This window comes from Passer montanus, unplaced genomic scaffold (genome assembly GCF_014805655.1).
Source record: "Passer montanus isolate IOZ18808 unplaced genomic scaffold, ASM1480565v1 scaffold3, whole genome shotgun sequence".
Lineage (NCBI taxonomy): Eukaryota > Metazoa > Chordata > Aves > Passeriformes > Passeridae > Passer > Passer montanus.
The window spans coordinates 11788277-12076634 of record NW_024367707.1 but is presented as its reverse complement, the minus strand read 5'-3'; the positions used below and the strand labels follow the sequence as shown (position 1 = coordinate 12076634).

Sequence of the window (288358 nt, the reverse complement as noted above, 5' to 3'; positions counted from 1 at the left end):
AACCAATATTTCTATCCTCCATTTATCTTGTTTCAGACTGTAAAAGGAATATTCATGCATCTTGAACCCCAGGCTTGGGTTATATCAATATGGACAGAAACACTCCCAGAAATTATTAAGATGTATTTGTTCAGCGGAAAAAGATCTTCAGACTCCAGTCCACATGCCTCACTTGTATCAATGGAAGCATTGATGCTTGTCTTTAAGACAGCCTCCTGTAAGCTACCAAGTGTTTAGTTACCTGCCTTGCTATTTGTGCTGTCTCTGGACAGGTGTCTTGGACAACCGTGGGTGCTGCTCCAAATGGCAAGAGATGCACATCTGAAAAGCACTGAGTTAGTAAATCATTACACTGAGTAGGTCCCCAATACCAATGCAGACACCTAGCTCATGTAATACTTAATCACATGCTGACAACTACATTACAAGTGTGTGAGCCTCATCCATTGCCTTCCATTGCACAATTTAGCTGCAGAAACATAAGTAATTAATCTGGTATTAGTTCTGGTGCCCTTGCCTGCTGACCTTCAGCTGCTGCCTCAGAAGGGCAGGCTAGTTCCTACATTATGTTTAACAGTCAAGTGCTGCTGCCTCACACATAGCAGACTGGCTTCAACAGTTCTGGATCCAGATATTTTGGGAAATTTATTTATTACTTACAATAAAGTGAGATAAATATGTCCATTGGTTTTAATCAAATAAAGTAAATTGTAATATTGATTATATATTAAGGATTCTACATTTTCCTACAACTGTTCTATCATTATTTTCTAATAATAAATTAAGAGCCAAGGTTGGCAGCAAATTTATTGATTAACCCTTCTCTTCCTCATCTACATAATCAAAATGGCTACACTCTTGGCTTGTAGAACTTTGTCCAGAATTTTGTAGGGTTTATTGCAGTATTTCCTTATCTGGTATAATTTTTGTTATCTCCTCATCTGTGTTTCTGAATGGTGCAGCACAGAAAGGGAATGACAAGTGTTCAACTGGTGTTTGATGCTGTTGGATCCATTAAGGTTCTAACATCATGTGTAATAACTGTAGATTTACTAGCAGTGAAATCTACAACAGTTCCCAGGGCTAGATACATATCCCATGTCCACAAGTTGGAAAGGGATGACAGTATAGATGGCTAATGCAAAACAAGTTTCAATGGTGCCTGACAGGTTGTCTTACCATTACTGCCACCATCAGATCACCTTTAGCTGCTGGTGCTGCTGTAGACCTCTAAATTAGCTGTCTATGTAGTGCTCCAAAATTTCATTTAAACTCATAAAGCACTCATATTTCCCAATGCTACTTAGAGTGTCTTCTTGCTCTGATTGTGGTCCAGTCCCTGATTCAGAGAATCCATCACCAACAAATAGGCACACCAGATTTTTAGAGGCCTATAAATTTTGAAAGACTGAATAGTTCTTCCCACATAATGCAAATATTAATAAAAGTAACTGGAATAAAAGAATCCAGACTGGATTTTTTTTTTGCCAGTTACTACTTCTGTCCTGACTTGAATATGAAAAATGCCTCAGAGAACAAAGGGAAAATAACACCTCTTTCGTTTCTTAAACCACTCCATTGCAAACACAAAAGTACAAAATAACTCTAAGTCTTGTCCCATTTATGCTTAGCCAGTATCCATGAATCTCACTGGTGTTAATCTTGGCTTTTTGGATACCAGAAGAAAATACGAAATGTGAGGGTGTAACATTTGTGAAGATGCTAAGATCATAAGGCCACACTTTAAAAAATGCTGTCTGTGGCCACTTCTCTATATGCAGCAACCAACTCTGAGTCATACCTGGGTCATTAAAATGTTCTCCAAATATCTTCATCTTCAGGGACACTTCCCATCTGCCATGATAAGTGTAAGTGACACTTGTGTATGTTAGGATACTGGTTTCATACGTCCAAACTGAAGTTGTGTAGAGAAGTAAACAAACACAAGAAAAATGGTAAAGTTTACTTTGCAACTACTCCATACCTTCAACTTTAGGGACAGTCAAAATACAGGGAATATGTCTAGAAGAATTCTATGTCTACCATCAAAGGAACATATACTGTTGTAAACAGGTCCATACTCCTTGATTTCAGAGCCAGAAACTGGTATTTGCTACATACAATAGATATAACTTAAGGAAAGTTTCATGGTTGTAGATTTGGTTGTGCAGTCCATTTGTATTCTGGTTCCGTATCTGATGAAATCATACAGCAGCCTGTCTTCTGCATCATCCATTCTATACTGTTCAAAACCATCTCAGAGAATATTGCATGATTTTAAAATATAAGCAACTTAGTTGTTTGGGGGTTTTTTTGGTGTTTTTTTTTGTTTTTTTGTTTTTTTGTTTTGATAACTGTTCTGTTTGTCCATAATTTATTTCTCTATAGATTCTTCAAGTTACATTGTAATTTTTGCACAATTCTTGTTTTCCTTCTGTTCACATAAGAGATTTTTTCTGATTTGGACATAAGAGTTTTTCTTTCAGCAATGAAGAGGCACAGCTGTGTCAGTCTTACAAAATAAGCCAGCAAACAAAAACCGAAATAACTTCCAGTTATCCTCAGTTTTCATTGTACTAAAAGTGAATAATTTTCATTTCTCTATCACAGAAGAAATGGACAGTTAGTTTGGCGTGAGCTTACTTGTCTCTTCATTTAATCATAGAATGGTTTGGGTTGAAAGGGGACTATGATTCTTGTAGGCTCCCCTCATGTACTTTGCTGAAGGTCACAATTAGGTCATACCAAAGCCTTCTCTTCTCTAGGCTGATCCATATCAATTGTCTCATCCTTTCCTCATAGAATAGATGCTTCATCCTGCTAATAATCTTGCAGGCTTGCTCTAGACTTGCTCCAACAGACTGATGTCCTTCCTGTGCTGGGTACCCCAGAGCAGGATGCAGCACTCAAGGTGGGCTCACACCAGAGGAGAGTAGAGGGGCAGAATCACCTCTTTTCCGTTTCCAGCTCATGTCCAGCCTGTCATCTGCCACAACTCCAAATCATTCTCAGCAAAGTTGCTCTCGATCTGTTCTGAAATATACATTAATTTGCAAGGGACATGCAAGTTTTGCAACCCAGAAATGACAGCTTATGTGACCACTTGAATTCTCTTAAAATTATAACAAGTTCATTTATCATTGCTTCAGCAAATTTGAAATATTTTACTTTTAAAGTTCCACTAGTTTCTGAACTATTTACTCAAGATTTCCTTCTGAAATCCCTTCTAATGTGTGCCTTATAGAATGTTTTGAGTTAGGAGGAACCTTCCAAGATCAGCTAGCCCAACCCCTGTGTCATGGACAAAGGCATCTTCCACTACATCAGGATCTTCAAATAGGATCTTCCTATATGACTGAACATTTTCAATGGGGTTTCTGTGACTTCCCTGGAGAATGTTTTCAAGCATCCCACCAAACTTACAGAAAACAAAATTTCTTCCTTACATCCAAACTAAATATGCATTCTGTCAGTTTAAAACCATTGCCCTTTATCCTGTCACTACATGCCTCAGTGTCTCTATTTTGTAAGACTCCTTTATGTATTGAAAGACAGCACTAAGGTTTCCCTGAATTCTTCTCTTCTCACAGCTTTCCTGAGCTATGCCAACTTTCTCTGCCTATCTTTACAACCACTTCCCTCAACCTCCTAGTCACCCTGCTTTTGATGCAGCCCAGAATATCACTGCTTCTGTGAGCTGCAAGCACACATTGCTGGCTCATGTCCACTGTACTAGTAGTCAGTGGTTTTGTAACCAAAATTTTTATCAAAAGGTTTTCCAGATGGAGAAATTTTCTGCTAAAATTTTATTATAATTAACACTTTCTGAAGGTATAAAAATAACCACTACTTTTTACTACATCGGTTGTTAATTTGGTTGTGCAAAATTAAAAAAAAAATATCTGACATAATAATATTCCATAACTTATCTTTTATCTGAAGTGATTTCTACTCTCCCATATCACAGAAAATTAACAAAAGCAAAAATTTCTATTTACCTGAAAGTTAGATCACCAGAGAGAATCAATCTATGGTGAGTACACATTTCTTTGCCAAAGTACCAATTATCCACATGTAAGTCTGGAGATATTAATACAAAAGGGTCCTTTTCTGTCTTTGCCTCACATTTCATTTGGTTTTAGTCTCATTTTTCTTTCTGCAACACACTGATAATGTATTTCCAGCATGCCAGTTAGCAAGAATTTCACATGCTCACCCTATGACAGATGTCCTTAATGATGCATGAACTTTCCAGACTCATTTCATTAAAGTTTTAGTAGCAGATCCTCGTAAACCTTAAATTATCCTCATTTGACCACCACACATTTACACACCTACCAGAATGCATATTCAGACACTTAAACATTTCCCAGTGCTCATCTCTTCCCATATGTCTGTATCTTTCTTCCCCTTGAAATAAGTTTGAGCAAACAGGTCAACATGTGTTGCCTCTGGAAAGCACCAGGAAATAAAACTGTGAAGTAGCAACATATTTGTTCACCTGTCCTAAGAATATTTAAAGCTGGTTATTTAAACTCTGCTAATAACCTAACACCAAGCTTTTTCCCTGTGTATAATTCTTGAAATTCAAATCAATATATCCCTACTACAAAGTGATGTATCAAAAGTGTAACATAGGACCTTGTATGTTTTGCCTGGTAGATACAGCTCAGGTAGGAGATTCTGAGGGTTAAATTCCTTGATGTGCACACCAGCAAGGAAAGTTATCAAAATACTGTGAATCAGAGGAAAGAGACAACAGAAGACAAGGTCTCAATTTATCACCTTAAAAAAGCTTGTTGGACTTTTCCTTGGGTACTCTGAAGAGGTTGCCTAAGCAACTCAAGAGGAATGAAATTGAGAAGAGTGGAGTTATAGAAGGAGTAGATCAGCAAACAAGGGGATGGAAGCACCGCTTTTCAAGAGTGAAAAAATTTTCTGATATTCTAAAATTTGAACAGAAGAATAAGAATCATAATTTATCAAAACACACTATGACAGAATTTATTGCTCCTACTGAAACTTGTGAGACACTGGTTCAGAACAAATTCATGAAAGAATTTTTTCTTCCTAATGGATAGTGAATTTTCATTATTTATTGCCACAGGAAGCTGTGGAGATATAAGCGGGTTTACTAATTACAAATCCAAAGGAATTAGGTGGAGTCATACTGATTAGAGTTTCACATCCCACAGCTGAAGATGTAGGGACAGTTAAAAGGAGATGGATGAAGGAAAGTGGCCAAATTTACAGGTTATTCTGAATTAGTATCTCTTATCAGTACTTTATAATCCATGGAATAATTCCTGTGATCACATGTCTAACGGCACTATACTGAAGTATAATCTCAATATAGTAAAAACCTTTAACAAACTCAGATAAATGGAACTGAAAGAAATTAAGGGAAAACACAGGAAGTGGCTTAAATTTGAAAGAAAATTGGAAGATTTTTAAATGAAACTTGGTCTATAAGCCACATGTACTAGATAAAAGGAGATGAGTCAGATGATAGCCTGAAAAAAATTACAGGGACTTGCTTAAGAGTTGGCATGTAGTCCCATCCTAGATTCACTACAGTACCTCAGGTGCTTCTATTGGCCTGGCAGATACATCTCAGTGACCATCTCTGCCATCCTAGAATGATATACGAAGAGCACAAAGAATAATGTCCTACAGGTATTTAAAATTGAACAAGAATCGTGTTTAGCTACATCAATCAGTTCTCTTTCATCTTTAATAGATCACTAACAATAAATCTACAGTGCAAAAGTTTGAAATATTGACATTCTCTGTAAAGATAAAATATGTGAGCAATGTATTTTTAAACAGAGAGGATGCAAAAAAATCTGAAAGCTTTAGTGACCCTAACAAGGAGTAACTGTGGTGGTGCTTGAAAAGCCACTCAGTCTAAAGTGGTACATGGCCATAAATTCCTGCAAAGAGCTTTTTAGTAATATTTCAAAGTCTTCTGGTAATGTGTTTTACTCTGTACACAGTTACAAGGAATGCTTTCCAGAATGCTGAGGAGTTTTTTGTGGTTGCTATATGCATTTTGCTATATTTTATACATGTTTTGTCTGTTTGTGGCAGTAAATTGTCTAGTATAAGTTCTCCCAGCATGAAGGTAAAATAAAAACCCAGGAAATGCAGCAGGAACTATAGGGAATCAGTGGTAGAAATCCCAACCAAGTTTCCTGACTTCCTGGTTTTGAACAAACTTAATAGTTCATTTGGAAAATTTGGAAGTTAAATGGAAATATTGAAGTCAAGTTTAGCAGTAGAGAATCACCAGCTTTTAATGGAAAGGCATTCCAGAGTGGAAGACTTAACTATCTCCTACAGAACTACATGTTCAGAAAGTACTATGACAACATTTAAAGCCTCAAGTGAATTTGGGAATGCTTTGTGCATGAATTTTTTATTACAAAAAGTATTGTAATCAGCCCACAGGTTTGGAGGATTTTTGTTTTTAGTTAATTCCGCATAATAATTTAAAATTTTAAGGCAAAGCAAGAAAAAGGGATTGACCTTCACCATTCTGAAGAAAGTAATGCAAAACCATATCTTGTACTTCAATAAAGAGGAATTAAGCCTGAGAACTCATTTGTGCAGAAAATGATGTGAAGGAAAAAGGGTAGAATAAGTGTTATTTCTTTAAAATCAGTAACATCAAAAGCTTTCAGGTAAACTATTTGCATACAAAGGACCAGTAAGCTTAGAAGGTCAGAAAAAAATGCAGTTAAATAAAAAAATTGTTTGATTATCTGAAAACCAAAAGGCAATAATAGAAAAGTGAAAACATCAACATAAAATGCTCTATGAAAGAACAATAAAAGGATATGGTTGCGAATTCAGAAAACCTAAGGAGTTAAAACTAGCAGAGTATTAACAGCAATGGGATGTTTCCCAAGCACAGCATAATCTTAAGAGAGATTAAGAGAAATGGTGAGGTGAGCTATTGAATGAAAAAGAAGACATTTAAATGTTCAAAGCCTTTTTAACTTCAGCGCTGACAAAAAAAAGTATCAAGAGCCAATACTCCAACATTTACAAGTAAAAGCAAATGCATAAGAGAAATGAACATGGCAAACAGTAGCAGAACAAGTCTAGTCCTGTAAATGTGCTAATGAAATTCTATTTTCACCTCAACAGGAATCCACATTACATAGTAATATAATTTCTCAGACAGCCAAAAGACATACTGTTCATTTATGTTCCTGCTTTCTTCCCAAGGGTCCGTGAAACTAAAATTTGTGGGTGCTTGGTGACATTAAATTATCTTATGTTATATGTTATCTGTCTCTTTCACTGAGAATAGACAGCTGATGAGAATTATTTCATCATCACATGCTTGGAGCTTCAATTGTTATCAGAACACTTTTTGGAAAAAAGTTGGGGGGCTTTGAAAACTGAGACAGAAATTAGAGATGCCAGGTACTTGACTATGAATTCAGTGGATTGAACTTGTTGCTGTGATCATAAGACTATTAAATGCTGCAAGTAAAAATCTTTCTCCTGAAGGAAACAAAAGGATTCATGAGCAAGAAAAACCTTCTAATCTTGTGATTATGATGCTACAGAGTATGTTATGGTGACTAAGTGTCTGGGGAACATTCAGGTAGGAAGTCCTGTGCTTGGTTGAGAATTTTGGTACACTTCATGACTGCAAATGCTCTGTAGAAAAAATGTATTTTAGAATTAACAGCATTAGAATAATTATATTAAATTTGTGCCTGAAGTCACTGTTCAAGGAAGAAAGAAAGTGGTAATGGATGAAGATTAAGTCATGGATTAATTGAAAGTCCAAGGGACCTGACAGACTGCACCTTGAAAGATCCTATGATCCTTGTAAAATCACTCTCCATTGTCTCTGAAAAAATGTGGAGATTGGAAGACACTTCTTACAAAAAGAACAAAATACAAGGTCATAATCAACTTCAGAAGAGGCCCGAAGGTCAACCTAGGCAACTACAGGATAGCCAGTCTTATGTGGGTATGCTTCAAGCCCAGGAAGTAGAAGTGACCGGGAGCAGACAGCATGGATTTACTAAAGGTATATTGTGCCTGACCAACTTGATTCAATTTCATGATAAAATGATTGAATATATAGATGGGTAGAGAGGAGGGTGTGTCCAATATCTTGACTTCAGCAACATTTTAGACTTTTCCCCCCATAATATTACTATGGACAAATTAGGATGCTGTAGTGCATGAGTGAACAATTAGATGAACAAAATGTATTTTGATGGTTGGACCCAGATGGTAATGGATTGTACTCTATCCAGATGCTCCTAACAAGAGTCATACCAAAGGTATCCATCCCAGCTCCTTTTAGATTTAAAGTCTTCATCAACAAACTAGAGACAATAATACAGGGCAGGTTCATCAGATTCCCAGCTGACCTCAAACTGAGGTGATCAGTCAATATGCTTGAGCAGGGCTGCCATTCAGAAAATCCAGACAGAATGGAAAAATTGAGCTGCTCTGTAAAAAAGGCCTGGGATGGTGGTAGGAACATCTATCATGGTATGTCCTGGCAGTTCCCAAAATGTATGAACATAGGCAGAGCCTATAGATCAAGGGAAGGGGTTGTCTGTCTCATTAGGTTGCATTTATTATAAATGCTGGAGAAATAACATTAAAAAAGAGATGAATGGAAGCACAGATGGAAGGATGGATGGATGGATGGATGGATGGATGGATGGATGGATGGATGGATGGATGGATGGATGAAAAAATACTGTCGTCAGGTGCCTGCCTACAAAGCCTACAGCTACAGGGACACCAGGGATTGAAAAGATATTCCAAGGGGAATGTCAAGGGACCAACATTGCTGCCTCCACACTTTTATAATCTGGGCCACCCACAGTGATGAGATCCCCAGCTGAAACACCAAGTTGCCTTTATGATTATGGTTAGAGTTCAGAGAACCAGAGAACCTAAAGCTCCAGGGACAATGAGGCTGAAAAATCAAAGGGCCAACATAACTCCTTCTACACTTTATAATGTTGGCCATCCATGGTGTGCCAAGCTCTCAGTGCCAAGCTTTCATTACAGTTAAGGTTAGGAAGCAGAGAACAGAGTCTACGTCTCCAGAGACACTGGGGTTGAAAAGGCATGAAAAGGGCATCACAGCAGGGCCTCAAAATAGCCCTCTGTCATATTTTGGGCCACTTGAGTGATGGGGACCTCAGCCTCAGTGCCAGGCTTCCTTTATGGTTAGAGTTAAGGTTCAAATAGCCAGAGAGCCAGAAAGCCTAAATCTCCAGAGACAGTTGGGCTGGAAAAGGCAGCCCAAGGAGATCCCAGCAGGGCATAAACATTGCTGCCTTCAGACCTTTCTAAACTGGATCACTCATGGTCCAGCAATGAGGGCAAGGCATATGAGAAGTGACTGAGGTCCCTTGGCTTGCCCAGCCGGAGGAAGAAGAAACTGAGGAGCCCTCATTGCGGTCATTCCTCATGAGGTGAAACAGAGAGGCAGACACTGATCTCTCTGGTGACAAATGAAAGGATGCAAGGAAATATCATGTGGCTATGCCAGGAGAGGTATTAGTTAAAGGTTTGTGACTCAAAGGATGATTGGGCATTGGAACAGGTTCCCCAGCCTGGTAGAGCTCAGGAAGTGCTTGGACAGTGCTCTCAGGTACATGGTGTGATTTTTGGGGCTGTCCTATGCAGGGCCAGGATCCAGTGATTCAGTGGTCATTGTGGGTTCCTTCCACCTCAGGATTTTCTATGATACTGTACTCTATGATAACTAAGAAATATAATTGTAGGCATCTCTCACTGTATACATTTCAGAATAAATTTAAATATATTCACCTTAGTTCTCAAGGATTTAGAAAGGTATTTTGAAATAGAATTTCATTTAAGAATACTGTTTGCTGTTGTAAGTAATAAACTATATGTTTAATAAACTGCTACTATGATGGTGAAATATACTTTGCTATGGAGCCATAACAATGAAAGGGTCTTTAAAAGGTCCTGCAGTCTATTCTCATACTAAGAGGCACATGAATTAAAAATAAAGCTTTCCTGACAGCTATTTGTCAAAACTGTTCTTTAAATTTCTCTCTTTGACAGTGTCCTTAAACCATTTATTCTGATGTTGCATTAGAGTGTTTTTCTTTAGGTGAACTTTGGTCATCTTTACTTCAATTTAAGAGCACCACTTCTTTTTCTATCTCAAATCCTATGAGATGGGTTTGACTACAAGTGTAACAAATCATTTGAAAAAGCCTCACACTTCTAGGAAGCAACAGAAAGCACAGATTGGAAAAAAAAGAATCAAACCACTTCTATATTCATAACATTCTAAAAAGTAAAGTTTAGACCTCATATAGAATGTAATTTACAATCTTGGTTAGCTACCTTAATGAACTTGAATTGAAACAGGTTCAGAGAAATGTCAAAATAATTACAGTAATGAAAAACCATGCTTATGAAAAGAGGTTAAAGGACTTGACTTATTTATATAAGGAGTCATTTAATTTTGTTAAGCTAAATATTTGGGGCTTTGGAAGATGTGAAAAAGAACTAATTAAATTGGAAGATAATGCTGGTGAAAAGCAAATGGCTACAAATGGATTATAACTCCAGACAGTATAAGAAAAAAACATTTACAGTCATGAAGTAAATTTTCAGATAAGCCTACATACAGGGCTGTGGGGACAATTAATTTAATTGCTCTAAGATAGTATCTGATAAAATATTATCTGGGCTACATCAAAAGAGGAGTAGGTTTCTGTTCAATATTAGGAAGAAAGTCTTCATTATGAGGTTGGTGAGGCACTGGAACAGATTACCCAGACATATTGCGGATGCCCCATCTCTGGAAGTGTTCAAGTCCAGGCTGGATAAGGTTTTGGACAACCTGGTCTAATGGGAATTGTCCCTGCTCATTGTGAGAAGGTTAGACTAGATGACCTTTAAGGTCCTTTCTAACCTATAATATCCTCAGATTTTTTGCAGATTTATTTCTGGGGTACATTTTGCCTTAATGACCATGTGTAATAATTCAGTATTAGTGACACCACACTGATTCTCCAAAGGTTCCCAATTTTCTTGCAGTGCCTCTTGCTTGTAACTAAATTGCCCAAAGATGAAGTCAAGAAAAATCCTTCCGACCCCCAAGAAGAACTACAAGACTACTTGAAGTTATTGAGATCTTACCCAGCAGTCAGCTGATCCCTTTGGGGGTTTTTGGCATGCTGTGTGGCTGGCAGCCATTCAGGGACTGGGCAGAGGCTGACTAAGGCTCTGGGGGCAGGGTGTGGGGCTGTGTGCTCTCCCACTTGTGCAGAACTCACCTTGCCCCCACACATGCCCTCCCCACCCAGTCGCTCTGAGCTAGTCAGTCATTCCTCTGAGCACTACATGTGTGTGATATCTTCCAACACTAAAATTTCCTGATATAAGGAAATAATATATATAGTTAATATATAATGACTTCATTCAAAAGATTTGAATTCTAGTGGTTAATCAGAGGAAAAAAATCATAAATATGTTTGTCTGCCTCAAGGGCTAAGTACAAATGAAAGGAACTAAACTTCTAGCAGTACATTTTCAATAACTGCAGTATTGCTTAGTTAGTCCACTCTCTTAATGGATACTTTTTTAACAACACACAAATTCTAATGATAGGTAAACCTGTGAGACATATTGACAAAAAAAAAAAAAAATCAGACTTTTGTAAGAGATTGAAAAATTAATATTTGAAATATCTGTTCTGAGAATATACTTGCCTGGTGAGATTTAGTATACTGAAAGGGAATCAATTTGTTTTGTTTATTTTTAAAAACCCTAGTTGAGAAAAAAAATAATTATTCTTTCAAGCATCATAGAAATTTTAATATGTAAGTGCTTAGAAATTAGCATTTGGGGTTTTATAATCACAGTTTTTCACTAATCAAATTTGTAACATTATTTGTTTAGAAATATTAACACCTAGTTAGTTAGAGGCAGAAATTTTAATGTCTAAGCAGAAAACATAAAGGTTTTAGGTTTAATATTTAACTAGAAAACAGGTCACAGCATTATGTCACATAAAAGCCCATGTTATCTCAAAATACACCATTAGAAATTGGTATTTTATCACCGTAATCTGTTTTCACTAAGAACTGCAAGTAACATTATGTAGACCTGAATCTTCACTGATAACCTGATAAAATGGGTAGTACCTACCAGTTCTCTCAATGCCTCTAGTTAGCTGTGAATGAAACTGAAATTGCCCAGGATTTTAAATTTTTTTCCCAATCAGAAATTGTTTCTCATGCCCTGTGAACTAATACACTGAATTTTTTTACAGTGTAATCCGAAGGAATACTTTTGAGATGTGGTATTAATGCTACTTCCTTTGTATTTGATAAAAGACACCATTAAATGCTCATGTTACCAGAATTACTCTGAGACAATCTTTTAAAACTTCCCTGCTACACATCTGAAGCAATTCTGTAACCTCCAATATCATCTTTTGTCTTCTATGTTCCTATAAGAAATCTGCATACAGATCTATGTCCTCATCATTCCCTTGGCATTACTTATTCAATGACATTCAGAAAGAAATGTTCAATTATATCACTGCATATATTAATGTAGGTCTCTACTGTCTCTTTTCAGATAGTAGTAGTGCATTTAATTCTTTTTTATTCACTATGCAGAATGCCAACATGTACAGGTACTTTTACAGGACTTTTTGTCCTATAATTAATTGCTAGGAGTTAAATAGGTTCAAAGCCTGAAGAAATAGTTTCATAGCTATTGTAGCACTATCCAAGGAGCCTTACAGTCCCTACCCACTTCCTACCCACAAATCACCTAGTAAGTGTAATGAATAAAATATTTAAATGACACCAGCCTCCACATCCTCTTTTCATCCAGGAATTAACAGCATGCAAACTTGGGGGAGGAGGATGCATACGAAAGACAGAAACCAGACATATTTTACTTTATTTTTCATAGCTCTTTTAAAAAGAGTTTACTTTCATAGCAAAATAAGTTTCTTCAGCAGACAATATCTGTGATGTTGAGATATGTCCATTAATACTATGTTTTCCAAAGCATTTACTCATAGCAGTCACCAAGGAGTCCTTCTGCTGGCATAAGGGGTCAGGGGAGTGTGAGAGAAGAGTGAAACAGAGTGGGGGGGAAGACAAACAATGACATTTACTTTAGAAAGTCATAGAAGCCAAAAGGTATGTGACTACAAAGAGCAGATTTTTTCTTATTCAGAAGTAATGAAATCATAGAATCGCTGGAAGGAGCCTTGAATATAATTATTTCCAACCCTCCTGCCATTGGCAGAGATGCCAAATACTAATACTAAAATAGTTTTGGGGTTTTTTCTGCTGCAAAATAAACCTGATTTCTAATGAAGTACCATTTGTTCTGGGCCAGTGAGAGAAAACTCATTTCTATCACAGGTTAATTTTTGTAACTGATTTGATTTAGTTTAGTCATAGGTTTATACCAATATAATATATTACCAGAGCATGACTGAGAAAGTGTGATTATAGGCAAATTACAATAAAACCTAACAGAAATAAATTACTCTCCTAAATGTAAAGAGAAAACACCTTTCATATATTAACTTATTAGTATGATGTCCTTTAAAATGAAGGCAAGATGTAATAGTTGATGACTTCTTGGACACAGATGACTGAATCTTAAAAAGGTAAAAAGATAAATAACACAGCTTTCAAGGTGCCAATAAGAATTATATTTCAAGGTAAGCTTAACTAGACAATATATCTATAATAGTTAATAGAAGAATAAGCACCTAATAAAGGGACCACTTACATGAAAGGGATATTCAACTCACAGCAGGGTAGATTCAGAGGACAGATTATTAGGCATTATGAAAAATTAATTCCTAATCATTAATCTTTTCAGCAAGGCATATTGTGTCTTTCTATTTAGAGGAAACAAGAAAAGCATATCTGCCTTTGAATAGAACTATTTTTAGGGTAGCATAGGAAAAGAAAACTAGCCAAAAGTATCTCATTTTAACAAAAATTAAAGTAATCAAAAATAAACCAGATGTCAAAAGTAGAACCTGAACTTACAGAATGATAAAAGTTCTTCCTCCATGAAAACTTGTAGGTCTTCCAGGATATAGTATGGTGCCAGATGTTTAAATTTATCCAAGAATCTCTGGAGCCAAAAAAAGGCAATTATTTTACCCTACATCTCTCCTGTTTCAGAATCTCATTACCAGTGTTTACAGAAATGTTTGTGCTGTAAATATTATAGGTGCTGCTTTAGGAAAAAAATTTTATTGCAGAATTTTTTTTTTCAGCGATAAGAAAGCTTTGATACATATAAACTGTATAAAAGTAGAAAAGAAAATTAATATTTTACTTATGTGTCTGAATTGTTTGTTGATATTAGCCTTACTGTTTCATACAGTTTTAATGTTCTTCTATTACAAATCTCCCCAAAGCCTCTGCCTCACAGGCGTTTATACCTGTGGCTAGTTTCTTTGAATAAAGTCACCTTTTAGCAAAATTGGGAAGATAAATTCAGATACTACTGTATGAATTAAGTTCTTGTATGTTCATATTGAGCTCAGTTTCTGCTGGACCTTGTATATCACTCAAAGGTATATTATTGTCTGTGGCCCAAAGAACTAAATATGGGGCCCCTCCAGAAGCAATGTGACTTCCAATGTACAGAATGACCCATTTGCATCACACCTCTAGCTTAAGAGTAGCAAAAAGATAGTTGATGAATTCTGATTCTCTTTATGGCAAATCAGTATGTTAGAAAGATATTTTATGTCTCAAAAAATAGAACTTTTTTCAGAGTGGATATGGGGTAAGAATTGTGTACACAGTCAGGTTGGTGTGTTAAATGTGTCTCAGAAAGCTGGAATTCAGAAAACTGACCATAACACATATACATGAGCAGTTTTTTTAGTAACCACAATAGGAGCATTGTAACAATGGTTAGTGGATTTCAAGGGGAGGAAAAGGATTTCTTAACTGCTATCAACATGGTGAGTTTGACTTTTAACACAAAAGGCAGGGGGTTTTTACCACTCATGTTCTACTAAGCACCTACATGGAAGGCACCGTGCAGAGCCTGGGCACAGTTCAATGACCTCTTTATATTATTTCTGTGTCCTGGGATATATGTTTTTCCATAGATAGTCAGACACAAATTAATTTTTGAATAATAGGTGCAGATATTAAGGATACTTATAATCTAAGATATAGTAAATGTGCAAAATTTCCAACATGCACAGTTGCTGTGACATTAGCTTTACCATGAAAGCTTTCCTTGGTTCATTCCAGGACAGATTCTACTAAAATTCAATTCCACAGTCTATTGCTAAGTATTTGGTTTACAATATACACTGTCAGGTTAAAAGATGCACTCAGAAGTCACTACTACTCTTCCACCCACACAATTTCCTATAAACCTGTTTAAGAAAACACTTGAATTTATTTAGATGTAATCTAAAACTGTAATTCACATCTAATTATGTAGACAAAAGTATTTAAATAAGCTAGAGACCCAGTGAGTGGGATGAAGTCTCAAGATTTTGTAAGAAAATTAGTTTGGCTGTCACCCAGGTGACACCAACATCCAGTCCCATTTTGTCCTTTCCTTTACTGCCATATCCCAATTTCATGACCCTAGCTTCATATTCAAAGTGTTTATTGCAAAACCCACAGAGTGCTAATCAAGTTTAGCCTTTCAGTGGTGGTCTAAAAATGTTAAAATTGCCTCTCTCTGCGTAGCAATGCATGAACATCAGTTGTACTGGATCTTCCCTTGGATAAAGAGCAGTAGATTTCTGTGGTAAGAAAAAAGGCAGGATTAGGTGGGAAAGACCAAGGAAAGACCATCTTATATATACTTTACTAGAAAGCAATACTCTCTGTGAAGTCATAGAAAATGAATAAAATTTGATTTCCATAAAAAGCTACATTTTGAATCTTGTGGTTTATTAAGAGAAAACATTAGTAGTATGTGAAGTTATTTCACTGATGAAATTCTGCTTGAGATGGATAGTATTCCAACTACTGTAGGAAAGAAATAAAATATTTTCTGTAAAAATCTACATCTTCTTTCAGTTCATTTTTCAGCTGGTGTGTAATTTGACAAATCCCTCCAAACAACAGATATATTAGATCATTGATGGGAATAGTTCCAAATCAAGACAGCTGAAGATCAACACAATGCAAATGCATACAATAGCAAAAGGTGTCTATATCCAGTCATTATGGCTAAGCCAGCAGAGATCTAACTAGAAGAAGAAGATGGAAAGTTATTTTGTCATCCAGAAGTAAATACCTTATTTTACCAGATGGGTGGTTTTCTAGGTACTCGTTATAACTTGACTACAAGCTGAGGTTAGCTGGCTTAACATAGCTATAGTAGTACCACTCAGTATGTATTTAGCTATATGAGATAGTTACACAGTACTAGGAGATATGAAATATGTGGGAAAACTCTATACTTCTGGAAGCTGTTATGAGGTGAAGGTGGGATAGCTTGCACCATCTAAACTGTCACTAAGGACCATCAGAGACCTCCACTGACTTTGATGAGAGGCAAAGACACTAGAAGGACCTGTAGAAATCTGTACTGTAGACACATGAATTGAGGTGATTGAATCTGGGTCTAAGTCTGATACCAAAAATAACTTCACCCTGAGACTTTTTCTGAAAATCCATTCTTCTACTCCTACTGCCTCTCCTGTGACTGAAACGGGCTTGTTTGGGAAACTGATCCAGCTTTTTATCCTACTTTCTTTGTCCCCCTTCTTTTTACTGGGAGAGTTTGGGGTAGCACTGCATGCTCAGAAGTCAGATGAAAGGACAGGACCATGGAAGCTTTGAATTTATGAATTTATGAATCAGGACAGCTGAGCTGATTCAATTTCTTGCTGTACTTAAAGGAAGGCTGTTAGACTAACTCAAACATCTTACAGAACTGCATCTGACTTCTTTCAGAGACACACAGCTGGTCTCAGATGTGCTTTTTGTCTTTAATCATCTTTGGCTTTAGACTCCTCACTCCCAAGACAAGAGGTTTCCAACATTTTTCCTGTCAATGAACAGAAAAATGGTTTAATAAGTGTGTGCCCATATGAATGTGCATCTCTTTGTCCCCCTCTGGAAAACCAACAGTTTTTCCTCCAAGTACACAGTTCATGTGTCCTTTTTTCAAATTCCTTCCATTAGTTAAACACACATAGGCCCAATAGCAAGCCTAATTTGAATTGAATTTGAAAATTTTTACAGACATAGTACAAAGCCTGTGTAGGCAAAAAATTAATAGTGTTCTGCAAATCCTGATTTCTAAAAGTTATTTGATGAAGGAAAGTTGTTTAGCTCAAATATGTGCTTGCCCTACATTACTACAATGTTTTTTTCATATTAACTGTTTTTCCATTCCACTAGATATCATTCTCATTTTTCTTTGCAATTTTTTTCTATCTTATTTAAAGAAACATATACTTATCTAAAATTAATCAAAATAAAATTTTAAATACCGTAAGTATTGTAATAAGTGTATTTCAACTTTTCTGGAATTATTTGCATCTGTAAATATTTATCAAAATTTATTGAAGCTCAATAATGTGTTTAGAATTCCAGTTCTGCTTTCCAACATAAGTAGAAGTCAAAATTTAACGTCTTACAGGAACTGCTTCATGAATTTCTATTAACACTTTTAGTATTGTTTTACATTAGCTAAAATTCACAGCACCATTTTCATAATATCTAAATATTTTGCCAACATTATGATAAAATAATAATACCCTCTTGTAAAAGGATCAGTGAAATTTTTTAGGAGATCATACTTTTTCCTAAGAGATTTAGAGTTAACTTCTACAATGAAATCACTAAGAAAGAACACAGTTTCCGAATTAAGATAGCATGTCCTTAAATACATTCCTTGAATGGCAACTTTTCTAATTACATCTATTATACCAGAGCTGAAGTTGGTAAACCTGAGAGTTAGCAAGAAGCAAAAGAATTTTAATGATATCAGCAATCCTAAATTGGCTAGGAACATCAACAAAAAGAGGTGAAAGATATTTTGGACAGGTGAGAGACCTTGTATACAACTACAACTCTAAGAAACAAAACTCTTAAAGAATAAAACATCTAACTTCTGCATCACTACTTGTTCTGAGAAAAGAGAAACAATGCCATACTTTGGTCTCTCAATTTTTTCCTTAAACTGGAAGAATCAGTTTGTCTAAAAAAGTATTTTTTCAATGTATATAGCAGCACCACCTTTGCCTTTCTTTGGGATTGTAGGCACTATTGATCTGTAAGCAAAAATGCAACTGGAATTTTAAGTATGGATGCTTTCGCTTTTGATATTTAATTTTACATATACTATTTTTCGCTGACAAAAAAACCTCAAATGTCATTGTTTTCAGAGAAAAATTATGTTTATTAGGTTTTATATCCAAATTTTTCAAAGACATTAAAGAGCAGGAAAAATCTAGTTCATAAGTAATGTGATTTATAAATTATTTGTTTATTAGTTGTTTCACATTTGTTAGCCATCATCCCCTCATATTCTCCACATATGCCCAATGTTCCTCAAACACACTTATGGCACATTGAAGAAAAAGTCACAGTAGGAAATCTGTTGTGTGGCGAAAATCAGTTCTATGATGAAAAGTTATATTTGAAACCTGGCTTCACAATGAACTATAGTGCAGGGGGGCAGGAGGCTTATGGTAGTAAAGGACAATAAATTTTTTAGTTTACTATATTGGTTATAGCTGAGAAACCTTCTCATTACATTTCTTTTTCAGTTGCTTATAGCTTTGTGAAATGAAAGCTCTTTGGGCAAAGCCTATATTTTTGGTTCTTGTTCTTTTTCAGATCTTCCATTTTATTGATAATAATTTACTATTAACAGTACATTGAACCATCCGTACATTGCATATGCTCACAGTGCTTTTGATTTCCTTTTCCAGTTTTTCATAGATTTGTGTAGTTACACATTTTGGGCAGCACTGAGCACCACATATGAAAATGCAATAAGTACCATTTAGGTGTGTCACTGTGTCAGCTAACCCACCAACTGACCCTATCGCATCCTTGTTACTTTTATGTTCACTTAGTTCACTATTTTCACTATATTCAATTAGTCACTAGGGGTCCTATTACCACTTATTAGTCACTCTTTTAGCAAACATTTGCTCAAACATAAGCTTCTAGATTCATTCTTGCTACTTTTATGTTCACTTAGTAGCAACAATTAGTCACTAGGGATCCTATTACCACTTATTAGTCACTCTTTTAGCAAACATTTGCTCAAACATAAGCTTCTAGATCCGCCTTATTCATCTGATCCTGCCTGGCCTCTACCTGCTGCTGCAGATGGGCATCCTATGTCATATTAGCTATTCAGATGTCTCAACCTGCCTTCATATGGTGTTCTGGCTCATGTACTCCACATCTACTCAGCCAAATAACTTCCAGGCAGAACAAGCCCCACTCTCCCAGCTCCTCAGCGTTTTCTCAAAAGACAAGTGCTCCAGCCCTTGATGGCCATCCTCTGAGCTCACTTCAGTTTATAGATGTGTTCCCTGTGTTGGGAAGGGCAAAATCTGGTCCGTTATTCTGCCTATTTTCTCTGTTTATTAGAGGAGAGTAATCACTTCCTTCATATACCAGCAATATTTCTAGCAAAGTGTGCCATTAGACGTCATTCCTGTGAGGAGGCAGGGCTCACTTATGTTCAGTTTGCTGTTCATTGGGATACCCAGGCACTTTCCAGTAAGCCTGCTCCCAAGTTAGTCCCCAGTCCAGCTACTGTAGAAGCTTAGTTCTAATAATTCTCCTAGCTAGACCATGACAACATCACTTAGATAAAGATGCTTTCACAGATTGTGTTAACATCGAGGTAAATTATATTCACTGCCTGTGAGAAACTGAAATGTTAAGATTTAATGACTCAAACAATTGGCCATTGGGAAAAACATCAGAGTGCTTTGCTGAGGTTTGCACCCCCCAGCTGAAGGGGAGGAAGAGAGCAGAGTGTGAGGTGGTGAAAACTCTGATCTGCCTGATAGCAGCCCAGGTACAGAAGGTGTGAACCAGAGGATGAACATGCCAAACCAACCAGTTTAGCAACAAGCTGGGGTTTGAGTCAGATAAGGAACAAAGCTGATGAGAAGCAGATCCTGCTAGGTGGGATAATGCTTTTTTTATTATGCCAGTGTCCTTCCTTACACAACACCCTTACACAACTGACTCAGGTGTGAAACTGCTCCCATACACCTAGGGGAATTTTTGGGACATTCCCATGTAATCCTGAAGGTGTTCATCCATTCTGATGAGGCTTACCTGGCTCATGTATGCTGGCATGAGAGACAGTTTTCATGTCTTAGAAGGTGTCATAAAACATCAAAGTACCCCCAGACTCATTTCTGAGGCCTTCCCCCAGAGCACATGGTTCACAGTGCTGAAACAGTGTGCAACTCTCCCACCTGAACCTGATAATTAATACACCTGATTAAGCCATTGGGCTTCCTATTTTGTGGGCTTCCCCCACTCCCAAAAGATCAAGATGGAAACTATCACTTTGACAAACAGGTTTGCAGGTTTCCTCACTGGATTCACAGGCAGTGATTATCTTTCTACTCTTATTCTTCCTTACACCTTCTTTATACATTTTCTAAAGTGTTATGTTTACATTTTATATTGCTATATTTCCATTTTGCTATATTTAGAAATAACCAAACCAGGTACATATCTCCTTTTTTTTCCAACCAAATTGTTCTGAAATAAACCCACCATATATATATTTATAAATATCAGCCACTTAGGGTCATTTCACTCTAATCCAGTCAAAGGGTTCTATCATGAAAAAGAACTTCAGTTATCCTGCCTTCAGGGGTGGGTCGTAGCTCTACTCTCCCCTCATACACAAACATCTAGGATTCTGTTTAGGGGCTCTACCTCAAACTGTGTGTGCAACGAGATGTGTCTTTACAGAAGCAGCTTGAAAATGAGACATTGTTTCACAGTGGTTATTATCAATATCATTATAATTTCTCTTCTTCAAAATTGGTCAGTGCATGTATTTATATATCTGAACTTTAAATCAGACTTCAGAACATACATACTCAAAAGTAACCTTAATACAGAATCAGTTCTTCATAATGCAAATTGTCTAACCCTAGAGGTTCAAAACTGAATTTTAAGCAGAGGGCCAAATTAATCTTTAATGTAATTTCACTCATGTCAGTATGCATAACATCAACTATTAATTTGACCTAATTTATTAGGAAGACTGTGGGCAGATTATAAATGCTACTGAGTTTGCACTCTGTATAAAAATGCATTATTTATGATCAGGAAGCTGAGTGATTTTTATTTGTGGCCAAAGTAATTTGGTTAAAATCTGCATACTTGTCTTAAAAAAAAAGAAAAAAAGGAAAAATATTTAATTTATAATGACTCCATATCAGCAGAGCACTTAAAAATAGAGTTCAGGCTGAAGGCTTAAACATTTTACTCTGTCAGGCCCAATGATTGTTTAAAGTTTGGATTGTGTAACTTTTTTTCTTTTTTATAATATTAGTATTAAGTCTCCATGTAAAGAAAGAGTGCTAATCCACAAGCAAAGAAATAAGGCTAATCTAAAACAGGGAAATGAACCAAAATGAAAAGTCTATTAACTTATCATCTCATAAATATAGGTAAATATTAATTATTAATCTGGGGACTATGTGTATTTATTTTTTCACGAGAGGATGTTATAAAAACCAAGTTTTCAGAAAAAAAAACCTTTAAAAAAAGAATGAAGAGAAGGTAAGATTTTAGTTGCCTAACTCTAAGTGAACATACAAACAGACAAAAACCAAATAAATGCCAAAATATTTCAAAGAGTACTACAAGAGTGACATTCAATTTCAACTTTTCTCCAAAGATATTGGCATGACTCTAGGGAAAAATAAAGCATTATAAACATAAAATAAACATAATATATAATTGATAAACATAAAATATTTTTTGCCACATTACTGTAATCTCTTTTTCCTCACTTATGTAAAAGATTATAACTTCCAATTCCTTCCCTGTCATTAGCTAAAAGACACTATTCTGCACTCTTCTGTACTGCTGAAAACTTCTGTGCCGCCGTTAAGACTAACCTTGAGTTTTGCTAAGGTAAGAGTCCTATATATGAAAGTCTTTCCTCTAAATTCATGATTATTTAGCAATACCTTTTCTTTTTTTTATTTTTAAGTTAGAATTTCCATCGTTAGAACTCTTAATTGCAGTGACAGTGGATGTTTGTGGGCTGTGTTAAGTTTTGTATACTCAAGGATGGAGAAGCTGCCATAGCTTTGATACACTGTCTGCTTCTTCTGCAATTCACTGATAAATCTATGCACTGAATTTTAGGCATGTTGTCTGGTACCAATGAATCCCTTGATTTGCAATGTCCTATACAGTCTTCATAGCACCTTCTAGTTATTGGTGCTGTTGGGTACTACATGGTATTCTTCTAGATTTTCTCTAAGAGAAGAAAATCCCTAATCCCTAATCCCTAAAAGAGCTGGGATTGTTTAGCCTGGAGAAGAGAAGACTCAGAGGTGACCTTATCACTCTCTACAACTTCCTGAAGGGTGGCTGTGGTGAGCTGGGGGTCAGTCTCTTTCTCCGGGCAACAACAGATAGAACAAGAGGACACAGTCTCAAGCTGCGCCAAGGGAGATACAGGTTAGACCTAAGGAGGAAGTTTTTCACAGAAAGAGTGGTCAAACACTGGAATCATCTGCCCAGGGAGGTGGTAGAGTCACCATCCCTGGATGTGTTTAAAAGGACACTGGATGTGGCACTTGGTGCCATGACCTAGTTGAGGTATAGGATAGGATGGGTTGGACTCGATGATCTTGAAGGTCTCTTCCAACCTAGAAATTCTGTGATTCTGTGATTCTCATGTTTGGCACATGTTTGTAACACATTTACCTTCCTATACCCATTTTTCTATCTGAGAATATCTAGGATTCACAGAGGACATAATAAATTGCCAGTCTTATTTCAGAGAGTAAATTTCTTAAAGGATGGTTTTCAGTAATTTCAGGACAAGCAGTTCTGCATTGACAGTGGACATTAGTCACCAGTGCAGCTGAATTCAGAGGGTTTAGTGCAGATGAATAGCACTTGACCTCTCCCGTACCCTAAAATTCACTTTTTTATGTCACATTGCTAAGATGTTGCAATTACAGAACTTATAACCTCCCTGACGACAAGTACAACTTTGAAAGTTGAAGGGTTGGAGCAGGTCTTCATTTCTTCCTGAAGAGGCATTCTGTCTTCCAAAAAAAAAAAAAAAACCCCCCAAAAAAAAAAAACAAAAAAACCCACAAAAAAAAAAAAAAAACCCCCCAAAAAAAAAAAACAAAAAAACCCACAAAAAAAAAAAAAAAACCCCCCAAAAAAAAAAAACAAAAAAACCAACAAAACCCACCAAAAACAAACAAACAAAAAAATTTTAAATCCCCATATTTTCTTCCAGTTAACATGGAGATAAAATTAAGTCACTTCCCTCCTGTATATTTTCAAGTCACGACTCGTACATTCTCAAATGTAAACTGGCATTCACATTGCTTGTGGAATTAGATACATGCAAGGGAGAAGGCAATTTAAAGGAAGCAGCAGGTGTAATACATGACACTTTTGTGTCTGTCTCTGGACAGGAAAAGTTATTCAACATCCCTGAAGTGATGAGACAGGAAACAGCAGAAACAGATTAATTTTCTTTGTTCAGTATTTATTACGCTTTCAACCACCCTGAAATACAAACTGTAAACACTTTGATTAATGGTCTGAAAGGTTGTCTACTTTTGTTGCTGCTTCAGAAGAGAATCACTGTCTTTAGTTTTAAGATATATTGTAACTCCATCTAGGAGTCGTTCTTTCACAGCCCAACACAAATACCTGCTTCAAGAAGAAAACTATGTTTGACTATTTATTAACGGAGTCTGTCTGTCTGTTGGAGGCTTATTTCAATTTCAAGTTAAAATCAGTAAGAGGACAGCATCTATGTACAGCAATAATACTGGACCTTGAACAGAAATGTAAGCTTAGAGCATCTTCACACTGCTATGAACCAGTGACTCAGGCCCTAACTTCAGTTGCATTTAAACCCTCAGACTGGGTCTTCCATTTCTACTTTGAAAGCCCACTACTCCCTCTGGGAAATCAATGTGCCAGTGTAATGCTAAAACTCCTTGTAGTTTTAGGGTGGATTTACCTAAGGCTACTCTATTTCATCTTCCTCCTGCCTGGGGCCTTTATTCTCAGGCAGCTTTTCTTTTAATACTGCTCGTCTTTTTTGCTTCTTGGTGGTAAAAAATATAATGTCAGTCCTGATTTGTCACTTCACAATCTTTCTAGTAACTACTAGGGCACTGAAAAACCCAAAAGTCTCCATGGATTTAAAAGACAGAAAATACTTGAAAATTTGTGATAATGACCACATTTGCCTAGGCAAAGGCAGGAAAACCTAAAATTTTGCTGAATGATAAGATAGCTTTTCTAACAATTCTTTTCCTTTACCACCACTGCATGTGAATACAGATTGTTCTACACTTGAACCTCTGAATTCAGTCTAACAATCTGTATCACAGCAATTAGCTCAAAGACAGCAGATGGCAAATGTCCACTCTTCAGCAACAATAAAATATTGTTTATTGATTAGCACTGCACTGTTAGAAACATTCACAGGGGCATTTCATGTTATGTCTGTCATCTTTCTGTTTTCCTCTAGAGTATCAGCTCTAAAAAAAAACCAAACCAGGCAATATTGGTAGGTTTATTTTTAGTTTGTAAGTTTGTACTATGTTTTAAAAGCAGAAATCAAATTATTGCTACAACACTGATGTCTTATAAGTTCTCAGTTCTGAACTAGCTTAGACCTATATTTTGACATAAGATTCCATTAAGTCGGAGGCTTATACCTAGACAAAAACAAACAAAAACCAAAAACACCCCAAACCCCACAACCTAGTTAATTTCCTTTATTTAAGCAGTTTAGTTTAATTTCTATTATCAATATTGCAAAAAGATAATGACTGACAACCTATTTCAAACAGAGGGCTTTTACCCTTTATCCTGATTTCAGTGAAAAAATTATATATGTGCAGCTCTGCTGATTTGACTGCTTTTATAAAATGTTCCTTTAGCTGCACCCATTATTTCAAGAAGGAAAATTCTGGATAGAACTCTTCAAAAGTAGGTTCTCATAATCTATAGCTCTTCATACTAGGAAAAAATTTATCTTGTAAAGTAATGCCAGGCAGACAGTCCTCAACAAATTAAAGATCGTGTCTCAGGAATTTAATGGGGGTCATATGCTGGTGAATATTCAAGTATGATGTATTTTGTTTGATTTTTTGTTCTTAAATGTGGGTTTTTTAAGTTGAAAAAAAAGAGAATCATTTATAGCCATATGACTATATTTCAGATGTTGGTATTGCTGTGACATTTTGACATCCTTTCTGTATTTACCCATAGGTCACTTCCATTGCAATTCTCAGTCCTATGTGTAATATTCTTTCATGTCGCTGTACCACTTCATGTTCTTGGAAAGAGGCCCCTTGATAAGAAATTATAAATTTTATGCATGCTATTGTGATGTTCATGTTTACCTCAGCACACACACCAAAATGGTGATTCTTCTTTTAAGGTACACCATACCAAAATTCCTAGTCACAGAGCATGCACTATGATCTTGCTAACTGGGTTTTCTGATTAACTTCGTTGTTAAGGGGGAGAAGAATCCTGTTTTGGAGCTGCCAAGCTTTAGCACAGCATACCTTGGTTTATGTTCGAATTTCATACGTTAAAAGCTCCTGTCCCCACTTCCATCTATTTTTGCATCTAAAGATATCAAAATTCTGAGCCACAGATTACAGCATCTTGTCTCTTCTGGATACAGGCAACCTTTGCCTACAGCAAATGGTGTTCCCACACTGTTAGACTTAATTCAGTTCAAGGACTGCAGCATGCTTTGGAGTTACAAACTTTGGTCACCACAGCAGGCAATATGCCATCACACTTTTAAAATTCAGGTCTCAAGCATGTGTCACTTCCCATTGCTTCCTTAATTGATGTGCTACCATAAATTAAGATGTCTGCATGATATCTCAAGGGTAACCTCTCTGTAGTGTCATAGCAGTACTGTGTTTTCCTATGCAAAGTATTTAACTTGTGCTTGACAGATTGTCTTGCTGACTAACTACTGAAACTGTAAACTTTGTGACCACTCACAAACCCTGGAATTGTAAATTTAGACTATCTTTGGTAATGTGCCTGGAAAAAGTAGCATGTTCTGGTTAAAGTGACTTATTCTGATGAGAAGATGTCTTACATAAAAATTACCAAAAAAACTTTCTCTACAGAAAGGAAAGTGTAAAAGAAGGAAAATATGTTTATTCACTACTTAAACATCCTGTGATAGAAGTCACTGGATAAAAATTTATTGTCTTAAAATTAAAATTTATGTCAATATACACGAGTATTGAACATGCAGTACTGCATGTCTTCTTTGTTGTTGAAATTTTAAAAATTGTCACTATCACAAATAAAAGAGAAAAAAAAGGGAAGAGAAACAGCATATTAACAGCACACTACTGGAGTAAAAGATGGAAATCTAGACTTTATCAACCTTTTAATTTTAATGTCATTTAAATTGTCATTAAACATCTTTAAAGCATACATCAAAGACAATCGAATGCTTAAAACTGATTTGTATTTTTTAGTAAAGAAGAGTGCTAAAATTACACAAAAGGTAAATAACCTTTGACAGACATTCTTTCTTTTTGTTACCAGTATCAAGGGAATATCCAGAGCTTACAATTCATAACAGGTTTTCCACTTTTACTAAGAAAACAACAGCCTTCAAAATATGGTCCATTGTCTCCATTGTTTTGAAACATTAGGTTGAGAGTTAGTCTTTGAAATCAATGAGAGTGGACAAAAAAGAATGTATATACTCCAAAGCTCCCAATAACAGATGCTGGAAAACTCTGGCAACTTGGCATGGATGTTGAGCAAAATCATAGGATGGAAGATAAGGTCCATATATCTCTGTTGAAGTAAACATGAAAAACATTATTTCTGTCAGTGGCACAATGTTATGGAGAAACATTTTTGCCAAATATAATTGACATTCTTATTTAAGATTATACATTTGATTGACAATGATATTTATCATCTGAGGCCAATTATCTTTCTTATCTGTAAGGCATTTTGTTTGAGAATAAGTTAGATATGCTATTAAAGAGATCATACTAGATCATCAGGAATGTGTTAAAAACGTTTTACAGCCTTGAAAGAAAGTGTGTTAATTTAATAACAGTAGTGCCATTGTACTTACATTTTTAAATTTTCTTTCACCTTTTTAGTTAGTTGGTGAAACATTCCTACAAATCTTGCTTTGTTTAGAACTTTTCTTAAACCATCACTGTCCCTGCTCAACATTGCATAACCTTACATTATTGCAATAATAAATTTACTACTTTCAGTTCTTCACAGATTTATAAAACTTTAAAAAATTATATAGAAGTTTCAATCTGAAGTTTCAGTTCACATAATTTCTAATTGTACAGTACCATAAATTTGCCTAATAATTCTTTTTGTTTTATAGATTCTTTATTTTGTGCCATTTCATTCCTGTATACAATATAGTAATTACCTCAAACAGAAATGGAGATCATGCATACCATAGAAAAAGTGGATTTGGGAGGGAAAAATAGGATAAAAAAAATTATTTCCGTAACACTTATTTCTCATTTTAGAAAATGCAGCATTTTTTCAGTGTTGTGTATCATAAATGTTAGGTATCACGAGTCTATACAGAGGAAAAAACAATGAAGGCAAAGCAAGTCAAGATCTAGTTCAGCATGAGTTCCAATCTTGAATGGGTTTAATCTGAGAATTGATAACCTTTAGTAGTTTGGAATAACTGTGATAAAGCATTATGTACTTTTTCTCAGCAAAGTATACAAATAAAGAACCACATTATCTACTCATTCTGAACTCCTAGTACACATTAGATAATATCTATGAAACTGAAATTATTGGTAAGAACTTGTATTATTGCACAAAACATTCCAGAAAGTCCCAATACTGGCATTTTTTGGAAGTAGCTTCCTCCTGAAGTAGATAGAACATGCATTATAATGACTTGTGAAACTGAGTTTCTGGGAAAACTGTTAATAAGGTTTATTATTATGCTATTGCAGGAATTTTACTTTTCATACAACAGTGTGGCATTCATCAGAATTTATATTTACAGTATAATATGAATATTGTTCTTTACACATCTTACACCATTTCTCATAGGATTCAGTGCAGCTGAACACCACACAGGACTGCTTAAAAAGCCTAATAGTGCTAAAAAAAAGATGCACACACACACACACATATATACACATATATATACATATATACACATATACATGTGTGTGTGTCTGTGTCTGTGTGTGTGTATATGTCTACCAGGACCCTCAGGTCCTTCTCCCCAAAGCTGCTTTCTAGAAGGTCACTCACAGCCTAATGCACACATATACATATATACACATATACATATGTGTCTGTGTATGTGTTACCAGGACCCTCAGGTCCTTCTCCCCAAAGCTGCTTTCTAGAAGGTCACTCACAGCCTGTCCTGGCACAGAGGGTTGTTCTTCCCCAGGTGCAGGACCCTGTCTTTGCTGAATTTCAGGCAGTTCTTCCCTGCCCATCTCTCCAGCCTGTGGAGGCCCCTCTGAAGGGCTGCACAGCACTCTGGGGTATTGCCCACTTGTCACAGCTTTAGGGGACACCACAAGTGACAGGCCTCCAACTAGACCCTGTGCCACTGGGATCTGCTGATCAGCCACTTCTCACCCCACAGCACTGTCTATTCATCCAGTCCACACTTCCTGAGTTTGCCTATGAGGATACTGGGAGAAGCTGAGGTAAAATGTATCCACTGCCCTCCCCTCATCCATCCACGTAGTTTTTACATCACATAAGGCAATGAGGTTGGTCAAGCACCATTTACCTTTGGTGAATCCATGCTGACTACTCCTTTTGCCATCATGTCATACATTAAAAGCTGAGGATGGTACAGTCTGAATGAGGAAAAAATTCAGTCTAGTAAATCCTAACAATGACAAAAACTTAAATTATAAGGTAACATCTGTAGGGTCCCAGAGTTCTATGACAGAACTCTGATGTCACTGAACTGAGTGGTAATCACAGTATTAACAGAAGATGTTGGGAATGGAAGACCTTGTGCCAAAATATTTGAGCTTGTATAATATATCTACACTTATAATTGCTTAGAAAATAAATAGAATACATATTCTTTTATGCCTATGCAATCATTGATAGATTGAATCTACTGAAAGACAGTGATGTGTCCACTATCTGGATGAGATTGAACCTAGAAATAGATCTACATCAAGACACTGAACTCAAACTTTCAGCCTCAGAGATAACTAGAAAATGAACTGGCACAAATTCTAAGATTCTTTTCTAACCTTTCTTCATACAAAAACATTCTGAGACAAATTTAATTCTTTTATGAAAATCTCTGATCTAAGAACATAGCAAGTTTTTCCTTGGGTTTCAAGATCATACTTGTAAGTCTTGTAGATACACCTCTAATTGCAGGTTTAAATGTTTAAAAATGAAATATAATTTTAAGCTTTTACAGAAACCTTTAACCTTGGTTATGTAAAGCTTCTAGTTTCTTGTCTTTCTATTAAGGAAAAAAATGTATTAGAAAATTAGCCCTTGATGTATTCCAACTTTAAATGTGCTGTGGCATGCTGTACTGCACAAATTGTGATAAGACTAACCTTTTGCATTAATCCATAACACTTTCTAATAGGGTAACATGCAAAATGTTCTATTTGCTAGAGTCTTCACACCAGAATCACCCTGGAAATCTGATGCTGCACAATTTCACAAGTAGACTACAGTAGAAAAACCCACTCTTTTTGCTTAGCAACCATTTGAGAAAGTATATATATTTTAACATTAGATACAACAAAAGCTCTTTCAAGACAACATTGTTAATATACATAAAATGGTATTAAAACATATATTGTAGATTATACAATATAATTGAACAAATTTTACTTCTAGGTGGTACTGATATATATAATTAGCTAAAAATATAATCTCTTATTATTTAATATAGTCACAAGTCAATAAAATTATAAAGGTTTCTGTAACAAGACTAGTTTATTACTACTTAACAGTGAAATTTCCAACCCCTTAGCACTAACCCACAAATGCTCACTGAAGTTTAGTATTGCAACTTTGAGATGCCTTCCAGTAGTGGAATCTCAAACTCAAATTTAGCTCAGTGGAAGCTTTGGGAAACTTGAGCTTCATGTACTCACAGAGGCATGCAGGTGTGTGACATGGTTTAGGAATGGGACACCCCAATTTAGTGCTCCCACTGAGACTCTTCCAAACCACAGGTCACTTGCTCACTCCCTCTCCCCCTGTAGAGGGCTGGACAGGAGAATTGGAGGTGCAAAATTTGAAGATCACAGGTTGAGATAAGAACAATTTATTGGAAACAGCAATGAGATAAGAAAATGAACAGTAACAGCAAAAATATTAGTAAAAGGTGTACAAGAGAGAGACGAGTGATTCACTTGTCAAATGCTCCCCACAGAGCCTGACCTGGCTGACTGCAGCCATGCCACCCCCATCCCTCCCTCCACCTTGGAACTGGCATTATCCCACTGCTCCCTCTGCCACCTTATCCAAACAGAAGCACCCCTGTTCCTGGAACTGTGAGGTGGTATAGAATAACCATCGGGTCCTAGCCACACCCTCTCATCCCTGCTGCAGAAATTCACCCTGTCCTGGCCAGAACCAGAACAGTATGTAATGCTGGCTCTGTCTGTGCTGTCCAGCCTGGCTGCCCATAAGTCAGCTCCAGCTCAAAAAGCACTGACAGGATGTGGGGGGGGTGACATTACCAGAGCTAACTACCAACTGCTCCTCTACATTCCTGAAATTCCAGCAAGGTGTTGGTACAACACTGACCCGTCTGCAGGTGCAACACCAGCCTGTCAACACCAGGTGGTCAATAAACCTAAATATAGGATCCATTCTTTGAAGCTACCTGGCTGACTGAGTGTTGCCTTCAGCAGAAAATGACAAGGGCTTAAGCCTCATCCTTGCATGGGAACACAGGCAATAAATACAAGTTTATCACCAACATTTCTGCTATACAATATGAAATTGATAATGGTAAAACTTAGTTTTCAATTAGCTTGATGAAAATTATAATCATCCTGCCAAAGTGATTAATTATGTCATACTTCATTTTTGTTTATTATAGTCCATAACATTTTTAAAAATCAGATTTAAGTAATCTTTTCTGTCAGTAATGAATTGGGGACAGACTCAGGGAGAGCACCCAAGAGAATCAGCAGTTCCACCTGAGAGACTAGGCATTACTTTTTATTCAACTCTCTAGTTCTTACATTCATCAACCAGCAGAACTGTCAGCCATTAAAATTTGCATTTCCAGTGTTAGCTAAAGAAGAAAATGGAAGAAAAACAGGGAGCACAAAAGGTCAAATTTCAAAATGTATTCTATTATGGCATGGGTTTAATTTTGTATTAAGTACTATCCTATCTTACTAACATTTTTAGAAACATGGGTTTCTTGAATTAGATGACTTGTACACTTAACACTAGAGGGTCCCCAGAATGGGACCTACAATGTACTGTGGAATAGCAAAGGAAGAAATTACACAATAATTAGTAGACTCTAAGCAAATACATCAAAAACATGATAGCTCCCTTTGGTTCCCTTTAATAAACTAGTGATGCTTCCAAAAAGAACTTCCATCATATGGGAGTGTTTGTTTTTTTTTTTAAAAAGGATTGTTGAAAAACTTAGAACATAGTAAAGTTGAAGTTGTTATCATTTTAATGGTCTGATGGATTTGTGTGAAATTTTAACTTTTTTTTTTCTAATTACATTAAGAAATTATCATGATTACATAAGCCATCCAGTGTTCTGCAGGATCTTCTTTTCCTCTTTTTTTTGTGAAGCATAACAGTTGTCAAGCAAAGGCAAATGAATGGCAACATTAATATTCTTGACATGCTGCAATATTGTGATGATGAATGCCATAAAAGAGACTGTAAATAAAAAAATTAATGAAGCAGTAACATAAATGGAGGTCATGGGTGTCTTCCCCCTCCTTCACTGTTATTAGTGAAGCACTTAAGCATGTCCTTAGGTTTAGGTATGTGAGCAGTCCTACCAGTTAATAATACTATTCACATGTTTAAAATTAAACATTTGCATAAGTGCTTTGCAGAGTTGAAGGCTCTAAGTGAAACAATTTACCAAAACTGAACTCATCTTGGTTTTGAGAAAAGAGCAGTGACATGAAAATAAGTTTCCAAGCTCTATGTCATCAGCCACTCTGACCTGCTACCTAGAAAAGCACAGATGACAGGTCGAATAATCAGCCAGAGGTCACACTGGAAGTCTTTTACTATAATCACAAAATGGCTTTTTTCCCACTTTTCTGTAGACACTAACTTACAACAAAAAGTTTTCTTGACAAGGAGAAGTACTGAGAAGCAGGAACCATAGAACTGCAGACTTTTTACTTTGGTGGCAAGTAGCTGTCACTTTGTACAGGACAAGATCCAGAGAGCTATGCTCCAGAAGGCAGCCCCAGAGACAGATTCCTCCTGCCTTTTTGATGCCTCACTGAACATTCTCTAGATCCTCTTGAAATCAATAACTTTATTAAGGTCTTGTTTTCATGGTAGCCTTTCATTAGTATGGTAATATTTATTGCCATAATATGAATTGACAGAATACATACCTGCTAGGGGACTACAGACAAGACATATGTATTGCTTACCTGAGTAATTAAAAATCTCACTTAAAAATGAGAGGTCCAAGGAAATTAGAGTTTAACTAACAAAGATGGAGGCAATGCCAAATCTCTCCCATGTGGCTCTTCTGATATACTTCATTTTCTGAGTTGTCTCAGTTCTTGAGAAGTTGACTGAAGTAAGAACTCTTCTTTTTCTGGTGATGTTTCAGAAACATATTTTTCAATTTGAGGTATAAAAGATATCTTTGTTCTGACAGAATCTAAATGCCTACACATTGTATATATGCTCTCTAAAATTCCTTAATTCAAGTGTTAACCTTTCAATATACATATCATTTTTGAGCACTGTGACAAATATTTATGATTTTTTAAAAAATTACTATTAAGCTAACTGTTAAGGATCTCAAGAAAGACTATTACTCTACTATTAGGTTCTATTTTGTCGGGCCAGGATTTTATGAGCCTAATACACCCAAGGATAGCTTAGCTATTACCTTTGGAGGCAAATAATGAGCAGGATGGCTTTTGCTGCAGTGTTAGAAACAAAAAGGTTTAATAAAAGGCAAAATAACAAACAGAAAAATCCGAGCCAGGTACAGTGGTTTGCCCCTGGTAGAAACACCTTCACAAAAGCAGTTTAGTTCTTTTGTCCTCCTCTTTTTTTACCTTATTGGCCAGGCAGGACTTTTTGGCTTCTATCCAATTAGGTGACCCCAAGGTTTTAGTGAAGCCTCTGGGATCCTATAAGGTGGCTTTTCATCTGACCGTTGGGAGAAACTTCTGGGCTTCTTTCCTTTTTTGGGGGACAAAGGCTAGCTTTGCCACTCTGTCATTAGGGGGCATTCTCCTCCACTCCTACACTCTACTAGCTATCCATTGTTTTAATTGTTGCAATACACAGAATTTTCAAAAGGGTGTAATTTGTTTCCCTTCCAAGAATGGTAGTCCTGCTTGTGCTTACTCTGTTGCACCCCTCTAGGTAAAACAGACTTGGAAAATAGCAGGATGGTCTTTGCAGATTTGGTGAGCCTTTGGGCCAGTGAACTGTAAAAACATGGAGGTATTGGTTGTTAGATCTTTAAAGGGTAAATTGCATAGCTCTTACACCTGCAGTTGCCATTCACAGCCTGAGTCAATAGTTCACTAGGAAACCTTATAAATATAATTTGGCACCTAAGATATTCTTAATATGAGCATTTTAAAAGCTACTCTGAATTGATTCATTTAAGAAAGTTACCTCAAGAAAAAGTATAACTGTGGAAATAAGTATTTTTAAGTAAATCTTGTTTCTGTTTACCGAGTTAGAATACTGTGTTAGATTAAAATTATAATTAGAATACTACCTCTGGGGAAAAGAAAAAAAAAAAAAAAAAAAAAAAAATTACTTGAATTTCAGATTTTACCGCATTTGTAAGAGTTTTTTTTTTTTCCATGGGAGGCTGTTATATTGACAGAAGCAGCTCTTCAACTTTTCATGCTCAGCTTTAACAATTTTAAGTTGAAAAGTCTTTCTCTTCTTATTTTATAAAAGCATCTTCTCCGATATGGCTTGATATTCCATGCCTCACATCCCACCCTAGGTCCTATTTATATACAGAACACACTTCAGCTTCAGATTGCATCACAGGACCACTATGATGGGCTCCAAGAAAAAGATGATATTCACACATTCAGCAAACAGCTGGCAGCTGATGTTTTTAAGTTGGTGATGCTTGAACTTCTTCAGAATATCTCTGTGAATTAGCTCAATTTTACACTACAGTGAAAGCCAAAAAATATCTTAAAGAGGAGCACATTCACTACAACTGACTTAAGTCATCAAAACCCATTGGGGTATCTGACTTGAAGCAGCTGAGGTACCAGGCTCTGATTTTTGACATTACTGCTGTAGTAATTCCAGAAGTGCAAGCCTTGTGGACCAGTAGTAAATAATGATATATTATATAGAGATAATTCAAAGACAAGATAGTTTGAAAAAATGTTTCTTTTGGTCATATTCTCAAGGACATGTTATGTACTATTTAATTACTACTTTAAAATGGCAGTTCAGCAATTTTATTTTGAATTTCTTGGTGTGATCTTTCAGCTGGAGGGGAAGTAGAAAACACATAATTTAAAAAATTTCCTCTCTACTACTGTATACAGTAGTATTAGTCTGCAGCTATTCTACTGTTATATGTATAAGCAATCAGGCAAATTATGAGTTTAAAAATTAGGAGCTTCAAAACTACAAAAATAGAGTATTTAAAAGGAAGAACAATTGCTGCAATACACAGCTATTCTAGCATTCACCCCTGCCATTCTTTGCTCTTATCTTCACCTAAGATCATGCCCCTGATACCAAGTGTAAAGAAATGGTAGAGTTTAAATGAATATGTATGAAGAAAAAATCTAATGGATTGGCTCTTATATAGTTTTTTTTTCCCAGAGTACTTCTTCCTGCTTCTAGTTTCTCCATTTTCTTCTGCATTTGACTTTGGAAATGGTTTGGTTTGCTTTTTCTTTGCTATTCTCAAAATTTATGTTGGGTACATGCTAAATTTAAAGAAAATATACCTTTTATTAAATCTATGATTTCACTCTTCTGTTAATACCTAAATGTAAGATTTTATTTTTTATTAACATTCATTAATTAGATGTATTTTACACATGTTGAGAATAAGACAGGTGAACATTAAAAATGTACCTGGCAATATTTTCACTGAAAAAGATAGAATGAACTCAAATAATATTTTAGAATTCCACCACTCATTTTTTTTAATAGTACTTTTGTTATAATACACAACTGGCTAAAGAATTATTAAAGCTATAAAATAGTTCTAAAAATATGTGTGTTAGTTTTCCAGGTAACACTTCTTCTATTCTTTGATGATTGTAGTTAAAATGACAAAACCAAGTTTTCTCAAGTGAAATAATTAAAATTATATCTTTTTATTTATAGCTGTTTAAGGATTTAAACAAATTATTGAAATATGCTTGATTTACTGTGATAATGTACTTATTAATTCTTTATTTTATTCGTACTCAGATGCTCAACAGAATTTAGACTACTTAGATGTAAAATTAGTGAAGATCTGATCTGAGTCTCAGTATTTCAGTAGTTTTATTCAGATAGGTAGAGAAATCTTTAAATCATGCAATGTCAGGCCTTTAACATATACCTAGTGGCTTCAGTGCCATTTTTCCTCTCAGATGAGTTTTCCTGACTTTTTTCTAGAAACAATCAAGTAAAAAATGTTTGTCAATCAAACATAAGAAAACTGGGGGAAAAAAGAAGGAATGAGTTGATTGATGTAAAAAAAGGGAAGCATTTTGTACCGAGATAACACAGGCTGAATTTTAAAATTGGAAATCAAGATAAAGTAATAATTGAAGTAGACAGAAAGTTTGGAAACTCTAAGAACATCATGGCATTCACACAAATATATAAAGTCATTGGAATGAATGGGCAGTAAAGTACTTTACTAAATGTTTTTCCAGACGCTAGTGATGTTTTGTTGTGATTTCTTTCTTTCTCTTTCTTTTTCTCTTTCTTTCTTTCTTTCTTTCTTTCTTTCTTTCTTTCTTTCTTCCTTCCTTCCTTCCTTCCTTCCTTCCTTCCTTCCTTGTACTGTTCTGGTACAGATCTCATGTCTTTCCAAATCACCCCCATTTGCTGCAAAGATGTTAGGAAGAATTCAGCCATAACCCATCCCTTAATCCAGTTCTCACACTTGTGTAAAGAGACCTCCAAATCCTTACTTCTACATTTTTCCCCTGAAAACTGCTAGGGAGATTCTTCTTTTGTCTAAGATGTAGACAATAATTGAAGTCTGCTGAGTTGAAATTAACATAGATAGTTTTAACACGTGAAGTTCTAGTGTCTTCTATATTTTTCCCCTGAAAACTTCTAGGGAGATTCTTCTTTTGTCTAAGAGGTAGACAATAATTAAGTCTGCTGAGTTGAAATTAACATAGATAGTTTTAACACATGAAGTTCTAGTGATTATCAGTTGCCTTGAAGTCCCTAACAATTGGCCTTGGTCTCACAAAATAAGCACACCTATTCCCATTTATGAAACTGAAGCCACCACATCTTGTTCTCTGACAAATGTACCAGAATTTCAGTTGAAAGCTTTTCACACATGGACACTGCAGGACTTTGGAGACACTTGTCTCTAAACCCAAATGTTGCGACTAAGAATGGGGGTAACTGATCACAGATATTCAAAAATTTCAGCTTCAGCCAGCTGTTCTACCTCTTGTTTCCTGCATTATTGTATGAATGGTGTTCTTTTTTCTTCCTTGAAGCTATGTTATATTTTTGGACTTTAATCACATTTTCACAATTGTTACATACATATCTTCCGACTTACTATCTCAATTTATTTTTCTTTCCACTAAATAAAATTTCCCATTTTTACATCAGTACTTTCTCACAGCTCTCATACAGACTTGGGTTTAAGCACCTATTGTTTTTCTAAAGGTTAATCTTTATCTCTCCAGATTTTTCTTTTGAAGTGTTTTCAGAAATTTATAAAGAATGCTTTCTTTATAAATGCTCTTCATGATGTGTGTTTACTTTTAATTTGAAGATATTAATGCCTGAGCCTTGAGTGGATGTGTACCCATACTGTTGATATTTTGGCACAATTTCCAGGACATTTTTGACCTGGATGATCTAGAAGCCTCACAGGAGATATTTGGGAATAAGCAGTGCTTAGACTAACTGGGCTGTGTGTCAGAAACTATATCATTCCTCCACATTGATTTGTATAGCTCTGGTTATAAATCTATGCAGTGTGAGAGGAGGATTTACCAGAGGTGACTATTTTGACCTGTTTACACTTTCCAGTGCAAAGTCCCCAGGAGTCCACGGGACATTCGAAAGAGGAGATTGTATTCAAATCAACTTAATCACTACCAAGTAGAAGGAAATGAACCCTTTTTCTTATTAGGCTTACTGTGAGTTTCTGGTCCTAGGGCTCCCCAAATCCATAGAACATAGATATTCATGAAGATTTTAATTGGGCCATGTAAAGTGGCTGGAAAGAGGTGGGAAATCAGCGTTGCAATTTTATACACCATTAATCCTAAATAATATCTCTGATGAGAGCCTTATAGGATATTTATAGAAATTTAATTGTACTTCAGAAGTGGTCCAGCAGACAAAAGGATTGGTCTTAACTCTGTTTCAAGTCTGTGGAAAATCATATCTAAATTGTAGGATTGCAGCATTATTCAGGTTGGAATTATCTTGGGACATTATTTAGTCCCAACTTCTCAAAATAAGGTCAGCGTCAGGTCAAAGCAGGTTAATTAAGTACCTTAAAGGAAAATTTTGTTTGGCTTGTTTTTCAGTTCAGTTTTCCTCCTCCCCAGAAATCTTTCAATTGAGATTGAAGCAAGAAAGTATTCTTTCTCATTTTCTCATAACATTATTAGTACTTTATAAAAATAAACAATTCTGAATACTTTTTATTGCTACTATTTTGATATAAAGTAAAAGCAAAACAGTGTCTGTAATACAAAACCAAAATTCACCTGCAAAGTGTATTTTCCCATAACACTGGGTTTTGTAAAAACACCTTAATTTATTTCTCATAAATCTCAGACATTTACTGGAAGTATTACAGTCAACAGACTATGTTTTTATTATTTCAAGGATACTTTTTCTATCAACTAGTTGCTTGTTGATACATTGCTTGGGGTATGCTTTTATTGTCACTTGGAAAAACGTTTAAGAAAAGACACTGAGAAGAAAAGAGGTAGAGGAGAAAATCTTTACCTGCTGAGGTACTCGGTGCAAGTACTTCAGTAAGAGAAAGAGAGAACAATGTACAGGACAAGGCTAATTCTGAATGTTTCTTCGGGTACACAAAATACTGACAGAATCTTTTGAATTACATTATTCCACTTAATGTGCATTGCTTTCAAGGACAACTGGAGATGTATTATTTGCAAATCTGTATTTGTACTTGTAAAACAAAAAATCCCAACCAAACAAATTAATAAAAGACAAACAAAAACATCCTGAACCAAGAAACTGTTTGATAGAGGATAATTTAATGGTACATAAAAAGCTCTAACTTTGTTAATATTATCTCCTTACACTGCTCTTTTAGCGATGTAATGTGTGGTTTATAGATGCTTTTTGTATTTTATTTGCATTGACCCCAATATAGTGTTAGTGTAATTTAAAAAAATTAAATATATTCTTTTCAATCGTGTTCAATCAAGTCAGATAAAGATTTCCCAAAGAGGATGATTCACTGCAGAAGAGTTCTGTATCATACCATATAACAGTGAGGCATTCACATTCATCAGTTTAGTGCTTGCATCAACTCTCTTACAGATATAAATGGATTAAAGTGAAATGTCATTGAAGAAAAAGAATATTTCAAAACAGATAATTCATCATGGTTTTAAACTGTCTTGCTCTATAGGAGACAAAAAATAACATGAGTTTCTGAGTAAAATCTTTTATTTACTCTAATGGTAGATAATAAATGGTGCTCCATTTTAGAGAAATTATGTTGACCTGTCCAAACTTTCCACAAAAACCTTAGACCTGCTCTGGGTAGATTTAGGCAGTTCTAATAGGGCTACAAAAACCAGGACATGCTGGTTTCTGGTCCCATACATGGAGTCCTCTGAACTCCACTTTTGGATCTCTGGATAGAAGATACTCAAAAAAGCTGTGTAGAAGCTTGATTCTTAAATTTAGGAAAACATTTTTCAAAATCTTGAAATAAAAATTTAGGGAAGGATGTTCCTTTAATTTTCCATTTTTCTTAGCCAAACCCAAAGGTTCTTGTACAGATTGGAAGTAGAAGAAGTATTACACAAAACACCATTTACACATTTCTTGAGCTTAGAGCAGTAGAAGGCTATTCATCAGTCTTCATATATCACAGAAACTGTTAGATGATTCAGGAACAACAAAATTATACATTGATATCATTTTAATACAAAAAGATCTAAAGATCTTGTCGATCTTGATAAAAGTTAAAATGATTATTTAAATCAACAATATTCTTTAATGCGATAATATACAATTCAATACTCAGTAATATTTAATTAAATGGACAGTTTCATAGGAAAGAAAAACTGTCAGACTACTGTCTTTACTTGGTAAACTGGTAACTTGGTGAACTGAGGCAAAAAACGTGTTAAGAAATTTGCTCCAAATCACACAACAAATCCGATAATTTTAAAAACTCAAAAAGTCATTTATTTGGGATGTGCACAACCTTAAAAACCAGAGTAGTCTCCTCCATTTGCACTAGAAGTAGCTTCTCATGGTGACTTGTGAATGATGAAGACATACTTTGTGCTGAGAACATATGAATATCTTAATATCCTCTTATTAATAAATCCTTCTTATGTCCTAGAGGCCAGGTCTACCAACCACTCAGTCCCTCATAAAACATTTCTTCTACTCAAAGTGCATGCTCCTGTCTACTCTTCCACAAATGTCAGAATGATTATACATAGTAGTGTATTTACATAGACTACTGGAGAAATGAGCATGGTCCTAAAGAATATCTGAAGGAATTAATTTGAATTTGTTTTTCTACTGGGACTTTAGACCTAGCTGTGAGTAAGGGTCTTCTTTTCATTTTCTGGGTTCTGTGATTCTCATTACTGAGGCTTCAGCTGAGACTTGCCCTAAAACTTAGTTAAAACTGCTTGACCTGTGAGATGTCTAAGTTTTAGATTCTTTGTTATGTATTTTTTTGCAATTCATTACAGATATATGATATAATATGACAGAGAAAAAACACGAGTTAATTTTAAAAACAAAATTAAGAAAATACCAAATAAACAACAACAAAAATCTGCGTGGCTTCCCTGCTGGCTAAGGCACAGGAAATCCTATGAGTTTGACTCCTTTTTATGCCACAGAATTCACACCAGATGTTGTGAATTCATCTGTGGGCACATTCAAAATATGAATGAGGACTTTTTCTCACTGTGATATAAATCATCTTCTTTACATAAGAGGCACACAGAAAACTTACCCAGAAATGAAAGGGCTGTCTTGCAACCCACCTTTTAAATACTTCTGCAGCAAAAAAAATGAGGACTAGCTACCAAGGACACTATAGTTCAGTCTGAAAGATATGAGAAGATATGAGATGGGCAATGCAAAGGACTTTAATCAGGATGGTTCTGGTCACTACACAGTCTGCAGGGAAAAGACTTGCATGCAATGCCTCATTTTTCTGCCAGGGAAGACAGCTGGCTCACTCAGGAGTAGAATCTGAACATCAGCTGATGTATCAGAATATGGGCGAGTGGGGCTTGGGTCTGAAGGAAACTGGAACCCACATCAGTATAAACATACAGCATCTGTGCAATCAGCTCTAGCATAGGTTAAATTCTCCATAAAATTTGCAATTGTGTAAGTTTCTGCAGTTGAATAATTTTGACTGTGAATTTCTTCTCCCTCCTTTTCATACTGTGAGAAGGTCTGAAGATTGCACAAAATGTGAACTGCTAAAGCAATTGCCTAAAGCAATTCACTGGGTAAAAAATGCAAATAATTTGGCTATGTGACTAGAGCTTTTAAGACAAATTACAGAGACCTTCATTGAAGAGAAAAAAACCTAAAAGAACGATATTGAAATAACATTAATGAGAGTAAGTGCCTGAAACAACAAAGGTGTTCACAATGATATTGAATAAAGTTTAGCTGTAATCAATGAGAGAAAAAGATCTTATATTTCTACAGCTTGGAACAGGCTCTGTTTAATTGAGTAAATTAGAAAATATATCTTTTTGCCATAGAAACTAGGCAGAAATAGGAAAGTGTACAAAACCAGATTACCTTCTTTGGCTACTTAATCTAAAAAATACTTAAAACCAATCATTCCTTAAACTTCACATAAGCACTTCAAACACATACACTAATATTCGTAAATACTAAAGGTAGTGAACATAACACAGAAAAGCTCTCTTATGCTCTTAGTTCAAGAGTATTTCTCAGAAGCTATCAGGAAATTAACCTATTAAAGGCTAAAAAATTATTCATAGAGCCTCATCAGAAAAAGATCTTCCTGTCATCTCCCTAGTCTCAAGCACTGTTTCATGGCAAATTTCATGCTAAGAGTATCAATTCCCTCAGAACATAATTTCTTACATTCACAAGATTTACCTGCCTTAAACATAGGTAAAGTATCAGTGTGTTATATATGAAATGCTATTTATGGATTAACATGTTGGATAATGTAATGAAAACTGCATTATTGAGACCGGTCATATCATGGCAGAGTGTGATATGGAAATATTGCAGTAGTACTGAATGATGCTTTTCCATAGCTGAAATTTTGCACATGTGAAGAATAACTTTATAGGCAGAAATGCAGAGAGAAAACACACATACTCTTCTAATATAAATCAATATTTTTGACAGCTCTCTTGGAATTGTTACTAGTTAAAGAGTTTCTACCATAAAGGAGTCACTCTCTAGAGAGGTGTCATTTCAGAAGAGAAAGAAATAAAGAAAGAAAGAAATAGGAAATGGATTATAATGGGATGTTTTAGCAAGGTAATTCTGTATACTTTGTGAGCTGCAGGACAAATGTAATGATTTAGCACCATTCAGTATTAGCAGTTGTGATAACCTCACTCTAAATTTGTCAGTGGTGAAACAAACATTTTGCAGCTTAATCTTCCTCCTCCGTGTTTTTTATTTGGTTTTGGTGGTTACGTTTTTGGTTTTTTTTCTAATACTAATACTAATGTTTAATCCTCCACCTCTAATAAAAGGGTATTTCTACAAACAAAGCACAAGCTTTGACTAAGCCTAGTAAGACTGTCAGTGACAGTGGCTCATCTCTAAAATTGGATTCAAAAAAGCAATAGGACTCTTTAAAATTCAAAGTAATATGATTATATTGCAACAGATTAGGGTAAATGCATGGTTGACTGTTCTCTGACATCATTACTAGCTGTTCCAGGGAAGACTGTGGTCCATGCTCACTGTGTTAGTATTGACAATTCCTTAGTATTTCTTCCCTCCAGACTGACTAGAGTTGCTCATGTAAGTAACAATTCACTGCTATGAAGCCATAGCACCTTTTAAAATAATTTAACACTGTTGGAAAATGCCACCATCCATCACTAAATGGAATAATTAGTGTTCCTAAGTTTCTTTCTCATTTACAGTGTTGGAAAATAACACCTTTGTATTTTCTTATTTTTGTCTGTCAGGAGAAGTGTGTTTACTATGAACTGACTTTACAGTAGCTATTTACTAAATGCAACCTTCATTCCAGAAAGCTGGAAGATCCACTTCATACACTGAGATTTAAGGCAATGCAAGTGTGTGAAAGTTCAGTACTTTACCTATAAAGAACAACAGAAGATGCTTTGTCTGTCAGTCTGTAGTAACTGAAGAGCCAAAGGGAAAAGTAGCACTGTGGATCTCAGATTCTTGCAAATGTTTCCAAACGTCCTCTGCAGAGGTTGATGACTGACAGTGCCTTTTAGGCATGGTTCAGTAGATTTCTTGAGTTCACTGACATGATGCAGTTGCATAAATATGTGTACAGTTCACTTTTAGTATGGCACTCCACCACACTAAAACTTGCCTCCATTTGTGTTGCTCCCAAAGCACCATCATTTGAAAGGATGTCGCTGCTGGATACAGACCATGTACTGTTTGAAGGTCTAGGTGCTGTTTCTGACTCTGACATGTGGGATGATAAAGGACATGTCACTACACTGCAACTGCATTTCCCGTCTCCAAATATACAGAAAGACAATGGCTTCCTCTGTAAATGAGAAAACAACGGCAAAGTGAAATGTCAGTATTGACTTATTTTGAGAAACTGTCTTGAGTTGTGTCCACAAGATCAGAACATCCAAAACAAATTAAAACTCTGCTCTAATAGGGAGCTGTAAGGATTGCACTTGCAGGTTTAAGAGATTTTGATCTTTTTCTTGTTGTAGTAGTAAAGCCCTAGAAAGTATTTTGCCTTCAAAAATCACTACAGTCTCACTGCTGTTAGCTAGAAAACAACATTTTTGTCCCTAGAGAAGACCCTACCTGCAGTGTTATATATTGCAGAGTGCAGAGCACACTGTCGGAAATGAGCAATCATAATAAAGGCATTTGACTTCTGAATGTGGCAGCTAAATGGGTAAAAGACTGACTCTACTGGGAAAAGGAGAATAGGCAATTTCCAAAATGTTCTGCTCCTGATGTGTGTTAAGCTTTCTGGCTGTGTAGGTTGAGTGGACCAGAGCCCCCACACAGACTTGTGCCTGAAGCACTGATGAATGAAAGTTTGGGAGCAAGCTTCAGGGAAAAAGAATGATGCATTTCCAAAAGTATTCCAGATGATTGAGGATCTACATGACGAGTCCTTTTGAAAATTACAGTAGTCAGCTGAAAATCCCCCACAAACTAATCTGCTGGAGATACAGATACACATGCATCTATACACAGTCACTCCATCTTGAGCATTGCTGCTCATTGTTCTCATTGAAAAGCATATTTTTTCTTAGTTTTATGCATATTCACAGATTGAAACAAAGCTATGTTAAAGGCTGAATTTTGATTTAAAAACTGACAGCTGTGCTTTTCTGGGACAATGCAAATTCTGGAGTCAAGAGAAAAAGATATGATGTTAGGATAAAAAAAAGAAAGGTGCCAAAAAAATGGAGGGTGGATTGCAGTCTGATTCACTCTACATGCACCTTTCTAGGAGCTTCTAGCCATAAGCAGAACAATATTTGCAACATGGATACCTCACCCCTCCTCTTCAAGTTACCTGCTAGACAAATTTTAAAATGATAAATAAAATTAAATACTGAAAAAAAATTAAAATTACAGGTGAAATCCATGACACTCAAGCACCCCAAAGATGGATCTAAGTGTATAGGATGTCTTGATTTCCTTGATAATTTGTGGTGGGAATTAGACAACAGTAGGTAATAGAATTACTTGTCTTTTTTTAAAATAAAATTAATTAAATTTATAGCAATATAATGTAATGCTGTGTAGGTAGTTGTTTTTTTGAATTGTTAATAAAAAGAGTCGGAAGAACCAACCAAGACTTATACATGTCAGCCTGGGGCAGCCAAACGAGACAAGATGCATCCCACCGCTCATCTTTAAAATCATGTGAAGAAAAATACCTCAGTGACTGAAGCAGCAGTGGTCAGCAAAAAAGCTGAAAGCTTTTCAACATGCAGTAAATCAGAAGGCATAAACTGGAATGAAATAGATAGTATGGGGAATATGCAAACAAGAAATCAGTGAATGTCAAGGACTTTATTTGAAACATGGAAAATTTAGATTAAATGTATATTTAGTTGTATTTCTTGCTGTTGCATTAATGCTTATAGAAGTTTCTTTTAGTGTTTTTGAATTTTTTGTTTTTACATTTGAGACATGTGTTAACCCAATTCTTGTGCCTAGGTTTGAAATGAGATGAAGTTTTGCCATTTTCTGTGCTAACTTCCCTGCTTTCTCTGAGATACCACAGCTATTCAATCTCAGTTCTGCAGAGGATGTCCCTATAGTCCTAAAGTATAAGGAGGGATCACAGGTGGATAAAACCAAATTAGCATAAGGAAAAGAATAGATAACCTTCAAATACAAGAATAAACATAACAAAAACCTATTCATAATCAAAGCATCATAGGAAAGGGATTTTAGCAATGCATTTTGAAGAAATTATTTGAGACAAAAATCAAACTGAGAGATATAGTAAGGCAACTATTTACATGGAAATTTAAATTTTATATTTATTTGATACACTGTTGTTGTGATATTTCCATGGAGGAACTATTTTTCAAAGGTTAAATTGAAAAGTGCAGCACAGGAAGCAGTACAGTTCTTGGGAGAAAACTGTATTAGCCCAGAAAGCTCTCTGCCTTTGCTGGAGAACAGAGACAAGAGCATTTAGCAGGCACACCTTTGTAAGTGTTGGTTTATGCAAAAGTTTGAAGGGGAGGTGTAATTCAGGAGTGGATATGGCCTACTAAATCCAATATTAAATCTCGCAGGTATAGCAACCTTAATGTTTCACATGAGCATTTACCTCTTCAGACTCATGCAGAGAAACAGGCCCTCCTGTGACCCATCACCTATCTTAATCCCTGTCCATGTGATGATAAATTACTCTCACCAAAAGGGCCTCTATTGTTGATTAAATGTGTGATGTGCATATTTCAGAAGTTTGTATTATTTAAAGGCTGAAGTGTTTTTTTTATGTTTTCTTCCCTCATTTTTTTTAGAAATACTTAAAATGTTGTGAGGTAACTTTTTTACCTTCATTTTGAATTCTCAAAGACACTGTGCCAGCTTTTCTAGGCAGCTATATTATAGTATCAAATTGAGGTTGCTGTCACAGTGACACAGAGGACAGAAATCTTGTAAAGAGTAGAAATCTATCTTTCAAAAGTCAGAAGGTCCTGTGATTTGTAGCAGTATAAGATATGCCCTTACAAAAACTAACTTTGCTTTTCAGGTGCCTGTTTCTAAAAAGATAAGGCTAAAAAATGTAAAGGTGAAAATGAGTTAAAAATGAATTCTCTATGAAAATATCACATTTTACATTCAAATTCCTAAGCACAATTATCCATCATGTTCCAGAAAGATGGTGATAACTAAAAAAAGCAGATAACAGTTAAGCACTGTAGCAGACCAGTTATAGTGAATGCTAAAAATTACTTCTTTACAAATTCATTCTCAACCCCTTCTGTTCTTTTGATTTATGTGCCACATGACTTCTTAATCTCTAGACTTTATCTTTTTTTTTTTTTTTTTTTTTTTTCAAAATGCCCCAACACATTCTTTACATTTATGAGATAATCATCATGTTCCAGAAAGATGGTGATAACTAAAAAAAGCAGATAACAGTTAAGCACTGTAGCAGACCAGTTATAGTGAATGCTAAAAATTACTTATTTACAAATTCATTCTCAACCCCTTATGTTCTTTTGATTTATGTGCCATATGACTTCTTAATCTCTAGATTTTTTTTTTTTTTTTTTTTTTTTTTTTTTTGAGATACCTCACTAAGCAGCTTACATTTAAGGGAGAGTGGGAAATAAAATTGGCTTTACTTCTGTACAAGGCAGATTGTATCTTCCCCAAAGACTTTTATGGTAGTTCTTTGCAAAAGATATTACTTTTTCTCTGTGTATACCTGCAATGTTCATCTAAATTAGTCTTCATGTTATACAAGAAGTTTCTCATTAAAGGTATAGGTAATAACTGTTTGCTTTTTCCTCCAAAGATTATTTCAGCAACACAACAAATCAAAATTATCTAGCAGAATTGTGAAATGAGGAGAGAGATGAAGGAAAGTTGAGAGCATGAATAGTATCTCTCAAATCTTTCTGGAACAAACAACTTATTTTAGCACAGAAGCATATCAGGTATCACTGCATACAAAGATCCAATACTAAGGTCAAAAGACTGTGCCACAAATTTGAAAGAGATGACCATACAAAACACAAAACCACACATCTTTGCAAATTTCTATATCCATAGTACCTGTAAAAGCATCTTAAAAAGTTCTAAAATATTTATTTTTCTCTTACAATACATACATAGAGAGATGATAAATAGACTTTTAAAAAAAATAGAAATAGCATTTACAGCATAGACATTTAATCTGATTCCTATTGAAAAGCAAAAAACCCATCAGTAAGTAATGGGTAAAAGGATTTTCATCTGTTGACTTAATTAGCATTAGTAAGAATATCTTTGCATGTCTATACTTTACAACTACCTGTAACACTTCCTAAGTGTAATAAAAAAGAGCAGTCTTCACATCAAGGTTTTCTGGGTTATTTGTCAATTCCTTATAATTGCAGACAGATACCAGTTTTTCAAGGTCTCATCGCTGTGACACATTCTGCCTGCTGCACCAGCGCTTATAACTGAAGCAGTCATTACAGCTTGCTTAATGTGTTCATGAAGCTACCAGATCTATTATGTGAGAATTCCCCCTGAGCAGAGATGTTTCAGATTAAAAAAAAACCAAAAACTGTAACTGTTTCCTGTGACAATATATATTTTCATTGTGATCACCAGCAAAGGCTACTATATGAACAAAGAAACCAAAAAAAAGACAAGAATTATTTTATTGATTTTGTAATGGCCTTTCCATTCATGAGTGGAAACCGTATAAACACAAAGATCAAAACATTTTCATCAAGAAAAACAAAACCAGTACATTTCAGTGATTACAGCTTTGGTGAGAATTGAAACAACTACAGTTTTCACCAGTCAAAATTTAAGATAAATGTTTGCTAACAACTCAGAAGTCTTAAAAAACACCAAAACAATCCTCTCATAATATCTCGATGAAGCGGGATTTATTTGTGACTAAGTGATGATGAGGAACGCTGGCTTGTTGACTTTCCAGATGTACAAAGCAAAGTGAAGCAGAGTCCCCAGGCAGGTGTAGAGCAGAGCTCTTTATTGCAAAACCCAGGCCTTTTTAAGCAGTTAGCCCATTAGCAGCTACATTCCATTTAAGTATAACAAATACAATTCAACCAACCACCATACGCCACGATGTGAACACCTAATGGTTATATAACTTGTTTTTCTACCTCCAATTCAGCTGAGTCATTTTCCCATAGCCCTTCTTTGCTTAGCCAAAGTAGCAGGCCTGAGCCATGATTTTACAATGGTAACAGGGCCCTTATTTTATAAGGTTCCACGTGTATGCAACATCCAGTGAGAGCTTTCTAATTATCCAGAAAAAGGATATTATCTAGGTCAAGTCCAAATCACACAATTGGCATGATACCACTATGGCACTCAACCTTTCCATCATAGTACCATCTCTCTACTTCTTGAAATTATTGTCTTCTTTCCCTTCACTATTTCTCATGAAATATCAGGCAGATACAGATGGCACCTGAAATAAATAAATAAATAAATAAATAGTCAGTGCAACATCAGCTGTATTTTTAATACATTTTAAATGGTCAATTTGTAATCCAGAGAAAAAATATAGAGCAATCCCAGAACAGGAAACCTGTATCTAGACAGAAAACATCCCACATACTCATTTACTGCAATATTGTACATATTCAGTGCAATATTTATTAATATTTTCAGTGTAGAAAAGTGTTATCCTCACTGCTAGAGTTTCTCCTTCATATAATATGGGAGGACAGTACATACTGAGATAACTTGGTGCAAAGAAAGCCATTTGCTTTATGGCTAAAATATTTTGAATCCTGTACAATAGATAGAACAGGGATATCAGTAATTATATTATAACTACCTTTTTCTTCTTAGGTATTACTTTGATCAGTTCTTTCATATTTAAATAATTTGGGGAAGCCAACAACAAAATTATGCAACTATTTTAACATCGTACATAAGTCTATATTATGTCATCTAAATATTTTGATTTCAACACAGGCAGTCCTTCTTATTCTTGTTTTTTCTCCATGTTATTACTCAAATTGTAAGCAATGAGAAAGGGTGAGGAAGAAAAAATTAAAATCAATAAAGCAGATATTAATACATGACTCTTTCACTCTTCTGTTTCTTAGTGAGAGAAGATTTCAGAATTAAGAACATTTATATTATTTAATTGGTTCATTAAATGTCTTCTACAGATCTGTCACTTAAATAACACTGTATCCTGCTTTCCAGAAATATAAATAGGACAGGTCCTTTGGTCAAAAAGCTCAAACTCAGACAGATATTTAACGTACTGCAGCTGTTTCACCTGTACAAGATTCCACTAATTAGGAAAACCTAAGGCTGCAATGATTTTGGGAGAAGTCAGAAATAATCTCTGCCATCTGACTTGATTAGAAACTCCATTACAATTCTCCCACTGGGAATCACACTTACCTACACCTGGGGCAATGTGGATATGCATGAAGAGTGGCTCTGTGAAGCTGTAGGGGCTTGGCTAAGTCAGGACTCCCTGGAAGACCCACCAGGGTTCTATTAAACCACAAACTAACCCAGAAGGGTTGTGATGAAAATGCAAGTAAATTAATTTTTCCCCCTTTTTTTTGGTTTTGCTTTTTACCCCTCAACATATTTGTTTTAGAAGTCTTTTCAGGTAATGCCATCTTGTATATACTGTATTGAAGCAGAAGAAAAGAAAGGGAGAAATAAAACTTCAAATAAGTAGATTCTGATCTCTTCCCATCTTTTAGTGCTGCTGCAAATAAAAAGGTCAAAAGAGAGAAAGAAATGCATCCTACTGTTCTCTTATACTAAAGCATTATTTTTTTTCAAAGAATCAACCAGGAACTGAACTGAAATTATTCTCTTTTTCAGTAAGTATCAAAAGCCCTCTACTAAAGAGATGCAGTGTGGAGATAGATCACTTGTCAATCACTGTCTGAATAGCAGCCATTGAGTAAAATTGTTATCTTAGTTGCTAATGGTTGATAAGTCAATTCCATGAACCTTGCAAAAGACAAATAGAAAGCAGATATATCACTTCTGACCCCACCCTTTTTATCTGAGCTCTTGAAAAGAAGGCTGAGTTTTAAAGACAAAGTTTGAAGGTTTGCTTGTTTGTTTTTCTGTCATATACAGTACAAAAGGAGGGAGGGAGAGGAAACATGCAAAAATCTAAATTAAGGGATCTGGCCTTCTAAAACTGTGCATTGATTGGCAAAGGCTGACTTTAACCTGTACATGTGTTTTTGTTATATGTTAAACTATCATCTTCTTTGCAGTATAGATTATGCTTGGATACTATCATGGAGTCTTAGAGTTTCCCCTATTTAATATTAAGAAATGCCTCTAAATGCTTTCACTTGGTCTGTCCCTCCTAAAGTTATGTTTATAGCACTGGGATTAATGGAGAGTTTTTTTCAAATTATTTATATGTAAATAGTTCTTCCATCTTTGTAAGGTGTGCGGGTCTAGACTAATACTAATTTGCAATGTGATTCTGAAAAGAGAGGTTGATTGTTCTTAAGTAGTCTGAACCCTCTTGCCAATCACACAGTGATACTCAGCTTTAAACTCCAATGCCCTGCTTCTACAAACAGCTACAAACATTTATACAAACTAACTTTCAAAATAATACATAAACACACAGTACTTAGCTTTCACACTGTGAAAAATATGCTTCATGTAAAGAAGCATGATACAGATACAGCTCCTCATGCAAAATGCCACCCAACTTGGTTCTAACACCCAGAATACCCAGAGAATGATGATCTGGACCATTACAGCCAAACACCAGCCTCACTCCAGGGCAGTGCCTGAGCTGGGGCTGTCTGCCCTTCAGGGCTGATTGGGAAATCCCCCATCCACTTTCCCTTATTACAGCCTTAATCTGCTTCCTAAGTAGGACAAGCATACGTGTGCTTCCCTAAGAACTGATAAGAAATTCGCCCCAATTAACACTTATCACTGCTTCAAATGGCAGTGCAGGGGGAGGGAAAGATTATATATCTTAAGAGTTCACAACTCTTTGTTTTGAGGATAACAGTGATAAACACCTAACAAAAAGTTAGCTGCAATTTTATTCCCAGCAAAAATGCATTATTATATTAGCTATAGTATAAATTTTTGAGTATTTATTAGTGACTGTAAACAGACCTAAAACATGTATTATAGCAAATAGAAACTGTCATAAAGAGTTGGACTTCAGGGCTCTCATGTACTTCTCTGTCACATAGCCCTGACACCAAAAGGACTTCTACCAAACGGACTTCTACCAAACCTCCCTGTAAAGAGTTGGGCTTAGGGCTCTTATGTACTTCTCTGTCACATAGCCCTGACACCAAAAGGACTTCTACCAAACCTCCACTTCACTCTATAACAGATTCTGAATTATGATGCTAAAATTTTGCTTCTTTCAACAAGATTCAACCGGTACTTATGTTGCAAGGTTTCATGCCGTGTCCCCGAGGGGAGCCCCGACTGTCCCTGACCACTCGGGGGCTCGGCACAGCCCTGCCCTGCCTGGCCCTGGTCCTGCTGAGCCAGGCGCGCTCACAGGACACAGCCCAGCCCACCCCAACCCTTTGCCCGGGGTGCTGCCGGGTGCCTGGGCTTGCCCCGGTGTCCCCAAGCTCTACTCTGATGCACAGGGAACCCCAGGGAGCCACCAGCCCCTGGGTGCTGCTGGCAGAGAGGTGTGGCTATTTTGGGTATGTCCAGTACGCAGGATGAATCACCCGAAATTTGCAGAGCATTTCACAGCTACTTTCTGTATGATCCAAAGAAGAAAAGAGATAATTTTCTTACATTTACTAGTAACCTTCCCAAATTAATAGAAAAAGACATTTTTTCAGTATTTTTAAAAAGAATACTGTGACCTCCAGGAAAACTTCCATATCTCTGAAGAGCCACATGCCCAAGAAAGGAACAAGCGTAACCTTCCTCAGTTTTTACTTCCGTCCCTAGCAGATCCAATAAGCTTATTGTTTGATTTTACCTGATATTTTTTGCTGCAATCACACTTTTTTTTTCTAACATAATTATACAGATCACTTGGATCATGCAAATTTTTGTACATAATCAAATAGAAGTCAATATTTGAGAAAAGATATACTATATTCATCATATTCATCACTTTGAAATACCAGGACTTTACATGTAAACCAATCCTCCCCCCCTAAAACAATCAAAAAATCAAGAGCCAATAAAAGGATTTACAGGAGAACAATTATTTCACTTCAGTCTTCTTTTGCTTTTAACATAATTAATTCTTCATTCTTTAAAAGCATCGCCTTAATGAATTACTTCATAGACACAGTGGTACTTGAAAAGTCCCTTAATATTTCTAACACTACTAATGAGCAGAATTTTCTGCATTAACCTTTCCCCATCACTGGCTGGAAAATCTAAACTAAACTAGGCCAGGGCAAGACACACAGAGCTTGGAAGTCTTCAAATCTCTGGTGAACTGTCTCTGGGAGTGCTAATTACGATGCAATAGTGAGAGCAGGAGCTGCAGGAGCACAAGTCAGCATTTGTAAATGGTTCACCCTGATAGCTGCCTGCTATCTGCACTCCAAAGAGTCCCTTTTAATGTACTAAAACCTATCCAATAGGAATTTTTTTCCCTTTTCCCACCTTAACATTTAAATGCATTAGTCTTGTCTGCTCTGCCCACACAACTAGTTAATATGGTGGAACATATACTTCCCATAGCTACATGCATGTTTACCTCATTCATTAACAAACAAGGGAAATACAAAAATAAATGTTACAACAGACACCTAGGAATCCATCCTTACAGCATCCTTAACCATATTGTTGGACTGGTTCATATTGCTATTTCCTTTCTTTCTGTGCCATGATTTTTATCTCTCTCCCATATATTGTGGATACATGTTAAAAGAAAATCTAAAATTCTTTTTTTTAATATATTATGTACTCAGTACTCTCAGGAAGGAAAAGTCCTTTTTCTTTTTTATTAGATAGATTAAAAACTTAGCAGCAGAGTCACAATTGAATCAAGTCTAGTTAAAAAGACAACTGGCTATTGAAGACTTTACAGTTAGTAGTGATAATATGAAAAGTGTCACTGTAGAGGAGTTGCAAAAGAAAAAAAAAAATGCTGATCTTAAGCAGTGTCAGTCAATGACTAAGAGGTATTTGATATTCATTAAAGAGGGAGGTAGCCCATAATATTTAACTGATGAATGATTAAACTAACAATGAAGTGTTAGATTGAAATTTCTGTGATTGGAAAAACTTTTAACTGGAGGCAAACCAATTTACTGTACAGTACATTGAATTATATGAGGGGAAAATTAATGCTTCAATGGTCATTATATAAGGGATTTCATTAATCTTTTTGTTCTTGGTTTTGTTTTGAATAAATATGTTGTTTTTCTGACAAACCCTGATGTGCAGAGTAAGAGACTGTCTTGCCATCTGTAAAATAAATATTATGAAAAATAAGCAGGAATTTCAAGTTTATTCTACCATTGCCTTTGCAGAGCCACAGTCACTATTAAACAAAATTAACAATGTCGTCTTGAAAATCATTGGCCACTGCAGATACTAAAATAAACTTAGTGTTTCTGTTATATATCTCGTAAGTTACTTAAGAAACATATGGAGTTCTTTGCAAGAAGGAATGACTGCAGAGCTTTGATTGTCATGGTTATTGTGTTTTCAGTACAACCTTCTCCTGGGAAATGGCAGAAGAGGTCCCTGGCTGTATCTGCCAAACTTCAATATATATTTACAGTATGCAGCATAACATAATTCGCTACAATAAAGAAGAAAAAATAGAGGTGAAGATATTGTGCAAGATGTCAAAATGAAAAAGAAGTTTGAAGCTATATATCCTTTAAAAGTGGGAAGATAAAAGAACAAGCAATAAAACTGAGACTTCAGAAAATCCTGAATTTGACCTAGCTCTAATGCCATCAAATCCTCTGCTGGTAGTCTCAATGAGAATAGAGGTAAAAAAATAATAAGCACTTAGAGTATATCCTGGCAATTGGCATGGAGAAAACATAGATTAACAAGGATCGATTTTTCTCTGTCTTTTCTAATCAAAAATACTTAAATATCAAATTAAGCCATTTTATTTCAGGTTAAAATATCTAAAAAGACACTATTTCTTCATAAAATTAATACTGAAGTTATATTTTTACTACAGGATGCTGAAGAAGCAAATCTTTATGACTGGACAACATCACAGCAGAAAGTATATCAGGACTATTAAGCACAAAAACAACTTTCACTTCAAGCACTCACTCTCACCCCTGTTATAAATTGTGGATATCTAGGAAAATATTTCTGTAAAATATTATCATCTTATTGCCTGTATATTTTATCACTCAGTGTTATCACCCACTGTTCTTCCAGTATTTAGTATTTGTCAGTCCTGGAGACAGAAGCCTAAGAAAGGAATTTCAGCCTGATTTATGTAACTGTCATATGCTTCTAAAAATAAATAAATATGAAGATGATGCCTTTCTCAGGTGACAGGTTTTTTTTTTTTAAATCAAAAGTTACCAGACATTTAGAAAATAACATATCTTCAATTTAAAAAAAAAATTTAGTGTGTTTGGAAAACACAAAACACCTAATGATTGCTACTCAAATTACATTCTTACAGACTGCAAACCAAGAATCAAAGACACTTTTTGTTTGTAGTCAAAAATAAGAAGGAACTGCAATTTTACATGCCAATAATGTCACTAGCTGCTTGAAGAATAAGGAAAAAAGGGAAAAGGAACACCTTAGACAATCTATTCTGGAATGCAATAGATTTCTCTGGCCTGGAGAACAAAACATTCCTTTTGTTTTAAGGGTACCTATCACTAAACAAATTGTTCCATTCCAGACATGCAGCAATAATGTAATTGAAATGGCTAGTGCCCTTGTAATACACATCATGTAATTCATTTGTTTTTACTTTATGATCCACAGTTTTTGTCTGAAGTAAGGTGGCAAAAAGAATAGAATTATGCTGTCAAGCCATTACCAACAAAGTATTTGGACTTGCAACATGGAGAATACCTTAGTTGTGCTCTTCTCAGGAGATAGAATTAAAAGTAGTCTGGTACAGGGTCAGATGAATTTTAGAAATGCATGCTTTGAGAAGCTATATTGTGCTGATGTAATGATACATAAATTACTAATTGCAGATTTCAAAGAAGTTCTGCATAAAAATTTCAACTGGCCTGAATTTTCTGATTAATCAGATTGTTTTATTTTAAAATATTTCAGCAAAACAACATCAATTATGAAAATCTTCCAAAGGAGTACAGGAAGAATATATCTAATTTTGTCCTTGTTTCATGACAGCTCAAGTGCCACACCACCAAAGAGTCGATTCTGCTAAATAGAAGATGACCAAGCCATGACCCTGAAACCAAGTGGCAAGAACTGATTCCCATCCGTGCTTGTTAAAGTTGGTCTTGTGTAAGGCAAATTGCCCATGTGTGTCCTGAAAAGCACTCTGTCTTGAATCTCCCCTGGGTCCTTTGTGCTCTATTTGACAAAATTAGTATTTTTTTCTGGAAATGTAGGACGTGAGGTTTTATGGGTTACTTGAGTATACAGTGCTGTTGAGAGAGAGCTGGAGGGCTGCCTAAGGGAGAAAAAGCCAAGACTGGTGGTATTTTCTCAGTACCCGTCTGGGTGACCTGGGATCAAACTGCTGGGATGGAGACCTTGACAAACCTGCTCTGACTTACCAACTTGATACACTTTAGCCTTAGACTTGTCATGTCACTACAGATCTGTTCAGCTGTGTGGGCTGACCCTGGCTGGATGCCAGACACCCACCAAAGGTTCTCCATCTCTCCCCTCCTCAGCTGAACAGGGGACAGAAAATATAATAATATATATAAAATATATGAGGGGTTCATGAGTTGAGGCAAGGACAGGGACAGATCACTCACCAAATACCATCACGGGCAAATCAGATTTCAAACGTTCTGTCCATAAATCACATCACATTTATAAATTTATTACTCTCAATCATCATTCACAGAACCCATTGACTCAAAATACAAAATACGCATACAAACCTCCTATATTTTAAAGCATTGAATACCGAGTCAATATTCACTGAAGCTAGCAGTGATGAATTCCATAAACTTCTACAGATTTTGATTTTTTTTTCAGAATGGGAGCTTTCATGTAAAAATAAATTCTCACACAATTTGACTGTGAAAATAGCCTTCATTCCCTAAATCAATAGATTTCTGTCTTGTTCATTCTGTAGTCAAGACAGACTGAACAACATAACACCTGCAGAAGTGTAGATGTCTTTCATCTGGATAGGATTTTAGCTTCAAGGTCAGTATTTGACTCTTGAAATGGTTAGGGCCCAGTTTTCAGTTTGTAACAAAGTATAGAGATTTTGTAACCAAAATCACATTTTAGTTTCCAGTTATTCCTGCTTCAGCAGAGGTAAATATGATATTGCCTCCTTCCCAAAGCAACTGCAGGGAACAAGAGTCTCACCACCTCGAGCAGCATCCCAGGAAGCAGCTTTTGGCACAGCTCATGCTGCTCCTGCATTAGGGCCAGTCTAGCAGAGACAGACCAACATCCTTCAGCCTTTTTGCTGCCCAGGTCTCATAAGGGAATTACAGCCTTGTCCCAAGCTTAATGAGACAATTTAACAAACAGATTCCAGATGGCCAAACCTGTATTTTTACACACAGCATCTGACATCTGACACCTGTGTGGGATGTTATGCAATCCCCCTTTGACCAGATAATAAAGTGTTCTTTTTTTTGGGTTTTTTTTGGTTTTTTGGGGGGGTTTTTTGGGTTTTTTTTTGTTTGTTCGTGTTTTTTGTTGTTGTTGTTTTTGTTTTATTTTGTTTTATTTTGTTTTGTTTTGTTTTGTTTTACACAGGTAAGTGAAAACCAAATCAAACTGAACTGCATGCTATTAATTTTGCCCTTCATTCTATGCAGTTCTTAAGTCTCAGCCACAACTGTCACTGGTTTTACAGTGTTAAAAACTCACTGACTTCTCATGGAAAATATTGACCAGCATTCAATAGTGGCAAACAATATGTATCCTCATGAATTATAATGACAAACAGCTTCCACTCTACACTGGTGGAAACATTGATTATTACAATTTTGCTTATGCTTCACATTTGGGACAAAAATCTTTTGTATATATTTTCTTGTAAAAGAAGAGAGGCTATATTGACAAAGGTGAATATCTAATATTATTGGAAGACATCTCTGAAAGCACTTAAAGTAGAAAACATTTGAGAAAAAAAATAAATGCAGTAATAAAATCATAGAGGAACGTTCTGAGAGCACTGTAAAATCAAATAATGCTGGGATTACCTCTTGGATTCCAAGTGGTGCAGGAAAGTATCTGAAATGTGGTGCAGCACCTCTGAAATTTGTGTGTGCTTATGTTCTATGAGTTCTTGGGCCCCATTTATTCCCATTTTCCAGGACTGTTTACATCTTGTGAAACTCAATTTTTTTAGGCACCACAAATTTACCTAAATTTCTGTGGACCAGTGTCACGGATAGATTTCAGCAAATGCTCCTGTCCTACAATGAAAAGCATTTACTCTCATATTGCTGTGCACAGATAAGTCAGTTTTGCTGAAAACTGGGAAAGATGCCAGAAAGATTGTTGTGGTGGAAAAAACACATGTACACTTAAAAATTTGAACTGAGATTTTAGATATAAAAATTCATATAAAATATTGTGTCCCATAGTAGTAATAATGTAATTCCTTTTCGTATAAATTTATGCTTTCAAGTAAAATAAGGTATTTTTCTTGAAAGATTTTCATAACAGAGTTTTGAAAAACTGTTTTGTCACTGTGTTGGGCTGACCTTGGTCAATGGCCACATACCCATGCAGCCACAATTTCACTCCTCTTCAACAGGACAGGGTGAGAAAAGAGGATGAAGAAACTCATGGCTTTGAGGCAAACACAGAGAGATCCTGTAGCAACTAGTGTCATGGATAAAACAGACTTGACTTGAGAAAAATAATTTAATTTTTTAAAAGTAAAATAGATATGGATGGTGAGGTACAAAGAAAAATTGCCTCCACCCTTTATTGTCAGGCTTTACTATACTCCTTCATCCATAACTCTCTGACCTTGTCCCATCCTGAGCAGCCCAAGGGGAATGGGAGTTATGCCCAGCTTGTAAAAGTTTCAATCCTTCCTCACACTCCCTGCTCCAGTGAGCTCTCTCCACCCAGCTGCAGCTTCCTTCAGGGAATATGCATCTCCCACAGCATGGGGTCCTCCACAGGCTGCAGAGGGGTATCTGCTTCACCATGATCCTCCATGGGCTGTGGGGGGACAGCCTGCTTCCCTCCAGCCTTTCCATGGGCTGCAGGAATATCTCAGCTCTGACACCTGAAACCCTTGCCTCCCTCTTTCTTCACTGACCCTGGTGTCTGTGGGATGACATCTCACGCTTTTATTTTTTTTCTCACTCCACTCTCTCACAGACTCTGCCATGAAGCATTTTGCCTTCTCTTCAGTATTTTTCCTGAAGGCATCACCAGCAGCATTGCTGGAAGTGCTGACAGTGTCCAGCATGGGGCAGCCCCTGGCCTTTCTTCACGGAGACCAGCACTGCCATTCCCCCTCTACCACCAACTCCTGGGCACCAATGCCCAATACAAAATCTGACACCTCTTCCCAAAAAAGGTAAAATAGTTCTCAATTAGTGTTTTTTTTCACTTTTTCAGTTAAAACTTCCCATAAAGGAGTGAGCTGCTCTTACAACATGCTATAACTTCCTTCCTTGCATTTTAATGTACAAAAGATTGCTTTTCTTCTTTTCCCATTTGCCAAATGAAAAAGCAGATTTTTCCTCTCTGTGATTAAAAAAATCATAAAGTTATGGCTTAAACCCCCCAAAGCATTCTATTCTATATTCTGCAAATGTTTCTAATTAGCTCACTGAATGAAGTGGCAAAATGCATTAAAAGACTAGGATTTTTGGTGTTTTGTTTTCTTATTTGGAGGTCAAAAATCCTTGGGACTGTAACAAACAGAAATAGTTGTGGGGCATAGCTATAAGGCACAAGAAGTACACAGCTCATAGCCTTTGAATATGTGGATGAAAAAAAATATTTTTTAGAAGAAAGAGTCATTAGAGGCTGTTAGAAACAAGGATTTCACTCTGGCTTAATCAGCAAATAACATAATTCTAACAGCACATAAGTGATTTTTCTAAGTAGAGGAATAATTAATAGGCTAGGACTGAGCAAAAAAATAAGGATTACCTGCAGTTCTGCATATTTTTTTGACATTAATAACTCTAAAAGTGCCCCATTTTGTAGAACTTAAGTCACATACACACTGTTTTACCATTCATGCAATTAAGAAAATTAATTTCACTAGAGAATAACCCACACAATAACTCTCTTCTCAGGAATAAAAAAGAGAAAATATCTATATGTAAGGATAGATATTTTCTAATACCAAATGGAGAGACTAATGGAGGAAGTTTAAAATTATGAATAACAAAGAATTAATCTTTCTGTCTCCTATACTTGATGTTGCATTTCAGACCGATTTTAGAGGTGAAGATGCAGTAATTGACCTTGAAAACCTAAAGAAAAGTTGTATCAGTTTTTCTTTTAACCATGTGTCAAATAGAACCAGTTCCTAATTACCGACCAGCTAAGGAAGTTGCTGTTGCTACAGTATATGCAGAGTCATTAATTTGGGAAGAGATGGTAGCATTTTGTCTGTACTTTTAGTGTGTCTGGAAGATTGCACAGAGGAACTGTAGTCTGTAACTGCAGTCGCTGCTGTAATAATGCAGCTAATTAATAGCAATTCATTATGTCATTTATACTATATAAGACTTAACTTTTCTTTCAGGAGCCAGATGCACTGTTCAATAATCACTCAGAGCAAAAGAGTTTTACACTTTTAAACCTTAGTGCCTAAGTTCTAGCTGATCAGCATTGTATGACTTCAACATCTGTGCACTCCAACTGGTTCCAAATACCTTTTTTAAAAAGTTGAGGTATTTTAACTGAATTTATTTAATTGGAGTTGTAGAGGCAATTTAGCAGCCACCTTACACTGCTATTTTTAGATTCACTTTAGATTAAAACTAACCTTGTTATTCATTCAAGCAAATCCATGCCACTGGATTGATTATAAATTGGATTAGTGACAGTTTCACTGGCAATGCTGAAGGACTAGAACGGTACAAAGGGCAAGATCTACAAAGCAGACTTGGATGAGTATTTGTCTTGTTAGGTGCCACTAGCAATTTAAAAATCCAGCTTATTTACCCACTACAATCCCAAATTTCTTTTTTGTAGGGAACAATTGAACATATTTTTTCCTTAGTTTACAACTAAGTTATTTGATTTATTTGGAAAATTATTTCACTTACCCACATGCTCTGGTTCAGCAGACATGCTCAGAGCTTCTGAATCTGCATAAATAATGTTAATAAACTACTTCTCAATAAATAATTAGGGTTTGTATAAGAAATATGGAAGATCAGATGAAATTCCTTTCTTTGATCTTGAGTATGAATTTGTACTTTAGTTTCTCACATTCTCATTCCTTGTGGGCAGCACAGGCAGCAACCTATTTATTCTTTCCCTGGTCTGCTTTATGCATGCTAAAACACTGGGTTTGCCCGAAAATAACAATGACTCTGTGGACAGATGATTAGCACAATCGCCAGGGCTCCAGATCCCCATTAACATCCTTCTTGCTGCAGAGAAGTTTAATAAGAGAGAGTTTTCCACACCATAATACCCCTCAAAGAGACATACAGAATCAACTCATGCATAAAAGCATGTTTCATACTGCTGAAATAAAGATTAAAATTAATAGAATGTAGAAAACAAAATTTTAATTAGGAGAAATGTCTGTCAAGACTATCCAGTGACCAAAGTGGGAATACTGATGTTCAGCCAGAAAGATGTCTTTCTAAAAGTTAGGTTTCAATTTGTTGCATTAATCAGTTCAGTTGTGGTTGAAGTGGTCCATGATATTTCCTAGTAGCTGGCCTCAGACAGATGACTTTCTAGTGAACATATAGATTTACCTGAACCTTACTTACACCTTGGTGTCTGCCTCCTTCTCCATTTGTAAAGCATGTGCCCCTATACAGATACATCACCAGGTCACTGAGGGCACTGCCAGGCCTTACTCTCCCAGCCCAGCTCCACCTGCTTCCCCACACCCCCTATGGTCCCAGGAGCCCCCTTTCAGCCCACATGGGGTTCATCAGTCCCTGCCCCAGCTGGGGTGTTATTCTCCAGTCCTCTCTCTGGCCCTGCCACTCAGAAGAACCTTGAGTTTTCTCTGCACATAATCCATCTTGTGGGTGGACCTTCAGGATCCCATCTCATTTTGTCTCTTCCTGGTGCTCCTGGCTGGCTGCTTGTCCTGGCTCTTCATTTGCCATGCTTGAGGTTGTTGATGATCCTATTACTGGTACCTGGTGTTGCCCACCCTATGGACCTGCCCCCACAGAGAAGGCACAGCCTGTGATGTGGTCATCCTTGGCCCCTGTGCCTCAGGGATCAGCTGTCCCTTGCTGCACTCTTACATATGTATCCTATGAGCTAAACTAAGAGCTGTGAAATACACTAGGCACGTTAGCATTGTCTTGTGACACTTAGTAATCTTGGAATAAATTCCTGTTAGAATTATAGATCCAGCTGTTTGCTGAGCAATAAGTCCATCAAAGTTCCTCAGGAAGATCAAAAGAAACCAAACTGAACCTACATCTGGTCAAAGACAATAGCTGGAAGCAGACTGGAATTAGACTCTTCATTAGGAAAACAATTCACCTATATGTCAGCAAATCCCTGTTTGGAGAAAAAATTAAACAGAAAACTCCTTACTCTTGAACTGACAGCATCCAGGCTTAGTATCCCAGGAAAATTGTTTGCATGTTTGTGACATACTTCTAAAAGGCAGAAGGCTGTAGGCTTCGTTCCAGACTATATTTTTATAGTATATAATATTGCCTCACTTGTTAGTGAGGGAATATTATATTATATAATAATGTAGCTTGGAATAGCCCTGTTATATTCCCTCACTTCTTAGTTTTCTGTGTGAAACAATGTGTTTCAAAGGTAAACTGACAACCCATAACTTTTTATTTTCTTCCATTTTCTACTGAAAAGAGCACTTTATCTCAAAACCTGTGCAAATATTTATCCAGAGCGGCATTTGGAACGTGTGACCAGCTAACCATGCCGTGGGCTTCGGGACTTATGAACACTGTGATAACACCAAGAACAACAGTGAAGTTCCTTGTCTTTGGATAGCTGTCCCTTAAGCTTGGCAGTCAGCTTTGAAAGCATTTTGTTTTCCTTAGGTATTGGTAGTCGATAGTAGTTGCTTCACACTACATTGAACTCTTCTTCTCTTCTCTTCTCTTCTCTTCTCTTCTCTTCTCTTCTCTTCTCTTCTCTTCTCTTCTCTCTTCTTTCTTTTTTCCCCTCTCTCCCCTTCTCTTTTTTTTTCACCTTTAGGTGTGACACTAGAAGGATTCTTTCGGCACATTAAATTGGTTTGACCGTTAGGTCTGTTAAGGTTATATTTTATGAGACAGACCCATATATTTCATGACAGATACATCCATTACAATAAAAGCAGCAGAATTGGCAGTTGAGCAAGAAGCCTGTTCCTCTAGAACATTTGGTCCCCCCCCAGTAACTAAGACAACAATCTTGCAAACTGCAGTAGCCTCACTCAAGTCACTAGAAGTGTCAAAAAGTATCAATTAGAAAAATAAAGTTCCCTGTGGACTAAAATCTCAGATGTTTTCAGGCATACATATACCTAAAGAGCAAGTTTTACTACAATTCCTATAGTCAGTGCTACCTATTTATGCTTGAAATCATGTTTTTGCTGCCAGACATGCAGAGCCAGTGCTGTCAAGTCAGTAAGTGGCTCAGAGCTTAGCTCTACCTGAAGCTTACACAATCCTCCAAACCATTTTTGCCAGCAGCCTGAATCAATGGGAAGTATGGAATACATCTAAAGACAGAATCTTCCTAAAGCACTGTCAGATATCCAATTGTGTTACTGCAGAAAAGTTATATATCCAAAACATAAGAATTTTCCACTGCAATTGTGAAAACAAGGAAAGATTCCTGCCTAACTAGAGCTAGTCAAATGGTGGAACTCTTCTTTCTCTTCAATTCAATGCTGGCTTCTGCATGGCAATTGCCTTCTGAAAAATCTTTGTACCTTGTGGCAACATGACATCTAGATCATGCCAAAGCCAAAATGCCTTCAAAGACATGGACTTACAATATTATTTCCCCTATATTTTTCTTTCCTTCAGGTACATGTTTCACTTGATTTCTGAGCTTCACTTGGGAGCACAGGAAATTATCACATCCATTGAAGTTTCTGAAGCTTGGGACCTTTGTTACAGTATACTCCAAAATTTGGTTGAGAATTATTTTTTATTTAGGTTTTGTGACCTCCATTGATAATAAATTGCTTTCTGACTGACAAATGAAGCAGCTGCTCTTAAGGCTTAAACCCGGCCAGAAAGTAAGCCCCATGATGCCACTCATTCCTTCCAACACCAGTGAGATGGGGGAGAGAATCAAAAAAGTGCAGAATTATGTTTTGTGACCTCCATTGATAATAAATTGCTTTCTGACTGACAAATGAAGCAGCTGCTCTTAAGGCTTAAACCCGGCCAGAAAGTAAGCCAATCATTCCTTCCAACACCAGTGAGATGGGGGGGAGAATCGAAAAAGTGAGAAAACTCATGGGAGGAGGTAAAGACAGTTTAATAGGTCAAGCAAAAGCCACACATGTCAGCACAGAAAAACAAGGAATTTATCCACCACTTCCTGTTGGCAGAGGACCTGGTGGTTCAGCCACCTCCAGGAAAGTCAGTCTCTGTCACACATAATGGTGAATTGGAAAGACAAATGCCATCACTACAAGCATGTTACTTCCCACCTAATTTTTCTTCACACAGATTTATATGCTAAGCATGATGCCATATGGCATTGAATATCCCTTTGGGTCTTTTGGGGCAGGATGTCCTGGTTGTGTCCTCTCCCAGCTTCTTGTGCACCCCAAGCCCTCTCTGGTCAGGTGAAGTGTGAGGTAGAAAAGGCTTTGATACTTTGTAAGTGTTACTCAGCAATAATAAAAGCATTCCTTTGTTATCAACACTGTTTTCATCAAAAATCAAAAACAGAGCCCCATGCCAGCTACTATGAATAAAATTAACTTCACTCCAACCAAAAGTAACACAGTCACTTATGTTAAATGTTTTAAAAATCTCTGTCATTCCACATAGTTTCTGCAGTGAGGATAGGTTTGCAGATCTTCTGGTTCTCCTCCATTCAAATATAAAATGTGTACATTCTGATGCTAAAAATATACTGCAGGCCATTGTGGCACTCCACTTAAGTGAACAGAACACAGTGGCCATTACTGTCTCTTACTGGTGTTTGTTTGAAACTGTCCTGGCATTTTACAGGACAGTTATAGAGAAATAGAGAAATAGAGAAAGTAATGAAAACTATTTTCTGACAGATCTGCAGTTTTAGGGAATTTGTTGTTTAAAAGAAATGTTTGTCCTTTGTAAAAGAAATTATAATCATACGTCTCTTCTACTCTTCTTTGACTACTAGTTTCAACATAGACAATGAAGAATACAGATGTGGAAGCAACTTGCAAATTACTCAATTTTTTCTTTTCATTTAAAACTTGCCTTTTTACATATCAGTCCTTAACGAAACTCAGGAACTGCTGGCCAATTAATAGATGCATCATATCAAGAACAAAACACTTTAAGGAATGCTGTACAGTTATAAAGTCATAGGTTGCATAAGTTTCCAGCAAAGGTTTGAATCAGAAGAAAATGCTGTTCTGCAAGCAAGTCTGAAAATAGTCTTAACTTACCAGATGTCCTCCATGAATCGAGGGTATTTAAAACTCTTTTAGAAATCTAGGGTTTTTTTCATCTAGGAACTGGGTAAATTACAGAGTAGAATACTCTCAATTTACTAAATATCTGATAATTGCATCTTTTCTGATTAAGCACCATTGTTTCATGGGTTTCTGTCCCATTTTCAATGTATAATACAATCAATTAATTCCACTTTTAAAATTATTTAATACATTGAGAAAAAAGGAAAAATACCTTGGTTTAAGACTGGATTATACTATATAGGTTTAAAGAGACAGAGAATAGAATATCAGAGGGTGGAGAAATGGCAAAGATAATGCGGCACAGTTTGGTTATTGTTATTGCTGCTTTGTTTAGTAGCTCTCTAAACTATTAAATTCTGTCAGCAAAAGATTCTGCCTGTAAGTCAGTCATGATTTTTAACATGACCAAATATAAACAGGACAAAGTCTAAGTTCAAAAGTAGGTCAGTGCTATTTACCTGTAGGTGGCAGAAAATGGTATGATAAATCTTAGACTCTAGTTGACTTAGCATGATGACTTTCTTTGTGTTGAAATGTAATGAGTTTGGTGAGCTACTTGGATTTTAAAGTATTTGTACATAAGCTTTGTTTCTCTGTTTTTGTTCTGTCCTCAGAACAAGTTTTATTGTGTGTCTTCATACAAATGAAGTCAGGCAGAAAGTACAAACCAGTGACTTTGAAACAGCAGCAGTCTCTCCTGGAAAGAACAGGGCCTGGGGACGTATAAGTCTCCAAAGACACACAATCATCTTCAAGCACAGCACAGAATTCTTTACTGCTTGTTCACTGCAGTTATACACTTCATATGATGACTCAAAAGAATGATTTGGTGAACGGAGACATAGGCTCACTAAATAGACTGGCAATGTCAGAAAATTTAGGTTCTTATAGACTTGTAAGGTCAGAAAATTGTAAGTTCTTAGGAAGAATATATAAAATTGACTTGAAAGTTAATTGGCATGCTTCCTAGTACCATGCACTCCTGTAGGATACTAAAGATATTAAAATGAAAAGTTTTATTGTGTGTGTAAGTGTCTCCATACAAATGAAGTCAGGCAGAAAGTACAAACCAGTGACTTTGAAACAGCAGCAGTCTCTCCTGGAAAGAACAGGGCCTGGGGACGTATAAGTCTCCAAAGACACACAATCATCTTCAAGCACAGCACAGAATTCTTTACTGCTTGTTCACTGCAGTTATACACTTCATATGATGACTCAAAAGAATGATTTGGTGAACGGAGACATAGGCTCACTAAATAGACTGGCAATGTCAGAAAATTTAGGTTCTTATAGACTTGTAAGGTCAGAAAATTGTAAGTTCTTAGGAAGAATATATAAAATTGACTTGAAAGTTAATTGGCATGCTTCCTAGTACCATGCACTCCTGTAGGATACTAAAGATATTAAAATGAAGTCATTAATAGAATAGATTGCAAATTTAAAAAATAAACCTAGAATGGTCATTATTCTAGACACTATGCAATCAATGTAAACTATTCCAACACAAACCCACCCCAAACCTTTCAAACTCAGAGTGTTTTGTGGGTGTTCCCAGAGCATCCACTGAGACTTTACCTTCTCAATAAATTAAAGTGTTATTAAAGCTGCACTAATTATCTGTGTGCTTTCCGTTGCATATCAAGAGATTATACTCTTTAAAGCAAAATAGTAAAAAGGATACTTTGCTGTGTCAGGATAATAAAGTCTTCATTACATTCTAGCCCTTTTTTTTCTTTTTTTTTAATGGGGAAGATATAGCAATTTTTGCTAAAGTTAATAGGCAGTGGAGAGACTTAAAATAAGCATTTACCCTAAGGACATGGATTAAAGAACAAGCTCATGCAATTTTTACCCTGGAGGAGGTGTTTGGTTTGTGGGTCACTGATTCAGCAAGACTGATAGAAGATAGAAAGAGGTGACCTGAACACCGTATCTTTCAATAGGTAGAGAAAGGTTAAAAGTGAGCTTTAGCATTTACAACACTAGCTCCTATATGCAAACTACCTTAACAAAACTTCTTCCTGAAGCTGATGCCACTCTGTTTCTTTGTCATATCAGCGCATTCTCCTTCCAAATTAGCTGGAATTTTGGTCTCCAGAAATGAATCAGACTTTTAGTTTGGGGTTTTTTTCTGCCCAAAGGATGGTGTAAAAGGCTAACAAGGCAAAACAGTTGCTACATTGCTGCCAAGAATATTGATTTACTATGGCTGAAGTGAGCACTGGGGCCTTCATGTCCTGGGCATGCTTCCTACAGCTCCCTTCTAGGAGCAAGAGTGGGTTTTACTCACAAGTATCTTAAAGACCTCTACAGACTGCAGCGAGGATAAAATTTAAAGCTTTTCTTTTTGCCACCTTTTAGTTGAGCTTTTGTCCAACTTGGGAAAGCAGCATTTCTTGCCTTGTCCATTAACTTCCTCAGGTTTCTGAAAAGCTGCTTGTGAAAATATGACCACAAGCTCTCCTCTTCTTCCCTTATGGCCTCATGTGATATAAGAGAAAGTCTGGGAATGGTCTTGTGAGATATTCCTTCCTTAATAACTCTGCCTTGGGAGCAGACAGGCAATAAATAAAACTATATTAGCTATTATAGATTTCAAGAAAATGGATAATTTATTCACTATCATTTTTATTGTTTTTCAGAGGAGAAAAATTGCTGGATAACGAAGGAAGCCAAATCACAGAGCCACATAACCAGAAAATATTCTGAGTTGGAAGGGACCCACAAGGATCATCAATGTCCAACTCCTGGCCCTGAAAAGGACCATTCCCAAGAATTGCACCATGTATCCGACAGTATTGTCCAAATGTGTCCTGAACTCTGTCAGGCTTGGTGCTGTGGCCTCTTCCTTGGCGTGCTTGTTCCAGGACCAAGTCACCCTCTGGGTGAAGAAACTTTTCCTAATGTCCAACCTAAACTTTTTTTGACACAACTTCATGCTGTTCCCTGATCACCAGAGAGAAGAGATCAGTGTCTGCCTCTCCTCTTGCCCTCATGGAGAAGCTGTAAGTGCAATGAGGCCTCCTCTCAGTCTCCTCCAGGCTGAACAGACCAAGTGACCTCAGCCACTCCTCATACAGCTTGACCTACAGACCCTTCACCATCTTTGTTGCCCTCCTTTGGACACTCTCTAATAGTTTAATGTGTTCCTTTTATTGTGGCACCCAAAACTGCCCCCAGCTCTCGAGGCCACTCCAGTGCAGAGCAGAACGGGATAATCCCTGTGCCTGATGCCCCCTGGGACATATTTGGCCTCCTGGCTTCCAGGGAACTGCTACTTCATATTTTTCTGTTGCCCAGGACTCCCAAGTCTCTTTCTGCAGCACTGCTCTCTAGCCCCTCATTCCCCTGGGAATGACCCATTCTCAACCCAGGGTTACCCCATCCCAGGTGCAGAATCCAGCACCTGTTAAACTTCATAGAGCTGGTGATGGCCCATCTCTCTAATTTGTTGAGGTCTGTCTGCAAGGCCTCTATGCCTTCAAGGTAGTCAACAGCTCCTCCTAATTTACTATCACCAGTAAAACTTAGTATCCCGTCAAGTCCTGAGTGCATGTCATTTATTAATCTTGCTGTCTTTTCGTGATCTTGACATCATAATACTAGGGGTGATAACTTACCGCTTCCACAGTAGAAAACAGTGGTTCATGTAGCATTTTGGAAATGATTGTCTGAGCAATATTGGAGATCTCTCTCCAGAACCACTACAACTGAGACTCTGAAGCCCCTTGAGTATAGTCATCAGTAAATAAGTGGTTGACAGGGCTTTTACTGGAACACTGGTTAGAAAGACCCAAATCATAGCACAACACCCTGCTGGTTATGAGGAATTTATGCAATAGTTTTTTGGGTACTAAAAGATAAAAATAGAAAAAAATAATAAAAAAGAAAAAAAATGAAATATTGAAGTAGTTAATTGTTGTAGATGCAAAACATTGGTTTTTATTCATGTAGAATTGGAAATGATGAACAGAAGTATCCCTAGAAAACCTAATTAAGCAATAGAATCTCTTCTCCACTTATCTAATTCAAAAGACATCCTTTGACCAATTTTTCTCACTGTCTCAATTATTTCTTTCAATATTAGTCTGTAAATAATTTTATACGAAGTATATCACTTTCAGTGTAAGTCATGCAAACAAGCCAGTATTTCCTAAGCCCAGCTGGTAGCTGCTGTAAGGAAGAAGCTGGTAGGTGCTGTATGGAAGGAAAAAGCTTCAGAGATAAGACAAAGATAATCTTTTTAATGGGTCTCCAACATCCCATTCTAGTAGGATAAAAACAAAGTTTGAAGTTGAAGGGGAGATCAGCTTCACATTTCTGGTGTGGCATGGAGTCTATAGCATTAAAACTTAATTATGTAGACCTAAACTTTTGCTTTTGTTAGATATGCCCAGAGAGAAGGGGAGAAAAGATGTCATAGACCATTAGATTTTAAATAATTTAATGATCAAGAAACAAAGTTTAGAGTTAAGTGGAACTTTGTTTCTTTCACTCTTTTCAGGTCTTCCTGAATATTTTTTACACAAACCTAACATATTGACAGTAGTCATCATTCTCATTTTTCAGAGGGGGAAAAAAAATCCATTATTTTTCTATATCAAATTGACATTCATAAAATCTGATATTTTAAGGTCAATTTTTCTTAAATATTAATATAGTTTTAACTTTTTTGTATAAGAAATCTCTAAGTACTGTGCTTCACATTTGGATTAGAAAGTGATGAATATTATGGTCTTTTACTGTGTCTCCAATCAATGAATTCCATCATTTTATTTTAATCTTTAATCTCTGTTAATTTTAATATGTGATGACTTACCTGCTTTCTCATGAAGTTAGGTAGTTAAATTCTGAAGGTCAGAGTAACTATGACCCTGCTCAGTCAACAACTGGAAGATACTAGATGAAACATTAAATGTGACTCAGTGTTCTTCCTATAAGGGGCTGTTGCCAAGAGCAGAGCCGTGGGTGTAGGTATTTATCGTGTTCAGGCTTCAGTAAGCTTCATCATGATAATTAATTCATGAGATAAAGAAGGTATACATGATTAAGGTCATTTCATCACCAAACAAAAAGTGAGAAGTTGTCTCTTAACCCTGGTGTTTGTGCTATTTATAAGTCCAAGTTCAGAGGGGAATCTGGAAACCAAAGGCTGCTTTGATGATTTGTGCGACATGTCTTCAAATGAAGAAGCAAATATGATGGAAAGCTCCCTAGGGGTTTTCTTCTGCCTGCAGGCATAACCTCTTTTTTCCTTGGATTTAGTTTCAATTAACTTCTCGTCAGCTATGTGCTGAGTTCAGCAAGGCACCAGACCAGTCAACAGTCTTCATAAATTGTGACAAAAAATATTTTTTAATACAATCTGAATTATTTATCAGAGTCTATTATATCCTAGCCTTTCTTCCGTGTTGTTTTGTTAACCACGGGTATGATGATTCAGTATTACTTTGCATTTTTGTATGGTTATTTATGGTCCCACACAGTGTCTGCAAAAGATACTTTCTCTAATGTGATCATATTTTGCATTCCTTTTTTCCATCACAGTGAATGTATCTCTAGATATTTGGTTTATATGTTTTTATGGTCTACATTGTTTCACTTTCTACCTTTCTTTAGGTTTTCTAAATAACGTCTAAATCAGTGTATCCCCAAGACAAGATGTAAATCATTTATTACAGGTAGAGTCTGCAACTATATCTATATTTATTATAAAAGGGGTTGACCCAGATGACTAATTTAAATGCAGCCATAAAAAATGTTTATCCAGAACAAGGTACATTTTAGAATGCATTTGAAAGCTGTCTGGAGCTGACTGACAAAAGAGACATCTTTAAATATTACTTTTAGCCATGATTTGATATTAAAACATGTTTTATGTACTGTACCTTGAAAGCCAGCCTCTATTCTGCTTTCATATTGTTGTTCACTATGTCAGAAACTGTGATAAATGATACTGCCTAGGCTGGAGATTTCCACAAAAAAAATCAGCATTTCATCCAAGAACATGATGATGATGAGACAAACTTTTAAAAAACAAGCCCAAAACTAATCAGAAAGGTGTTGGGGTACATGGTGATCTGACTTTATCCTAGCTGCTTAATGGTGTGAGAACTTAAATAAGTACTCATACAATAGGAAAGATAGCTACCTGAAAAATTACTTCAAAAGTCCTTTTATGGACCTGTCATGTTCCTACAGGCAGTCTCCACTCATAAATTTTGCATGAATCTTCCAGAAGATAGAAATCATTATGGTAGAAATCATTATGACATTCCTTGGTATGTGTAGGTTTTGTTTTCTTTCACTGGTTAACACTTGGGAAGGTCCTAAGGAACCTAAGTGGTATTCACTTCTGCTTACATACCAGCAGGATATAGGGAAGTTATTGAACGAATTGTAGAGGTAAATTATACAGATAATCCTACTCAAAGCGGTCAGAATGGAAGATGGGAACAACATCTCTCCATTCAACGACACTTCCTTTTAGTAAGCAGACTAAACCTTCTATCTCCTAAATAACACTTCCCTCCAAATATTCTTTTCGTTATACTCACTGTACAAGTTACTAAAAACCTAATATATTAATAAGATTAATAATTTCCAAGAATGTTTGTTACTATGTGTGCTTGTTACTACTCAAAAGGTTGAAGGTTTTCCTCCATTTTAAGTATTATGGAAGAATGAAAACAAATAGAGACTGAATTTTTTACTGGTGGTGGGATTTAAGCCCAGCTGGAAATTAGACACCATGTGGCCGCTCATTCAATTCTCCTCTCTTCCCCACACCCCACTGGAGTGAGGAGGTGAATCAAAAGTAAAAGTTATAGGTTCACACCTATAACTTTAATAATTAATTTAATAATTAAAAACAAAGTAATTATTAAATTATTAATTTAATATTTAAAAACAAAGCAAAACACAATAATAATGGTAAATAATAATAACAATGCTAATAAGAACAATGGACATAAACAAACAAGTGATGTGCTATACAATCACTCACCATCCACTGACCAATGCCATGCCCCTGTTCCCAAACTCAGATCAGTCCCCCCCTTTTGCATAACTCACCCAGTTGATCTAATGGATATGACATTCTATGATGTGGAATATCCTTGTGAAGAGTTCAGATCACCTGTCCCAGTTGTGCACCCTCTCAGTTTCTTTTGTCTATCTTCTCACTGGAACAGCATGAGACACACACACACACAAAAATGTCCTTGGCTTAGGATAAACACAAATCAGCAAAACCCAAAAGGTCCGTGTGTTTTCAACATTATTCTCATTCTGAATCTGAAACAGAGCACTGTATCAGCTATTGGGAAGAAATTATCTCAACCAAAACCAAGACAACTGGCTTTCATGTAACAGAGCAGTGAGGATATTGTATGATGAAATGTGGCCTAAAAAAAGCTTAAAGCAAGCACTGAATGTTACAGCTTGTCTTTGAGAATTTCTGCAGAGTTGGTAATACCTCAGATAACTGAAGAAGGTGCCTTGAGGATGATGCCCACTGATTTCCTCTTAAAGGGTCATTTTCTAAGAGATGTGTAGCAACTCAATGCATTTCTATGATAAGGGGAGGGAAAGGAGCAGTAAAGATTCAAGATATATTTACTCATAGTAGTAGCAGCAGCAGCAAGGGGGAAAATAGATTAAATTGGCTAAGACCAAGTACAGCATCTACTAAAAGTGGTAAATATTGGCAGCCAAGTGACAGAGCAGGATCTAGCTATAGCAGAACTATGGATATACTTTTCTTTGTAAGTCTGGTAGTGCTCAATATTTTCATTAAAAACCTTGAGAATGGAGCAAATTATGAGAAAATGTTAAAGACACATTGGTCAGAAAGGGAACTTAGGCTCTTTGGAAGACAGCCTGAGAATTCAGAATGGTCCATTGCAAATCACCACGATCATCAGCTGTCTTGATACTAATGACACTACCAAACAGACTTGCTCAGTAGGCAAGGAAAGAGAAGCAGGATTTCTGGTAAAGGTAAATAATAAGAACTAACAGCAATAGAAAAACCTTTTATCTTTATAAGACGTTATTTTCACAAGGCATATATGAAAAGTTTAGACTGAAAATGGAATCATCAAAATGACACCAAAAACACTTTGAAAATTTGAATGTCAACACAGGTTAAAGGAATTTGCCTTTGACTAGAAAAGACTATGACTGGATTTTCCAGTATAAGTTGCTATAGCAATAGAAAAACCTTTTATCACCATATCCCATGAATGCAGTACAATAAGTATTCAGCTTAATTTACAGCAAAGAAATTTTAGATAGATCAGGAAAACGTGCTTCTCATTGTAAGACTTGGTCGTACAGGCTGTTTAATAAGCTATAGAAACAGTATAATTTCAAGATTTAAAAGAAATCACACAAGTTTCTGACATGGACAGGCTGGCTATACTTGAATTTCCTCAAAACAAAAAGTAAATTATCTTTCAGGGGGAGGCTGGTTGCTTTTGTTTTGGATTCCCAACTCCCATCCCATTTCTATGATTTTTGCTTATAAAATTTTGTACTTAAAAGATAAAAGTTTACTTTTCTGCCTAACATTGTGTATTCCGGAAGCCCATGACAAATTTTCATGTTCAAAGCATCACATCCAGTTTATCAAACAATGTGGGCTATTGTTTGATATAAGCCCTAAAACTATTGGGCTTATAGAAAATTCCCACTATCTTACTTAGCGGCTTTTGACACAGCAGTAATAATGAAGCCAATGTGCTAATCCAGGTTCCTGCTAGATCAGCTACATGCAATCATTAATGTATAGAAAAATTCTAAACAAAATGATGAAAATAAACCATACAGATGATAAATTGTAGAAATGGGGCACAAAATTACATTAATAGTGTATTAAACTAATTAATGAGGATCTTAGAGAAAAGGTGACATAGAACTATGTGAAAAATCTTTAGAAAAATATTGTGTAACCCCATAAATACTACAGCACAAATGATGTCAGCCTTTGAAGCAATATCTGAGGAGGAATTATATAGTCAGAACATCATGTTGCCAGATGGTTATCAAGAGAATCTGAAGGACGTTCAAGAAGCAAGCTTTGGAACTACATACAACTCTTACTTAAACCATGGGTCATGGTAAAGCTCTCAGAGGAAGAAAATGCAGACAAAGAAACTATGAGTCTTCCATAATGAAAGGAAAAAAACTATTCAGCTTCTGGTAAAAACCCCACAGTGAAGGCGTTGGGCCAGAGACAATGACAGAAAAATACCCTGAGATAAAGCATTAGAGCAGATCATTGTGATTACAGGAAAAGAGCGTGTCATATCCACCTGCAAATCTTTAGTTGAATAGGAGCTGACCAATAAAACTGGCTGTATCAGCTTAGTCATATAATAACTCAGCTGATCTTACTACTAGGACAAGCTATTACTGTTTTGTCCAAGAAAATGCAGGTGCTGCCTCTTTTTTAAGTTTCTACAAATCAAAGAGGAAAAAAGACTAGACACCTTACTAATACTTATATTTCCTACTGAGATCACAATGTTGTTTTAGCCAGATTACAATAATTTGTAATATGAAGGTAATCAATAAGTTTGCAGTCTACTCTTTTGATGTACATAAGGTTAACTTATTCCCAAGGACCCATCCTACAACTCATGTTGGTGATATTAATTGCATAAAAATAGGCTGATGAATGAGAAGATAGTTGGAATGACTGTGAGACAGCAATAGCTGAAAAAAAAATCATAAATTCAGAGAAAACAATTAAAAAATTGCAAAACCTAAGTAGTAAAGAGGTCTCTGGAGAATGCCATACTGACTGTGTTTGATTCATCTCATATTTACAGCTAAGTTCCTTCAGGAATGAGCATTCAGAAGTGTAGTCAATGTAATCAAAGAAAGAAATAATTTTGATAATATTGCTAAATATGAAGCCTATGGAAGTTAGCATTACAATAACTACATATAAATTGTTCACATTGTTTTTTCACACAAGTCTTTCTTATTAATACAAACTGTAATCCTTCTGTATTCTCAATCTTTTAAGTTTATAATTTAACATCACTGAAATTCAGTATGTAAATTAAAAGTTTTAGCCACAAGAGAAAAGATGAAGCCAACCAAACATGGACTTAGACCTGGAGGGAAAGAACTGGAAATTTTGAGCTGCATTCTTCTATAGGGCCTTACATGTTCAAACTGCTGTATGAGCAGTCATTAGTGAAAAATGTCTCCTTTCATCATCTCATGCTAATTACTCAGAGAAAAAGCAAAATTTAGTAGCACTAATGTACACGGCACAAGATAGTACCCTGCCATGTATTAATTAGCATGAGAGTAGGAAAGAAAACTGTCTTTAGGAAATATCCCAGGAGTGCAAAACGAACAGGAAGGAATAATCCTGTTTCAAAGTACTTGAAAGTAACAAGATAAAAATCCAAACAAAATAAGCAAATCTTAAAAAAGAGCTGACTGCAATGTTTTGCTATTTTTTTTTCTTTTTCAAATTTTCATAGTGAAAGGAGTATCTTTTAAATTAGGAATGTTCATTCATTCTCATTTAGCTTGTTGCCTGTATTCAGATTAAATAGTAACTCTCTGCACCTCAATTAAGTATTATTACTAAGTCATCTTTGATTATAACCCTGTTTGTTCTCCATAGTGAGATTGTAAATCACTCAAGTTGAGCACTGTGCCTTCCTCAGATGCCCTGCAGGGTGAAGACTGATTTATCAAACATTTCTTGGAATCAGTCTCTTCCCCTAGGCATTCTCTTACTGGAATTTTAATGTGATTTTACACTGGTTTGTTCTGTTTTAGAAGCCTGTGACAACATTTCCTTTTTGTTTTAATTAATTTTTCCAACAATTTTCATTTTCAATGAGAAATGAAAAACTTTGCAATACTTTGAAGAACAACATCTGTTCATTTGCATGGAGAAAATTTTATTTTCTCTGTTATTTTTCTTTCCACTAGTAATTGACAAGCGAGGAAAATTGAAGTATCTTCTGGCAGAAGGAAGGGAAATAAGACGTTTTTTCCTCACATATATATAAAGTGAAAGCTATGCAGTTGTTTAAAATTATACCAAATATGCTGTATTTGAAAACTTTGAAACAAACAACCAAAGCCAAGATATTATGACTGTTCAAAAATAATTTGCTCCACAACAGTGGTTTTCATTAAATAAAAATAAGCATTTCTGCATGTCAGACTTACGTCCCTCATGTGGCCACATGTGGAAAGTGCTGTTAAATTTTTCAATGGCATGAAAGCCTAGTCCAGCAGGAAGTGACTTTTCTCCCATTACCTCTTTGAGGTTTGAAATCTTTATGGTATGGGATACTGCTTAAAAATGAAATTCACATCTGGCTTCTGAAGTTTTTAGACACATGAGGAAAGACAGAATATCCTAGCAAAATTCAGAGTTGATTAAGAGAAGACTGCAGCCATGTGGAAAATCATAGCAGCACATGTGATTTAAAAGTATAGATGAGGACTTAAACAAATAGAGTAGTAATTTGATGTTGATTTACCTGCAGATTCAAGGATGTGCTTGAACACTGTAAACTAATTCAAGGGACTAATTTTGTATGTATTAACTAATACTGTATGCATTAGTTGTGCACATTCCCTCTTAACTCTGATTTCTCAGAAAGCTTCTTCTCTAGCAAAGAAACTATTCTTTTTTTTTTTCAAGAGTCCATTACAGCCTCCTTCACATCTTTGCTAGCAAAAGGGTAAATTTGATGTCAATTACTCTGATACATTTTTTTATATATTATTATTATATATTATAAGTATTTAATAATCTGTCATCTAAGGACTTCCTAACACGAATATTTTGAAAACCAAAGCAAGAGCAAGCACAGAGTTCTCTGCAAAGCCATGATACATGTCTATATTACACAAATGATGAAAAACAGATGTCATTAATAAATGGTGTTGATCAATATCTCCATGCATTTCAAATAACTGAATTTTGGATTAATGTCTCTGTGTTTTACAATAAGTCTACAGGTATGGAAATAGTTGTGGTAATATTTTTTTCCACTGTTAATTATATGTTTTTCCCAGGACAATCAAAAAATCATCTCCACTCTAGAAAAAATATGATATTGTATGGAATAAAATTACAATGGATTTAGAATTCAATATTCAGCTTTTAAGTTTACTTTATTGCACAAAACTTACACATTTTGACTTGATTAGTTAAAGAAAAAAAAGGAATTCCAGTATGCATACTTTTCTTATTTCAGGTAGCAAATATTAAATCATATTTGAATGCCGAAGTAAAATCTTAATAAAAGCAATAACAAAAACATCAATTTGCAAGTATTTTTTTCCATGTAAGTAATTCAAATTGTGAATCATTTGTGAATACATTTTATTCTGGCATATTCAAAAACTAATTATAAACTTCTAAAATCTTAGTTTTGTAAGTTTCAGTTTTCTGCCCATATAATATACTGGTATACTGCTCTGAGTCCTCCTACTACCGTAGCTAAGTCATATTTTGCATGCAGGTAAAACTACTTATTTTTTAATACTTCAGTCACTTTGTCAACAGTGACATTTAGAGCTTGGAAGGTGGCAAAAGAAGCAAGTGAATGTATACACTTAAAGAACATAATCTTCTTTGTTTACATCCTATATAGCAGTCTCACTTGTATCTTATAGATACTGGTGGTATGGCTAAGCTCCAAATCATTTTCTCACCTGAAAGTGGACATAAAAATGTGTCAGTCGTAAATCAGGTGCAACACTGAAGACTTTTTCATTGCTCATATATTCAAAGAACTGTATAATTTAACTCCCTTGTGGAGGTGTTGTTAGTTTGTTGTTCGTTGGATAAAATAGATATATTTTTGCCTCTGGAATCTTCAGATTTGTTTATTTAAAATTTTATATATATATATATGCTATGAGGATATGGACAATATTTTAAGACTCAAGAGACATATTTAGGACTTCCTGTGACCATTAGTCTTACTGTTCTGGAGTATTAAAAATTGGTATTTCTATATTTTGAACTTGATTTTACTTTCATTGTTTCCACATTGACTTTCTTGGACCACAGCACTTATTCTAGATGGACAATTTTTATAATATCAGCTTAAAATAAATGCAAGGCACTCATAAACAGACACAACAGAACCTATCTGAAATGACCATCACCCGTAAGAAGCTGTCAGACATAGTATATCCATTGGAAAGTAATATCATAAAAATCCACATTTTTTTCAGAAAGTCGTTGTGATTTTGCATGCATCATCCTTGGTATTCCATCATCTGGAATAAAACCAGCAGAAAAATCCACAGACCTGGAAATCTCCAATGTATTTTCCCTCACTGGAGACAGTAGGTAGCAGTGACTTTGCTCCTGTTCTGTGCTGTGCATTGTGCCAGGGTTTCTTTGCTCTGTTTATTAAGCTCATGACACAGGCAATGCTAACTCTGGCATTGCAATTCTGTTTGCAATCAGAATTGGTTATTTCAGTCAGAAAAGCCAAGCTGAGAAAGTAGCAGCATACTGATCATCTCTCAATAACTTTTCATCCAAATTTCCTCAGGGAATGTGAGGGAGGATGGGGACTTTGATCAGAAAGCCAGTTCCTGAATAGTTGAACCTGAAAAGCAAGTTTTCACTCAGCTCAGCCATGTCATCTCCTTTTAATCTGGGTGTGTGGTGGATTCAATATGCTGGACTAAAAAGTAGTGGCAGTAGAAAACTGCGTGTGAGGATGCTGAAAAGAACAAGAACAAGATCCTTTTTGCAACTGGGTTTCTGTGTCCTGTTACACCATATACAATTATGCAGAGAACTAAGACATATCTCAAGATCCACTCAAGGCAGTGTAGGCAGGAGCAATAGTTTATTTAGATTTAGAGAAAACATATTAATAAAGATATCTGGATGTCACCTAATCCATTCCCTGGCCCAAAGGCAGGGTCCATTGAGAGGATGCAACATGTGGAGCTGGTGTAGCAGTACTGAGCTGCAGTCTGCCCAGCCTGTCAACATCTGCTCTGATGTGAAAAGCTGAGGCATAAAAGCCTGGAAAAAAAAAATCCTTCCTGCTGTTCCTACATTTTGTTCCTTTTTGAGAAGTACAGTCCCTCATCATATTGGTAAACCTTACTGTCACTGCAGTTCATTGTTAGTTACATCTATCCTAGGAAATTGAATCTGGCAGAAGCGTGGTCTGAAGTACAGGCATGAAAGCATCTCATGCAGAGGTCAGCTTGCTTTCAGGCATGGCTGCAGCTTGTGCCAAATAACCTCTGCCTGGCTCCTGTTCAAAAGATAGCACAAGCCAGAAATGCTTCCCAGTATGCAAACAGTAAAATCCGAGGAAACACGAGGGTTTAGTCACACAGACAAACTCTGCTGTGCCAAGGCCACAGAACAGGATCTGTAAGGTTTTCTTACATTAGTATAGTTACAGTCACTTAGGAAATGAGCCAAAAATCTAATTTTCCTTCAACTTTTCCCGTCTTTGATGATCTGGGACTGATCACTTCTTACTTTTGGATCAGATTTCCATATTTACTGTTGAAGAAACAGGGATATGTCCTTGTCCCTCTGCCAACACATATTTCTGGCATCACAGAATTCAGCAATCACAAATTTTCAATACTGAGACCAGAAGAAAAGGAGATTTACAGCAGAACCTGAAGCTGGGTCCATTTTGGTTTTTTTATACTGTACCAATAACTGAATCTCAGGACAATCTCCTTTTCTTCTACAGCAGAACCTCAAGCTGGGTCCATTTTGGTTTTTTATACTGTACCAATAACTGAATCTCAGGACTGTCCTTTGTGCTACCTAACAAGTGTTTAGTGTTTGATTCTTTCTTCATGGCATTTTATTACAAAGGTGATGTTGCATTCGTATCCCAAATCCCTTAGTGAGTTCTGAAATCTGTCAAATCAGTCACGTTTCCACATTCATAGCACGTTACGAACAACCCAGGCCAGCTCAATGCATGAATTACATGCCAAAAAGACACAGTAGAGTCACCATAACATGAGCATAACATTGCTCCCAAAATGGACTGTAAACTGGAGGCAGGCATAGGGAGATGCTTATTTGTTTTTCAGGAGAAAAGAAAGGTATGCATTGAGATAAGGAGATTGTGCATTATGTACATTATCTGCATGAATTATGTTACCATTTGAATCTGTTCCAAGGAGTTCCATTTTACACTTGAAAAAGTCCTTTAAGTCTGCCATAGCCTCTCTGAAGTCTTCAAAATGTTGACTTATTTCTACTCAATAATGGCATAATACACACCACCATCAAAATACAATTATATAGCACTGCTATGGCAAATGAAACAACCACTTGCTTGAAAAATTAATATTAGGAGAGTAACACATTTTTTGCCATCTTCTAATACAATTTTGCTGCCGGAGATCTCCAAGGAAAGGTACCACTGGGCACTGGTGAAGCTCCTTGTGGCACAGAAAGAACTGCTCTCTGAAACAGAAGACTGTGTTAAGTGACCACTAGGAGCCTAATTAACATTTTCACTGAGTACTGCTTTCTAAATCTGAGAGCCAAATCAGGTTTCTCTTCCAAGGCATTGCATCTAAAACAATAAATCAACCTGAAATAGTGCTTGGCCATCTTCCAATGGGCTGCTAAATTCTAGTTCCTCCAAAAACTAGAGATCAGAATCACTATCAATGCAGGAAAAAGTATAAGCTTTGATCTGTGAGTGTATTGTCTGTACCCATCTGCATTTTATTGTCTCTAGCTATCTGCATTTTCCATTCTTTCTTACTGTTGTAGCCATTTTCAAATGTCTTGAAGCACTGCTGAAGAACAAGCAACAGATAAAGATGCTGAGCAATCTTAATCTAAAACAAAAATACAATTATTTTTCAGTGACTTCGAGACATTAGTCCTAGCACAAAACCCTCTAACAGTAACCAACCAGACTTTGTATGTGCTGATTTGGCAGCTTTGTGCCAATTTCACTGACGTTTAATACATTACATTTGGCAAAATTTGGGGTGTGTGCCAGCTGATGTTGAGCAGGCAAGTATATATCCCATATAACAAACTGTTGTCAGTATTTTTGTAGGTTTTATGTAGTTTTTTTATTACCTAGTAGCTAGGCAGCTGAGAAACTGAAACATTTTCTTTATCATTTAGGAACAGCTTTTATATTTGCTACAGCCCTAGAGGATTTGGGGTCTTCTAAATGAATTGAGTATTTAAGATAAATAAATAGTGTATTATGTCTGTGATAGATGAAGTTTTCTCCCCACTAATGGTCTTCTGGCCAGTCTAGGAATTGAGGACTGTTGTTGGATGAAAAATAGATATTGCATTATGTTGCCTGAAGGGGGTTATACCAGAGAATTAAATGAGAGAGGACCTTTATAATGGGTATTGATAAAACCATAATTTATTTTTTTTTAGTATTCTAATTGTGGGAGCTTATTTGGTTTTGAATCTTACTTGGATTTGAATACTAAGAACATTTTTTCTTCTATAACTTTCTTACTTGCACAAAATTCTACATTCCATAGAATATCTAAGGAAAATATTAAAATCTTTAATTAATATAATAAAGCTCCACTGCCATGGATGAAGTCACAGTGGTTGACATCAACTGAGAATCTATCACAGAAATGAGATGTGGCTAATGGTTGTGAAGTGCACTTCTTTTTGCAAATTGTGGAAGACAAAAATGTGATATTTTTAGAAGCAATATTGTAAGAGACAATTTATGCATGCATGATATTAATGGCATAAGACATTAAGCTCTGAATGATTACTTTTCCTTGCTTGCATACCAATGCATTATTTTATACTTAACTGATATCTCAGATGACTATCTCTTCTTCCACTCCTTTATTTATGTAATATGTTTTCTCATTTTTCTCTTTTGCACATTTTGTTTGTCTTGTCATTTTTAGGGTCTGAACATTTATTCTGGGAATAGGTTTTGTCTGTTAGAATGAGTCATGCCCTACCTCCTGCTCTCATCCAGACAAGCGCACAGGCGGAACTGAAATGTCCCTTATGTCTTCAGAGCAGGAAGAGTGTCTCTTGGTAGTGTGTAAATTACTTCATATAATAGATCTTTTATCACAGGTGTACAGTGAACAACAGCTACTTTTGACTTGTTTACAGATGAGTTTGGTTCTTGTTTGTTTTCTTTTAAATCCCAATGGAGATAATCTCTACTAGATTCACACTTATGACCTGTGGACTAATACAAAACTGTTTGGTTCCTTACTGTTTAGTAAAACACATACTTATTCATTCTTATAGAGTTTTCCTCTGTTTCTCATATTGTGATGTCACTATTCAGTGCATGGCTATACATTATTTTATAGACAGTGCGTTTTATGTCTCCATTGAGAACTTATTTTTCACTATTTTTGTTATAACAGTGAAGTTTTTGGTATCATTGTGCATTTCCTTTGTAGGCAAGTAGCATTTCATTCAGTTACATCTTTGAATTTCTTTTAAGCTGAGTTGTGTTCATGATGGCCATCAGGTATGGTAATTTCATTATCTCTTGCAATTAGGATAGTGATCCTTTTGCTTCCTTGACACACACTCACATGTGTGATGCATTAATGCATCATACACATAGGGAAGTGGCAATTCCAAAAAAAAATGCATTGGAATAGATTTGATATATTTTATAAGTAAATGTAGCTATTTTAATCAGAAATATTGCCTTTTAAAGACATATATTTATGGATAAAACCTCCCATTAAAACTAGAGCTATTAAGAAGAATTAGAAAGTAGATTTCTTTGGATAATTACATCAGCATAACCACTGTAAGCATAACTTACTCTTTTTTTAAATTTCAGTCATGGCCACAATATGTAAGATAATCTTTTTTGTTCCTCTTTCAACTCCCACACTACACTCAATTTTTCTTCTTAAATTGGATTAGAATCTCTTGAGTAGAAGCAATTACCTTGATTCCTTAAATTCTCTGTCAAGGAAAGAAGGTCTCTGAAACACAAGGAAGGAACAATCTTCAGGATTGTTTTTCCTTTGTTGTAAAATCTGCCAATCACTTTCCAGGAAGGAACTGAAGAGGAGAAGATGAGGAGGAAAATGAAAAAAAGTGTCAGAAACAGTACATGCATTTCTGTTTGTATTTTATATTTTTAACTTTATGGTCAAATGTCCAAAACTGTAATTATTTTAAATCTGAATAATTGTAATCTCTTAGTCCTTTTACTTTGTCTGCAGAGATCTTTGTGAAGTAGACTCTTGAGAACATTATTCTCAGCCTGTATAAATTGCAACAGTTCCATAGTGCATGTACAAAGTTTGTAAACAATTATATTTTTGGACCTTAGAATCACAGACACACACTGAAATAACTGGCATGTAGGGAAATATAACTTGTAGACTTCTCAAATATACAGATTTTTTTCAGTGATTCTAACTGAGCTTGAGACTAAGTTTGCATGAATTGCATACAGAAGGATCAAGAGAGAGATGTAGAAGGCAAAGCAAATGTATAATGTATATGCAGTAGTTCAATGCACAAAAGGAATCTGATGAATACTTTATAAGCCTAATTTATAAGTGCATCCCGACTCCCTCAGTGTGCACTGTTTAAATTAAAAGTTGGTACATCCTGGATGGCATTCTCAGATTGTATCAACACCTCAGAGTCCTTTATCTCATTCCTAGCAATGGAACATGGGTTTTGTGCATGTTTGACAGAGTAAAATGAGCCCCAATACTAAGATACACAAAGAGAACGTGGCTGTGAACTTTAAAAGTGTGTTGGCTCATTTCCTTCAATTCTTCTAATTGCTTAAAAATCTAATACATATGGGAATTTTTGCCAGCTTAGTTATAATGCAACTGCTAAACACTTGATGAGTAGGTTGCAGCTGTCACACACAGCTAATGTAGGCCAAGACAGAGTAGTTGAGTTAAAAGGACTTCGTCAGCGGATGTATGATAATTTAGACCTACACTGCCTTCTCTGATTGTTGTGCAAAGTAAGGAGCAAGACAAAGATGATTTGCTTACCCTAAGAAGCGACAGGGTGAACATCTGTCTTTATGGAAGAGTGATACTTCCAAAAGCTTAGCTTTAGAACACCTCCATTAGAAATGGCATGTTCTAAACTCAAAGTGAATTTTAAACTCCTCATCCAACAAAAAAAGCTCAAGCAGTGCCTGGAAACTTATAGGTACCAAGCCTTTAGCTGATATGATAGTAAATTAATCAGTTACGTTCATTTTCAGATCAAAAAGAATTAACTGTGTATTGAGAAGGATTCTTGTCTTCTCAAGCTGAATCATTAACTACTGTCTTCACAAATGCATAGAAAGCACAAAAGTAAGGATACACAATATTATGGGCATGTCTATAAATCTGTACATTTATCAAATGCCTGACTTTAGGTCGAGATGTGTGATGATGAAAAAAAGGACCATGAAAACTGAGGACTATCACTGAAAGTAACTAGTGTGTTTACAAAAGAACAGAACCCCTCCTGTTTTACTAAGATATTGTGTCAGCAAGAACGAACAACAGAAGTTGTCCCTTTTATGCATTGAAGAACATATTTTCCCAGAACTTTTCCAACTGCAACATACTATTATAATTAATTTTAGATTTAATTTCTCTAAACTTGGGCACACCAAAAAACGATTTATTTTAGCTTTCCAGTCAAATTACTTTTTAAAGTTTTCATACTTTATTTTTTTGCTATAAATTCTAGGAGTAAATTTTTATCCTAAGAAAATTTCAAACCCTGGTTATCTTTCTTGCGTTATTAAAATTATTTCATAGAGGGTTGTTTTATCCTGTTTTCCAGTGTCTACATCTTCAACCAAATTTGGCACTATAGCCTATTTTCTAAGGAAACACTTAAGAATTAAATGCTTCATGGGCATGATACTATAAACTGAAGTTCATATAATTCAAGTAAAATATGTTTGATTGTGAATCTGTATTATTTCAGTTATATAAATCAGCAATAACATTGACTTTTTTCTCTTTCTTCAATTTTATAAAATGAACAGCATTGCATTAAATTAGGGTGTGTTTACTTAGGAAATGTCATCATGGGAGCAGATATAATTATTTTAATTGCTGAAACATTGTCTGACTTGTAGATATTTAGCTGAAGATTTGGGTAAAGCTGGGTTATCTATCACCAGGAAGGCCAAGTCTAGTGGTAGTGTCTCTAGAATGCTCCAAAAGAATAAGCAAAGTAATGCCTGTAGGCAAAGGGAATAACAAACAAAAGGCAAATGTACAGAGATTTGATGCCAAGCAAACACTGTGATTATTAGTATTACAGCCCTCTAAAGAGAGATATTAGACAGTAGTCTGTGGTAATTTTTTGTATAACACAGTGAATAAAATAATCCCAGAGCAGTGAGGAGATCAAGCTCCTACAGAACCTGGGTCTTCACAACTGTGAAAACTAACTCACATGATTCCCAAAGCACAGATTCAGATCTCAAATCTCTCAGCTTAAGGAGCTGCCAGCAATGAGGATCCTGTAATTGGTTTTGGACCTATGAATATTCAAGCTGCCAATTCAAGCACCTCAAAAACTGCAGATTTTAGAAGGTCCACTAGAGAAAGTTATATTTTATGTTTCTACTGCTGAGAGTAAAACCAATAATTTCTATTTCATCAAAATGTGGAAGAAAGATCCCTCAGCTGAATGTTTTTGAGTCCGCAGCCCTTTGAAGGAAGATGACATTTTCTATGGAAATCTGTGCTACACTATTAGATTAAAATACATGAGGCAGGTACGGACTGAAGGACATAATATATGCATGATGGAATAAAAGAGAAATGTCACTGTAGCACAAAGACGTTACTAGAGGTTATTCTCTTAAAATCTTTCAATCTGGGGGAGGTGGAGAGTGAGGCAACTTTTATATCAAAAGGTCATTTTGGTCTAGCAGTCTAGAGCTATTCAGCTAGACAATCTGTTTTCCTCTCAGTGTTTGTTCCATTCTTTCAAGTCTATGTCTTTAGTACTCAAAACCATCTGGAATGAAATGTTTACTTTTGAATGTCAAATAATTGTTTTTTCCCTCTTTAATAAATACATATATATACATATGTATATATATATGCAAAAATAGGCATATTATGAAAACATGAATGTATATAATGCATGCATATATACATTGAATCATTGAGTTAGAAAAGACCCTTGAAATCATTGAGTAAACCCAGAAATGCAAGTCCACCACTAAGTCATGTCCCTGAGTCCCACATGTCTCTGAAACACCTTCAGGGGTGGCAATTCTACCACTGCCCTGGGCAGCCTGTTCCAGGGCTTGACAACCCTTTCAGTGAAGAAATTTTTCCCAATATACAGTCTAGAGCTCTTCTGACTCTAATTGAGTTTGTTTCTCTTGTGTTATCAGTTATTACCTGGGAAAAGAGATTGACCCTCCAGTTCAATATGTCCTCCTCTTACATAGTTGCAGGGAGCAATAAGGTGTCTCCCAAGCCTTCTTTTCTCCAGCCTAAAAAAACCCCAGCTTCCTCAGCTGCTCCTCTAAAATTTGTGCTCCAGACTCTTCTCCACTTCCACTGCACTTTTGTGCACAGGGTCCAGAGCCTCGATGTCCTTCTTGTAGTGAGGGGCCCAAAACTGAACACAGTACTCAAGGTGTGGCCTCAGCAATACTGAGTACAAGGGGACAATCATCACTCTGGTCCTGCCACCCACACTATTTCTGACACAGGCCAGGCTGCCTTTGGCCTTCTTGTCCACCTGGGCACACCTGGGTCATGTTCAGCCACTGTCAAACAGCACCCCCAGGTTCTTTTCCACTGAGCATCTTTCCAGCCACTCTTGCCCAGCCTGTAGAGCTGCATGGGGTTGTTGTGACTTGGTGGAAAGACCTGGCTCTTAGCCTTGTTGAACCTCATGCAATTGACTTCAGCCCATTGACTCATCCAGCCCAGATCCCCGTGCAGAGCCTTCCTTCCCTGCAGCAGAACAACAAACACCTTGCCTAACTTGGTGCCATCTTCAAACTGACAGAGGGTTCACTTGACCCTCTTGTCCAGATCATTGATAATGTTAGACAGGACTGGCCCTAACACTGAGCCCTGGAGAGCATTCACCTCCACTTTCTGGACCTGAGCATCCAGCTGGTTTTTTTACCCAGCAAAAAAACCTGTCGAAGTCATGGGCTGCCAGTTTTTCCAGTGGAATGCTGTGGGAAACAGTGTCAAATGCTTTACTAAGTCTGTGTAATGGCATTTACAGCCTTCCTCTCATCTATTAAGCACGCCATCCTGTTGTAGACAGAGATCGGGTTGGTCAAGCAGGATCTGCCTGTCTTTAGCCCATGCTGACTGGGCCTGATCCCCTGGTTGTCCTGTGCATGCCATATGATGACACTCAAAATTATCTCCTCCATGACCTTCTGTGACACCAAGGTCAGGCCTTTAGTTCACAGAATCCTTTCAACCTTTATTGGTGTCACAGTTTTTAACTTCCAGTCAACTGAGACCTCCCCAGTCAAACAAGAGTCCTGGTAAATGATAGAAAATGGCTCAGTGGCATTTACACCAGCTTCCTCAGTACCTCAGGGTGGATGGATCCCATCCTGTCCCACAGACTTCTTGGATTATAGGGGTTTCATGCTGGTCCCCACCCATCTCATTCCAGATCAAGGGCAGGGTAACCCAAGAACAATTGCCCTTACTGTTAAAGATTGAGGTAAAGAAGGCATAAAGTAAATCAAGCCTTTTCATCATTCTTTGTCACTATGTTTTCCCCCACATTTAATAAAAGAGGGAGATTTTCCTTAGCTCTCCTTTTTTTATTTTTTTTTCTGATGCATTTATAGAAATGTTTTTTATTGCTTTATATGCCAGTTGTGGGATGAAGTTGTAGTTAAGCTTGAGCCCTTTTAATTTTCTCCCCACATAACCTCTCAATATCCTTGTAGTCCTTTCAAGATGCTCGCGCTTTCTTCTAAAGATCATAAAATCCCATTTTTCTCCCTAAGTACATAGATATTATATATGTTGGACTATGAATTATTTATTTAATTGATGAATTATTATTTAATGTTATATTAACCTGACTAATTTGAATATAATACTGTGAATTTGACAATATTGAGAAACAGGAGTCCACATTCCTCAAGATTTTAAAAATCATTATAGATGCGCTAGACAAAATATTTTCCTTTTCTCAACAACCATTTTATGACCTTCTAATGCATTTAAAAATTATATCTACTGTAATAGAAATAAATAAGGGGTTTGGGAGATTTTTGCTTTTAAGCAAAATAAGAAAATTATCCCTGGAGTCTTTGCTTTCCCTCCCTCTGGTCACACTTTTCAAATTTTGTTAATATCCTATTAAAAGCAACAGCAAAAGGATTAATATTTTCATAGTGCATTTATGTTACTGCTTGCATGAGATCACTAGGGGGACAACCCTTTCATTTACCTTTTTGTTTCTTTCTCTGAACTGAGAAAATAATGTTTTGTTTTTCTCTAGGAAGGCAAAGTTTATGGTTACATTGCCACCATGGGTCTCAGCATTCTAGTGAGAAGGGGTGTGTTTGAAATTCCTATTTAGACAAAAAAACCCCCACAAACCCCAAAACTATGAAAATTCATTTGCAAGGCATTTCCCAAGAGAGTATGTTTAACATTTTATACCTTTCTACCTTAGGAGATTTAAAACTAAATCAAATTTGGCAAATTGAAGTTGTATTTTATTGTGAAAATTTCACAATAGAGCCATGTGTCCCTAAAGTCCTTAAAGAATGATGGTTGTTCTGATAGCTATCTTATGGTTTCTAAACATGATGAATTGCTTTTGAGATTTATACATCTGGTACTAAAAATGCATCAAATGTTATGTCTGGCTGTTTTTTGTTAGAAGAAAACCCTTCACTTAGCAGACCTGGACATGGTGTAAAAGGATATTGCAACTCAATGTTTCATTTGCATGACACATTGGAAGCTAGGACCCAACAGCTCCTAAAGTTTGTATAAGTATTACAAAGTATGAGGCAATGTAAAATTACTATGGTCTTCACATCCAAACTACTTTTTGGCAGACAGTGAAATATTTCCCTGAATTAGGTCTCACATGAATTAATCATTAATTAAAAACAACAACAGCCACCATACAAAAACCCCAACCCAAAACCAACCATAGATCACTGGAGAGGAGATCAGTATGGCTCCTCTGCTTCCACTCTTGAGGAAGCTGTAGACAATGGCAAGTTCCTAGTTCTGGCTCAAAAATTAACACGTCTAAAATTAACATGTCCAGACTGAGGATGTTGTCTAGGTGTGTGATAAAAGCTCTTGTGTGCAACCTGGCTCTTTAAGCACAGCCATGGAAAGAGTCTCGATGCTGACATGTATTTCTGCATTCTCAGTAGCCAGCCCTCACCCTGCTCAGGCAGAGTGGGACAGGCAGGATGAGTCCCTTGGCACTGCCTGTGTTTGTGTGAGGCCTCTATGTGTCTGTCTGCATTACCTGTGCAACTGCCAGCTTACTGAACAATAATGTACTGAACAATGTGGTGTGCATGTGAGGTCTGCAGGCACGCTTACTGCTGGGTGGGAGAGGGGACATGCCTCCTGTCTGCACAATTTGCCAATTCCAAACCAATATTGTTTGCTGCTGGACACTCGTTTCCTGTGGACCCATTCTCTATGATCCCAAGTGTTTTCAAAGCTGTGGCTTACCAAGACAGTTCATTCTAAGTGAAAGGACTCCTTATGTTTAGGTGGTGCTTAAATGGCTCTGGTCACTTTTGTTTTGCACTGATTGGTGCAAAATTCTCTCACTTTTCTCTCTAAATATAGTCAATAAAATACAGAGCACATGTCCGGGGAGGGGTGGTCATACCCTGAATGGGGGTAACTTTGGGATGGAGGTGTGCCTTGATATTACAATTAGGTTACCATGAACCAAGCTCATTGGAGGAGAACAATTTCACCACAGCTGCAGGCTCACAAGCAGGACATCTCCCCTGCCTGCCCTGGCTGACAGGTGCTGGGCCATTTCTCAGCTGCAAAGCACCACTGAGTTGCTCTCCTTGCAAAGATTCCAACAGAGCCTGGCCACAGTGTCTCAGCTCTGCTCCTGTCTCTGTTCCATTCCCCTTGGCAGGTGCTATGGATACAGATAAAGGTGAGCAATTATCATGGAATAGCTTTTGAGCATGCCAACTGCATTCCATCCAGGGCACAGCAACTGTATTTTACCCTGTAATTCCTGTACAGTTATAACTTTCATTAAGATGCAAATATAACTTCTCAGTTTCCTCTAATTTTATCCCCAGTCCCATACTACAAATTTAATTTTTTTTTCTAAGTCTGATTTTGTTACGACAAGCTTATACTAAAGAGGTTATTCTATTTCATCTTTTTTATATATTGGCACAACATTAATTTTTGTTCCAGATGTTTCCTGAATATCCTCCACATTTCAATACTTTTGAAAATCAACCTTGACAGTGTATAGAACTCCTCTGACACTTCTGTTATAATACTTTGATGCAAATTACACAGACATGCTGATGGTACATCCAAGTGAGAGGGAGAGGGAGAGTTTAACATCCTTCAGAGTAACTTTTGTAATGGAATTTTTTTATTGTGAACTATGAAGGGACTATATTATCTGGATGTTTCCCAAAAAAGAGCAGCAATACTGAAGGAGACCTTTTGCTTTGTCCACCGATAATCATTGTGTATTCATTATATTTTATTTTATTCCATGTTCAAATACAAAGAAGCCATGCCTCAAATAGAAAAACTAACCCCATATTTTCCTTGCTTATTTGCTATCCTGGAAGCTTTGGGTCCATAACTTTGGTCAGTGTGTTGAAACAACTTTGCCGTGATGGACATGGATGGGAGAATTCCCAGGAGGCGTCCTGATGCTCTGCAGTCACGTTAATCCAAGAAAACACATAGTAGGAAAAGGCACCGAGATATTAATTTCACTAAGTAGCTGAAGGGCTGCAATTACTCAATTACTTATTATATTTTACTATGTCCTTACTTTTACATGGTGATTGGTAACATTTACACTAGAATAAAAGTGAAAAAGAAGTGGAATCAACAATTCAAACAAAATCTACTTGATATATATCTTAACCTTACTCCACACAGTTTAGACCTAATGTAGCTATTGCTCCGATCCACAGTGTGGAAAGACGGCTCAAAAACACTGCTTAATGTAGGGAACCTGGCTTAATGTAGGGAAAATGATTTTTTTTTCCCAGTTTGTAATACTTGTTTATAATTCTGAGATGCTAACTTCTTACTGTGCTGATCAGAGGGTGTACGCTTAGTAATCCTGAGTTATTAAGCTCCATATTTGAAGGGATAAAAGAGAACAAGGGAAAAACAGGGATAAAAGAGCAGTCTCTTCTCTTTGTAGATAGAATGGATAGCTAGGGCTTTACATGTATTCTACTTAGGAGCCACTTTTTTGTTTGCCATTACAGGTTTGTTTTACTTTATTTTTTCTCAATTTTAGATCTTACACAGAAATGTTTATTTGTAACATTTACAGCCATAATTGTAAAATTAAATAGGCAAAATATCTCATTTTGGTAGATCTGACGTATTCTTTTCAATGGCCATTAAGTTGTGGAGTTACAGGTATAATATTCCTGACACCAGTGGTCTTAATTACAAACCCTTTACTTAAAAGATAATATAATATGTTTAAGAAAATTTCCTTTAAAAAGCTGAAATGCATCACTGATACATTTCCAATATTTCAAATGCTATTTGCTCTCTGGCTTGTAAGTTTTTAACTTATAACAATTATACTTTTTTGTTTGTGTTTTGTGATTAATTCCATCTGCAAAGCTCACATCTGCTGATTGTTTATGTCTGTAATCAGCTGTGCAATCAGACATCTAAAGGAGTTGAATAACTCAACTAGTTTGCATGCATTTCCAAAATCCCCTGCAGGTATGGGGCGGGGGGAGTATCATCCTATCATCAGTGAGTGATAATTGAAGATTTCTCAGCTCTGTGTTGGACTCTAGAAAGGGGTAAGGCTTTGCAGTGGTGATGATCCTTATGTTTCCAATATTTCAAATGCTGTTTGCTCTCTGGCTTGTGCCTTATAACTTATAACAATTATACCTTTTTGTTTGTGTTTTGTGATTAATTCCATCTGCAAAGCTCACATCTGCTGATTGTTTATGTCTGTAATCAGCTGTGCAATCAGACATCTAAAGGAGTTGAATAACTCAACTAGTTTGCATGCATTTCCAAAATCCCCTGCAGGTATGGGGCGGGGGGAGTATCATCCTATCATCAGTGAGTGATAATTGAAGATTTCTCAGCTCTGTGTTGGACTCTAGAAAGGGGTAAGGCTTTGCAGTGGTGATGATCCTTACTCCAAGCATTTTGAATACACAGACAGTTCTGCATTGCTGGTGCAAGGTGCTTTGGGCACTGAAGGTGGCTCCTGACACCAAAGGGGATTCAGTGAGGTCTGAATTGCCATCTGGCCACTCTGCAACAGTCTGCATGATCACTGTTCATATGCACATTTTGTTAATGGTCATTAATACCTTTTTCCTATCATTCCCTTGGGATAACATGAATAATGTCAGCTACTTTATGTCATAGAGGCTCTCCTAGCTTACAACAGTTTAGTTTTTAATTCTGAATGTATGTGGTAAACGTGGTCCATGCAATGGGTTGGCTTTGCATTTCAGGAATCCCAGTGAATTAGCTTTAATCTTTAACATCAAAAGGGGTTTTTGTTCAAATCACTAGTGATAACTGTGCCAGCATATTAAGCTGTAAACTCAGAAATATGAGGATAAGATTCACTGTAAAACAAAGATCTAGGTGGTGTTTCCCCATCAAAATCTTTGATGAGGTGATAGATTTTACCTTTTGACAAATAAATCTCAGGTTGTTTTTATTTTAATTAGTAGAATGCACATTTTCTCTCTTCACATTTGAAGTACCTTGTGTTTTTCCTGAGTATCTTTTAGGTCAGGTTCTGTTATCAAAGACTAGGACTCTGCCTAATTAATAAGTCCCAACAACCATAGAACTTGGAGTTCTTGAACTTTTTGGTTTTGAATGGATTATATAAAATTTTATCAGACATTTCTTTGGATATTTTACTTTTAAGAAGAAAAGATACTGTGCAAAACAGGTAAGAACAACAAATTTTTTTGCTTTTTCTATGGGTACAAACCCCAGCTATGAAAATAATATTAATTTGGCAAGAACAGTTGATTTTTTTTGTTATCAAGGCAAATTAAATTAATTTTGATGTATAGCCATACATTTGAAGACAGCATTTATCTTATGTCTTTTTATGTAAACCTAACAGGACTTAAAAATACTATACCAACAATGACACCTCAGCCATGAAACCCAGCAAGGAAGATGGTATTCAATCACCAGTATTAAAGTCATATACATGTTGATGACCTCTTATCTTCAAAGGTGAACTCATATGAAATATAGTGTTCAATCTTGCCAAATATTATAATCTATTGTTAGGAATTTAAACATATATTAATCCTTGCATTTAACTTGAAACACATGCTAAACCCAAGTGTTTATACCTGGCAGGGGGATGGGAAGAAAAAGGTAACAGGGGAGAGAGAGATGGGCTAAAAGGAGATTGCCTGCCTATACTTGTGTGATGTATAGCCCATTTAACAGATTTTATGAGCTGCAATTACCCATGCCTCTCATGAGAGATATTTTTCCTTCACTGTAGCCATCCTACTCAAACAAAAAATGTGTGTGGCGCACTTTTAGTCTTATCACTGCCACCAAAACAGGTAGCAAGATGCTATCATAATTTGTTATAAATCATTATAGTCTGCAATACTATTTAAAATTTTCTACAGAATTCTTCACATCAATTAAATTCTGATGAACTTTGCCTAGCCTGATGGCACAAAGTGGATTGGCTAGTCAGCCATATAAGAAATTCAGTGCACAGAACTAATGGAAGTATTCCAGCAAATCACATCCCCCCTAAAGCCAGATGTTTTTCTAGTCGCTAATGGTAATTTGTCCTTATCAAGGTCTTAGAAGCAGCATATCTGAGAAAATAATTTTATTCTGTTCTGGTTCAAAACAAGACAGGGTTGATTTTTGCAGTAGCCAGGAGGGGACATGGCTGAGATCCACCTCCTGTTACTGCTGGGGGCAGGACGAAGGGATTCTCTCTTCCAGGGAGAAGGCATTTCCTTCCGGTAGTGGAGAAAATGAGGCAGAGGGAGACATTCACTGTGGTCTATTATCAGGGAGTTTTTCTGTATAAATAATTCCTTTTCTTATACCATTTGTCATTAATATTGTTGCCGTTACTGACTGTTTTCTTGTCTCATAGCTGTTGCCAGGAAATTGTTCTTACCTCAACATATGATCTTTACTTTTTATGCCTCTAGTTCTTGTCTACCACCTTCTGAAGGAGAAAGGGAGGGAAAAACTGTGTGGAGTGAGTGGTAGCATGAATTCAGTGGGAGCACTAAATTGGAGAATACCATTCCTAAATGTCTCTGAAGTGACTATTTTGTTTGGCAGTTACTTAACTCTGATAACCAAACACAAAAAATGAACCAAACAACAGCAACAAAACCAAACAAAATCAAACCCCCCACAAAACCAAACAAACCGACTATACTCCTATAAAATAGACACAGCCACAGCATCCCCCGCCTATAACGTTGCAGGGGGTTATTGTGGCCAAAATGTAGTAAATAGTAAAAGTAAATATAATTGAGAAATAGTAGGGTTTTTAAAGCTTAGATGGAGAAGAGCAAAACAGATCCTATAATCAGAAATGTCTTCCACACGAATGCAGTGAACAGGTTGGCCTTATGATTCCTTCCTTCCTTCCTTCCTTCCTTCCTTCCTTCCTTCCTTCCTTCCTTCTCCCTCCCTCCCTCCCTCCCTCCCTTCCCCTTGTCCTTCCTCCCATCTCTTCCCCTTTGCAAAATTTCACACAGGTGTGAACTTCACCAAGGATACAGCACTCTCTGCTGAGGTTACAAGGAATATTCATTTCCAATCAGATACAGAATTGGCTTTAAGAGGAGAACAGATGGCAGCTGTGAAACAGCTCCCTCCATGTAGATGTCACGAAGTTCCATTGTACCAGGAGACGTTTGCAACCTGCTCCTGATACGATTGAGTTCTCCCTCCCTAGAAAGTCAGCACAGAAAGGACCTGTGCCCTTTAGACAATTTTGCAAACCAAGTTCCTTCAACCAACAAAAATAACAATTATTTGATGAATGAAGATACATGGAATGTGGTTAGGACACATGGAAAGTGTTTAGGACATTCCAAACAAAAAAAGTTAATTTCAAACGTGGATTTCAGTCACATATGTGCTCCATAACATTGGTAAAATCATTACTAAGAGTTATATAATGTAGGTTAAGAATATATGACAGGATCAAATTACATGCTTAATAAATCTCCATACATTAAGGTTTGCTTTAAAGAGTGGGAAAATCCACCATGTTTTTTCTGTCTCATATTGCACCAAAAACCAGAAAATCAATTACCTAATATGTTTGGTCTGAAAAAGCCAAATTTTTTTTTCAATGTTTCAGATGCAGCCATCTGAAATAAGAACAATGTTGAGGGCTATAATGGATCATTTTACAAGGCTGCAGTCATAGGCCTCCAGGAAACCCATTTTGACTTAATCAGCTTTCCAATTTTTCAGGTAAAATGTAGCAGTTCTGGATCATATCCAAGAATGAGGACACAGTAATAAAAAAGATTCAATACATTTTGCATAGTCTTCACTATTTTAAATCAAGATGGTATCTTAGCAAGCATTAACACTTGTTTTCCCTCATGTTTACTGTTCCTTCCTATTTTTTGGGTACTGTAACAAAACTCTTCTCTCCGTATTTAAAACCAGCTTATGATATCCTTGTCTCTGCAGATATTATGCAGCAAGTTAAATACATGAAATATTTCTATGTCCCAAAACTAGTGTTTGCTGAAATTGCATTCTGCTACAGCAAAAAGACATTTCCCAAGGTGCAGCACTATTGAACATCTTTCAGCATTTTCTGAAAAGGAAAAACATTCCCTAGTGTAGCACTTACCTTCTCTTTCTTCAGTGCAACTACCATGGTCCAGTGCTTGACCGTGTCTCAGCTGATTAACTCAGGAGCATGAGAAGCAGCAGCTGAGATAACCACTGAGAACAGCAGCTGTTCTGGAATGTCACAAAGTCACTTCTCTGTATTTCTGGCAAAGTGTACAGAGATCGTTCTGCAAGTTAAGCCTAACTGCATTTTCACATATTTTTGTTTACCTCTAAAGTTCATGTACAATTGGTAAAACTGAGACCAGAGATAAAAATTGTGCATTTCTGAATTTGTTTGGTTAACAGCTAGAACGACTCCTCTTATTTTCATGGTCTCTGGCAGAGAATCAGAGGCTCAGAATGATTGATCTATGTGTGTCTTCCTCTTTCCCTACATGTTTCTACCTACACTACCTTTGGGAAAAGTCATTGGAAATAAAACTTTTGTAGAAATACCATATTTACATTCTTCCCTGAACAAGCTGCATTATTTTGTGAGGAGTTGGTGGCAAGCATATTTTTCTATCAGTTGTAGATCTGTGTGATCTCCTACTAGACACTTCCTTTGCACAAAAAGTAAGATGGTTACCTGGGCAAAGGACGTCTAGTTTGAAATTCCTAATGTTTTTTATTTTATCGTATTGGAGTGTAAGACAGAAGTTGTACCTGCAGCCATACAGTGATTTGGATTGGATACTGTTACTATTAGACACAATGCCCACACTCTAGGTATGTAGGTAGAAGTAATTAATTAAATTACTAGCAAGACATTGAGATGATACAGTAGGAATTGCTTTGTCAAATTTACAGGAAACTTAATTAACCTTGGTTATCCAGCTTCCGAAGTTCTCTAAATGAGGAAAAGTTGTCTGTCAAAGAGTAGTCAGTAAGACCACCATAAAACACTTTACTCAAGTAACCATGATAGCATGGATGAAATGCAGACAAAATCAATATCCCCTTCTGTGGGCAAATTGCTCTAGTTGCCATAGGGGCTGACTCTTATCTGTAGAAACCTGAGTTTCATAACAGAGTGCCTTTGCATATGTTTTTGAGTTGAGTTTTGCTTCCGTTAACACAAAAAATTTTCCTGTTGTAATTACTGCTTTTACAGTTTTGCTAAGGACAAGTGGAAGACTTTACTGTTTATCTTTAATTTCATTTGGAGCGCTAGGTCCTAGATGGTTTATACCATGGGTCAAGTCCTGGTCTCCAGCTCCCTTCTTCTACCATTCTGTTCTTCTCCACTAAATAATGCCCTCTCTGCTACTTTTTGAATCACAGGAACTTTGGATATTAACATTGATCCTGTTAAGGTTTTATTTCATATTTCAATTTCATATTGGAGATATTCTGGGGAAAGAGCCACAAAGAGAGAAGTGAGAGCTGGAATATTCTCTCTTTCTGCTGAAGCTTGTTTCAATCATCACAGTGAGCCAGCACCTAACATTTTGAATATGATTGCTTAGAGCCCATAAATCAAAGGGCTGAAGAGCAGAAGAGAGCAACAGACTTATGCTGCCCCTGCCCTCTAGTATATACACATTTTTTTTTTTTTACACTGAGCTACCTGGTGTAAACACAGTCACTGGCATGTGCAATGAGCCCTCCTGCTGGAGTTGGCTTCCTTGGCTCTTGAAGTTTTGGAAGGGGTTTAGTTTGAGTCTTTGCCCTTCTTCTGTCCTTCATCGTAATACTGCAATTAGACCCACAACTTAGACTTATTGGCCATAGGGAAGATTAACATAAAGTGTTGATGGGAGTCATATTTCCCTTGGGACACAGAAGTGTTCTGAGAGAACTTCTTTTCCTTCATTCCACTATTTTCATTTATTTCCATTAGTTTAAAAAAAAAAAAAAAGCAGTGCCAGTAGATTTGCTAAGATACAAACTGGTTAAAGTAGGAACAAATGTATGGAAACAAATTAATTGGAAAAAAGGGGTTGATATATTTTTGTTTTTTAACGTTATTCTAATATTAAAAAAAATAGTAACAAATTTTTATATGGCCCGTGGAATTGTGGAATTTACTGCCTAGATTACGGTTTTAAATTTATCTAGATTTTTAAAAAAATCAGATTTCTGTATGGAAAACCAGTATCTGGAGCTAGCAAGAAAGCAGCAAATTTCAAGCTTCATTCTCTATTTGCTAAAGATACATATGAATTTTAAAATACTAGAAAATAATTGCATTTCTTCTTATTATTAATTTTCTTATAATTTTTTTTTCTAATTTGGATTCTACTGAAGACATTTTTTGGAATATATGCAACATGAGCGATTCTGGGCAGAAGTTTCTTTGGTTTAAGTATAACATTCTTTAGAAAGATATCCAATCTAAATGAGGAATGAATATCTGAGCTTTTTCTGGTCTTTATTTGTAGAAGGCAAATGCCAAGCTTCACAGAAGTCAGATTGCATTTTAGAATTAATCCTGTTCCAAGGCAATGATTTTTTATTTGAATATATTCAATGAAATTCCATTTATGTAGATCTTTTAAACCTGGAAATTCTACCAAAATTAATCCTGTTGAAGTTCCAGTAAAATGTAAATCCTAACTCATTTGTGAGGTAGAAAGGAGTTTAAGTTTCAGTACAATAGTTTGTACATCACAAACTTGTCTTTTTTTTTAAATTTATATTCATGACTGAATTTAGCTCCATCTTGCTGCACTGATCCTATTTTCCAATGGTAAAAACTTCCTTGGTCATGAATTTTTGCCTTTATTTTCTGGAGGCTGGAATCCTTCTCAGAAAATGCCTGAAGCACATGTTCTATATTAGGACAAATAAAATTAAATGTATCCTTAAAATTAAGCTGGTGCTTATTCTTTGCTTAATAAAAATTAATTAAGCATGTGTTAATTATTTACTGGGATTGAAGTCTGCTTGCTGAGTTAGAGGATAGACTTTTTGGATTAGTTTTTAACAGTCCTCTTCATAGAAACACAGATGGAGCATTCAAATGTCCTGATTGCTCACATGTTCTCATGATCTGTAGCCAGGATCTGGTATGGGCTTTTTTCAGTTCAGTCAGAACAGGACTTCATCTGGAAAGCAGCAGATGGAAGGAAGGGAGGGGATCCAAGTTTTTAATCCTTTTTTCCTTTTTTTCTTTTCTGAACAGATGTTGTTGAGATGATCGAGCTACAGAGACACAAATCCAACCAAAAACTGGGTAAAGAAATATATACAAACATATGTTGATACTTGGTACGTGGTTAATCAGGCAGGCTACAGTCATCTACTGCTGACATGAATATCTCCCTCGCATATAATGGAGATGACAGGATTTTTAGGGCTACTGTAGAAGGATTTAATTTTGTGTGCTGTTTTGACTTTTCATTCAGTCAAGAGAAAAGCTAACAACAGTCAAAATTACTTTAGTAACAGTTAAATGGATAAGCACAGGACCAGGAAGTTAGTGAACAACAAGCTGAAAAGTACATGGAAGAAATTTTACCAGAATGACAGGAAGGTTATGGCATATGGCTCAGGTTCACAGACTTCAGTTTGGGGCCATAATTTCACTGACAACTGTCAGGTGGGACACTAAATAAATGGAAAAATAATTGTATACAATAGGAATTACTGATGAGTTAAGGAGCAGTATTTTTCTGATTAGGAATTTTCATAAAGATAAGGCTATGAAATTAGAACTATGCTGATCTAACCATGGTGGTCATGATGAAGTAATTCTGATTTTGTCAGTGATATATTTATTGCATCTAGATCTTTAAAACCAAAATTCATTACTCTGATGACAATTCCTTCAAAGTAAGGTATAAATGAGATGCCTCACTTTATTTTTTTGCAAAACTCACCGGTTAAATTAAATATATGCAAAACTTTGAAAAAGTTACTAATTACAGCTTAGTAAAGTTTATTCTATGTAGTAACTTCCTTGTTGAAATTCAGTAATTATGAATGAAGGGGATCCCAGCAGGCACCTGTTTTACACTTGAAAGCTCAGAATTATTGCTCTACAGTAAAACATTGTGCTATGTAACATAAGTCAAAGGAGGAATTGCACAGCAATAGTTCTGTTATCTTGTCTGGGAAGATCAGAAATGGAGCTCAGGTTGGATGGGACAGGCTGTTGTCACTATACAAACAGTTATGACTGCATTATCCATGGCCAAAAGAAAGAACATAATATGGAGAATACTTACACTAAATCAATATTTACTCTTTTTGAAAAAATGCCTCCAGATCCTTAGAATGGAAAGAAAATTTAACTGCAAAGCATTATACTGTATGTATAAAAAGATTCTGGTGTAATTTAGGTCATATCTGACTGACTCTATAGGATAAAATGTCCTTAATTTCTTGAGGTATAAACAGACAACTATAAAAGAAAATAATAACATAATAACATAAAAGATGTAAAATTTTGAGTTTTTTATAAATACAGAAGGAAGAATATCTAAGGAAATTTACCATGAATATTGAAGAGTCCATAACTGATTATTTTCTGTTCCTGACAAAACACCCTTAAATCTAAACCAGTTAAAAACTAGGAATGCCTAGAAAATATTTTTGTGAGGAAGATCATATATAAACATACAATACTAAAAAAACTGAAGGCCAGAGCAGCCTTCTCTCAAAACATGGATATTTTCTGATTTGACATATTTCAGCCCTCTTGTCTTTAATGGAGTTTGGTATTCTACCAAGACTGTGAAGTACCTCATGGATACTCATTAGAAATGTAGGGATTTAAATGCTGAATACAATAATTAATTTTATAAAACTGTCATAAAGCTACATAAATACTACAGCTTTCTTTAGACAAGGTAAAAGACATTGCTTCCATCATGTCATACATGAAATTGTGAACTCCACCAAAATCTGTCTATGCATCTAGCATTTTATAAAGAGGCCCTTACCCTTGTACTGACAGTATACCAGAACGAGACAGAAGTAAGAAGGACACCTGACAACATAAACATTTAATGGAAGTTATGGTAGCCAGAAAAAGATATTTTAAGTATTAATCTAAACCAATTCTGCAACTTCTGCACTTTAAAAATACACAGTAAAATTCTCAGTAGGAAAATTGGTGAAAAACAAGGACTCCAGGACAAGGTAAGAATGGAAACTAAGAACAGCCTACTGAAAGCTATTTAGATAAAGGAGTTAGGGCCATAACTTTGTATCAGAACTGAAGCAGAGAGACACACTTATTTCACAAGAATGAAAGAGAAGGGTACATGACACATGGACTGTAAGAAGGATATAAGGAAATGAAAGAAACAAGATGCAAAGCATTTTGGCTCAATTTTAAGATCCTATAAAGTTGTATAGCTCCTAGCAGGTGATCAAAATATGAGAAAAGATAATGACAGAATTACAGAATAATGGTTTTGAGGGATGTCTGGAAGTCATCTCATTTAATCTCTAAGAAGAAAACAAAAAAACACAGAATGTAAAATAGAATCCCTGTTGCAAAGAAGTGGAAAAAAACCCGACAACACAACACAAGTGGAATAGATGGGCAAGCATGGTGATGCGTTAAGATTTTAGCCTTTATATTTTTCAAATCCTGTGCTGCCTTAGTGCATAACTCTAAACTTCATATAAAGTGTTGACTACTGTCTTCAGAGTGTGGTCAGACAAAACAATTCCTCTGGGCCTGGAACCCAAGGACACCCTACAGCCAGAGGCCCCGAAAAGTATAAACAAAAGTAAATTGTGGGGGGAGTGGTGGGGAGAGTGATCTGGGGGAAGATGATTTCATTACCTGAAGCTGGAATTGGACAGTTAACCTCTGATAAGTAAATAGACCAAACTTATATCTGTCTGAAAAACCTGTGACCATTGTCCTTCTTGGGTGTAGCTGCTGTCAGCCTTTTGACTGTCCAAGGTTCATGTACTGAAGGCCTTTAATAAATATCCACTTTATTGTCTTAACTTTGTCTAGCCTCTATTCTAGGTAGCCTCTCCAAGGCATCAATGGGATGAGGAAAAGAATAAACATATTGATAGCAATAATGGTGTCAAAAATGTTTTAATGGGATAAATAGCAATCCAGAACAGACTTCTGATTAAGATGTAAACAGTAAGTAATTCAAGTGGAAACAGAACAAGACGCTACAATGCAGTTACAATAAATTGTCTAAATAGTTCCATAATATTCTGAGAAAACATTATGATGTGAATAGAACAAGGCTGGATTCACTTAACAGAAAGATGCTGCTTTAATTTTGCATTTATCAAAAGGACAAATCATAAACATTGCAAACAATTTATCAAAGGTAATGTGCAAGAGATTGAATGTTAACAGGATTTTTCTGCTCTGGTTTTGACGAAGAAAGTAGAAGATGAAAAACAATCATAAAACTGAAATAAAATTTCATTTCACTTAAAATTTATCTCCAGCCTAGAACATGTTCATAGGATTTAGGCATCAATCATATGCTGGTAAACCAAACAGTTCTGGTTTGAAATCTTCCATGGACTTCAGCACCAGTGTTGCCTCCTTTTGAAAATCTGGACTTAAATTTTCATCTGGAATCATGACCGCTTGCATTCCTGCTGCCCGGGCTCCTTTGACTCCCTGTGGTGAATCTTCAAACACAAGACACTGAAAAACAAGAAGGTGAGGAGAAAAAAATAATTATAATGTTACTATGAACTTCTAATAGCTTGTTTTAAAAGAGAGAATGATCCTAAATGAAACTTAGTAGGAAAACTAAATTTTGTTCTTGTTTTAGACACCCCTAATTAGAACAAGAGCAAACCTCTCAGTTTGAACATCTGCATGGCAATTAACCTTTAATTAATTTCAATTCAAAAAACATCAATACACTTATTTAAATCCCAGAAAGTAGTTATCCAGATGTTCCTAAGTGCTTTAATAGGGATGTGTTTAATCACAAGCGTAAAGTAAAATTAAGCAAGTGCCTAAATAAGCAGGCAATTCAACTTTTCCAAACCAACTTTAAAACCTGCAAAATGGCAAAAGCAGTGTTTTCACTCATAGGTATGGCATTTCCTACACACACAAGGTATAGGGAGCACTAAACTACCTAGGTCAACAGTAGAACTTCGGATGAGTGGAGACAGACACTACTTATCAGAAGAGTGCTGTCAAAGTCATACTCTATTTACTTAATTCTTCAAAATCAATGATGAGAAAGAAAGCAATTATATAGGAAGGTTACATTTAGAGAAGAAACAGTTTAGTCAGATAGAATTTCCATGCCTTAAAATAGTCACAATCATTCCAGATTGCAGTTTGGAAGCAAAGCTAAAATTTTAAAAACTATCATACATTATTTATGTGTATTTTGTAATTTAATGTTGGAATACTGAATAATAAACAAATAAGATAAACGTATAAAAATCATATGATCTGAAATTTTATATAATGAAAGATAATGTTTCTGGAGATTATTCCAGAATTTATATAATGAAGCATCTCTTCCTGCCTCTTACTGTCCATGACCTGCAAATTCAGTTTGGATTTTTGGTCATGGATAACCCAAAGCACCTTTTGGCATCCAAGGACCTGAAAAATTCTGATCTACACTGACACACGGTTTCTAACACTTCTCCAATTCATATCGCATTTATTATCAATATTTGCACTGCTGCTATTATAATGCCAAAATCACTGCAACAAGTAATTTTAGTAATTGAAACCAGATGTTGGGATGGTTAGGACAATTTTCCTCACATCTAGTAATCAATGCTTTCAGGCATGGTTTGATTCCTGAGCCTGTCCTGTGCAGGGCCAGGAGTTGAACTTTGACAATCCTTGTGAGTCCTTTCAAATTCAGAATAATCTATGATTCTGTGAATGTACAACATCATACTGCACCTTTTAGGTTCTGAAACACTATTTCACTGCAAAACAGAAAGGATCCACAGTGTTTGTTCTGGCTGTGCTCTAAGGGAACCAAGTTGCGACTTGCAAAAGCTTTATTACATATAAAGAAAAAAAATTTGCAAGATGTATTAAATGCCCGCCCTATATATACCCTCCTATGGTATATATGGGACTGTGGAAGGCATATATGGACTGTGGAAGGAGAAAAATGAAAGAACCCTCTCCTGATTTCCTTTCTTTTTAAAATATTTATTCTTGCCTTTCAACATATCAGCAACCACTTGGAGTTAGTGAAGTGAAAAGTAAAAGGTGCTTTCTACCTTGCATGTAATAAAGTAAAACCTAATTAATAATTTTCGGTGAGCCAAAGGAATCACACCAATCTCTTCTGTGCTTATTTCCTTCATACAATCACTGCATTCCTGTTTGAACAATGTGATACTTTTAAAAGTTGATCATTGTCAATATTACAAACTACAAATATGTAACCAGTTGATCCTGGAAAGCTTCGTACAGTTGCTATTAGAATGGAAGAATGGCTCTGCCTATAGGTTTTGTTCTTAACAATAGCTTAATTCACGACCTTAAGCACTCTGAGGACAATAAATGAAACTCTGACAGGCTTTGCTTTCTGAAGAATAAGCTTAAATGTTGCACAGAAGAGCATTATCAAGGCCTTTCAGAAGCCTTTTCTGATCCAGCTCATACAAAGGAATGTACTTCACTGCTCTGCCTTGAAAGACCTGACTTCCATGACGTCACTAAGCTTACTGTATGAGAGGAGGCAATGATTATGGAAGGCAATATGCATAACGAAAAGCTTAACTAATTCCCTGGCACTAGACACAATTCAAACTCTTAATTACCAAAGAAACCAGACAAACGACCCATAATTACAGTGTCTAGCATGTTACAGGAAATAAGTGTACTAGGTCTTCTAAAGTCTTTCTTTTTACTGAAACTTACTGTCAACAGCACAGTCACATTTTTAATGGATGACAAAAGGTTTACAGAGCTTCACACACAAAATGGATTTATTAATACATAGAGATGTTAGAAACTCTTCACTGTCCTGGACCACCCACACACTAAATTTAGAGATATCAAAGCAGCCAAGTTCTTTTTCATTTTGCATAAGTATTGCAACATCAGCATCACTCCAACTGAGAGACAGATGAGATTTATACAGACTTCAGCTGAGATTCTGGCTGCTTCTGTGCATTATTTCTAAAACTTGTGTCACTGATCAATACTACTCCTGTGAGATCTCTCAAAAGGTCATACTAATATAGGACAGTTCTCGCTTTGGAATGAACTAAATGCTTAAGAAAGTACAGCAAAGTATATTAATTTATATTTCACTATATGAATCTAGAAAAAGAAAAATTAATCATGTAACCAGAGGAAGAAATAATATTACTGCAGCACCTCATTACCTCACCCTCCTACATTAAATGCAAGAATATAAGAAAAGAGTGTTTGTTAGGCTCTTTGTATGTACAACAGGCCCTCTTTACCCTATATACTGCAAAAGTCTGGGTGGAATAGTTGTGTGACTAACAGGGACATCCATAAGTGTTACTGCAGTTAGTGATAACCAAGAAAGCGGGAAGGATAAAAGATTAAAATCAGTTTTAAAATTAAGATTTTGGAAGATCTGTGAATATAATATATATGCATAGGGACTGCTTATCTAACAAGTATCCTTGACTACATATGACACCGCTACATCAGCTCTAAAGCAGACTGAAGGATGAGACTAAAGATGCCATGATTTATATGTACAGAATTCATCTGCAAGTTTAACACTACCATCTATTGTTCTGTAAGGAAAAAATGAAAAGGAAGTTTTCATCACCTGTCCTCCAATGACAGAGATACTTTTGTTATCAGAATGTGACATATTATGTTTTGGGCTTCTTATGGATTGCATCTCATACTCTGTAACTTCTTCATTTTTAATTGATGTTTTTCCCCTTCCTAATCTAATCAACTGGTCAAAAGCATGATGGGTGATTTGTAAAATTTGCACTCTAGAAGTGTTTGGTACCCATATACATTAATATACATATATATGCACAATACAGTCTTCTATAAATGTTTAAGGACTAATTTAAATTTCATTATAAAAGCCTACCCAAAAAAATCATCTAAAAAAAGCCCCAGCACAGGCTGCAGGAGGAAATTCACCAAGTACAGCCAGGTTGCATGGATATCAGAATGACAGTTGATTTCTGTAAACCAAAAGGTGCTCAGGCCTTCCATTTCTACAGATAACTTGCTGACTGTTCATTGCCAGAAGTGTTTTTACTATTTTCTTTGTAAAAAAATAGCCCATACTATATGGTTAAAATTCAAAACTAAGTAGTATCTAAGAAGTAAATTATCAATCTGAAAGGTATTACTACTGCAATCATGGTTTGTGGTTTGTTGAACAACTTTTGTAATTTTTCCTTGCTTAATTTCTTTTAGATTTTCAAAATAATTCCAGTACTAACCAAATGTGTTATTCAGGTGAGTGACCCAGATATTTTTAAGAACCATAATATAATTCAGAATACAACACAGATCCATACATATCCCATACAAAATAGGGAGATGCTTAAAAGGGGCTGTTTGTCACTTATGGTAGGTGGTGGAAACTCACAAAATGAGAGAGGAAACAACAATTTTAATATCATAACACATATATTGGGCTATTTTTTATCTCAACTTATATTTTATTTTTTCTCATGTTTTCACTTTCCAAATACCTGGGAACAAGGGGAAAATGTACTTCTGGGTGACCCATTTACCATCAGAGTTACTTAAACATTATTGAATTAATCCATTTTAAGCAGCTGCATTATTTGCAATTTTGGTCTCCTACTGTGTTAATTCTCTGATGAATGAAGAAAAAACAATAATGAAATACTGTATTTAATGTTTCCCTCCTAAACTTTGGACTTACACTCCTTCCAGAAGTAGTTGGGAAAAATTCCAATAGTGAATACAGTAATAAATTACATTTCATTTTATTTTAAGGATGTGCCAATTTGACCAGCCAGGGATAACAGAATCATAATAAATATGCTGTTAAGAATGTAATGCAGCTTACAGCCCCAGAACTTAGTTCCATTAAGGAAAATGAGGAGTAAGCCAAGATATTTTTAAATGCTATAACAAATGAATAAACTGGAAACTAAAAAATCAACTTAATTAAGCACAGAATATCCAGAATACTAACTACAGCCACCATTCTTTATGAGTCAATGATTCATATTAAGAACTGTTTGGAAATTACATGCACATATGCTTTTTAATTCAGATTTTTATTAACTCACTACTAGGAGTATGTTACAGACCAATATAAGAATAAAATTATTTACTATAAAATGTACAAAACAAAAAAATCATTAGCATAATTTCAAAAAGGAAAACAACAAAAAAATGTGTTACATCTGCACATAATTAGATCACTGAGTTTTTAGTTCTCACATAAATGCCACTTTACATTTCAGACCACACCAGCAGTTCCTCTCTCACAAACCAGTTCATGGAACATTATTTCAAGGAAGGCCAGAAGGAATAAAATGGTTTGGATGGAGAAGAAGGAAGAGAAATTTCATATTTTTTGCTTGTTTTCAAGACTTGATCAAATGAAAGAAAGTATTCCTGTGAGTGACAGTCAAGCCCAGACACAACGGCTCTGTGAGGCAGGGAGAAGGTCACATTTACATGAGGGGTTACTCTGATCATTCCAGATGGCTGGAGCACTCTTTTCACAGAGCACTGTGTGTTTAGAGGACAGCACACTGGGAACTTTGTATGGTAACTTGTGTTACAGGCCTCAAGAAATTCTCAGGCGTTTCTGAAACAGTGTCCAATTATCCTGGTAGCAGAAATCTAACTCAATCAACTGCAGCTTGGATTAGCCATAGAAGGGTATTGTTCCTTTATGGAGAACACAAGGCAAATACACAAGATGATCTCTACTGAGGCAACTCATATTGCATAAAATGCTGGAGTTTTATGTCACTTTCTCTAAAACTGGCCTAAAAAGTAATTCCGTACAATGAAATAGTTAATTTGTGCTGCCTTCCCTTCCACAGAAAACTATCTTTATCACACCCACTGACTTCCTTGACATGTAATACACAACACATTCAAGGAATGCACCTTGCATGCAGAGCTCAGAACTGTAGGACAAAATACACTGAGGTGGTGTGTGAAGGCTATTTGGAAACACCCTATTCAACACATGTCCAGCCAAAACAGGCGGCTCGGGTCCTTGGCCAGGTGAGCTTTGAGCATTTTCAAGTATGCAGATTTCACATATCTCCTGGACACCTGTTTCCATACGGTGAAACCAGCCCTATGGTGAAAATGGTTTTCCAAGAATCTAGGAGTTCCTTGTGTTCCACCTTCTAACTGCTGTCTACTGCACGATCACTGCACCTTGGAGAAGAGGCTGGGCCCATCTCAAGAGCAAACACACCAGAGATACAAACCAGGTACACCCAAAGGAGGAACTGTCTTGATGCATCCAAATTCTAAGTCTTGAACTGAAACTGGAAGTGGGCACCAAAAGTATTTCCTAAATAAAAGCAATGAACTTTTTGCCACAGGGAATGTGGACAAACCCACAGGTGCAGGGTGCCAGAGCAGGTACCCTTCCTGTTTGTTTTGGGTGACTGGGCACCATCACAACTGCCTCAGCAGGTGCTGCAGAAGGCACTTGATTCTCATGGAGCAAGCTAATTTTTTAAAATCTATTTTGGCAATAGCTTTTTCTTTTTGTTCTATAATGCCTCCTTGACCAGTGTTATTTTTCCCCACAAAAAAATCAGCTTGCATAGTGAAATTTACATGAATTTGATCTAAACATTATTTAATGATTGTATAATCTTTAATGGAAGTGTTAGTAACAGCCTACATATGCTTCAGACATAAGGTTATTTCCTAGTTACTTCAATAAAAAGAGAAAGGGTCAGAAAAGGCATTAACCTTTAAACAGGTTTTCATTGGGAGTACAAAAACGTCATGGAAAAGGTCCTTTTTTTTCTATTCAGAGCAAGCTTCTCACTGAACTGTACAAAAGAGTGTCACCAGTCTGAGTGACTTGGTGAGATATAGCTGCATTACACTTTAACTCTTCCTGATCAGGAAGAAAAGAGCCTTTCTTTCAAAATTCAAAGCTGAGAGGTATTGTAGAAAATATTTAAGATTATTAGCATAAAACTCCAAGCACAAAGCCAGAAACTACCACCTTTAAATAAAACAAACAAAACACTAACAAAATTCTAATACGGATTTTCTATGTATTTCAACTACAGAAAAAACAAAACAAAACAAAACAAAAAACAAAAAACAAACCACATTAAAAATGAAAATTCTCTCAATACAGATTTTCAGAGGGAAGTGGAGAAGAATGTATAAAACTAAGTTTGAAATTCCTAAAGTTAAGAGGAGTAGAAATGTTCCTGCTCAGCAGTATCTGAATCATACAGGTTCATCCCTTCAACCTACCATGTTATACCTGGCATGCCTAAAGCTGATTGTACATGTAAACCCACAAAACAGCTGTGCAAGTATTTCTGAATGTGCTCCTTCAACAGTAACCCACCTGTGGCCATTGGGTTATGGTAAAGGATGTCATATTTCTACAATTTATTTTTGCAACTGCAATCTAAAAATATCACATCTGAAATGAAAAGCTGTTGTATTGTGCTTTTTGTTTTATTAGTAGGTTTATGGTTTGATTTGTGATTTGGTGGTTTTCCTTGGTGCTGTTTTCCTTTTGTCTCCGCCTTTTCCCAGTTATTTCATCAGCTAGTTTCTAGTTTCTATTTCTCCAAACTTTACACGTTTATTGGAACTGCTTTTCCTCCCTTGGAATCGTATTGGTTCACTGCCATTACCTCCACCTAGGATTTTTACTCCCAACTCCCCAGATTTGTTGAAAGTTGTGCCTACCCCTGACCTCCCCACACATATAAGTCTTTGTTTGCCCTTTGATCGGGGTCCCAGGAGAGGAAAAGGGGAAGTTTACCATCAAATAAAGTTTCCCTGGGACCCGTGTGCGCTGCCTGTGTTTTATATTGTGCCGAAACAATTCACAACTTGGATTCAACGGAGCTCCAGGGGGAACCTGCCGCCCTCCCCCTCTTATCATCAGCTAGCCGGGGAAAGAGAAGCAGCAAAAAGCCTCATTACATCAATAACCAGATCTATTTAAGTAACTGTCCTGTGATTTCAAAAGATGACTTCTCAGCCTCTTAGTTTGCAAAGCTGCTTTGACTCTGCAAGCAAATGAAACTCAGAACTCAAAATTTCTTTCATAATTCTCTTTACCTGAAAAAATATTTCTGTGTGCTAAATAAAATATTCCTAAAAAAAAGTGAAATCTACCACCAAAAGTAAAAGAATTCATTATAAAACCCCTATTTCTATATCCACTATGTATGATATAGTTCCTTTTGGAACTATTTATTATGAGAAATAATTAATTCCATGGACCCACTCTCCTAACCCTGAATGAGGGATTAACTGCAAGTGCACTCACGGTCTACTAGATCAATACAATTATTATTGGTAAAACCAAAATTTTTAATAAAAATGTATTAAGAAGAAAGTTAAAAAATATCATAATTATTTTTTTAGATTCCAGTAGAGAAGTTGTGTTTTTCACATTAATCTCTAGCTTGTTTTTATCATCATCCTTTGTTTATTTTAGGGAAGCAATAGTTACATAGATATTTTTCTCTGTGAAAAATGCAGAGCAGAAAGCCAGTGAATATCAAGCAGTTTTATGTGAATCAACCATTAAAACAGGCTGATCCTCTGGAAAATTTATTTCTACTGTAAACTCCAAGCCCAAATATTTCTGTAATATAATAAGAAATATTATTAAATAAGAAAGTTAATATACTCTTAAAAATGAATTCACATGTAGAAAGTTATTTAAGTCTTAATGTCAAAATATTTCAACATGCTTTTGTTGAAATTCCCCTAATATGATCTAGCTATTTTATATACCGCATAGAAACACTTTTTAAAATGCATTACGACACAGTTATGAAGCTGTCCCTATTTTTCTATTAGACCAGCTCTACCAGATAAGAGAATGTTAACAGTCACTTCAACCAAGGGCTTTTAGTTCTTATTTTTGATTCAGGTATGCTTACAGGAAGAGTAACAGGTCATTTTCCATGAAAGGAATAAGGTGTGCATTTAAATGAATGCATAAGAGTAAACAATGAACAAAAATAGAAAAACTAGTTTAACTCTGTGTATGTAGGCACATGGATAAACACATGGTGTATACAGTCTCCATACAGATAGTCTCTCTCTGTGGCATAAGGCTTATTCAGTTTAAGAGCTACATTAGATCAGTAACTAACAGAGCCACGACACTGGCTTAAGATGAACATTATTTTGGGAATACCAGCCATGGTATGTATCAGCAACTTGTTACTATGCTTGTCACACAGCTTCTGTCCTAACTTCTTTTGGGTACTCAGTTCTTCAAAGAAACAAGTTTATCAGTATTTGGGTTCTCATAAGCTTTTTTTAATATAATTTTTTATCTAAACCCCTCTCCCATTCTGTGTATTTCAACCACAAATAATGTTCAGATTCAATAGGGTATAAAGCTGACAGATGGCAGACTAATTCAAAAAGAAAACTACTACATATTTGCCTGTAAAACAACCTCTCATGGGCAAAGTCCTCAAAACACTTCATCAGCCATATGCTCAAGTGAAAACTACCTGCTCATCCAACACAATAATGACTTTATATTAAAAGTAAGAATCACTTAATGAATCTCCTGATCTGATGTATCCCCCATTTTCTGACCTTCAACAGTGTGAGTCTTTAGAAAAGGGATGAGGGTGGCTAATTTCCCATTTAAGCTGTGTCCACGTCTCTGAAACTTTTTGAATTGTTACTCTAAAGCCTGTTGCCACATTATTTTGCTATAAAATTATTAACTAACTATTGCTTTTTAATGGACCCCACATAATATACATATATATACAGAAAGTGTGCAAATGATATGTAAGTATTGTATGGACTCAGAATCCCACTATTCCAGAATGGCTGGTTATAGTGTGGTGTTATAATGCCAAGGTTGTGGGTTTGATCCCTGTATGGACCATTCACTTAAAGAGATGGACTCATGCTCCTTGTGGAGCCCTTCCAACTTAGAATATTCTGTGCTTCTATGATTCCGTGACTGAGATTGGAAGCAACCTCTGAAGGTCACCTGAGCCAACCTCCTGCTCAAGCAGGGACACCTACAGCCCCGGACAAGGTCTAGACAGTGTTTGAGTTTATCAGCATCTGCCATCTCCAAGGAGGGAGACTCTGCCACCTCTCTGGGTAACCCGCAACAGTGCTCAGTCAACCTCATGGTAAAAAAGTGTTTCCTGATGCTCAGAGAGAACCTCCTGTCTTTCAGTTTGTGTCCGTTGCCTCTGACCACTAAAGAGTGCCTGGCTCTTTGCATTATCCCTTCAGGTATTTACTTGTATTAATGTTTCCCTGAGCCTCCTATTCTCCAAGCTCACTTTGCCTTTCATCAAATGCAATATGCTGAAATCCCTTAATTATCTTGGTGTCCCTTTGCTGGACTCCCTCCAGCAGCTCAATCTCTCTTGTACTGGGAAGTGCAGAACTGCTCCCAGTATTTTCCAGGTGTGGCCTTACCAGTGCTGAGTAGAGGGGCAAGATCAATTCCCTCATCAGCCACCTTTGCTGCAATGGCACATTGCTGGCTCATGGTCAACTCAGTGCCCACCAGACATTGTAATTACCTTTTGTTTTGAACCACAGGAAATAAATCAATTGGGTTTTCTTTCCTTTTCAAAAGTGTGCAGCTAGATTCATTGCAGAGACAGATGGCACTGTAATGGAACTTGTAAATTTAAAGGTCTGAATGAAAAATGTGCAAAAAATATAGACAAAAATTAATGCTAAGTGACCATTAGAAAACCTATGATGAGAATATAAAGCAATCCATTAGGAAGTGTCTCAGTCACCCCAATACTGATATAAACACATTTCTTCATAGTTAAATCAAAGACAAATTGTGTTCTCTGCAAATGGCTGCAGTCAAATTACAGAGAAGCACCTGTATGAGAGTTAATGTGCTTATAAGACACGCTCAGATGGAAAAAAAAATCTGAGTTTTCTCTGTGTTAACACAGTCCATTCTGCTTTTTTTCTATTAAAAACAAATTATGTGTATTTATATATTAGTTAAACTACCATGACATATTGGAGTGATTTTACATTGTCTAACCATCACAACACATGACCTGAAAGAAAGTACCTATAATAAAGTAATACAATGAGTTCAGAAATAGATACTAAGATATTGCCAAGAATCTGGATAAATTGGCAAGCAACTGAGTGCTACAAGCAGCATTTTACTGATAACTTGGAATCTTCAGCACTCAGACATTATAGAAAGATTCCCTAGGGAAACCAGACGGCAGCAGGTGTGTCAAGGTGAAAAAGTATCACTGCCACACAGTCCACTGAATTATATGTTCTGGCTACCAGGTAAACTATGCTGTGACAAAAAAAAAAAAAAAAGGATACACTACCTGTCAGACTAACAAGCAAAAGAGAATCTTAACTTTGTGATTCAGCACACAGGAATTGGTGCAGGTGATTTTTTTTCCTACTTTTGTTTCTGGTTTTTTTTTTTTGGTTTGTTTGTTTGTTTTTGTTGTTTTGTTTTTTTTAAAAAGTTGTAGTGATCTATTATATTCTACTTCTATTACATTTCAAGTCTTTGCTAATTGATTCCAGCTGCCTCTAGTGAGCTTATGGGTAAGATTCATCATTCAATGGAGAAAATTGATAAATGAAATAGCAAATATGTCTAAAGATTGAGGACTGAAAATCTCATCCACACATAAAGACTGACTCTGGGATTGCAGATCTAGAAGGTGTGGCTAAAAATACCTGTTTTATAGCCTTCAAAGCTTTGTAAGTTCTAGTCTTAGCAAGCAGAACAGTGTGAGAAAAGACACTAAAACGTCTCTTTTCTCCACTGACCCTGCATCTGCAGAAAAAAACACTTCAGTACTTTTAAAGCCATAGAGAACAGTCTTCTCATTGACAACAAAACTATGAATTCAACAGGTAATTCTACTGGATATCAAGATGATAGATTAAAACTGTAAAGAAACAATTACTCTGTCTAGAAACACTTATTATATGCTCAACTAGGTCACATTTTAACTTTGTTACAAAAAGTAACAAGAAGAAAATCTTACAAAATCAAGTGATAATTATTCTTTTGAGCTAGTTCACATAGATAACCCATTATCTTACGCCTTGATGAGGAGTGAAGATGTTGCTCATGACTCTCAAAATGTTTTTCTAAATCAGATGTTCTTGTGCTTTGCAGTGGTAGTGCTGCAGGCTTCCAGCCAAGATTCTTTTCAAGTTTTACTACATTCCCTATAAACTAAAAAAGTTTTCTCTCTGCTTTGGTTGCCTTCCTGACTACCTTCCTTGAAGAAAAGGAACACAGTTCAGGTAGGCTGATCTTAATTAATAAGAACCTCTCCTTCCAAATACTCTGTGGTTACGAAACATAATATTAATACTACTTCAAAGAGCTTGTATGGAACATAAGCAGCTAAAATGGACACGTTTCTAAAGAGAGAGATCTGAACATTTTCATATGCAGAAATATATACATATATGCACACACAGTAGTTTATGTGATAGAACTGTATAGGGGAAGAAGAATAGCAGAAACAACAAGGGCAGATGGGGGTAGCCTGAAACACCCTGGGTCAGCTGCTCGCAGACACAGCCCAGCAGCCACAATGCCAGCAGCCTACCAGAAGTTCATTCCTGTGCTGCCTGATGGGGCAGGATGAGCCCCAGCAGCCCTGTGAGCCTTGTGCCATAAGGCCAGAACCACACAGACATGTCAACAGGAGAAGCTCCATGAGTCAGGGCACTCTGCGGGAATGTGAGACAGAAGGGGTTGGTGGGGTGTCACTAGGGGCTGTTTGCATCAGTCTGTGTCGTCTGTCCTGTCTCCTTCAATTAAACTCCATTTCTAACAGTTTCTGTGGGCAAGGCTTACTGTTGTGCACACAAATGTGCATGAAGTGTCAGTCCTGCCATGGGACCAGGAGTCCCACGTGCCCACAGTGCAGCAGTGCAGTGATGACAGTGGGCAAGTGAGGGCTAGCCAAGAACATGCTGGAGCAGCTGGCAAGTAGATGAAGTATCCTGAAAGCCAGGCATAACCCTATGGGCAAGAGCACAGACAGTCCTGGCTCCTGGAGGGACAGGGTAAGTCCTTGGGACTGTTCAAGAGTCTTGGGACTGTCTGTGTGTTCAGGAGAGACACTGAGGAATGATGGAAGCCCAAGACTGGGATCCAGGGACAACTGAGCACCTAAATCCAGCTGCTGGAAGGATCCTCATTGCAGGATGAATATAGGGTAGACTTGTCTCATATGTCTATGCATGAAAGTGACATAACAGTAACCCTGCAAGATCAGTGTAGGTATTGGTTTGAAAACACTGATTTAAATTCTCTACAATTTCCAGGCTTATTCATAGGTGCAAAAATTAATGGAAGCTGTCTACACTATGAACATAGGTACTTTTTGAAGAAGTACAGCATTTTAAACACTTGCCAATTAAGTTGATTTTGGTTTATGTTTTCCAAACCAACTAACCAACCAACCAAAGGGAAAAAAACCCACCCAAAAAAGCCACACAAACTGTGGAAGACCCATAGACAAAGGCTTTTGCAAATAAAATGAGAGCCGTGGTCAATCTAAACAATACTGATCCCTTTGCTGTATTTATAAAGAAATGCAAAAAGATGGTTGGCTTGTTTGGTTTTGTCAGGCAACACAAGGTTTTAATATCTCTAGTCATTCAGATGTTTGACTAAGATTTATTAACCCGTCAAACAAAAGCAATTTCACAACATATACAACTGCAGTTCATTTCAGAACATTTATTGCTCTGTAAACAGAAAATCCAGATTCTGCTTAAACAATCTATTTCTTTTCTTCCTCTCGAAGCAAGAAGGAAGGCACAGTAGTAAGAGAAATTCTAAGTGGAAAAGAAAGAAGTATTTACAAACTTAAAGACTTTTATGGTGACTACCTCAACTGAGAAAACATCCCTCACCTTTGGGTAGTATGGAGAGGGGAAGGGCAAACAGAATAGGGGCACAGCTCCATGTTTACTTTGCATATTTTCTGCTACGCAGCTCAGCTCAAATGGCTATGAGAGATGTTTAGAAAGGAGGCAGTTCATTAGGAGACTGAAACAGAAGGAGCATGCTATCTACCTGGAACATGTCCAGGTTATCCAATCTCCCTTTATAGAGAGAAACATGTGATGCTAGGGAATGGGTTACTGCTGTTTGGGGATAGAGCCTCCTCTAATAGCCTGACAACAGGGAGGCAGCCACAGCTCCATGCCCCAGCCCAAACAGTAGCAACGCTGAGCATATATCTCCCAGCAGGCACCAGAAAACAAACATATAAATAAATAACTAAATATATATATATATATAGATATAGATATACACACACATAAGGCTAGACACATAGATCAATGCAGTTATAAGTTATACTCAGCACTCCCAAGGACCCCACAGAGTCATTCAGCTGCCTCTTCTCTAGAGCTCACAGGCTTGCACTTTAGCCCGGCCACTGGCTCTGCAGATGCCTGGGTTGGGCCCCTCTAACCTGCAATCCCAGGCTGTGGGTTGGCACCTCATTCTGCCATTGCCAGCACCCAGATTCGTGCCCAGTCCAGCTGCTGGTACCATGAACACATGGGCCTCTGCCTGAATCTGCTTGCTGGCCATACACACAGAGGCCACAGACCAGATGCCCTTCGGCCAGGAAGAGTTAGAAGTGGAGTTAGCTAACACAGGGCACACTACACTGGTAAGGTGCATGGCCAGACAAATGTGTCACCTATTTACACATCCAATGCTTTTATTCTCTTATCTCTCTATTTCCCTCCAATAAATCCTGATCAAACCCCAAATTCTCTTTCCCTGCATCCCATACTGAGTGCCACACCCTAGGCTCTCCTCAGTCCAAAAGGACTGGTCCAGCATTGATTTACCTTGATAGCCCTTCTGGGACAGCCCTGGGAGGGCCTGAACAGGCTGTCCCTTCCTTTGAGATCTTAATCTGAGCTTCTGTCTACCTTTGGGACTCTGTGCTGCCCTGACCATATGGAGATGGGCACCTGATAGATGATGACTTCTGTGACAGATGTAGGAACTGTTGGGAAGGTGTGACTTGGGATCCCCCCCCCTGCTGTCACCTCTCTCAGCTCTTTTGTGGGTCTGTAAACAAGCTTTTAACACCAACCCCAAGATCTGCCTCTGGTAGCAGATCCTTCTTGGGATTCATCCAACTCTGTGCAAGTTTATGCATCACATACTGCTTGATTCCTAACACAGAAGACCAGGAATCCAAGTAGTTTCTTTTACAGGTCTTTATAACCAGGGCCTGACATGCCATACACTATGCTAAATATAGAAATCAATAGAAGAAAAAATGATTTTCAAATCAGACATCCTATTTTTCCTTTCTTCTCAATGCTGCTATTATTCCAATGTTCAGTTTGATCCTAAAGCAATACACCACAGCATGTCACACGCATTATTATGTCTTTATACTGCCGAGTAACTGAAATCCTTTTATTAAAATACAGCATTCTGTGATGGATTTCTTCATCCTTGGACTGACATTGAGCCTGAAGCTCTTACTAGTAATCACTTTACACAAAGCCAGATCACATACTCAACTCAGACAGAGAAGCTAAGGACTCAATTGGCAGATTTTTTAAAATGGTGTGAAAGTTGGTGAGACTGAATTGTTCTAGCACATAATATACACATTTCAAAATTTCTGAGAAAAACTACGCTGAAGGCCTTTTCTAAGTATTCTACTTATGGAACATTTTATTTACCATTCATTAACACTTTATTGTTTAAACAAAATCAAAGAAACAAGAATGTTATTGCACTAAATATTAATCATCTTAAGGGAAATTAAGGCTATCACTTACTAATATCAGCTGTAAAAAAGAGCTGTAAATATGAAGATATCACTAAAATAGTCTTCCACCAGCCTACTCAAAGTCAACAATCATCCTTCAAACATACTTGCTCTTCAATTAAGATTGGTAGGATGATAAGGGAAAAAAAAATCAATTGACAGGAGAAAGGGACAGTAATAGATTGTCCAAAAACTTTAAAATTACTAGTTTATGCAATACTAGGATAGAAGATGAAACTCTGTCATCAGTGATCCTAAAGAAAACTTCTTTATTTTGAGAGACATGCCAAAGTGCACATTTGCAGCTGATTCTTCTTTCCACTATCTTTATGAGGTTTTAAATTTAGATATGTAGCATCCTAAATATTTGAAGAGTTTTTGCTGTAATGTTAGGTCTGTCACATCATCTACCAATCCTCATGAGACAGAATGCTTAGTTTCAAAAAAGTAAATGCTTTTACTATTTCAGTATATACATCATTAACTTATAGACTATTTCCTCACACTTCATCTACACTCCCTAAAAAATGCTTGAGAAAGACATAAGGACAAATGGGCTACTGCACACTATTAACTCTTTATTATTTATAATGCAGGTATATAGATTACTTAGTGTAGTTACAAATTAAAGTTTTCATTTTCACCTTCAAGGCCCTATATTATCTTACCCACAATTACTTATGTCTTGCTTTTATTTCCTTCTACTCCCTAGACATCTTCTATTCTTTCACTTAATTGCATTCTTTATCTCTTTCTCCCACTTCCAGCTGTGTGTCTTATATCATGCTGACCTCTGTGCCTTGTACAATCTTCATGCCTACATTCTTCATCCTTCTCCAGCAGTATATTTAAAAATACAGTCTTTCTGGAATCATTGGTACATCCTCTTCTTCCTCCCTTTCTTATTGCTGGCTATTAACTAAAATTTGTCGTGCTTAAATCACTTTTGCTCCTTGTTGGACCAAGGCAGCAGAGAACACAGCTGAAAGCAGATTGGTCTGATTTACTTCTTATTTCTATTAGGAATGACCTCTGTTAACTCTAACTCTGAGGAGAATTGAGGGACAATACTTGCTTGCCATCTAAAATAAGAAATTGCAGTCTTGTTCACATAAAAAGCCAGAGTGCTCATTAAATAAATTGCAATCAGTGTGTGCTTATAGTGGTTAGTTACTACAAGCTACATCTGTACTTCTTATAGTCATAGATGTTTACATTTATTTCATAGTGCTCCAACAATTGTCCAGAGCAGGCTCCATGCCTGTGATCCAGCATACATGAATATGATGTTTTTTATCCCCTCATGGTTTAATGTTTTACATTACTTAATGTTTACTTAATGTAAACTTAATGTTTAATGTATTTACATTTACTTAAATGTAAATATGATGACCACACTGAGCAGCATACAAACATCAGGAAACAAGGGAAGCATTCCCACATGCAGTATTAGTCATAGTATGGTAGAGTCATAGCATTATTCCTGACTTTTAGAACACCTGACTACAGGAATTCCACCTTTCCAAACTTCAAACACCTACTCTACACAACATAACTCTTCACAGAATTATCATATGACCATAGTACTAATTATTACTACAACTGAAAAAAAAAAAATCTTCTGAGGAACATCCTAAAAAGACTGCAAACATTTTTTGCTGAAATTTAAAAAAAAAAGTCCTCTCTATGAAATTGTTTGGCCTGATAATTTAAAAAATCACAACTGATATCAGTCTTTAAATTGTAGCTATTGTAGCTAATCTAAAGCCTCCAAATGTCTTCTACCTCAGATATACGCGATCACTCTTTCTAAAATGAAAGGTTCTGGTTGAGTTTGCTTGGGATAACTGCATTAATGAAAATGAAAAGAGTAAGATAGGTTACATAGTATTATGCTAAAAGTGCCCATGGCACTTTTTTGAATCAGTAATATTTTGAGTCTTCAATAGTTCTGAAGTTCAGGACAATAGGCAATCTCTAATGTCTCCAGACTGAGCTACAGGATGCAATAATATGTTCTGGAGACAAACTGAGTAGGTCACTGTGACAAGGTGTCTGTTCAGGAGAAAGAAGACGATTTCCTAATGGAGGAAAACATGTTCTGTAACAGAAGATATTTTCACCAATGGATGAAATCCCATCAACTACTATTGGCTAGACAGCAAAACATTGAGGCTTTGAAGCAACTAACCTATGAAGGAGCTACTAACATCAACAGCCATTTCCATTACCATGCCACTATATTTAGAAAATAGTTGCAGTTGAATTTTAAAATAATTCTGCTGCTATACAGGGAAGTATTGACTAGTAATCCTTATCTCTATATTTAGTAAAATCTGCTGACAACACAAAGTTTTGTAGGTCATCTGGGATAACATCTGTAAGAACTTTGTCACTCCAAAGTAGTCTACTGAGCAGTCAAGTGTCAAATTAAATTAAATGGTAAACAAATGTGGCAGTACGCTTTAGCTGGAAGAAAATAAATGACATACATTTTCTAATATTTGGTTTAAATACTGGACATCACTGTAAACAGCTCAGTGAAAACTCAGGACTTGGGAGACCAGCTCAGTGAAAATTTAGAGCTTGGGTGATATTGTTTATATTCACAGACTTATATAAAATGGTCTTATCTGGAATGTTCTATGTACGATATCCCATAGACATTCACAGACTTATATAAAATGGTCTTATCTGGAATGTTCTATGTACGATATCCCATAGACATTATTCTATGTTAAAATGGTTTCGTTAGGAAAAGTCTGAAGAAATGCAATCAGAATGCTTATAAACAAACAATCATATCACTGCCCCCACCCCCAGAAAAAATCCCAAACACAACCCTTTCAGATGGTCAGGTTTTAAATAGACTCTAAAAAGCTTAATTTATGGGGCAAAAATAAAAAGGGATGTGACAAGCAGCATTTACAATACTGACTGGCAGATCAATTACTTCTTATCTGTCTCACTCATAACATATAAAAGCCGACACTGGAACATATGCAACATATACAGAATTCATTGTCCCAGGCACACATCAGTATAAAGAAAAACCACAGATCCTGTGGGAGGGTTACTGTAGCCTATTTTTTGTCTGTTTTTGTTAAAAGCAACTTGATATGGGAGCAATAGAATTTAAGTGGATAAATTAACCCCCTCTAGCTAAAAGGGGAGTATTAAGCTGTGATAATTAGCTGTCACCAGAGATGGTACCAAATAAGGCTGACACCGAATCTGAGCCTGAACAGCAATTCCTGTATTTAGTATCATTTAGGCAAAAATTAAAAGCTTTTTTTTTTTAATGGAATAGAAGAACAGCATTTCTACCATTGCTTGGAACTGTATTCTACTTTAAATCAGAATCACTCCAGTCTAACTGAAGTTTAACTTGAACCATTTTCATCTTGGCTTTGAATTATGCTATTATTCTAAGAAAAAAGGTGCTGAAATGGAAATGCTAAGCATCCTTTTTTAGCAGACAAGTCTTCATATCTTCAGTTCTTTTGTATACTACAAAGTCTTTTATCTTTATAACATCTATCACAACAATAATGAAAAAAAAAATCTCCAGTACTGCTTTATGGAGTACACTTTGTAATCACCTTCTAAGTGCACTTATTTTGTGATGCAGCAATCAGTCTGAGGAAAAATCTTTGCCCTCTTTAGACTATAAATAATTTACCAGTGTTAATTGATGGTTCCTTATGTAGGTTTTATGCAATCATGCCAAAAAGACAGACTATTACAAATTCTTTATCACACAACAGAATAAGAACCCTACCATGTAATACCAGCTCTCTGAAAATTGCCTACAACCACATCTCCAAAAAGAACAAGTAATTTAAACAAACTGAGAGCAAGGAAAAAAAAAACAAACAAAACCTCATCATTCCCTAGCCTTAGTGTATTAAAACAACTCATAGCTACTGTAGTCTTTCATAGGTTTACAGAGGTTTCCCCATGACATTAATTTACAAAGAAGCAACCAAAAAATAATGCCAACAATGCAATTTCTTCTTTCAGTCTTCATTCTTTGTCCTGAAGTAGTTGAAAACCACTGTTACAACTAGCTGTGGGTGATTACAAAGGTAACTCCAGATATAGAAAGCATCAGTGCATTAGATCTTTAGATCTTATTGAAAGAGGATTTATTCTTGCTTGCTATAACTCAAAAGACATTAAAAACATTTTTTGTGAAAATTCTTGTTAATTAAAATCTAATTATTCAATGACTGCTGTTTGGCATCTCTAAGAAATTGCTCAAGGTCTTGAAACAAAGAAAAGATAAATCAGTGAGCAAGTTATCATAAACCAAGGATTTTCCCCCTCTTTTTTCCTACCTACCATGCATAATTAATATGTGATAATACCCATAATGAGTTGCCTAAAACAATTAGCAACACATCTCCAGTGACCTGCTACTCTGAATATAATGCTTTTTGAATTTGGAGGTGCACCAGTCTTTTTGTGCTTACACACTCACCTCACGTAGAAGCAAAGAAGGCTGCAGAGCATAATTTATTATTCTGCATCACATTTCATCAAGTCTCTTAGCAGCTACTTGATACATTATCAAGACAAATGCAAGGAAAAAAAAAGTATTCCTACCTCTCCACCCTCCCAAGTAGAGTACCCCAAAGACTAAGAACTAATTATAATCCTTCTTACCCCTTCCAATCATTAAGATACCTTCAGTGAAAGCAAACCTTGACCAGGTTACTTTTTGTATGGAATTTCAATGAGTTTTTTCATCTCCGTAAGACAAATACATCCATAAATAAATATCCACTGCAGTAACAAGGGCAATGTCTGGAACACTTAAAAGTTAAATTACTTGCAAGCCATACAACATTTCATTTTTCTTCCACAAATATATAGCAAAGACTGCCAGCAGGGGGAGGGGTAGGTTGGGAGAGTGGGTGAATGCATGTGTGAACACACAAGAACACATGCTTCAGATGAAAAGGGAGGAAGTAGATCAACCATAGGAACTGAGAGCATGATGACTGAAAAAAAACCTGAAAACAAACAAACAATCTCCTTCCTTTAATTATCTTTTAAGTACAAAACAGTGGCTTATTATGAATTTAGGGAAAACATGCCTTGTATAGTACTGTAGAGTATCAGCCTGTTTTGTCTCAAATATTCAGAGTATTGCTACAAGAAAGGAGATCAGAGGAAAGGGTCCAGATCAGAGGAAAGGGTCCCATGGAGGTGGGGCAGTGCTGTACTGAGCCAACTTTCTGCTCCCCTCTAAGACTTGTGCTCAATTCCCCCACCCCAACTCATTACCTTTGTGTACTGGTGTGGTGGCTTGTTTGTGAGCCAGCACTTTCTGAAGTGTTTTTGTGGGAGTTGTGGAGTCTACTGTACAAAACTAAGGCCTTGTTAGCTGATACTTTTTGTGGAAATGCATTGTAAGAATTTAAAGGCATTTTAGCCAGTATCTTTTGAGTGTAAACATTGGGCTGGTTGCCACAGTTAAGATGACTATATAATAAAACATAAGAGTTCCTTGACATGTGGTCCAGTGCCTTTGTTCCACCGGACAAGAACCTATAACCAACGTCCAACCCTCCACCCATGGGTTGTGACAAGCAGATTTTCAGAAGTCCTAGACTGTGAAACACGATGGAATACCTCATGTTCTTTTCTCTACAGCTGGAAGGCAAGCTTCCTAACAACAGGCTTCATCATCCAGCCTGGGAGACACAAGTCAGGGCTACATTCTTAGACTAGGTAGCAGCTGAGGAAGGTGCAGGATTCAGCCAACAGGCTGTACAACAGTGTATCACAATAAAAGTACATTCCACTGCAGTGCTGTATCTTTGCATCCCAAGCTGTAAAGCTTCTACAAATATATATAAAACTATATTTTTTGATACCTAGTTACTTTAAATTGCTCAGTACATAATTTAAAAGTATGATTCATTAATAATTTATTCCTCTATATTTCTCCAGTGTTTATCTGATATCAATAGCTTCTCCAGCAGGGAGAGGAACCCATAAGTAAGTTATACTGTTTATTGTTTTCCAGTGCCCCATAATAGCAGGAATTCAAGAACTAGTCCAGCAACATATACTAAATAATCAAAAAACAACTTGCCATCTAGAAATGCCTTCAGTCACATTGCAGAACAAGAAAAGTAAAGGTTTCAGGAACTGAGGAAAAACTTCTAACCAAGAACCTTTCTGAGCAAAGAGCTGATGTATCATGTGGAAACTAGGACAATTCCCAAGGAAGCAAAAAAGGTTGGGAGACTGAATTTCTCAGGTTCAAAAGTACGCAAAAATATGTTTTCCTCCATTTTTTCAGGAAGTGGTCTACACAGTGGACAAGATATGGATAAAACTCCCTTCTGATCTGCTTTGAAAATAAAGCAACAGTTCCAGATTGCTGTTATGTTCTCTGTGGAGAATTTTTCTTGGCAATGTAGAAATGTACTGGAACTACTTTTCCAATTAGGCTTTACAAAAGACTAACAGCTAGATATTTTTAGTTCCTGATAAAAAGACACAAGCTGTTAAGACTGGGCAATTTTGGATGCCTACATAAAGTAAAAAACACCATTTCTCCAAAAAGCTTCAAAATCAAAAAAAGGGAGGTTCCTTGGACTTGGCACCTCACCTTGATTAGAAGACAGACAAGTTGAAACATTCTTTTCCCAAGCCCATAGAGACACCCTTTCAGATTCCAACCGCTATCCACTTTAAACATTTCAGGGCATGTTTTACATGACAGAACTCAACTAATCTGCGCACACACAAATGCTGGGGCATCGTTCATTCGCCTTTTAATCACTTCATGTACAATAAGAGTGAAACCTATGTAATCTATATTTAATCTATAATCTATCTTAGGGAGTCAACTCTGCTTTTGCTGCAAAACACTTAAGCAAGGTGTGTTACTCAGGAGCAGTGGTTTCAACCTCTCATGGCACTGAATCAGTTGCTCAGCTGTCCTACCTCCCAGGGTGTACCATCCCCACCAGGACACACTTCTGCCATGGGAGAATCCTCTCTGCTGTGTTTGGAAGCTGGTCACTGTGTAGCACAGTATGCAAGGCTAACAGGAACACTGACAGAGTACAGCACTCAGACGAGGGACAACAAGAAAACACACCCCAGAAACACTCAAACATCTGAGACCTTCATTCAGTCTACTAACCATATGGCTACACTGGAGCTGGCATCAGCAAATCAGACAAGGCACAAAGTTCTTTATTGACCCTAACCCATCAAATGCCTTAATGAACTGTAATACATCAGTAGAGAAAAGAAAGTCCAATAGCTTTTGAAAAGAAAGACTAAATTCTGCTTTCTACCTCAAAATGCACCTTCAGACAGAAAAAGCTGTAGAGCAACTCTGATCTCTCTTCATAAAAAGCAGCCACTGGTCTGTGCTGTATCTGCCTCTGTCAAACCACACTGTCTGAGAACAACAGTGATCATCTACAAACGTTTGTCACCTCTCTTCCTGAATCCAGCCTAGCACTTTAAACTGTATACTCTGACCATTACCATCACAGATTATATCCACTGGAAAAAACAAGTATCTAACAATATGCTAAAACAGCTGGCAAGAACTGTGAGTCCAAGGAAATAAGACAGCAGGGCTTGAGTAAATCAGAGTGGTTCATACCATGAACAGCTATTTAGAAGGTTGTTTAAGATGAGAAAAAATTGGTAATCTAGGCCTATGCAAGAAAAACTAGAGTCAAGCTTGAAGAAAAAGACATTGATGTATATTTGAACTAAGCTGAAAAATCTCAGTGGTTTTACACTTAATGCCTTTATTTCTAAAATAAAAAAATTGTGAATCGTAAACTCAGGAAAGAGTATAAGCCAATAAAACTGAGAAAGGACAGATTTATAGTGACTAAAACATTGATTTGAACAGCAGGGATTCCCATTTACAGCTCAGTGCACCACTTAGAATTGTTGTTCATGTCTGTAATTTCTGTACTTTAAATAAAGTACTCCTAATACATTCAGCCTCCAGGTATACACAAGGAATAACAGCAACATCACTAATTAAATACCACTTATCTGAAAACCATAGTGAGTAAAATACATACACTACATGCATACAGTAAAAATGGAGAAGTTGAGTGGGGAAAAAAAAGCAGAAAAAGTTTAAAAATGAAGTGGATAATAAAAAAAACAGTTTTAGCATTCCTTTTTACAAAAGCCCACAATACCGATGGTCACATTAAGTGCTAAATTAGCCTTCTTTATCCTGTTTTAGTTGTACAATATAGAATAAAATTACAAAATATTTTAATGTCATAATGTTCTGAACCTACTGTTCTTTCATTATATCTTCCAGAGCAAAAAAGTCACAGGAAATTTCTCTTTGAACTTCTCAAGTCTATGACAAAATGCCCACTGAGATTCATAAATCCTAATGCCATTTAATCAGTCTGAAAAAATTTTAATGAGCTCTCTCTAGATTTGGTACAGAGATTATTTGTAACTATGGGATCAATTAATTAATTAGAAATGGAAGAAACTGCAAAGAAATAGTGTTTTAAATTAAGGCAATGATTTACATCACTTGGAACTTTTTAAATAGAACAGATTGATTCTTCATAAGAGAGTTATGACTATTTGTATCACTACAATCTATCCCTCTGTTTAAAAAGTGAATATAAATGGATTTATTTGCTTTTAAACTACTACTAAGGTCCTTCATTTTAGAAAAGCTATAAGCAAATCAACCAAAATACTGGAAAGCAATGCCTTAGCCTTCATTGCCCTTAAGCAGGAAGTTAATCAATCTGTGTGGTCTTGATGACAGAAATATATTGGAAATATGAATAAATGTTGGCATGCAAATGTCAGAAACCCTCTGATTCAGAGCCATATTTAAAATAAATTTATTTGCATACCATTTTTGTTATTATGAAACAAAAGTTCTTCAAGATAGCACTGAAAAGTTATAGTCAATATATAAATATATGTATAAATTATGAAAGTACACAAAAAATGGCCTGGTTACTATAAACTCTTTCAAATAAAAAATTAATATTCTGGTATTTCAAATTCCAAAAGCATTATTTTAAATAATGTGAGCTCTGTAAGTTATAGAGGAACAGAAAAATATTGTTCACGAAAAGCCTATCTTTTTTCCTTTTTTTTTTTTCCCCCAGATCAAATCTGTGAAGTTAATCACTGAATCACAGGATGAGTGAGATTGGAGCTCATCTGGTCCAGCCTTCCCCATTGCACAGGACTGTGTCCAGACATACTTTGTGTATCTCCACAACCTCCTGGACAACCTTTGCAAGTGCTTGGCCATCCTCACAGTACAAAAAAGTGTTTCCTTGTGCTCAGTGTCCTGTGTATGTCTGTGTCCATTGCCTCTGGTTCCATCACTGGGCATCACTGAAAAAAGTCTGTCTCCTTCTTCATTACAGTCTTTCTTTATGTATTCATATCCATTAATCAAATCCTATTGAGCATTCTCTTAATCCATGCACACCACTAAAGCAGATGTTAAACAGGGCTGTACCCTCAGAGCAACCACTAATCACTGGCATCCAACTGTGCCACTGATCACAATCCTCTGAGCCTGGTCACTCAGCCAGTTTTCAAACCATTTCACTGTCTGCTCATCCACATCATATGGGTGAGAATGTCACAGGCACCACTGCAGTTCAGGTAGACAACAGCCACTGCTCTCACCACGTTCTCCAGGACAGTCTCTTCATCAAAGAAGTTAACCCGGTTTGTCAAGCATGACTTTTCCCTTGGTGTAGCCATACTGACTACTCCTGATGGTTTGCTTATCCTTACTGTGCCTGGAAATTATTTTCAGGATAAGTTGTTCCATCATCTTTTTCCAGGGATCAGGATGAGGCTGAGAAGCCTGCAGCTTCATGGGTCATCCTTATTGCCTGGCTTCAGCACAGGAGTGATATTTGCTGTCTAGAGCCTTCGAGCACTTCTCCCAGTGGCCATGATAGATCAAAGATTATGGAAAATGTTCTTTCAATGACATCTTCCAGATCTCTCAGCACTTGAAAGTGCATCTCATTAGGATCCCTGGATTTATTAACATTCTGTTTGTTAAAGTATTCCCTGACCAGAATCCAAACAAAAGCTCCAGATAGTTTCCATACAAGTCTGGCAAACTCTGTTCAAAAGTAAACCACACTGCACCAAACTTAATTCACTTTGTATTCCCAGGCAATGAAAATACCGTTTAGACTCTGGGTGAGATCTTGAAGTATGAAAGGTGAGGAATCTTAGCTAATCATTCCATAGGTACTTGTGTAGCCTTTTTTTCCCAATAATTCTACTGAGAGAACAGTAATCACAGTCTAATCTACATAAAATTCTTCCTTAAAATTAGCATGCAACACATTTTTCTGCAGTAATGAAAATAACTCCAAAAGTTCAGAACTTACGTTCCACTTGGCAATTTAAAGGAAATTTCATTTAAAATAAAAATGAAGACATTGTTGTAACTCTCAGTTTATGTGAAATTTTCCCCCTACAGATTTCTACTTCAGAATTGTTTGTAAAGTTATATATAAGACAGGAAAAATTAACATATCTTTTATTTGAGAAAGACTGCTCAAATTGATCATTTTAAATCAGAAACAAGGACTATGATCTCAGAGATTTAGACTGCTAGTGGAAAGATATACCTTTAGAAAAATATATGTCCTCATCACAAAGAACTATATTTAATGTTTCGACACTTAAGAGGTAAATCAGCCATGAATGTTTCCAAACTCTGAATAGTGAAGTTAAGTTTGCAGATGTATATATATAGCAGAAAATCATTACACTTTCCTATTACTGCATGCTAGCACGTAGCAAATCAGAGCAATCTGCAAAACAAACTCTAAATGTAGTGGATGGAAATCCCTTTCTTTGACAGCACAAACATATTTGAAAATGGGAGTTGCTGATTTTAATAATATTTATATTAATCTAAGTCTTTATTACATTTAAAAAAAAATCCAAATATTGCTCAAACAGAAAATTCCTAAATTTAATTTGTGCCCTCCCCCTCTTACCTTCTCTGGTGGTGCAGGAGGGTCAAATCTCTTTGCACAAAGTAAAAATGGATCAGGATGCGGCTTGCCACGCTTCAACTCAGGATCCTCTCCCAACACAATATGATGAAAAAGACTAAATAAGTCTTTGTGTCTGCTTGTTTTTATCTCAAATGATGATACACTCGAGCTGGTGGCAACACCAATGGGTATCTTGTGTTTGTGTAAATGATGGATCAGCTTACTGACTCCTGCAAGACAAATATACACATTTTAGTTTACGATAAACTCTTTCAAATAAAAAAGTAATATTCTGGTATTTCAAATTCCAAAAGCGTGATTTTAAATAATGTGAGCTCAGTAAATTATAGAGGAACAATAAAATATTGTTCAGCAAAAGCCTTTCTTTTTTCCTGGTTTTTTTTTTTTTTTTCCCCAGATCAAATCTATGGTTTTGGATTTTATAAATATGCATATAAGTTGGTATATGTATTAATGTTTATAAACAATTACAAAGCATTTAGCAATACTTCAACAATGCTGTCTTACTGAATATCATAAACCTATTCCAAACAGTCAGTGTAAAAGAAAATTCTTGCTGTATCTGAAATGTTCCTTCAACATTCAAAAATCATGGAACATTCTCTAAGTTATATACATATTTTTTCTGTTATCAAACAATTATTTTCTTAAAATCTGCCAAAAATATGATTAACATCACTACATAATGAGACCCACTAAAAATGCATTAAGCAATGTCCCCACATTATGTAAGTTTATTAGTTAAAACTCTAAGAGTTTGAAAGAACATTTTCTTTCATATACAGTTATGCTCCTGGAAAAAAAAAAATCAAACACGTATACTCTTCTCACTGGATTGCAGAGTTTTAATTCCTGAAGCAGGTATCAAGCTGGCTCAAACCAGCCCATAAAAGAGCTCAGTTTCTCTCTTTTGCAATTACTAAAGCAAGTAACACTGGGCAGAGGAGAGCAGCTGTCAGTCACAGTTGTTAATACCAGAGCTTTATCTATTGAACCTAGAGTAATGAACACCTCAAGCCTAATGGGTAGAAATTTCAATCTGATCCAGTCTTCTAGGGAAGGTTAATGCAGTGAACAGTGAAAACACAACCAGTCTGTGTAAGAGGGACGCATACTTTGTTATTCAGTGCAAGTTTTGAGTTTTCTCTGAAGGGTTTTTAATGCTTCTTTCCTGAAGCATTCTAAATGCTGGATATCTTTCCCAGACAAAACAATTAACATTATCTAATGAAGAACAATTGTGGGTGTCTGGTCTTTATCAATTTCCAAAAGAAAATCCTCCATACCTGTAAAATAATTTCAGCTGTGCTTTTTGGCATTAATCCCAACTGTACCGGACACAGGATATTAGTTTCAGTTAGTTTAGGTTCAAGTAGAGTCCAGTGGACTTTTGGCTCCTTGAAACAACTTAAGCACAATTCTATTTTCATGTTCCAACTACATTAATTCTTATCCTATTTTTTCATGCCTGGTTTTACAAAAATAATCTTATTCCCTTCCTCCTGATTCACTGTCATCATTAGTGGTCTCCAATCCCTTAAACCATTCCTACTCCTCCTTTAACACCTCAGCATGTCTGATTTGTATTTCCCTTGTGATCCAGCCATTCAATTCTATAAACAACTGTGTTATCTGCCATACATTTTTCCCAAGTATAATCATATGCCCAACTTTGATAAGCTGTAAGTACTACTGATAACAAAATGTGTAGATTAGTGAATAGGTGCAATAAGTAATCTATCTATCTGGAAATGGGACTTGTAGGTATGAAATCTGCAGATTTCACTTGTAGGTATGACTCTGCAGATTTCTCGTTTATTCTCTAGAATCGAATGAAAAAATTAATAACTGACATTTCCAGCTCCATGCTTGTATTTGAAGATGGCCTTTGAACTTTAAATACATGCACTTCTCCAATGTTAGATTTTGAGATGGACAGATATAACAAGCACTACTCTTCCTCTAAGGTCAATACATCAGCTATTTAAAAGCCTCCTTATGCTCCATGAAGTGGTTATACTAAGCAAGTACACTTTTCCCCAAATGATGCAACTATGTCCTCTCACTAAAATACCATGTTAAATATGAGCCAGCTTTTTATTCCAGATAGTTTATATCTTCATTCTGAATCATGTGAAGTAAGTCTGTATTAAATTTACGGAAGCACTGATTCCTTGATGTAAAGCAGTAGTATAAGTGTCTCTTCCTAAAATAAAATGCATTCATTCTAAGGAATTTAATAAACTGGAATGTTTAGCAAGGCTAGCATATGTAAGTATTGTAAGATAAAGTAGTCCAAAGATTACACAAGCAGAAGACTTTTCCTACCTCCTACACCCTTGCTATGATATGGTTAGTTTTCTCTAAACTCTACTCTTTTCAAATAGCTAATTTTCTTCAGTCCCACTGCATCACAGCTTCAGTTCATCTCTCACTAGGTATGCTTATTCTGTGTTTCTATTGGAGGTAGCCAGCCAGAGAGAAGCACTGTTGCAGAAAGGTTATTTCTCCAGGGTTCTCTCTTGTATTCCTTGAGCACGTCATGATTTCAGTGTGTAAATGTGTATGCATGTGTGTTTGATTTTTCTTTTTGGCTTCCCTCACAGCAAGGGAGCTAAAATGCAGTTGCCCCTAATATCTCCAGAGAGAAAATATTTACATCATTCACAGAACATGCCACTTAAAAAAAAAATTATTTGCATAGCTGTAAATAGAGCAAGACAGAAAAAAAAAAATGCAGAGGGCAAATCAGCTGCCAGAAAAAAAATTAAACTGCATTTGGAACAGTAACTAGCATAACTTGACAAGCTCAGAACAGTAGCAGCTGAAAAATATTTTAATTTCAGGTTTGCTTTCCTATTTGTAAAAGCTATACATCAGGAAAATCTGTTTTTGTTTGCATCAATTACCACCAGTTTAGTTCTAGACACTTTGCCACTACATCAAATTACTGACACAATTATTTTACTAATTCAGCATATAATTCTTCATCAAGAAGATAATATCTTCCTTAGTATCTTTCTAATGCCTTTTTTTTTAAGAAAACATCAACAGAAGTGGAATTGAGGAACTGCTTTAAAGATCCATAAGAAACATCCCCCAGCAAATACTGTGTCAGGATATCTTCTATAGCTACAAAGATTTTTCAATGAAATGACAATTCAAAACTCAATGGCTATGAAGAAGTATAATGAAAATTCCCTTGATCTCCCTAACTTCTAAGTTACTTGTGGCACCATGTAAGGGATCATAGCCCACCTGTCCCATAGGGACCCCTCTGCTAAACTTCTTGCAACTACCCTCCACCTCTCCTACTGAAAGCTTAGTAACATAGAGCAAGAATAAAAATTTGAGAAATATCAAAAGAAATAAGGATCTCTGTTTTTCCAGCATAAGAATACACTCCAAACGTGGCACACAGGCAATAAATATGCCCACAGGCAATAAATATCTTATGCAGAACAACATAAATTCTTCAAGTAGTTATAAAAAAATAGGAATAAACATCCCACATTGCTATGATTTATTTCCAAATATACTCTTGTTTCTAGATAGTAAAAGAGGAAAGTACTGTATCTTTACACTATCTCTTTAAGTAAGAAGTTTTAGATCAACACAGAACTTTAATATATACTAACTACAACAGTTAAGCATCAGGGACTATTGCACAGAAAATTAGGTGAAAAGAATTGTAAGCAGAGTTTTGTTGCAGAAGCAGTAAAGAAGGAGGATCAACTTTAAATGTCAGCATCTTTAAAACCCAATTAATCACAAATGTCAATGAAGTTATCAACTTTGAGGGAAAAAAGAAAACAAATTAAACAAACAGAAAGGATCTATTTCTTCTGAGACCACAGACACATTTAAAACAAAGAGATTTGCTCTTTTGTTCTGAAACATGCGGAAAAGCATATACATTATTTTATTTCTTTGAAAAATGAACTTTTATCCCTCCATTAGACTCCAGATGTGGTGTTGTTCTCCTTAGATTCAGCTGATAACATGGTGGCTAATACATTGGATCAACTGACAAACTAAAAATAAAACTTATACTGAACAACAAAACCCTTGGGCTAACTGTCACATTTTCCTTCTAGTTGACTAATACATACATGTGCACCAAGAGTTCAGGAAACCAAATAATGTTACACTAAAATGATCTAATGAGAATCCCTATCTAATTATTTACATGCTATTACAAAACTGTTTTCTACATTATTCCTTTTAAGCTATTATATTTTATAATCAAATGATATTATAGATCATGAAGAGAAAATTAACAAGATGAAACTCCTGAAAGCTGACTCAAATTGATTGAAAGTGAAGGGAATTTTTATTTTCCTTTTAGCTTTATACAAACATTATCTCTGTGTCATACACAACAGTTTAAAACAGTGAACAGCACATACATTTTTGCTACATTTTATTTTATATAATTTCAAATTTTTGTACCATCCCTTTTCTTGTATTTATCTGTCCTTGAACAAAACACTGTTCTTAACTTGTACCACTTCTGCATATACAGATTCAGATCTATTTCTTTTAAAATGCTTTCAGATAAAGAAGGAAAGACTATAAAGCTCTTCTATTTTTAAAAAATGTTAATCTCCAACCAAACTTTCATCTATGAACATGTTACAGTAGTATATAAGAATATTTTCAAGATAAACAAGAAAGTGATCTCCATGATAACTCGTATAACATATGAGATAAGGAAGAGAATTATACATATCACTTCAGGACTGAACCCTAATTTCAGTTTCCTCTGTTCCTCAACTGAACAATGTCTCTTGTACTGCGTATCAGTAAAACCTCATAAAAGGAAGGCATTGTGAAATGGCTCAGGCCTGTTACTTTGGTTAACTAGAAAAGGACTGTGGGAAAGTGATTCAGCTGAATTAGGAGTAGAAAACAAGTTACGTAACTATGGTGTGTTCACATCGTGGTGCATGGTGAATGATGCTTGCTATGATTTGAATTATGTTTGTTATGATTTAAAAGTATGTAGCTGATAATGGGCTAACTGCTCAAAAAGGCCTGGGTTTTGCAATAAAGCAGATCTCCTTTGCACCTGCCCAGGGACTCTGTGTCACTACAGACCCTCACTCACCCACACTGGTGTTCATATTTCTGCTTGCAGTTGATTTATTTGAAGGCATAACACCATCATACAGACAATCACACAGCAAGCTCTGACAGTACCTTAGTCTGAAAATCCACTGTTTGATGTTTTATACACACAGCTGAAGTCCTACAGTCTTCCAGCTTCAGGAAAACAGCTGGTTTGTGTACTGTCAGCACAGAGTGCAGGGGCACATAAATACTCAGACCTACAAAGACAGCCCCCCTGTCTTCTCTAATGTCTCAATCCTAAAAAGATAAACATAAGCTACGTAAGGAAAAAGCCCTTAAAAATGAACTTCACAAGACCTTTTCGCAAGAATATATACACTGAAAATAGGACCACAGTAAGTTAAACCCCTAGAATTTTTAAGGTAGATTCTATGAAAACTAAGCTTCAATATTACATTACAGGATCTCCTACATGGCTGAGAAAGTCTCAAATAAACAGTGTCATTTTCAGTGGCATATGCTTCTTGTCAGTCAACTCCCCCAAGCCTCTCTTGTTATGGCTGCTCTCAATCCATTCTCTTCCCTGCCTGTATTGGTACTTGGGATTACCTCAAATCAGGTGCAGGACCTTGCACTTGGTCTTGGTGACCGTCATGAGCTTTTTCTCGACACACCTCTCAAGCCTGTCCAAGTCCCCCTGGATGACACCCCTTCCCTTCAGCATGCTGACTGGGCCACACAGACCAGTATCATCAGCAAATCTGTTAAGGGTGCACTCAATCCCTCTGTCCACGTTGCCAAAAAAAAAATGTTAAATGGCAAAGGTAAAATACAACTTTGCACTTGTCTCACATTCAGTACTCCTACACGAACATCTATCACAACATTGCTCTTCATTCACCACTGTGCAGATACAGTTACTTTTCTTCTCACAATAAGCAGCACAAGAACAGAGGACACCTGACCTCTGTGAAAATCAAGGTTCTTTAGACACATATTCAAATCCACTTCATTTTGCTGTAATATTGCACAAAACAAGCTGTCCAAGAGTGTGTGGTGTATATTCGGAAGAAAAGATTTACTGCTGAGAAAAAGACTAAAAGAAATCAAAGTGGTCCATGCAGTGTTTAAATTAACTGTGCATACATTATACATGTCTTGATAATTTATGTCCACTTGTACACAAATGGAAATCTCAAGGATAAATATAGCTTGTGTATTAAAAAGACTACTCCTTTTTTCCAAAACCATTTACAGTTCCCACACTGAATGTGATATGATACCACATGAATGTGGTAGAGCTTTTCAATATTTCATCACTTTATTTAATCAAAGTTAACATTTGCACTCAGCTTTGTCACGTTGATTAGATTTCTAACCAATTCAATAATAATCTTTAAGTTCACAAAAACAAATCTATGGCAAGAAACCTCAGCAGCCTCTGAACACTAAGAGCACTCAGCAAAACAAAACAACCTCACTTAGAAAAAGAAGATACTATTTGTTAACTTAAGTAATAAAATTATTTTAAATATTTTCATGATGTCTGGTGTGCTACAACAATGGCAAGCCCATCACTGATGCTATTAATTTCACACATTTGCTCTCAATCTTTAGGTGAAGTCAAGATTGCTGCTGTGCAGGTGACAGTGTGACAGAGGTGGGGTTATCCACTGCTTGGTTTAATTGCCAAGAATGTTTTAAATTGGTCAGCCCTAAACAGGCAGTTGGACTAAATGACACTTGTAGGTCCCTTCCAACTGAAATAGTTATATTCTACTCTATTTCTGAATCTCATGGAAACACAATTCTCAGATCAACCTGCTTCTTTATTTGTTATGACATACTGTTTAAAAATGCCTTTTGCAATGGTATAGCATTCTTTCATTAAGCTACAAAAGTGGAAGTGGAAACTACCAGCCTACCCCCACTCTTTAGAAGGCCATGACTATTAATAAGGAATTTTGTCTTCTCATCTTATTGCTCCCTAAAAAGTATCAGAGACCCTTCTGTTTGGAGAGACTTCCTATTCATCAAATCATTACTTTCATTTGAATCTGGACATACTGAGACATGCATGACCATAGAAGAAACATAAGTATTCAATTTTATATCATTCAAAACCTGCATCAACTACTTTGCTGATTTCCTGATAAAAGCATGTTTGGGATGCAGTCCTTTAGGACTTAATGTAAAGGTCAATGTTTGATATCAGCCTAACAGGAAGCATCATTCTGTAGTTTGCAGGTAACTAGTTAATCTCTAGGGGTTACAGGCTCACTGAGCCCAGCATGGACTCACTAGAGCTTCCCACCATTAAAACAAAAACAACAAGGAAGAGAAAAGATCATGGTAGGAAGTCTGTTTAACTGCCAAGGGCACAACATGAATCAAGAAAGCAATGGTTAAGCAAACTATACTTCTGGTTGAATTAAACTGCTCAAGAAAAAAGTAATTTGGAGCGAGTCACCATTGAAATTTAAACTGTTATCCTTTCTTCTCTTTTTGTGCTTTCTGGCTGGCTTAATTTGGTACTAAAATTGAGGTATGAAATTATCTTCTCATGGCTGCAAAGGACATTCAACTGTACTTGAACTGGAAAATAGTTTACACATCACATTCTGCACTGGCTGAAGAGGAGATGCAACAGCTAAATCCCAGTCATCATGAAAATGGTCCAGGAATGGAAAATATCTGAAAGGCATACACAGCCACACAATCATTAAAGATTTGTGTTTTGCGATAATGATGATGAGCCAAAACCAAGAGACTACAGTGAAAGAATAACAGTAGTTTCATAATCCTGACATGATTATAGCAACTGTTGGTAGTTGCATAATTTGGAGTTCAGTTTTTGTCACTCTGTATATATTCTAGGTTTATGCAAAAACACACATATATACATATAGGTAAATATACATATGCATGGTTTTTTTCTGTTCTGCTTGTCATGCCCTCATCTTCTCACTAAACACTTCCCTGCAACATAGAAAAACTCAAAATGCATTTGCAGAAAGTCTACTGCATTACTCTTGTAGATAAAAATGTCTGTACACTGACAGAAATATATAGAAAAAGCAGCATAGCGGCAGGCCTGTCATTTTTAAAGTGTCATCTTGGATTAATCTCTTTCTATCCTGAATCAAAATTACCATTCTTTAAGATTCTTTCAGAACTAAAAAAACTCTAACTGTGAAAATAGTTACCCAAAATAGTTCCCAAATAGTTACCAGAAAATTCCATATTAGAAATGGATGGTGCCTCTTCTTAAATGAAATTTGTATTTTGACCACAACCTGATGTATTGAAGCTTGTCTGTCAGTTTGGCCATACTGAAATAGCCCAAATTCTGTCTTCAGCCACTTATGTCTCAGAGGTGTCGTACACTAAGTGGGTATGCCTGTCATATAGCCTGTGCCATGGTTTAACCCCAGCAGGACACTAAGTACCACACAGCTTCTCACTTTGTGTGCATTCCTACCTAGTGGGTCAGGAAGAAGATTCAGGAAAAAAAAACAACTTGTGGGTTGAGATAAGAACAGAAAAATAATAAAAATGAAGTAATAATTATAATATTAATACTACCAGTTGTAAAATGAAATGGAAAGGGAAAGAGAGAGACAAAATCTGAGAAGAGTGATGAAACAATTGCTCACCACCTGTTGAATGATGCCCATACCATCCTCAAGCCATAGTTGGTCCCTTTCCTGGGTAATAACCTCAGTTTATATACTGGGCATGATGTGCTATGGTATGGAATATCCCTTTGGCCAGATCACATAAACTCCCTTGGCCATGCTCCCTCCTGGCTTATTGTGCACCTATTCACTGGCAGAGCATGAGAAAATGAAAAATCCTTGATTTGGGGTAAGCAAAAATCCTTGATTTGGGGTAAACATCAGTGTGTTACCAACTTTATTCTTGTACTCAATCCAAAACACAGCACTGCACCTGGTACTAAGAAGAAAATAAACTCTATCTCAGTTGGAATGAGGACAAGTTTCTAACTTGTCAGATGAAGAACTGCTTTGCCAATTAAATATTCATTCAACTTCCACACTATCCTTAGCCATCACTGACATATCTGTAATTTTCTTGATTTAGGAATTTACAGTGCTATCATCTTTGGCAAGATCATGTGCATAGCTCATCCAGAAAGAAGTACCACTTTGAGTCACTTTTTCAAACACCATTGGCCACTGTTTAGCAATGCTTTCCACCAAATCAAATTTCAATCCAATTTTTTTCACAACTTTTAGAAACAGTTTGAAAAATAGAATGTCACCTGTCTATTAACTGTCAAAAGATGACCAGACACAGAACTTTAGAGTCCTCTTACACTGTTAACATGACAATTAACTTTCACTTTCCTGTAATTACCTGTAACCATCTGAAAGATCAGTTTAGTCAGAGAGCAATGGAAAACTCAGAACATTACCACAATCTTACATCTTGCACAACACGTTCAAGAAGCCCATGCTCAATTCAACAACATTGACTATAGAATAAATCCACAATCCATTAATAAACATCCTCAGAAGATACAGAAAGACAGAATTGGATTAAAAAATCTGGTTAACTGGTAAACAGTTCTTAAAGAAACTGAATAGTAAGTAGCTGGAGACATTTTCCCCTAGCGTATTAGCTGTCATCAACCTGGTTTCCCAAAATTCATGGCAATTCAGCTTGTATCCTAGTTCACATCAATTCTACTTTAGAATATGGACTGAAAAAATTATCATGTGTATTTAGTTGAACTGAAAAGATAATCAGTTGAACAATTTTGATGATGATGAAAATGTTTACTTGCTTCTCCTAGTACAAATTTTGCTTGTTTCATCCATACTAGTCCAGCTTCAGTGAGAACAAAATTAACTTCTTGTAGGCAGAAACAGTAGAAAACCTCATGTTTCCTCTGGCTAATCTGTTCCATCACCTTTCTAACTCTCTTCAAGCCAGCTCAGCCACATTATCACAGTCATGGAGTATCTCCTCTGTGCTATCCAACATTTTACCTAGTCTGTTCATCTGGCATTTTCTAAACCCATACAAACTGTTTTTGTTTGGCTTGCAAAAGATATATTTGAAAAGTCAGTCCCAGAAGCTTGAGAAGAAAAACAAAAGACACATCAATACAACTTTCTTGTTTTCTGGAAAGTTTAACTAGGCTTACAATGTCAGGTGGATGCATAAGTGAGAGAGACACAATTTGAAAAATCTTGCCTATAAAAGACATTAGAAAGATAACTAAGAGTGAGAACTAAGTTGGACACAAAATATACTAAAGCTTTTTAAGCTGCTGAAAAAAATCACACTTTTTTATTTTTGCTACTTGTTACTTATTCCAAACATATCACATATTTTTAACTTTCATCTTCTTAATGCATTATGAAACTAGGTATAAAAAGTTGCCCTAAAAATTAAAATATTAATGCACTGTAGAAATTGTCAGAACAAACGAGCACACATTCAAAGAGAAAAAATGATAACTGTTAAACATGTACAGTGACATGCAGTTATTTAACTTGTAATACTTTTTTTATAGTCCTCTCCTTCTGTTTTTGTTTTTTTTCCCCCATCATAAATTATTGATACTTGCTGCATAAAGTTCAACATTGTACGTAAAGTTAGCAGCAATCCCAGCTTTACGTACTGATAGTGTTGCATGGCTGAAGATTTCTCTTTAAGCATTTCAAATCTAAATGTAATTCAATACAAAAGAATGCATCCACACTACAGGTAAGATTCATCCTCTTGCTTATCTTGAGTTACCTTGTTGAAGCTACTCACTTGAGCATCCTACACAATCACTGGTAAAAGACTTATCTTCAGAAGGTAAGGAAATTCCCCTGTCTTAGGATAATCTGAAAAACCCTCCTTCTCCACTGACACACTCAGACGCTGTACTTGAATTATAATATTTGGGTTAGGTGAGAATAATTCCAACAGAAAGAGCCCATACTTTTATATGTGCAGGTAAATGCACCTGTGCTTAACAAAGTCAGACTCACAGCCACGTAAAACACAGCTGCCAAAAACAGTTACAAAAAATCTCTAGTTTACCAAACAGAATTTGTGCACATGTACCTAGTCTTTTTTGTTCTTTTAAACATGAAAAAAGCTTTTCTCCATGTAAACCGGGCAAAAAAAATTCTGTCAACTTTAAGGCAACATATCCTCTTAAACACCTAAATAAAAGGCAGATCTAGTAAATTTTTTAAAACAAGAGCAATGAAACAATCTGTAAGAGTGACAGTTTTATGGAAGGTAGATTACAAACTTCTACCTTGATTAGCATTTAAATAATTCCCTAAAGAGGTTATAAATGCTGCAAAGAAACATACCTGGCATCAGCCCAGCCGTATGGAATATCTTCTCCAGCATCGTTTTACTTTCATTGAATAACTCTTCTTTGGTTATTGGAAGATCTAGAACATCTCGAATAATCCCTGCTGCTTCTGGGGCTTGTCTACCCAGAACCATGGATTTCACATCCCAGCTATAGCTCTTTCCATAACGCTGACAGATCTCGTCATACACTTTTGTATAGAGAATCTCAGTATCTGAAAAAAAATAAAAGAAAAACGAAATTTAAACCTATGTGTAAACAAGCAGGCAGCTGGTCTTGCTAAGAGACCACATAAAAGGTGAGAGCATGAACTGCCAGGAGCCAGAGGGCATGTAACAGAGTGGATAAAATGCCTCCCTTTATTTGCAGGAGGGAACCAAGGCTTCTACCATCACCTCAGATGTACCCAGGTTTTTCAAGCTGTCATTCTGCATTAAGAAAATGTATCATAGGGTCTCAACAAATAACTATCTGGACCTGCTCCTTCATCACCTTTCTCCACTATCCAAGTTAGCAAGCAGTGTCTTAATTTAAATACTCTACTTATGCTTTCCATGAGAAAGAAAAGAAAGGAAGAAGGAAATCTGGTACTTTGGGGGTATGCCACTGCATATTCCATGTAAATTGAAAAAAGAAAAAAGATTTAATTACTTAAGAGTGTCTTTGAGAGAAAGCTTCTAAGTGCCTTCAAAGACATTATGGTCATTATTACAGAGCTGCTGGCACCACTGCACTTACAAGAGATTACTCAAGCAAAACGCACTCACTTGTATTTCCAGTGGATTTCAGACAAGAGCAAACTTCAGACTGAATTTTGGCAGTAATACTATCAGCTTATATCTCAAACGTGGTATTAGGTTTAAAGATATTTTTTTAAATACAAACAAACAATTCATCCTTTCCTTCCTTCCTCCCCCTACAAATTTTTTAAAAATAAGGTAATTAACATTGAATTTAACACTAATATGGGGATGACATGTACTTCCAGCTCTTGTCTTCATTTCAGCAAAGATCTCAAACACTGGCTTTTCTACCAGTGTGTTTATCTTTTTAAGTAATCTCCTCTGAAAAGTCAGCTACTGCTGTTAACCATGTTTTCATTTCCTTTGCATGCATGTCTCTGCCTCCTGTATCTCTAAAGATATGTCTCTTATCATGACTTTAGAAATAAAAGGCAAAAGCAAGAAAAGAAAGAAGTTGCTCTCATGAGATTTATTTAGAGAAACTAGGGACTTCCCTTATCATTGTGTCCTTTGCCATGTAAAATATTTTTAATGGAGATAATAAAATACCAAAATTATTCATATGAATATCGTGTCACTTTCTGAATACATAAGAATTATGCAGGAGTGATTAAATGTTAAACTTTAACAAAGGTACTATGAAGAACACAGTCTGAAGAAAAGCACAGAGCCCATGACTACAACAGGTGCCAAGACCTTCCCTGCAGTCTGACAAACACTTCTTACTTCACCACACTAATGTCATCCTGAGATCAGCAGATGAGTCTCATCTGAAAGCAAATAAGAAACACAGGGGCCATTTCACCATGATGTGAACCTACAGCAGGGCAGAATAGATTCTCTGCCACCTGTCAGAGTGCTCTAGTCCGTGTCTCCTCTCAGTAACTAGAGGGGATCCTGGGCAAAAAGATCAGATGAAGACCCAACATACTTGTCTGGAATGTTTAACAGACCACCAAAGGATTCACAAAAACCTCCTACCTTAAAATAGAGGTAAAAAAACCCCTGTATAACTGTAAATGCTCCTCAAACAACTACACAGAAGGGAAAAAAAATTACAAGGGATCTTGGAGACCCCTCAAACACACAGGGAAGGTATCACAACTGAAACACAGGCAAATGGGCTCTGAAAAGTGTTAAGCTGGCTGACACAAGAAAGGAGAAAAGAAAAAAGAACAATAACAAAAATTCCTCAGTTTTGCTTGAAAATGCCAGCTGGTACTCTCTGCAAGCTAGGAACGTAAATTAAGAATACAATTTTTTAAATTCACAGCTCTCACTTTCATTTTTTTTTAAACTATTTTTTCTTCCATATCTCAGACTCACCAGGTGAAGGACATAAAATTCTTATCCTAAGTTTAAATTTGAAACTGAAAATCAATCCTCATCCTATTAAATAGTACAAGCGAAGCAGAATTAAAACAAAGCAAGGAAACAAAAAATTCTAGAACATGGAAATTTTCCTATGGGTCTCTACTGTAATTACATGTTAATCTATTTGAAGTATATTTATAGGTAAATATACTACTTTAATAGTCTCCTGCATTTTAAATATTACATAGCTGACTTGTGAGTGAAATTTTATTTATTTTCCTTAAAAAAAAATCAACATAATTTTAATTTTCATGAGTAGATGACAAAAGCATAGATGTAGGCATTTTACTTTCTGAAATAGATATGTTTCACTACAGCACATGAATAAAGTCTGAAATCTGAGGAAAAAATTATGTACACATACACTGTAAAATCCAGCTGGAATCTGAGAAGATCACTGCTGTAAAGCCGCATTCCTACGTACATGTATAACAGATAAGGACATGTTTCTTATGATTGAAGACAAAGGAAGATCTATATGCTTCCCTAATAATTAAAGAGCATTACATGAATACTAAATAATGATATAACTTCAAGATTTCCTATTCCTATTGGAAAGGAGCAATCTCAAAAAAAGGGCAGGCTAGCTTTTTCACCATTGTAACAAGAAAGAAACCACACACAGTTCAAAGGATTAATCAGAGTTTAAGTATATCAGGGAAGCATAATTTCATCCTGCTATAAATCTACTATACTAAACAAACTATATCTATCTCTCACACAGGAATAAAACCCATTGAAGAAATGACATAAGCAAGAAGAATTAGAAGTTCAACTCAAGTGCCTAATTACAAGCACCTACAAGTATTTACTCTGGTATGTTCAAGACATCCACACACATGTAATGTTAAATAGGTAATTTGGGAAAGACTCACACTTCATGGCATAAGCAGCCAGATGATGCCCTACAGCATCCCAAGTGTTTCACACTCACATATTTCAGCAAGTGAATCCAGCCCCAGCTGCTAGCCTCCATCAGGAATACAAACTGAGAACACAACAGAACATATGTGGCAGTGGCCTGTTCTAATAAGGGAAAGGAAAAGCAAGAATCCTTAGCTTCTGCAATTCCGAGTAAATGCATAAGTTTTCAAAATACTCTTTTTATTTCTAGCTCTTATCTCTTGAAATATCCTTTACATGGACATTATCAGCCCAATGTACTGTCCATCTGGTTGCTACGTTTCACTGGGAATGAGTAATATTCATTCCCTAGTCACATATCATCTTCTAGTCATTTTTATAGTGACCCTTCTTCAATATATAAGCACAGTCAGCTCCACTGGTGTTGTTTAGAGTGTGTAAAAGCCAGCCACAATAAATACAAATACAGTGACCAAAATGACAGAGGCACTGGATTACTCTATTTGTGATCTGGCACAAAAATATGCTGACATGTATTCAGAAAGACCTGCAGGTCACTTGGAAACACACCACAGTGAATATATGAAGTGCATGATCTGCTCGAATCACTGCAGAGTCACAATTAGATGTGCAGATCTACCTAGGCTGGGGGTACAGCAAACATCAAAACAGTATGGAAGCCTCAGGTTTATCACTTACACATGAAGACAGTTTAAGACAGAAAATTATGACTTCATGAATACAGAACTTAATTTTTTTAACCTTGTAATTGATTATTATGTTATTGTTATTCTAAAATAACCTCTAGTTAATCAAGTAGATGAGATAGTAGGCATGAAACCTCCTTTTAGCCATAGCTCATCTTAATCACTAGTTTTGAGTTCTTTGTTTGAATAACCCATCTCAATTTTGCATTAAGCTTCCCAGATGAATTACACATTTATCCTTCTGCTAGAAGCCTAAACCATATTTAAAAGAGTTTTAATTGTCAGTAATTCAAAATCAGACCCTGGACAATTAAACTACAGGATTTTTAAAGAAATTATTACTTTTGTTTTTGGTAGAAAAGTAACCAAAGAGAATTTTAAGTTAAGCAACAGGTTTCTTGTGTCCGTACTTGTGAGGCAATTTCTATTCACATGCAGAAGAGAATAATTTTCAGTATTCAATGTAGCATAATTTAAACACAATCAATCATTTCCACCAACATTTTGGCCCAGGACTGAGAAAGACTCATTAGATTTTGTCATCATCAATACTGAATGAACACATAGATGTTAAAAACTATGATTTTGCTTTCCTATCAGTCTTTCACATTATTTCCATAATCTCTTTAGAGTATGCAACAGTGTAAAGAAACACACAAATTACTGAAATGCTCAGCTGGGTTACAGGAGATAAATACAATTATAAACCAGAATATAATTATAGAAGTGTGAATTTTTACTGTGCTTTTTGCAGCTAATTTGGTGACATTTAGTGCAGTATAAACTCTTAACTTGCAAATGAATCTATACAAGAGCTGAAATGGGGACAACTTGGACCAAATCAATCAAGATTAGATATATCCTCTACACTTATAGTAATGACATTCACATTTTCTCTCACTTTTGATCAGGATATAACACAGGCCTTGGTGTTGTGTGTTTATTCTCCCATTGTATCAACTGAACAATGTTAAAGAACATGGGATTTAAACGCAGCAGTGGGAAAGCTAAAATAGTGACAGATTTCCCATCAGAAACACTATGTTTGTCTAGTCCAGAGCATCACATGCTCAGTCACAGATCCTTTTGCCCACCTATTTCAATATCAGAAAAATCATGTACACAGAATTCTTCTCCCTCTCCCTCTCCCAGACACACAGAAGACATGGATGAGCAGCTCATGGACCAGTTGTGTCAAGTCTGTGAGACTCAGAAGTAAAAGAAATGCTGCAGCACTGCATGAAAGCCAGGGAATGGATGTCGTTCAGCTGTCTCTGTACTCTAAAGAGATCTCTCATCAATCCTGCCATTCTACAACCTCTCTCCCCACAGAAGTACCTGCTTTTAGCTCATTTGGTTACACAAATGAACCAATTCTTGAAATACATGGATTTCAACAATTGAGGATGTGAGTATCAAACAGTGATCCATTCAACACATTTCCAAATGGTATGTGGACTGCCACAAATTTTAGGAAGCACCCACTGGCAAGATAAAAGCCACATAGATATCCACAAATTTGCAAGATTCTACTTGGTTTTGGTAAGCAGGAAAAGAGAAAAGAATGGGAAACCAATGGCCTCTGAACAGCAAACTTAGAATGGAACAAGGAACATCCTCTCAACACAAAGTAGTGAATGCATTATTACCCACAATTTATAAATTACAGTTCCATCTCAAAAAAGACCCAAAAAACCCACAAAACCAAAAATGGTTGCCGAGGGAGCAATAGTCTATGTCACCGAATAAAGGTTTGTGCATAACTCATTCCCCATTCTTTTTTTATCCCTTATTTCTTTCAAAGAGAATTGGAGACTTCCCTCTTACAGTATCATCAAACAAGACAGATAAAACCAATATGAGTAATGCAAAAGAGTAAGCATAGTAAGCATACAGCTGCTGCCGAAAGAGGTCTGAAATTGAAAAAGTTAGTTTAAATCACCAGAACACTCAAGAATTAGAGTTGAAGTCTCCTGAGTTAGCAGGAGGCAAGTTAGCAGTAAGCAAACAAAAAATAAAGAAGTTTTTTTTCTCAGACAACTGAAAGACCGACAACTATAGCAGACAACTGTCTTGCAATTTGTGTCAAAAGGTCAGTTTTGCACTTCCCCCTCAACATTCCTCCATTCACACTTTCATTACTATGAAAGCTAGTTTAAAAATGTATGATTATAGTCACCCATGATGGCTAAAAGGAAAAAAAAATGCAGCAGTTTTACAGCTGACCTCAAAATCACTTACAGCAGCCCAGAAAAAGTAGGGATGAGGAAGGCAGGCAGCAGACATTACCTTTTGCATAATAGCCTAACAGAGCACTAGCTCAGAAAACAAAACTCAGTCCTTCAATCCACCCTAAGGGCCTAAGGCTCTTTTTCTAACATACCCTGACATTTTTTTACACTATTATGTTATGTACATATATACACTTGTATATAGATAAATAATTTATATGCTGGTACATACATATATATATATATACACACATATATATGTAAAGCATACAGGCCTTTATTTTTTTATATATTTACTTTTATATGGTGTATGTGTAGAACTGTGTTTTACAGGCAAAAGTGTCCTTTAAAGAAGGAAACTTAGGATGAGTACTAGCCAATGAATACAAATCAACCTGGAGTCTCTTGACTTAAGGGCTCATTGAAGGAATGTGGTTCAAAATGTTTAGCACTGGAAGTACACAAGGAAAAGGAATGTTCAGTTCTTTACTGTAGTATTCCCCCATTCCTTCCATGAATTTGTTTAGGAAAAAAAATGAAATCTAAATTTATCATCTTAGACATACCCACTTCACTGCCACAGGAGGAAATATGCACTGTTTTCACACATGCTAAGTGAAACATTTGAGCCATGCCTAAATGTCAAGGCTGATGTACCCAACCAGGCAAATTGAACCTAAAGGCAGTCTGGACCACTAAACCAAGGGAAATGCTGCTGTCATATTCATGTCTTGTACCTTTCCACTCTCATAACCAGTACCACTTAAATTCATCTTACTGTTCCCTGGAAGTTAAAGGAAGGTGAAGTACCTATTAAAAGAAACATCAAGCACCAAATAATGGCTACTTCAAAATCATAAGCTACTCACAAAGAACAAGTTATTTAGTAATCCATTTTACATGATTGATAAACCATAACTTCCAAAGATACAGAAAAAAAATAATTGCTGAAAATTAAAATTACTGCTTCCAATTTAACTGAGTAATGATTTGTAAACCATTAAGTTTTTGATTAGCATTTAGAAAAACTCACTGAAAAGATCCATTATTCATTTTAGTAAGGAGCAGGTCTAAGACTATTCTGGAGCTTTAATTTTTGCAAACCTACTTCTTATTTTCCCTTGTACTTGAATGTTAATGTAAGTACACTTCAAGGTAAACAAACATGTTGCATTGTGATTACTTTACTACGTCCAGAGAAACATATTGCTACTGGCTAATTCAGTGCTGTCAGTCTGTTTGCCCCTCTCTGAGAGATCCTACCATGAATTCAAGTTATTGCTAACAGGTTTAAAAAGGAAGTAAATTTGATTCTCAAACAACAGCAGCTGCATGAAACTGTTCCCAAATGAGTATCACGTATTTCCCCCTGTGGGCTTATATTACTAGGAGAATTTTTAAATGGCAGCTACCGCGGAAGCCAATTTCTCATTTTATAAGCAGAAAAACATGGTACTTCTATGGGGAGAGGAAGAAACTTCTGAACAAATACAAAAGGCTTTTTGTTTACATTAATACAGCAGACATATCTTAATGCTCTCTTGTATTCATATATACACCTTATCCTTATTTTTCAATGTCACAGTGAAGTGAAAGAAACAGTTCACAAATAAAGCATGCAAACTTTTTCAATGTGGAGTGGAAAACAGTACTCTGGCACCAATGCAAAACAACACATGAAAACAAAGAGAAGTCTGTATTTCAATTCCAGAGCATGAGGAAATCAAACACTGAAATACGAAATATACATGACTTAATATAAAACATTCAAAAACTGTACTTATTAAGCATCATCTGTGTGACAGCATCTCATTAGTACAAAAATAGAAAAGTTGTTGATTCATAGCAACTGCCTGATACGCTTTCTTAGGCTCTTAACCATTAAAGACAGAACTATGCAAACAGCAGTTGATATGGTGCCTGCAAAACCGTGTCTGTTGGGTGGAAATCTACAATTTACAGAGACACAGCTGTATGGGGAGAGCCAAGTCAGGCCACAGTTACACTGTCAGTAGTATATGAGCTACTATACCATGAAAATTTATACAAGCAATGTTCTCAACCAGAGAAGCAATTACCAGCTCTGAACACCCTATCAGCTTATAGCATATTCACAAGGAAGTTAGCCTTTCACCAAGGAGGTATCTCCTCTTCTTGTGATATTGCTGAAAACACAGAGGAGCAGGTCACTGGCCCAAGGAATGCAAAACAAGGTTTAAAAAGTTGTTTTGAAATTAGATGCTCCAAGATACTTGTATAAAACCACTCCCCCACAAGGTAGATGAAACCAGAAGGGTCACTGTGTCATCAAAGTCAGCAGAAGAATAGCTAATTGTATCTTCTTAATTAAAAATCTGGTGGGTCGGCCCTTGTTGGGCCAGGTACCCAGCCAAGCCCCAAGCTACTCTGTCGTTCTCCTCCTCCTCAGCTGGACAAGGGAATGAAAATATAACAAAAGATTCACAGGTCAAGATGAGAGCAGGGAGAGATCACCCACACCAGTTACCATCACAGGAAAAACAGACAAAATTTGGGGAAATTACATCTGAGTAGGGGAATAAGAAATAAAACCAAGTTTTAACAAACTTCCCTTTACACCCGTCCCATCTTTCTAGGCTTAGCTTTATTCCTAACTTCTCTAACTCCTCTCCTGCAGCAGCACAGGTGAACAGAGAAGAAGGGTTGTGGTCAGCTTGTCACACATCTCTGCTGTTCCTTTTTCTGCAGGAGTAGGACTCCTCCAGCACATGGAGCACATCCTCCCCTCCTTCTTCACCGACCTCGATGCCTGCAGGCCTGTTTCTGTCACATATTCTAGCTCCTCTGTCTTGGCTGCTGTTGTTCAGCAGGTGTTCTTCACCTTCTTAAGTCTGTTATCCCAGAGGTGCTTTCACTGTCACTGATGAGCTCAGCCTTCGCAGCTCTGTCTTGATCTGGCTGGCATTGGCTCCACTGGACATTGGGGAAGCTCCTGGCATCTTCTCACAGAAGCCACCCCTGTAACACACCCTTCCCCACAACTGCTTGCTACCAAAACCTTGCCACACAAAGCCTAATGCAAATACGTATTTTCTCTGGGAAGAGCTATCTATAAGAAACATAACTTTCCTTAAACAGATATCCCAGAGCTGTTCTGTTTAACCCACAACCTAAAAGAGCAGAAATGGAAAAACAAAAATTATGAAAGGGGAAAAAAGGTTGGGAAACTTCATTCCTTCCTCAAAAACACAACAAAATCAGGCCATAAGGAAAATTCTCTTCAGCACATCACAGGTCTCTCCTAATGCCAATTTGCTTATTCTCAAAAAGCTTTCATCTTTCTAAGAATGTACACATATATTCTCAGAGAGATTTTATATAGATATAGATATATTTAAAGACTTGATCAAGCTGCAAATTCAAGGTGCTCAACTTTCATTGCTACATGTTTCTAAATCACTTTCTGGAATACTGTCAAAACGTCTGTTGCCTCAACAAAGGAAACATTTTTAAGACACAGTGATTTCAATAGGAAAAAAAACCAAACAAACCCCAACATTACATTTCTACTGTGGCCTTGGACAATGTTCTAAATTTAATGGTGGCAATGTGTCAAACATACTGCCACAGAGAAGGCATAGAGAACTACAGATTAATAAAGACAATCTCTTCTGTCCACAGATGAGTGCCTAAAATTTTTGAGGTTAATCTGTTGATGGAGTGCTTTCTCTGCGGTGATAACACCAAGAGCAGAAAACCAAACATCATCAAATGGTTTGGTTTTCCAAGAGCAAGGACATTTCATCATGGCTGACTATCTACATACAAGAGCAAAGTAACAGAAATACTGCAGAAGACCAGGTCACAATAATTCTTTAATAGTTGTATAGCAAGTACTTCTTATACTAACTATAATCTAAAATACACAAAAAAGAATCAGACCTTTGAGATTCATGAGGAAAGTATGATACAGTGAATTGAAAATTATGTTTTATGAGCTGCAATGACTGTTTGTTTGAAAACTGTAGAAAATTCAAACCCATTATATAGATACCAATAAAAGGAACTTCCAACACAACATAACAGGGAACTTCCACACAGGTGAGCCATAGGGTTCTCTGAAGATGCATGACCACAGCCCTCACCTCCCATGTGGGACTGAGGATCAGAACAGAGAGCTAGTCTCACAGAGTACTCAAAGGCCTCACACAACAGAAAGAGTTGTCCTGTCTCCAGACTCGGCAGTAAGCCAGAGGCAAGTTCTAACTGAGTCTTAGGTCAAATACAGCCTGTAGCCCAGAGAAAGACCACCCCTAGTTAGAACTGTCACAAGTGATGGTCTTTTTGTTTCCCAACATCATTGATAAAAGCACAGAAATAGTGGAGACTGCAATTTGCTTTAGAATATAATCAGCTTACTTAAGATTGTCAGGATGAAATAAAATTTATACTTGGCCATAGAAACTTTTACCTAAGCCCTATTGAACCCATGGGAGATAGGTACACAAATCATAGCATGTATTGAGTTGAAAGGGAGCCTTCAAATACAACTTATTCCAATCCCCCTGACAGGGGCAGGGACACCTTTCACTAGATCAGGTTGCTCATAGCCCCATCCAACACACAATGCTTTTGTGTTCCTGAGCTAAAATACCATTTGTACTCCAGAACCTGAACCACAGGCTGACAGATGCTGTGCATTGAGAACACCTCATATGGCAAAAAGAATGTCTATTCTATTTGCCACAGACAATTAGGCCAGTCATTCAAATGCTGTCACACTGTATCAGTACCAGGTCTTTGTAAGAATATTCCCCAATAAACTGCCACTTACAGAATTTAGTACACAATAACAGATTTTTAACAGCATTCATTTTCTTCATGAGTATTTACACAACAATTCTCAGTCCTGATGCTGAAGAGCTGCACAGTTTTTCTCCCAGTATGCATCTGAAATTTTGCTGAAAAGCATTAGCCTCTCTGCAAACATGTTTTAGTTTACCTAGTAATACAAGCATAGAACTTATACTAGTTATTCATTAGTATTAATTCTAACTACAGTTGTAGAGTTAGAACTACAACTAGTTTAGTTATTATATAACTAAAAATAGACTGACTTAACTTTCATTAACTGGAAAATCTTACCAGAATATTTTAAGTTAGCCTTCTGTCATGAAAATTATTGCCCCAAAAAATTTCTACCTCCCATCCCATAAAATCTCTACTTAATATGGCAGATGCAGATTAGGAAGCCTGAAAAACAATAGCGAATAGCATCAACTACACTTCAAGTAAGACATGAAAGAAACATTTCAAAATTAAATATCTGATGTAAAATACCTGTGAAAGGATTTCAAATCACCTCAGTTTGAAACCACCCCAGGGACATTCATCTGCAAAAAACTTCATCATACTCTATGCTGCTGTAAGGATTTAAAAATTATGGTTGCCTGCCTCAAACCCTGTTACCACTGAAGGATTTTGCCCATTGTGGAAAAATATGTAAAGAAGCAAAATGCTCAATCTGCAACCAATGAAGGTGTCTCCCCCAAATATATCTGCATTGATTCCTGGAACTTGGACTGTACATTAAGCCACCTGACAGGAAGTTGAGAAAAGATAAAGGTGGTGCTGTTGTCTGAGTGTTCTCTCAGACTAGACGGAGGTAAAAAAACGCCATGGGAGAAGACTCTATCACTAGCAATGGACAAGGAAAACCAACTGAGCAACACTGCCAAAAATCAGATCAGACTAAATCCAGCAGGGGGAGATCAGAACCCACTGACTCAAGAAACCCATTGACTCAAAACCCAGAAAGACTGAGCATGGGATTAATTAGCATTAGAAGTGAGGGAATAATTTAACCAATAGAATAAGATAACTATGTAGCCAAAGAACACCAATTCCTTTGTTTGCTAAAATGTATAAATAGTGAAAAATTTCTGACAACTTTGGGACCCTCACCACCAAGAAGTCCAGGATGAAGAAGGACCAATGGAATGCTGCTGGATCCATGGGTGGTGACTATATTCTGCTTAATCTGTCTGTCAGTCTGTCTCTCCCTCCTCACTTTTTTATCTTTCCAGCTCACACTTTACTGTTAAATAAAATCCATACTATTGATTTGGGCATATGATCCTGCTTTCGCCTTAGTTCAGATAGAAGCATCTCCCAATAATGAGATCTTAACAACTGCACACAATTATTTTATTGTAGTAGAAGTTACACAGACAACACTTAAAAGATTGGCACATGTCAGGAACCTAAAGGCTGAAGTACTGGATCCAGCGCCCACTTTCAAGTGTAGTATTTTAGCTTTTAAAGCTTTTCTGAGAGTGCCCCTTTCTTGGCAAAGAGGAGATAATCAAGAAATCTTAACTCCCATGCTTGAGTCAAACTGACCTTGTATTATTTTAGCACATTATGAAAACTTTAAAGTAGCATAAGGTCTTCAAACATCAAAATGCATTTAACCTATTATTTCTTGTTTAAAATGGGAAAAATAATAAAACAGTATCAAAGATGTTTTATAAGAAGACATAAAACTTATTTACAGTACAATCCTGAAAGAATACTGTAATTACAAAAAGGTTCAGAGAGAGATTCTCACTAACATGTCAGTGAACCCAATTCACATGAGGACTACAAGAGAAATGGAAACCTGGAAGGAGACTCTCTGACAGTAGCTATTAGGGTTATATTTTTAGGTATCTCAAAGGGGAGAGGCTGAATCTTCTTTTGCTAGAGAGTGGTTCTGGGCATAATGGAAATATTACTTTATGACTCTGTTTTGAGTGTGACAGCTTAGAGTTACAAGAAACACTGCCATGTATCCCACTAAATGAAATTTAAAAAAATGTGTTTAGAGACAAAGAGTGCAAGAAATTTCATTCCATCATTTCATTCTTCCATATGAGTAATGTGATTAAAAAAAAAAAGAGATACTGAGAACTGAACTAGAAGTCATTCTCCTTTCCCTCAATCTCTCTTCCTTCTGCCTCAGTTCTGCAAGCTGAGGTCAAAGTTTACATCTTGAGACACAAACAGTTTCACTCTCCAAGGGCTGAAATTTAATAAGCCTGAATCAGGAGTTACTACTCTGGGGTGTTCTTAGTTTTACTGTAACATTGCTTGCAAAAGACAGGCTGGGAAATTATATGCTCAATAAGCAGATAGAAGAGATTTTTTATTTTATTTACAAAAATAGCCTACACTTCCTTCACTCTATCTAAAAACTAAAGCAGGAAAAAAAAATCCAGTACCCTTTCTCCCACAATCAGCAAAAGGAAAAGCATCTGATTCATTTGCTGAATACATTCAGCTGAACCACTGAACTTAATGACTTAAAAAGTCCTATGCTTTTTGATCCACTATATTTTTTAACTGATACAACACATCCTAGGCATATAGTTAGAGCTGCATAAACAGTTATATAGGGTAACTTACATGTTTCCTAAATGTAAGGAAAAAATAAATATGAGGTGTACAAGTTCAATAATAACAAAACATCTGGTCAACCAAAGACCTTTCTTTTCTGCAAGAGCTGCACACACACTAGGCCACATCTTTCTAAAAACCTCTGGGTAGTACTTTTCAAAGAGATTAACAACTGCACAAGAATGCAAACCTGGTAATCCATCAACAAGCAGAACTACCTTTTTTCCTTCTATTTTCTGAAAAGCAAATATAACTATTAATAAAAGAATCCAATTTTACAGAACATTGGAATCAGAGAAAAGAGAACTACACACTGCTGACTACACACTCCTGACTGCACTCTAATACAAAGGGTTGCTTTAGTCATTGACCTTGTCATAAGCAAAGAGTTTGGAGATTTTCTCCTTGTATTAGGCTGACCACCACCACAGACCATGGTGGTATTGCTACAGGGCTGTCAGGCTCTCATCATGTCTGTTATGAACTTGTATTCTATACAACTTTAATTTTTTTCCACTAACAAATAAAATTGAAATTACATATAAAAAAAATAAAGCTGTTTTCTTCAGGAGAGGGATTTCTTCTTCACGGTACTCTCTACCCTCATCATTAATTATAGAAAATCTAGCATGTCTCTTGAGATTTTAACTCCCTACACTGGACTCACAGAGGAGCTTAAGTAGCTCTTGAACTGGAAATAGGCAGCATCTACACTGCCAGTACTAAAGCGATTAAATTGCATCATCATCATTATTCTGTGAAAAAAAAATTTCTTTTGTTGTCTGCAATTGTTTCCAAGGCTCCACTATAGACAATTAAAAGTGGGTAAAAATTAAAGTGAATAATACATTTTCCAAAATTAGACTGCCATTAAGTACCGTTATACAATAGCTGTAATCACAGATAATTGTAAATTATTTTGTTGAATATATGATTTATGCTTCTGGGCTTACATCATCAATACCACTTTTTTATAGATTGAAGGAAGGGAGTAGCTACTGTTATTTAAACTACAGGATATTGTAACCAATTCCTTTACTTCTACCCATCTGTAACATACTCCATATTACACCTTTGATATCTTACATCACTTTGTAACCAGTCATAAATACAATTTTTCTGAATTATGTATTTATAGGATGCTCTTCTCTGAGAAAAGAATGGCATAAAGACAAAAAAACAAAGTTGTTTTCTTCAGGAGAGGGATTTCTTCTTCACAGTACTCTCTATCCTAATTATTAATGGGGCTTGGGAGAAGTTATTTATATGCACTATCAAATCAGCTGCAAAGTCAAGATGACTCAGATAAAATCAGAATTTTAAGATGGTAGTGAGAATAATTTCTACGAAAATCAGATCAAATCTCAGTTGAAGCTAAACTTACAGAGGTTTGGTTTTTTTGTTTTTCTAAAGGAAGCCTGTTTTTAATTCACAACACAAGAACACTAAAGGATTTGGATGAGAGAAGAAAGGTACACGTAGGATTCAGCCCTGGAAGAATGAATAGGTACTGAAAGTATTTTTTATATTGTTAAGTCTCCTCAGCTATATTTAGGAATGTTAAAGTATCAATGTAGTTTCTCATAGATACAATTAGAATGTAGAGCAGAGAACTGAAGCTTACTATTTCAGTATGTAAGATAGTATGAAGAGAAAGGTAAACTAAGTATCTACTGAAAAGTACCCAGCGGAAAATAAGTACTATGCCTTCTTTTTTGTTACATACAAATACAGAAACATCTGAATCAAACAGGAATACTTACATCAGTCCCTGAAAGCTGCAATTATAAGAGAATGAAGAAAAAGAAAACATTAATCTGTTCCATGTTGATCTACAGTATTAGAAAAGGGAATGGGTTAAGGGTGGAATAACTTCCACAGTTTTGTGATAAATTTAAGACTTTCCCTTCTTCCTCTCTTAATATAAACTTCTAAGTTAAAACATAGAGCCACTTCTCAATTAACGAGGGGAATGAGGAGAGAAAAAATATGCTAACACACAATTTAACATCTTGTATTATTATCTATGGGAGAGGCAGGGGAAACATGAGGATTTATGTCAAGAGCACTTTAACCAGTATAATGCAGACAGGTACCAGCTACAGATCCTGAAATGTTAACTCTTAAGGCCAGGAGTTTTGATTAGGGAAAAACCAGGCCTGGTTTAATAAACATAAGCCCTATTATCCGGTTTTACTGTTAGCTCTCCACTATGCTAAGAGACTTCTTCAAGCAATTTTTGCCATATCTTTAAGGCATTTCTCTTTGACAACTTCAGAGTTACTGAAGAGATGCTCATTATCTTAATAGTTATTTAAATTAAAAGAATTCTCTCCTTTGTATACATACACACACATGAAAAGACATCCCCTGTATCTCTAAAGCTTTAAACAGGAATTGCAGGGTTTTGTAGAGCACTGGAAAATTTCCAAACATAAGGAATAATATTTAGAAAGTTCTAGAGTGTGTAAAAGAAACAGATACCTAGAACAAAAAATGAATTAACAATACAGAAAGCCTAACTCTATAATAACATTTCAAAGACCTTCTATTTATGAAAAGTATTTGAGACAAAAGCAACACTTAACATATCCAAGGAATGATATCTATATATCCATATCTGATAAATGCAGAATTTAGAGCAATCTTAGAAAAAACAATAAACATAAAATACAAAAAAAATTCTAATGCTGACACCTCCCAAGAAGCAAGCAAAGCTAAGACATTCCCTAGGAGACCAAGACGCCATATGAAAACTGCTGTATAAAGTATATTTGCATACATGTGTAAGCATAAACTCTTAGACACTGTTAACACTGCCATTAATAAGTGGAGTTACTCCTTGGGGTCCAATGTATAGACTTTTGGAAATCACAGGCTATATGTGCACCCTAGGACGTAGAAACACTCATGGCACATGTTATTTCAAGTCTTCTCCCAACACATGTGCAGACTGTCACCCTTCTGCACCATCCTGCTTTTCCTAGGAGAGGAAAACAGAGACAGCAGTAGTGGTGCCACAGCGGACTGCAGAAAGCTCTCCTTGGACAGCAGGTCAGGGGCCAGCTTGGGCAGGAGAGGTTGCATGTGACAGGTCACAGCCACCCAGAAATTCTTCACTGGTAAAATATGAGGTTATTGAGGTAGGTATGAAGACTCATGCAATAGGCAGCTAAAACATACAACAAAAGTTCTTTAAAACTTTGACTACAATTAGCGAGTAAAACTGATTTTTTTAAATCCCTAAAATAGAACCCTTTACTACTATTATTATTATTAGTAGTAGTAGTAGCAGCAGTAGTAGTAGTAAAAATAGTACAACTGGCACTTTATGAAAAGAGGCACAAAGATGTAAAACTTTTTTTTTAACTTAAGAACTTAGAATTTTATCTTGTTACTGTTAAATCCATATACTCACTCCCTGCTCTCTAAAACAAGTTGGCAAAGAATAAGGGGAATAGTTCACTTCCATTTTGGAAAAGGCAAAACCATGATAAACGGTAAACTATGCAAAATGAACTCTGAATCAAACATTCCAAGGAATTAAATGTTGCAATACTTTAGAATTTGCAATCAACTGACACATAAAACATTTGACATTTTAGAACACAAAAAACTAGAACAGCAACACTCCTTCTTGCTCTTTACTTTTAGATGCCTTCATCCATAAAAAAAGAAAACATTTAAATTAAAAATGTTAGAAGGATAAATATAAGAAAAATATGATCTACAACAATAATAACAATGAAAGTTATTAGGCAGCAGAATAGCAATTAGATGGACTATAATACCTTAGTGGCCCAAATACTTTCATTTTCCCGAGACATGTTCCCCATGAAACACTGTTTTTAATTTTTAAAGACTAGAAATTTATTACACAGTGATAAGCTCTTTATGGCTCCATCTCCCCTGAGCCATAAAGCAAAGAACATTTTGTTAGTCCAGTAATAATATAATGCTATAGAGAAGACTCAGTCCTAGCATGAAAAGATCCAGCATTTCACATGGTGTAATTTTTTGTAATAATGATCTCGTAGCAGAATGCTGACATTATCCAAGGTTATGTCACTTTACAGGAATGCATGAGTATACTCTTCTGCCCTGGAGAGACAGGTCAGAGGGGGTTACTGTATGTAAACTACAAAACAAACAAAGAAAAATATCTTTACCATAGAACAATTTATTCAAATGAAATATGTCTCTGTATACTCATGCTCCACCTTAAACAATTTAATTTCTCATACTTCAAACCTTCTGATACACTATAATCCTTTTTTTTTTTCCTTAAACACACATTATCTTTCATTTAATTCTTCTAGTGGTAGTACAATTTTTTTTCCTCTTGCTTAGAAATGTTCCCAAATTACCAGTACCAGTATCAAACTCATAAAACATCCCAATCCAAAAAACAGAATCCCACTTATTACTGGTCAGTAATCAAATAAAGATATATTCTATTAGTTTGAATCGGTACTCTGTATCAGCTTACATTACACACAAATGGAGTGATTAAAGCAGAAGATAATTTTGAAGACACAACGTTCCAAAAGATGCCCTGACATAAAGTGGATATTTTCTCTTGTCTCAGTGACACTGTGAAAGAGAACCTGAGTGAACTCATATTTATGCACAGCAGACAATCCATGCCCAGGGCCGAGCAGCTTGGCAGCAAACCCAGTGAGTGCAGCACGTGCAAGCACAGGGCTGCTGCAAAGGGCTAGCACGAGCCCATCCTGTGGAGAGCAAAGGTGACACGAGGCCCTATTGCAGCAGGTCACAGAGCACACATTAATGAGCTGGAAGAATGAGACACTGTAACACTGCCTATATTATATAATGACAAAGGTCATGAGCGCATTCACATAGATGTTAGACAGAAAGACTGGACTGACAAATAATAAAGTGGGCTTTCCTCTTAAATGCTTTCCATTACCCTGAGACAAACTGCATGTGAAACTTATCCAAAAGAACCACACACAGGCAGAGGCAATCCAAAAAGAAGCAGCAGAGAAAAAAGCAGTGTTTGGAGTGCTAACCCATAAGTGGTGCCCTGTAATGACTGAAGCACGGACTTAGACAGATAGTATCTGAATCCTTTATTCAAAGAAGTCAGCTGGTTTTATACACTTTGTCAAGGCACAGTATTTCCTCACATGGTAATTCTCACTACGTGACCTATCCCATGTTGCCATGTCAGCAACACACTTTCTAAATGTCCTTCTATAGAGTGATCATGTGCTGTTCACCGTCTGTCAGCTTCTGGCACCCTCCTTTCCACAGGGCTCTGCCACGTGGCACCTCCTCCTCCAAGGTCAGGTGGAGAGAGCTTCTTTGTGCCACCACGTGCTCCTTTGTGCCACCATGAAGTTCTGCGGGCATGTGCCACAGCCTGTAACTCATTTCTATCCTATCTCTTCCCACAGAGCCCAAAGGAAATCATTCAAGAACTATAAATTAACTTGCTTCATGAGACATAGTCTGTTAGTACTTATTTGATGACTTTTACAAAAATATGCCATATATCTCTAAAGAGAAAGAGGAAGAAGAGTAAGAATACATTTTTAAAATAAACCAGCTATATATATATATATATATATATATATATATATATAGAGCTTGGAAAAGTACATGAGAAAGAGTAATGTAAGTTTAGATGAAAGTTTTTCCAAAATCCAGCATCAGATATATTGCCAAACTACTACTGAATATGGAACTCATTATAAGAGGAATAAAAATATTATTAAAAGCTGCACAAGAACAGAAAACATACATGGAGACAGCAACAATTGATACTGTCAACAGGTATGCAACCCTCCAAGAAAAAAATATTGCTTAAAAAAAAAAAGTTCAAAAAAGTTTTTAGCCATTAAAAAAAGAGCCACAAAAGACATATTCTTCACCAGTTATTGAAGCAAAGGAAGAAAAAACAGAGACTAAAAATACAGGATGGTTTTCCCCTAAGTATCAAAAAAAATCTTGATGAAGGTTAACACCACCTCAACAAACCTTAGGTCAGAACAATGATTTTCTTAATATTATAATCAAAGAGGGGCAAAAAGGGATAAGTCAAGGTCAGGAGCCTCTGAGAGAACCATTGTAACCCACAAAAATTATCTTGGTTATATAATTCTCAGTAGTCTTATGAAAGAAATTAGTATCAATACAAAGATGTACATAAACACATAATAGGAGCAGCAACAATCATTAGCAGTATCTACTTCATGCCAGAGATGTCCATAATGAATGCAATAAAGTTTGAGAGGAGAACATATTTGGCTTAATTGCTTCTGTATTTTTAGTTCCTGGTCTTAAAAAGAGCAATGGCCATAGTGTGAAAATTATCATCTTCATTAAGGTCTGTTGACAATATAAAAGAAAAAGAGTTAAAAATAATAGCAACCACTATCACCCTTCCTCCTCCTCCATTAGAAGTATAAATGCCAGTATTCAAGAGTGGTATTGTGTTCCTGAGAAAATATATCAGCAGAATTCATAGACCAGAAACTGCCTGGCCCAAATTAAGATGTTCTGAAAAATTCCACTCTCAAGAGCTCAATTAGCCAACTCACAACAAGGCCACATGAATGAATTACTGCTACTCAAAACAAGAGCTGCAGAGCTGGTACAGTGTAACTATTGCCAGTACGTAGAATAATAAATCCAGGGTTGTTAATGCTGTTTTTCTTCTTAAGTAAGAAGAAAATTGGAATACAGCAGCTAGAAATTGTGTTATTATAATTCTATGCACCTTTTCTTTGTGTGAAATTCTGTTCCATTTATGACACCTTATTATTTACATTCAAAGAAAAATAATTGGAACTTTATACACGTGACAGTTTATGTATGCAACAAATTCTTATCATCTACAAACAGATTTGAAAATCTGCTTTTAGGCATAGGAAGAGACTAATTTTTATAAATGGTCAAACTGCTGTATGCACCTCTAAAATCACTAAACACAACCTTTACACTCCCAGCATTTTCAAAACATACCTCTCCACTTACTATGGGCTCTCTATACAATTGCAAGTGCGTAACAGTCAGAAAACAAAAGCCACATTATTGAAATGGAAATTGGAAAACTCTTGGGATTAACTTGTTTGGCATGTGGTTTCTCTTTTTTTTTTTTTCTTACTTTACAGCCAAATGTTTTGGGTCTGGGGCAACTCATAAATAAGCCCCAAAAATACACTGCATTTGTGTGTAATTTCTGTGCAACATTAAAATCAAATCACAGATCTTTCAGCTTGGAGCATTCCTTGGTTAATTTCTCAAGAAAAAAAATATCATTGTTAACGTTGCCCAAGGCATTTTGAAATGTGGTAGCCACTACAGAAATCAAAACGAAAACCCACAAAAACACTCCCTGTTGAATGCTGAACTTACTCTGATTCTGGATTATTCTAATCACAAACAAGCAACCATGTGGATGGACAATTCACAAATCAATCAAGGGAATAACAGAAGTCAGACTCTAGGTTAGTATGTTTGTAATGTTCTTGCCAAAATTTTTCTTGCTGTTAAATTAAAATGTTAGCTTTCAAGTATATGACAAATCTTATTTACTGTCTTTATGGTTAGTTAATTCTCAAAGAGGAGCTGTTTTACTTATGTCCGAGATTTGCTCATGAAGCATCTATAGGGTATTCTAATCCAATAATATCCTTAATCTCTTTAGTTTTGCAACATATTTCAAATACTGAACACAGGGGCAAGAGAATATTTTCCTTTCCCTCTTTGTTCCCAAAATCAGATGGAATGTGAGAATGACAAGAAAGTAAGTTTCAACTACACAGAAGCAGAAAATAGGCTTATAAAGATTGCCAGGTTATAGCCTAAGAAGATTAATTCTTGCACTTAAGGCACAACATAGACCAATCTAGAGAGGACTGATGTTTAATGGAATTGGTGTTATTTGCTTGGATGCAGAAGAACTAGGAAGCTGTTTTAAATAAAAGACAGCATGCACATAAGCAAACTCCAGCATGGAACTCTCATCAGCTTCCTTGTAACAGCCATCTCCTAGGCAACATGTGCAATAAAATGAAAGCAAGAGTACATTTTTGACTTCTGACCTTGTGACAATGAGTAGGTAACACTGGGGAGAACGAAAACATGCTGAAATTCTTGTGAATCTCACAACACTACAACAAATTTAACTGCAAGCTAATTCCTTCTATATTGTAGACCAGAGATGACCTGTCTGGCCGGCCATGCAGAAGTGTCTTAGAAGTGGCACAAAACACAGCTGTCTCCACACAAAGGAGACAGCGGCTATAAAAGCAACAACTTCTGATACCAGTTGCCTTAACTACTTTTCATCCCTCTGGAAATGGTCATTAGCTGGCATACCTGTGCATGACTTTGAGTTATGGTGAAGGTATCTTACAAAACTAAGCTGCTTTAGAAACCACCTCTCATATGTGAACACACTGATTTATCGCATGTAAAGACACTCTTTTCCAACACTAAGGGCACTGACAAGGATAATAATTTACATTAAACAATCCTTACTCCTAGGAGAAATTTAAACAAAAATAAATACATGACTAAACTTCCTATACTAAAGTGTCATCTCTTCGCATGTTAATTTAGCTCTAGTTCAGCTTTAAGCACAATGCTAAGAAATATCTTATCTTTGCAGCCATTTTCCTAAGTTCATTTGTCAGTTGGGAAAGGTTAATATTACATGTTATAGATACATATTATAATATTGGCTTTTTGCAAGTATTAAAACGGGTTTTATATGTGTGGTATTAAAGTAACTTGGCTATAAAGATGTAGTTTGTATTTCTGTTGTTAATTAAGCTTAGACATAGTATTGAAATAGTTATGCTTGTGTTAAAATGTCTGCTTGGACGGGATAACATTCAATGAACACAGCATGAAGACACCTACTACAGATATGCCAACTATCAGTGCTCACCATTTGAAGAAAGTATGGACCAAGGCCCAGACTAGAAGTGATAAAGAGGAGCCAAAACCACAGCCCAGAAACGTGCAAGCTCTAAAAAGGCGGAGCCAAGGAGGAGCCATGTAAAATAGTTCCTAGAAAATGTAAGCTAGTTTATGGATGTGCACACGGATCTATGAACATGCAACAAGCTGATGTAAGTGAAAAGGTATTTAAAAGGTATCCCCGAAGGTGATGGTGTGGTTTTAGATGAGTGCCAATATGCACCTGGCCAGAATAACCTTTGCTTTATGGTCCTTATCTCCTATCATCCTTTAATAAAATTTTTAAACTTTCACAAGAGAGAGAACATGTTTTTCACATTACACATGTAGCTTGTAGAGAATTTTAAATGTTTTCAGCTCTCTAAAAATTTAACCACAGATCATCAAAGGCAACATTCAATCCTATTTGTGTTTCAGTAGTAGGGTAGCTATTGCCTACAATTATATAACAATTGTAGCTTTTTAAGCTACTTGTCATAGCTTAAAAAGAAACTTATGCAGTGAGTTTATAAAATAGAGCAACTACGCATTGCTCTAGTTTTATATTTTGGACAAGTTAAATAGATTTCTTCTCTATCTTTAGCATTGATTTTGTATGTTTCGACAATACGCTAAAATGCCAGGATCCCAACTGCACAACTATAATAACAGGATTAATTTAGGAATAAAATTTCTCTAGTTTCAGTTGGTGTTGTTATTCTTATAATCTGTTAACCCTGTACTATGTGTTGGATAAGTGCATAAGTAGGTTTAATATTTCTAATATTATTATTTAATTTATTATATTTAATTATTTTATTATAATAATTAATTAATTTTAAAAATAATTTAATATTTTAAACTATACCACACACTAGTGGTTAGAACAGTACTCTTCTGTAGGTACAGACTACCACATTTTTAAAAAAAGCAATCTACTATTCTGAGCATTTAATGTCATTATTTGCTGTAGGAAATTAAGTAGAAATTTAACTTAAGAAATGTAATGCCTTAATTAAAGTGCTGGGAGGTTTTGCTGTGGTTTATTTTTGTTTTGGGTTTGTTTGTTTGCTTTTTTTCTGAGAAAGTACAGCAGTACAACACAAATTGAGATGTAGTTATTCCTTCCTTTCTCCTACACAGTACACAACTAAGCAACTATGATAATTAATGAGAGGGTGATCAGTCACTGGAACTGGTTCCCCCAAGCAGTCATAATGGCACCAAAGCTGTCAGAGTTCAAGGAGCATTTGGACAAGGCTCTTAGTCCTCTGTTCTAGTTTTCAGAAGTCCTGCAAGGAGCTGGACTCAATGATCCTTATGCTTTGGGAAGGGATGGGATGGAGTTGAGCTGCAGGCTGTGGCACGCGCCTGCAGAAGCACATGGCAGCACAGAGCTGACCTGACCTTGGGAGGAGGTGTCACGCGACAGACCCCTATGGAGAGGAGCCTGCTGGAAGCTGACAGACGGGTGAACAGTGCGTGATCACCCCTAAGATGCTATTCAAGAGCTCAAAGGGAAAGATTAGGTAATAAAAAAAAGGAAGGGTAGATTGCATTGATTAGAAATGCAGACAAAGGAGGCTGACAGACAGGTGAACAGTGCGTGATCACCCCTAAGATTTCATCCAAGAGCTCAAAGGGAAAGATTAGGTAATAAAAAAAAAAAAAGGAAGAATACATTGCATTGATTAGGAATGCAGAAAAAACTGGTGTTAGACAACCTTTGAAACAATGATACAGAAGGACTCTGGATGAAAGGGTTGAAGGACTTCCACAGGCAGCTCAGAAGCAGTAACTTCTGTGTTGAAAGTAAGTTGATACACCAAGGTGCAACTCAAGGACAACTTAATCAGCCTCAATTATATTAGAGGGAGGGGGGAGATAAAATATCAGTTGATCAGACTCAGCAACATTTTCACATAGCCAAGGATTAGCCAGTAAAGTATAGGCTGCAGGTTTTATAGGGTAACACTTGGATTGTTTCCAAAGTCAAGAACCTTGTCAACTCCTCATTTAAGCACTTTATACCCACCAAGATTTTGGAAATCTGTCTATCAGAAGATATCCTACCTTCCTTAATCAGAAGTATGTCAATTACAGAAAGCAAGTTCATGGCATGTTACATCCTATAAATTTAATGCTCATTTTTTCTCATCATTTATAGATCAGTTTGTATTTATTTGATAAGATCAGTAGGGTTTAGGTGAAAACATATAAAAATAATCATGTACATTTGCAGACACTACTTTGTTTGGAAAATTTTTTGAAAAACCTGAAGCTTCAGATTCTAAAAATTGCAATCAAATGTCTAAATTTGATTCTAAAATATGCAATCAACCAACCAATTAAAAAAGTTAGCAATAATAGATATTCAATACCAAAACTTTTATTTGTGCTCTTTGAAAGGAAGTACATTTGGGGCATTTCTGTAGCTGCTTGAAATATGTATGTTATTCTATTTATCACCTCTAATGAACACTATGTGACACATTAGAAATTTCATAAGAAAATTCAGGGTTCTTAGGTAGGTTAACATCAATATGAGCATTTGTCTCATACAGAAGATTTACAATAGATAGGTTGGGCAGAGGAAATCTAATTTGTGTAAGCCTTTTATCACTCTTTCCCCCAAATTATTCCAAATTTCTTGAAACATTTAGGAATGTTGGGAAAGTCCAAGCAGTCTCCTGAAAGCCTTTTTGCCTCCCAAGGGTCACTTGCTTTCATGACAAGGGCCATGAAACAAATAGGTTCACCAAGAATGTTAAACGTTTCATAGTATTCAGAGGCTGAAACATACTGAAGTCCTCTGAAATGAAGTGCACATAATGAAAATCACCAAGGTAGTGTCACTTTTACTCCTCTGTACTGGAAGATACTTGAAGAGTATTTTCAGTCTAATTCCTTACAGCTGAAAGATTTCTGAAATCCAGTACATACTTTTTTATATGTAACTTTTTAAAATAGAAGAAGTCACATACATGTATCATTACCAATACTGTCCTGTTGACTGTTGTCTGTGTGAAGGAGATTTCCAGCCTCTGACAAAGAGCAGCAGTAACTAAAAAAAAACTTTCCTGAAACTTCTAAGAATGAAATTAAAATAACTGGTTCTAGATTATAGGATTACACACACACACACATATATATATATGTGTGTGTGTGTGTGTGCGTATCCCCAGGCTATTTGAGACTCCAGTGATGAAGTTGAAAATGCAAATAAAATCTAAATGCAACTCAATCACTGTTTTGCATAGCATAGCCATTTTTGTTTTAGAAGGTAAATGTGGATCACCTTCACCTGTTATAGCCCTGAAGGAGGGAAAAGTGCACATTTCTTGGAAACAGTGTAATTCATCAGACTTCACAGCAGTCTTCCTAGAAACTGCAACAATTCAGGTTTTTCAGAAAGAAGGCACACACCTCCAGTTCACACCTTTTAGGAATTCATCTATATCCAGAACTCCTTCCTGTGTGATAACTCACAATAACTATTTCAATAACTAAGTAATATGCCAAAGTACTCTATTATTCCTCACCAGAGGGTCCTGATTCAGCAAATAGTTAAGAGCAGACTTAAAAACTGTCCTAGTTATAGCAACTATTCAAACATCAAGATCTAATCGAGCTGCAGGAGGGGAAGCATCAAGCTATAGAGTAATCCTGTAAAGCAGAAAGTTCACTAATACCAGACCAAGAGAAAACTATCAGAGTTACCAGACCAAGAGAATACCAGACCAAGAGAAAACTATCAGAGTGGTGTCCAGGCTCGTCAGTTGGAGCAGGTAGCTCTGAACGCCGCCGAGCGCTGTCCAGCCCTCCGAGACCCGCTGCTCCCGGCCCTCGGCAGTGCGCGGCCCGGGGGTCCCTCAGCCCCATGCCCGTTCTGCTCCCTCCCCACCTGCCCTGGCTGCCAGCCCCAGCCTGCCCCTCACCGCCCTCCCCACAGCCACCCCAACCTCGCTCAGCCCTCCGCCAGCCAGCGCAAGCACCCCGCCCAGCCCCTGGTCTATTACTTTAAGGCGAAATCTGCGCCCGAAAGGCAGCAAGTAGCGGAAAGAGTAGAAGAAATTAACTCGTTTCCTGTTGCTTTAATCCCTTCACTCTGGTTTTAGCAGCGCCGCCCGGGGCGTTCTGGCTGCTCGCCCGGAGCGAGGCCGTGAACGAGCAGCCACAGCCGGGGCTGCTCCGGCCGCGGGAGGCGGAGGGGAGGGGAGGGGAAAGGGAAGGGAAAGAGGCTGCCCGCCGCCAGCTACGGCCCCTCGCTGTCGGGACAGGCGGGCCGGGCCTGGCGGCGCGGTGAAACCCCCCGGCGCGGGGCGGAGCGGAGCGGGGACCTGGCCGTGGAGGGGAGAGGGGTTCAGGCTACGCACCCAGCAGCAGCCCGTCCATGTCGAAGATCAGGTGAGTGACCGGGCGCAGCGCGGCCGCCGAGGAGGAGGAAGCGGCCATGGCGAGGCAGAGCAGCCGGAGTGCAGGAGCAGGAGCCGAGGCAGATGGAGCCCGCGCGGTGCGAGACTGGCCAGGCCGGAAACCTAACGGGGAGGTCGGGGTAGGGCGGCGGTTTATAGCGGCACCCTGGGCGGGCCGGGCCGGGCCGGCCGGACCTTTGTTCTGTCTTGTTCTACTTTTTTAAGCAAAGTCCATTTTTCTTCTTGGGGCCTCTTATCTTGCAGAACAGTGCTTCTTGCCCAGAGAGGTTGTGGAGTTTCCCTCTCTGGAAGCATTCAAGAAGAACCATCTGGATGCCATTCTGTGCAATGTACTCTGGGATGACCCTGCTTAAGCAGGGGAGGTTGGCCCTGACGACCCATGGTGGTTCCTTCCAACCAGACCTATTTTGTGATTCCTGAATCCTGTTTGATGCTGCTGGCGGGAAATACAGAACAGTTGCTCTCAAGTTGGCATGTTAGACAGTGTCTCTTCTGCATGCCTATGGTCTTTTTTTGATTTACAGGTGTACTATTGCCACCAGACTATAGTTGAAGCAAAAATATGTAAATCTGTGTAAAACTGTGAGGGATGAGTAAAGTAATGGAGAGAAAAAAATCTGTGAAAATAGAGTAAATCTATCTCTTACAGGTTGCTGTGTGCAAGAATGGTTAATTGAAAGCTGGTTTCGGTGTTGTATGTTTTTTTTCTGAAACATTCAGGACGTTCTGAAGTTCAAGAAACGAGACTGTTCTTAAGTTGAAACAAAATCTTCCTGCATGGACACATCATCCAGTTTTTACTGGGCAGTTGGGAGGGAAAGAGGGCACCTACTCATCAGTTTTCCCTTTTGTATTTTTTCATGCAGGTAACTCTCCACTGGGTGTCAAGATCATTGAAGCACCAGTTGCAGAGGCAGACATGAAAAGAGCTATACCAGGCTCCCAAGGTGACATACTGGCTTGAAGATGTGTACTGCTGTGCCATTCTGTGTGAGGGTAGTGGTTAGTTGCAGCTTCACATAGAGGGAGTCCTCCTGTCTCATTTGTAGGCCTTGCAGCAATTCAGTTTTTCTAACAGTGCCTTCATTTGAATTGGCAATGTTTCACCATTTTAGCAAGTTAGTGGAGGCTTTTAAAGCCTTAACTCTAGGTGTCACATAGCTATATTTGAATTTTAATTTAGGCTTGTTAAGCATCTTACCTAAGCCCAAAACCTGTCCATTGGAAGTACATTCACCCTACATTTGTGTGAAATGTAGACACAGAATTCTCATGGCACCTTCTCCTGTTCGGGAAATAAGTCAAATAAAACATCCTTGGCCTTTACTTGTACTTTTTGAATAATAAAACTTGACTTTCAAACAACAATTTTTTGAGTTTTGGGTTGGTTTTCTCTTATTTATCTTGTCTCATTTTATAATGATAATGCTGCTTAGGCCCTGTCTGGGTAGGCTAGGAAAAGGATTGTGTGAAGTACCTTCAATGGCTTCTAAAAACTCCATATGTAGTCATAAAATTGGTTCCTGTGTAGATTTAAGAAAATGGCTCCTGAGCTTTGAGGGGTTTTTTTGTAACCTTACAATATATGAGTATTAAAAATGCCCATGGCTGTTTTGTTTTTGCAATAAACACTGTGCAACAAGTCAATATTCCAGTTTTGTTTCCAGCAAACATTTATAGTTTCTTTTGTAGCACACTTAGGTGGGAGTATAGCTAGAATCAATAGAGGCAAAATCATAAATACAGTAGGTCAAAAAAGGTGTTAACCTCTTAAAGGGAATTTAAAAAAATAGTAATTTCAATAGTTATAATGGTAGTGTTGCACTGTCCTAAGAAATAATGTAATTCTGCTGTAGGACACAAATATTTAAAGAGGATGGGTAATGATGTTGTATGACAGTGGTACCTGAGGTAGATTTATTAACTTTCTAATTTAGAAATATTGTAAAAATCTGGTTTTTAATTGTATGTATGGTGACAGAGTAAAACCTTAATGTGTTATTCAACAGATGCAGCTTTTTCTTGTTACCTTGATTTATTGTTCTAATTAGAAAAAAGTATTTGATCACAACTTCCATTGCTTCTAGCTCCTAAAAAGGAGAGAAAATTACTACTTTTAGCATGTAAATTCCTAGTTCATCTGAGAAAACAATGGGTTTGCAAAACTTTTGAATATTTAAAGTGGAAATAAGTCATAGGCAATCTATGTGAAAGTAGCCCACAAAATTGAAGTGTAATACAGAAGTTGAACATTTTCAGGGTTAAATGGTCTGGGTTACAAATCCTATGGTACACGTTTCAAGACTGTCACATTGCTGACAGGCTGATGACCTCAATTTGCTTTGCTTTGCTCTGGCTCATCAGTGATAATCAGTGTGATGTTAGCTTACTTGATTCTTCAAAGCTGTGTTCAAACACAGGAAAATCTTCCCAAGATAGAAAACTGTTTAGGTTTATTCTGTATGATTAAGTCTTTTTACTGACAGAATGAAATGAAGTAAAAGTCCAAGCAACATATTAGAGCATAATTTTCTAAATACATAGTAAGAAATTGTGCTGTTCTTAGTTTTGTTTGAGCTGTCTTAAATATCTGTATCTAATGACTCATCAGTAGTATTTGGTTTTGTTGTTGGGTTATTTTTTTCTTGAAAAGGAGTGAAAATTTGAGTTTGAGAATTGATTTTTTTGCTTGCTACTATTTTTTATTACTTATTTGAAGCTGGCTTTGAGTTATGAGGATTTCAATAACTTTAGAGTGGTGGGAAGCATATTGTAGTTGAAGCACAGTAATTATGAACACCAATAATTAATTATATTCCTACAGACCTGACATATGCCTATTCTTGAGAAGAATGAACTTGAATGTAATAATTAAGATGTAATTCTGTAACTGGACTTGAATCCTGGAAAGTCTGAAGAACACAATTTTAACTTCATGTACATTGTAAAAATTAATGTTGCTGTCTGGGGATACACCAAAGCAGATATATGGTGTTTTAAGGTACATATATATCTGGATGTTCAGTTTTTTAAACACCTGGACATTTTAAATTAGCTGCCCGTGGGTAGCCCTGCTTAGTGCCAAACAAATCTATTTTCTCTGGTTTTGTAATAATATGTTAAAATCTCATTGGTTTTATTGTTCTTGAATGTGAGATAAAGTGAAAATACTCAGGTGCTATGGGGTTATTAAGTACAGAACACAATGTTTTATGTACTAGGTTGTCTTAACCTTTTTTTAACTTCTATATTTGTTTGAGTTTTCATTACTTTGAGGCTGGAAGTTTTGTACCTCGCTGAAATTTATGTGGCCGAGTTCTTTCCTGGAGAGTAAAAGCTCCAGAATATGCTTAAATGTTTTCATAGGTAATACATTTGATTCAATAATTGTAGTTCCCTATTTCACTATTTCATATTGTGCTCGAAGCACTGATTCACTTACATATTTTTATGCCATTCATAGGAGCATCATGCACTATGTGTTTCACACAGAAATGACTGACTTTATTTTTCTGCAGACACCTTGACAAAGAGGATAAACAGATTATAATCTGTTTTGGTTTGAATATTAAAAAATAATTGAAAGACTTGAATAAATCCAGTAGTTTAAAAGCTTTCATAATGCTTTACATAAACAGCTGTTAAACCCACTATTAGGAACAAATTACTTGGTATAATTTAGAATCAAATGTAAATTCAGGTATCAGCTGAGATTCTCAGCAGTTGCTATAGTTAAGCCTATAAGCCTTCAGAAAATGAAACCCCTCTGAGTGCTGCGTGTCACCAAACATGAGCTTTTCACCTTAAGATTATAAATTAGATGATTTGTATTGTTTCAGTTCATGTTTTTATAAGTACAAAGTGGAAGATGACCACATGTCTTAAAGCAATTAAATAGTACCATGGAACTCCTGATCTAGGTCATGTTTTATTGATTACATAAGTTAAAAGGATGTATATGCTCTTTTAATCAATCACGTGTCTTCTCTCAGCCAAGCAAGCAGGGATAGGAGAGCCATGTGTTTTCTAGATTTTGGTATGGACAGCCAGTTACCAGTGAGGTAGTTACAAAGGCAAGGAAGATGATGTGTTATGCTGCAGGAGAATGAAGTGAAGATATGTGTTCATCTCAGTTAATTTAGATGAGGCACTATAGAAAGGTTCATTTTTAGATGTCAGTTGCTGTATTTATTGGTGGGATTGTACAACAGAACAAAATTTCTGAAGCTGGGAAACGAAGCCTTAATATCATGCTTTAGGGCTACTGTAGCTTTTGTTAAGGTCGCTGAGAAGCATTTACTCTCTTTTATGGATTGGGACTTAGCTTGTTGACATACTTTTTTGGTCTTCTAATAAAATATTGGCTGCAAACAGGCAAACTGTTCAGGTAGTTAGCAGTGTCATTGTAATGAAAATCCTGAAGTGCCTAATGGCTGGGTCCTCCTTAGCCTTAAACTATCAGGAAGATTAGACCAGAAGGGATTGCATCTCTAGATATTATATGAAGTATTGTATCCTGCTTTATTTTTCCTGTGATATGGATTTGCTGTAAATTTTTTTTTTGTTATGGTATAACTTTCATTTATTTATCTAACTTCCCATTGTTACTGGAACCTAAAATATTTGTTATTAACTTGGTTTTATGTCTTATGCCTGCATGTGGATTTAATTGCTATTTTGTTCATTTTACTACAGTTTGATTGTTACAGATTAATCAGAAAGTTTTGTATTTCTGCTGTCATGTGGAATGCACATTCTGTGAACCTTTCTGAGCAAGTCATCTATAACTTGGTTGCTAGCAGTAAAGGTGAAACTGAATGCAGTCACCCTTCCAGTGGTTCCTTTCAGCCTTGGGTTCCGAAGCTCAAATTTTTTGAAGGCTGTGGTAATTAGATCTTCAGATGGAGAAGAGAGAGAAGGAATTGTGATTCTCAGGGTCACAAGGTCTCTAAGCCACTGATCTGTAGTGCTGCTTCACGTTCAGGTTTTATATGCATGTTCCCTTTTAGGGATGCAACAAGCTGGGAAGTTGAATCTCCAGAGCTCAGACATTCTCCCTACTCTGTGGCTGTGTGCCCTTAGAAGTTTATATCTATCCAGAAGAGTTGAGTAGAAATAAATGAACTGGCTGACACTCAGCCCAGAATGGCTGCATGATCAGGAAGAACATGCTGACAGCCTGGGAAGTGCAGGGGGGCACCCGGAGGCCAGCTATCATACAGTACTGTGACCTTTCTTTCTTTGCAGTGATTCTCAGCTTCTAGAATTATCTAGGCAGAAAAAACAATAGCACTGTACTGATACATATAAAAAATAACAACTCTGATTGGAAAAAAGAAATGGTACAGAGAGGAGAGGAGGTAATGCCAAGCAGACTTAGCCAGCTTCTTGAGTCCCCATTGCAGCAGAGTTGTATTACACATCCAGGCTGTTCCATACTGTGGGAGTTGGGACTTTTCCTTGGCTGCCAGTTAGTGTGCCTCCCAACAAAGTCATAATTCAATTTTTTGAATTCTCTTGCCCCAGAAGCTACTGCCCTGTTCTTCTTTTCCCATGTACAGACACACAAACGTACTAGTAGTATATCTCAGAATATACTCTTGTGTGCAGGCAATGGCAAATAGGCTTTGTGACCACTACCTTGTAAGGTGCTGAATAATTTTTAGGTGAGGAAATACTTCCATCGCTAAGCTGTCCACTTAACTTTAAATTCAGTTTATGTTTACCTATCTTAAGGAATTAGGTCCTGTGTATTGTAGGGTGAGGAAATACTTCCATCACTAACTGTCCACTTACTTTAAGTTCAGTTTATGTTTACCTATCTTAAGGAATTAGGTCCTGTGTATTGTAACAAAACAGATAAGGAAACAATGTAGCTTTATTTCTTATTTTAGATTTTCAATTGAATTGTTCTTTGTAGAAGACCAATAGTAGTCTCTTGTTTTCAGAAGACATTTATAAAACAAGGAACACCACTCATAAATACTAGTACAGTTAGATGGTCAGCTATTAGGGATACCTAGAAGAATGCAATGAAGTTCAAGTGTTGTCAAGCCAGTCAGGCCCTGACTTTTTTCCTGAGACAGCTAGCTCCACTTAATCAGGTAATCTCAAACATTGAGTTCCGTAAGGTGAGTGATTGCTTACACTGATACTGCACGTTTGAAAGAGTCCTGTGTTTCCATTTCATGTACTTGCAGGTAAGACCACAAGAGACGTTCAAGATATAGATGAATTCTTTGCAGTATAATTGTATAGGCTTAAAATATCTGTCCAGACATTATGCTTTAAATTTTGTGAATCTTTCAGTGAATCTTTTGCTTTGCTATCCTGTGTTTTTCCTCTACTCGTTTTTTATCTTACAAATTTAATTTCTTTAATCTATTGCTCTAAGTTATGCTTTCTGAAGCTTTTAGTATTTTGATTACTCTTCAGCATTTTAGGTTTTCTGTATCCTTAGAGAAGTCCACCACATGAGTGCATTTATTGTAGCTGTGGGGTTTATAAATGACAAATAGAAAGTAATTTTTGCCTTCTTAGTCCCGATAGATCAACACCTTTGTAACATAAGAGCTGAACTACTGTCTTTGCCATAGTTTGGTTTTTACTGCTGATTAGTCACGTTGTTCCCCATGTTGTGCCAAGCCAAAAGCTCAAAACTTTTGTTGCTGTTTCTCCAATTTAAAATATTCTTTATGGTTTGCTTCTATATGTAGTTTCCCTAATTAAGAAGAGTCAGTATCATGCTTCAGTGAAAGAGATCAGGGACAGTATCTCTAGCCCATTAAGAGCTTATTACCTCTTCATACAGTTCAAAATCTCTTTACACATTTTTAAGTATGAAAAACTACTATCTTGCAAACCTAATGAGGCAGATATCTGCAAGAATGAATTGTTGTATCCTTGTTTCAGAAATGTTGTATGTGTCATTTAGACCAGTGACTGCTGCAAGCAGAAAGGACTAAGTATTATATTAATGATTATGTTTGACAGCCTGGCTTCATAATCTGTTTTTCACTGACTTTTCCTTTTTATGCTAATAGTTACGCTCTCATCTGGAAAAATTAGACTAATACAATTTTCCAAAAGCTATTAACAAGACTTTTAATATTAAATAGGCTATATATCCTAATGTGCCATGCCAAAACTAAGCTTTTGTTGTGGTCTTGAAATGGGGCATGGTTAGGGTGTATTCTGGAGTTGCAGATCATGGAGGAAAGCCTACAGGCTTCAGGGGGCAGAGAGCTTCACTCAGGATGTGGCATTCTTGTCACCAGCCATCAACTAGGTGAACTTTCTGAAGTTGGAGGAAATAAAGTAAAACCCTGCCCGATTTAAATTTTTCAGTATTTGGATGATTGTTGATTCTTGAAGGACCTGACAAAGTGGGGGGACATGAATATCCATATGCTTTTTCTGACTTCATCACATCCAGGGAATAAAATAAATGATCTTGTAGATCAAATGAAAAATATTTTTCCTACGTGTTCAAGCCCATCTTTGTTTAAAAGTCATGTTCTGTTTATGACTCGCGGTACCTTAGACCAGTATTATTTGATAGTCAGAAACTATTATTAAAACAACTATAAAACCTGAATCTTTATTCTTGCATGGCATAGCAAACACATCAGCTAAACTCCCATGTGTAAGTCTTAACAAAAGTTAATCACAACCATTAAAAAAACCTTTAGACCAAACCTTTAGACAGTGTCATAGAGTTCTATGTACAAAAGCTTTTGGGACTTCCTCAGACCTGTATAAAGTCCTCTGCAATCCACAGATTTCACAAGTTCATGAAATGACTTTGTATCAAGATACCTACATGACTACACAATTTTCAGATGGAAGCTTGCCAATGTTTTTTTGGACTAAGCTGAAGAATGAAGTTTAAGCATCTTTTCTCACTGAAGGTTTTTTAATGCTCTCTAGAATCCAATAACCATTTGTACATAGTCCCTAGAGCAGAAGAACTGTTATCTTTAAATTATGGGTGTCTTTCAAAAATATCCTTTGAAATTAGCTATATTCCTTGGGCTTCACTATGATAAGAGAAGTTAAGAAATACCCTTTGTTTCATTTTAGCTCTGTTGCTGCTATGTTTCATTTGAATCTAAGTAAAATACAAGTTTGTATTACCAGATTTGTTTGGAAGCAGAAGAATTTACATGTGCACCAACACCCAGGCAGGCTAAGATAGCAGTGTACCATGTTTTGTTTTTACCAAGACACTGTACTGCACATGGTAGATGAACATTTAATAGTGTGATAAAGTTGGATCCTAAACTTCTAAAACTTTGGCATAGATTTTTGATGAACTGAAACAAAAGGTCTGACTTGCTGCAGCTCTGCCTTACCACTAAATTCTAGTAAATTGAGTCAAGCATCCTTCCTCTTTTTTATCCCAAACACTAATTAAAACCATAATTTCCTTGTGAATGAATTGAACTCTTTTATACCTATGAACATTCATAAATAAATCGGTAGATACTGACTCCCAATTTGTGACCAAAAGTCCAAAGTACCTTAAAAAATAATGTTTCTAACATATTATGAAAGAAAAAAAATGGACTCTGTGTTCATATCTGACTCTGTGTTTTCCATGTGGAAAAAGAAACTCAAACCACAAAAACACCTGTTGGCCAAAATGGAGAATATAATTCATTAAGTAACATGGATCATTGGAGAGTACATTACTGGGTGACATACTACTAGCTTGGCCATGCCTAAATGCTGCCTCCCTGTTGGCATTTCAGTTTTCACTCCTGCTTAAGTTTTGAAGTCAGCAAGTAATTGTCACTCTAGCACCCTTTAGTGATGTTTAATCAAACACAGAAAAGAAACACAAACAAACAAACAAATCCCCTCTATTCAGTCTTCCTTCAGTACTCAGATATGAGAGGATGTTTATTTTTACACTCATTACCTCATTGTAATTTTTTGCATACTGTTATAGTTAGAATGAATAGACCTTTATACACTGCATTTTGGTTTTCCATGTTGAATGCCTTAAATTGTCATGCTAATTCACATAGACCAGTCTGCTTTTCATTAATTTTATCTATATTTTGTCATACATATCCTTATTTTATCATTACTTTCTTATAGTTTACATAATCATAAGGTTTTGAATGAATGTCAGTAATAATTTGTTTTAGTAAAATTTGCTGTAAGTAGTTATTATGCATTTAATAGCTGCAGTGTATGTACACAAGAAATGTATTTTGTAAATGAATGTTGCTTCTCATCTGTTGTATCTCTAGTAATGCTTCTTTTGTCCATATACAGGGTTTTTTTAATACATTCTAAAATATTATTAATCTAAAAATATAATTAATCAAAGGGATTAAAAAGTAATTGGCTATTTATTTTAGAGAGATTGACAAGATTTTTTGAAAATGGTTTTTATATTCACTTACTAAAGCTTTGAATAAATGCAATACAATAGTGCAGTTTTTCAAAGGCTTAAGATAGGGCTAGCATTTTCTATCAGCATTTGAGATAAAGGTTGGTAATTTAAAATTCTTTCAAAGTTGTTAAAGTGGAATGTTATTTTAAAATAGACAGAGGAAAGCTCAGGACAAGCTGTACTGATTTCCTGAACCACAGAAAAATGTAATTTAAACTTTGCATTTAGGCAGCTCTTCAAAAGTCTTGGTTCAATTTGATTTCTCACGGTCATTGTGAGCTCTTAGGTTTTGCCTGGAAGAAAAGTAAAATTTCATACTTAGATTGTAAGGTTTGGATTCTGTTAAGTTTCATCAGCAGTAGTTGTCACAAATCTTTGGACATCCATCTTTCTCTTCCTGATCAAATTTCTTTGTGACAAATACATAAATTGGGGTGAGTAGGACAATAGCTAAGAAGGAAGGTAATATGTCAACTAGCTGGGACTTTTTGAAATTTAATGAATGATTTTTCACGTTAGGGTCCTTGGGCTTTCTGGAAGCAGTCATTTTCTGGGAGCACATATAGTTTCTAAGACAATGCATATGAAAGAAACCAGGATGAGCTATAGTGTATGGTATTTATAAAAAGAGAATCTCAGAATATTTGGTGCCTCCAATGGAAAAGTTTGAAAAATGCTGATCTGAAATTATACTTTGAAAGTTGTTTCAGTGTAGTTTGTACAAAATTGCTATGTAGATATTCTGTAGGAATGCTTCCCATGTGTACAGAAGGCAGAAATGTACTTGAGTTTCTGGCATAGCCCTTGTTTTCCAAAAATACAGTGCAAATTCATGAAAAAGTCTAACAGGAGATCTTCAGTAACAAACTAAAACAAGCATCTTGGTTAAGCATATCTACATATCCATTATAAGAACATTTCCTTTTGTACTCGGGAAGCAGTGTCTTATCAAGAAATCCTGTCAGTCTTGTATAAATTATCTTTTTCAGTGTTGTCCTTCTTCCTCTCCACTCTTCTGTTTCACTTCACATGACTGGACTTTGTACCCATATACTGATAAGTGCACAGCCATCTTGTTTGCATAGGAGAGGCAAAAACTGAAACAATTCCATGCTGCAAGGTAAAACACCCTTTCTGCCCCAAAGTCACTTATATAGAGTTTATATTGTAAACATTGGGGTAATGTGTAGTTTCAGTTCATATTCTTTCACAGCTCGAAGAAATTCTTCATGGCAGGAAATTAGCAATTATGAGAAATAATAACATATTTGATGTTGTCTTTTCTGCGCTAACTTAATACAATGTATTTTTTACAATGAAGAAGAGATTGCTGAAACCATACACTCATGCCTATAAGATACTATCAAATGTAGTGGCAAATTATTTTGTAACAGAATGCACTTTGTTATCAGGTATTGCAATGGAGTAGAATATTCCCTGCTTTGAACAGATTAAAAAGACTATAAGCATTACTTTAATTGTGAAAGCATTTCAAAGAAAATAGAAAGCAGGGTCTTTATGAGCTAGAAGGTTTTCCAGCTGTGCCAAAGCAGTTTTTTCTTAGCACTTAAGCTCTGGTTGTTTAAAAAGTAATGTTAAAAGTGTATGTAATTTTGATTATGAAGTCTGTTTCAAGGATCAAATGGAAATGAATTGTTAAATAGTTTTGGAGTGGGGTAGGTTCTGAAATAAGCTTGTAGTTTTGAAGCGACTTGTTCATGTGCAGTGTATGTAATCTGAAAAAGTCCATTCAGTTCAAAGGTGCAAGTAACTTTTAAAGGGATATTAAATAAATCTAATCTTTTCCTTTGTAACCTCATACACATTCAACTTGCAAACTGGGAGTAAACACAGCCACTGAGGGGAGAGTATCTGTAAGAGGAATCTCTGAGATAGAGGAGAATGGCAAAAAGTAACAGAGAAAGGGAAAATGTAAGAAAAATTCATCACTTCTGGATAAGTTGTATTTGCCAGGTTTAAATAAAAAAATTGCATTTGAGCAACCATACTGAGACAAGAAGGAAGATGAAAGAGAAGCCTGTATAACCAAAACAAGTGTTGGAACGGAATCTGACCATACATATTGCTTGCTATGCAGTTTTGTAATGACTCATTAATAATATGTATTCCATAGATCCTGTTTTCTCCCAAACATGTATTTTGCTTTTGCCCTCAGGATGCTGTGTAGGTGGATTTTAGTAAATATATGTTAAAGCTCCGTCAGTCCAACAGCCGAGGCTGCGCTAACACAGAGGAGAGCCCCGGTCGCCAGTAGGGAGCACTGTGTGCTGCTGGCCCGTGGAAGAGCCCATGTTGAGGGAAGTCATGGAGGAGGCAGCGAGGCACCGCAGCACTCAGAGCAGTGACTAGTGCTAGAGGGGCAGTGACAATAGCAGCACCTGGGCAAGCAGAATCACAGGAGTCGAGCCACTGCATCCGTAAGGTATTTAGCCTCAGTTTACACTGATGGTTCACTGATATGGGATTCTTGAGTAACAAGGGATTTGAAATAGGGTAGAGCATGATTTAGAAAGATTAGGATTGCAGAAGAGTTTGTGGGTGGCTTCTTGATTGTATGAGCAGAAGTTTGGGGATGAGGATGAATGAAATAAAAGTAGTTTAGGTGAGAAGTTAAGTTGAGAGCAGGACTACAGGACAATTGAGATGGCTTTTTAAGACGTGCTTAACGAGAATTGTGACTATGGCACTTTAGTTCGAACACAAGTTTGAACAGCTTCAGGTATGCAATGACACTGATTTTGGATTTTTTTGTATCATGGACCAACATTTCAAATTTGGTGCAAAAATGGCCTCTTCTTTTTGTCTACAATGCTAAAGAATCAGATGACTAGCCATACTCATAAGGAAGTCTTAGGGTACAGGTCTCAAACAGATCTTCTTTTGTCTGTTATTGTTTATATTCTGCACTGCTGACAGAAGTGACTATTATAATGAAGAAAACTAGAAGCTATTGACATGGGTTGGTCACTTACAAGAGTAACTCTTAGCATTGCATGTCCAGGTCCTCTGTTATTATAATAGACGGCTGGGTATGGTCTCTAGTATAGCAGTTGTCTAATAATAGCAGTAAAGTATTGTCCTGAAAAAAGGCATTTTGGACAGAGAAATTGATATGTTCTTTTCTCATTGATGAACAGAATCCATCCTTTAAAAACAAGGTTGTGTTGTACCTAAAGGCATAAAGCAAAGGAAAACATATTTTCTTAAAAACTTATTTAAAAACATTCTCATACAGTTGGAAAAGCACATTATTTGCTTCAGAAATACTGGCAGCATGCTGTAGACCAAGCCAAAAGATAATGAGACCCCTGGAGCTATTACTGAGAAACTTTCAAATGTTAATGGAAAAGCTAATGCCGGTGTACCACAAAAAAAGGTGTGCCATAAGAAAATAGAAAAACGGCTTTATCTGAATACCTTTTAGTTTATTTATGATCTTAAAATGTCATACAAAATAAGGTGAAAATGAAATAAATTCCTATAGTTTTGAGCTACTGATAATTTTCATTTTGTCATGTTGGGATTTTGCCTCAGCTCCTATATGTAAAAAAAAAAAAAAAAGCTGTTCTGTTTTAATAGCAAGAATTTACAAGTTTCAGAGAGTTCCTATGTAAGCAAGGAGTAAATAACTAGAGAAAGAGGAGAAAGGAAGGGTTGGAGCAAGAGTTTCCTGCTTACACAGGGCAGAACAAACCAAGGTACCTCTGGCTTAAATTGCTGTTTTTCCTGTATGTTTGTTATACAATATTGCATTTCTACAGTTTATTCAAGTATTTTTATTTTCTGTCTGTCTCTAAGAATGTGCTTAGTCTCTTGTACTGTAGACATATATTTTTTGTCTTAGAATTATTTGCTGTTTCGGTAGTCTTCATTTAAGGACATTAATTTTATTTTTTACTTAGTCCTGTGATGTTTAAAGTCTATCTCTCAAATATTTGGCCAAGCTAAGTATAGACACTTTTTTTATTAAAGGGAAAGACAGTTATTCTTTTGTAGAATTACTGAAATTAGTAAATGATCAAATCATTGGAATTGAGACACAGATTTGGTTAATGTGTCTTGTTTTGTAAATGTCTTTGCCTTTTGTCTGCCACATTTTTAGCAGACTCTTCATCTATGTAGTTTACAATCAGACTGCTATATAACCACTATGCAGCTCATCATCCTTCTTTTCTTAATTGTGTAAATGTTCTTTCTAGGGTAAACATTTTCCTGGTTTGTAAGTCTCCTAATTTCATGATCCTTACATATTGTTTTCAATTTTGTTTTGCAATGATTGTATTTTATTTTTAAGCTGTTTTGTACTTTTATTTTTTAGTGAATAATGCTAGTGGATTATCTTGTTATTAAAGGTGGTAAGAAAATTACCATCTTATTCCCCCCCTCCCCTTTTCTAAAGCTCTTTTTTGTTATGTTATTTGAGGGGAAAATAGAAATGGTGAATAGATAAAGCTATTTTCTTTGTTTTAATTTTGTATTAGATGCTAAAAATTGGATAATTTGAGAGTTAGTCTTTTAACTCAAGTCAAAATAATGTAGTAAAAATATCTCCCAGCCTAAAAGAACAAAAAAAGTGGTTTGTAGTTTGTTTTTTCCTTGTAAGTGCTAAACAGGCTGTTTTTCGTGTTTAAAAGTAAGGGAGAGTAATTTCTTTTTTTTTTTTTAATTCCCTAATTTTAAAAAGAAAATACTTTTTTTTTTGGTTTAAACCCACTTTTTTTTCCTGCTAGAATGACTTTTGTAAAAATTATTTCCAAACAATTTCATTCATAAGTATTTGCAGAATGAGGACAGCATTCCATGAATATTAGTTGTAGGACAAAAGTAACATAAACCAGATTTTCCGGTTTTAGAAGCTGTGGGGAAGGAGCTTGGTCTTTAATAAGCTACTACTTGTCTATTTTTAATGTCTCTTACCTATGCAGATTAAGAGGAAGGAGATGTTTGTTTATGTCCTGTGAGCCTCCTGCTTACAGCAGCAACATCATAAGTCAGTTGGTCCTAAGTTTTGGGGTTTTTTTGCTTAATAAGCTTTGCCATTTCACTCCCTGGTGAAAAGTTCACTTTTAGATCTTGATGGATTCAGTAAGAGCAAAGAAATTTTTGGCCCCTGGTAATCAATGAAAATAATGTGCCATTGGATACATTTATTGCTTTTCATTTTAAATGTGGTGGGTTGGCCCTGGCTAACAGCCAAGAACTCACACAGCTGCTCACTCCCTGCCTTCCTTCCCCAGGCATATGTGGAAAAATTAGTAGGAATGCGAGTGAAAAACTGGTGGTGAAACGAAGACTGGAAAATCCCTGTAATAGGCAAAACCTATTGGGGAATACAAGTTAATTTATTGATAGGTAGCATAAATATTTAATTAGTTGGAGTATTGGGAAACAAAACAAAACAAAAAAAGGACAAACATTTAATTTTACAAGAAAAACAGTTTTCTTCCCACTCTCCCATGTTCAGCTTCAGATTCCTCTCTTTCACTTTCCTAGTCTCCACACCTTCACTCCAGACATGTCCTCCTGTGTTACTGCTGCATATTGTGCACAATCCCTTCAGGGAGGCACTGGGTGGCATACAAGGTTGTAGTCAGTGCTTGGCTGTTTCCTTATGATGCTCCTTGTTTCTCCACAGACCACAGTGCCTTTGGGCACGTTCCTGATCCAGTGTGAGACACTTCCTACTGCTCTGGCCTTTTTGTTCTTTCGTCTCCTTTCCCAGTGCTCCTCACAGCCTTCTCTCTCTGTTCCTCCCCTCCACCCCCACCCCATATTTTTGCCCCTTCTTAAATATCTTTCCCTAAGGGTTCACCTGTGATCAGCAGTGGGTCCATTGCAGAGCTGGTTGGAACTGATTATGTTCAGCACAGAGCAGCTCCTGCTCTGTCCTCAAAGAGGCATCCCCTGGAGTGCCCCTCCACTGTCAAAACTACCTACCTCTTCTGCTACCTCTTATATGACAGGACAAACATTTGCATCACTGTTCCATGATTGGAATGAATGAATTTCCCATGGTGTGATGGGAGTCAGGAGAACATGGAAGATGCTTGTACATGTGAGCGTTGTCATGACCATAATGTTCACTGTTCATGCGACTTGCTGAACAGTGCCCATGGACAGTAGCAGACATTTTCTTACCATGTATCAGGAACCGAAGTGTTTTTTTCTTCTGTGACAAGGTCCTCATGAAGGAAAGTAACAGGATCCTCTGATCACTGGCAACTCACTGGCTGTTTTGGCTGCCTTGTGTGTGTCGCTTGTAGGAAAGTAGGCAGGGAGTAGATGGGCTGAGCTCAGAGTCTGTTGGCTGGTCACCTCTCACAAGAGCTTCTTGATATATCATCCTGCTTGAATAAATTCTGTTCTTTTAGAACTATGTCAAAATAAAGTTTATTTTTCCAATCAGATTTGTGACTGCAACCTAAACACATGTTGTCTATAGCTGACTTCAATTAGAGAATTACCAATATTCCTATAAAATAATAATTGCTGTTGGATTGATCACTCTTGTCTCTTTTGTTTTAGAGTAATGAAAGAATAAAATATTTAAGATGGAATGTTCATCATATTGCTATACAGTCTGGAAAGGAAAAATACTTAAATTAATGCCTTGGGGGAAAATTTCGCTATTAATACTGCTGAGGAAAGAATCTAACTGCCCAGTTCTTAGATTTCTAGTAGGAATTACTACTCACAGAATAAGAAATCGTTACACCAACAAGGTTGGTAGAGTACATCATACTAATTGAAATCTTCATGTTTGTTTATTAAAAAAAGGGATTTTTTCCCATATTTCGTGTTGAAAGCATATAGACCCATCATCAGGGTGGAATTTATTTCATGTAACTATTACTTTTTTTATAAATCTAGTGTAAACTAGGTCTTAAGACTTTCTAGTCTGTGGAATTCCTTCCAAAATTTCTTTATACCAGTCTTAAGGGAAAACTTTTAAGGTGCCTGTATCTTCCTATTAATTAAAAAAGAAAGCTTAGGTAATTAGCTCAGACTAAATGCCTAACATGAAGATGAATAAATTCATATGGATTTTCACTCGTGGTTTGCATCATGAGTGTTTATTTGCTGTGGGCCATATAGATACTTAAGTTCTACATGGGTAAAATCACTATGGGTTGAATTTAGCCATGTCTTGATTTTTCTATCTAGTACAATCAGCAATATCAAGAGTCCTTAGGTGTTACCATAATGAAAGAATAAATAACAATAGAACTGGTATAAAAATAATAACTGTTTAAGAACAAACTAATTCAAATGTATTTTTTTCTTTAAATGAAGCATTGTTTTGGAAATAGCATAACATATCGGGTCATTTTGTTATGTGTTACTTGCTAGTCTTATGTAGAAAAGAAAATTAACTGGCCATTTCCCTACAATTTTCTCTGGTAAACCACTCTCTCTGGTGAAGTGATTGTAGGTAGAGGAATATGGTGTTATAAAATCCAGAGCTTTGATCTTGACAGATTCCAGAGGATTCCATAAAGTAATTCAGGGGAGAGAGGTGGGTTTGGTTGGGGTTGTTTGGGTTGTTGGTTTGGGGTTTTTGTTCTGTTTGGTTTCATGTTTTCCTCTGATAGACCTTCAAAGGCTACCATTTCAGTGAAAAGGTTTTAGAATCTGCTTTCAAATTAAAGGAAAGTAAAATTCAGTATTAAGTGGTTGGTTGTAGTACTGTCCCTTCAGTGACTTACAGCAGGACTTAAATACCAACCTTGAGATCTGTGCTCCATCCCTGTGAAGGCAGTGTGTTGGTGAAGTTGAGTGTTTTAATCAAATACTAGTTGTAATTAGAACTTCTGTTTAATTTTTTTTAAACACTTCAATGAATATGAATGGAAACTTAAAGGAGACTAGTTTGGCTGCAGTTAGGCAAAGATGAAGAGTTTGTAACCAGTCAGTGAGATGAAGCTGTGGTTTCTATGTTGTCCAGTTCAAATGGATGTGACCAAACTGTTAATTTGATGTGTAAGTCACAGTCTTGCAGAGCTTTACAGTCTTTATCTGCTTGCAGAACTCTAAAGTGCAAAATTTGAGGCACATAAGTTCTTCTGCATGTCCATTTGACACTCTTGAAGAAGGCGTTGTCAAAAATAGTCATTTCACTCAACATCTGTGTATATTAGAAAAACCCTGACTCAACGTCTTTCAAAACTGTTAAGTAAGCTAAATATAATGGCAGAGTTTAGCTAAGCCCTCAAAGTATATAAGAAAGATTTCTTTTAATTGGTTTGGATACTTATATCTAGGCTCCAGGAAGTGACATGACATAGTCAGTAGTAGTTAGTTAGTCATAACTGGCTTTTTTTGTGTTTTGAAAGATTTTTCATTTTCAGGATAGTGCATAACTGACAAATAAGATTAACTACCTGTTTTATCTTGAGGATATTTCTTATGTTGCTGACCAGAGCCCATAACCAAAATGAACTTTTTAATGAGCATTTGGCTAATGGAGAATATTATGAAACAGTGGAAGGGTAAAAATGTATGTGCTCTAATATGCGTATCTAATTATATAGGATTTTTATTACAAATCAAATAATGACATTATATCACAAAAAAACTGCATTTTACTCCATTCAGGTTATAATTTGCTACCAGAAAGAATGTTTATTATTTAATAATAATGTATTTAAGTTCTGTAATTTAGTTGAGACAAAAATAGAAAATTCTTGAGAGGCCATTTTAAAAAGATATCTAAACTAAACTTAGATCTGGTAGGGGCTCTGTGGCTTCATCTCTGTTTAATTCAGATTGAATAATTATTCACATGTAAGAAACATGATTTTTGTTTATATGTTTTTCCCAGTTTATATAAAGTGAAATTTCTTCCGTGCAATGAGAAAACTTTAGTGAATTAAATACAGATTTTCATATATGTATATAATTAAGATGCATACTGAAATATAATGAAAAATTTCAGTAAAACAGTTATATTACACCGATTCAACAGATATTACCGACTTTTAAGAGAATAATTAATTGAGAGAATTTTGCAAATCTTAAACTAGATACCAGAAAATAATCAATTATACATATTATTACTTTGCCATTTCTTAAAATTTAAAAGCCTACTCTTTTTTTATTGTTTCTCACTAAGCTGAAGAATTTTCTCTGCAGAATCTTATGGAGGGCAGGGCTTTCTCATTTTGTTTACATTGTGATTTTTTGTGTGACTTTTGAGAAATTTTTGGACTTTGAGCGTTCTGTTAAGCAAGGTATTTTTTTTCTTTTTTTGCATACTGCTTAAGGACAACACAGCATTTTTTTAATGAGGTCAATATCTTTAAATGCTGCTTATTTCATCAGAAAATACTGTACCTTCAAGGATAAAGTATATTAAGCATTTTCTCAAAGGGTTCTTTTACATTAAAAGAGTAGTTTGCAGATAAATTGCTTAATCAAAGTTAATAAAAATGCTGAGATGATTCAGTTGGGAAGAGATGTTTGAAAGACTTTAATTGTTCTTGTAAAGATGCATGTGTCTGTAGTTGCTGGATAAACACATCATGTGATGGGTGAGCAGCTGGCTCATGGGTCAGGTGCAAGGGGTTACAGGGAATGGGGTGACTGGTGACCTGTCACTAGTGGGGTTCCACAGGGCTCCATTGTAGGCCCACTACTCTTCAACATCTTCAAAAACAATGCAGGACTGGAAATTATACTAAATAAGCTTGCCAATGGTGCTAAACTGGGAGGATCTGTTCACTTCTTTGAAGGCAGAGAAACCCTGCAGAGACCTCAACAAATTAAAAGGACAGGGCAATCACCAACCATATGACATTCAATAAGGGCAGGTGCCAGATTTTGCACCTGGGATGGTGCAATCCTGGATGTATGGACAGACTGGGGAATGAGAGCCTGGAGAGCAGTGCCAGGAAGGGGACCTGGAGGTCCTGGTTGATGGCAAGTTGACCATGAGTCAGCAGTGCCCTGGCAGCCAGGAGAGCCAACCCTGCCCTGGGTGGCATCAGAAACAGCATGGCCAGCTGGGCAAGGGAGGGGATTGTCCCCTCTGCTCAGATCTGGGGTGGCCTCACCTTGAGTGCTGGGGGCAATTTTGCGTGCCAAAGTATAAGGAACACATTAAACTATTAGAGAAGGCAACAAAGATGATGAAGGGCCTTGAGGAGAAGGTTCAAGGAGGTGCGACTGAAATATTTAGGTTTGTTCATCCTGGAGAAGGGGAGACCAAGAGCAAACCTCATTGCAGTTGCAACTTCCTCATGAGGGTAGGAGGAAGAGTAGACACGGATCTCTCTGGTGATCAGCGACAAGACACGAGAGAATGGCCTGAAGGTGTGACAGGGAAGGTTTATGTTGGATATTAGAGAAAGGTTCTTCACAAAGAGGGTGGCTGGGCACTGGAACAGGCTCCCCAAGGAAGTGGTCACAGCATCTAGCCTGACAAGAGTTCAGGAAGTGTTTGGATAATGCTCATGGGCACAGGGTGTGACTCTTCGGGTTGTCCTGTGCAAGACCAGGAGTTGGACTTTGATGATCCTTGTAGGTCCCCAACTTAGGATATTCTTTAATTCCATGACAGCCATATCTTGAGTCAGTTACCCTGATGGGGAAAACAAACAAACAAACAAACAAAAACCAACCAACCAACCAAAAAAAAAAAAACCAAAAAACCAAACAAAAAAAATAAACAAACAAAAAAAAAAAAAAAAAACAAAAAAAAAAAAAAAAAAAAAAAAAAACCAAACAAAAACAACAAACAAACAAAAAACCAAAACCAAAACAAAATTAAAAAACCAAAAACAAAAATAAAAACAAAACCACCCACCTCTTTGACCAGCATTTTTTAATTAAGAAAATAAAAGCTTAAAAGAAGTGTTTGGTGAACACAGAGGATTGTATCTGTTTGGGGCTTTTCTTTTGTTCATTTATTCTTACATATTTATACTTCGGGGTTTTTTAACACTAATATAAAATATGTATTAGAATCACAAAAATATAATTTGGAGATACGTAGAAAAAGTAGGACATGTATATACCTACACATAGTGCATATTGACATATCTGTGTATGTATTCATGTCTCTAGGTTCCTATGCAGTAATTTAAGTGTTGTAGGTTGAAATAAGGTATGTGAAATACAAGTTCTTATCTGGCTATTGTTATAGGAGATTAAGCGCCTCTTGAATCTATTCAACTTATCAGCCACCATAGAAAGGAAGAAGCTGCTTTTAGTTCTATTATATCATGGGGAAAATGAAGCAGAGGTTAAACCTTGCACTTACGTGCCCCACATGCAAAAAAGAAGGAAAAGTGATGCCAAATGAATGTGAAACACAAGCCTTCAAAGCTGATGCCTACTGAAGGAACATTTAAAGAGTGTTACAGAACTAAAAAAATAAAATCAAATTGTTTCAATGCAAGAAACCAAACCACAAGTTAATAAATTAAAAATAGACTGTAACAAATCCATGAAAGTTAAAATATCCATGAAGAGATACTCATTACAATGTTCTCCTCTCCAAAATTCCTTTAATGCTGACTGTCAAAAGCTGAAAGGCTGTGCTAGTAAAAGAATTCTTTGACAGTTGTTTTTTTTTATTATTTTTATCTTTTCTTAAGCATTTGAGTTGGCTTTGGACAGAGAGGAAACATTAGTTAGCTGGAAGCTTCATCTGATTTTGTGTTATCATTTTTCTGTTAGGACTACACATGCCTGTGTTTTCACCAGGAGAAGCCCTGGTGTATTATAGACAGCCCTCAGCATTCTCAGAGCTTCATTCATCTCACGTCCTTCCCTTTTAGCTCCTTTGAATTTCTTTGCTGTTGTCTGTTCCACTCAATTTCATCCATCTGATTTTCTTCCTTTCTATGCACATCCTTTCAAGACACATGAAAATCTGCAGAAGGAGTACACCAGAGAAATCATAGTTGTTTGGATTATTTTTTTCCCTGTTTCCTTGTTGATTTCACTTCAGGGACATGGTATCAGGTGAAGGCAAATAGCTCAATGTGTGAGATTATCTACAGATACTTCAGAATAGAGAAGTATCCATCAGTATTGTATCAGAGACGACATTCAATAACCTTTTGGCTGATTTACAAAATGAGAAATGGAAGTATTAAATGAGGCTACCTTCTGCAAGCCTTGCAAGCATCCATGCAACTCTTTGCATAATGTCACCAACATATAACGTTCCCTTTTTCAACATGCCCATTGCTATTGGCCTTTGAGACCTTGCAGTCTGAACAAAAGAGTAGGAATATAAGATGTGGCTGCAGTTTGTTCCTGTCCTCTTGGGTTGATTAGGGTGTTAATTGTTCTCTTGGAATGCATGGAAAGCAAATCACTTTTGTTTATCCTTTCAGGGAAGAATGCAGCATAGTAGCGGCTACACAGCTTCATTAGTATGGTTATTTGATGAATTGGATGTATCCTATGCAGAAATGCATTTATTCTTTTACACGTAAGGGTTTGTGTATTTATTTTCCATGTCTGAAGTGAAGTAGATTGCTTTCCATGGGATAAACAAGAGAACAGTATACTGCAGTGATAAGGCTGGGATCTTTAGAGACTTCTGACTGAGTCTAAGCCAGAACTATGGTCACCAAAGTGTTTATAAAATTTACCTTAAGCAGTAAAAAATAGCTAATGTACTAAATGACTTAAAGCCTTCTTTGTACCTATACTTTCTGACAGAACAGCAATAATGAATTTGGGAATCAGAAGTTCCAGTCTGTTTTGGTTGATCCCTACTATTTTGATCTCTTCTCATTTATCTTAGTCCCAAATCTTATCTTCCCAGTTTCTTTCCAATCAGTTCTCTTTATTGACCATAATCATAACTCCTCAGCTCTTTCCTCCCAGACATTCCCAGTTCTCCCTCACCTCTGTTCCTCAGTTTTGTTTTTCTGGTTTTTTTCAGCTTCTTTATTACTGTGCCATTTCTCCTAATTTCTGCCTGCAATTCTCATTCCAGCTGGTTATCAACTTCCATTCTTGCTATTAACATCAGAGTAAACTCTTCTAGTTCTGCCTATTTTGTCTCCTCTACAAATAACTTTACCCACCTCATTTCTTTGTGAATGTCTCCCTTAATGTCTAGTCTCTTTGTACCAGGTCTTTCAATTTTGACTTCTTTATCTTCTCTCCAGTTACATTATCTACCATAATTCATTGATTTACAAGATTTTTCATTCTTGACCAGCTATCCCCATTCTCTCTGGAAATTATTGTCTCTATCTCCTTTTTCTACTCTTTCACTTAGAAATTTCTGCCTTAGTCCTAGTTTCTTTCACTTCTTGTCTGAGAATAATGCAGAGTGCAGGCGTGACTCAGGCCTCTCCTGCATTTTAAAAAGGCTGCTTGTGTCCAGAAAAGATGGGAATCTTACTAAGAGACAGAAGACAGTCTCTGTTATTTTTGATGTGTGTGCCTGGCACAATCCATTACAGCCTGAAGGCACTCAGTTTCAGCCAGGACATGATCAGTGCAGTTTAACACAGGGACACAACAAGCTCTGATTAAAGTAAAACAGCGTTCATATCATGCACATCTGCAAATACTCTGCTTTTACGATAAAAGCATATAATGGTGTATTGTGTACATCCTTCTTCCTGTTTTAGGTTGGTTATGGCATGGGCATTGTTTATAGAACATTGTGATATGATGTAAAATATTTTTAATTTGTTTTGGTATAGACCCTGGTATTTGTAATGTTTGTGAAGAGCCTTTTCTTAAATACTTACAATAATTTCATAGTGCATCTCTTCACCCTCTTTTCCATAATATTTATAACTTTTCAGAAACTTCAGCTGGGTTTGTTTTTTTCCCCATTGTTGAAGAGAAATTCAGTAATTTACTTCATTAGTGGAATTCATTAACTTTTTCTGCTGTGGGCCTTGGAGGTTTAGGTCCTATCTGTGTTCTTGAATAGCATTTGTAGATGGGGGAAAATAACCCAGGCAAACAAAAAGGACCAAACCAAAACAATAAAAGCAAACATACACGCACACACACACACATACACACACACACAAAAAAAAAAGGAAAAGAAAAAAAAAAGAGAAAAAACCCCTAGGCATTGTTAACTCTCATGATTTATTGCTATATAGTAGTACATGTGTATATGCAAAATTACCCCTGAGGTTGTACCTAGTTCTTTATTTGTCTTTATTTAAAGGCTTCATCTGTGTAAGGGAGTGGAAGGAAAAATTAGCCATATAAAAATATGCATTTTTATTTTTAAGAAGTATGATAGAAAAAATACTTTAAAAAACTTCCAAGAAAAAAAAAAGCCATCTAAAAGCATTCAATCTTTCTTTTTTCTTTTACTATGCAAAGTGTAATAATAAGTATAAATTAGATTAACAATCTATTTATTATATTTTCCACCTGTTCTTACACACCAGGAAGAAGATGAGGCTCCTTTTACTTCTAATAATTTGCCAGTGTGCCATAAACAATATCAAAACACACAGCGTTTCAAATCCCAATATAATTTTACTGATGGCTGATGATCTTGGTATTGGAGACTTGGGATGTTACGGGAACAGAACCTTAAGGTAGGATGATAATTTGGTGGAGTCCTAGCTTTATATTTAGTTTTCAATGTATTTTTAAAATTAAAAATGCCAGAACATTCAGAAGTTTGATTAGTTTTTTTTTATGAGTAACCAAACTTAATAACTTTTCCAGAGACTTAAATATTTGATCATTATTTTCTTTTTTTGACCAAAGACTTAGCTAATGCATTTATCCTGCTAAAAAGTTGCATTATAATCAGAGGATTGAGCAACCAACCAAATAAGGGTAGCTCTAGAGGGCTAAAGTATAATTAACAATTTTTCTTCTAGAATATACATGACACGAGTACTATGAATTAAACATATTTTGAAACACTCATGATTTGGGACAAGCTTGTTGTTAACTTACTGGAAATAAAGAGCTGATATTTGTCCTTAATTTATCTTCATAGAGTAGTCAATCTATTAATTAAAGCAAATATTAATGTACTTGAATAATACATCAGTGTGCCCTGGGATGTTTCTTGCTGCCAGCTTAAATGTGATGGTTGTGTAAACAGAGCAAAGTGATATCTAGCCATTGTGTTTCAGTGGTGCAAAGTTAAATAAAACATTCAGACTAAAGGCACTGTCTGTCAAATGTTAAATGCTCTTTTTCCTGCTGATGTTAGTTAGAAGTAAAATCTTCTCTTAACTCAGAATAAAAATACAAATCAAGTTACAACTTCTGGTTTTAAACAAGGAAAAATATATAGAACATTGATGCTTGGATCACTCTCCTCACAGGCACCAGAATGACCTCAAGATCTATATTCTCTGCTGAGAGAATTCGGAATTAGATTTTTGGAATATGATGAATTTTCATCTTAGTGATTGTTATCAGTTGGTGACTTTACAGATAGAAAATAATTCCATTGGAAAATTAATGTTTCTGACTATTCAGACTTAGATGATGGGAGCACTAGTGTGCCTTGAGGTCGCGGTCATTAATCTCCAGGGTCAGAGAGCTATTAGAGCATGCTGCAGCTGCTGGCCAGTCTGCATTAGTAATTTTTATCTGTAGAACCAAGGACACAGGATTTCTTCCTGCAGGACCCAATTTTAATCTGCATGATGAGCCAGGTCACAGACAAGTTTCCCATACAGATATGGTAGCTGGTTTGTGCCCCTGGCTCTAATATAGCAGACATAATCATGTCAGACATGTAGATATTGTTAATATAGAGCATAACACAGAGTCATAATCATTTGAATCTCTTCTAATAGCTTATAGCACCACATAACATTATTCCTACCCCAAAAAGCTTTTGCTGGAGAGAGAATGAAGATGCACCAAGTAGGGAGCAAGGAAGCACAACCTTTCTCTAGTCTCTCTTGCCCTCATTACTGAAGCAAAAATAAATTACAGTTCTGGTCAAGGAACACATTAAAAAGGGTTGCGATATTATATATTCAGATTAACACTGGCCATGAAGAATAGAAGAAAGTGGAGAAAAAGATTTTTGTTGCAATATTACAGTGTCTCTGTTCAGACACCTCATGTAAAAATATTTGACGTGATAGGATTTGGAATTGCAATCCCACCACGCATTTGATAATTTACATACAGTAAATTAACTGGATTTTCCTGATAGTTCTTGCCTCAGATGCCTTGTTCTTACCATGCTTGTGTCCAAATAACCATCTTTGGTTTTGTTTTTTTTCATTTGCTTGTGTTTTTCTAGAACCCCTAATATTGACAGGCTAGCAGAGGAAGGAGTGACACTTACTCAGCATATAGCAGCATCACCACTTTGTACTCCAAGCAGGGCAGCTTTCCTGACAGGGAGGTATCCTATAAGATCAGGTAAAATCCCATCACTTTATTTATATATAGATATTTTATTTTATTTACAGTAAACTGTATACAGGTATTTTGTCTGGCCTTCCTTGATTTGTTTATCATTACGAGATTAAGTAATGGTAAATGATCAGTCCTTTCAGTGACTGATCAAGCTCAGCAGGGTTGGTCTACATTAGAAATATTTCATATATGTGGGGAATTTTCACATTTCAGAAGAATTGACACAAAGATAAAGTTTTTTTTAGTGAGTAAAATAATTTTATTTGTTTAAATAGCAACAAAAGCAATCGGACTGTGGTTATTTAATGCAAACCATATCCTGGACTGCATCAGGCACATCACCAGCGAGGCAAGGGAGGGGATTGTTGTGAACTGCTCTGTGCTAGAGTGGCCACACCTCAAGTTCTGTGTACACCAAACCTGACAGAGTTCACAAAGTGTTTGGACAATACTCTGGGGCACATGGTGACTCATGGGGATGTCCTGTTCAGGGCTGGATGTTGAATTCAAAGACCCCTGTAGGTCTCTTCCAGCTAAGCATATCTTGTGATTCTCTGTGATTCTGTGAAGTTCCTCCACTATTCAATGACCCTAGGCTCTTTGCCTGCCTCCACAGTCGCATTCAGGCTGCTCCCACTGTGTTGGTGGGAAGCCCAAGCATTGAACCCCACAGAGATGCATCTAGAAAGACTCAGTGGAAGAACCCAATGTAAATACTTCTTCTCAGACATTTCTATTTCAGCTAAACCTTTTTGTTTGGACTGATGCCTCAGGTTTTAGCTTTTATATGTTTCAGATTCTATTCTGCTTTAGTGTGTAAGTCTAAGCTTCATATTAGGGGATAGTAAGCTGTCTCCACAGAATAGATAGACAAAACAATTCCTTCTCTAGCTGGGGACTCAAGGATAGCAGATCCAGATCTCAGGTACAAGAGCGTAAACAATGGTGACCAAACAGGGAAAACAAGAAGGATGGGACTTCATGGGCTAAAGTTGTAATTGGACAGTTAGCTCCAATATGCTAATGGACCAGAACTTTTATAAATGTGAGACCCTGTGTCCTGTTGCCCATTTTGTGGCCATTTTGGGTTGTGCTGCCCAAGGAGGATCTATTTGAGGCCTCTTAATAAATACGTACTTTACTCTTTAGCTCCGTCTTGTCTCTGTTCTAGGTCAGCCTTCACAAGGCATCAAGACAACTGGGTTGGGTTTGTGGTTTGGTTTTTTTTTTTTTTTTTTTTTTTTGTAGTGGGATGGTAGGGGCAGGACATTTCATTAAGGTACTCAAGTTGCCTCGAAAACTGGGAAGAAAAGAGCAAAAAATATCTAATCTATTTGAAGTGTTATTTTTGTTCCATATCTACCCATACACAGCATTAAACATCCTGTGAATACATGGATTTAATTTCTGTTACTTTCTAAGTACCTGATCCAAAGCATATTTGAGTCCATGAAGATCTAGTCTGTTTATTTTAGTGTGACTGAGCCTCTCAGTGCTTAGCCATGCAATTTTAACTTTCTCTTAACATCATTTTTAGCAAGGATCATTATACATTAATCAGATCACTTGTTCATTAGTGATAAAACATCCTGTCCTTGCTTCTGGGAATGAAAGCAAAGCAGGACTCTGGAGCCTACTTGATACATTCGTGCTCACTCAAATCAAGTAACAAGCTTCTGCAAAAGTGCCAGCTAATATAACTTGCTAAATTTTCCATTACATTCGTCTGCAAAGGAAAATTTTATATACCTGTTACAGATACATTGCTATTAATATTTACTGTAGGTAAAGTCACAGGTTACTTTCCATTATGTTGCTTTTTCTTATTGAGAAATTAGGACTTGAACTAATGTTTTTCTTCACTGGTCAGCTCTCAGACATACTTAATCATTTCCAGGTAGGTACAATAATTGAACTTTGTCTTACTTAAGTTACAAAATTTCTAAATATGGATTGTTTCTGAATATCAGTGAAGAACTAGTAAAGGTTTATTGTAGAAGGCACTAGAATCATGATGTAGAAAAATATGTTAGAAACATAAATCTCCTGCTAATAAAGCTGAAAAAAAAGATTCCAAAATGCTGTATTGGATGAGACACAAGCTCAGAGATACTTTCATTCTGATAACGGAATTACAGTGATTTAGTTTCAAGAGCTTGAAATATGTAAAAATTAATATAAATAAACAAAATATAGATAAATATATGACTAAAGCTATCTGAAGTATCGATCAGCAAAACTATCTGGAGTGAAAAACTGAAGTAAGCATTTGAAGGGTAGGTTGAGCTCTCTTTAATAAACCAGTCTAACGAGTCTTTTTCTCATGTAACCACAACGGATACCTGAGGGAGGATTCTGGTTGTCTACATCAGTCGTGTAACTTGGGCACTGTAATCATCCAGTTGCATAATTTAGATTTCCTGAAGATACATCTGTACAGATTTGCATAGATATTCTCTGTTCTTACTGTCTATTTTCAGTGCCAGCTCTCATCTGGAATCCTAGTAATCTAATTTTCATGAACCTGAGCTCTCAAATTCCTCATCCTGAGAGCACTTTGTAAGCTCATTTGTGTTTCTCATACCCTTAGCATATAGAAATTACTGTGCCTTATTTAGATGTTGTCTTGTTAGCCAGTACCTGATGCTCCTTTAGTGCATTCATTCAGTGTGCATTGGATGATGTGTCTTTATGCCACTAGAGCACCCCATCAATGCTGACAGCTCAAGCCACTCTATTTACAGGATCAGATTCCCTCTTGCTCTTTCTGACCTCATGATATTTACATGCTCAGAAGTAAGACTGCCCTATTTCAATATGCCTTCTCCCAGAAAACCTTAAAGGCTTGTAGAAAACCACATATGAGGACAGGGGAAATTCTCAAAGTAGAACTTGGGAATGATCTCACTTAGTCCTCATCTTCTTTCCCTCCCTGTGTAAAACAAAAATAAATTATGCAAGCTCAACTTCTTAAAATTTTGCTATACCTTAGAAAATCTACAGAAGGGGCTGAAGCTGTTTATGTGATGGCTGGCCCCATGGTTATAAGCTCAGAATTTTTTCTTCATGTCTGTTTCTGGTGTCAATACAGGAAAAACCTCACTCATCTAAATGGATGATTGTATCTTCCACTTGCAACCCTCAGTGTCTGATTGTAATATGTCATTTAAGTGATACCACCTGAGGCAAAAAAATGCATGCAGAACTAATGAATGGAAATTCTTTTTTTGTATTATTCTGATCTCATTCATTTGTACTGTATTTAGGAATGGCTGCCTTCTCACGAGTTGGTGTCTTCTTATTTTCTGCCTCTTCTGGGGGACTTCCTTCTGAAGAAATAACTTTTTCCAAACTCCTGAAGCAGAAAGGTTATGCAACAGCTCTAATAGGTAAAATTGCAGACATGCACAGCACTGTTTTCTGTAATTTCAATGAAAAGAACATTAGCTTCCCTTATAGGCTTTTAAGGGCCTGCATTAAGCTTTTCTCCCCCACAGCATAATGAATTTATTTTTCTGGAATAAAGCAGAGCACATTCCCATGCTTATGTGAAGCACTAGTCAGGTAAGTACATCTAATTCACTTGTGTAGTTATAGTCTCATTTTGCAAGGTACTGAAGACACATGATGAACAAACTGAAAATTATTCAAGCTCTTGAAAAGTTTTCAGTAGAAATAGTAGTTTGATTGCATCAGAGATACAATGAGGGGTTGATCAAAGGGATACAAGACAGCACTTGGTTGTTTTAATTTCACCAGTGTTCAAATTCCCATAAAGTAAGTAATGGTGTACGTGGGCTACCATCTTAGTTATCACACAGAAATGGATGTTTCTAGGAATTTTTTCATATTTTCTGGTGTATATTTCATATAAAAATGTATTTCTCTCTCATTATAAAGATAGGTCAGACAACTGATCGCAACATAAATATCCAGTGATGGGCAAAAGGAATCATAGTAGGTTAATATTAAATATAATTGGAATTAATGTCATAAAAGTATAACATTAAAGATATTTGAATTTTTTTCTTAATTTGGCCACTGACTTATTGCACTCCACACTGCTTATATTTCAGAAGATTCTTGAGAAGTTCAACTTGTATTACATAATGTGTTTCTGTATGGGAATTGCCAGGGAATAGTTGTGCAGAGAACGTCATACTGGAATATTACTAAATTAATTTAGATGAAAGATGCACGCAATTTGTTTTTTAAATGAAACAGAAACTTTCAATTTTGAGAGTAATTTTTGTTTACTATTTTTTTACTGTTAAAAAAGCCAGGCTGTTTAGGAAGGCTAACAATTCACGCCACTGTTCAAAAAATGTCTGTTATTGTGTAGATAAACCAGTGTCAGTGTTGTAACTAAAATCTTACTTAGCTATACCCCACTCTAAAACACCATGATGTCCTGAAAGAATGAAAATAGAAAACCAGAAATCCTTATCAGAAATTTATTTAATGTAAGTGTATTTGAACCATAACAAAAAAGCCGTTCATAATTTGTCATGTTCCTTGTGGACTTGATTTCTATTTCTCCATATTCAATTAAAGACTGAGTTTTTTCGGTTTGTAACAAGCACAGTAATGCAACTCATTTTCTGGGGCTGACCCAGTTAATGTTCTTTTTTTAACTACTTTTGCTGCAGCATGACAGCTTGCCACTTAGATCTCCAGAAGCTCTTTCCATGATGCTTAATGAACATTTCTTCCAATTGGCCTGAGTGATAGCTATGAGACCATACGATGTAATATTACTATATCCTTAGAGTATAATGAAGGTTTCCAAAAATCAAAAAGTGCATTAAAATTAGGGATAAAGCATATGTAAATGACAGAAAGAAAAATTATGTAGATTTGAACACTAGATAAGCAGTCTGATTCACAACCAGTATATTTTCTGCTTTTGCCGGTGTTCTTATCACATCATATTGGTCTAGGTCAGGGAGTCTTTGCTTGGTTCAGTCTAACTCAGCAGTTCCCAAAGAATTAATTGTCAAATCCTGCACCAGTGATGGATTGGCATAAGGGTAATTTGAAGCCTTTCTGATCCTGAAGCCTGTAGGGTCATTTCTATTTTTTTTTTTTTGGCAGTCTCCTCTCTGAGGACATTATTTTTCTTCCCTATGTGCATTTGTTTCTTTTAAATTTTTTTTTTGTCCTCTGAATATATGCTTTCTTTTGTTTGATATGTCCCAAAATATATTTTATCTATAAATCTACTTTATGTATACACTTTTTTACCTCATTGTTTTCCCCTGTGACATGAAGAAGGTGACAACCAGTAGATCTGTCAGGAAAGCACACAATCATATCTGCAAAAAAATTAAGTTCTATCAAAAAAAAGCAGATGCACAGAATATGTAATATTTCACCAGTGGGAAGAAATGCTGATGTTTTGTTGGAAATAGCTATTCATAATGCAAAAATTTCCCTTAAATTTGATAGATAGTATTTTGATTACTGCTTTACTCAATTAGAGTTGAGCATTCACTGTTGTTATCCAATGTGTTGTCCATCCAGAGAAGTTTAAAATCCACCTATATAGCTTATATCCAAAGCTAAAATATTAATTGATAATTGGTATTTATTTCTTTCAGAATGAATATTATAATGTTTGGGCACATCACAGTAGTAAGGTGTCCAAGATTGACTGACTTTATGGAGTGGAGTTAATACAACAGTTATTCATAAAACAGCCTAAAGTATGTCCATGTTAATACCATATGCACATACACTTTTTATAAATTTTGCTATGTACTTCAAATAAATATATTTCCTAAGAACATAAAATATTTCTGTTTGCATCTTGCTCTGCATCTTGCATCTTGCTGCACAAAATCATTCCAAAAGAAATATATAATATAAAAATCAGTCTTTGTACCAAGACCACTGCAGTATTGCTCCCTTTTCCACTATCTGAGGGAAAAATAGAGGGGAAACATGGATTTCTGTAGTGTCCTCAGGATTCTGCATTTCGAAAAAGGGAGTTTCAAGTGAAATTTCTTGGCTGAATAGGACTTGCCTCTCACTTCCACTTGCCTTTCATTGCATTGCCTTCGTTCTGCAGAAGTCTTAATTGTGGCTGACGGAGAGGGAAAAAAGTCTAGGTCTCAAATTATTATGGTACTCATAATTTACAATTAACAGCATAAATTTCACTCAAAAGCTTGGTACAATCTGTTGAAATGCTTATGATGCTTGTGTGAAGTGTCCATTCTATGAAGCATCACTTGGCAAAGAGATGAGAGCATTTTGCATTGCTCTCAGATTCAGAAGGGCCCCAGAATCTAAGCACATTACAGTAATCTGTTCAAGCACTAGCTCAAGGCAGGGGTTATTGTCACAAGGAGTGAAACAGAACATGTATTGTGCACCCAGCCATCACTTGCTTTTTTAGAGTAGTGCAGGATCTATCAAAACCTTCTACCTCCCCAGCCATTTAAGAACGGCAGTTGTGTCATTCCGTCTCAGCTCCCGATATAATTTGAGTGGGGGCTTCTGTTGCTTTTCCTGTTAACCTGATCTCTGCTTTGTTTAGCTTAAGTTGCTTCTCAACAAATCTTTTTCTGAGGCCCAAGTTTGTCTTGACATTGAACAATTTGTTGTGCTTGCTAAAGAAGCCCTTTCGATAAAAATAGGACTTATATTTCCCCCTGTCCTAATTTGTTACTGCAAGGTTTTTCTGTCCTGGATTGTAGTTGAGATCCAGTTGAAAAATCCACTACATATCACATATAAGTGACCTTGAAGGTATGCTTAATTTGTTTGAGTTTCTTTTTGATATTTTCTTACTGAATTATAGGTGCTTTGAGATTAACATATAATAGAAAAAAAAAATAAAATTGAAGCCTGAAAAGCATTTATGTTCATGATTATAAGCCTCTACCTTTAAATCACTTATCTAACTTGATGGCATTTGTTTCATACTCACTCTGTTACACATCTGGGTTTATGATTATTCCATTAAGACACTCATTCAAACATAAGAGAAAAATTGAAGCATTTCTTCTCAAAAATCTACATCTTTGGGTGCTGTGAATGAAAATCAGAGTTCCAGCCTTATCTAGCCCTTTATAGTACCATTATAACTTCTGAAATTTTAGTACAATGGTGTGTACTGCTTGTTTTTTTAAATGACTACAATAATTTTTACTGGACCATGCCAAAAGTAGTGGCCAGAACCATTCTGTTCAGAGTATCACCAGCAGAATACCACCTCAGGTGAGGGGCCATCTAACAGGGAAAAGTTATGATGGAATGAGAAAGGTGTAGAGGCATTCATTTCACTGGCACAAAAGCAGACCTGAAAATGTTTTATGCCTGCTTAGATGATATACAGAAGTTATTTTTAACTTAAGACCATCGAGAGACATACGAGGACAACTGGACTCAACTAAGCACTCAGATTCAAGATTTTGAACTTTTTCTCCACCTTTGCTGACAGATTAACTTAGGCATATGACATTCTCATTCTATAACTCAGTTCTGTCATTTGTGGAAGAGAAATAAGAACATCCAGCTAATTTGCTAAGTTTTAAAAAGCGGAACAGATCCGCATGTTCACTCTCTTTGGTACTGCAGTACCTACATTTGTCACAACCAAAGGAAAAAGTGCAGGATGAGTATGCTGTTCTGGAGACCCAGGAGGAGATGTTCAGGGCTGTTTGCATCAGGACTCTTACAGATGTGCAAAAGCTGTGATGGTTTGAAAAAGGGGAAATTTCTGTATATGCTTTTTTTTTCTGTTTTGCATTTACTGCCATGAGTATTTTGAATTGTCTGAAACAAGTATTTCAAATTTCTTTGGGGTAAGTTATGGGAATGAAGACTTACTGGGTTTGTAGATTTTCTTGTTTATTTCTTTTGCGGTCACAACCCCTGAATTATGCTGGTCATGTTTAGGTGCTTAATTCAGAAAAATAAATACAGTTTGGCCCAGCAGTATATAATGCCATCTGTTTTGTCAAGGCTAGCATGCTTTTTGAAAATATTCAGCACATTTTCTTGCTTAGAGCAAAGGCATAGATCTATCTCAATAAGCTTAACTGAATTTGAATTTTTTTATAATTATGCATTTTGATTTCAAATAGCAGCTATCAATTAGATCTGTTGTGCTAAGTAATGGATAAGCATGTGGTAAGAGGTTGTACCTGAGTCATGGAATAAATTCTATAGATACTTACCATAATCAGCATGAATATAGATTGTATTAGTATAATACATATCAGGCTCAGTGGTTTCTTATGTCAGACAGTGTCCAGCATTATTGCAGAATTAGAATGATTTCCTAGTGGTACAAAATGCTGTGAGAGAGAGTATTTGACAGCAATTTACTTGTTACTGGTGTTTTTAATTTATATACATGAAATATATAAATACAAAATAATCAGCCTCTCTCTCTCTCTCTATATATATATATATATATATATGTATATAGATGTATTTTGAGGGATATTGGAAATTTCAAAGATTTTGCAATCATTTAAATTATAAATGCTTTAATAATTTTCCTATTCTTGATTTATTTTCTATTTGTTATTGTTTTCTTATTATTATTTTGTCTCTTTTTTAACTAGTCAAATTATTTGCCAGAAAACTTCAGAAAAATTATTTTGTACTTCCATATTTGTTCTTCTTCAATCAGTAGCTGCCACAAAACAGTATTTTTTTATGACAACTACACATGCTTAATTTCCAAAGTTAACTTTCTGTTTGGGCTCTGTTGCTCTTCAGTGACCTGCTAGCCCACTTGGAATTTCACGTTCTTCAGCAGCAGCCATGTTAAGCTATTTCTAACTGAGATGAAGAAGGAGATATGAAAAAAAATCTTTGATGGAGGCACAAAGAAAAAATAGAAAATAGGGATCCACACAATAAATGCTGGGAGCAGGGGGATATCAGCCAGATAATGACGGTTTAATGTTTGAAGTAATGTACATTAAAAGTAAGTTTGATGATTTAACTACAAAAATACTCCCTGTCCTTCTCTCTTTGTAGGAAAGTGGCATCTTGGGATGAACTGTGAAAACCATAATGACTTCTGTCACCACCCCCTCAGTCATGGATTTGATTACTTTTATGGCCTTCCCGTGACCAATTTTAGAGACTGCAAACCTGGCCAAGGCAGTGTATTTTTAAAAGGTGTTCAGAAAGACCTTGTCATCCCAATCCAAATCACTGGAATTGCCCTTGTGTCTTTGGCAGTAGTGCAGTACATTGGGCTTCTCAAAGTACCCTTCCAAGCATTAGGTTACTTCTTGTTAATAATCACAATTTCACTTGTGGTTTTGATTTTTTTCTTCTATAATTTTCGACAACTAAACTGCTTTTTAATGAGGGACCATCAGATTATCCAGCAGCCACTGTCGTATGAGAACCTTACTCAGAGGCTGACAAAGGAAGTCATGCAGTTTATTGAAAGGTAGGTTTCTAAATGTGTTTTAAGTTAATATTGGCATCTTATAATGACAGTGCTTCTGAAAATTAGAAAAAGAAGTGAGCTGATGAGCACAAGGAATATGTCGTTACATATGATTGTAATTTTTTTCCTTTAAAAGATGACTGAAGTTAATCTTGTTGGTAGGAATGACTGTTTGATTTCCTCCTATCAGGTATGTAATTTATTTCTCTATAAAATGAAAACTGTTTTATTCTTAAGAATGTCATGTAATTTGAAATATGAATAATTTTTTGTGGTGTGACTTAATTCTGTGAAAGCACAATGCAGTCATAATTCATGATTTTTCTGGAATGGGGAGGGGAGATACTCTTAATGATTGAGTTGATGCATCCATTAAAAGGCATTCATATGGCTAATTTTTTAAGATACTGGCATTTTAGATGACTCCACTTTTATAACAGTAATTTTGAAAATATTTGATTTTCAGAAATTAATATGCTAGCTTTTGTGCATGGGACAGAATAACCCCAGGCAGCAGGACAGCTGCTGGAAAGCAGCTCTGTGGAGAAGGACCTGGGGCTGCTGGTGGACAACAAGCTGTCCATGAGCCAGCAGTGTGTCCTGGGAGCCAAGAAGGCCAACGGGATCCTGGGGGCCATTAGGTAGAAATTGCCAGCAGGGAGGTGATCCTGCTCCTCTGGTCAGCCCTGGTGAGGCCACACCTGAAATGTTGTGTCCAGCTCTGGGATCCAGGGAGATGCAGAGCTCCTGGAGCAGGTCCAGCAGAGGTCAATAAAGTTGATTAAGGGACTGGAGCATCTCTCTTATGAGGAAAGGCTGAGGTATCTGAGCCTGTTTAGCGTCAAGAAGAGACAGCTGAGAGAGAACCTCATCACTGTACATAAATATTTGCAGGGAGGTGTCAAGAGGACAGACCCAGGCTCTGCTCAGTAATGCCAGGCAATAGGACAAGAGACAATGGGCAGAAACTGATGCGCAGGAAGTTCCAGCTGAATATGAGAAAGATCTTTCCTGTGCAGGTGGCAGTGCCCTGGAACAGCTAACCAGAGGGGTTTTTTAGTCTCCCTTACTGGAGATATGTAAGAGCTGTCTGGACATAGTCCTGTTCTCTTGGATGACCCTGAGGGATGTTGGACCAGATGACCCCATGGTTGTCCCTTGCATTACACCCATGCTGTATTCTGTGATTCTGTGAAACAAATGGGTGTTTTGAAAGTAGTGTTTTTAGCAGCCATCATATTGGGCCCCCTAAACATTGGGTTTACAAAACCCAAGTCATGGTTCATTTTTGTTAAGTCAGTTACTTTATCATCATTGTCACCAGAGGGCTCTTAATGCGATTAAGTCAAAAATGTATACATTTGTATATTCTAAAATAGAAATCAATATATTTACAGAAAAAATATATAATCAATTTAACTTCTGGAAAACATACGTGTATGTATTTTTATCCACCGCTTTTGACACAATTTGCAGTATTTTTAAAAATACTAAATCAATGTAAAATATTCTAAGATATAGAATTACTATTATCCTAAATTTCTATTCTACATCCCTGAATTACTATTCTTTAAAGTATGAAGCATTAGTTTCTATGAATATATGCAAATGGTGTCATTGCTGGATGAAAACACATACCACAAATCTGCAGCTAAATTTTGTAGACTTAATGACTGTACAGAGCAGCTGCTTCTAGCTGTTAGCAAGACAAAATGTTCATCTAAAATCTTGATCTCATACTGCAATTTTTTATCATTTCCATCCTTATGAATATTTGATGGCTGTTTCTACACATTATACTGAAAAAATGTTTTTTATAACAAATTTCCTTAAATGAGTAAGTCTTCCCAACAATCAAAATTTCATAAGTATTTATAAATTAACTAAACCATCTTTATTTCCTCTTGGTGATGGGAATAGATGTAAAGATGCCTTCTCAGATACATTGTAACTAATTTAACAGTGAAGGACTTTGTTGTTACAAATACATGAACAAACACATTTGAAAATTGTTAAGAGATTACTTGCTTAGTGACCAAGCATTTGGTGATTTCAAAAGACTCTCAAGTACGTTAACATATGTTGGTATATTCTTTCACTATTTACAAGTATATAAAGTGCCTGTAGTGATGCTGTTTTGGGTATCTGTGAAAGTTTCACTAATTTCAATGCCATGACAATAAAATGGTTGTCTCAAAATAGGTGAGTTCAAGATGGAAATTGATGGTAGAAAGCTAGTAACTCTTTTAACTGTATTAATATGTGTAATGTGCACAGTGTTACCATGTAGATTAGTGTTGTTGTTTGACCCCAGTGTTTAGAGCTGGCAAAATAATGTATAATCTAAGTCAGCATAGCTTTGTTGACCCAGCTAGAGCTAAGTGACTTTACATCATTTAGGCACTTGGCCCTAAATGTCAGTGTAGTTTTCAGACAACACTGATGTTAAATTGAAGTCAAGGTTAATGCACATATCCATAATTTACAACAAACTTTGTTACAGGAGTGCTGCAATTACAGTGAGAATTATAACCCTGACTCTTCATAGTCAATGTTATATTAGAGAATATCCAAACATGTTAAAATATTGAGAAGCATTAGGGCATTTGAACAATCTTAACTGTGCCCTTTAATGAATGCACATGCAAAGTATATGACCATAAACCTTACTCCTGGGGATGTGAGCAATTGGATTAATATTCACTGAACTGATCTGCCCCATGTGTTAGTGTGAGCAAGAAAACCAATATTTGCTTTGACACACTAGTTCTGACATGATAGAGTTCATACCTATTAACTCCAGAGTGCCAGTAGACCATTGCTCTTATGACTAATCCACTGACTTTGGCCATTGGTAGGTGAATGTCCACTAAGAAGTAACCAGGTTGCAGAAGTGAAGGGCCACAAAGTTTTTGAAAGTCACAGTGCTTAACAGCACTCTTGTCAGTCCAGTCCTTTCAGCCCTTTAGCCAAGTGTTTGAACATTGAACTTGTCACACAGTCTCCTTTTCTTTAGCTGATACATTAAGTAGCAAACTTAGTCATGTGCACTGTTATTCCTCGTGTAGAATTATACATGAGTGCAAACAATCCTGAAGCTAAAGAATTCAAGCTTTCACCTTACCTGGTTCTGAATACACATTTCATCATCTAACTAAAAATCAGATATCATGTGTCTTTTAGTTGGTTAAATAATTTTACAATAAATGTATGATGAAGCTCCAGTCTTCACCAGCACTGATATTTCCTGTAAAGCTTTTTTTTTTATGCTGTATTTATATGCAATCTGTATGAATATATATTAATTTCCCCATGTTTTATTTATGTAAGTTTATTTTCCTATTGCCTTTATTACCTCTAGAAGTTCTTCAGAGTTCAGGTGATGGACTTCCAGACATTCTCTTTTCTAGCTGTTTCTCAGTAATTTTCAGTTTTGTGACTTGTATAAACATCAGATTCTTCAGAAGGAATAGGGAAAAAGGAGAGGCAGTGGGGTAGACTTTTATGGTAAGGAGTGTTTTGATTATCCAAAGCTTAATGATGGTGGTGATAAGTTTGGGTGTTTATGGGTAAGAATCAGGGGATAGGCCAACAAGGTAGATCCCAAGGTGGGAGTATGTCATAGACCACCCAGACAGGATGAAGAGGAAGACAAAATATTCTGTAAGCAGCTGGGAGAAGTCTCACAATTCCTGGCCTTTGTTCACATGGGGGACTTCAGCTTACCAGAGCTGGAAATGCAGTGCAGTGGACAGCAAACTGTATAATTGGTTCTTGGAGTGTATGGAAGACAACTTCCTGACATAGCTGGTGAGTGAACCGACCTGGGGAGGGGTCCTGCTGGGCCTGCTCTCTGTGAGCAGAGGAAGACTGGTGGGTGCTGAGGTGGCTGGAGGCTGTTTGGGCACAGAGACCACAAAATGAGAGTTTGTGATTCCTAGCAAAATAAGGAGAGAGGTCTTCCAGAACTACTACCTCAGACTGCTGGATGGTGGATTTTGGCCTGTGATTCTATATAATCATTATAATTTGTATTTTTAAAGTCTTATAATGTCTTCATAATGTACAGATATGTGCTGTTGTGCTTACTTTGGTCTGTTTTTTTGGAAAGGTGGTATTGTATTTTATCTTCCTTAGTCCAGTGCATGCATATTACAAGTTTTGTTTGTTCCTTAATAGACTGAAAGAGAGCAAATACAAAATTCAATGCCCAAAAATGGCACTGGAGAAGAATATATGCAATTACAAGTATCAGATCTGGTATGTGAAAACAGGTAGTAGTTTAGTTGCTTACCCTAATTGTAAGTGGGCAGGTCAGCTCTGTATATGTTAATTCTAATTGCTTTTTCCTGAGAGGAAGTGTGTTTACATGTTGTAAACCTAACAGAATGCTCTCTTGGTAATACGACGTATTTGAAAGTCAAATGGGTCCTACTTATTTCATGTTAAATTCAATGTTGTTGTTACTCATACATCTTCAACATGCCTTTCAATGACCAGCTGCACAGAAAATCCAATTTTGGAAAATGCCAGTCTGTTTTCTAGCATATCAGAAATTAACAACACAAAAATACCACTATGTGATACAGAATACCTCTCTGAGAAATTCCTATACCTGCTCATAAGTAATAATAATATGTTTTAAAAGTCTAATGAAATCTAGTTTCTGGAAAACAGTATTTAAATACTAACATGATTATATTTAAAAGCTGTGGTGAATGTGAATTTGAAGAATCTTCTTGCCTAGTTTTATCAATCATGGATTGCATAATGTTCAAAATTTTATAACAGTTAATAAATTGTAAATTTTCTCTTTATCTATTCTATTTTAGTCTTTGAAACACTGTTGCAACACCTATTCAAATTTTTTGTTAGCTACTGTAGCAGACTGTGGTTTAGAGTTTTTTCAATGTATCACTAGCTCTTAAGATCTAGCAGTTGTCATGTTGTGTTGAAGTTACAGTTCTCAAATCCAGTGTTTTTATGAATCCTATAAGAATATTCCTCATCATTTACAGTAAAATAAAAATTATAGAGAAGAATTTATGTATCTCTGTATACATATAATGTATATATTTACATATATTTAAAAATGTAGTAATTTATAGGCTCTAGCAACCCTACTAGATCTTCATGCCTTTTCTCTGAGACCTCTGATTATGCCTTTTGGACAAGAAAATAACAGGAAGAAGGTGTGGGTTCATATAGGACTTAACAAATCTTTAGATCATTTAAGAATGATTAGGGTCCTCACTAGTTCTGCAATGAGTGGCAGACTGAATGGTGAATGGAACACTTCTAAAACAGAAGTAGATCTGTATACGGACTCCAAAGCTTTGTGGATGAGAGGATTTACTAATGAGTTTAACTTGTGCTAGATGATAATTTTTTTTTTCTCCATGCCTACAAAATGTTCTTTAGAAGGGGAGAAAAAAGGTTACATGGGAAGGAAATAAAAATATATGTGAATGCTTTACCTTAATTATCTAAAGGAAGCATTGAAGGCATGAAATTAGAAAAATAAAAGTGTCTTATCTATTGGTATGGAAGAATTATTTTAAAAAATGCTGATATATTGGTAACAAATTCTACTCTTAATACCTACTGGAAATAATCAGATTTTCTATATATTTACATTTTTTCACCTTCCTCTGTTATATTTTCAACACCTTTTATGGTTCTTGTAAGTTATCCCCCAGTAGTCTGGAGTTCTCTTTCTGATTTTGAAAAAAATTGAAAATATGACATCTGTGTTTGAAGGTGTGTATTTTAAAAGAGCAGGACAGAAACATTCATTCATAGATTCATTCAGATTAACAAGAATTTTAGCACTGTTAGCAGTCATAATAAAACAAAATCTAGCATGTAGAACAGTCCTGCTTTGGTACAACTAAGCCAAAATTTGGCTTTTCCTCCTGCAGGATCAAGAAGATTTAATGAAATGCATTCATCCACTGCTGTCACAAAGAGCACTGCCTTACTGGTGATCTAATCTGGAAGTAGAGGAGGCATCCGTGGGGAATAAGCACTAATTAATTTATCCACTGGGGGGATATGGAATAAGAACTTTTTTAGTAAAAGGAAAATTACAGGAAAGGAGATGTTCTGTTTCTATCTGCGTGTGTTGACACTGTGTTGATTCACCTAGAGTACTGTGTCTAGGTGTGAAGTGCTCAGCACAAGAAAGATGTGGACCTCCTACAGTGGGTCCAGAGGAGGATGAAGAAATTGGTCAATGGGATGAAGCTCCTTTCCTATGAGGACGGGCTAAAAAAGCTGAAGTTGTTCAGCATGGAGAAGAGAAGGCTCAAGACAGACCTTGCTGTGGCCTTCCAGTACCTTGAGGGGGCTTATAGAAGGAGGGAGAGCAAATTTTTATAAGGACAGATAGTGACAGGTGATAGTTTTAAAATGAAAGAGGGCAGCTTTAGATGAGGTGTTATGAGGAAATTCATTACTCCGAGGGTGGTGAAGCACAGGAAGTGGTAGAGCAGTTGCAGGTGCCCCATCCCTGGAAGTGTTCAAGGATTACCTGCTGGTCATGCTGCTTTTGTTGAGGCCCAGGATACAGCAGCTTAATGGGCTGCAAGCGCATACTTTGCCAGGTAATATGGAGCTTCTTATCAACCAACACCCCCAAGTCCTTCTCAGATTTGCTGCCAATCTATTCTTCATCCAGCCTGCATTTGTGTTTGGGATTGATATAACTCAGGTGCAGGCCTTCGCACTTGGCCATGTTGAACTTTGTTAAATTTTCATGGGCCAAACTCTCGAGCTTTTCCAGGCACCTCTGGGTAATGTTCCTTCCCTGCAATGTGTCACTGTGCCACTTAAGTGCACAGAAGAGCAAACAATTGCTCAAGGAATTTTCAAGGCAGCAAGCATTTAGAGCAGATTTGCAGGAAAAAAATTAAAATCCTTGTGTTTGAAGCACAAAGTCAGATTAGTTTTAATTGCTCTCTCACGCACTTTAAAGCTGTTTTTTATAGCTCAAGCCTGAGCTGAATCCTTGAGTAATATAAAGACACCTCACTATAAAAAAGAAGAACTTGGTACTTTGTAATTCAGACAAGTCACCAGGAATGTGATGCTTTAAGATGTTTTCAAGATCCATTAAAAACACCCTGAAGAATATCTTATGTCAGATGCATGTAATCTCTCTAACTACTTGATAAATTGAAAAAACTGTGTGACTCATGTGAGGATAAAAAAATCTCAAATCTTTTGAAAAGGAGATTCTCTGTGTTTGGGCTGTGTAAAAGATAGTGGAAATACATTTTTGAAAGAGCTGTTTTTTGAAGTGGTTCAGGAGTTAAGCTGTTATTGTCAAATTTCTCTCCTGCCTACTAGCTGGTATTGTCATTCCATTTTCAAGGTCAGAGTAAAGGTATTTAGTCGTGAGTCTCCTCAGAGTGTTATGGCAGGAGATAAATAGCTGCCTCTGATCTTTTATAGGATATTAATAGGTGAGACACTTCTCCACCCAACAGCAAGTTGTCAATCAAAAGCTGTCAATTTTAGTTGAAAAAAAAAGAATGATGTAGTGCCCTTCCATATCAGTCATTGATTTGGTGATTCTTCATGAAAGTTAGATCTTTCTGTGAGTTCAACAAACAAAACAAATTTTAATTATTACATATTGAAAATAGCATTCATAATGGAAGCTGTTGATACTTTTAGCAAAGCAAGTAGGCAGTCATGAGAATGCAGTGTCTCTATGACTTTAGAAGGTAGTTTGCATGAAAACTAAATATAGCCTGCAGTGTTAAAAGTAAAAAATAATTTTTTGTGGTGTTTTACCATAGAATTTGTATATTCATCTCAATTCAGTGAACTGTGTTTAAGGAAGAAGTCAACAGTACTCCCAGACATTAAAAAAATGCAAGTTGTAAAACAAAAATCATCTGCCTTGCAGTAAAATTCTCTAATGAAAGGTCACTATTACATTTAGGTATATATTAAGTAACTTAAGTATATGTATTTTTTTTACTTCAATTGGTGATATTTTCAGCCTTTTTAATTGACTCAAGGATCTCTGGTTATTTATTGCTAAAATTGTGAAAAGTTCTCACATATATGACCTTTCAAATAGCAACAAACAATTTAGTGGAAAGTGTATCTTTTATGAAAAACATGTCTTAAATTTTTTTGCTCTGTACTTTATATTAATAAAGTAATACAGAATTGATGCACAAATGTTTGTATAAGAATTAAAATATTTTTATTCATCTTCCACATGAAGAATGTTGTTTTTCTTCTGGGTTTCCTAAAAAATGAGAATTTCTTTATGAAGAAAAAATCCGCATCAGAAACACACTTATCAAGTGAGTAATATGGATAAAAATTTCCCATACTGTGTTTATCTACTGCTGTATATGCCAGTAGAAAAAAAAAGCTTTAATCATGCAACTTCTGAAAAAACAGATCCAACCAACCAAGGAGAGAGGAAAAATGGATTATAAATATACTAGGTTAAACCTAATTATTTTTCTTTAAGAGGAAAGTGTTGATATCAGATTACTCTCTTCTACTAAAAATCTTTGTTTTCAAGTTCTAAATGTTAGGATTTTTTTGTTAATATTAAAGAAGTGTTTTTTATGAGCGTGCCTGTATTGGGCCTCCCCTCTTTAAAGGGTGGATGAACCAACTGCTTGAGGAAATACATGGCCTTGGTTTGATGTTGATGTGAATCACAGGTATTATCAACCACAGCTTGGTGAGGGGAAATATGGTACATAAAACTAAATGTAGTCTGCAATTAGCTGTGTGCTTTAAGGTGAGATCCAGACAACTTTTGTGGGTAGTGCTTTTGTGGTTCAGATGATATTTACAATATGCATAATGTACTGCAAGTGCTGTTAGAGCATATAGCAGTAAATTTGGATAGTACGGCACAATTTTAAGTAAAGTAGTATAAATAATGCATAAGGAGAAGCACTTGTTTGAGCTGTGCTTTCACAGCCTGGTGGAATTGATCATAAATATCGTGTTGACAGATCACATGAACAGCAAAATTTACAGAGAGTCTATTTATTGCACTGTTTCTTTTGTATCTGTTTAGGAAGTAGACAGAAGACAATGGATACTGTTCATTACTCTGAGAACAAAAATTTTTATGTTAGTGTGACTTTGAGGTTGTGTAGAGTCACATGCATAGACATAGAGAGCTTCAAAAGAAAATAGATTTGGTCATATACCTTAGTCCAGAATAAAGACCCAGGTCCCCATAACAGTTTAGCTGATCAGGTTCCACATGATTTTGTGAGGAAGAAAATTGTGTTTCACATGGATATGTAGTGCTGAGGGTATGTTTTTGAACAGAAATTGTTTTCAGGTTTTTAAAAATATACTTGTAAAATGTGGAGAGGTGTTTGTATTCAGAAACTGCTGGATCCCTGCCTTTGAACAGCAAGTCTTTTCAATTTATATTGCAAATAGTATTTAGATAGATTTTGTCATTTATTTTTGCTTTCAATTCAGTAAAAGAGTGGCATTTTTACTGTGTGTGTGTTTATTCAGAATTATCCTGCAATCAATTACAGTATGCCTTTTCACCTTTTTTTTTTATTTTGTTGTTTGCTTTTTTGAGGGGGGACAGGTAGCCTTTTTTAAAAAACTCTGTTGAAGAAAGATTTATTTGTAAAAATCTTATTATGAAATACACTAAGTGTTTGTGGTTTTGTTTTGTTTTCCAGGAACACTGATACACCATTTCTTATTGTCCTGTCTTATCTTCATGTCCATACTGCTCTATATGCTTCAGAAAATTTCAAAGGAAAGAGCAAGCATGGTTTATATGGTGATGCTGTGGAGGAAATGGACTGGAGTGTAGGTATGTTACATATGCTTATAACAGCAGTGGAAGGAATTCATGATGACTTGTATTCATGTTCACCAAACTGAGACCAGCAATTTGTGTCTACAGTATATCTGTCATATTTGTCCTTTATACTTAGGGAAAAGAAACAGTTATTTAGAAAGCACAATAATCTGAGGTTTTGCAATATCTAATTTATTGCCAAATTTATTGTGTCCTACAAAAACAATTCCCTTATTTGACTGTGAAGGTGGTCTATGGACTTAGAGATGTGGACAGCTAACTGGGCTTTTGAAGCTGAGTAGTTAAATCCAACCCTCTGACCTTCTGAGTGCATCTGGTCTATTCAGATTTTCCTTAGAAAGCAATCTATTATTTTAAAAAGTGACCAAATGATATCAGAATCAAAATATTTTCAAATTAGATATATAATATGCACTGTTGGCAAAATTAATTTGCTAATTATTTCAGTGAGTTCTCTGAATTACTGAAATCACTAAGATGAGGTCCCCTTCTGTTTATGAAGAATAGTCCAAAGAAAAAGAATTTGCCTTTCAGAGCCTTCCATTCTCTCTGAGACTGGAGAGAAATTGATCCTTAAATCATTCAACAGGCTTCCTGTATGTCTAGATGTATAGAAGTGTTTCTCTAATTCCAGAGATAATCACCTGAGGAAAAAAAAAGTAACAGTTCATATTTGTAAATAATCATATGGTAGAATAGCGATTCCAGAGATAATCACCTGAGGGGAAAAAAGTAACAGTTCATATTTGTAAATAATCATATGGTAGAATAGCAAAATTGTAGGTGCCAAAGATGACTTTATGGTCCTCCTTCCTGTATACCCCAAACTGATTCCCTTCTCAGTACAAGTCAATGCAAACTGGCTTTCTTCAAGAAAGCTTTCTGACTAAATTGCTGTAACAGATATTTAGCTTTGGTGCATACATAAATTATGCTGTTATATTTGCAGTTAAACATGTATCCTTTGTATATTTTGCTTCAAGAAGTCTAGTTGCAGAAACAGGAGGCAAAAGGCAGCACATCATACTTAGTGATTTGTAATGTACTTATTGCAGTATTTACAGGAATGGTGAGAACCATTGTGGGAAATTGTAATGTGCTTAGGAAGGGTTTTCAATGTAGGAGATAACAGAACAATACTTTGTCTTTTGTTTATCATGTTTTGTAAAGAGAGAGCAGGTTTTGTTTTATTCCAGTTCTCTCAACCCTGAATCTTTACCATGTCTGTCAGCGCCCACCAGCATTTGGTCAACTGGGTACTTGCATTAGACAAAAGAATGCATGTTTTATAATTTCTGTTTGCATCCACTGGGCATTGTAGCAATCCACTGGGCATTAGCTGGTTTTACTGTCTGTGTTTGATTTCCTGTTTCTTTTTCTGTTGTGCAATATTTGCCTTATTCCAGCCTAATAGGTTATTTACTGCTGCCATTACATTTTGCTGTTTCCTTGCTGCCCCAGAGAGTGTCTCTAGGGTTTAAACAGCAAGTTGGAAAGCAGGGTAGCTGACATGCTGCTGTTTCAGGCTATTTAGTGATGCAGAGATGGTAACAGGTTGAAAACCACTACTCTTTTCCAGAATGACCACAGGCTCTTAGGAGATGTGTCCAATAAACCAACTGTAGGACAGAAAAATGCTATTTAAAAAGCTTGGGCTAAATCAGAGATTCAAGTTTAATCATGATAATATAGGAAATTAGAACAAATTTAGAGAAGTTGCACAAGATTCCTCAGATATTGTCCTTTCCTGGTCATTACAGAAGCATCAGGGACAGTAGAGCTTGCTTAATCAGGAAGCAGATCCACAGATCCACAACTGTCATTTACTAGTATAAAAGGAACAATTTTTTTTTTTTCACATGGATTTCGTTTCGGTTATGTCTTGTAAAATCTTGTTGATGAGAGATGGCATATTTTCTCCAGGATGTAGAAAATGTGTTTAGTTCCTCTGCTACTTTCTCCTCTATGATTAGCCTGATGGAAAAAAAAAAGTCATGGCTGTCATTTCCAAATGAATCTGGAAGAATAATATAGCTTTTTTTTTCAGTTGAAGGGGGTACTTATTTCCATTAACCTCCACTGAAAAGTCCAGTTTTAATGCTTCAGCTATGTCAGAGAAAGTAGATTGATTCACTGTACTGCTGGTGTCAGTAACCAGTAGGTTCTTGGAAATGCCTCTGAACATGCTGCAGTAGAAGAAGTTTTAAAAAATTGTCTAGAAAAGATGAAAAAGTGAATACTGTGAGCTTTTCAGAAATGGAGAACAGTCACTTGACAGAAATTAATATTTATGCATAGATGAATGTAACTTGCAAAGGCAGTAAGTAAAAAATAGCCCAGATATAGCACTATGCTTCAAGACTTTCTAAGTAAAGACAACACAGCATATGAAGAAAAGATGAATGTATTGAAAACTGCCGTATAGAACAATATCAGAAATCTTTGACCTTTGGTAGGAAAAATACACCAACTTTCACTGAGTTCTTCAAGAAATTTACACTTTTCTGCTGACTGATAGACCTTTGTGGATGACTTAAAAAGAAAAAGGAGAAGAAAAGGAGTAGAAGTTGCAGGTAGAAGTACTACCAGGTACCAGTGATGAAGATTGAACCATGGAATGCAACTGAAATTTTATTCCTCATTTGAGAGATCAGATGGAATCAGAAAGACTTTAGGTGCCATTTCCAAGAGAGAAAGCAAAAGCTTTTCTTGTAAGATGGAAAAGTCCACTCAAGACTCAGAATTCTAAATACAAAATGGTTCAATTTTCATTTGTTTATTTATTGAGAATCAATACCAAATTGGACAGTTATTGAATTGTAAGGCAATCATCAATCATACTAGAAGGAGAAAAACCCAAAAGACACATGAATAAAATACTTTGAATATTTCATGTTTGTGATTTTTTAAACCAATACTGAAGAGTATGATTATAATCCATGTCAAAAATCCAAAATACAAAGCCTTGTGATAAGCTTTGGGATCATGTATGTCTATTTCTTTTTCATACTGATGTGTGTATAACAGAATTCAGTGTTGAAAGCATTCACAGTTATAATGTTGCTGCATGTGATATGCCTTGGAGAATTATTCTCTGGCTAATAACATTAAATTTCTTTCAATGTAGGCTAAGCACCTTATTAATGCTATTAATTATAATTCATATGAGAGCAGATGAAATAATCTTATAGTCTAAAAATGGAAAAAGAAATGATGAATGAATCAATGAATGCACTATCATCCTTTTCTTCCTTCCTCTATTCCCTTCTTTCATTCCTTCATTCCTGATTGAGTATAGGAAGAAAAATGGATATGCTCAGAAATTGTTTTTGATGTAAATTGCGTTACACTAATTTAATCCAAAACAGATCACTGCAAAGAGTTTTGGAGCCCCCTGTAGACTTGCATGCAAGCTATGTGAAGACACTAATCCAACACTACTTTTGCAAATGGCTGGTTATTATTTTGTTAGCAGCAGCAGAACTACATATCAGGTCTTCTTCCTTTGTAGGATAATTGCAACTGAAAGGCTTAGATGTAAAAAAAGTCTCAGAAATAGTAGTATGTCACAGGCTAGGTAACTGTAAAGTGGGGGCCTTGTCTGGATGTCTTTATTATATGAATGTTCTGAAGGATGAAAAGCCTTAACTGCCTGTCTCCCGTGACCTGTCTTAGGATCAAGTTAATATTACAAGCAAATATTACAAGTCATCCAATATTAGTTATTGGGAAGGGAAGGGAAGGGAAGGGAAGGGAAGGGAAGGAAAGGAAAGGAAAGGAAAGGAAAGGAAAGGAAAGGAAAGGAATCCCAAAGCATCTTACATTTAGCTTTTATTTTGAATATCTTGAAAGGTTATAGAATTTTATAGGAAGAGTATAGCTCAATATGTTCCCAGTACCAGAGGGACAGAGAGTTACTGAACAGTGCCCTGCAAAGGATTATAAGAAAAACTAGAGCATTTTTTAAGTGAAAAACCTGGGAGAGCTGAGACTGAAGCCCTATTCAGCCTGGCGAAGAGATTATCTTATTGACCTACATAAATACCTGAAGGAAGGGTGCTAAGAGAATGGGCCCATGTTCTTCTCATTTGTGCCCAGTGGCAAGAAGAAATGGGCACAAATTTAAACATATGAGGTTTCCTCTGAACATCAGGGAAAACTTTTTTACTCTGAGGATGATCATATGCTAACGCAGGTTTCCATGGGGGTGATGAAGTCTGGAGATAGTCCAGGGCTCCAAATGGCCGTGTTTAAGCAGCAGGTTTAGGCAAGGTAGCCTCCAGAGGTCCCTTTCAACATCAGTCATTCTGTGATTACGTGAGATGCTGGAGAAAACAAAAAAATCCCCGTTCGCTAAAGTCAAATCATATTTGAAACAAAATCAAATACAGCCTTTAAAAGTCAGTGTAGAGGAACAAAGGAACTCCGAAGCAAACAGAAGCAAGATACTGTCATGATACTTTCCTCCTCTGTTGTTCTCTTGTGTGACCTCACCTGGAGCAATGCATCCAGGTCCAGAGGAAAACCACAGAAATGGTCAGAGGTCTGGAAACATTCTTCTCTGAAGAAAGGCTGGAAGAGCTGAGGTTCTTTAGCTTGGGGAGCTGAGGTTCTTTAGCCTGGGGAGGGAAATGTTCCAGGGTTATTGCTGCCTTTCAGTATATAAAGGGGGCCTATAAAAAAGGTGGAGAGGCACTTGTTGCCAGTGACTGTATAGACAAGACAAGGGGCAGTGGTTTTAAATGAAAGAGAGAAGGTTTAGGTTAGCTATTAGAAAGTAATTGTTTGTGATGAGGGCAGTGAGGCGCTGGATCACGTTTCCCAGAGAAGCTGTGGGTCTCCCATCACTGGCAGTATTCAGGGTGAGGTTGCAAAGGGCACGGAGCAATGTGGCTGGGAGATTGGACTAAATGATCTTTGAAGGTCCCTTCCAATCCAAACTATTTTGTGATTGTCTATTACTGTAGTGATTGACAAATTTTGAGGATGCTAATGACACCTTAAATAGATTTTCCTTACAAGGAAATAATATCCCATAATATTTTTTTAAGTAAAAGTAACTAGGCAATTAAACCTTAGCTATCTGAAGAAATTGAACCTCACACGAAGAGTACTTATGACTTGTTGAAGCATTTGCAATATGCTGCAACACAACTCTCTGGTACAACATGTAGCCTGTACTGAAATGCAGCAAGGCAGAAAGCATACTTTCTTCACTGAGGAAGGGCAGCTGGGGTACAATCTAGTAGGACTATCTGAAAGTCAGACCAATTTTTAACTGCTTTTATTTTGGTTTTTAATTTTTTTTTTTATTCCACTGTTATCATTATTAAGATATTTCTATAAATACATATCTTCACAAAGCATTTTCAAAGAGGAAGAGAAGGGCAGAAGCTCCACCAAGCCAACTCCAGACTTTTGAGAAAAACATCTAATTTATTTATTCCCTAATGAGATTTCCCAGTGTTGTAAAAGAGATTGTATCAGAAATATGTGCAAGATTAAGCTGCAGCTCCTGATCTCTATACCACCCAATTGTGAGATGATGAAAACTAAATCCTTACATACCTTTTATCTGATTAATTTGTGCATGTTAGTTAATATGCTAAGTATATGAACTTGATCACATTCTCTACTTTTAATCTTTATTCTGTTTTAGAATGATGTAAATTAAAGGTCTAAGTGAAAACCATTACAATTTAGTAGAAACTATTTTTAATCACCCCTGTGGCATCTTTCTCTCTTTTTAGTAATAGATGTAACACCACTTCATTAGTAAATTAAAATAATGCTTTCAGAAACAAAACAAAAGTTACTTTGGAAAATGTGATATATTTATGAGACAGAAAACTGAACTATGCCCAAAAGACTCATAGGAATTCTTGCTCTGATGAAAGTAACATAGTCTAATGCATTCACAAAGCAAAGAGAAAAAAGAGTAATTTTTTTTTCATTTTTTTAAAGTCATTGTTTTAAACTTGCAATCCTTTAAGCTCTTAAAGTTGACTTATTATTTTTAATTACAAAGTAATTAAAATTTAATTTTAATATTTTTTTCAAGCTATTCTGGCCTGAACTTACATTCCTAGAGGTTGGGTGTTTGGGATTTTGTAGGCTTTTTTAATGTTCTTTCCAATACTGAACAGTAACTATCTTCCTTTTGGTAAACAGCATAGTATTATTAAATTCCATCAAGAAATGAAAATTTCTTTTTTTACATAAAATTGTTAGTGGTTGTTATTTTGAATTCTCATCTTTGTATCACTTTGTAGTGTTTGTACACTTTGAACCTTTGTTTAGAAACCTATTCTATAAGGGACAACCTAAAAATGTACCACAAATCTTCTGAAAATTCTGAATTGTACTAAAACTAAAACTAAACATTATTAATAATATAAGAAAAAAAAAGGGATAAATTCCTATGTTTTGAGAAAAAAAAAAGAATGAGCTATCCTTATTTTTTTTCCCAAGAAAAAATCCTGCGCACCAAGATAAACCTAATTTATCATGGCTTTTCACCTCATGTAGTCATTTGTAACAGTGCAACAACGATTAAAAAGATAAGAAAAGCAGAATGATGCCACATGATCAGAAGCAGCAGATAAGTCCTGATCTTATCCAGCTTCTGTGAATGTGACATAATGTTGTCTGAGCCTCAAAACTGAAAAATAGAATTTAAACTCTGGAGATGGATGCCTAATGCTAATAGTGCATTCCTTGACCTTGCTTTTCTGAATGTATACTGGTGTACGGCTCAAATCTATAAGGTTTAACATTAGGCTGGTTTTCTTATCATAAAAGATGTTTAGCCAGCACCTCTGAGGGAGAAGGTATTTAACCAATACAGGTACTCTGTGACAAGGATAGAATTTTTCCACCCTGTCTTGCCATTCTGCTCTTATCCAAGCATTGAGAGACTTTCTTCAGCTAAGACAGTAGTTAAGCTCCTGAACCACATTCACTCTTTGGGTCACATCTGGGAAAATTGTCAGTGTGGGTACAGATTAAAAATATTTGTGGTTCTGCCTTTTACGATATGGATGCGTTCCAGTTACAATCTGCTCTAAAACCCAAACCCATTTCATATGTCACTAAGAAGCAATGACTTTCAGTAACTACTGAATGGGACCAAATTTAAGAGGTGACTAGGTGATGAAGGACTCCTGTTTCCACTATGATAAGCCTCCTGATCTACCTAATCCTCCTTAAGTATAGTTTGTTTTTATATTTCACATCTTTGTGTACAGCAAAGCTCATTCTCAGAACATTATTTTCAAGAATACAAGGCACATCTTAAGTCACCATTTCTGTAGCACTTTTTAATCAGTCATGTTCAAATAATGTCTTAGTACTCCATGATGGAAAAATTCATTGTAATGTAGTTTGTGGTAATAGTGCTGTGTGGTTCAAAATTTGCTGCCAGCTGCTTAAGAGGTTTCATTTGCATCTGATGTTGCAGAAGCTAAATTATCAGCACAATGTATGATAGGGCACTGTGCATTTTTCTTTATAAAAATATAATCATGTAATGTTCAAAAATGTAAAGGTTTTCTGTTAATTATGAAGCTCTTAACAGTTGGTCTATTACAAAAACAGTGACATGATATTGTGTTAGATCAAAATGCTGTAATCGGTGAAAGAAATTAGCATTACTCTTAGACAAGCTAATTTCCATTAGTAAGAGAAAGATCAAAACCTGTTTTAGATAAACTAGAAATAGAGAATCCTGATGACTCCAAGCAATGAGGATAAATCCAGGCAGGGAGGGTAGGAAATTCTCTAATGAAATGTGCAACCAACCTTTTGTTTCACCTTTGCCTCTGAAGTTTAATTTTACATATAAATGGTATGGTTGGATTTTGCTCCTTGCTTAAGGTGGGTAGGGAAAACCATTATCAGTGAGATTAAGAACACAGCGAGATTGAGAACAATTAAGAACACAGCGAGATTAAGAACAATTAAGAACAATTAAGAACACAGTTTTAGGCCAAAATTGACCTGCAGGAATTCAAGTCAATATGGACAAAGGTCTGAATATGAAGATTCAGATAAAGGTTACAATAAGGAAACAAAATCGAGCTACCTGTGTTCAAATTGTAGATAATCTCCAAAATACAGACTGGAAAAACAGTTTTAAGGAAGCTGCTAAAGGTTCTGCTCATCAAGGGCCTTTGCACAGGAACCTTTTTAGCACAGATAATGTGAAGCTTTTAAAAAAAAAATACATTTGCACTGTGCTAGAAAAGCTCCACAGGAATTTAGTAAATCAGTCATCCAGAGCAAGGGATCAGGATGACAGACTTCACTCGCTTTGGTGGAAGTGTTACTGTTGTCAGCCTTAACCTTCAGCCCTGAATTAGGAAGATGACTTTTGCCATCTTTTTTCTTCAGTAGTTGGACACTGAAAGCATATCTGTGTAGGTATTTATGGAGCTTGTAAGTATGGTTTTATAAAGAATGTCACTGTGCTGGAGGAGAAGGATGTTTCTGGTAGTAGTTCCAAGTCTATGAAAGAAGTCTAAACATGAAACTAAGGAACAAAGAAACTGAAAAGTCAAGGATTTTTAATCTGTGTGTTTAAACTTTCTCATCCATACCTCTTCCTTGTACATTCAGATAGCTTTTAAGTGGATTACCCAGTACCTTACCATAGCTGATACAGCCTGTAAATGCATACAAACATGCAGAAGGCACAAGTGAACATTGTAAGACTATGAAGACAAGTACTTAAAGATAGAAAAAAATCATTCTTCCTATGCTTGTGTCTCGTGGTACAGTTTTCTAACATATGTTTACATGCCATTTCTTTTCCCATTGGAATCCTATCTCCTTATCAGAGTGCCTTCTTAATGAGCAGCTTCTCAACAGTAGGTATATTCCTCATTGTTAAATACGAGTTCTCATGTTTTATTTAACACATGCTATTGAAGTTCTGTTTTGAAGACAGATACTTTGACACATCTCATCTCTTCTGTGTCAGTACTTTGCTACAGTGCATAACAGATTTGCAAATAAGCATTTTCACAAAGCCTTTGTAAGATAAGGGAATCTCATTAATCTGTTTCCCAGAAGAAAAACTGAGACACAGAGATGATGTTCAGTTTTAACTCCTGAGATATAACTTTGTTGCTAGTCACCCACTAATCCAGATCTGGATCTATAGTAAAGCATTAGGACTTTAATTCAGCTGGCATGGGATTTGGGAAGGGGGAAAGATAAGTAACTTTTTCACGGTCTTGATCCATGTTGGAGGCTGGAAATGGTTAGTATGTGCACCTGGGCTCAGGAACTCAGGTTTTTTTCTGGTCCTGGTGACTAAGTGGTACGTTTTAAGGATAATTAAATATCTTTTCCAATATATGAACTATAATAATATGAACAGTTTCTGTGATGATTCAGGGAATGTCTTCCAGCCTTTTACCATTTTTTCATAGCTGACTGCATATCAATTCACTGTAGAAAAAAACCTAAAATTGATCATGTGCAGTTCAGTTTCAGTGATGATACTGAGAATACTATTCTTTAAAATTCTTTTAAAATAATCCACAGTGTGGTTTTGTTTTGTTTTTTTTTGAGAGAGACATTTTTTCAATGAAAATTTTTCATGCTTCTTTTGAAATGTTGATTGTTTTGAGACTGTGCTGCTTAAAAAAAGGTAATCTAATTCTGAGTGAAAGCAGTAATCATACAATAAAGCTTATGACAGTATTGATTCTGTATTGTTCATCAACAGACTGGTTCCAATTAGTGAATTTCCATGCAGAATTTCATACTGCTGAATCACAAGACTCAAATTCCAGGTGGTAATAAGCTCTTATTGATGAGGTTTATAGAACTTGCTTTTTATTGATTCTGGCTGGTAATCTTTCAATGGTACCTTTGACTTAGTGCTAAAACAACCACACTATATAATCAGCTGGGGGTAATACTGCTAAAGATCATTATTTTTATAAAATAAAATTTAATATTATGTACTTATTTTAATAATATAATAATGCAATATAATTTTTATAATATTTTTATAAAATAATATTTTTATAAAAACATTTCTGTTGCATTAAAGGAAGCTTTTTATTGCTTTCTTTACAATAACAAAATATAGTAATGAGATTAATTAAATTTTTGGGGTTAGGAGGAGCAGTAGAGTAATGATGTCGTGATTAGTGAAAGGCAGACTGGTAAAGTAATTTTGCTCTGGAGCTTTTCCCCTCATCTCTTGATTGTAGAAGAAGGCATTTCTATTTCAATTTAGGATGCTGTTTAAGGAAAAATGAAACTGAATCTTTATTTTTCTTTTCTATCATTCTTTTTTAATACTGATTATGTGGAAAGGGTTGTATGTTTCACAGTGTACTCAGGTTATTTTTTACTAGTTTGAATGCTTTCTTTTTGTTTTTGCTTTCTTTTGACTTTGTATACACACTTCTATTTTTAAATCTTTCTCTCTCCCTACCCATGAAACTTTCTTTATAACATTTCCTTATAAAGAGCACATTTCAGTAACCCTGAGAACACTGAATTGATTTTGTATTACAGTAGTAAGCTCAATATCCAAAGGAACACCTGACCCCTAAGGGCTGAATTGCTTTCTTGGGATGAGCAAAAAAAGACTACATGATAATCAAATTCTTGCCTTAGACCATCATGAAGTTATATTCTACAGCTTTAGTGGATCTTGCAGCCTTATGATTCCACAAGAGGGGAGGCAGAGCATCCTTCTCTCCCTTACCTCCTTTTTTTCTAACCAGCTTCCAGAGAAAATAGAAAGAACGAGAAAGAGGAGAAGAAGAGAAGAATCTTCATTTTTCAGCAAGTGCCCTTTTAGCAAACAACTGCATGGACTCATCTATAACATCACACTTACATTGCCTACAATTAAGCATGACTAACTTAGGTCCTTCAGCTTACATGGTTTTATAGTACTGTTGCCATTTCACTGTTGTGAGGGTAAAGGATTTTGGCTCTTTAGGCTCTTGTATATCAGTGGTTGAGATAGCTGTGGGTTAGAAATCAAGCTTACTTTCATTTCTTAATAAGACTTGCATCGAAAAACAAAGCAGAAAACAAGAAATAATACAAATGTAACTGCATTTTAATCCTAAAGAAAAGAATGGCCTAGCCCAAAAAAGCAGTATAAACTTTGCCTTCCCTTGAATCCAAAGATAATTTAATGCCAGATGTTTGAAAGAAATTGATAGTTCAGGATGCCTCATTATTTCTAGTAAAGTCAAGGAAGATACCAGTTGTGTTAATGTGAAAAGTACAGCCAATATAGAGTATTCCAGCACTTTGCTACCTTTTACACAGCTTCTAAACCAGAGTTCATTTTGACATCACAAAATCACAGAGCATACATTAAGCAAGCAATAAATTAATACTTTTTTATTTGTTTATAATTTAAACACATATAATTTGTCCTTTCTATTTGGCAGATTAAAAATTGGACATGAACCAACAGTGTGAATTTGCAGCCCAGAAAGGCAACCATGTCCTGGGCTGGATCTAAAGCAGTATGGCTAGCAGGATGAGGGTGGTGAATCTGCCCCACTACTCTGCACTTGCTAGATCCCACCTGGAGTACTGCATCCAGCTCTGGGATCCTCAGCACAGGAGAGATGTGTGCCTCTCAGGACTGGCCTAGAGGAGGTTGGTGAAGATAAGCAGAGGGCTGGAGCATCTCTCCTGTGAAGACAGACTGAGAGGGCTGGGCTGACAGAGTGGCTGGAGAAGAGAAAGCTCTAGAGAGACTATATAAAGGAAAATAAATTATAAGAAAGACTGGAGAAAGACTTGATACCAGTACTTGTAGTGATAGGACAAGGGATAAAAGTTTTAAACAGCAAAATGGTAGATTTAGATTGAACATTGGGAAGAAATATTGGTCAAGGAGGGTAATAAGATACTGGAACAGGTTGCCCAGAAAAGTTGTGAATGTTGCATCACTGGAAGTGATGATGAGACATTTAATTACTTCCCTGGTTATATATTAACTTTAGGTATTCATGGTAAAATAGTAGAAAATAATTGTTTTAAATAGGAGGAACTGGTATATTAAATATATTATCAGGAAATGAGTGCAAATGCTCTGTCTTACTGTTACCATATTCACTTATTGAATCTTGATAATAGAGTCGGTTCCTGTGTATAGCCAGCCTTACTTTTCCAGTGCCTTCTAGAGCAGAAATCTGTTTGCTGGATTGTACTTACTTCTCTCTGCATGTGATACTGAAACACCAGTGTGTTACAGAGCTATTCTTGTGAAATGTGAAGATTCCAAACCTTTCCTGTTCAAAGACATCTGTTTATATACAAATTCTTAAATGTGATTTTATATGTTCAGAAATTGTTAGTTCATAAAAAATACATTGATAATGAGGAACTAACCCTCTACCTGCCTGTCTATCCATAGGAATGGTGCTATTCCCATAAGTAATAAATGTGCTGCTTGGGGCCTTCAAGTGGTTATTTGCCATCTGTTCTTTGGAAAGTTTACCTTGGCAATAACTTCTCTCTTCCCCAAATAGTGTCTAATTACAGTTAGACTAATTTGTTCCATGTATCTATGTAAATATTTCAGCTGATCTGTGGTGTTTTTGTCAATGATCCTTCCTCATCTCACATTTAGCCTTCAGATTTATCCTAAAATACACATCTCACTGTGAGAGATCCTTATATGCAAGGCAGAGCCCTTTCCGAATTCTGCCTTGCCATCACACAGGAAAAATATGTTGGTCCATTTTTGTAACTTGTCATTACAAACAAAATGACACATAGCATTCATGGTGTTAAACCTTTGAAAACTCATATTAATTATTAATTTCACATGTAACATATTCTTTTTTTTTCTTTTATTATTATATGAGTGAAAATTAGAGAAAAGGCAAAGAAATTAGCCTAATGGTTACAGGGCCCTCTCTGATCTCATGACTCCACCATGTCTTAGGGGCATCAAACACATCTTGGTCTAGGCAGAGTCCTCAAGTATTTCCAAACCAATTTAAAACAAGAATGGCATATTTTTCTTTCCAGGCATCAGACCAGAAAAAAGCAGATTTTCTTTTTCTTCCTCATAGGCATCTGCTGTGCTACTGAATACTACTCTGAAACTTCAACAAAAACTCTTTTTGAACAGGTTGTAAACATTTTTTCAAGAGCACTTAGATGAATTAAGGAATCAAACTGCCATTTCATGAGATAGTGAGTAATCTTTTTGAGCTAGGAATCAATCAGTGAGGATGACCTGAAAAATTATTTATCTTCCCTTCAGACAGGATCCTCTGGAATTGAAGTCAGCATATATTTGTCACGTTTAACACACATATACCAGGGGGAAAAGGTGCCAAATTATAATTTGTGGCTCTCAGTGTATTTGTTTGTAATTTTTTTCCTAAATTCTGAAAGTTGTCTAGAGAAGACAGAGTAGAGTCTACAACAGAGTAGAGTCTACAACATTAGTGGAAAAGTCCCTTGAGACAATTTTCATAGTCAGGTTTGCTTTCTTATTGTTAGTAACAGTGTCTATACAGAAATTAATTATCAAGTAACATGTTTTGGAGATGGTGATTTCACAGTAGCCTTTGAGTGTCTAGTAGCATTTAGGCACAAAAGTTAGAGAAGTCAGTAAATTTAGCAAGTGTGCATGGTGATCCTTGTGTCAAGGAGAAAAAAAAAAGGGAGTGAGTTAACACACACCTACTTTCATGTTAGATTAGATTTGCACAATTAAAATCAGAAAACCAGAAATTAAATTTATTGAGATTTCATGATGATAGAACCCAATCATGATGTATGGCATGTAATTTATAGCAAGTGTTTAAAACCTGCTTCCAAATTCAGCAAAGATTAAAAAATTTGGCTGATGAAAGATGATAAATGTTTATGCTCTGATGTCAGCCATTTTTTTACAATTTGAATTTTTCTTAATAAAAATAAAGTAAACAACTAGAAAATACTTTGATTTTTTTAGAAAAATGCAGAGGATTTAAATGGGGGGTTAATTTTTTTTCCCTGCTTTACAATCTTCATAATGCTTCATACATTAATCTCGCAAAATGTTGTCATTATGCATTTGGTTCTAGGACCATATACATATTCAGTTTAAAACTTAGTCTGATATTAATAAATGTTTAAACCTTTGAAGACATAAAGAGTTTCTTTTATCACTCCCCATTTAAGCAATCAATCACAATCAGCATATATTGGAATGGTCAAATACCTGAAGCCTTAAATTCACCTGACAGTCTAATTCAAAATTGAATAGTAGCCCTCAGCTGTCACTACAGTTTGCCAAGGTCACACCTAAATAAATCCCTTTCATAATTTGGAAGAAAACATGGGAGACCTGAAAGTGGGAAATGAGACAATGTCTTTTTCATTATTCATCTTAGTTGTATGTGTGAAATGGCATCTTAGATATGTGCAGAATGAAGATGCAAATTTACCCAAAAAGTTATCACAACTGTCATGCAAAATGCAAATGCAGTGGACCCTCCTAAAATTGCATGACCATTTCTCATATTTTAGCATTTCAAGTAGGCTAAAAATCAAGATTTACTTTAGAAATACATTGACTTATGTTCAACAGATGTAAGGTCTAAAAGTGAATTTCAAGCAATACATTTATTAGCTAATTTAAATACTAATAAGGAAATAGCTACTGATTAGTTATACTTTTTGACCTGTAATAATCCATAATTAGTGCTGCAGTACAGGAAGCTTTTCCATCCTGCATTGTCCCTATTGCTGCTATACTTACAGGTCTTCAGACACTTAACTCTGTGCTTCATTATGCACATGTATTTATACATATCTATAATATCCTTCCAACTTTCATATTTAAAAAATAATTAAAACCTATATGCATACGAAAAATAAGAGATGTGGTACTCATCTCTAGGAAAAACCTTATGCATAAGTCAAAATTTGGTTAATTTATTCAAAGCTGCTAAGCAGTGTGTGTACCTAATCTGCTCTGCACTGTGGTGAAAATTCATCCTGAGGGTCTGAAAGACATATTATACTTACAATAATGTATAAATGGTCACAAGTGATTTGCAAGTTTACAGCTACATGGCAATCTGAATCCAAACAAAAAGCAAGTTGACACTGATAGCTTAGCTGACCACACCAAAGTTGCCTTGTTTTCTGATTAAAAGACTGCCCTTTTCTGGGTGCTTCTGCTTACTTATTTGTCCCAGTCTGAGTCCAGAGGAATCTAACAGAGAACTGTTGTTCTACAGACCATCTGGACCTAAGAACTTCTTATCTGATTTCTAGTGGTAGGCAGTTACATCTGGGCAATTGCATTACCTTATTTGATTTAGAAAAGAATTCAGAACTTTTGGGGCCAAATTCATAGGATAGGTGAGCTGCATATGAAAATCCATACTTTGTGCTTTGTGTACGCTGTATGTAAATCCCACTCTCAATGTATCTACAGGATACACGGCTGGAGCTGGATTGTGCCTGCTCTAGACTTCCACTGGAGGATTCATCAATCCTACCATGTATAAAATTAACAGTGGCAGGTCTGAACTGTCCTCTGAGCTGAAAAAAGACTGTCAGCACACCAGAAGAGATTAGAAACCCACTTCAGATCAGCTCTACTGTGGTCCCTGACTGAATGCCCATTAGTAGTGTGAGCGCCTTAGTTGCATTCCCAGGATTTGTCCTTGAAATTAGATTTTGAAAGAAATCCAGGTCACAAAATCCAAGAGGGCCTTGCTATGGAAACATAAATATGTTAACTGTCCATGATTAGATTTACTGTAAATATGCATTCCTGTTACAAATTAAAACACTAATATAGATGTGTTTTTTCAGAACCAGATGCTACTTTTTGGCAGAATCTCCTGTTGACATTGAAGATCCCACTAACCTATCATAGCAGGAGCTTAGCACATTTGAGACTCCAGCTATGTACTTTTGGAGAAGATTTTATTGTATGGATTGTTTCCATTGTGTAACTTTAGAAACAGTAGCGCAGTACTACTGATTCAAGGCTTTGTACTGAATGTACACTCTACTTTCTTTCTGCAGGAAGAACCTTATACCTTTTGTAATTAGTTATGCATCTATTTTCTGTTCTAGTCAGAGTCATACTACCTAGTATTCACTCTCACCTTTGAGGTTCATATGCTAATGTCCTCATTATGAAAATCATTTGTCTTCGAAGGTGGATGTGTTCTGTTACCTGGCTAGATAGTGTGCTATAGTGCATTCTAAAGCTTTGTCCCAGAATTTGCACTCTGCAGTGGTTGTGTTGTAGCTCTGACTGTTAAACAAGTTGCATGCAGAGTTTATATACTGTTCATCATATGTGCAGCCACTTCTTGTGTTGCTGTCAATGGTTTTATTATTTTCCATCTTTACCTCAAGTGTTGTACTCAATGACTAGGTCTGAAAGTGATAATTACTTCCCCACTGCAGAGACAAGCTGATTTACATGTTTATCAAAGGAAACTGGATGGCTCTGAGCATACTATGGGAACATTTGCATATTTATAACCTGAAATGTACAAAAGCTAAAATTAAAATAAGGTGTCTTGATCTTAGTTATAAGTTTGTTTTAATACAAAGATTTTAGTCAGTGGATTTTGTAATCAGATCAGTGCATTAAAGTGAAGTAACTTTTCTTCATCACAGAAAATCAACATAGAGATTAAAATGATTGTTAGCTTGTGAATGATGGTATGCAGAAGCTGCAACATTAAGTTTTCATAAGGTTTTCAAATCTTAGCCTTTGAGCCCTGGAGAGATGATTAACTGTGGCAAAACCTTAAACTGCTGTAGCAGAAAGGGGCTCCCAAGAGGTTTACTGTGTAGTAAACCTATGGGTATATAGTTGAAAGGCATCAATATATTTTCTGGGAGAAATGTGTGTTTCCAAATACTTATGCATGTAGTATTAATTTTTAGGATTTTATGCATTTATTCAAAGGCTTGCCACTCACAGAGGTGAATGCCTGGAGCTGACTACAAGTTGTGATTCTGGCTAATGGTGGTATTCAAAACCAAACATGAGCAGCAGTAGCAAATTCTAAACAGCAAATAAAAACAATAAAACCCAAACACAATCAAACTGCCTCTTCTAGACAGTGATGTGATGGCTTATTTTCCCAGGCTGATCTCTTGGAATCTTTGTTCAATAACTGTTTCAATCTTGCTGTAAGTTTCTGGATACAAGAGAGGCATGTGAAAGTTTACTGGAGTTGGAAAATAGTGTTACATGAATAGGAATTTACTGTCAACTGTCTTTTCCTGAGACATATCCTTAACCCTCCTTCTGAAACATGTTTTTTTCTTTGAATCTGGCAGACTGCTTTAATACTTTCATCACAAGTAGAGGCTATTTTTTTCTAATGCCTAGATTACTCAGAGGTATTCTATTTCCTTGCTTCTTATTCACAATTTCAGCAATATTCTAAATTATTTTGAATTAACACAAATAATATTTCTTTCCCATTGACTTGAAATTTCAGTAAACTAATTTTTGAATGAAATGCATTTGTTCATATGCTTGCTTGAGTAAACACTTTTCCAAATCACTAATGTGTTTGTAAACACATTATCGTTTTTCAGTGTTTGTACCTTGTTTACAAATGAATAGTCATTTTTTATAAACCCTATCTCTTCTTGTAGATGCATACAGTAGTAGCTTTACATGAGTCAAAACTCAGTAATTATCATCATCATTAGCAAGGCTGGTTCAGCTACCATTCAGGCTGTGCTGGAGAAGTTGAAAAGCGGCATGGCGCTGTGTTTCCTTCCAAAGAACAGACTCAATTGCTCTTCTCATTTTCACATGGCTATCACTCCACTGAAATTGGCATTTTCACATTCAGAGTGAAACAATTCTTTATAATTTTACACAGCTTGAAGCAAGAATGGAGAGCAGAATACAGAGAGCACTCCTCAGTATATTTCACAAAAAGCTTCATTTAAATTTTGGAGCACTAATATACTAATTAAAACAAGTAACATCTTAACACAGTCCTCAATATGTTTTGTATCTTAAAAATATATAAGTGGAAGAAGAATGTCCAATGATCTAACACATTTGTCTGCTACAATCTTAGTCATCTACATTGCAGAATACATTCCTGTAATGACAGTGGTAGTAGCTTGATCTGAAATTCTAGTTGCTAAATAGCTGCAGAAATTATGGAGCTCCATCAGTGGATTGATTTGGTTATTCAGAAATGTTGTCTTTCCAAATATGTTCTGTTCAAATCAGAAAAAAAAATAACTGGTACCATCAATATAGATCAGTACAGCAGTTAATTTTTTCAGAATGTGGCTTTCAAGCAAGGTATTTTAATTTAAACTCTTTCTTGTGTTAACGGGAGTCACATCATTCAAACACGCTTAAATGTGTCTTATCTCCTGGTAGCACACACTTTGCTGTTTATTTACAGTTTTCATTCTAGTAGGTGCCAGTGTTCAAGATCAAAATAGAAATGGAAGGTTTGCTTGTGAGTGCATTGTGACTGCCATACTCTGACAATACTGTGTTTTGAATTACCACTATTAGTCCATCTGTACTGAAAATGTTGCTGCTAAGATAAATTCTCATTTTAGCATTCATTAGTTAAACCTAATGTAGGCAATCCTCTGTGTTTCAAAATCCTTTTAAAGGAAATGGAAGTTTTACCATTGAGTTTAACAATGGATGAGAATTTCTATACATTTTATATGACTGGGATTTTTATAAAATGGGACATGTTTGAGTGTCAGAATTTAATATTTTCTTCAGAGCAAGCTGAGTTACTCAACCTCATTAAAAAAAATCATTATAATGTCTTACATTTAATTTTAATATTAATTTTTAATTTTAAGTTTAATTATCTGTGATAGTGAGACAATTTTCATTGCTTCTCATATGTTCCCAAATTAGTTGGTAAATCAAAGTGGTCATTATTGAATGATTGCCAATGCCTTTGATCACCAGAGATCATTTAATGTTATATACTGAGTGCCATTCTCATTTTATTTTCATTTTGGTTTATATACAAGATTAATTTGGAAATTCAATTTCATCATGAACATGATGTATGTGTAAAAAATATTGTTGTGTATTACTGCACATATATTTCTTTGCACAGTACTATTTATTGTCATTGTATCATAAAACCATAGCTTGATGTAGATTGGAAGGGAACTCTGAAGGTCATGTGGCTGAATACCTACCTATAATTTACTAATTTATCTTTGTACTCTATGTTTTTTATTATCGTTGACACATTTCCAAGAGATATTGTAATCACTTAGCACGTACATTCTCCAAACAGTTTCAGAAGCCAATGGGAAATTGCCTCGTTCTTTTCTGGCACTAAGTCCATCCACCTCATGCAGCAAGCGCATGGCTTGTCAGATGGATCTGCATGATTTTCCCTCAACCCACAAGCTTTAAAATGTCAGCCTTTGTAACAGATTTTCTCAGCTCTGTTGGGAAATTTCAACTCCCACGAGGCTTCAAAATTTACATAAACAAATTCTCCTACTCTTACATTTCTTTTTTGCTCCTACTTTACAAACAAGACCAACAGGTATCTACTTAAATTTAGCAGCTGATGGTCCTTTATTCTTGACCCAATCATTTGAAAAATTAAGACAGTCAACCATTTTAAAAATACAGCTTTAAAATTATATAGCATTAAGAGGCAACTGGAAATAGTAGCAATAAAGTAAGGTAATTACTTCTTATCCAGAAAAAGAGCATAGCAACAGAAACAGTGATCTGAAAACCATTTAGAAGGCTCTGTATTTCAAAGTTCTTATCTCATCCTCTTTGACACAATAATTGGGCATCAGATGATAAATTAATTCTTAGTGGTCAGGTTAGCAAATCAAAATTAACATTCAAATTGGACCATTCTTGGATGCATAAGTAAAAGAATAAAGATAAAATGGTTGTGAAGACAGAATTATCTTTATTATGTTCTGAGATCCCTAAAGGATAAGTTCATTGTCAGGCTGATGTGAAGAATTATATTCTTAAGCTTTGGTCGTTTTCCAGGACCAATAATTTTAGATTCCTAATCAGTATAAAATTCACTGGAGCAAGTTCCAAAGAGAAGCTTCACTCTCATTTATACAGAAACACACTTTAAAGAATTCAGTCTAAATAGGTTTCAGTGTAATTTCTATAACTGCAAGGCCCTCCACAGAGCCAAAGTAGAGTGAGGAGCACTTTGTAAAAATGAAACATGAGCCCATGGTGCCTAAGAGGTGCAAGACATATCCCTGTGGATACTTCTTTTAAATATGTGCACTTGGGTATGTTTATTACCTTGCACATTTTGAGTTTAGTTGAGTTCCATATGATGAGATATTAAGGGCTAATTATTAGATTTGATAATGAAACCATGCATATTTTAAAGGTGCTACATGCATTCTCTTACTTTTTTTTTTTGTCTTACTCTAATACTCGCACTGAGATTTTTGCCATGCTGCCTCCTATGTTGCTAAGCAGCAAGGCTTTACCCCTGAGCTGTGAGATCTACTCTGCATGCTGAGACTCTTTCCTCAGTGTAACTAAATGTCCTCAGTGACTTGAATCTTCTGGCTAAGGGATTTCCTTGATTGAGAGCAACTCTTTCCAAAAGTCACTTGCTCTCTGTGGATTAGCCCTTTTCTCTGATGTTCACAATTCCTCTCATGCTGTACTCCAAGAAACCCTGCAGCAGCTGTGTCATGGTCCCGATTGCTACGATCCCTCTGTGGTTGTGCCCTACTGTGTGCTGTATGTGCCAATTGCTGAGTATAAGACAGTTTATGTGAAAAGAGGTCTCAAAAAGGCATAAGGACACAAATATTTATATGTGCTAAGGCTAATGAAAAAGTAATTTAAAGTCCCCAGCATCCAGAGAAGGCCAACAAGGCTGGTGAAGGGCTTGGAACACAAGCCCTGTCAAGAACAGTTGAGGGAGCTGGGGTTGTTTAGCCTGGAAAACAGGAGACACAGGGGTGACTCATGACTCTCTGCAACTCCCTGAAAGGTGATTGTAGTCAGGTGGGGGTTGGTCTCTTTTTCCAGGCAACAGCTGACAAAACAAGAGGACACAGTCTTAAACTGCACCAGGGCAAGTTTAGGTTAGACACCAGAAAATATTTTTTCACTGAAAGAGGTATTGAGCACGGGAATTGTCTGGCCAGGGAGATGGTGAAGTCACCATCCTTGGACGTGTTTAAAAAACAGACTGGACATGGTACTCAGTGCCATGGTTTAGTTGATGAGGAAGTGTTAGGTTGGTCATAGGTTGGACTTGATGATTTCAAAGGTCTTTTCCAGCCTACTAGTTCGCCTAGTTCGTTCTGTGATTCTTAAAGCTGTCCTTTGTTTCTTTTTTTTTTTTTTTTTACCTAGGGCAAGTTCTGGATGTGCTGGAGAAGTATAATCTGAGTGACAAAACTCTTGTATACTTTACATCTGACCAAGGGGCTCATGTTGAAGAAATCTCCAGTGCTGGAGAAGTCCATGGAGGATATAATGGCATATATAAAGGTGAATATTCTTTGATTGTTCTTGAAAAATGCAAGAAAAAACATCTCCTTGTGTTTGCACCAAAATGATATGTTCTATGTGGCCAAAGTCAAATCTTTGATCTATTAAAAATAAAATAAGAATGTTTTTATTCTTTTTAATGAAATTCAATGAGTCTTCTTGTTTCTTTATGAGAGACTAATTTCTTTTCATTCTTTCACTAGGTAGAGGCTGTGTAATTTGTTTTCCACTCCTATTTCAGGGGTCAAGATCAAAGAAATCCAGCAATCTTGGATTGAGTAGTTGAGCCTGGAAGGCATCTCCCAAGTTCTGCAGTCCCAGCCCCTGCAGAGCAGGGTTAGCTATTGCACATTGTTCAGGATTGTATCCAGTCAAGTTATGAAAATCTCCAGTGATGGAAACTTCTTAGCCTCTTTGGGCAATTTTCTCTAGTGTTTGATCACACTCACCATTAAAAAACCCCAACTTTTCCTTATGTTAAAATGGAGTTTTCTGTGGTTTAGTTTGAGCCCATTGCCTCTTGTCCTGTCAGTGGCCCCCCACTGAAAAGAGTCTAGCTCTGTCCTCTTTACTCAGATAAATCCATGCAATCCCTACTGATGGATAAGATCCTGGTAAGTGTTTCTTCTCCAGGATGAGCATCTCTCTTGGCCTCTCCTCATATGTTGAATTCTCTAGTTGCTTAATCATCCATCACCTTTGTTTGAACTCCTTCCAGCATGCCCATGTACCTTGTACTGGGGAGCTCTGCACCTGGACCCAGTGCTTCAGGCACATCTCACCAGTGCTGAGCAGAGGGCAGGACTGGCCAGAAGTGTTCTTCCTAATGCAGTGCAGAGTGATGTTGTCCTTCGTTGCCAGAAGGGCACATTGCTGTCTCGTGTTCAGCTGGTTGCTCATTAGAAACCTCCAGTCCCTCTCTGCAGAGCTGCTTTCCAGCCAGTTACTCTCCAGCCTTTGCTTTGCTAGAGGTTGCTGCTGTGAAGATTCAGGACTTGATATTTCCTTTGCTGAACTTAATAGGGTCCCTTTTGGCCCATTTCTCCAAGCCTATCAAAGTCCCTTTGAAAGGGAACACAATTTTCCACTCTTGCCAGATTTATATCAGCTGCCAAACTTCAAAAAGGAAAAAATTCAGGCATATAGAGTAAGCAATAACCATACAGAGGTTTTCAAGCAAAAGGACCCCACAGTTTTTAATCGGTAGGTATCTGTTTCAGAAATGACCCTTACATTTTAAGAGAGCTTCAAAGAAAATGCTACACAAGAAAAACAAGGAATGCCAAAGTGATGTGGTCTGTCTATCATATGGGTCCCCTTGGGCTAACACCAGAGTGAAATGTATCTTGAACGTTAGCACATAGGCCTTGCATAGTGATTTAAGTAATTAAGGAACCATATGGTTACATATCTGTAGCCGTAGGCACAGCCTGAGGTGTTTTAGAAGCTCTAAAAAATATTTGCCTTCTAGAGTGCCAGACATAAGGTACAGGATAAATTATAAGGAAGGAAAAAAATACACTTGGGAATATGTCTTCTTGAAGAACTTTGATTAAATGGAGTCTTTCTCTCAAGCCTTGCAAAATTTTGTATTCATACTTACAGTGCAGAGAAAAACTTGAAATAGATCTTACCTGGATTAAGAAAAAAGTCTGTTTCATAGGTTTAGTTGCATATTAATGGGGCTTCTTTTTTAAAAAAAGGAAAAATTGTGTAGTTTGCAGTTAACACCTCTGCTGTGCTGACAAGTGGGTTAGAAAATAATCACAATATAAGAAACAAAATTATTATTTAATGAGAAATATTCTTAATAAAATAAAAAGAAAATAAAAGTCCTATTCAATCAGTTTTAACATTTTAAAATACAATTAATTCTGCTTTACATTACACTTCCTCCATCTCAAAATAAGTCCTTAATTTAACAGGTATATTATGCATCATTTTGAAAAGGACTGAGGTAAAAATTATCAATTAATTGCATAACTAGCAATTTTCATATGGAGGAATTTATTCATATTAAAACTCATATGTAATGAAAAGCATCTGTACATCTCTGTCAGAGATAATGAGCAACAGACCTATGAAGCCCCAAGACTAGCAATGTGCCTAAAAAAGCAGAAGGACAATCTTTATGCTGCTTGCCCTTATGTGTCCACACACCAGGAATTTGCTTCCTTTGGTGTGTAGTTTAAAAACCTGTGAGACACACACATCCTTTCTCCCTCCCTGTCTCAGCTCGTCAATCTCCACTACTTATCTTTTTGTCTCTGAGTGCTGTATGAATGCAAATATGAATCAAGGCACTTAACCCTCTTGTCAGAGCTGGAGCAGTATGCTCAGCAATAATTGCTTCTGCCCTAAAATCAAAAGCTCTTAACCAATCTCCACAATTCTAGCTCACTAATTTCTCTTGATACCTAGCCAAATAAGCACCAATAATAAAATTTAAGAGGGGTTTGGAGAGTTAAGCTAGTGCTGCAAAACAATGCAAAAAGGGGAAATTGCTGTTTGAAGGTTTTATTACTCTGGATCCTAACTACAAACAGTCCACCATAAATTTGGATAGTTAGAAACCAGAGCTAACCAGTTGCTGTCATGCACAGTCTGGTTTATTTCTGCAGTATTCCTTTTCAAAAGACATTATATAGTAATACTGAAATGATGGATCAAAATCTCTTTCTACTGGCCTTTTTCTTTTTTTTTTTTAAATCTACTACAAATTTGTGAGACCAAAACAAGAAATTAATAACTAATTTTTTTAATGTATTACTGTAAAAGAAGTTTATGTACTGCAATGATAAGTTAGTTCAGCAGGGTTTTTTGAAGCTATTAGTAAATCTTTTCCTTCCTGTAAGCCACAGGGAAATCAAGCTGACCATTACTTTGACCCCAGGAATCGTGCTGTGGCAAATCTAGTGATATTTGTTGGAGTTTAGTTTTGACTTGAAAGAAAACAGTAGTTGACTTTTTTTTCAAACATACTGTATTTTTAAAAAGTCTCTGAAGTGATCCATATTTTTAAATAATCCACCTATCTTGTAACTTTGGAAATAAAAATTATCCTCAGAGATCATGTTGTTTGATTGGAGGAAATGTTAGATGAAAAACATCAAAATAAGCATGTCTATTTCATTCAGCTGTACAAGAATAGCTCAGATTAACATAAAGAAAATTAACAAAAACAGTACATGAAACAAGTTAAAAATCAGTAAGAGTAAGCTTGTCATTGAAAATAAATTTTCGTTCGACATTTTATAAAGTAAGCAACAGTAACCAGTCTTGATTGTTGATATTTGTGGCATTAAGTCAGGTATAGATGGGTAGAATAATTAATGTTGTGTATATCTATCATTCAAGAGAATAAATTTGAAGCTTTGTTTTTAAAGCTTTGTTTTTAAAAGAAAGAAAGTGTAGTATGGTTATAATCCAGGTGATTTAAGAAAGTTGTTTCAAATAGTTTTCATAATTCTTCATTCATATTGTTAATAGAGATTTACTGCAGAGTTCCCCTTTATATATTATCCTTTGTAAAAGCTGTATTGCCAGAGTTAGGTAATAGCAGTCAATTTAAACCAGAGGGGGGGAAAAATATATTCTTTTAGCTAAGATTTGAAATGAGGTTAAAATGGAAATTTGACATCATGTTGTGGATGACCGCAGAGAGTTATGTCTGTATTATGCCTGCTCCTGCAGATTTTTCAGGAAAGGTGAATGTAGGCTATTGTTCAATATAACACTGAAAGGCACAACTACTCAGAAAGCGTAGATGGCTAAGCAGGAACATACAGCCTCATGTGTTTTGTGCTGTTTTAAAAACATTTTTAAAAGACTTTAAGAGGAAAAAAAAAAAAAAAGGTAGTTTGCTCTAGATTTTGCAAGGCATACAGGCTAGTTGGTTTCAGTCTTTTCTCTGTTTCAATGTTGTCAAGTCTGAGAAAAACACAAAACTAATGAGCCATGTCCTTAAATATCAAGAGATTTTGTTTCAAAATAATATTTTCTGGATTATTTAAAATTTTTTTTTAGCCATTTATATGTTTCCTACATATTTCAAGTATCAGTAGTAAAACCTTGATTTTTTTTAAGGGAAAAAGAATGAAGATATCTTAAAGTTTAACAGCTAGAGTTTTAAAGATGATAAATGTCCAGGGATTTGTAATCTTGTAATGGCATTAAGCACCTGCAGTCACTAAGTACATTTCTAACAAAAATGAACACCATGTAAGCAGAGATAATAGAAGACAGTCTTCTACAATGACCTGTAATTCCTGTCCTGATTCCCTGCTATTCCCAGTCTCCAGAGACATAAAAAAAATTATGCTCCAATTAGCCTTTTGAAAGGAAAACAGCAGTCACTTCTTCATAGACATAAGTAAGGAGAAAGCCCTACTGTGGAATCCATTTTGCTTTTACTGCCTTACAGCAGGGCATCAGAGTTTGTGTAGTGTTCCTTTGTACTTGGGTAATGTGCAATTTTTCTGTCCTTTTCTGCTGATTCAAGAAAATTGTACTGTGAACCTAAGAGCTGTGAAAGTGACCCAATATCTAGGTTTTAAGAATTGCAACATGTGTGAGAATCAGATTTACCACTTTGAAATTTCTCTGTCTTCAGATTATACAGTAGTTAACAGTATAACAAGACTTTATATAAACATCCATCTCTTACTTGGTTCAGACAGGCATACAGAAATAAAAGAAACATCATACCTAAAGCGACCTAAGGTATAGATCCACCCATAGTGTTGTCCGTCTGTTTGTCCCCTTCAGCCATAAAGCTGCTGTCATGCATACACAGAATTAGGATCTAGCTTATGAACTAAATCACCTGTGTATCTGTTAACTAAAATTATGTTCATTTGAGGATATCTGTAATTTTATGGCCTTATGCTTGTATTTTTATTTGGGTTATCCAGTTCCCACTCAGTGGGACTGGATAAACAAGTAGGGTTTTCTGTGCACCATAGCTCAGTCAGGTTATTAATCTTTCCTACACTGTAACACCTAATTCCCACTGAACTTTAAAAAACTTAATGGCTGTTGTACAGGGGTAGAGTCATCTTTTCTACAGAAGATGGACACAGCCTATTAACATCTACACTGATTTCACCCAACAACTTTAACAACGGATCAACATTCTTTTGGGTGAGCACTTTCTGCTGATGACAAGTGTTCTGCATCTCACCAAATAGCATTTGATGAACTTAAATCTGCATTTTCTTTAGAGCTGTGTTTTGAAAATAATATTTTACTCAAATGTAAATGAAAATACGACATACATCTCATTCTTGAGTAGGTAGCCACACACTTCATCATGAGAATGGAATTACATTTAACTCAGCAATGACAGTAAACTTTTAAGTGTTCTAGAAGACAGACAATCCAGTAGAGATCTGATCTTGACACCATTTTGAAAAAAACCTTAAGCAAATATTGTTGCCCGACATAAGGCTGAATAATAAAAAGTCTGACTTTTCTGATGTCAGACTAGATGTGTCCCTGACTATTATGAGTTCTGATAAAGCCCATGAAAAAAATAAGCAAAAATTGGACAAAACAAAGAATCATGAGCTAATGGTCCTCCAGTTACAAGAAAAGAAAAACGTAAATTTGTACAAAAAAGAGTTGTCTGTCTTGCAGTTACTACTTACCTTTACAAACAGTGAAAATCCTGTAGAAAACCAGGTCAATTCTGAACCCCCTTTGCTGAAATGGAAAAGATCATCAAGAAGTCAGTAAAATAGACAGCATGTATAACAAGGTCTGGGGTCAATACCAAAGGTATTGACATCTATGAGGGATTTTGGGTGTTTAAGATGCTGAGGAAACAGTACTTTAGAAATAATATATTGTAATAATATTTTTCTTTTATTTTCTTTTTTTTTAACTTGAAAAAGGGAGATACAGGATAAAAATAGTCATGTAGTAGTTTTGCCTTGACCATGAATTGCTGTTTGGTTCATTTAATGGCAGAAGTCCAACCTATACATTTCTGCTTTTCCAGACACTTAAATTGTATAAAATAATCTCAATTTATTTCCAAATAGCCCTGACCATGTTTAACCATATCCAAAACCCATCTGTTTAACAGAGGTTTCTTTTTCATATGATATTAATTTCAAAGCTCACCCTGAAGTGTTCTGCATAGTCACAACTGTGCAGGACATTGGTAATAGCATTTGTGATGCCTCTTCATACAGAGCCGTGTCAATTATTTATTCAGTAATGGTGAACAAGCTGTCAGAGAATAAATCCATTGCCCTTCTGCAAAAAGTATTGGGAGGACTCAGCAGTGATTGATCTTGCAGAAACAGTAAATGACTGCAAGTCACTGTTGAATGCAATCAGTTGATAATGCGTTTGATGCAATTGTTTTGGTTTAGAACATAAAAAGTGCTTCACAGTATCCTGACAGTTATCATCACTGAAGTGAATTTCTTTCTAATGCAATGAATTGGAGAATTCAGTAACATACTTAAGTTAGTACTTTCTTCTATATAAAGTCATTAAGCACCATTTTTAATAAACATCTAAGTATAGCTCTTTTTTTGTTTGTTTTTTTTTGGTTATAGGTTCACATATCTATGGGCGACACTATCTAGGCCAATTCCTATGTGAAGATTCCAGTGAAGTGCTTTTTTGATCTTCTACAACTACTTTTTTTTGGTGTAATTTAATGCATTTTATAAGCCCTGTCAAATACATATTAGTAAATTTACTATGAGAAAGTACTACAGAAGTTAGAAAATTAAGAACAGGACAAATTTGCCTAATGGAAAGAGTCTAGATAGACAATGTTTAATATTTGGAAACTGAATCATATGGGGTGGCTTTATCAAAGAATAAATTGATTTCTCAGCAAACAAAACTAAATTTTTCAGGTGGAAAATCAACGAACTGGGAAGGAGGTATTCGTGTGCCAGGTCTTCTCCGTTGGCCTGGAGTGGTACAGGCTGGTGCCTATATTGACGAGCCAACGAGTAACATGGATATATTTCCCACCATAGTTAAACTTGCAGATGCACAGTTACCCTCTGACAGGTATGCTCTGTAGTCATCTCTGTTTTAGAGAAAATGTCATGTGTTTTATTTGTCCTGGTGATATCTATTAAGATAGAGGCGAAAATGTAAAAAAGAAACTAGTTTTTATACTTGCAATATTATGTTGTCTTTTTTCATATTGACAGACTGATAATATTTTACAGAAATGTTGTATGTAAATACAGCTTAACTCACAGAACAAGCACCAAGCACCAGAAAGATAACAGAATACCATCGGATCAATGTACGGTCAAATCAAACTTGGAATTACTTACTAAAAGCAAAAATGAATGTATCAAAAAAAGTTCTGCATGAGTGAATTTGGTGGAAAAAGAAACTTTAAGTGTAAATTACTTTAAACTTAATGAGCTTAGCCTTGACCTGCTTAATATCACAAAACACATATAAATGCCAGCTAGGCTTTTCTCACAGTTTTGTTTGGGTTTTTTTTTTTTATTTTGTTTGGTCTTTTTTTTTTATCTGCAGCAAGTTAGTCAAAATAATCCCATACAGGGTTTTGCATCCTGATAAGAAAAGCCACTGGACTTCCACAATTCATAAGATGCTTTCCTGACACTGCTACATCCCCAGACTTTATCTTGTTTGTGAGATACACAGTCTCAGTGGCAAGGTGCCTCTGCCTAAATGCTATTGCTATCCAAATCCAGTAACTGGAGAAACCTGTTGATATGTGTATGCTTTGAACACATTGATAACTCACAGCTTTTGAGTACAAAGCATCAGGAATCCACATGGGGAAGCCCACTGGTGAGCAGAGTAATTCTGCTAATGATTATTCATTGAGTGTTTGGAGGAAATGGCAAGGCAGGACAAGTCTAAGACATGAAAAATTAGTTAGGTCGGTCCTGAGAGATGCTCTACAAGCAGTAATTCTGTCAAACCTCAGAAGTTCTGATTGTTCTTTATGTGGCAGATCTTTTGCATTTTGTTTCACATTGCTTAAGTGAATACTAAGTACTGATGTTTTCTTTGATCCCCTTTATAGAAATTCAAATATAGTTGTGTAACTTCCACTTGTAGGTTGCTCCACTGTGATTCTTCTGTGTTAGACTGTTGCCATAAGTACTGCTTCATCTTAGGTCATAGAATAGCTTGAAGTATTTTTGTTCCAGCAGCTGGGTTCTTATAGCTCCACTGAATTCTTCCTGAGAAGTAAGAGAAGGTAATATAATTAATATTCTGTCACTCTGAGAAAGCAGGTTGAAAAGGAATGGAAGAGGTGCTCCTAGTTAAAGAAGAGAAATTAGTAATTGGAAAGAAAAGTCTCACATATTCCTCTGAATCCAGCAGCTGTAGCAATGCTAGAATACTGGAGCATTTTTCTGGAGATGCCTTTTTCCTCATCAACAGGATCTAGAACAGAAAGTGTTCAATAGACACGCATCTGTTGATGAGAAAACTTGCAAGACAAGAGCCTGTTATTCAGGCAAGAGAACATGAAAAACTGAAAGTGGGAAAGACTGTTTTAACAGACCCCCACAGACAGGGATTCAGCCAGGTGGCAGTTATCAGACAAGATAGCTTTCAAAATTCCAGGAAGTTTTCCTGCCAATCCTTTGAGAAAAGTGCTACTCTGCCTGTTGCATACAGTTGCTAACAAGAATTCAATCATCACATGCAATTTAAAAAAGTAAACTTAGTACCTCTCTTGTTACACTAATGTGAAAAATGTTTTACGTAATGGTAATGAAATGATCATGTATGCAAAGGTAATGAAAATCAGCATAGACCTTTTAAAACTTTTTATATATTTTAAAAAAAAAATTATGGGATGTTGCTCAAAATCCTTGAGAATGAATTATTTGCTGATCTTTATATCAGCAAAAAGTAATTTCTGATAGTACTTATTGGAAAATTTATAATTCATACAAGGTCAAAAATGCAGACTATGATTTCTCCCCTGCCAGCTGATGTCAGCAATTCAAAGGTTTAATATAGGGAAACAACTAAAAGTCTTGCTTATTTTATAACTCAGATTTTATATAAATTGACTGACTCCTTCAAAGCATGATCAAATTGTCCACCAGCATTTAGAGAATTTATATATATTTATATGTGTGTGTGTGTGTGTGTGTGTGTGTGTGTAGCTGATAAATGCATATTTAAACAGTTAATTTAATTTTCAAATTTGAAATTACCATTCTGTCTTAGATTCTGGCATACATAATATACTGAACAGAGATATTACTACTACTTCTGGGGATGCTAGCACAGAACAACATATTTTCTCTAGTTTTAGGGTTACTTCAGCTGGACTACTCCCAAAAACTTGAATGTGAAGGACTGTGTTGTAGCAATTTATTCACCTATGTCTGTTCACTTTCCCAGAAGTGAAAAAATGAAAAAATGAGTTGAGGGAACTATTCATCATGGCAAAATGTAAAATTGTTTCCTTGGGTAATGTAAAAATCAAAGGGAAGAACACCTGAAGGTTTTTCTCCGAATTGACCAGTTGGAGGTGGCCATTCAGATTTGGGGTTTTTTAAGCAGCAGATGAGCAGAATTATCATATCTTCTAGGAAAGTGAGGTTTGAGTTATTTTTCTGATTTTGAAATGCTTTCTTACTCAGGATTATTGATGGACATGATCTGCTACCTTTACTTCAAGGAAAAGTTACTCAATCTAAGCATGAATTTCTCTTCCATTACTGCAATGCATATTTAAATGCAGTGCGCTGGCGTCCAGGAAACAGTAAGTAAACTTGCCTGTTCACATTTTAAATATTTAATATAATTTTTATTGCAGCTTGAAAAGAACCAGGAGGAAGCCTTGGGCTATAGTAACATAAAAGCTGTTTAAAATATCTAGCCTTTTTCCTTCTCTTTCACTTTTGTCTTTGCTGTTACATTCCTATTCACCATTTCACTGTTTGACATTATTTTGTTGTTATGTATTAATGTTAAATATGAATGCAATACTGAGATCTGTGGTATCTGAAAATATCCTTTTTTTTCAACCTTCATGAGAGTCTGTGCAACAGAATGAAGTATTCAAGGTTGACTCCTACATTGTCCTAAAAATGCACAGGTAATAGGATGGTTTGCCAAATAACGGGAAAAGTATGATGTCAGCCTGGCCATTTTTGTTAGTCAGATAACAAAAAGTAGAAGAGTCCATGAGTCAAAGTCATAATTATCCAATAAATAAATATAGTATTGTAGAGTCCCTTTTCATGCTTTTTGTGAATGACATAATTCTACTTTGTAGGACAAGGAAAAAAGCATTTCTCACTGATTTGCTCTTTTTTAACTAACAGCTCACTGTTTCTAGTAGCACCTTCCACATTAACCAAGGCATATTTCCCTTTCTATAAAAATCTCAGTGCTGAATGAAGTTAAACACACATTTTGTCCCATCTCAGTTGACATTGAAAGCGATAACTGGTGTTACAGCTTCAAAATAATGATCTGAAACACGCTTCAGCTTAGAAATTTTTATTTATTTATTTAAATGTTGTGGGAAAGGGCTTGTTTAATAGTTAATATGCAAACTTAAAGTATTTAGAGACTCTGTCTTCTTGGTCGCATGTAGGCTGACTCTCTACCTGTCTTGGACTTTAAACTAGGAAAAGGGAAAATATTAAATATAATATTTATTTACCATTACCGTGCCTGTATGTCTTGCATTTGATCAATAATCATAAGGAAGAACCAAGCAATCAGATCTAGAACAATTTTGTATCTGCTGTTGGATGGAAGTTATTCTGCATCATGAGAGAAGTGGGCAGAGAAGCTGCTTTTCTCAAACATACACCTTTGCAATATGATATAACCCTTGTCTGAGGAAAGGGTCATCTTTATTATTCACTGAAGGGGAATGTGATGGGCAATGAATGTGAGAAACAGTGGGGGGCTGGTCTACTCTATTTACTTGATGAGCAACAGCAATGTAGAGTGTGATTCATCCTTTCTCCAAGGCATTCAAATGATAAAGCCCACTCAGAACCTGGTGATAACATTTTCATAACTATGGGCTGGCTTTTGTACAGAAGGTTGTTGTGGTTTAATTCCAGACAGCAACTAAGACTGACGGAGCCAATCTGTGTCTCTTTCTGTGATGGGGAAGAGAACTGGAAAGGTAGAAGTGAGAAGACTCATGAGCTGAGATACAGACATTTTAATAGGTAAAGCAAAAGCCACATGTGTCAGCTAAGCAAAACAAGGAATTAATTCATTATTTCCCATTAACAGGGAAATGTTCAGCCATCTCCAGGAAAGCTGGGCTCCATCACACATAGTTGTGACTTGGGAAAACAAATGTCATCACTGAATATCCTCCCTTCCTTCTTATTTCTGCAGCTTTCTGTGCTGAACATGATGTCATTTGGTCTTGAATATGCCTTGGGTCAGCTGGGGTCAGCTGTCCCAGCAGTGGTCCCATAAAATGCTTCTTGTGCAACCCCAGCCTACTCACTGGTAGGGTGTGGGGAGAGGCAGAAGAGCTTGTCTGCTCAGTAATAAATAAAACATCCCCATTATAAAAACTGTTTTCAGCACAAATGTGGAGCACAGCCCCATATTAGCTATTGTGAAGAAAACTGGCTCTATTGCAGACAAAACAAGCACAAAGGGCTTTTTGGTATTCTGCCTTGTCAGCTCACATTGTAGTGAGAGTAGACAATAGCCAGGTATTCCTCTCTATTGTCTTATGTACCAGTCCTCTGTGAGGGCTTCACACCATGTGCAGCATCTTCTGCACTTCTCTGGTAATGGGCCCTCACCCAAATGACCAACTAGACTGCTCATTCCTTCATTAAACATGTAATTTCTATTAATTTCAAAGATGCGCTTTTTGAAGAACAAAGCAATAACAGCTTAGAAGAGAAAGTTTACAACAGTTAAGGAAAATGTGATGTATGTATTTATTGATTAAGGTACAAGGTAATGGTACATATACTGTGTATATGCACTTATTAATGCATCTATAATGAGATTTCTTACTATATCTATTTTCTGGGAAGTCTCAATTTGCATATCAGTGACAGCTTGCCTATTCCACTATTTTTTCTAGATGCTCAAAGTGTAGTATTAGCTTTGATCCTCAGGAAAACCTCAGCTAAATTTTGCTTAACTATTTGGTCCCTTTTTAATTCCATCACCCCACAGTTCCCTTAGTAACTCCATCTTTGTCATTATTAGATATTCACTGTGTTTCAGTCCAGACCTCCTTTTTTTTGGTTTAATTTTTGACTCTTACTTATATATACAGAAAAGGCAAACGTAGTATACGTTAAATTTTTGGTAGTTGCGCATCCAAACTTGCTTGCAAGATTCTAGTCTGACTTAAGCAGGCATGTTTCTCACATCATTCAGGGAAGGTCAGAAACATCAGAGTGAACAATTACCATTTTGCATTTATACATTTAGAGGGTAAGAGTTCCTCATAACCAAATCAATACACATCTTCATTAAGTTATATTAGTAAGGTCAGTTATTGCATTCACAATGTACTTTCCCCTTGATCAGTCCTTTGAAGGAGCTTTTAGAGGATATGTGCTATGCAATGATCTTCTCAAAAAAGTCTGCAGAATTTAAACTTTATGCTTTCTAAAGAGTTGTGAGGAAAATAATCTCTTGGGGTTTTTTTCTTTTCTTTTTCTTTCTCAGCCACAGAAATAAGCTAACACCATTTTTTCTTCATGTCACTTTGACTCACATTTTACCTCATGATAGAAAATAAGGCACATAATTCTTCACATTCTGAATTTTTAAAATCAATGAAATATCAGGCAATTTTCTTTTGCTCTCACAGACTTGTGCATGCTGATACTTCACAGAATCACAGAGTTACAGAATAAGCTGAGTTAGAAGGGACCCACATCCTTCCACTCAATGGAAGGATCATTGAGTCAAACTTGCTGAAATTGCCAGGGAAGCAGCCAAGATGTACAGTCCAAGTCCTTGAAGGATAATTTCCTGATATTTTGAAAGCTTTTAAATATTTGTAATTTAATGTATCTGTGAAAAATACAGAGAGGAAGACATGTAAAAAAGTAAAGTGATTTCCCCTCATCAATATTTTTTCTGCACAGCTGCCTGGTAAATCATAGAGGTACCAATATATGAAAGCAACACCTTTAGAAAAAAGCACTACATTTTCTTTCTTCCCAGTATGGTGTAATCACCTTGTTGGTTTTTTTTAAAGCATTGCATAATTGTTTTAATCATTAAGCATTTTTATTGAAAATAAAACAGATGTAGGATCTGCCTTTATTTTCTTGAGCTGAGCCACTGAAAATTTTGTGTTGCTTTGTATTGTGATGTATACCAGATGATATTTTGGCCTGTTTTAAGTCTGATCACATGTTCTTCTGCTTGAGCAAGTTGATCAGTACTTTTGCATTTGCTAGCTTTATAATTTAGCATAACTGAGTACTAAAAAACTACCAAGAACACTGTCTCCATAATATTACTGACATATGAATCAGTACTACTAAAAATGTATTAATGTATTGCTATGACAACTTAATTATAAGGGAAGGATTAATCAGATACACAGCAAATCTATGGTTGAATGAAACTTCATCTTTCAGGTTTTGCTTGTGTGTAAAATTTCAATTTGGTAAGGAGAAATATATTATAATTCTGTGTAATAAATATTGAGAAATATAATGCAATGCAGTGTGCATTATAAAGAAATAATGATCTTCACAGTATTGTCATACTACTGATAAAATATACTAATGTTTCTGATAAATGCTAAAGTGACTTTACTAGCAGCACTTCACTTTTTCTGTTTCAAAATGGATTTAGCTATTCAGTGGAATATGCCATTCAGTAAACAAAAGACAAGGAGATTTTCTATGGGAAGTTCAATTGAAGCAGACTACACTGCAATGCCAAACTAGCTTATTGTGCAAATATAATGACTTTTAAGATAGTAGAAATTCACTGAAAAGCTTTATATAGAAATTTCCCACTTTGCTTCAATTAACAAACAAGATACATTTCAATTAGTGTTTATATTGGCTTTCTTAAATGTTGTGAACTACCTTAATTACTGATTTTTTTCAGTCAAATTCACCAATGAGGGTTTCTCTCTGTAGTATCACAGCATTCAAAGCTATTCTGATTCCTGGCTGTTGCAATATTCTCCAGCATCCAACAGTATTTCAGGAGACATATTTTGTTCTATGGCTAGGGGTTATAGGCCCTTCCTAGTCATGAATTTAGCCTTTTCCTATATTTTCAGTTGTAAAAATTGAAGGTGAAAAACATATAAAAAGTAAATGAGAGAGAAATATTTTGGTTTGCAGTTTTCAGACAAAATATATAGGATAAATTTACCAGAATATTGTTTTGGGTTTTTAAAGAGATTCCTCCAGATTTAGTTTGACTAAAGACACTGGAGTCATAATAAAGAGAGGAGAAAGCATAAAAATCTGCTCAGAAAGGTCATTTTGTAACAACTGGCACAACCTTTCTTGTGAAATTGAGTTAAAATAGGCCTGTTTCTGAAGAAATTAGATATGAGGAATCCCTTTTCACTTTTCCTTACCTCTCAAAAGCCCAGTGTTATTCATGCCTTAAAGGGTAGTAAGGGTTACCTTATAAACTAAGGGTGCTTGCATTATTTATGGTGCTATTCTTAGCTTAATTTTTTGTAATATCACATTCAGTGTTAATAGTCAAAAACTGTAAAATTAATTCATATGCTTAAAACATTGTCTTGTGAGCACAATATTGTAATCAGAGGAAAAACACAGGATTTGGAGTTTAGACAAGTAACAGAAACTGGAAAGCTTCTACAAAGCTCTGGAACCAGTCTGAAATGTTTTCTTTGCAGTCAAGTTCTCAGTGTGAGGGTAGGTGAATCTAGTGGTTGTCTCTAGCAAACAGAAATGCATTAATATGTATATAAGGGAAATTTTGGAGTGTTATGTGATGCCAAAACACTTGTTTGTAAATGCCTGTCCTTCCTTGTTTGGTCTTAATGCAGCTAAGAAATATAATTATGCAGACATCCACAAAGTAAATGAACACTCCACTTTGCTCAGAATTAGAAAGTATTTCCCAAGTATTTGATATTTTAAAGATCTGTCTTCATATTACTTCTACTTTCTGAACATAAACTAGAAATTTCAAATCATGCATTCTCTAAAGCCTCATAAGCTTCTTTTTTATTACTTTCTTTGTAATAACAGAGGAAATTTTTCAGTGTGTTCTTTACCATAGGGTGAACAAATGCTACAGCAGTTTCATTTGTGAGATGTGGGATGTGCTTGTCATACACAGAAGACCCATTGGCAGAACCCATACCCTTGCCTAACTTTTTCCTACTCCTTTTACTTGCTTCCCTGAGGAGGTTTTTCCATTTACGGTTTATTTGCCTTCTCTGTGGGGAACAAAGGACTTAGAAGATTTTGTTACAGATTAGTAAAGACTCACATTGACCCTGAGAATGCCAGCAGTTACAGTTGCTTTCATTGCTTAACAGTACAAAGGAAGGTAAATTTAATAGAAGCTTGATCCAGAAATGTCATCTTTTGCACAACATCTTCAAAGGAGAGATACTACCATGTGACTTCCACTGTTGTCAAGGAAACATTTTGTTTCCTTACAAAGAAACATTTTTTTAAATCACATCTTTTATCACACCAACCTTGTATCTTTTCTCAGAAAATAACACATGAGAAAGGATAAAACTGAAAAAAATAAGCATTTAAAGGAGTAAAACTTTCCTATTGTCACAAAAATTCTAGATTGCTAGCTAGAAAGAATGGACTTTTTCTTTAGTTATAGTAAAATTTAATGAGGAACATTTTTGTCTTAGAGGGCTGTTCCCCCAGTGAAGGACCACGGTAAATGTCCCTTGACAGTGCATGATACAGACAGACTTTCAGTGATCATATCAGAATGCTTTTTCTTTGTACAAAAATAGAAACTGCAACATACTGGTCTATTGAAGTCAAAATATATTGACCTAAATTAGCAATGTTTTTAGTGAACACTAAAAGAGGTTGACAAATTTCAGTGATCATATAAAGGCAAAGGCATTTAAAGTAGATACTTCAGTGCTATTTAAACTTCAGCTTTAATGGTTTCCTGACAGATATTTTGTTGTGCACTTGTGACATGTACAAAAGATAAATTTTAACAGATTTTTTTCTGTATACTCCATAGCTAACACTTAAATAGAAAAACATATCTGAGTTAGAGCAACTGTCCGATATATTTGTATTTATTTATAAATTTAGCAGTAGTCAAAACAACAGCCACATAAAAGACCAGGTAAAAATGCGCTGCAACTTTCAAAAATTAATTTCAGTATTCCAAGTAACATTAAAAGTGAGTCTTTAACAATATCTGGAGCATTACACTTCCAAAAATATCTTCAGCTCAATGTTGGATTTGAGCCTGCAGCATTTTGCATGTTACATTCAGAACATAGCGCTGATTCATCCTAATTTTAAAGTCGGATTCAAATGGCATATGTTGTCTTAGGCAATGTTCTTCAAGGGAAGTAGTTAATGCATGCACAACCCACGTGGAGTGTTCTGTGTGCCACAGCCTCTAACCTCATATTATTACTCCTAGAAAATAAAGTAAACCATATATTTATTAGAGAAATTCCCTGGAAACTTGACTATCAATAGTGAAGTGACTTCTCAGTATGGCATAAAAAGACCTTGCCATGAAAGGCAAATAAACGAGAAATAAATGTAGAAGAAAACAGTGAATGTTTGCAGGCTAGGTGACTTGGGCAATACTATGGTGGAGGCCAGTGTGCAATCTGTGGATGTGCACTCTGTACCACGTAATTGCTTCTAAATTTAAGTTCTGATCAGTTCTTTGGACAGAAACCACAAGCAGAATTACTCAGTAATCAGTGAAACTGTTCTCAGCCTCAGATCTCAGTTTCTCAGATGTGAAACTGATCAAATCTCAGTACAAAGAGTTGTCTTTTTGTTGCTTTCAGACCATTTTATGTGGTCTCAAAATATCAGAGGGTATGTAACACATTGAATTTTTCAAGTATCTTTTCTTAAGGCATTTATAGTAAACTTAAAAGTAAGGAGGAAAAAAGCCCACAGCAAAATACCATATTTCTATATCTTGTTACTTGTTATGTCATCCTTAGCACAGAAATTTTGTAGTGGATTTGTATGAAAGTTTTTGAAACTGAAAGAGTCTACATTTCACCTGTAGTTTTTTATCATAGTTCTTTCAATGACCTCCTAGTAGAAAAGCAAATTAGGTGAAATAGTATAGAATAGGTTCCTGCACATTGTGACATTTTTCACATTTATTCAAAGTTTTAATCCCAAATTTATTGAAAATAATTCTTCAGATACAGTTCATTCATATTCAGGAGAATTTTATGGTCTTATGGTTGTGGGACTCTAAGGTGAATGTTTCTGAGACTCAATTACTCAGTCATCTTCAATACTGACATTTTAAAGCAAAATAGGTTTCTAGCATTCACAGTACAAGGAGGAAGTTAGAAATCATGGTTCGCTCACAACATTAAAAGTCAACAAGACTATAAAACCTCAATAAAGATAATGAAAATTTAGTACTTAGAATTAGCACTAATGCAATAAAGAAAGGGTGACCCTTTTAGTATTAAGAAATATTAGTCATCCCTAAGATAATTTTGTCATTACCAAGTGTGTGCTAATTTTTCATGTACAACCTGTTACCTGTCTGTTGAACATTAATTTTTAAATGGTATTATATCACAGAAGCAAGATTCTCAATCATCTCACTTGCTTAGTGAGTAGGGTCTTCAAGGCTCCATACAGTCTTCAAGATTAACTTAATTATATTATCTGGGCTGTCTTCAATGCCATAAGATATTTACAGGCAGTTATTCCATCTGAAAACCTTATCTTTCTGTATAGTCCTGTTTGGTGACAAATAGAGACTGTATCTCAGTCCTAAAAGCTTATAGTTACCTTAGCATTAGTTCATATTCTTGACAGCAAAACTGCTTAGCCCCAAAGCTTTATAGCGTGGACTCAAAACCAATGTCTTGATTACTGTGTTGTTGATAATTCCACTTTGAATTCTCTACTCCACCTCTACAGAATTGAAATTTTTGAAGGTTTTAGTTGATTCACATGGGTTTGGTTTTGTGTTTGTTTTATTTTTGTTGTTTTTTTGGTTGATTGGTTGGTTGGTTGGTTGGTTGGGTCGTTGGTTGGTGGGTTTTTTAACAAAGTGCCCCTCCCATTCCTATCCAATGCCAAGCTCCAAATACTTTATTATCTTCCAAAAGTCAACATTGTTAATCACTTGGTGAAGCTGCTAAAACAGTACCATCATACATAAACATAAATCTAATTAAACAGAGGTAATAACATAGCATAAATGGTTTAATGAAGATTTTTACTTTAGTGTTATGAAAGTATAAGACTGAAATATTAGACAAGAAAGTGTGAGTAAATAAATCTACCTGAGTGAAAAATTACTTATTCTCTGAAAATGGTGCCCAAAACTCTGGAATTTCTTTTGAATGGACTTTTAGAGCATTCTAGGATGCTCTGGGAAACATTAAAATTAGGATTCATTAGTTCTTCCTGACCATGGTGTCTTAGAACTGCAAATCCTTTAGTTCCATCAGGGTCTAAGTCCACTTTATCCCACAGCTGGTCATGGGGGCATTTTCATGCACTTTTTCTACTTCTTCATCTCTCAAATTTTCCCAGTCTAGCAAATGGGATTTTATTGCAACTACATTGCTGTTTGCTTTTGATCAGCTCTTACCTTTCTGTCTCAGACATTGTTGTTTTACGGAAAAATTCAATTCCTGTCTACTGTAGGTACACTGTGGGTTTTAAGGCATTGATATAAAAATGGAGTTTGCTGTGCTATAGGATATCCTTCTCTGTTTTATTTAGCATATCTAAATTAGAAGCTAAAACAATTCTTTTATTTAGATATATGTTTATATATATATATATATATATATCTGCATCAGGTGCTCTATATATAGTTTTAGTGTCTGATTTCTCAAAGCCTAATGCTCAAACATAATTATGATTCATAAATGTTATATAAAAGTTTAAGATTTTGACTGACACCCATAGAGGATGACACTGAGAGCTCTATAATATGGAACCGTGAATTGTTTTTAGTATTTTTAGTTAACAATGATTTTTGACTCTGAAAAACAATGTAATTGTTACTAAAACCAATTTTCAGCTGTAGCCAGAGGCTCTAGTACCACATACCTTTAGGATTCAAAAACAACTGGAGTTTTTGAATATTCAGGTACTTTTCAAAAAGCAACTTACAAGAAAGCCAGTGATTAAATAAAACTTACCATTTTTTCCAGACAAAATAATTTTCTTCAGTGAGGACTATTTGTGTGTATGCTGTGAAGGCATGAGCTTATGTGAAAGTAGGAGGACAAATGCATGTTTCACAGAAGTAAAGATGAGTTGAATTATGCTGTGAGAGGGAAGTTTTGCCTTAAAGTTGGAAATTTCCTAAAAATCCCAAATATCATATGGAAGCTTTTATCCTAACAGAGCTGATCAGAATAAGACCAAAGGTAGAATCAGAAAATAAGGGAGAGAGAAAAATGTAGCTATCATGTCATGCTGAAACTGGTTTTATATAATTGACTTTTTTTCAAAACAAATACAGAGACATGTAATTTTTTTTCTGAGTCCTGTTTGCAATGGCCAGTATTAAAATTTGAAAGAAAACTTTAGAATTTCATACATTATTTTAATTTTATTATCTAATTTTATGTTTTGAGTAAGGAAGATATTAATAATCTGATGCATTCTTTAGTGGCAGAAAATACATGATGTGACTTTAAATAAGGATTAGAATAAATTTGAATCCATTAAAATTTAATTATGATATTTGAAATATTTGCATTATGATATTTGAATTTTTCAAAATTAGCAAAAATTACCTGGTTTTTTACAACTATATTCCGTTGGATATTATACTTTGACAGTTTTCAGATTTTTCCTGAAAATATTGCAAAGTTCATTAATGAGCTTATCTTAGCACATGAGTAAGTACTGAACACAAATGTCTCAGTTCAGTTTCACGGTCAATGGAAACATAATCAGTCTGTGGGTAGAAGAGCAACTGAGAATTGCAAAAAATTGTACAAGAATACAGGTTGTTTTCTCATATGCTTCAGTTCATTCAGCTCTGCTCTAGTGGAGCTGTTAGGTCATTTAAAGGTTCTGGTGATTTCAAGAATGCTGAGTAGCACCAAATACCAGGATTGTGTTGTGGCGACAGAAGGCTGGCTTAGAAAACCATGCTGGTATTTACAGAGAGGCTGTAATAATCAAGAAAAAGGTGCTGAGAAATGCTTTAACTGGATTTGGGAACATGATACTAAATAGATAATACAAAGTCTGTACCTGCTGATAATAATCAAAGGCCTCATTTTATCCCCCTTTTATATTGCCAAAATATTTGAGGTCTCCAGATTAAAAGTGTTTAATATCTACCAGTGTTTTTAAATGGTGATGAAAAAAATTAGCCAAGCCAAACTAAAACAATAACCCTGAACTAAGATCTGAGAAGTATATTTGAATGTTTAGCAACCAGCAGGTGGAACTAAAAAAAACTAAAAAAAAACTTCAGAAAATATTTTTTGAGTACATATCTTTCAAAGCATTTAATCCATGGGAATTGTTTGTACTTGGAAGATAGAAAATGTGAAAAAAATCAGCATTACTCCCTTTAACACAGCTTAAATGTGAAAAAGTTACAGATTTTTATCTCTTAATCAAGAAAATTAAATATAAATTATTAGAATGTTTTAAAGTATTACTCCATTAGTGGGTATTTTTTAAAGATGTTGGCAAGTGATTACAAGGACAATGTCTACATGTCAAACTTGATAAATCTGTTTTATTGCCGTGGCATGGAGAAGTCAGAAACAGGTTTCTACCCCATTAACATGTGAATCTTAGAGCTTGGCTGAGCTTGCCAATGCAGTCTCTGCCTGGACACACAAGAACAGTTCCTATGATAATTATATTTGGTCTTTTCTAACTAATTTCATGCAATTTGTTCTCTTTGTGGACCAAATGGACCTCAGATGTATTTTTTTTGCCACACTGTGTTGTTAGACTTTGCATTTCAGTTGCTACATACTTGCAAAAGCTGTGTCAGGACTCATTGTGTCTCAGGGATGTAGAGGAGGAACTTTAGGAAGTCTTAAACTATCTGCATTCTTGGACATCTGTACAGCTGTGTAATATGTCCATATATGGGTGTCTCAAACCTCCCGTAAATTTTGATCTTCTCTTGCAGAGGTAGCTGTGGAAGCAGATGACCTTTTTTATGCTTAAAGTTTTGGTCTTTTTATGTTTGATAGGTGAGTAGTGAGCCAAAGTTCTGAAGTTAAATCTAGACAGATCTATGAGATTCAGCAGGACAGGCAAAGTTTTCAAAGTGAGGGTGAAGATCTGAATGACAGGTAAATTGTTTAGCAGGTTCATCTGCCTGGCTTGACTATCCCTTGAGAGCATTTTGGTTGGTAGATTTCCTGTTCTCTAATCCTAACTGTATTTCAGGTTCTTTTTTTGTCTTCAGAGTCTAACTGCCAAGACCTCCGTTAGAAATTCCCTCTGGGTATCAGTAAAAATTTAAGAGAGATTTTAATCTTGGACATGTTCAGGGTAAATGACAGCTAGTTAGAGACTTCTTTGGAAATGTTATAGAAAGTGTTTTTTTAATTAATCACAAGATGAAATAGAGGTAAATGTCTGTCAGTGCAGTGCGCTATAGTATGAAGGAAGGATTACTGCAAAGCACTGGTGAATGACAAACTAAACCTGGTTTACAGCAGAAAATAATTAATGTAATCCATTTTCTTTTCCTTTACAATGGATGAGGAATATGTGTAAGGTTATTTGCTTTGTGAAGAACAACATAAAAATGCTTAGAAGGGGTCATGGTAGTGAATAAAATAGAAAAAAACCATTTCCTAGTCTTTCCTGTTGCCATTTATATTGTCACAGATTTTATAAAGAGTATTTTTTCAAAGAAACCAGCTAAAATTGAGAGATGGAGGCTGAGTTTGCAGAACTATGAATTAAAAATTTAATGTAAGATTCAACAGTCCAGAAACAACTACCAGTATGCAGATGTTTCTATTTCACAATATCATGTTATCACTCTTAGCTGCAGTGAGGAGTGAGGGCATATATAAAATTTATATCTGTCATGTAGTGCCAAAAGCACTTTCAGTTGTTCTGAGAAGGTACAATGTGTAACTGAATGACTTCAGACTACAAACAGTTTTATATTCTATTTATTTATATCACTTCTTAAAATAAGAGGTTAGAGCCCTAAAGAAAACCATAATGTATGGCAACATACTCTTAGACTAGTAAAAATGTTGTATAGTTGCATTTTATGCTCAAAGATAAAGCTTTCTTTGTTTAACTTGTCCTTGTAATTCTCTTGCTTAACATATCTTTAACCTCATAGTGCCCCAAGAAGTAATAATAGGTGCTGGACTGAGTTTATGAGGTAAGTGCCCCCTTGAAAGATACTTTGAGGCTTAGAATTATTACATTGAGTTATACTGTTAGCAAAAAATAAAAGATCAAGCCAAAGGCAACAAATATGTTTTCTACCCCCTCATTCACAGCAGTGTTCTATCTACTGTGCTCCAGAAACTGGAGGGAAAAAAGCCCCACCAGTATTCCTTTTGCCATTCAAGTATCATCAAAACCCCTGTCCCTTCGTGACACTGCCTGAAGTTCTAGCACTTTTGTCTTTTTTACAAAAAAAAACTATAAGAAAATATAGCACAGAGAATGAAGGACAATGCTGGAGTTTCCAAGGTCCATTGCTGCATTCTCTCACTCCATAGCTGATTACATCTCTGAGCACTGTGGGCATTGTGTAGGACTATGCTATGCTGATGAATCTATCCAGAAGGCCCAAGAGCTGGGAAGGGCTTTGTTCAAATGCTGCACTGAGGTCCACGCATCACACAGGTCAAAAGCACCTGGATTTACTTGGATATATTAAGTAGTATGCCATATATTAAGTAGTATGCCACATATACATGTATATGCTGTATGAAGAAAAGGGAACAAGATGTTGTCACTGAGATGCTGAGTAACTGAGCAATGTGTGTTTGGAGGGAGAGGATGTTGCTAAGCAGACAGGAGTTTAATCTTTAGGGAAGTAAGATGTGAAGGCTGAACACTGATTTTTCTACAAGGCAGAGTTGTCCAGTGAACAGGAAAACTTGCTAAAACTTTATTCGGGTAGCTTCTTCCTGTAGGCCTTGAGACAATATTAAATAAATTCCTCACAGTATATCCATTAATATATATCAGTGTTGCAAAAAATAAAAGAGTTTTTATTAACTGTTTTATTAAGCAATAGCACAGATGGCAAAAAAATACTTTACTCATTATTTTTCATAAATTGTTTGAAGTAGGAGATTTGATGGAAGTCGAGCAGCAGATGTAGATCCTTGCTTAAACAATTAGTTAATCACACAGCAGCTTCAGTCATAGAATACATTGTACTTTGCTAAATTTGAGCATGGAGTTATTATTTTAAGCTAATGTAGGAATGCTTTCTGGAACTGAAGGCAAGTAAGATTAATCATCAGTAAATTCACAGGGATTTTAACATTCACTTCAGTGCACCATAACTCTGCAAAAGGTGTGGAAATGGAATCTAGAATAGACAATGCAACAGGTAATTGATGGATGGGGCAAACCAAATGAACTGTGAGACAGTCATCTGTACCAAAATCCTTATTTAAGCTCCAGAAAAAGTTTGTGAAGGATTTGTATTTGAAAAAGTTCGTAGATAAAACACCAAGTGAAAGGAGCATGCCAATAAAATGTCTTTGTCTTCTGCAATAAAGGAAATGAATGATAGTAGCACAAAAGTTACAATAGAAGACACCATACATCAAGAGAGCTCTTAGAAAATACATTGTGGAGAACAATTGTGCAGTGGCAGGGGGATGAATTAGATGACAAAAGAAAATTCACTTGAAATACCTGAAATGAGATTTTGTTCTTATTTTCTACAACTGGAACAGAAGAAACTGTACATTTATATGAGCAAGATACGACATCTCGTAAACAGTGTTGATGTAGATGTACTGTAGTTAGTGACTGTATTTCAAATGTCACTGAATGACCATTAAGTCAGGCTCATTTTAAAAAAGTATGCAGAAGTAACATATATGTCAAACCTCTCTATTTTCTGGCCATGTCAATGATATTTGTTGTTTTACATGTACTTGAGAGGAGGAAAATTTTAATACCTTATGGATGAACACTGTGGGATTTTCATAAGGAACAGCACCTTGTAGATATTTGATCCTAAAATTGAGGGTAGATGAGAGAATACTGGAGAGACAAGGTCAGCTTTCTAAGCAGGTTGACACTTCATCCTGAAGGTGAGTCCAACAGAACTGTGAGTGACCCCTGCACTGACTGTGACTTTACTGACAGAGCAATATCTTCCAGCACCTGAGCAGAGTGAGCAGAGCTGGGTGCTGGTAAGAGACTCCACAGTATCCCCAGTCCTGGCAAAGTGGTGAGTCCAGTTCCAGGTCTACCCAGGGAGTGCAGAAAGGAGCAGGAGGAGATGAGAGCACAGACAGAGCTGGAAGGAAGGCTGCAGCCTAGAGACATCCAGAGACAGGGCTAGGAACTGGCCACTGCTGCACCACTCAGGCAGGAGCTGATGGTCTTGGGCCTTGGAATCTGGGTCCATGGGCAGGGTGCACAGATGAGGATCCACCCGAGGGCTGGGCAGGGCCAGTGAGGCTGCTTGATGCTTTCAAGACTCATAACACCTTGGTTTTTTAGCAAACTCTAAGTATGCTGATGAAAACATGTACATGTATACACTGTAGATGCCTATTCTAGGTTGAGAAGGAAGTGAGATTTTGGGAAGTTGTGGTCAAAACCAATCAGTGGTCAGATTTGAATATTGGCACCTGGTTTGGCCACTGAAGACATGGACCGCCTCTGAGAACACAGGGGGTTAAAAGCAAGAACTCCCAGGAGAACTCTCTCTTGGTCCTGGTCAGTGAAGGAGCTCAGAGCTCCCCTGCCCAGCTGGGAATGGCTGGGGGAGGGAAGCCATGTGGCCGTGTGAGGTCGGCCGGAGCCTCGGGCAGAGGAGGGGGGTGAAGGCCTTGCAAGATGGAAGGGTGGAGGAGCCCTGAAAGGCATCAGGCAGCCCCTCTGGGAGAGAGAGAGAGCCTGTGCCTGCCCTACCTTGAAATTTGATATCATGTGCTGATAGCACCGCCAGAGAAGAGGGGGTACTGCACGAGAAGGTGTGCAGTAGCCGTGGGAGTTCTGGGCAGCCAGAGCCCAAGATTTTAACTCTTTTCTGGGATAATGGAAACCTTACAAATACTGATCCTCTTGGATCTGGATGGGAAGAGAGAGAGAGAGGTGAAACTGGAGGAAATGAGCAGGTGTGGTGAAAGTTTGTGCAAGTGGAAGATGTCAGAAGGAGTTGAGAAGAATCGTAGGTGGGAAGAGATGATGGAGTGGCCTTGGGTTGGACAGACTCATTTTTCCTGTGACACAGAGACTGCATTTAGGGGGAGGCAATGGCTTGGAGCCAAGAGAGTGCGGTGATGCTATGTGAAGCAGTGGCATGAACAGAGATGGATGAGGAGGGGATGAAACTGGAGGAAATGAGCAGGTGTGGTGAAAGTTTGTGCAAGTGGAAGATGTCAGAAGGAGTTGAGAAGAATCGTAGGTGGGAAGAGATGATGGAGTGGCCTTGGGTTGGACAGACTCATTTTTCCTGTGACACAGAGACTGCATTTAGGGGGAGGCAATGGCTTGGAGCCAAGAGAGTGCGGTGATGCTATGTGAAGCAGTGGCATGAACAGAGATGGTTGAGGAGGGTGTGGTGATGCCCTCTGTCTTCAGTGAAGAAAGGTTCTTGAAACCCCTCAGACCCAGGGGATGAATTAGGTGGGGACTGGTGTCCCAAAAGTGAGAGAGTGTTGCTTTTTTGGAAGTGGGAAAGGCATCCTTAAAAGGGGAACATAGAAGCAGTTCTGGTCCATGTGCAGTGGTGAGAGCACTGGACATGCAAGGAAGAGATCATGAGGGCAGATGTTCTCCGGGTGGTGCCACGAGTGACATGGAAACACAAGAGGTTTCAAGTGTGTTTCCAGGGGAAGCCTACGGTACAAGAGGGACTCCTCTCTCCCTGATGAAAGTTGATTACCTGAGGCGTAGTGATGAACTGAGAGTTTATTATCTGAGGGGTGGTGACTGGATTGAAAGTCTAAGGTCTTATTTCATGTTGTGGTGGAAACTAGGGGAAGGAGGAGAAATAGTTTAGAAGGTTTTTATTGTGAGTTCTGTGTCTGTTCCTTTTTATATATATTGTAGTTAATAAAGGTGTTTTTTTCCCCTTTATTCCTGAATTTGAGCCTGCTTTGCTCTATTCCTGGTCACATCTCACAGCAGCCATTAGGGAGAATATATTTCAGGGGAGCACTGACATTGCACCAGTGTCAAACCATGACAATACCTAACTTCTGAGCTAACCTGAGCAAGTCGCTCTCCTCGAAAGAGAAACAAGCATCTCTCTTCTCATCCTAAACACCTCTAACAAAGTTAAGAAGCAGATAAGTATAGGGTGGTAACTAGCTTACATAAAGACCTGCATGTTGGTTGCAGTGATCCAAAATTAGGTGAGGTGACCAGATTGCCAGATTGAATGCTAAGTAGCAGCAAAGTGATGAGCAATAAATCCTGTTTTAGTAGCATGAATTTAAAACTGGAGATACCTTGCTACCTTTTTCACAGTCTGAAAAGTAGTATTACTGTGCTAAGTGACAGGAAGAGTACTATAGGAGTCTTTTGAAGTTGACTAGGAATTTTGGACTCAGAGAATTTATTTAGTGTATTTTTTTTTAAATCAGCAGAGATTCAAAAAAGGGCCTGTTTACATATATAGATAAATAAGATAGCCATTAAAATGTGCAATAAAATGAAAAGAGTTAATTGATTTTGGAACACAAAGCAGCATTTTATTCATTCATTAGTGTCACGAAAGAACTGACAAGAATGGTCAGAAAAATATTAAAATGCAAATCCTGACTTGAGTGGCACTGTCATAAATATCTTTAAAATCTAATTAACAAAGCACCACTCACTTTGTTTGTTCAATTTTCCTTTTAACACAAGACTAAAATTGTCATTTACTTTGTTAGCTATCAGCTCTCTGAGAATCTTTTTACTTTTTCTTGCAGGTGGTGTTGGTGATAGGGCAGCTCTTATTGTGGAAGCATAGGTGTCCCTCCACAAAATCACTTTAAAAATCTTCATTAGTCTCCTTTAAACCTTATTCCTTGTCACCAGACTTTGTCTTAATATCAACACACAGTAGCAAAATAATGTATCAAAGAAATTACACAAAAACTTGTAGCAAAAAATAACAAGCTTCTATAGATACATAGAAATATCTTTCACTGATATTAGACATTTGCGTGTTATAGTTTACAGCAAAGTTGTTTCTTGAGGTTTCCTCAAGAGTAGAAGACAAATGCTGCAGGCCACCTTTCTGGATTTGAGTGCTGCCATTCATGAAAAACATTGAAGTGTCAGTGTGATATGGATTAGTGTTTGTTCTCCACTGAAGGACTTAAATAGCATCAAGTATGTGATATGTAGGTCATGGGAGAAGATTCACTTTTCCTTCAGTAATAACTCAGGAGTCTTCACACTACTTACAGCACATTTTTATTGGACCGAGAGCAGCCCCTTTCTTGCCTCTGAACTGTGTCCTTTTACAGTGTTTTCATCTTTTTCTTCTGTTTATTCTTCTTTCTCTTTTTATTTCTATTCTTACTGATAGTGAATCATCTTTTGATGCTCTTAATTGATCAAACCCTTGTGTGACTTTCCCTCCTGCAACTGCAGAAGCTGTAATGAACTCTGACAGTCATGAGGGATTTTCTGTCATTTGCCTTTTGTTTTTCAGTCTCACAAGTTCCTTGACTTCCAGTGTTCTCTCTAGAGAAGCCTCCTATTTTAGAAGTGGGTTTGGAGTTGTTTTTTGTTGTTGTTGATGATGATGATTTTTTTTGAGATCTTTATGTTTTTTTCTTTACTCATTTTATTTTTCATTATACCAAAAAGAAATATCTTTTTGCTTCGCATGAAACATCTGAATCTTACTTACTACTGTTTCTTGCTGCAGTTCATTGCAACCCTTTAGTATACTTGATTATTGAAGATTTTTTTTTTCCTTGCTTCCTAACTTTCTGTATGAGCATCATCTTAACTCTATGTTTGCCCCCTTTGGGGTTTTTTTCCCCTTCTCTCTACCTTATCTTCCTCATGTCATGGAGGCACCACAATCAAGGAAAGCTTCCAAAAATCTCAAATTGTCTCCCAAATCCCTTCTTTGTGTTCAGTCTTTCAACCACAGCACTGGAGAAAGCAAAATAAGCATCAAGTGTCATTTACCTAAACTATCTAATTAAGAATTTTAATATGCTATCTTGAGCCTCATACCAGAGCAGCTGCAGTTGAATTTGGGTGACACAGTTATGGACATATTATTTGATAAGTGTGAAATAACATGACTGTCAAAGAGAGAAGAGCATTTCTAGCATGAAGAGACACCAGGAAACAGTTTGTATCAAGCTCAAGAAAATTGACCTAATCATCTGATACACATTTCTGCTCACAATTTTTTAGGTAGGAAAGTGTTCCCCCTGACAAGCATGACAAATACTGTTAAAGTATTTTCTTGCCTTTGCTCTGCTCTGTGTCAGTGGCAGCAGAGTTATTGTTAGGCTCAGGCAGAACTATTTATACCCTGGGATTTGCAGTGCTCCATTCCCTACCAGCATTCCCCTGCTTATTCTGGGAGAAAGAGAGAGAGAGAGAAAGAGAGAGATGAATGAAGGGAATGACAATAAATTAAATACTATTCTTTAAAAAATAGTAACTCCTAATCATAGCATGAGCATAAAACAAACTTATTATCATAATTATTTAAGCTGAAATGGAGACCATTTTTTTCCCCCTATTGCTTCTTGTCTTATTTTCACATCCCTTTATCCTGATTTAGAGTGCAAGCTAAGGGGCAGGAATATGGCTGCAGCATAGAAGGCACAAGCCAGACTTCCTGTACACCAATTCAATGAACAAGTCCTTACTAAAAAACCCAAAAAACCAGCAACACAAACAAACAAAAAAACCCCCAAAAAACAACCCGCCCAAAAAAACAAATACCAAAAAAACCAACTAAACAAACCCTGAAAATTCCAAAATTATTCCGCCCAAAAAAACAAATACCAAAAAAACCAACCAAACAAACCCTGAAAATTCCAAAATTATTTTGTATTAATTGAATGACATGCCTAAGTAACCTTTTATGAAAAATGATGCTGGTATTTTCAAGTCCTGTATAAAGAACAGTTAAAACATATTTTTCTCATCTGCATCCACAGGACATCTTTCTCTGTTCTTGATTCTCAGAGGAAGGAGATTCTAGCAGTTCATTGCACTTCTGAAGGGTAAAGCATGTTTTTCACTGCACAGTATACATACATTTTTAAGCTGAAAATTTTAAGAGACAGTCAGGATTCTTTCCTTTTTCCATTACTTTCTGTCATCTGGAGAACAGCTGGAGATTTCTATATCCAATTTTGTATTTAACTAAAACAAGAAAATATTCCCATTACTTTACTAAAACTCTTCAAATTCAGACATTTTTGCTGCCTGGAGAACTGTGAAATCAAGTTTGGCTTTTGCATAAATGTCCAAACTGGAGAACTGTTGGATTTCTCTGAAATACCATTACTTCAAACAAGTCAATGTGAAAGAGAAAATACACTTCTAGAAATATTCTTAGGAGCAAATTTGTAATTTGTACCAGAGTCTCTGCTGATCATCTGTAAGAGAACCTCCTGTGCTCTGCCCTTTTAATGCTAAGGTTTTTAATTCAGGATTTGGAAGGATTTTTGTATTGTTTGCTCAGTATCAGGAAAATTGCAAATTTATAGTTTAACATCATTTGTAATCTTTTACTAGTTTCATATTCTGGAACGTAATGCATTTTCTAACACTGGGATAAAAACTGCTGTCTCGTATTTCAGGTGCTAAACTACACATACATCTTAACAACAAACCCAAATTTCAGTCATTGATATTTTTTTTAAAATTTAGGACTGCCTGATACTGATATTTTTTGCACCAAATTACTTGCAAATATTTGTTTTCTTCAATTTTTTTTTTAGTCTCATAAAAGAAACTCCTTTTCTCTGTTGTCATTTATGCTTAACTGAATAAATTTTCAATTTTTTTTTCAAATGGTTGTCTAAGCGCAAAAATAAAATAAAAAATAAAATAATTCAACTAGCTAAGACACTTGTAAGGAAGAGTAATTCACTTTTTTCTTTGACTTCTTAAACTAAAGAAAATTATTGTTCAGTGTTCTTTGGCACAGCACAAAATTTCAGGCAACTGCAGTTACAAAATTTATATTTTTCATTTTTAAAGTAACTTTGAACAATTATTTCTTTGGTTTTAGATGTATATCTGGTAACTTAAACATTAGCCAGGTAGTAATTTTCATATTAATTATTGTGAGTACTTCACTAGCATTCCATGTGTCAACAGCTTATTTTTTGACATCCAAATTTTGAAAACTTTCTGAAATAATAATTTATTAAAAAAAATTCCTCGGGATGGGTTTGGTTTTGGCTGACATCAACTTGTCTAAAAATATTTGCAGAAATTGCTTAGGACTTCAATGCCATCTTTCTCCCATATGTTTGATTAATATCAGAATAACTGCTGTCTGAATCTTACAGATCTGTTCTTTTCACTCAGAAAAATTGCATCTACTTTATGAAAGAGGAAAATTATTGTCCCAAATTTATTTTCTGTTAGTAAAATGCATTCCTGAAGGACAGGAAATAATTCAAATACAAAACTCAGTTCTGACTATGTTTCTCTTTGGGTTTTTCCATCGTTGACAAAGTGTTTCTGCTTTGTTCTTAACTGATTAATTGATTACTTAAAGGGTTTCTTAATCTTTTACTGACTCCCATGGAAAACCACTACATGAAAATCAAGACTATTTTTTTCATAAGCAATAAAATAAGGCTTTTCTGTTTCCAAGGGCTTTTAATACAGATTGAAAATGAGCCGGGTTTTTTGGGTGTTTTTTTTTTTCTGGTTTGGTTTGGTTTAGGTTTCTTTTAATGTGTGCCAACATTATCTTCTGTCTTCAGCATACCATCAGCTGCTGCTTAGATGAACTGAAAATTACATGGACCTTTCAGCAAGTAAATATTCTTCAAACAAATCTTTAGCAGGTGTCTGGATTATTTCCATGAAATTACTACAGATGGAATTTTTCTTCCAGAGCAGTATGTATTCTTCCATGTTGCTATCACCTAAGACATCTCAGTATGAGGCATAACATTGCATTATAGCACTTCCTACTTTAGTAGCATAATTTCTATGCTCACAGATTCTTCCCTTTTAGGACTTTGTTCAACAAGAAAACGCTGCAAATGATCAATCATTTCTTTTTGAAGGTGATGATGAAGAATTCAGGAAAATAATTCTTTTTCATCTACTACAATTCAAAACACAATCTTGACTTTTGAACAGAATTTAGTGGAAGTTTCTCATACCACAGCACTTACTCTAGGTAATGAGCTCAGTCATGAGATTTCTGTCTTCAGCAGTCTGGGCATTGTTTCAATGTGTCTTGTATTTTTCCTGCAGCAGTTTTTCAATAAGATTATTAGATATTCAAGAATGTGCAATCCATTCTGGTTTAGTGGATACTAACACTGTAGGATTTATTTTAGATATTTTAAAATCGCTGCTACTGCTGTTTTTTTCATGGGGTTCACTCGAATACTCTAAGTTCTGCACAGGTCTTTATGCAAGTCTCTTCTAGCAACAAGTAATTGTTGTTAACCACTATTGTATCTTTGAATGTCACTCAGTTATTCTCCACCTACACTGGGAGATGATGTGCTGTCTTTTGACTGGTGTAACAATATAACACCAGAAGATACCCAGACCATTAAAACAGATATCTAAAAAAAAAAAAAATTAAGAAAAAAGTAATTTTCATTGTAAAAACAATAAAGTTACAAAATTTTAAATTCAAGTGGTGTATTTTTATTAGCTGTTTGAGGAATGTACATAGTCATAAAAATAACATGTATCATTTCATTATAGTAACCAAACAGTATTGTCTTTGCTATATAGATCTATATATAGTTCTACAAGAATTTCACAACTGAAGCATTTTCTACATTGCTAAATTATCAAAGAGCTGAATATATGTGATATCTGCTATGAATAAGATTAGCAGAGAACCTAAAAATTCTGTATGAACCTGGACGAAGCAGGAAGGATCCAATCTAATAACAAGAGTTATCTGAAGAAAGTAATTTTCAAATGAGTTGCAGTTTTCATCTGCTACTGTCTAGAAACGTTGAAAAGCATGAGTTAGAGTGTGGGAGTTGACAATGACTGCAGAGCACACCTGAGACACAGAAAAGTCTGTCTCAGTTTACGTTGGTCTGCTACACACAAATGGTTCCCCTCAGAGGCATCTGAGTTCAGGCAGGGACTAGCTTCCCAATGTACAGTGGAGAACAACCCTGTTTAACTTGTTCTCCTACAGAAAGAGGCAACACAATAATATAAGCAAAGGAAATGACAGTAGCTGCAAACCTATAAAGCTACTGTCATAGATTAAATTCAATGAAAATGAAGTCCAGGCAATAACACAACAATAGCTTCTATTCACGTCAAGAACTGCTTATCAGAAAACACCCATTTGCCATCAATGATTAAGAAGGGTGTTTTTATAACATAAATGGCATTCCTATCTAGTGTGTCACTTCATCTTGAATATATTAATATATCTTACTGAGAGACTTTTATTTAGTCTCAAGGCCTCCATTGGTCTGTTAGAGCAACTGTTGTCTGTATGAGAGGATAAATAACTGGGTAAAGGGTAATAAAAGGAGTCTTCTAGGGAGATTGAAGACTAAAGAACTATGTTCATAGCGATTTGCTTGGAATAATAGCAACCTATCTTTAACCTATTAATTTGAATTTGAAACCTATCTTATTTAGAAGTACAACTTCTTTAAATTTTGTTTTTCTTAACATGTAAAGGAAAGAGGTATTCTGAGACCAAACTTACTGGACAACTCAGAGAACTGGAGAATCACAGGAAAATAGGACTGAAATCATTTGTGAAGCACTGGGACAGGACCTTTAAGGGTGCTGCAGTCTTAGAGCCTGCCTGCTGTTTCAGAAGGGGCATGATATACTTGGCTTTGGGGAAGCCCTTACAATTTTACTACTAACTTCACTGTGGAAGAGAGATACAGTTATCTTTTTATATAACAAGGGTTTACTATCCAGATGCTTTGGAGAACACAGGTATCGTTAATTACTGGGAGATTAATCTGACCCTTGTAGTTAACCTTCTGACAGAATGAGATTTTATGTCAGCTGAGAGACTGGGAGAGAGCTCTCTCTTTTTAATATCGTGCCTTATAGAGTTCATCAGCTTTACTGATTAGCAGTCTGACAGCTTTTAATGTCTCTTGGTATACTGCACTGGCTGTTCCTCAGCCACAGCCACTGACAGACAGGCTTTAGTTTTTACAATGCTTAGAAAAGGGGTGTTTAAAGTCTGCTGCTGCTTCTCCAGCACAATGTACAGTTCCAGAAACATTGCTGCAGTGAAACAGATAAACACTGCACAGGAACAGGCTTTGCACTCCCAGAGCTCAGTGTTTTGTGACCTTCTATAGCTGCTTATCTGATAAAGTACCATCAGCTCTTCAGAGCACTAGCAGTGGCACTCAGACAGGAGATGTTGTCATGTATGCCTTGTTCCCAAACCCACACATGATTTTGAAATGTGCTGTATGCTCTGCATATAACAAAACCTCAACTAGTCTTTATTTTGTGCATGAAAAAAAAAAAATCATGGTGCAACTTCCTTATTTCTTTCTTTCCCCATTTCTTACCTATATGGGCTGCTTTTACTGACTTCCATTAATTCTGAATTCCCAATTTTGTATTGCTGTCTGTAAGCCCTTCAGCAGACCTGATTCTACAATGCCCAACACCAAAAAAGGTGGCTGAAAATGTTCTTTTCAATGTGATTCAGCACAGATGTACCATGAAAGACCAATGTGTGGGAAGACAGCTTGACCACAAAGTTCTCTTGTGCATGGCCTTATTGGAATTTCTTTTAACTGACATTTTAGTAGCCATATAATTTTTTCTGCTGATCTTCGGTCAAGTTGTTATAGTGCTGTGAATCAAATTCTCAGGTGTGACAAGTGTTGCATGGTCAACAATGGCACACAGTGCACTGATTAATCAAGCACTTTGGCTTTTTATGGTTTTTATCATCCATCTTGCCTATTAAATGTGTCTGAGGAGGCTGGACCAATGCTTAGTACAGAATTACTTGCCTTCTCAGAATAAAAATTCTAATCTTGGAAAACAAGAGGTATATTTCTTGGAAATGTTTTGTGCATAAGTTCAAAGAAATTTAAGTGGCAGTATTTGATTTTGTTTATTTTAATTCTAAGAAAATAAGAGACTCACGTACCAAACCAACATTTCAAAGTATTAGTGGAGGTAGATGAAGGAATGTCATCTTATGCTACCTGGCCTTATCTTGCTTTGCCTTCCTTTAAATTTCCTTTCATTTTTTTCCCAGTAAGACTGTGCCATTGCGGCTGTCACAGCCAGAGCCTTTTAAAAGCTACCACGTCCCATTGTCTGTGCCAGCAAGTCATTCAGCCTTTAAAAGTCCTTCCCCTTTGCTGACTTCCAAGAAGCATTTAGAGGGTTCTCCCAGTCTAATGTGTATAACAGCCATCACCTATCCAACCCCGATTTAAGTGAAGACAAAGTGAACTGGTAGTCCCCAGGCTCTGTCATTGAATTGGTTCCTAAAGGAAAAATCACTTCTAATGTGAAAAATGCTGCGAAGTTGAAGAAGCTGTAAAGAATCTTAAGGTCACCTACTGTCCTTTAAATCCATCCTGTAGTCTAGAACTGCAGCCTGTGACCCTTTAGTCTGCTGAAACATTTCTCTTTAAACCTGCTTTGATTCTTTAAAAGCTGAGTGTGGTGTAGTTACAGTATGGCACATACCAGTTTATCTGTGCTCTACCCATCCCGCATTCTCTAGTGCCTTCCACTCTATTGTACTGATGAGTTGATTAATAAATATTAACTACTGTAGCACACAAATCTTTGAAAGTCTGTTACTAGGTTAACAAGCTTTCTGTGACCTTAACAAAATTCAACAAAATACCAAAAAGAGATTTTTCACTCAGTATTTAAAAACTTGAGTTGATAAAAAAAATCACAATAAGGTGCTGAGAAATGTAAATTACTGATGACTACAGTTTTCCAATGTTTTTATACTGTCAAGTGGGCAGTTAATCTGACATTATAGATCTCAGTTGTTTAGTTACTGGCTTTTATTAAGAATAAAATACAGATTTTTCTTCCTCTAATTAATTATTCTTTATTCCATTTCTGAAGAACTATATACTTCTTTGGCTGTAGGAGGATGGTGTGTTTCCCTGGAAGTTCTCTTCTGTCTGTTTCTGCCTTTCCTATTTATTCTGTGATACTTGAGGAAAATAGTATCAACTTTTTTGTTCACAGCTTTCTTGTTAAGTGTTTTCTGATCCTCCACTGACCTGTTTGAGTGTGCTTCTTGAAAGAACCAACTGATATTTGCCTATTCTTATTCCAAGAAATAACTAGGATTTTCAAACAGTGAAATTACCAACTGAAGTTACATGAGGATGGACAGTTCCATTTTCTGTACCCAGAAAATTAAACTAAGAATGACCAGTCTATAAATGAAGTGCTTTGGTCCTCATTTTGTGAAGCAGAATGTCACCTAAGAGTTGTGCTGCTGTAACTGTTATTTATAATTTATATTTGGAAAAATCATATAGAAGCATAAGACAGGAATTTAGCATCCATTATGCCTTTTCATGTCATCCCATTTAATAAAATGAGTATCCAGGTGTTTGCAATGATAGCATGGGGAAGAGGACAATGGATTAATCCAACAAAGAAAGAAAGAGAGGCAAAAGGTAACAATGAAATTATTCAGATAAGCAAAATGAGAAGCAGGTAGGGCCCAGCAGTGGGTGAGTGTAGTCAAGGGGCAAAAATACATTTTAATAAGCCTTGAAGAAGACTTGGTATATATTTCTGCAAATCTTCTTAGCAGTGTTTATAGAAAACACAATGTTATTTAAAGTATTCTATAATTTGGTTAATCAGAATTCTTCCAAGGGAATGAAATTATCATAGTTGCTTCATAAATATGTGTAGCATGAAAATCATGATGTTTTGCTAATTTTTGCTTTGCTTAATCCTGTTTTAGCCTTTCAGTATGCTGCAGTTTCTGTTACAGATTGTCTGTACTTCTTTTTACCAAAAGACCGACTTCCCATGTTGGTGGAATTTCCTAAGACCAGGGAACTTCCATTTTGTTATTTTATCACTTTATCACCAGCTGTTTTGTGGCTGTAAATTGCAGGTGAATCTGTATGGAAAGTCTTCTTCTTCACTCCAAACTTCAGTCCTGAGGACTCCAATGGTTGCTATGATTCACACGTCTGCTTCTGCCATGGAGGATTCATTACACGACATGATCCTCCACTGCTCTTCGATCTGTCCAGAGACCCTGAAGAGAAAGTCCCACTGACTCCAGAAACTGAGAGCCGTTTCTACGAAATCCTCAGGGTCATACACCAAGCAGTGGACAACCACACCAGATCCCTGCATGCTGTTCCTAACCAGCTGTCATGGAACAACCTTCTCTGGAAGCCATGGCTCCAGCTCTGCTGCTCATCTCTCTTTCAGTCTTGCTACTGTGACTATGAGTCAGGAGGGAGTCCACTGCAGGTGCATTTGGGATAAATAAGCTGCAATTCCCTTTCAGAGACTGGACAAGCTGAGTGTGACTGTCTGACTTGAACTTGTAGTACAAGCCTTCAGAAGGTTTTGTTGTGTTGGTGGAGGACCAGTCTTCAAATACATATTGCAGTAGAAGAGAATTTCAGTCAAGAAAACATGCCAAGAGAGGGAAGGCAAGACACACCTTCTCTGTCCTTATCACACAGCATGAAGGACATGTTGCCGTCCTCATCTACACATGGGTAGAATTGTAGGCATTTTCTATGGGAGATAATTTTCTAGACTTTCAGCTTGAGCTTTTGTCTTACACAGCAAAGAATTTACCTATCAGGTCTGTCAATCACAACTACTAAATGCACATTTTCCTGTCCTTTTTACTAAGTGTTATCCATTAGTAGGACATAGCACTGAGTAATTGAAAACAGAGCGATCATAGTGGAGAGGTCCTCCTGTGACAGTCATTTGGTAACTGATAGATAGGTTAAGAGCAGACTTGCAACAGATCTCTGTCAACAACCATGACAAATATGAAAAAACTGACAGCTTGCCAACAGTTTAACTTTGAATGTGCCATGAAAATGCACAGAGCTATGGTAGTAGAAGACGTTGTGTCCATATTAAAATGATGCTCCCCAGAATCCCTGCTGTCCTATTGCATTGCAGCAACCTTTGTTTCAAAAGGACACCACTTCAAGTATACCAGCTGCGTGCTTGAGTGTGTACCATAAGTCTCCATATATATCTATTTATCTATATATCTATATATCTATATATCTATATATATATCTGTGCAAACTGAATTCATAACCCATAAAATCCTTCAATCCCTCATATAAGGACACCCTTATGATCATATTCCAATTGATAAAAGAAAATATTTGGTCCATATTTGAGTTCCAAATTCACATGATATTACAAATTTTTCATTCACTTATTTATCATACCTATTCTTCCATTGGTGGCAGTAATTACAAATAAATAAAATTTGGTCTTTCTTTAAATATCTTTTCCATCTTTTAAGCTCTCTGAATAGGATTTATCATTTTCTGAAAATAAGCTTGGGCTTGAGCACTTAAAGCCAAATATAACTGTCTCTGAGTTCTCAGCAAGGTCTTGGGAAATCTACTGTCCTCGAGGGCTAATTTTTGTATCCAATTTTATCTCTGTCTTATTCAGGCACATTTTCTTTCCACTCTACAGGCAGACAAACTGTTTTCTTTGGCATATTGCAGATAAAAAGAAGATATCAGCAAAATACTAAAATGATTTGATGCCTGATAATAGAAGGTGACTTGCTGCTTATCAGAAAGCAGCAGTTAATTCCCACATTACAATGTATTAAAACTTGTTTGGGGCAAAAGTGATCTGTGATGATAGTAATGCAGTAGCTTCAGTCAGCCAGCATTAAGGTTGTGACCCAGTTCTTGTGAGCTATTGAAGCCTTTCCTTTAAAAATATATTGTGATAAATGGTATATTACTCTGACTGTAAAACCTAGACTTTTTTTGATTTTTCCATTGCAGTTTCATTCAAAATTTCATTCTCCACAATACCCAGAAGACTCTCCTGGGAAATGCAGTTTTTCCTTGAAGTCCTATTTTTGATGTTTCACCTTGTGTTCATGATCTTAATTATGTCCTCAGCAAACTCTCTGTAGGAGGCAAAGCCCCATGACAAATATTTGTCACTGAATGTACTACATAACCTTAGGAAGAAAAATGCCTCTCATTTGAATACAAATATACTTCCATGAGAGCAGCTGCCTTTCGATGTCACGGCAGGATCCGTACATCCCAAATTTTTGGTCTTTGCCATGTGGCCCTGGAGCCCTTTGGGGCATGGCACTGGTGCCAGTATGTCCCTCTTTGCAGCCAAAGGGCAGCACAAGCCCAGCTGTGGCCAGAGAGCTGAAACACCACGGTGTGGAGGGATGTTCTTTCCAACTCCCACAGCTCTGCCACATGTCCCTCTTTGCTGCCAAAGGGCAGCACTCAAGCTCAGCTGTGGCCAGAGAGCTAAAACACCACGGTGTGGAGGGATGTTCTTTCCAACTCCCACAGCTCTGCCACAGCTTACACAAAAGCTTTTCAAACAAGTACTCCTGAAGAAAATGGGAAAAAAAATATGTGGTGTGTTCAGTATACAGTGCTACTCAGACAAGGGGTTTGGTGTTATTAGATCTCCTTTGTTTCCACAGTTTCTGGCCTGTGACCTTTACAGAGTACTAAATTTATATTCTCAAGGACACCACATTGACTTTTTTTTTATCAGGAAGATGCTGTGTTTCTGTTATTTCTTTTTTTCTCTTTTTGCAGGTGCAAGAATTCTTTGTTCTGCTAGGCACAACAGTTGCTCTGTGCTGCTTGATCAAGTATCAAAAATGATGACTTTTCTACTGCTGATTTCTTCTTGCCTGAATATGATATTTCTTTCATAGCCCCCTTGGCTTTTAATGCCGTCTTTTCTAATATCCTTTCTTAAAAATCCACTCCCCTGAAATATCCTTCCATCTATTTCTTTGCCACTCTGTCCTTCTATTTGCTTGTCATATTGATTGTAATGGCTGTTTTGCCCTAATCAATCAGAAAATGAAAAGTAGTCTTTGTCATAAAATATGATTTGTAGGGCTCCTTGATTCTGCTGATCTCCTGCTTATTTAAAGTCCAACAAGAATTAACTTTTCATTATGAAATATAAGTAATTAAAACATACCTGAGATGTTGTTTAATATAAATAATATAAAATATTTCTTTGTGGCACAAACTTCATATTTTACAAAATATGATTTAGTACAATGTTTAATACTTTGATATAAGCAGTAAAATCTGAAATCCATTTTTAAAATAGTTCCATCAAGAAAGATTCTGTGAAGAACAGGGCAGTATTTTTCATACTCTATATTAATACTTTTTCATTTAATACCTAAAAGAAACCTTCCCTGTATTGCAAATGTATTATACCTTTCAGTAATACACCTTCTGTTCTGGAGATGGCATGTCAGCTCAGGGTAATTAAAGTAGTCTTGTTCATATGCAAATTAAAATGTGAAGGACAATATAACATTTGTGTAATGGCACTGCCTGATCTAAGAAGGAAAAGTTTTGTTTTTAACAAGAGGTTATTGATGGGATATCTGTGATTCACAACTTACTAACAAGGAAGGCTCAAGGAGAATGTGCTGCTCTGATACTTGGAAACTGACTTCCAATCTGTCATTTAATGAGCACTGCTCTTGTAACATGGTGTCTGTTTATAGGATATGTCAGTTTAAACAGGGGGTTCAGCTTCAGAGGGTAGTGTATTCCTCTACAGTATTGTTTAACAGTATCATATCCTAATTTGTGACAGAGTCCCTGTACAGCCCAGAGCAAGTCATTTAACTCATTTCTCAGCTCCTCTGCTGCACTCAGAAAAGGAAAACAGTATTTCTCTAACTTCTGGGAATACTGAAAGAACAGAAGATGCTGAATGTGGTAAGCTGATAAAGGTAAAATAATAAACTTTCTAGTACTTTCTCTATAGAAGACTCAATTTAAAAGCTGGAAAAATAGGATGTAGAAGATCCCCCTATATGAGGTGGTAGGTGATACCCTTAACTTGAGGCTTGCAGGTTCTGTGTGTAGTTTAGTGCATGTGGGATTATGATCTGGAGGAGAGAGAATAGATGGCTAAGAAAGATACATGCTTAAGATTCAGAGAATATTGTAAGTCATATTTTTATAATTATATTTATTTTTTTTAGCAGTCAGGAAACTACATGGAATAATAAATAATGTTTTTCCCTCAGGGACTGGATGTCACATGTTCTCAGCTCTTAAAAATAGAGATGTCCTGACTTGCCTCCAATTATGGTCAGAAAAATCAAAAGTGAGGAAAAAAAAGGGGCAATTGGAGCTTTGGAGAAAGGTGTCAGCTCACTTAAATCCAACTGAAAGCTTGCAGAGAACTAAGATAATCTGTTCCGTATACTTCACAGTCAGTGAGAATCATCACTTGCCAGCAATCGTTTATTTCACACTGTAGCAATGGGAAATCTGGGTATTCAGATATGTGGACAATGTAAGAAATTTCACTTAAGATATCACTTGATACAGGAAAAAATGGAAAAAGAAATGAGTGCAAGCATAGCTACAAGAATCATATATTCAATTAAAGTATGTTTATTAAAAATTATTTTAATTTATATTTTTGACATACATTACTACAATAGTTTTTACTTACATTGGAACATAATAGTTCTGTGCTTAAGACAGATCTTCAGATCTTTTCATCTTCTCTGTCGTCTCCCTTTCCTCTGGCATTGCCTGTGCAGTATCCAGAATATGCAGTATGGAGCAAGAAGCAGCCACCCTACCCATATAAATTACAAGTTGTGTGGCCAGACATGTGGGCAGAGGAAAGGTTTAGGCCAAGCTCTGCACTGGGAACCACCAAGCAGCAAACAGTGTCTGGGGCTTATCTCCAATCTGAATACAGAGATCTGGAAATTGACCCTGAGATTAGGTCAGATGGTTAAGCTGGTTAGAGAGCAGTACTAATAACACCGGACTTCAGGGTTGTATCCCCATGGGGGACATTCACTGAAGAATTGGACTTGATAATCCTTCTGGGTACCTTCCAATTAAGAATATTCTGTGAGTCTGTGAAATTGCTTATTCCTCTGGGTCTGTCAGAGACTGCAATTGACCATGAGGAATGAGGTCCCCTCTGTGGCCAGCTGGACTGTCATGTGTTCTGCAACAGGGTCCTTCTGTGTCAGGATGTCAGGTGGAAATTAGTTTGGAAGCCACAGGATGCAGGACCTCTTGCCTCTGAATAATTACACCAAGCAGACTGATCCTGAATCATCGTACATGAGGTGACAGATCTTATTCTGACACTCTAAGGCAGCAACAGTCTCACAGTTTTTTTGCTGGAGGACCAGAAGACCTGAGCCAGGCTCTAGGGACTCCCAGTTTACAGGCTGCTAAAACTGCAAATAATTCAGAGAGTCATGGAAACACCCTGGCAGATAATATGGCTTTTCCACGCTCTTCATGGTAGCTTTTATTTACATCAAAACTAATAAGAATCTGCGTAAAACTTCGCATGTACAGAAAACAAAGGATAGTGCAATTTTTTCTTAAGACCCACTAATTTTAACCTGTGAGTTTGGTACTGAGAACAATGAAATTGTGCCAATGCAAGGCACAGCAACTGAAGGTTTCTTATACATATGGAAGATGCTGAATTCCAGACTCTCACTGGAGTTTGTGCTGTACTGGTTAGTGAGATAAAGACTGGCTTGATTATCTGTGAATCTCTAATAGCACTGTCAAGGTTATGAAACATTTCTGAACTTGAGAGATGTGAATTATAGGTTTTGTGATGTTTATGCAGCATCTCCTGAATGCCTAAAAAACATTCCTTTAATATAAATCATGGTAGGTTCCCTATGTAGATTAATGTTAGTCTGATCTATTAGAAAATGGTGTTGCAGGTACTTTTCTTGGAAAAGAAAGCTATATTAGAAGATAACAAATTCGGCATGTGGGGGTCAGCTCAGTTATAAAAGCCTCCAATGCTTTTTATTCTACCTTTATCCAATAATAAAGCCTTTTTATGCAGATAATATTTGATTGTACCTGATTTATGTGAAAAATACTGTGAAATAGTTTATATTATAAGGCAGAGCTCTTCATTGTGACACTTATTTTAAGAGAATTTGATATGAAGTTGCTTTGGGTAGCAATATTTATTACAAAGGATTAGATACAAAGTATCTCAAAAGCCTTATGGACTCAAGTTGAGCTGCAAGAGAATACCTTTGGTTTAATATGGTCTTTCTTGCTCAGAAATGAAAAACAAAGTAATGAAGAAAAGTCCTCAAACTTTAAGAATAGTTTTCCTGTGCTGTTAGTGATAAAATGAATACTTGAAGTTTGTACTCTGTGTGAGAATTTTTTTTCCTTTTTTTCCTTATTATCTTTTATGTTATAGCTCCTCCTGCCAAGCAAACTAAATACTCAGATACAGGAAAATGTGCTGATTGGTTTGTAAGTGTCAACCTTGCATTATCATATGCAATGCATTGGAAAGTAACTGATTAATGTCAGTCTTCTGGTGACTGCTTAAACTTCGGGGAGATTGTTAGAATTGGAGTTTTACATCCTAACACTTCCCTGTCTGATACCCATGAGAAACAGAGTCATTTGATAATGTGTCATCACAGACCAAGTTTTGAAAAGCATATTGTTCTGCAAAATGAGCTGCCTCATACCTCATCCTTTTCTTCTATGATATTTACAAAAATTAAATGGAAATCCTCTCTGTTACTAAGCTTTACACTACCAAATCACAACCCTCTTCAATTTTCTTTCAGTAAAATTCAGCCACAAAAGACCAACCCCAGCAGCTAAGCACTCTGCCCTTACTGGATTAATGACTGTAATGAATGCTAGAGCTCCAGCAGCTGAAGCAATGTGCACTAAAGGAATGCTGCCAACACTCACTTTTTAAGCACTCAGTACTGGGCTATGTAGGGAATCTCCATCTTCACATATTAAACCTATTGTTGTTTCAGCTATCTCCTGTGTTTTTCCTTTTGCTCTCAAGATCCAGTTTGGGGAATGTAGAAATCATGATGTATGAATGTGTACAGGCTGTCAATGAAAAAAATAGCTTTTCATCATCTGACTGTGCCACTGCATGGTCAAAAATTTTAAATCCAGCAAACTAAGAAGAGGGTAAAATTCCCTGGCGGTAAGGACACTCACCTGGGCTGTGGTGACAGCTTTACTATGAAACTTCAAGACTGATTAAGTGTTTTTAATCACATCAGGTACACGTGTTGCCTCTGGAGCAGAGAGGGATATAGCTTATGGCTATGAAGTCACTTTCTGTCTCCATTACTCACTACCTGACCTGGTGAAGATAGCATTCTTTGCTTCACAGCAGCAGAGCTCCTACAAAAAAGGCAGAAAGTACAGTGTAGTTCTCCTTGCCCACCCTCTTTTCACACCCAGCCAGGTGCTTAGGAATGCTTTGTTTTAGCTGCATCAAGGAGGGAAGGCTTGAAAGTATTATCTGTCTTCTTTGATCCCAGGCTTAGAAATGCTGTGCTTGTGCAGAAAGGACCTCATTCTCACACTGCCAGTGTGCTCTGAATGTAGGATCAAAGTACTTAGATGACATAGGGAGGATCTATTCCCTGCCTGCAGAAGAATTTAGAAGCCCCTGTAGGTAGAAATATAGGTCTAGGTCTGAGATTTATTCAACTTAAATGATGAAGATATCGATACCTGAGTTTGTCTCCATTTCTACCCAGGACAGACAAAACCAAGATGGGTCAATCCTAGCTTTTGTGGCCATGTGAAGATTTTATTAGTCATGTCTAATAATGCTCTTTTTTTTCTTTTTTTTTTTCTTAGACAAAAGAAAAAGAAAGTTACAGGAGTACAGTTTAAACAGCTTAAACATTTAAATATTAAACAGTTTAAACATTTAATAAAATCCCACAACACCTGTTTTTAAGGAGTAGAATCCTACTTCTTTCTCCTGGAATCTTTGAAATACTTTTTAAGTAGAAAAGTATGTATGAAATTTAAAATTGATCATTATAGTCAGAATTTTGCAACCAAATGCCTGTATTTCACTGAAAGCATTTTTTTTAAAGGATAAATGTCTTTGTTTACTTGTTTGTCTCCTTGGAGTTTATTTGCATGGATCTTCGTTCTTTTTGTTTCTACCGTGCTCTGCAAGTAAGAGAAGAAATATCTTACTGGAAATACTTTAAAATGTCATCATTACAGAGGTCAAGCAATGTGTTTTTAAGATCATATTAGTAATTTTTATGCTGCTTTAATTATTTTACTGTGATGAAATATTTTAATTAGAATAGAGTTTTGCTAACAGTAACTTAAGATATTTTCCAATTTACATTTTCTTTTAACACCAATTATGATTGTTTTGAAAGGACTGGGATTGAAGAATACTGCTGAACTTCTAGAAAAAATGCCATGAAACTTAAAATACAGCTTTCAACCTCTACTATGGTGGATATTTAAGTGTTAAAAAAATGTTCATTGTTATATGCATATGACACATTTTCTATCTTCTTGTATCTTCAGAAATACTTTGCAGCCAAGCAAACATATAAACTGCACTGAATTATGCATGGAAAAATATTTTAGGTCTCCATCTGCTAGGCATTTTTTGCAGTTTGTTTCTTAAGTTAAAAATGTTCCGCTCCTTTATATTAGTTATAAAACTAGTTTCAGCACCCTAATGGATTTTATTTCCTAGTATTCTGTATTATCACATGACTTATAAGAACACAAGGAGAAAGATCCTAGTTCTGCAGAACATTTAAACAAAATTTGCAATTTCCAGTGCATTCAGGAATTTTGCTGATTGAGACCATTGAAGAGACGGTTAAGTAATGTATAATATTTTGTTTATACTATCAGTATCTTTAATTTACTCAAAACCAAAAAAACATTTTGCATATTTTAATTGCCAGGTGTTTCCAACCTTTCCAATTCCATAAATTTAGGCAATGTCCATGAGATATTTGTTTTCTCCAGCCTTGCTTTTTTTCTAAAATGCAACGCAAATTATTTTTTTTTTCTGAGCTCTACAGCCAATTACTTCTGTTACTAGGATACTGTTTACCATAAAGATCATGATGTAGAATGTACTGGATAAAAAGGAATAAAAAACTAACAGAACAATTAAAAGCTTTCTGAGAGAATAAATCCAAAGGAATTGATGATCAGCTACTATTCAGCTATAATATGTACCTTTTTACGTGGGTCACAAGAAGCAACACTAAATCTGTTTGATTCCATTGTTAAAATAGAGGACAGAAATATTTAAATGAAAGGTGGAAGAAGCATTTTACACATGGAGATAGAAATGAGCTAAGCCCAGCATTAGCAACTGTTACATTGGCTTATAACTCCACAAATAAAATGCTGTTGAAAGGATATCAAATAAACTAACATCCAGGAAAAATGGATTCAAGTATAAAATATATGAATTTTTCAAGTAACCACAGAAAGATATAAATAAAAAATATACACCAGCTCTGTCTATACTTGGATGTATATTGTATATTGATGTATATTTAGTAGTGTGAGAAATGGTGGCAGTCTGGTGACATTTCCACGGATTGGAAAAGGGGGAACATAACCCCCATTTTTAAAAAGGGTAAGAAGCAAGACACAGGGAGCTACAGGTCAGCCAGTCTCACCTTTATGCCTAGCAAGTTCATGGAACAGATCCTCCTGGAAACTATGCTGAGGCTTATGGAAAATAAGGAGGTGATTGGTGACAGCTGATATCTTCACGAAGGGCAAATCCTGTCTGACAAGTTTGGTGGTTGTCTGGGACAGGGTTACATCGTTGGTGGTAGAGGGAGTAGTGACTGATCTCATCTACCTGGACTTGTGCAAAACATTTGATGCTGTCCCCCACAACATCCTGGTCTCCATACTGGAAAGGTGTGGATTGATAGATGGATCACTTGGCAGACAAGGGATTGGCTGAATGGTTGCACTCAAATGGTCAATTGTGGTCAATGACTCAATGTCCAGGTGGAGCCAGTGACAAGTGGTGTTCCTCAGGGCCTGGTGTTCAGACCAGCTCTGTTTAACACCTTTGTTGGCATCATGGGCTTGAGTCCAGGCCCATGGACTCAGCAGGTCTTCCATGGGCTTGAGTCCAGGCCCATTGGGTGCACCCTCAGCAGGTCTGCCAAAAAAGAGCAAGTTGTCACGTGGGGTCAACATGCTGGAGGCAAAAGGTGCCATCCAGAGGGACCTGGACCGGCTCGAAAAAACCTTTTGAACTTCCACAAGGCCAAGTGCAAGGTTCTGCCTATGGGTTGGGGCAATCTCAAGCACAAATGCAGGTGGAAAACAGATTGAAAGCAGGTCTGAGGAGAGAGACTTGGTGGTGTTGGCTGACAGGAAGCTCAACATGACTGATCAATGTGAGTGTGCAGCTCAGAAAGCCAACAGTGTCCTGGGCTGCATTCAAAGCAGTGTGGGCAGCAGGGCAAGGTACTGGAATCTTCCCCACTGCTCTTCTCTGGTGACACCCCACCTGTGGCACTGAGTCCAGCTCTGGGGCCCCCAGCATAAGTAGGATATGGACATGTTGGGGTGGGTCCAGAGAAGGGTCATGAAGAAGATAAGAGGGCTGGAGCAGCTCTCCTGTGAAGACAGAGTGAGATTTGATGCTGTTGATACTGGAGAATGCTCTATGGAGAATTTTGAGCAGCCTTCTGGTCCCTAGAAGGGATTAAAAAAGAATGCTGGAGAGGGACCTTTTACCAGGGCATGTAGTGATAGGAAAAGGGGTAATGGCTTTAAACTAAAAGAGAGGAGGTTTAGATTAGATATTAATCTAATGAGACACAGGAACAGGTTGCTCAGAGTAGTTGTTGATGCCTCAGCCCTGGAAGTGTTCAAGGCCAGTTTGGATGGGGCTTTGAGCAACCTGGTCAAGTGGAAGGTGTCCCTGCCTATGGCAGGAGGTTTGGAACTAGATGGCTTTAAGGTCCCTTCCAAGCCAAAACCTTCTGTGATCCTACAAAAAGATCTGTTAGACTTGGACAGCTATGAAGCCCTGTAATTGATGGAGGAATTCCCTCTAAATGCCTACTTTTTGTACATAAATTTAATACAAAAATTACTTTGAAGGTTGTCAGAGGTAGATCATATTTATGTTAATAGTAAACAATAAAATTAAACACATAATTTTCCTTCTGCAATGGCGCTGAAAGAGAAATTCTCAAAGCTAATTGTAGAGGAAGAAGCAATCCAGAAGCAGTGGTTTTGAAGTTGTTGATCTGAGACAAAGGATGTCCTCCAACATTTCCAGCAGCTTTTAAGGTAAGTCTGTCCTTATATCCTGAATAAAATGAAATAACTACTTTAGTGTGACTGTCACCAGACTATTTTGGTCAATGTTACAATAATGTAATGTTAGCAAATACTTAGACAAAGTAAATGTTGGGGCAGATAAGACATATTAATTTAAGAAACATGATGAGTACCTCTAGGGATGAAGAAATTATTCTTTACTTAACCTACTTTTAAAATATGTTATGTTTGGAGAAGCATCCATGTGTTATTTGTGCTTTTTTTTGTTTGATATTTTTTTGGTGAGGGGGGAGGGTTTGTTGGTTTGTTTGGTTTTTTTGTTGGTTGTTTGTTTTTTTTTTAATGAAAGACATCAATAGAAACTAATTCAGGTTTGTTGGAATACATGCTATGATCCCAGACTGAAAATGTAATATATGTTATACATGTTTCTAATTCCGTTTAAACCACTTTTGTGCTTAGGGACATGTAAGTTTGTTTTGGTATGAATCACTAAGACAATAATTGTTGATTGTCATTTCTCTTCCTCACTGTAACTCTGCTCTTTACCTACTTCCCTTACAATGTAACATCATGATCCTAAGTCCTGTGAAATAACATGTCAAGTATAATGCCCAACTGCTATTACTACTAAATAAAACTCCAAAGCCTATTAAAATGTAGCTTCCAAAGGAATAACATCACTTAGAATCATAAATTAATCCTTGTTGAGTTTTGTGCTTACAAGGGAAAACTGCAAAGCAGCAGCTGGGTAAGCTCATTAAAAAAGTCTCATTCTATCTACATTAGCTGCACCAAAATGTTAAGTACAGCCATATTCAAAACTGAAGTAATTTGACATTAGCAAAATATCAGACTCAGGCTCACACACTTCTCTTACCTTTCTGCTGGAATACTATAAGCATATATTTCCTTGTACTTTTTAATGAATTATTGGCACTGACTTCCTCAGACAATGCAACAAGATACAATATATCCAAGAAACAATATAACCAAAGAGTGATTATTTCCTCTGGACAGATAAATGGTCTGTGGTCTTGATTGCTTGTTTCTGTTTCTAGCAATTCATAATTCATAGACGAACAAAATAGAGAAGTTAGCCATGTACCCCCCCAAAAAAAACCAAAAAAAAAAAAAAGGAAAGAAAGAGATATTTCTAAAGATTTTTAGTGTGTCAATCTTTCTGGAATAAAAAATAGTGAAAAAAAGAAAAGTTCAGTGTTGAAGCAGAAGACTCTCCAATCTTATGCATTTTTAATTGCCTTAACAAAAGTGGCATGTACTTGTCAACATTAATTAGAAAATTCAAAGCATATTAATCTATTTAAGGAGTATCATATTAGGAAGCCTACCCAATGTAACTGATTATTTAGAATCTACAACTTTTACTAATCACCTTAGATGAAAATCAAGCCTAGTGATCACAGAAGAGCATGGTTTCTTTATCCATGTTTCAATATTAATTTGCATTTAGTTTTCCATAATTGAAATTAATTAGAATAAATGTGCATCAAATACTTAAGAAGTCAGTAACCTGATTTCAGCAGAAAGTTAAATTTCAGTTTCACAGAAATGTTGTCTCCATTTTTGTTGTCCATCAAATTTATGTACTCTTTATTCCATTGCAATTTTCCTCATTTTCATAAACAAAGGGAAGCAACATTTTCTGAAGAAAAGATGAACACTGTTGCTAACTTTAAGAAGTGATTAACACAAGATATTCAAGGTGAAAATTCAATGAAGTAGGGAAATGAGGTTTAGGAAAAAGGTTTAATCACTATTTCAGAAGATACACTAATGCAAATAAGTGAATCTGCAGCTAAGTTTCCTTAACTGGTGAATACCTCTAATAAAATACCCTTAAATAATTTAATTTCTTGTAAGTCTCCTCTACTCGCCTCATCTTGCCCTTTTATTCAACAATTTTTTAATCAGGGGAAGTCCTGCTAAACTTACAGCTGTGTAGTGATACTGGTGATTTTTAAGTCTTTGCTACCTTGGCATTGGCAGGAGGAAAAGCTGAGGTGGAGGCAGCAAAGGACACGTGCAGAAGAGGGGATGGTATAGGCATGGCTGGACAGGTAGCCCACAAGCTGCATGAGGAGAAGACCTACCAGCTGAAATGTTGATGGTGAGGCAAAGAAAGATTTGAAGGTGTGATCAAAACACCAGAATAAAATAAATTCACCAGAGAAACAAGGCAGTAGTATCAACAAAGGTACTCCTTTCATCAAAGTAGAGAAGAGAATAATATCTCAGCCCTAAAAAGTACACTGAAAATTTTGATTGGTCCTCTGAAGGTCAGTTTTTGTAAATAGACTTGGACTACGTGGTTTCTCTACCTACCTAGGCTTCTTATCCCTCAAAAGTAAATGTAAATGGTTCATAATTAATGCATTCAATGATAGTTATTAAACACGAAACATTTTATAGGAAATATTCTAGAGCCTTCCACATAAAAATAATTATCTAATTTATTGACTGTAATTTATTGTTAGGAGGCTTTTGAAAGCAGGTACTGAAGCCACTGTGTGTTGCTACATGTTTAACTACATTGTCTGTCCTCAGCTTTTTCTCAGTGTCCTTGTATGAATAAGATTAAGTGACACTGACAGTTAAAAAGCCTTGATTTAACTTGCATAGATATATCTGGAGATCCATGCCAGACCTGAGTTCATTTTAGATGTTGCTTGACAACCTGATCCTTTGAACTCAATCTGTACTTGATCTTGCACCTCTATGTTGCCATGGCTCCCAGATTAAATAACTAACTATTTTGCCCTAAAGGCACACCAACAGCTTACATATCTGCAAAGAGGTCTTCCTGGTTGTGCTTTCAGGTCTGGAATACTGATCCACAAAATCTCTTCATGCACAAGCATACACATCTTTAAGTCTCCATTATAAACCTTCAGAATACCCTTTGGAAAAAAAGAAAAAAGAAAAGGATGTAACTGGAATTTCTAAAAGAGCATTAAAATACTTGTTATGGTCTCCAAACTGTTAACCTTTATGAAATTATTTTCCACAGTAGCTGTTAAAATGCTTCCTGAAACATGCCAGAACAGGTGACATTGGCATTATCTTCTTCATTTTGTCATATATTCAATGGGTAAAAGTGATTATAATAGATCTTCACCAAAAATTGTGATCCCCTAAAAAAATATTGCGCCTATCTTTCTGTAAGATATAAGAATTGGTAAAGGGCATACCATTGTCATACCACATGAAGTTCACATTGGAATACCATAAACAAAATATAACATCAAATGACAATACATGCGGTGTGTTAGGTATCTAGGTGCATAAATGTATTCCTAATGTATTCCTTTTCTTCACGGAAAAGCATGTTAATTTAAAGAATAGCAGCAAAACATTTTATATTAAAGGCTGGAGCTGCAGGAGGTGATGGAAAGCTTTGTGATGTAGTACTTGAAAAGTCATGATTGTTAGCTACAGAATATACATTTTAAATTATTTTTCAAATGTTTACCACATTAGTTTAGATTCAAACTGTGTGATATGCAGTCATGGTGGTAAACAGTTCCCAGCAATCACAATATTTTCAAAGAACTATCTCTAATGAAGTAGAATATTCATCTAAAATGGGGCATTTTGGGATTTTTATTATGAAACTTTTAGTTGTATAATTAGAGAGGAAAACCAGATGAAATAAATTTAATTGGATTTTATTTCAGATATTAACTATTTTGAAATATTTTGTCTTGATCTATTCCTTCTTTCTTTCTTCCTTTTGTGTTCTTTCTGTTTTTATTTAGAATTTTTTTACAGTTACAAAAGTTTGGATTTTTTTCACTTTTTTTGGACAAAAACATGAATGTGTGTTTAATGAAAACTTTAAATTTTGACAAAAAGCTCACTATCTTTCATTAGTGGAAAATATAAGAACAATTTTAATGCTAAGTCAGTGTTTTCATTCATCTGTTTTCTGTGGGTTAATGGTCTTGGGTATGCCCCGAAAGCATTATTGCAAGGTAAAAGGAAAAATGTATGTCTGATGCCTACAATCAGGGATATGAATCCATATATCAAAACTAGAAGGGGATCATTTTTCAATTACCAAGTACTCCCAGCTATCTGTGACTTAACTCTGAGAGTTAGGTACCTTATGTTTTGCCATAAAATGTAGCACTCATCCATAGCTGAACATTGCTTAAAAGGATGTTTTTCAGCCAGTTTAGATTTTTCTTTTCTGAGGAGCACAAAGTTTTGTCTAAACTAAAGGGTGACCTTTTTTTGTGATATTTATTAATGCTCTGTGAGTATTCCCTGCCCTCTGCCACAGTGAAGTCTATTTTTTATTTTTTTAAAGGCTTTGGAGCATGCATTCTTTCAGTGTTCAAGACACGTTATTGTTCCAGTCAATGTTTCAGTAGGGTGCTCTGTTACCGCCAGAGCACAGATAGCTCCCATTCAGCTCAGTGTTAGATAACACAGATTCTTGAACCAGATTACAGAAACAGAGAAAAACCATATGGCTGAGAAATTAGTCTCTATCATATGTAGTACTTTTACCACATTCATATCTTTGAATTTATAGGGTGTGCAAAGGCCTCTCACATAAAAGGTCCAAGATAGGAAACAAGCATATTCTTCATTCTGGAGGAGTCCATCAGATATAGTACTGATCCTAATGATGAGAAAGAAGGAGCTCTGGCAGAAGTGTTTCCCTGTGTCTCTGGTAGTTTTATCCGTGCCTTGAAAAGCAAGATAGTACTGAAATAATACTGAAATAATACTGAATAACTCTGAAACAATGAAGATCAATTTCCAAATTGAACTCCAACTATTCTGTTTTACTATGAAACGTGATCCTTTAAAGAGCATCTGAAATTTTGTTGTTGATCAGTCTTCTGTGAGTTCCTTGCATCCACATTTTTTTGGCTGTTGATACTGTTTAAAATAGTTTATTAAGTGTAATCTACTGCCCACATCAATACTAATATACTTAGCATTAATCTTCTCTGTTGTGTTGCAAGAGCTCTGATTCTCCTGCCTCCTCACTAGAAGCTTGTTTGCCATCAATCAAGTCATCATGACATGCCACTTTTTTTTTTTTTCTTTAATTCAAACATGATGCACAGGATCCCCTTATAAATGCAGCAGTAGGAACTCTGGAACTGTCAACCCCAGTTATAGGGTTTCCCCAAAAGGAGAAATCCTTTTTCTACACAGCCATAAAGCCTTAACAAAACAGATAAATAAGATAAAGTTGTAGATTAGAGCTTGGAGGGTTTTGTTAGCTTTTTTTTTTTTTTCTTTAATTCAAACATGATGCACAGGATCCCCTTATAAATGCAGCAGTAGGAACTCTGGAACTGTCAACCCCAGTTATAGGGTTTCCCCAAAAGGAGAAATCCTTTTTCTACACAGCCATAAAGCCTTAACAAAACAGATAAATAAGATAAAGTTGTAGATTAGAGCTTGGAGGTTTTTGTTAGCTTTTTTTTTTTTATTGGTTTGTTTGTCTTTTTGTCTTGGCTTGTTTGTTGTTTTTTTTTTTAAATAGAATAACCTGCCAGCCCTGTTCTACCTGGGACAACTGGAATTGCCAGCTCTGTCACTTTGGTAATCAGTAACTGCAGGCAAGGCTGCTTTTTCAGCCCAAAAGTCAATCTTCAGTCTTGTGATTTCTAGTCCTTCAACCATCACACCCTTCCCCTGTGCTGATTCTTTTCTTTACTCCCCAGGAGTAGGCCACTTTTGGATACATTTCCCAGCAGAGCAGTATTTAGAGACAAGGGCTGGGGGCTTTGCTCTCTCTCTGCCACCATTATACTGAAGCAGGCATCTCCAGGAATGTCTTGGCTCTTCCCTTTCCCAAAGTTTCAGTGTTCTCTGTTTCACCCATTCCTCACATGTTTCAAGGGAGACTCCATGTGACAGAGCAGAGGGATAGGAGGGAGGAAGGGGAAGGAGAAGGTGGCTTTAAGGTGATGGGATTTTTCTGGTTTGCCCTACCAATTGTTTGTAAAATGTATCAGCTAATACCTCTGACCCTCTCCCATGTCCATGCCTGTCTGCCACCTCCTCAGTGGAGGAGGAATACTTTGCAAAAGACCTTTCGTTGACTAGGTATCGCCTACAGACTGGAGAGAGACCAAAATATTTCTCACTGGCAGAGTTTTAAAGTAGAGGAGGTTGGCGTTTTCCCATCACAAGGAGCAAGCAGGTCAGCAGGAGATAGCCAAATGGCGTTATTTCTTGTAGTCACACCCCGAAAGTTGGCAACTTTTAAATGCCCTGTTATACTAAACTGACCTGGCATATATTCCAGGGGATGTTTGCATTGCTTTATTAAACTTTGATAATATGTTTGAAGGGATATCAATCAAGTTAACCAAAGTATGAAATAAACCTGAAAACGATGACATGAGGAGAAGGAATTGGCTTAAATATAACCAGGAGGGAATAAAGAAAAGCTACTTGCTAAGGAAGACATCCCAAAATGCTTTCTGAAAGCTAAGAGTTTAAAATACCAGCTTTAGTTTCATCCCAAAAGAAGAAAATGAATTCAGACAGTAAGGGATGCAGCCCAGGCACTGGTGGGTCACAAGACCTATACAGCAGTTC

General features: G+C 36.2%; 2 protein-coding genes across 4 annotated transcripts; one reads left to right on the top strand and one right to left on the bottom strand.

Annotated features, from left to right (window-relative positions):
• Nucleotides 1-102285: 102285 nt before the first annotated feature.
• On the bottom strand, nt 102286-167432 carry LOC120504699 (pseudouridine 5'-phosphatase). Its single transcript, XM_039714449.1, has 4 exons — nt 167310-167432; nt 140657-140875; nt 129219-129448; nt 102286-102877 (listed from the first exon to the last, which is right to left on the bottom strand). Exons 1-4 carry the CDS (start codon nt 167386-167388, stop codon nt 102701-102703), a joined length of 705 nt encoding a protein of 234 aa, XP_039570383.1. The 5' UTR covers nt 167389-167432; the 3' UTR covers nt 102286-102700.
• On the top strand, nt 166969-272677 carry STS (steroid sulfatase). Of its 3 annotated transcripts, none has more exons than XM_039714446.1 (11): nt 166969-167340; nt 168236-168316; nt 191184-191336; nt 193022-193143; nt 196407-196529; nt 202141-202564; nt 212260-212396; nt 233773-233910; nt 240789-240948; nt 243540-243661; nt 270517-272677. In XM_039714446.1, exons 3-11 carry the CDS (start codon nt 191191-191193, stop codon nt 270897-270899), a joined length of 1755 nt encoding a protein of 584 aa, XP_039570380.1. In that variant the 5' UTR covers nt 166969-167340; nt 168236-168316; nt 191184-191190; the 3' UTR covers nt 270900-272677. The 3 variants fall into 3 exon arrangements, with proteins under 3 accessions (XP_039570380.1, XP_039570381.1, XP_039570382.1); XM_039714447.1 differs by having other exon boundaries at nt 167314-167446; XM_039714448.1 differs by lacking the exons at nt 166969-167340; nt 168236-168316 and adding an exon at nt 179138-179218.
• The last annotated feature ends 15681 nt before the right edge of the window (nt 272678-288358 follow it).

Coding starts and splice junctions, on each gene's coding strand:
- LOC120504699 (XM_039714449.1), bottom strand. CDS start 167,388: ATGGCCGCTTCCTCCTCCTCGGCGGCCGCGCTGCGCCCGGTCACTCAC. Junction 140,876..167,309: donor CATGGACGGGCTGCTGCTGG/GTGCGTAGCCTG, acceptor ATTTTTTTTCAG/ATACTGAGATTCTCTATACA. Junction 102,878..129,218: donor CTCCTGCACCACCAGAGAAG/GTAAGAGGGGGA, acceptor CTTGTTTTTCAG/TGTCTTGTGTTTGAAGATTC.
- STS (XM_039714446.1), top strand. CDS start 191,191: ATGAGGCTCCTTTTACTTCTAATAATTTGCCAGTGTGCCATAAACAAT. Junction 233,911..240,788: donor ATATAATGGCATATATAAAG/GTGAATATTCTT, acceptor TAAATTTTTCAG/GTGGAAAATCAACGAACTGG. Junction 243,662..270,516: donor GCGCTGGCGTCCAGGAAACA/GTAAGTAAACTT, acceptor TGTAAATTGCAG/GTGAATCTGTATGGAAAGTC.